We start from the raw sequence: 226,747 nt of genomic DNA, 5'->3' as shown, positions 1-226,747 counted from the left end.
CATTACATCCCCATTTGTGAATGAGATCGACACCGACGTATGCAAATGTTGTCATATTATATAATTATTAGATTTTATGCTTTTATATGCAGAGATTTGACTACAGTATTTTTTAAATTATTCTTAATTCATTCAAGTCCATACAGCAAGGACATAATTAATTATCATCATTTTCCATTTCTCTATAATTATATATGTGTTGAGATGTGATTCACAGTTTTCACATCTGACCTTTGCAGCTTGAATTTTAAAAATACTTCAGAATATTTTAATCAATAGCTAAGCCTTTTTTTCCCCACATAGGAGAGACCCTCTGACATGTCACTGGAGGAAAAGCAGACGTGTAATTAATAATGACTGTTTCTATTTTCTATTCAGCTGCTCCAGTTTCGGGGTCCTGGTGGTGAACATGCTGGTTTGCTGTCACTCTGTCATGGCTCAGTGAGACATTTTAATAGGACAGAGCCTCCGTTTGTGTCATTAGTGACGCCTGTACTCGTTATATCATGACATTTATAAAAAAAAACATTTTAGATATTTCTCTTCTAAGCACTGAAAATCATTTGAGTCAAAGAAATACGCTGAAATTTTTACCTTATTTTGAAATATTTCACCACACTGCAGATTGAGATAATTCTGTAATGATAATTAAAACAAAGATGATTATATTTCTTATTCTGGCATCTTTGTATTATAATAACAATACTTAGAATAAGCCTTAAATTATATTGAATGGTTAATTTTACTTTCTTTTAAAGCTGGAATAGGCCCTTTAGTGGGGACTGAGATTTATTGATGGCTGTTTGCTTATGAAACATTTAAAAACAGACTTGTCCATGTAGAAAGTGGAGCTGGGATACAACCCAGTCATAACTTTCCCTGTAATCAAGGTCAAGGTGTTGTATATTTATTTACCATTATTGCCTTGTTTTTTGTGTGTGTTTTTTTTTTACAATTTTGTGCATATTTTTTCACATATCTTATGTATTTACTTTTCTATATCATTTTTGAAGAGCCATCTACAGGTGAGGCCTGGTACTTCTTACCTGTGAGCTCAGTCAGGTGTGTGTGTGTGATTGACTGACCTACTTAAAGGGATAGTTCACCCTAGAATGATATTTCGCTCATTATCTACTCACCCTCATGTTGACTAAGGGCTGGAAGAAGTTTCAGAGTCCTCCGTCCCTTCTCTGAGTTACAGGGGGTCTTAGCGTAGCAGTGCATTTCAAAGCAACGGTTGTAAAGGGACACCAGAGCTCTTCGTAAAAAAACACACACAAAAAAACATCCAAATACCTCCATGATGCTCGTATGTAATGTCCGTCTTGTGCTGAAGCCCCAAATTGCGTAATTGTCCCGAAAAAAATTAAATAAGTCCACATTCCAAGCATGTTTGTAGCATTAGCTCTGTGTCTGTTGTCCGGTCTTCCGCTGCCAGCGCGCATGCGCAACCAGACTGAGACTCGAGTCGGTCTCAGTGCGAACTTTGCGCATGCGCGCTGGCAGCGGAAGACCGGACAACAGACACAGAGCTAATGCTACAAACATGCTTGGAATGTGGACTTATTTAATTTTTTTCGGGACAATTACGCAATTTGGGGCTTCAGCACAAGACGGACACTACATACGAGCATCATGGAGGTATTTGGATGTTTTTTTGTGTGTGTTTTTTTACGAAGAGCTCTGGTGTCCCTTTACAACCGTTGCTTTGAAATGCACTGCTACGCTAAGACCCCCTGTAACTCAGAGAAGGGACGGAGGACTCTGGAACTTCTTCCAGCCCTTAGTCAACATGAGGGTGAGTAGATAATGAGCGAAATATCATTCTAGGGTGAACTATCCCTTTAAGGGTTAATCCTGTGAGCTGGGGGTTACACCCTGAAGAGGGAAGTTTGTGCCGCTACATGTGGGTTGTATCCCAGCTCCACTTTTTACATGCACAAGTCTGTTTTGAAATGTTTCTTAATTAAATAGTCGTTGCAATAAAGGCTTTTTATTTTTCGTCGGAGTGCCTTGGATTTTTCCCCTCTCTCTCTCTCTGTAACTTTATTTTTGAATGTTTGCATATATTTTTTGGAGAGGTGTTTTTTTATAAGCCTATATAGGGTTTTTTAACCTCTCCCGCACTTACTATGCTTGTTTCATTTCTATTTTTATAATTGTCCTTATTTTTTATGGTGCAAATAAATAAACTAAATTAAACTAAACTAAAACTAAACTAAACTACAAACTTTGTGTCCCCAACCAAAGAGTACCTTCATCACATGTTAGAAAACTTCCTTAACACTCTGGACCTTGCTTCTCTTTTTAAAATAAATCATGCAGGATCATTAGAGGAAACCACTCTAGTTGAACAGTTGGAAGAAACACTTGTATGAATTGATCAATGAGGAGTGGAGCCAACATGTGAAGCACATTAAATCCACTAGGTGGTGCTTTTGGAGCCGGTTTCCCACCCAGATTTTTAAATCTAACTCCGATCATGTGATACTATTTTCAGATTAACCAAACAGGATGAACAACTTTACTCGTGTGCAAAGTAATTTTCATGTTTAGACAAAACAAGTGTGTGTGAACCTTGAGCGATCTCCAGCTGCCGGCGGGCGTCTCCCAGAGCGGAGAACAGGTCCAGCTTGATGCGAGTCTCTGCGCTCAGGTTGTACTCCAGGTGCTGAGCCTTCTCCTGCATGGCCGACAGAGTGGACAGCAGCATGTCCGTTTCTTTCTCCACGCAGCGGTACTTCCCCAGAGCCTGAGTCCAAAAAAAACACATCCACAGTGAGACAGAGTGTGAAACGAACTCCTCCTGCAGTGACCAGCTACAGCAGCCAGCGCCAGGGCCGGCCCCTGGCATAAACACTCAGGGCCGGCCCCTGGCATAAACACTGTATGCGGTTGTTTAGGGCCACAGCCGTTAGGTGGGGGGCCACATGATCAGAAAGGTACCGGGGTTCATTCAAGTCATTTAAACATCCTGAGGTGGACACGCACGCTATGAGCTTTATATGTAATTTGAAGTCAATATTCAGCTTCTTTTATCTCACATTTGAGACATTTGGTGAAAATAGAATGGCAGAATGACAACATTTGTGCTCAAAAAGCAATCTTACAAAATTTCATTTTAGACTTGTTTTCTACACTTATCTATTACTGTATTCATATCCTATTTCAAGCACCAAAACAGTTCATTCTCATGACTGAAGGTGTGTTTTCACAAGGGATTTGAAATTTTTCAAAAAGCAGACCTCAAATTTCCAGCATTTGACCTAAATTATTTCTTTCTACAGTGTTCTAGGACAAATTGGCCTCAGTGTGCTTACAGCAGAGGTTCTAGACATAAAACACTTGAGTATTGTTACATCTGCAAGTATCTTAAAAAGATCAATTTAAGAAAATATGTAAAAGTCGAGAAAATGGCCTGAAACCTCAGAGGGCATAAACACGTCTGTATTCAGTTTTAACAGTGATTTGGTGTTTGCGCTTAGAGTGCAGGGCCACAAACAAAAATCTTGTTTAGGGCCACCAAAATCCTAGGGCCGGCCCTGGCCAGCGCCTTGGTTTCCTGAGCGTTTGGTGCAGTTTTTTTTTTTCCAAATTCTGGTCATTTTCTTTCCCCAGTTTGTGTCTTGAACAATTTTGGAAATGTATTTTTCAGTTTTCACTCAGGGAACCAACGCACCACAGAGAAAAACACTATTCACACAATGACGATGACCCACAAAAGCTGCAAGTAATGAGAGAAATACTCTGAGGGATGATTCTTTCTGTGTTAGACGTGAACTTAATTAACTTTTACTCATATTTTGAGGAGCGTGTCCTGGGCTCAGACACTTTTATATCATTATATCATGCTTCATGAGGAATATGCCACTAAAATTAAACCACACAATTACAACAACACACACACCTGATGTCAGACAACAATAACCAACAGCAACACCGATGTGATGACAAAGTGCAACATGTTGACTGCAGGCCAAAATAAAAGTTAAAAAAAAATAAAAATAAAAAATAATTTCTCACATTAAAACTATTGACTTTCTAATATTTTACAAACACAAAAAAATCACACACATAAAAAAGTCAAAAACAATGAGTCAAACAGCAAAACTACCACATGACTACATGACCAAACTGAAGACTTGAGACCACTTGAGAATCACAGACACTTAAAAGTTCATTCCCAAACAGAGGAAAAAGATACCTCAGCATCACTCTCTAGATCTACCACCCGACTCTCTTTCACTTGACACTCCAGCTGTAGTTGTTTGTACTCTGTCTCTAGATCTTTAACCCTTTTCCTTAACATTTGGGTTTCAGAGTGTTCCTGCCGGGTGTAGGAGACGGAAGAAAATCAGAGTTTGGAGCAGTGAGAGACGAGGTTTCACTTGAAATGAAGACCAGATCACACAGAAAGAAACATGGCATTTCATTTGCAGGTTGTTGTTTTTTTGTTTTTTTTACATTGACCTCATTGCTTTTACTCTAAACGGGAAGTGCACTGCAAAAACTCAAAATCTTTCCAAGAATATTTGTCTTTTTTCTTGTCAAAATGTCTAATTTCTAGTCAAAACTAATCTCTTTCCACTAAAAATTAACATGTTTTTAGATAATTTTCACTTGTTTCAAGCATATTTTCACTTGAAATAAGTAGGAAAATCTGTTTTTTTTTGTGCTTGTAAAAAGGAAGAAAAACTTGCTCCACTATCAGATTCTTCTACTTATTTCAAGTGAAAATATGCTTGAAAGAAGTATTACAAAAAGTGTCTAAAAACAAGCTACTTTTTATGTGATGAGTTTTGTGTGATTTTTGCAGTGTGAAGATGGTTATAAAGCAACAGAAAATATGAGTAGGTTTGATATGAAGCTGCAGTCTAGCACAAATTAATGTAGTATTTTATACACAAGCTCTTTTACTCTTTTATTCTATTATATAATAATACTGGTGGTTTGGTTTTTATTTCTAAATTCTATATTTGAGTCGTTATCTTTCTATTTTTTTTTCTATCCAGGAGAGAAGCCACACATTATTTCATTGTACCTGTTTTAATGCCAGTGAAACTGACTCTTATTCACAGCTGGCCTGGAGCCACCAGCGTCTCTACAGCTCACGCAAATTACCATTTTGTTTGTTTCCAACCAAAGCGTCTCTGGAGAAAACCAGGCAGACAGTTTCCTCCTGTTTCCAGTCGTTATGCGAAGCTAAGCTAAGCTACGATAAACCAACCAGCTGTAGCTTCATATCACACACAGACGTCATCAATGTGGCGCCGATTTCCAACTCCAACTCTTGGCAAGAAAGCAAAATGAGCATCATTGAGGCCGTACGTACGCTTACAGCAGAGTTTAAAGGGATAGTTCAACATTTTGGCAAATTAGCCCATTGCCATAATCCCTATAGTCATAGCAGTAGGTTTGTTACCTTTAATTGTCGGTGCAAGCTGTTTCTAGAACGGCGGAGTGGAGTGGCGAGCTGCTCAAAGCTACGCTACGGAGGCTGATAGGATTTCTTGGTTTCCCTCATCAAACTCATCAAATACACAATCCAACAACTCCAAAACGCTCTGTTGGACAAGTTGTGACCTGCACATTCACCACGCTATGAGATAATAACACAACGTTACGAGACAGAGTTGTTTTAGAGGTAAATTCATGCAAAACCGCTGATGCGAGTTGCCTTCAGGGACAGTTTTTCTGCAAGCAGTCTCTGTATTTACCTCGAAAACAACTCTGTCTCGTAACGTTACATTATTATGTCATAGCGTGGTCAATGTGCAGGTCACAACTTGTCCAACAGAGCGTTTTGGAGTTGTTGGATTGTGTATTTCATGAGGGAAACCAATAAATCCCATTAGCCTCCGTAGCATAGCTCTGAGCAGCTAGCAGCTCCGCTTCGCCGTTCTAAAAATAGCTTGCACCGACAAATAAAGGTAACAAACCTACTGCTAAGACTATAGCGATTATGGTAATGGGCCAATTTGCCAAAATGTTGAACTATCCCTTTAATTATACTCAGTAGCAAGCAAGCGAATTGCAGATCCAGTTTTACTGCTCATGCACTGAGCCCGTTCAGCGTCGGGGAAGGTGAAGGTGTGATTTACCTGTTGCTCAGGCTCCGCGCCGCGCTGGCCGCCGTTGTCTGTAGGTCTCACTAGGTGCGTTTCCATTACCCCTAGAAATGTGCAAAACCTAAATATCAAAATAAAAAACTGGTAATGGAAACACCTACATTTCGAAAAAACGATCAAATATTGCTAAAAAGTTTTTTTCGCTCTCATGAGGTGGTTTTTCAGACGTAACTATATACATGTATGTGCATACATGTATCGCAAAAGTGTAATGGAAACACTTTTTTTGCATTTACACGTCACCACCATCACCGGAGTTGCGTGTGTCCACAGCTGTGTTGGTTTATGTGACTGGAGGGGACGAATGAACCACCTGTTTTTTGTCATGCATTGCTGACCTGGGCATTGTTTCTCAATAAATTTGAAAAACCTTTCCTATCATTCCCCTTTTCCGTGCATGGTTGAAGGAGAGGCTCGCATCCACGCTCCACTCCCTCCTGTACAGAAATGTCCCTCTAGTGACCCTCTGTGAAGCAGATCTGTCTCATACTCACACACTAAACATTTATTTGTCTAATAACATCTGTCAGAACTGGCTCAGTTCTCTGACAAACAAACGCGAGGAGAAGATGCCGGCAATCATATTTATTTAACAAACACTAACAAGGACAAAATACAACCTATATCTGTAGTGAGAGAGATCAGTGGTGTGTGTTGGTGCACGGCTGTGTATTAATGTTGGATGTAAACTAAAACGACGAGGACAGCAACAAGTGAGTGAATCTGGATAATGTAAAAGTAGTAAGTGCTATGTTTTTGTACAGTGTACAAGACAAATAAAGGCCTGATACTGAAAATTCTATCTCTCTTTTTCAAATTCAAATAATCTGAAATTATTAACAATGACAGATGATTAGCAATAAATATGCAATGACAGGTAAATATTGACCATCATATACAGACAAGACATAAAATATTTATATTCAATTCAGCTCATGACCACATGGAAGAAAGAAGTTGCGCATCATGTTTGGAAGGAAAAGGAATGAGTCAGATTAACACGGGCAGTTTAGATACTTTTATAGATTAAATCACTCACAACTATTTGTCAACATGTTGTACAGTTAATGCTGCACAATGACTTTTCTCCACAGTCAGAGCAGTTTCTGAGGATCAGTGAGATGGAAACACCGTAAGTATTGTTCAGTTTCCTGAGAGAAAATGTTCACATCCTTAATATCTGCCACATAGGAGGAAGTGAGATTATGTCACAACATATAGTAGGCTATCACAACAGAGAGAACCCAGTCTGTTCTTCCTCTGACGACCGCTGTTTCTATGGAAGGTCTCTCTCTGTTTGCACCTTCTCCTGTTCTGCTGTGGATGTTTTCGCCATGTGAAGCTTCGGTAAGTGACAGTTTTCAGTTAAATACAACATTACATCATGTTTAATCATCAGCTGTCAGATGAATGTAATTAATGTTTGAATCTGAAATGTGGCAGTGAAGAATGTAAAGTAGAGATGGGAACATTTACTTAGAACCAGAGCTGCTGCTGTCAGTATTGATGTTATGATAATTAACATACAAGATATACGTATATAAAAATAGCTTGCACCGACAATTAAAGGTCACAAACTACTATGACTAGGATTACTGCTATGACTATAGGGATTATGGCAATGGGCCAATTTACCAAAAATGTTGAACTATCCCTATAAGAGAAAGTAATTCCCTGCCCTGTAGCTCAGTTGGTTTCAGCAGTGAAACAGTAACATAATTTTAAAGTCTGATTTCAGATCAGAATCAAACTATCAGACGGGGGAACAGAGCATCTGGGTCCTGACTGGGTTTTTGTGCTCATGTTAGGTTTTTTCCTCCCAGAATTGAGCAAAGAGATGTCAGAGGGATTAAACAGGAAGTGAGAGAGGTTTTCATGTGACACAAAGCCTGAACAAGCTGCATAATTTATTTCCTCATCCACACGTCTGATCACATAAACTTGTAACTTGCAGTTTGTGACAAAGAATCAGCAGCATCGTCTCTCTGTGTTTCCTCTGCAGCTGAAGCAACAACATGTCTGTGGAGGAAGGTGGAGGCTCAGGTATGAGTGAGGACAGAGAGGAGGGAGCCCCTCCCTCTAAAACCACTCTGTGGGGGGAACATGAGAGCCAGACCAAAGCTCAGAGGTAAGATGAGGATCTCTAACTGTCCATGACTCTTCTCTATGTCAGAGCTTAGCTCGCACATCACTGCACTATCATTATTCACACTCACTATCACAAAAACTAGGCCTACTTAATAACAGTTAAGAGCTAATGAAGATCACCTGCTAACGGTGCCAACTGATCAACGGAATGAACTGATCAAAATTAAATATTGTTTCAGGTAAGGTTAAATCTGCTTTTCATAATCATTTGTTTTTTCATATCAGGATACAGCAGCAGCAGAGACCAGACTCTCCTGAACCCAGCTGTGTGTCCATGAAGAGTGACCACTCTATGTATCATTCTATCATCTTTAAAGGTGGACAGACTGCTGATGAAAGGTAAGAACTTAAAATTGAACTATTAGTATTTGATTCTCATCTCACAACGTCTGTTAAAGGGGACCTATTATGCTTTTCCAGCTTTTCAGACTTTTATAGGGTATATGTTTAAAATGTTGGATAATGATTCTAGAGGCCGTGGAAGTGTCATATCCTGAGGTTAATGCATTTGGAGGTAAACCCTGCTAAATGATGCGGATTTCTCTTGGATTTCTCTGCACACCTGTTACACTCGGTTGCACTGACTTTTTTTTGACATGAGCTCGCGTCGACGTCATGGCGTGCCGGACTCCCCTACATGGTCATGCCGAGGTCTCTGCTCCAGCCGGCCCCGCCTCCTCCCATGCTGCTCTGTTGTGGCTGGTGGCTACTTCCTGCTTTTTCCTTGCATGTTTTAGCGCTGTAGCATCACTTTACTAAGTTTTATTTAGAAGTTTACGCCGACGTTTCATGTAAGTGAAGCTGTACCTGTGTGAGAAGCGACGTACCGCCAGGGCGACGTTGTTCGTCGGACCGACGTAACGCTAGACCGACGTAACGATGGACCGCCGGAGCACCGGAGCTCCGGAGCTGCAGCGGCTCCTCACACAGGCAGAGCCCGTCTGCAGGCCTCCTTGGCCGGGAAGACGTCCGTGCTCATCGCGGTAGAGAAAACCCTCGCTAATAAACATACCCGCAGGTTTTTTAGACGTTTACCACCGAGTGGTTATTCTTTTTAGGAGATAAATGTTGGTCTCATTGATGAAATCTTACAATTGTGGCAGTTGAATTAGTTTGAATGAAAAGTGAAGCTGTGAGAAGGAGGAGAGGAGGAGCAGTGCTGCGGAGCTCTGTAGTCTATGTGCACAAATCACCACATTTACATCAATAAATAACTGTTTTACAATGAACTGACCAGTCTGCATATATTTTTTATTTTTGCATTTTTTTATTACATGTTACATGGTTGCAGTAGCCTACATGGCAAAGACTACTCTATACCATCTTTGGTTAGGGTGAGACTAGGTCATGGGCACATTTCATTACACAATGTAGACTGGTCAGATGCAGACTGGAGATCTGGCAATTTGCCTACTGCAGATTTAGCTTTTGTTTGCATACTACATTTTGGGCAAATCAGTATAGGTACTAGTAGTAGACATCGTCATGGTAACGCAATGCTGAGGGAGTGGTTCATTTGCATTTAAAGGGAGGGGCCACTGAAACAGACCGTTTTGCAGAGCCCTGTTTTTGAGAATGCTGTGATGTTTGATCTTTGGGGTATTTTGACCGAAGCACGTCACAGACATGTCTTTAAGACACCCAGGAACTATTTTAGTTTGTGCAAAAAGGAGCATAATAGGTCCCCTTTAACAGAAGTCACAGTATCATTTAGTCGACTGAGTAAAAATCAGCTATGAACTAGTAGATTATTCTCAGTCTGCATCTGTGTGATTTACAATATATAATTTCAAACTTGTTTGTTTATATCAGCAGGAGCGAGCAACAGAGAGCAGACTCTCTAACTCTCTCTAACCACTGTTAACTGCTGCGGATACAACTTAGAACAATTTAATCACACTATCATTTAGAATGAGTAGAAAATCTGCTAGATATAAGCTAGCAAATTATTCTGAGCCTGTATCTGTGTGATTTAAAATATATAATTTCCGACTTGTTTGTTAATATCAGGAGTAGGGCTGCAACAATTCATCAAACAATAATTGATTATTCAATTAATCAACAACTATTTTGATAATCTAATAATCGGTTTGAGTAGTTTAAAAAAAAATCAAATTATCTTATTTCAGCTTCTTAAATATGAATATTTCTGGTTTCTTTGTTCTTTTATGACAATAAACTGAGTCTCTCTGTCAACAAAACAAGACATTTGAAGACATCATCTTGTGGTTTGAGAAACACTGATTGACATTTTTCAATATATATATATATATATATTTACATTTTATTGACCAAACAACTAATCGTTTAAATAGTCAACAGATTAATTGATAACCTAAGCCTATGAAAATAATTGTTGCAGCCCTAATCAGGAGCAAGCAACAGAGATAAAATTTTTCTGAACCCAGCTGTCTGCAGAGAATAACGGGTCTATAGATCGACCTATTGACTGTAAAAGTGTACAACCTGATGATGGAAGGTAAAACCTAAAAACAAGGCATTCACTTATTCAGTGAAAGCCTAATAAAAAATGTTTTCCAATTGTTTGTAGAGACATTTTATCTAACAAAAGGAAAGAAAATACAATGACAATTGTGTAGGATATTTTGTTTGTCTGTGTGTCTGTGTTCATATCACATGACAGTTCAGGTCAAAATTGATAATTTTTCAATTTTGTATCAGGATGCAGCAGCTGAGAGCAGACTCTACTGATCCCAGCTGTGTGACCTTGAAAAGTGACTGCTCTATGGATCGACCTATTGACTTTAAAGGTGGACAACCTGCTGATGGAAAGTAAGACTTGAAAATTAAACTTTGTTATTATCTGACTCTTCCTAACTTGAGAGGTGAGAAAAATAGTAGACAATCTGTTAGCACACTATTGTGTCTTTTCTTCACTTCTTTATTTGATGAAGGTACAACTGACATCAATTCAATCACATCATCATCATCATCTCCTGAGTGGAAATTCTGATGCATATAAACCAGCAGAATATTCCCACTCTGTATCTGTGTGATTTAGGACACAGCAGCAGAGACCAGGCTCTCCTGAACCCACCTGTGTGTCCATGAAGAGTGAGCGGTCTATGTATAGTCCTATTAACTTTCAAGGTGGACAAACTACTGATGGAAGGTAAGAACTGCAAACTGAGCTTTGTTAATGTTGGACTATTTAAGGAGGATGTGTCTTGGTCAACTACCTACAGGTAGCTGGTGATGCACTGGTAGCTTCTCTGTTGACTCCACAGTTGCTGGTTTTACCTTTTAAACAGTTGACAGAGCTTTAGATGACATTTAGAATTTAAACCTGACAGGTTAGCCTATTCACACAAATAAGGTGAACATTATATTCCTGAATAAGTGGCTGAAAAGCAGCTGTATCTCAAATGCTGTAGGTTTAGATTTGACCAAGGCTCCCGACTGGTTTCTGTAAATAGTAACAATTAAGGCCCTGGATTTAGGAAGTCTGAAAGTCATTCAATCCCATAATGAGATTTTCCAAACTCTGGGTGATTGCTCTTCTTCCAGACAGACGGGGGGGGGGGGGGGCAGTCTCTGAATGAATTCAAAGTGACTTAAAGTTGAGTTTCTCCACAGAGTTCAGCAGAAGATCTCAGAGGTCCACAGTGATCAGTCTGAACAGCAACAACAGGACCTGGACTCCATATTTATGGTCTGTACATGTACAACCATACTGTTACTGTTGAACTATCAACCACAGAATATAAATTTAACTTCCCTTCAGGTCCTAACAGTCTCCATGTTGCTCTGTTTAGACCAGCAGACCTTCAGACTGACACATGCATCACATGTTATCTTCAGTTTAAATGAAATGATCAGTTTATTATTTGTTCCAGCTGCTGGAGGAGAACATAGTCACTTTTGTGAAGAACGAGCTGAAGAGAGTCCAGAGGCTCCTGAGACCAGATTACCCAGAATGCTTAGAGACTCAGGGGGAGGATGAGAAGATGGTGGATGGTGAGGATGGAGAGCAGAGGAGGAGCAGCAGAGAGGCATTTCTGAAGATCACACTGAACTTGCTGAGGACAATGAAGCAGGAGGAGCTGGCTGACTGTCTGCAGAGCAGTAAGAGAAATTAGACATTCTCAACTCAAGAAAGGGAGGGGAAAAATGTGTATAGACTCGGCTCTATGTTTCAAATATTTACATCATGGTTAACATATTTGTTGTTTGTTTATTTAGAAAGTCATGCTACAATTTGCCAACGGAAACTCAAGTCTCACCACAGGAAAAAGTTCCAGTGTGTGTTTGAGGGGATCTCTAAAGCAGGAAACCCAACTCTTCTGAACCAGATCTACACAGAGCTCTACATCACAGAGGGAGGGACTGGAGAGGTCAATGATGAACATGAGGTCAGACAGATTGAAACAGCATCCAGGACACCGGGCAGACCAGAAACAACCATCAGACAAGAAGACATCTTTAAAGCCCCACCTGGAAGAGATGAACCAATCAGAACAGTGATGACAAAGGGAGTGGCTGGCATTGGGAAAACAGTCTTATCACAGAAGTTCACTTTGGACTGGGCTGAAGACAAAGCCAACCAGGACATACACTTCACATTTCCATTCACTTTCAGAGAGCTGAATGTGCTGAAAGAGAAAAAGTTCAGCTTGGTGGAACTTGTTCATCACTTCTTCTCTGAAACCAAAGAAGCAGGAATCTGCAGGTTTGATCAGTTCCAGGTCGTCTTCATCTTTGATGGTCTGGACGAGTGTCGACTTCCTCTGGACTTCCACAACACTGAGATCCTGACTGATGTGACAGAGTCCAGCTCACTGAACGTGCTGCTGACCAACCTCATCAGAGGGATGCTCCTTCCCTCCGCTCGCCTGTGGATAACCACACGACCTGCAGCAGCCAATCAGATCCCTCCTCAGTGTGTTGACATGGTGACAGAGGTCAGAGGGTTCACTGACCCACAGAAGGAGGAGTACTTCAGGAAGAGGTTCAGAGATGAGGAGCAGGCCAGAAAGATCATCTCCCACATCAAGACCTCACGAAGCCTCCACATCATGTGCCACATCCCAGTCTTCTGCTGGATCACTGCTACAGTTCTGGAGGAGGTGTTGAAGACCAGAGAGGGAGGAGAGCTGCCCAAGACCCTGACTGAGATGTACATCCACTTCCTGGTGGTTCAGTCCAAAGTGAAGAAGATCAAGTATGATGGAGGAGCTGAGACAGATCCACACTGGAGTCCAGAGAGCAGGAAGATTATCAAGTCTCTGGGAAAACTGGCTTTTGAGCAGCTGCAGAAAGGAAACCTGATCTTCTATGAATCAGACCTGAGAGAGTGTGGCATCGATATCAGAGCAGCCTCAGTGTACTCAGGAGTGTTCACACAGATCTTTAGAGAGGAGAGCGGCCTGTACCAGGACAAGGTGTTCTGCTTCGTCCATCTGAGTGTTCAGGAGTTTCTGGCTGCTCTTCATGTTCATCTGACCTTCATCAAATATGGAGTCAATCTGATGTCAGAAGGACAATCAGTGTCCCTGTGGTCAAGATTGATCAGAGAAAAACTCAAACCAATGTTTTTTTACCAGAGTGCTGTGGACAAGGCCTTACAAAGTCCAAATGGACATGTGGACTTGTTCCTCCGCTTCCTCCTGGGTCTTTCACTGGTGACCAATCAGACTCTTCTACAAGGTCTAATGTCACAGATGAGAAGTAACTCGCAAACAAATCATGAAACAGCCCAGTACATCAAGAAAAAGATCAATGAGAATCTGTCTCCAGAGAAAAGCATCAATCTGTTTCACTGTCTAAATGAACTGAATGATCGTTCTCTCGTGGAGGAGATCCAACAGTCCCTGAGATCTGGACGTCTCTCCACAGATGAACTGACTCCTGCTCAATGGTCGGCTCTGGTCTTCATCTTACTGTCATCAGAAAAAGATCTGGACGTGTTTGATCTGAAGAAATACTCTGCTTCAGAGGAGGCTCTTCTGAGGCTGCTGCCAGTGATCAAAGTCTCCAACAGAGCTCTGTTGGTGACAATCTGGATTTACTGTGTTTTTGTCTCTTTTGTCAAAAAAAGGGGGGAAAAAATCTAACCTGTTTCATTTTGGTTTGGTGTTCTTACTTATCAGACTGAGTCGCTGTAACCTCTCAGGAAGAAGTTGTGAAGATCTGTCCTCAGTCCTCAGCTCCGAGGCTTCTAGTCTAAGAGAACTGGATCTGAGCTACAACAACCTGCAGGATTCAGGAGTGAAACTACTGTCCGCTTCACTGGGGAGTCCACACTGTAAAGTACATGATTTAAGGTCAATATTTCACTGTTTTTATATGTCTTTACTAGGGCTGTCAAACGATAAAAAAAATTAACTCGATTAATCGCATTACAATTTTGTGATTATTTGCGATTAATCACAATCAAAATACTAAATATTACATACACTAATATTACATATCATATACACTATCCCTCTTCCTCTCTGTCTTTTCAAGCCCCACTATGTCGTTTTTACCTTAAAATGCTCGGCATCGCTAGTGGTGATGCCGGTACTGGTGGTCCCGTTGGCAGCAGGCGCTGAATTCATGGGTTCAATGTTTCTGTGGCTGAGCTGTTCAGGGCGGTTACAAACCATTTGTAGTTTCTCAAGCAGGAAGGGGTCGGGACGTGGTGGGACGTCTCTGGACGACAAGTAGCCGGGGGAATCGTGGGGATTGGTACGAGAGAGAAATTGGCCTGCAGAGAGAATGGATTTTTTTTGTTCCTTTTGCTCTTCACGTTGTGTAGGTCGTACTATAGGGCCATAACCACCAGTTAAATGACATTAATAATAATGATCAATCTTACAAATTGTAGACCATAGCTTTAACTTTGACAGCCCTATGACCAGTGGCATTTTCATGACTTCCTCTTCAGACTGATTGGCTGTAACCTCGCAGAGAGAAGCTGTGAAGCTCTGTCCTCAGTCCTCAGCTCCCAGTCCTCTAGTCTGAGAGAACTGGACCTGAGTGAGAACGACCTGCAGGATTCAGGAGTCAAGCTGTTGTCTGTTGGACTGGAGAGTCCACACTGTAAACTGGAAACTCTCAGGTTTGTGTTTGTTTTGCATTTAAAACCCAGACATCCGACATGTACTTAATAATATTAGATTTTTAGTTTGCTCCAGTCTGAAACAGTCAGATTTTTTTAATGTGACCTGTTTTTCTAAGTGTTCTTAGTGCATGGTATACATTGATTATTTATTTATTTTCCATATTTTTTTCATATTGCTTATGTGACCAAGACGTGTTGCTATGAGGGGCCATCCAAGACATAATTCATTCTGGTATTCTCACACACATACAGTATATTATCCTTCCACATACATACTCTCACTCTCACACACATACTGTATATTCTCCTCTCACACAAATTTATTCTCCTGTCACATACATATAGATTCTCACTCTTACACACATATATTCTCCTTCCACATACATATATTGTCATTGTCACTCTCATTCAGGGATGTAGAATTGGGTAGGGATGCTAGGGACACATCCCTACCAATATTCAGCCGCTATTGTGTAGTCCCTATACAAACGCTTTCCGTAGTGTTTAATCAATGATAATAGCACACAAAGGGTTAACAGTCGGTATCTGCTAGAAGTCCCGCCTCTAACCTAAATATCGCTTTCCAATTGGCTCTGCCGGTTTCTCACTAACGTACATGTGATTGGCTGTCCCCGCTCTGCTTGTAAAAGCTACCTGCTCCTTGACCGGACAGATAAAGATGGGAATAAGGGTGAATGAATGAATGAGTGAGAGAGAGAGAGAGAGAGAGAGAGAGAGAGAGAGAGAGAGAGAGAGAGAGAGAGAGAGAGAGAGAGAGAGAGAGAGACTACATTAAACGGTAAATAGGTTGAAAAAGTGTGCCGTCCTGAAAAAATGCAATGCCCGCCCCCCCCTAATTTGTTTCTGCAGCCGTGTCTGCGTGACCGGGAGGGCGATGCCAGTCAGGTGGGTGGCTGTAATGTGATAAAATTATTTGTCTAGCTTGCTAACTTTTAGCACAACGTAGGATACTAGGGCCAGACAGTGCTCAGTGGCATTAGCCAACATTGACATCATCCGCCTCCAGCATCCGCTGCCATCATCCGTCGCCCTGGCCCCTGAGTGGGCCAGTCAGGTACTACATTCCTGGGCCACTTTTTTGCCCCAGTCCAACCCGGGTTCAGGCGCACATATCAGTCGCACAGTTGCACCGATCACATCAGAAAACCCAGCAATCAGTGTTTGGGAAATTATAATTAGGTGCCGTGAACACGTCAGTACTGATGACATGATTCAGCTGATGTGGGGTTGTGAAACATTGGCCCTATCCCCGATTTCCCACTGACAGGTCCTGGTGGTCAAAAACTGGTGTGGAGATCACCAGTACCTGAACAGGTGTCACACCAGAGCGGCTCATCTCCCTCGTCTGTCGGAGCAGCCGTTCATCACTCTCTGCAGGAGATCTTCTACCTGGAGGAGGTTTCTGTCTGTGATAGATAGATAGATAGAATGCTTTTATTGTCCCATAGGGAAATTCATCTTCACATCCTGTCACTGATCAACATACAACACTGAGCCACATGAATACAACCAACACTGAGCAACATGTAAAAACGCCACCAGACACTAAGCAACATATATACACACCAGACAACCAAACGCTTATGAAACACTCAGGAGGACTGGGTCCATACAGGGCTATTGGGGGAGGTTATTGAGTGCGGATATGGCAGACGGGACAAAGCTTTTGTTAAAGCAAGCCCGTCGCTATCTCGAGTCCTGTACCTGCAACCAGATGGCAGCAGCGTGAAGTGTGGGTGGGGTCGTTGGTTATTGTCCGTGCTAGGCGTGTGACTGCTCTGAGGTTGAGCTCGGTGAGGTTGGGTGTGGTCTGTGGGATGATTTGTGATTTTAGATGCGGTGTGTGTGATTTTGATCAGTTTGTTCCTGTTGGTGATGGACAGCATGTTGTAGAAACAGGGTGAACAGTACAGTAGGATTGATGCTGGTATATAGTAGTGACAGAAGGTGGGGGGCAACGGAGAGGCGTATGATGTGGAGTCTCTGTTGAGATCTTTTATGGATGTCGGCTATGTGCTGGTCAAATGTCAGTTTATTGTCTATGGTGAGTCTGAGGTATTTGAAGTGACTGACCTGGTCAACTGTCTGGTTGTGGATGGAGGTGGGGATCAGTCCAGAGGGGGGGTGCGTGAAGTGTAGATGACCATTTCTTTTGTCTTGGTGACGTTTAGCTCCAGAAAGTTGTCGTGGCACCACTGAGTGAAGTGAGAGATGGATTGTTGGTAGGTAGAGATGGAGTTGTTGTTAGTGAGCAGACCTAGGATGGCGTTGTCATCTGAATACTTGTAGTATGTGGTGATGGGGGAGGAGCTGTCATTTGTGTAGAGGGTGTAGAGGAAAGGGCTGAGGACACAGCCTTGCGGGGCTCCGGATTTGGTGATGATGGTTGATGAAGTGACTGTGCCTATCCTTAGAGCTTGTGGTCTGTTGGTGAGGAAGTTGTGAACCCAGCGAATGAGAAGTGGAGGGATGTTGAGGTGGCAGAGTTTTCTGATCATCTGGTGGCGTTGTATTGTGTTGAAGGCCGAGCTGAAGTCTATGAAGAGAATGGATGCGAAGGTGCCAGGTGATTCCAGGTGTTGAAGGAGGGGGTGGAGGAGGCATGCTACAGCATCCTCTGTCCTCCTGCTGGCCCTGTAGGCAAACTGATTTGGGTCCAGCAGTGGAGTGACTACTGGCAGGATGGTGTGAAGGATTAGCTTTTCCAGGCATTTCATGATTATGGAGGTTAGTGCAACTGGACGGTAGTGATTTGGTTCAGAGGGGCGTGGTTTCTTGGGTACAGGGATGATGGTTGAAGTTTTCCAGATGGTGGGTATGGATGCTGATCTATATGAATCCCAGAAGATGGAATGAAGAGGGGGGGCCAGCTCCATGGCACAATGCTTTAACACCTTGGCTGAGATGTTGTCAGGCCCGGGTGCCTTCCCAGCTTTGCACCTGCTCAGCTGCTGCTGTACCTCCACTGTGGTGAATGGAGTGTGCAGGTACAGTACGTCCGGGGGAGGGCATTGAGCAGTTCCTCTGGCAGAATGATTTTGGGTGTCAAACCGTGTGTAAAAAGAGTTCAGGGTGGCAGGATCTGTAATTGTGGAGTGAGCTGGACTGGGTGATTGTGTGGCAAGGTGAAGAGGGCCCGGGCAGGGATTGAACCCACACCTTCCGGGTAAGAGTCATGCGTGCTTGCCAGGACATCCCCTTGGCCAAGTAGCCAGGGCACATGATCAATTGGAGGCATAGTGACAGGACCCTCAACTGTCACATCTCTCCCCCTCTTCTCACAAGCACATCCTCGTGCTTCCGCGCAGGCTGGCACACATTAGGAATCCATGGACCCACCCCTAGTGCTGCCAACAACGCCAGAATGTGGCAAGGTGAAGAGGGCCCAGGCGGGGATTGAACCATAGACTGTAAAAAGAATGGACGTAGCGTCCGTGACGTCACCCATTGGTTTGGGGGAGTCTGTTTTGTGCCGCTACTACGGGGGTTTGAGCCGCGCCATGTTGGATTCTACTTGCCATATTTGGAGCGGTGCGGCCGTTGGCCGGCCGAGAGCCCGCCCACTGGCCTCGTAGCAGCGGTCGCCGGACCTGTCACTCAACGGTTCTGCGCCCTAATTGGCCAGAACTTTAAACCTAATAACAGTAAAACGGTAGAGTTTTAAAAAAATTCACCCCCCTCAGAGTGTGTGCGGGGGTAGAAACTATCGGTTGAGACCAAAAAAATGAAATGTACCAGGCTGTAAATATGTTTTTTAAAGCTGTAAAATCGGCTATTTTAACATGGGGCTCAATTGGAGTTGCTCCCTTCTGGAGCCAGCCCCCAGCGACAGCCGAGGGGATTGCAGCTTTTTGAACGCGGAAGTGAGCTTCACTTCTCAGAACGACAACTGCCCCCTTGGATTGAACCCACACCTCCCGGGTAAGAGTCATGCATGCTTGCCAGTCACCCAAAGGGACATCCCCTTGGCCAAGTAGCCAGGGCACATGATCAATTGGAGGCATAGTGACAGGACCCTCAACTGTCACAATTGTACTGAATTCCTGCTCCAACCTGTCCTTGTATTTGTGCTTGGCCTTGATGATGTCCATTTTTATTTGTCTATTGAGTGAGTTGACAACAGTCCAGTCCTTACCCTGAAAAGCCTTATGCTTTTCCCTCAAGCTCCTTTTAATGTGGTAGGTGATCCAGGGTTTGGAGTTGGGATATCTCCTGACAATTTTGATAGGGATGGTGCATGAAATACAGAAGTTGATGTAGTCCGTGATCACTGACACCCTGTGGTCCAGATCACCCTGAAAAATGTCCCAGTCTGTGCACCCAAGTGAACCCTGTAGTTGTGAAGTGGCGTCCTCCAACCAGAGGGCGGCACGGTGGACGTGTGGCTTGATGCATTTCAGTTCCGGTTTGTATAGCGGTAGCAGGAAAACAACATTGTGATCAGAGTAGCCGAGTGGTGGGTGTGCATGAGCGATAAACACATCAGAAATGTTCCCATAACATAAGTCCAGCGTGTTGTTTTTCCTCGTGGGAATGTCCACGTACTGGTGGAGAGATGGCATGACACAGCCGAGTCTACAGCTGTTGAAGTCACCCAGAATGAACATCGGGGCATCAGGATATTTAGCCATCATGTGGCTAGCACCCTCGGCTACCAGCTCCGCTGCTGCTCCGGTGTTGGCACTTGGTGGGATGTAAACACAGCTGATCACGATGGTGGGGAATTCCCTCGGGAGGTGGAACGGGCGCAGCGGCAGCGTTAGCATCTCCACGTCAGGTGTGCAGACTGTGCGGTGGACTTTGATGTTCGTGCACCATCGCTTGTTGACAAAGATGCAGATGCCTCCTCCTCTGTCCTTGCCGGACTGGATGCTCCTGTCAGCCCGCAGGATGGAAAAGTTGTCAAGACTGACCTCCGTGTCCGGGACATCCGCTTGGTCCTAGTGCTTCTCCGTTGAATACAGCGTAACATTGTTTTGGACAGTAAAAGCTGCAGGGGACATGTCCCCTGTACCCCCCCACAAAAAAAAAAAAAAAAAATTACGTACCAGCAAAGTGGGGGCAATGGGACCGTTGGTGCCGTTGCCGTCATAGTCGTCGTTACCGGCAACAAACTCACATACAGTAGGCTACTCTGCTCCTTTTCTCCCAACCCTCATTTTATTTCTCATGTTCTGTTTCCTATAAAAGTTAAATGTGACAATGATGTGTGTACACCTATGGTTGGATGTGATTAAGAGAAATTGCTTTTTTCATGTCAACTAAGAGCTGTGAGAATTTTCAGAGTCCTCCGTTCCTTCTCTGAGTTACGGGGGGGTCCGCGCAGCAGTATTTGTCCATATAATGGTTGTGAATGGATACCAACGTTCTTCGCCCAAAAAGACATACCAAAAAACATCCATATACCTCCATAGTTATACCTCCATTACCACCTGTAATGTTCCTCTTGTATTGAAGCCCCGACATGAGAAATTGTTCCGAAAAAAATTAAATAAGTCTATTTTTTAAGCTTGTTTGTAGCGGAAGCTCCCAGTGTCTCGGTTCACTGCTCTTCCTGTGATTTGCACTGACCGGCGGAACAATTTCTCATGTCGGGGCTTCAATACAAGAGGGACATTACGGACGAGCAGTATGGAGGTATTTGGATGTTTTTTGGTGTGTCTTTTTGGACGAAGAAAGTTGGTATCCATTCACAACCATTATATGGACAAATACTGCTGCGCAGACCCCCCTATAACTCAGAGAAGGCACGGAGGACTCTGAAAATTCTCACAGCTCTTAGTCGACATGAGGGTGAAATTTGAATTTTGGGTGAACTATCCCTTTAAGTACATCGAAGGTCCAGTGAGAACCTGATCAAGTGCTGTGAGTTGCAGGTAGACAGTAGGACACAAGATTCAGCTACCAAGACGCTTGATGAGAGAATGTTCACCAGCATGGAGCTTGGTGCAGCATGACTGGCACTACCACAGATGAGATTCTTCAAATCGCTTCCTGTGGTTGCCGTAGCCACTATGTCATGGCAAGGGAGAAGTTGTCTCCTGATGTACAAGAAAGGTTCTTGAATAGTCTGTGTTTCTGCAGTTTTGTATAGCAGTTTTTTCAGCATGTCCTCTGCTTGTAGCTGGCTCCCCACGGGTTAATGCACAATGATCTATGGTAGTGCCCTTCTGCTGCTAACTTGCACTAGTTAGCAGACTGCTTCAGATTAATTAAATACCGTAATGGGTCCGCATGTTTTGCATCCTGATGTGTCCGGTCTCGTCTTCTCCCTCCATGCTTATGTTCAACTCCAAGAGTTGGCCAAGTAGCCAGGGCGCACGATCAATTGGGGGCATAGTGACAGGAACCTCAACTGTCACACAGTCAATAACCCTTTCATAACCGGAATATTAGCAATAACCCGGTTGTGCACGGCAATGTAAACACCAATAACCCTTTTGAAAAACCCGAATATGCTCAAACAGCCGATCGTGGGCGATGAGAGATTTTGAACATTCAAGAAAATAGAAATAGACCGGGCTTTTATTCTCTCGATCAGTGGAGGAGAGTGTGGTGAAAGACAATCTCAGGATGCGGGTTGACAACAAGCCTAAAAACCTGCGACTACCAAAATTTATAAGCGACTTCACAGAAAAACAAGCCCGAAGTCGCTTTTAACTCTTTCGCGACCACACTAATTCCTCAGCACATCCGCTCAGGACCACATGTTTATGGCTATTTGTTTACCTTTTATCTCACGTTGAACCGAACTCTGTACATCACCTAGAAACAAACGGTTTTCATGTGGTTGAAGAGTGACTTTACAACGTACTCCACGAAAAAACGACACGTTTTTCCGCCGTTTCGTTCGTGAGTACGAAGTAGAAGAAGAGAGCTGGGTTTCTCCAAAAACGGAGCTCCCGCTCTAGTTTCAGAGAAAAACGCACTTTTGTGTCAAGTGGCAATCTGCTCATTTTACCGGTACTCTGCAGTGTGGCATGTCACCCAAATAATTTCTACGGCTAAATAAATATATTTGTAGGCAAATCTGGGGGGTGTGGCAGCGTGGAGAGCAGCGGTGCGGGTCTCTGGCTGCAGCTCCGTGACACTGCTGTGTGACTGGCCGGCGGTGAGTGCTCTGGGCCGGGGGCGGCCGGTCACAGCCCCCGCTGCTCAGCGCCCGCTCCGCTGCACCGTGAAAACAGCAGAGATAACGGGCTTTCAGATCCGAGTCTCCAAACCAGAAAACAAAACTCGCCAGATTTTTCGTCGGTCGCTTTTGTCAATAGTCGCCAAGAGGGTTTGGAAAGTCGCCAGGTTCAGCGAGAAAGTTGCAACACTGTAGCCGACAGCCGCACAGCGCTGCACGCTGTCCCCAGAGCAGCATTCAAGGAGAACGATTACTCAAATAAAACCAAGATCACACAGTTTAAAAAAAACATTATGTTTTGATTGTAGTTTAAAACAGTTTTACATATCAGAGGACTACCATATTCACACACAGGGTACCTCAGAGTGTCTATTATCTGTAAAAAACGGTTTTGACGAGTTTACTCGTCAATGGTCGTGAACGTTCGGCAGGCTGTGACGAGTTTACTCGTCAATGGTCGCGAAAGAGTTAATAAGCGGACTTGGCGTCTGTGCCGTCATGCTGCTGTTGTTGTTGTTGTTTTTGGATACAGGAAGAAGAAGCTTAAATAACGCGCATTGCATCATGAAGTTCTTTGTGCGTCGAGACGTTGTCCGTGCATTGATCAGGACAACCCAATTGATTACAATTACCATGTATACAGGAATAACCCTGTTTGCTCACACATGTAAACGGGTTATTCCGAATGTTTCAGAAACCGGAATATTGACCTTAACCCGAATATTGACTGCATATAAATGTACTCAATATATTACTGTAACATGCCATGTTCAGGCAGTCTGTAGATAGTTCCAGACGAGAGACGACGTCGGTCTGCAGTTCACTTTATTTACAACTCTGCATTCACACACACCTACTTCCGGTATCTCCGTCCCCTAATATGTTCCCTACTCAACAGGTACACATCTGCTCTCGCTACATCTCCCCCCTTTAGTTAACTGTCAGACTCTCAAAAGAACTTCTTTTGTTTTACCGTATTTGTTAATAAACTTGAACAGTAAACATAGTAAACCTGAGCACTAAATATACAAGTAACCAGCATTACTTTTCCTTTCCTCTCTGTTTTTTTTTTCAGTAGTGCATAACATCACCTGTAAACATACAGTATATTCTGGTTAACATCTGGTATAACAACATAACCATTTTAAACTGACACTTTGGCAAATGTTTTCTTTCAGTTTTACATTCTCTTGCTCTTTTTTCTTTCATTGAACAAACATCAAAACATATCTCTAGGGGTCGGGGTCGACTACCCGGGTCCCCAAGCTGTGCAGGGTTTATTCTGCCCTGTGAAACAAACCACAGCTTTCTATCTAGTCTACAAATCCATTCTGTTTGGTGGTCTTATGCTCCGGCCCAATCTAGTCTCTCTGGCAGTCTCTGGAACGACCCTGATGTGAGATCGGTTTCTCCTGAGACTTCCTGAAGGCAGGTCTATGTTGTAAGACCTGGGTGTCTGAGCTGGACCACTGACAGTCCCTGTTCCCTTCGTGTCCTTCACCCAGACCCTTTGACCTGGTCTGAGATCTTGTCTTTTCTTTGTGCTGTGTCGTTTGTTGAACCACGAGGCCTGTTTTTCTTTCAAGTCCTGATCTTTCTGTCTGAAAGCCTGCAGGTCAGGCCATCCTGGCCGTAGCTTCTCTTGGCTGACAGGCAGAGGCGTCCTGATGTTGCGGCCCATTAGCAGCTGTGCAGGGGATGAGCCGTGTGACAAGGGAGTGGCTCTGTAAGACATGAGTGCCTTGTGTGGATCCTCCCCCTTTTTCAGGAGAGATTTTACCGTCCTCACGGCCCTCTCAGCCTCTCCGTTACTTTGAGGGTAGCGGGGGCTGCTCGTTGCGTGCTTGAAGTCATAGTCTCTGGCGAAGGCTGCAAACTCCGCTGCAGAGAACTGGGGGCCGTTGTCCGTGATTACGGTCTCTGGGACCCCATGACGGGCAAAAATAGACTTCATCTTTCCTGTCATGTGCGCTGTGGTGGTGGAGGTAAGTTTAGCTACTTCAATATAGCGCGAATAATAGTCAATAACCACGAGGTACATGGCATTGTCCCACTGGAAGAGATCCGCTGCCACACGCTGCCATGGCTTTTTTGGCAACGGAGTCATCAGCAGCGGCTCTGGCGCACTGTGAGCCTCATGTGCACAGGTTGCACAGTTTTCCACTCTCTGTTTGATCTGTTTGGTCAGACCTAGCCACCACATGGACTGCTGTGCTCTGGCAACACACTTTGTTATACCTTGGTGACCTTCATGTATTTTGTTGAGCATTGTCTTGTATTGTGACCGGGATGACGAGTCTTTCGCCTTTCATCAGTAGTCTGTCTACAACCAGCAGGTCCTGGTGATACTGCCAGTACAGCTGTAGTTGAGGTGGAAGAGCTTTTCTGTTTAGAGGCCAACCTGTTTGTACCATGTTTTTCAGTCTTTTGCAGACATCATCTGTGTCCTGTGCCGTCCTGATCTGCACCAGCCTCTGCTCTGACGCTGGCAAGTGCTCCATTATCAAGTTGAGGGACACACACACATCCTGTTCCAGCTGTCTTTCCTCTGGTGTAGGCGGGGCTTGAATCGGTGCCCTGGACAGTGCATCCGCTGTGATCAATTTCTTTCCAGGCACGTGTTCTATCTTGTACGTGAAACGAAGCAGTCGCAACCTGAATCTCAGAATGCGAGGTGGCAAGTCATCTAATGCTCTGCTGCATAGCAAGGAGATGAGAGGCTTGTGATCAGTCTGTATCAAAAAGTCCATCCCTATCAGGTAAGACTGGAAACGCTCACACGCCCAGGTAAGCGTGAGTGCCTCCTTTTCTATCTGGGCGTACCTGCGCTCAGTCTCCGTCATGCTGCGTGATATAAAGGCGACTGGCCTCCATTCTCCAGACAGCTGCTTCTGAGACAAAACTCCTCCCAGCCCAAAGGAGGAAGCATCTGCTGCAACTGTAGTCTCTCTGTGTAGGCAGTACTGTGCCAGCACTGTTGGTGAGCTCAGTTCTTTACGCAGCTCGTCAAACGCTCTCTGCTGCGCACTCCCCCACACCCAGTCAGTGTCTGTCTTGAGCAGGTCTCGTAGCGGTTGTGTGAGCTCTGCTATGCGTGGAGAGAACTTTCCCACGTAGTTGACCATGCCCACAAACCTTTTAACATCAGCAGCATCTTTGGGTGTGGGCATCTCCGTGATCGCTTTAATTTTGCCCGGATCTGCCTCAATGCCCCTTGCACTGACAATGTGGCCCACAAACATAACCTTGTCGACTGCAAACTGACTTTTTCCATGTTTCAGGTTTCTTTCCTGTGGACAACGCTCCAAGGAAAAGAGTGTCCTCTTCTTCTGCCTCGAGAACTGCACCTACTCTACCTGACCTACAAACAGCTGCAAAATGTCCTCTCTTCTGACATTTTCTGCATTCTGCGTCTCGTGCAGCACAGTTGTTCAGGGAGTGTGCTGGTCCTTTTCCACATCGTCCACAGTTTTTCTGTCCTTTCTGGAAATCCTTTCGTTCCCGTCCGTAGGTTGTTTTCCCTGTCTGGTAATCTCTGTGTGCAGGGCCGGCCCCTGGCATAAACACTCTATGCGGTTGTTTAGGGCCTCAGCCGACAGGTGGGGCCACATGATCAGAAGGTACTGGGGTTCAATTCAAGTCATTTTTAACACTGCGGTCGGCGCGCGCGTTTACGCGACGGTCTTGATATGTTTTTGTTTATATTTCGGTCATTTTACGCCGTAGAAATGCGGTTTAATTGCTCCCGTGACCGAGGGACGGCTCTCCTCTTTCAAATACACCCGCCCTCAACAACCGATGTTATTCACAGCCAGGGTTTGAGAGCCAATAACAGAGCATAGTGCATGCATCGCCCCCTCTCACTGTGCGTAATTGGTTGAATCCGTTGTCCGTCAACTTGAGCATACGTGATTGGTTGAATCGCCTGTCAGTCAACTTCGGCCAACCAGTTGGCACTCTGGGATCACTAAGGTCCTTCCTATCACAGTTTTAGCTCCATGGTTTACCTACAGCGGCTGGCATGGAGAGAGACGGCAGAGGAGACCGAACCTGTCAATTAAAACAACGGTAAAGCTTCAAACCCACAGAATCGTTAGGAGAGAGAGAGAAGCGGTGATGACGGTGCTTCAGATGCTGAAAGTTTTGACTCATCTGATGAGCAGGATTATTTAAAAATATATATATATATCTGAGAAAGTTCAGACTTAAACTCAGCTCCAGCTCTGTATACAGACCTGTGGAGCTCTTACACTTTCTTTTTTAGGCTACCTTTCACACAGCACAGACAGTGACAACACACAATGTGTGTTTTCCATTTATTTATTTCATTGCACAACAATTCCATTTATTTAGTAAATATTTTTGTTTGAAGAGGAAAAAAAGCTAATTTCTCATTTAAAAAATCTGATGAAGCTTTGAAGTCAATTCAGCTTCTTGTATCTCACATTTAGGACATTTGGTGAAAACAGAATGCCAGAATGACAACATTTATGCTCAAAAGGCGATTTTACTAAATTTCATTTTAAACTTGTTTTCTACACTTAGCCTATCTATTACTGCATTCATATCCTATTTCAAGCACCAAAAGAGTTTGTTTTCATGACTGAAGGAGTGTTTTCACAATTTTGGCCTAAATTATTTCTTTATACAGTGTTCTAGGACAAATTGGCCTCAGTGTACTTAGAGCGGAAGATTAGACATAAAACACTTGAGTATTGTTACATCTGTCTATCAAACATGTCTGTATTCAGTTTTAAGCAGTGTATGTGATTTGGTGTTTGCGCTTAGAGTGGGCCACAAACAAAAATCTTGTTTAGGGCCACCAAAATGCTAGGGCCGGCCCTGTCTGTGTGACTTTTTCTTGAATTTCAGCAAGTCCACATTTGCTTCTCTTTGTTCTGTTGTTTTTGTTTCTCTCACTGTAGGTAGCTGTTTTTTAATTTCTTCATGTTGTCTTATTTTGGTAACAGCTTATTCACTGTCCATTTGCAGTTTTTCAGATAGGCCATGATGCCTTATCCCTACCACTAACCTGTCTCTGATCATTTCCTCCTGCAGAGGGCCATATTAACAGTGCTCTGCTAGTTTATAAACTGCAGAAATGAAGGCTTCAGCCGATTCACTTGGCTCTTGGCTTCTCTTATTGAAACGAGCCCTTTCATAAATTACATTATATTTGCATATGAAGTATTTATCAAAGGCTTCCTTTACTGGGCTGTACTTCTTTAAATCTTCCTCACTTAAGCCTAGTGTGCCCAAAATATCGTCGGCTTTATCGCCCATAGCATAAACTAATGAGTTTACTTGATATTCTTCATTCTTACTGTCCAGTCCGGCTGCCAGCCGGAACCGTTCAAACCGCCGAATCCAGTTGGGCCAGTTAGCAAAGTCCGAGAAGTCAAAGTTTTCAGGTGGGCTTATGGAGAAAAGGGAATCCATTGTTCTGTCTCTTTATTGTTGAGCAGGCTCCTCTGCGTTGTCTCCCTCGCCGTCAGTCTAACTAGCTATCTGCACTCAGTTTCTAACTGCAGGCTAGCGTTAGCTTAGCTTAGCACCGACCGCGACTTGCGGGTCGTGTTTATTTATTTATTTACCGCAACTCGCCGTACAACTTCTTCCGAGCGACCGTCCGAGACGGGAATCAGCACTCTTCTGACACCATGTAACATGCCGTGTTCAGGCAGTCTGTAGATAGTTCCAGACGGGAGACGACGTCGGTCTGCAGTTCACTTTATTTACAACTCTGCATTCACACACACCTACTTCCGGTATCTCCGTCCCCTAATATGTTCCCTACTCAACAGGTACACATCTGCTCTCGCTACAATTACCTGCCTTCAATTTCAACTAAACTTTCAACCATACTTTCATTCACACAAACAAACAAACATTCTTCTCTCACATACATACATTTTTCTTTTATATATATATATATATATATATATATATATATATATATACACACACATTATTCTATATACATTCTTTTCTTACATAGGCTACATACATTCATACTTTTGAGGGTGAACATATATTTATAAGATAAAAATGTATAAATATAAGATTGAAAATGCATGTACAGTATGTGTAAGGAGAATATGTGTGTATGCGAGGGCCATAATGAATGTGCTACAAGGGTGATCACACAAAACTAACAGTGTTACATTTCCAAAAAAAAGTAAAGCCCAGACAAACCAGACACACTTGTGTTTTTTTCAGTCTTTTAGGTTGTCTGGTCACAGAGGAAGGCTGTTTCTCTCTGTCCTCAGTCCTCAGCTCCCAGTCATCTAGTCTGAGAGAACTGGACCTTAGTGACAACAACCTGCAGGATTCAGGAGTGGAGCTGTTGTCTGTTGGACTGGAGAGTCCACACTGTAAACTGGAAACTCTCAGGTTTGTGTTGTGTTTGTTTTGCATTTAAAACCGAGACTTGTATTAAATAATGTTTTATTTTATTAGGGCCCGAGCCTGTGTCAACGACCCAGGGAGGTCCCTATTGTTATTCGACATGCACATTAGTCGACGTGCCAGCCGACGAGTAACAACAAGTAAGCAAGCAAGTACTCAAGTACTGCATAGACCTGGCAGCAAAAACCCCAGATATTGTAATGTTTCTTTTTATTATTATTATTATTATTATTATTCTTCCGACGATTCAATTGCCATTTTGACCCCTTTGCCAAGCCGAGAAACGAACGAAACTTTGTAGCCTCGTGGGGCTTCGCGAAAATTGATATATGATGCCAGCGTCGCATATGGGCGGGGCCAAATGGCTAAATAGCGCCCCCTACAATTTTCCCAAAAACCCATAGGGAAAAAAATGACGTTAACGAAAGCGGACCAAAATCGCCACACATGTTCATCAATGCGAGATGAACACAAAATCCTCCTATAGCGAAGCCCGAAACCCAACAGGAAGTCGGCCATTTTGCTTCAAAGTTTGTAAACGCAAAACGAACTCCTCCGAGGGGTTACGCCCGATCGGCTCCAAATTGGGTCCAGAACATCGCCAGACCTAGCTGAGCTTATCTTGTGCTCCGCAGGTCTGTAGCTCAAAGCGCTTGGCCTCTGGCGTGCCCCGAAGTTTGGCGACTGTTTCGGTGCTCGCCATGTAAATACGAACGGCTCTCATGCCCTCATACTTGATCGTAGACGCTTCAAACTTGGTGCAAAAATCTATGGAGAGACCCTGAACGATCCGACATATTATTTGCGTACGTCGCTCATAGCGCCCCCCGGTGGTAACAGGAAACGTACAAAAATTCGTTAAAAATACGTAGTTGACCAAATCGACTTCGTTACACTTCTAGTACATGCAGACCCGGATGGTGAAGCTACATCATGAACGCTTTGACCCTACGAGCAACGGCGTCCGTGTGCCGCCGCGGCGAAAGTGTATCATCCCAATTTAAATTTCGTTTGCCTTTCACGCGCACATACTTCGTCGTAGCCACTTGAAATTCAAAGGACATGACGTTGGCTCCTCCCTGAACGTTTTGATGTATCGACTTCCTGCCTGGCTCATAGCGCCCCCGGTGGTAACAGGAAGTACGCAAAAATTCATTAAAAATCCATACTTCACCCGATCAACTTCATTCCACTTCTAATACATGCAGAACTAGTTGCTGAAGCTACATTATGAACGCTGTGAAGATACGACGAACGGCGTCCGTGTGCCGCCGCGGCGACTGACGATTTTTTATCGTACAATTACGTTTGCCTTTTTCGTGGCTTTAACGAAGTCGTGTCCTCACGAAATTTCATCCACGGGTCAAGAATGGCGAGCTCTTTCAGGGGATAGAGTCGTTTCCCATGGGCGTGGCTAAATGCCTCAATAGCGCCCCCTAGAAGTTTTTCCGAATTTCTTCATAGACAAATTTCGCTTACTTTGTCGTACACATACGAAACTCGACACACACGTGTATCATACCCAAACATACAAAAAATTGAATTGGAGCCACGCCCTAAACCTAACAGGAAGTCGGCCATTTTGGTTAGCATTTCTTTGACGCAAAACGAACTCCTCCGAGGGAGTTCACCCGATTGACTTCAAATTGGGCACGGAACATCTCCAGACTGAGCTGATTACGGCTTGTGCTCCGCAGGTGTGTAGGTCAAAGGGCGTGGCTACTAGGGCACGGCCAAGTTCCCGAATTCAGCTAAAAAGGTTTAAATGCTATCACGCCCACAGATTTGATCGCAGCAGCTTCAAACTTGGTGCACATGATGATGGCGTGACCCTGAACGATCCGACATATTATTTTCCTACGTCACTCATAGCGCCCCCCGGTGGTAACAGGAAGTGCGCTAAAATTCATTAAAAATACATAGTTGACCCCATCAACTTCATTCCACTTCTAAAACATGCCGAACAAGTTGGTGAAGGTATTTCGTGAACGCTATGACGCTACGGCTAATGGCCCCCTTGTGGCGGCGACAGGAATAGCGCTCCATCGTGAACTGCCACCTCCCACGGATTTTGCCCGATTGACTTCATATTCGCTACAGATCATCAGGAGACCGAGCTGGTCAAACACTATTAAAAGCTTTTCTCTACGTGAAACGGCGTGGCTGCTAGGGGGCGACAAAGTTGGTCAACTGCTCGTTTAGTCGCCATGCTATTACGTTTGCCTTCCACGCCCACATACTTGGTCGTAGTCACTTCAAAATTTCAGTACATGATCAGGGGCCCGCCCTCTACGCCTCCATTTGATCGTACGCTAGCTCGCTCAATACGCCCCCTTGTGGACACAGGAAATGTCGCGTTTTGCATCGACATTGTCCGATCGGCTCGAAACTTCACATGTGTGATGAGGTCACGACCCCGTACGCAACGGCCCACATCCCGTTACCGCCCCCTGGTGGACGAACCGTAAACCTGCCGTAACTCCATCGTACGTTGTCCGATTTGCTCGAAACTTCACGTGTTCGACGAGGGGACCGCCCTGGACGCAGCCGCCCACGTCGGGTTGCGCGCGGGGGTTTCGAAGAGCGGCCCGGGGGTAGCGGGGACGCCGAGTTGCGTGGAGCGAGGGCCCGTCATAGCCGCTTGCGGCTTTAATTTTGTAAATGTTCTTCTTACTTCAGTTTGCATGAGTCTGAAAGAGCCAGCTACAAGGAATCTCTAATGTGACCTGTTTTCATAAGTGTTCTTAGTTTAGGAAGTTAAGTTGAAGCAACACTATGTAGTTTTACAACCTTTAAACTGGTAGAAAAATGATTAATAGGATGAATGGTGCCGCCACTGTAGCCTGAGCGGGGTCGCGTCAGCTGAAACTGCACTATGTAACCTCCCTGTGCGGGTAGGAACACCTTGGTGTGCTCCAGAGACCGAGCTCAAGCCTGAGTCTTCCTGCTCCTCTCACCCAAACACCAGCACCCTGTGCTGGGCCGCACGGCCGGCCAGGCTCCCTCCAGCTCTGGAGCTTTGCTCGGGGCCGTTGCCAGGAGCCGTCTTAGTTGCCGTTACCGTCTATGGCAATGGGACCACCGGTACCGGCAACAAATTCATCCGTCAACATTCACATAGGCTACTGTGCTTCTTTGAGAAAGACATAGTAGCAGACAGTTGCTCTTCTCAACAAGAGTACCAGTAGCTACTGTGAATCCTACATAGTGTTGCTTTAAAGCTGGCCTGTGGAGTTTATACATATAAAACAATGTCCGTTACATTGCAGCCACTGCCAAACGACTTATTAGGATGATCATTGAACGCATCTCCACCACACAACAGTCCCTGGTTTACCCAGGAGCGCAATTGCCTCTGAGGAGCGACTTTCCCGCGCTGTCGCACAGGGAATTACGCATGCAACGCAACACGTTCGGATTTGACGTAGAGTTTAGAGCGCTGGTAAACAGAAGAGAAGAAGAACATGTTATCTTATTTTTGTCTAGTCTGATATGCAGCCGGTGGAAGCACTGACACTGCAGCCACCGGAGCGGAGGAGACCCGACGGCGGATTCGTCCCGCCCCCCTCCCCCCCCGACACGCACCGCACCGTGGAGAGATCCGCCCGGTGAGCGTTCAGAGTCGACCACCGTAACCCCCCCTCTCGCTGACCTCCGCGGTCCTGGACCGCACAGGTACCAGGAGACCAAGACCCCCTGTCATGTCGGTCCTCCATCCTCTCTGATCCGCCGCTAGTTGCAAGAGCCCCGCGGAGCCCAGTCTCTCCCTCCTCTCCTACACTTCAGCACCTGTCCTGGGCTACAGCTTGGCTCGCTCCACCGTCCTTTACTTTTGAAGTAGCTATAACTAATAATAATGCAACGTATAGCCTAACTATACACGCGTATGAGTGATCAGAACAGTAAATTGTTTACACTACTTTTAAAAGGAGTAAAGTCATTTAAAACGAGGAGCGAGCCGAGCCGAGCCGACACGGTGCAGCCCAGGACAGGTGCTGAAGTGCGGATGAGAGGAGTGGACAGACCGGGCAGGAGCAACCCCAGAGGCGTCTCGTCGGTCTTCGGCCGTCTTTAATGTCCCGAGACACCCCTTTCAATCCGTTTAAGGTTATTTGTTTGTGTTTAGGGAGGCTATATTTGCTTAGAATATTTTTTGGCAACCAGAAAAGCAATGTTTGACCCGGCGTGGCGGCGCCATCACACTCGCTCGCAAAAAAAAAAAAAAAAAGACAAGAAAAAAGGAAAGAAAAAACGCACTTACACACATTTTGGAGGAGGGAAGCGCGTCACAGCATCATTTTTATTAAATCATAGTTTTCTCTAAATTAAGACAGTGTGCGGGACTACTTTTCACCCAGCCCCCCCCCCAAAATGTAGGCCTATGTATAAAAATATGAAAATAAATTGCGTGTAGGCCTAGATATCGTTTAGGGATTTTTTTTTTTTTTTTTTTACTAAACGTTTACACATGTATAAGGTCACACCCCTAAATAAATGCCAAAGCTGAATGACCACAACTTTTTTTTCTCTTCCTACTTCGCCAGTCACCTGGTTGCCTGGTTACCTGCACTTACCGTTCGGAGAGGGAGGGAGGGAAGGGGGGGTTCAACGTCATCGAACGGCGCAGGCTGACTGTTGCAGTAGCCTACTCGAAAAAAAACACGGCTGATGGCTCGTAATGAGCAAAGCTCCACAGGGCAGCTTAAAGCTGCCCTGTGGAGCTTTGCTCATTACGAGCCATCACCCCTTCCCTCCCTCCCTCTCCGAACGGTAAGTGCAGGTAACCAGGCAACCAGGTGACTGGCGAAGTAGGAAGAGAAAAAAAAGTTGTGGTCATTCAGCTTTGGCATTTATTTAGGGGTGTGACCTTATACATGTGTAAACATTTAGTAAAAGAATCCCTAAACGATATCTAGGCCTACATGCAATTTATTTTCATATTTTTATACATAGGCCTACATTTTGGGGGGGGGGGCTGGGTGAAAAGTAGTCCCGCACACTGTCTTAATTTAGAGAAAACTATGATTTAATAAAAATGATGCTGTGACGCGCTTCCCTCCTCCAAAATGTGTGTAAGTGCGTTTTTTCTTTCCTTTTTTCTTGTCTTTTTTTTTTTTTTTTGCGAGCGAGTGTGATGGCGCCGCCACGCCGGGTCAAACATTGCTTTTCTGGTTGCCAAAAAATATTCTAAGCAAATATAGCCTCCCTAAACACAAACAAATAACCTTAAACGGATTGAAAGGGGTGTCTCGGGACATTAAAGACGGCCGAAGACCGACGAGACGCCTCTGGGGTTGCTCCTGCCCGGTCTGTCCACTCCTCTCATCCGCACTTCAGCACCTGTCCTGGGCTGCACCGTGTCGGCTCGGCTCGGCTCGCTCCTCGTTTTAAATGACTTTACTCCTTTTAAAAGTAGTGTAAACAATTTACTGTTCTGATCACTCATACGCGTGTATAGTTAGGCTATACGTTGCATTATTATTAGTTATAGCTACTTCAAAAGTAAAGGACGGTGGAGCGAGCCAAGCTGTAGCCCAGGACAGGTGCTGAAGTGTAGGAGAGGAGGGAGAGACTGGGCTCCGCGGGGCTCTTGCAACTAGCGGCGGATCAGAGAGGATGGAGGACCGACATGACAGGGGGTCTTGGTCTCCTGGTACCTGTGCGGTCCAGGACCGCGGAGGTCAGCGAGAGGGGGGGTTACGGTGGTCGACTCTGAACGCTCACCGGGCGGATCTCTCCACGGTGCGGTGCGTGTCGGGGGGGAGGCGGGCGGGACGAATCCGCCGTCGGGTCTCCTCCGCTCCGGTGGCTGCAGTGTCAGTGCTTCCACCGGCTGCATATCAGACTAGACAAAAATAAGATAACATGTTCTTCTTCTCTTCTGTTTACCAGCGCTCTAAACTCTACGTCAAATCCGAACGTGTTGCGTTGCATGCGTAATTCCCTGTGCGACAGCGCGGGAAAGTCGCTCCTCAGAGGCAATTGCGCTCCTGGGTAAACCAGGGACTGTTGTGTGGTGGAGATGCGTTCAATGATCATCCTAATAAGTCGTTTGGCAGTGGCTGCAATGTAACGGACATTGTTTTATATGTATAAACTCCACAGGCCAGCTTTAAGTGCATGGTGTACATTGATTATTTGATTATTTGATGTAATCATTTACATCATTTATTAATAATAATAATGGATTACATTTATATAGCGCTTACATTTATATAGCGCTTACATTTATATAGCGCTTTTCTATTGATACCCGATACCCAAAGCGCGTACAGTAACCATTATTCATTCATACCACATTCACTCCGGTGGTGGTAAGCTACGTATGTAGCCACAGCTGCCCTGTGGCAGGCTGACGGAAGCGTGGCTGCCAATGTGCACCAAACGCCCCTCCGACCATGACCATGGTCATGATCATTTATACGCATTCACATAAGGCAAGGTGGTTAAGGTCTCTTGCCCAAGGACACTACAATAGAGACTGGGAGAGAGCAAGAGAGTGGCCACACAAAACAAAGACATTTCTAAAACGTAAAGTCACAGAGCAATTCAGGCACAATTGTGTTTTTTTTTTAGTCTGTCATTCTGTCAGGTCACAGAGGAAGGCTGTTCTTCTCTGGTCTCAGCTCTGGCCTCCAACCCCTCCCATCTGAAAGAGCTGGACCTAAGCTACAATCATCCAGGAGACTCAGGAGTGAAGTTGCTGTCTGCTGGAGTTAAGGCTCAACACTGGAGACTGGACACTCTCAGGTATGGACAGACAACGGCAGCTCTCACACGGTGTCTCTGTCTCTCTGACAAACTGAGGAAATGTCTTTATGTCTCATGGTGGATGAAGTTGATCCTGACGTTGTTTCCTCCTCCAGGGTGGACCATTGTGGACCTCAGAGACTGAGACCGGGTGTGAGGAAGTGTGAGTGATTAAGTTTAATTCATGAGAACAAAACTGTACATGTTAACACTTGTACCCCATGTACCATTGTATACACCACTGACTGGCTTTTCTAGTGTGCTTAGTAAAATGACCAAAACATGTAGCACATCACACGCAGGTAAGGAAGTGTATTGTTAAATTTTATATTGAATGCAGTGAAACATTACTCACAGTTGAATATGAAATACAAGTTTGAATGTTTCACTTTCATTAATTGTTAGTGAAGTTGTTGATGAATGAACAGATGATAAACTGCAGCTGTGTTGTGTCTTGTTCTCTCCATCAGATGTCTGTGAACTGGAACTGGACATGAACACAGTGAACAAACAGCTCAAACTCTCTGACAACAACAGGAAGGTGACATTTGTGGAAGAGGATCAGTCATATCCTGATCATCCAGACAGATTTGACTTCTGGCTTCAGCTTCTATGTAGAAATTATGTGATTCGCTGTTACTGGGAGGTCGAGTGGAATGGAGATGTTGATATATCAGTGAGTTACAGAGGAATCAGAAGGAAAGGAAACAGTAGCAACTGTGTGTTTGGAGGAAATGATCAGTCCTGGAGTCTGTTCTGCTCTCATCGTTACGGCTACTCTTTCAGGCACAACAACAGTGAAACATCCATCTCCGCCCCCTGTGCCCCCCATGACAGAGTAGCAGTGTATGTGGACTGTCCTGCTGGCACTCTGTCCTTCTACAGTGTCTCCTCTGACAGACTGATCCACCTCCACACCCTCAACACCACATTCACTCAACCTCTGTATCCTGGGTTCAGGATTTGTGCTGGTTCCTCAGTGTCTCTGTGTCCTCTGTAGGACTAAGTCTTTCTAGCCTGGGTGAACCCAGACAAACCAGCTAGCAAGATTATTTTGCTTTGTAGCTCCATCTGGAGAAGTAGGTGGTGGGGGCACGATGATGTGACTTGATGATGACAGAGAAGCAGTGTCTAGTAGTTTTTGTTAATATGCAGCATGGCGGCCGCCAATGAGCAAATATTGTTCCATTTAGCTGTTGCTTTGAATTTGAGAGACTGTAATATTGATTTTTGAATAAAAAGAAGGAAAAAAAAGAAAAAAGAGCATTAGAAGCCTTTGTTCTCAAAAGGGACATTGTCACTCTCTTTCCTACAGGTTTTTTAAAAATATATATTTAATTTATCAAGGCAAGGCAAGGCAATTTTATTTGTATAGCCCGTTTTTACAAACAGTTTGTCTCAAAGGGCTTTACATGGCATCATAACAACATCCTCTGCCCTGGCTTAGACCCTCACATCGAATGAGAAAAAAATCAGTTAGCTCCAACATCTGGATCGTTGCTCTGATTGAGTGGGTGTGTTAATATGGGCTATAGCTAGCCTATGTATAAAGGATGAGACAGAAGAAGACGAAAAAAAATTCTGCAAAATTCAATGAGCAGCTTCCAGCTCTTTTCACATTTTAACAAAAAAAAAGGGAAGATTTGTAGAACGATGGAAGCCCAGAATGACCATATTTCTGAATCTTCATATCAAAATCACAACTTTCTTACTCATCATGACCAATATGTGTCTACAGTTCTGATGTCTAAGTAAGTAAGTAGGCCTAAATTTAATTTATATAGCACTTTTCAAAGATAAAATCACAAAGTGCTTTACAACAAGGATACAATGCAATAAAAAACAAAGATAACAACAAAAATACACATAACAGCACAATTACAGGTAACTTTACAGAGGCCCCACAACGTCAACATCAGTTAAAGGCCTGTCTAAAAAGATAGGTTTTAAGTTCTTTCTTAAAACCTTCAGTGGACTCTATGCTGTGTAAGGTCAATGGTAGAGCATTCCAAAGGCGAGGTCTTTGATGGTATCTGTTTGATTTATGTTTCACTGTCAGTACAGCTTAGTTACACTTGCAGCTTTGATAGGACATTACAGACACTGTTGGTGTGATAATGATTCAACCACTCATGCCTGTATTGTTTCTAGTCATGTGATTAAAGACTAACCTCACCCCTCCTGTAAATTTCAAATTTCAATCCTCACCTGGTTGTATAGATGCAGCCCTTTAATTCACTGGATCATCATTTACCACCATCTAGTGGACAGATAGTAGAAATACAACATATCTTGTGACGTCTCTTACACTGACTGGGTTTCATATTTTGATGGTATGAGGATTTGACATCTTCGTAGATGGACAATGAGAAGATTTTTCTCTCCAACTGTTTCCTCTGGAAAGTGTCTCTAAGTCAATCTGAAGTGAGTTCAGTATATGGGAGTCCTACCAGAAAAATGTATAAATATCTGAATAGGATCACGCTAGATCAGCTACTAACAGTTTGCTGTGTCACATTGTTTTGTAATAATTAAAGCAGCGGCAATCACTTACATAGAGTGTTTGGTGCGAAACACGGGTCTGTCAGTCACTCTGCTCTTCTGTAAGCCGAGGAGAAAACTTTCCTTGTATCCTACAACCTTTATCCAATGAGGAGAGAGAACGGCATAAAGGGGCGGTCCTCTCTGTGTGTGCAGCCAAGGGATGCGCGTGAATGTGGTGACGTAGGGACGAGGGCGGGGACTGCTAACTCCATTTGCTGACAAGAAGTTAGCCAAAACGACCGGATCGCTTACTTCTGCTTTAAATGATGATTACTATTGCTGTTATTAGGATCAATTACAATAAACTGCCTAATAACATAAATACATCTATAACTGTTCAGTCAAGGATCAGTCGAGGTTCTTGACCTTGACTGTTCATGTATAATAATAAAAAATATCCTGTATTATCAAACATCTTACAAATAGAACTCTCTCTCTGTCTGTCTGTTTCATATAGCTCAAATTTACTTTTTCTTTACTTTTTAGATCTGAGAATTAAGTGAAAATGTATTTAAAGGAAAATTTTGAATTTGAAAGCAAAGATCCAGTTGTTTAAAATGTTGAGGACGCTGCCTCGAGACTTCACACTGACCTCTGCCTCATAACAAACCAACATGACCACAGTATAGCGCTGGGTGCATGTGATCCAAACTGCTGCTGCTCCATCATGTTTTACTGTGTCGAGCTGATCTTTAGATGGTCAGTTACCACCATCTAGTGGACACAGACAGTAGAACTACACCATCAGATGAGTGATCTCACCGACACCAACACAGGTTAGACTGGTTTAAACATCACTGACGTTCTTTAAGAGTTTATTCTGAAGTTACGAGGATGTAACTTGTTTTCAGCTCAAACACAGACGCCAGGACTGATGAAGGACAATGAGCAGCTTCTTCTCTCCAAATGTTTCTTCTACGCTTGAAGGTGGAAAGTGTCTGTGAGTCGACCTGAGGTGAGTTCAAGCAGGTGAGAATCCTACTTGATAAATCTGTCTGATGAGCAGCATCACACTCTGTATCACTGTTTGACGGGACAGTAGAAATGTTTCTGGATGATCTGTTTAATGATTCAGTTTTTTATTGAAGAGTTTTCTTCAGTTTCCCTCTGAGTTAAAGCAGAGTGGTTTGAGAAGGATTTTCATGTTTTCCTGTTGGAAGTAGTTTGATTGTTGTAACCCTAAACTCAGTGATCAGTGAAGCGTTCAGGGTGTGTCAGAACTGGTTGGACAGTTTGAATCAACTTGGCTAAGGTCCAACACATTCTGTGACTCAAAGGTCAGATTTTATTTGTTTGATGCACAACTCACACTTGTAATTGTTTCTTTACTTCCAAGGTCTTTTTCCAGTTGCCTGGTTTCAAAAATGCCCAATCTATTTCTGACACTACTGTATCAACACAGAGCAGTGATCTGGTCCGTTTCTCAACAGGGTTAAACAGTGGCAGAGTTATAGCCGGAAATAGATCCAACACTTTGAAAGCCAGTTGGCTAAAATGAGTGTTGGAAGTGAAAACAAAAATGTATTGTTGTGCATCCTTCCTAACTATTTGCTTTGTATTACTGCTTTATACCATTTTATTTCTAATAATGTAACATAAAAACTTGGACTTTAACACAACCTACAGTAGTACCTACAGTTGATTCTGCTCCATATTTAAAAACCAGTTTCAGTGAGTTTTATTCACTGGTGAGACTCACAGTGCATTGGTTAAAAGTCAACCCAGCATAACAACTGGCTGCCGATCAGACAGGTGAGAAGGACCAAATCCAGCTAGAAACTTTATATTACATCAAAAACACCATAAAATCTGATATGGACAAAAAGTCATAAGCTAAAAGTTGTACAGTTATTGTGCTGATTCGGTCTTACTGGGGTCTGTAGGTGTAGCCAAGGGTGAATGAAGAATTTAATGCCAGTGAATTTGGGTGTGATGTGCATCTATTAATGCAGCTGCAGTAAAGTTAACTGACTGTTAGATAGTTTGTTCACTTTGTTTATTGCTCTCAATAGAGTTAACACCGAATTTGTTCTTTAGTTTGGAAATTTATTTAAATGTGATCAAAACATTTTAAAAGTTTTAAATTTTAACTTCACCGAATCATGACATATTTCAATTTTAAATTGGGTTCAATGATACAAGTTGAGTTGATGCCCTTAAAGTAACATTGCAGAGTTTTTCGGCCTTAGAATAATGTTTCCAGACTCATTGCAATGGTAGAAAAATGGTTAATAGGATGAATAGTGCTGCCGCTGCAGCCTGAGCCGGGTCGCGGCGGCTGAAACTGCACTATGTAACTTCCCTGCAGGGGTACGAATCACCGCGTACCGAACCTGAGCTTGGATCATGACTGAAAAACATGTCACAACTGGCCTGACAGCTTGGACCTGCTTGGTTGAGGTGTCAATACTGTTAATTAACTGTTACTATTAACTCATTGAGTGCCAACCACGTAATTTCTCGTTTTTCGTTCCCATGCGTTGAGTGCCAAAAACGAGATTTCTCGTTTTTTGCTTTTTTTTTTTTCTGGAAGTTTTGCTTTTGCAAACGGAGTTCTGCATGTGGATGCAGCAGCTGCTCTGCTCTCACCTGCGCTGCTGCTCCAGCTGCTCCAGCAGCTCGGAGCCGAAACAGGAAGCTCTCAGCCGACTGTCCCACCTGGTCTTCATCTGGAGCAACACCGTGTCCTCCCCAAGGTCCTCCCGTGGTAAAATGTGATGATCCCTCGGTCAAAGCAGACCGGCATCACCGACCCGTACCACAGAAGGACCGCGACCACCGGTGGGACCGGTGTTCCCGAGCCGCTGTGGCCGAGAGACCATCACATTCCGCGGCGAGAGGCTGTGCCAAGGCACGGTGCGTCTGTGTTATTGTTGTTTAGTGGCGCCCCCCCCCCGCCCCCGATGGTGGTTTTGTGAATTGAACAACATTTGTTGTATATATTTATCTTACACGAGCCCTTTGATCCAGAAATGCGAGTGTCAGATGAGCGACAGACACAAACAGAGCACCTTTCATAAAAGACGCTGTATCTCCTTTTCTAGAAAAAAGGGAAGGATTTTGGTGAAACCCAGCCATGTTTAGTTTTCTCAGGAACAGAGGCACGTAGAAACAAACGGTTTGTGGCCATTTGAAGCATAAAGTTTCATCTTTCAAATGAGCCACAGTAGCCTATGTGTTGGTGGCAATAATATAGAATACACTGTGGCTCTAGAAAAATCATCAAAAATGGTCTAAATTGCCAGTACACTTGACTAAAACTTTGGAAAGGAGCGCGGCATTCAATGAGTTAATAGAGTTTAATTTTTTTTTTTTTAAACACAGAAAAACCTGTTTGTGAGCTCAGTGGTTTGGCTGCTTGAGATTAACATTTGTAGATACTCAACTGGAATCCTGGATCTGGATCTGATCAGATATAAAAACCATGAATGAAGCATGCAGTTTTGCCAGAAACCTTAACAGCAAAATGTCACCTACCTGTAAAATTTGTTGTGTCAGTGTTTACTAAGTGGCAATTTAGAGTTTCTCAGCAATCAGGAACCCCTTCAGGTCCAATGGAAATTGTGGACCATCATTTCAACTAATGGAGCTCTGTGACCCCAAGTGCTATTGTATACAACTACAAATTCCACTGTTGCAGGTCCTCAAGAGTTTTGCACAAAAAAAAAAGAAAAAGAAAAAAGTAAAATACTCTACAGTCAAAATATGGAATCTAATCCACCCAAACAAACAGAGAGTAAATTTTTACCTCGGATTTATTAGGTAGATCTGGGCTGTTTCTTACAGTGTTTCTTGTTACATCTCATTTTCGCCATCCAGTGGATTGTCAGTAGAACAACAACATCCTGTCACACTAGTTAGACTGGATTTGATGTCACTCTGATGTTTTCTTTGCAGAGTTATGAGAATGTGACTTGTTCTCAAACTGATGTGTACTGAAATGTAAGGACACTGTTGGAAGTTGAAGGGAGGGCACAACTAATGTGTCATTTGAATCCTGTTGTGATTAAAGGTGGGGGATCTGCTATGAATGAGAGTGAGGACAGAGAGGAGGGAGCCCCTCCCTCTAACACCACTCTGTGGGGGAAACATGAGGGCCAGACCAAAGCAAGGAGGTGAGATGAGGATCTCTAACTGTCCATGACTCTTTTCTATGTCAGATCTCAGCACTCACATCACTGCACCATCATTATTCACACTGTGGTTGTTTTGTTTGTATCTATTTGCATCTTGTTTTTGTTTGGATTATCAAGTTCAGTACAGTATATTTCTTTATCATATTTCTTTCCCAACTCCTTGTTTCTACCAGCAACAAACAGCAGAGAGCAGACTCTCCTGTCTCCAGCGGTTTGTCCATGAAGAGTGACGGGTCAAAGGGTCATCTTATTGAATTTAAGGATGGACAACAGCCTACCGTCTCCAGCGGTTTGTCCATGAAGAGTGACGGGTCAAAGGGTCATCTTAGTGAATTTAAGGATGGACAACAGCCTACCGTCTCCAGCGGTTTGTCCATGAAGAGTGACGGGTCAAAGGGTCATCTTATTGAATTTAAGGACGGACAACAGCCTACCGTCTCCAGCGGTTTGTCCATGAAGAGTGACCAGTCTATGGTTCAGCTTCGTGACATCAAAGAAAGGTGGTAAAACCTGATAATTGTCCTGTTCTCCATGTTTATTATGAAAATGTGTCTCTCTTGGTCAAACACTCAAGAAAACACATAGAAAACAACTCCTGTAACAACCATGTGATTGTATTGTTACATGTTCTGAACTTTCATCTGCTCTCCACAGAGATCTCCAGGAGACCTCAGAGGTTCTCCGTGATCAGTCCACCAAGCAGCATTACACAGACCTGGACTCCATATTTGTGGTGTGTAAATGTTCATCCACAGACAGAACTGATGACTACAGCGGCCACATAGAACTGTTCAACCACTAACAGTGTCATGCCGTCGTTATAGCAGCAGGGCTGAGTCAGAATTAAAAAGGCTGGAGGAGGCAGAGAATGCGAGAGTGAAGCTGTAGTGAACTAAAACAGATCAGGTCGTCAAGCAGGAATCATATGTTGACAAGTTTTACTAAACATTTCTGTTCAGTCTCTCCCTCATTCATCTGATATGAATCCTTAAAAGAGGTTTGTTATCTATCTAAGGATTTCAGCTGTTTTCTTCTCTCTCTGACCTCCATGGACTCAATGTAGTTCATCACTTATCTAGTTCAGGAACTTCAGGATTACAACAACAGACACACAGAGCAACTTCGCTGGTTTAAAGTGAAATTCAAGAACACAACTAAAAGTAGGACATGTAAATCAAAAATTATGCATCTAATCTCACATCTGGTCCTGGAGAAAACTCCACCTCCCCAACCTGCATAGATGGAAAGGGGTCCAAATTTTGAGATTAATGTGATCAGCACCTCGGCCTTGTTAGAATTAGAATCCAAAAACACCAGCTGAGCAGAAAGGCAGTGAGACAGTTTTCTGAGGTCAGCACGTTTGAATAATGTCTTCAAGTGTCTCCAATTAGCTGTGGAAAGAGATGTAGAGATGGTGCATCACCAGTCCAGGAGACTGATGATCTGATTGGATGATATGAGTTAATACTGAAAGTGAAGTTTACATAGTGTGTTATTGTGTTCCAGCTGCTGGAGGAGAACATTGTCTGTTTTGTTAAGAATGAGCTGAAGAATGTCGAGAGGGTTCTGAGTCAAGATTACCCAGAAGTCACCAAGACTCAGGGGAAAGAAGAGAAGGTCAACAGTGAGGATGAAGAGAAGATGAGCAGCAGAGAGGCATTTCTGAAGATCACAGTGAACTTCCTGAGGGGAATGAAGCAGGAGGAGCTGGCTGACTGTCTGGAGAAAAGTAAGAGGATTTCTGTGAAGAATGAAAAAGAATGGGATATTTACTAATATCTCTAATTCAATTATGCATCTATTTCTTTGTTCATTTAGAAAGTCATGCTGCAATTTGTCAACATAAATTCAAATCCAACCTGAAGAAGAAGTTCCAGTGTGTGTTTGAGGGGATCTCTAAAGCAGGAAACCCAACTCTTCTGAACCAGATCTACACAGAGCTCTACATCACAGAGGGAGGGACTGGAGAGGTCAATGATGAACATGAGGTCAGACAGATTGAAACAGCATCCAGGAGACCAGACAGACCAGAAACAACCATCAGACAAGAAGACATCTTTAAAGCCTCACCTGGAAGAGATGAACCAATCAGAACAGTGATGACAAAGGGAGTGGCTGGCATTGGGAAAACAGTCTTAACACAGAAGTTCACTCTGGACTGGGCTGAAGACAAAGCCAACCAGGACATACACTTCACATTTCCATTAACTTTCAGAGAGCTGAATGTGCTGAAAGAGAAAAGGTTCAGCTTGGTGGAACTTGTTCATCACTTCTTCTCTGAAACTAAAGAAGCAGGAATCTACAGCTTTGATCAGTTCCAAGTCGTCTTCATCTTTGACGGTCTGGATGAGTGTCGACTTCCTCTGGACTTCCAAAACACTGAGATCCTGACTGATGTGACAGAGTCCACCTCAGTCAATGTGCTGCTGACAAACCTCATCAGGGGGAAACTGCTTCCCTCTGCTCGCCTCTGGATAACCACACGACCTGCAGCAGCCAATCAGATCCCTCCTAAATGTGTTGACATGGTGACAGAGGTCAGAGGGTTCACTGACCCACAGAAGGAGGAGTACTTCAGGAAGAGGTTCAGAAATAAGAAGCAGGCCAGAAAGATCATCTCCCACATTAAGACATCACGAAGCCTCCACATCATGTGCCACATCCCAGTCTTCTGCTGGATCACTGCTACAGTTCTGGAGGAGGTGTTGAAGACCAGAAGGAGAGGAGAGATGCCCAAGACCCTGACTGAGATGTACATCCACTTCCTGGTGGTTCAGTCCAAAGTGAAGAAGATCAAGTATGATGGAGGAGCTGAGACAGATCCACACTGGAGTCCAGAGAGCAGGAAGATGATTGAGACTCTGGGAAAACTGGCTTTTGAGCAGCTGCAGAAAGGAAACCTGATCTTCTATGAATCAGACCTGACAGAGTGCGGCATCGATATCAGAGCAGCCTCAGTGTACTCAGGAGTGTTCACACAGATCTTTAGAGAGGAGGGAGGCCTGAACCAGGACAAGGTGTTCTGCTTCATCCATCTGAGTGTTCAGGAGTTTCTGGCTGCTCTTCATGTTCATTGGACTTTCATCAAATCTGGAGTTAATATGCTGTCAGAAAAACAATCAGCCTTTCTGTGGTCAAGACTGTTCAAAGTCAAACCTGAACCAACACTTTTCTACCAGAGTGCTGTGGACAAGGCTTTACAGAGTCGAAATGGACACCTGGACTTGTTCCTCCGCTTCCTCCTGGGTCTTTCACTGGAGACCAATCAGACTCTTCTACGAGGTCTAATGTCACAGACAGGAAATAGCTCACAGACCAATCATGAAACAGCCCAGTACATCAAGAAGAAGATCAATGAGAATCTGTCTCCAGAGAAAAGCATCAATCTGTTTCACTGTCTGAATGAACTGAATGATCGTTCTCTAGTGGAGGAGATCCAACAGTCCCTGAGATCAGGACGTCCCTCCACAGATGAACTGTCTCCTGCTCAGTGGTCAGCTCTGGTCTTCATCTTACTGTCATCAGAAGAAGATCTGGACGAGTTTGACCTGAAGAAATACTCTGCTTCAGAGGAGGCTCTTCTGAGGCTGCTGCCAGTGGTCAAAGCCTCCAACAAAGCTCTGTATGTGCACATACATCTGGATTAACTGTATTGTTTTGTTTTGTCAAACATAAAACATTTTTTTCTAACTGGTGCCTTTTGTTTTGTTGTTTACTTTTCAGACTGAGTGGCTGTAACCTATCAGAGAGAAGTTGTGAAGCTCTGTTCTCAGTCCTCAGCTCCCAGTCCTCTAGTCTGAGAGAACTGGACCTGAGTAACAACAACCTACAGGATTCAGGAGTGAAGCTACTGTCTGTTGGACTGGAGAGTCCACACTGTAAACTGGAAACTCTCAGGTAGGGTGATTTTTGTCCTTCAGAGCTCTATTGGTGTCCAGGTACAGAGCTGATGCTGATTTTGAGGACCCTTTTAAATAATGTTTCTGTTTTTGTGTGTACGTGTGTCTGTCTACAGTCTGTCAGGTTGTCTGGTCACAGAAGAAGGCTGTGCTTCTCTGGCCTCAGCTCTGAGCTCCAACCCCTCCCATCTGAGAGAGCTGGACCTGAGCTACAATCATCCAGGAGACTCAGGAGTGAAGCTGCTGTCTGCTGGACTGAAGGATCCACACGGGAGACTAGACACTCTCAGGTATGGCCAGATGGACAGAACTCTGCTTCATGTCTCATGGTGGATGAAGTTGATCCTCACTTTGTTTCCTCCCCCAGCGTGGACCATTGTGGACATCAGACACTGAGACCTGGTCTGAGGAAGTGTGAGTGTGTTTTAATTTTGATCCATTAGGACACAGCTGCATGTGTTACACTAGATTTTTACATTTTACAGATGATCAAGGTGTAATTTCTCCAGAGTTTCATTCAGGTTTGAGCATTTGTTTTTGTCAGTGTGGCTGCAAAGATGTTACAATTCAGTCACACATTGATCACACTGAAAACTAACCAACTAACAGTGGAGCCAACAGAAACAGAAAACTAGACAGTGGACCCTCAGTCCTCTGACTGGATATTCATTCACACTGTGCTCAGCTGTTTGAAGCTTTTGGACCAAATCATCCAGACTTTAGTGAAACTTGTTGTAGACAACAGTTTGAGATTTGGTGTCAAAGGTGTGAACTTTGCGTTGAGTATGAGCTCTTTGGAGGTAATGGCAGTTTTAGAAAGCAGATGGTTTAGAGTTTCTTTGTGCTGCAGTGGAAGATGATGATCCAGTTTCATTAGTGACACTTAATTTATTCCATGTATTTATTGGTGTGGATCTTCATCAGCCTCATCCTCAGGTCCACACCAAAAGAAAAGCAGAACATTGTTGACGTCTTGACTCTCATGTTCAGTAACTGTGGATGTTGTTAGAACTGGATTGTTGTATTTTAATTTAAATGTAGTCACACTCTGGTGATGGTCTTGTGACTGAAACGTCAGTTATCTAATAAACTGTGGTGCTAAGCAAGAAGTAGTAGGCTATGCGGGATTCTCCTTTTTTCAACGATTGAAGTGACACTCACCTACGCACCTGTGTAGCCAATGTTATCTGCGTTGCGTTTTTCGGTACGGACTGCCCCAGGTGGAGTTTGAACCCTGGTCCCCCGCACGGCAGGCAACGATGCAAACCGTTTTGCCAAGAGGTCAATCACCGCTTGGCAGTCAGGTTTGCATGCACTTTATGGGAGAGTGAGTGCACCCAGACCATACGTTACACCTGCAACAGAAGACAGATGGATGTGCGAATATTTTTTGGTAAACAATTGAAATGTAGTGAAACATGATTCACAGTACAACATGATATAGTAAGTTTACATGTTTCACTTTCATTAATTGTCAGTGAAGTTGTTGATAAATGAACAGATGATAAACCTCAGCTGTGTTGTGTCTTGTTCTCTCCATCAGACGCCTGTGAACTGGAACTGGACATGAACACAGTGAACCAACACCTCAAACTGTCTGACAAAAACAGGAAGGTGACATGTGTGACAGAGGATCAGTCATATCCTGATCATCCAGACAGATTTGACTACTGGCTCCAGCTCCTGTGTAGAAATGATCTGACTGGTCGCTGTTACTGGGAGGTCGAGTGGAGAGGACTGGTTCATATATCAGTGAGTTACAGAGGAATCAGAAGGAAAGGAGACAGTAAAGACTGTTTGTTTGGAGGAAATGATCAGTCCTGGAGTCTGAGCTGCTCGGATGATGGTGGTCGTTACTCTGTCTGTCACAACAACGGACAAACATCCATCTCCTCCTCCTGGGTCTCTCACAGAGTAGCAGTGTATGTGGACTGTCCTGCTGGCACTCTGTCCTTCTACAGTGTCTTCTCTGACAGACTGACCCACCTCCACACCTTCAACACCACATTCACTGAACCTCTGTATCCTGGGTTCAGGGTCTTTGCTGCTTCCACTGTGTCTTTGTGTCATCCGTAGATCTCACTGTCTCTCCTGAGGACAGATAATCAGCTGCCTCCAGGTCAGCTGCTGAAGTGTTGGGCTTAGTTGTTCACTGTCACACACTCTTGCTGTGAAGCAGATCTGTCTCAGACTAACATCCATCCGTCTGAAAGACATAATTGTAATCAATATCTTCATCACAATCATCACTTTACTCACAGTCATGGCTTGGTCAGGTGAAGGAAAATACAATAATAACATAACAAACATAACATGTTTAAATTTGTTGTGAGATTAAACAGACAACAAAAACTGCAGGTTTCTTTCACCCAGGAATCGAACACTGCTCCTCCGTGTCATATTCTGCTGTTTCATTGACCCGTCCATCCTGTCATAATTACTACGGCCACTAGATGTCGCCAAATCCACTGTTTTCAATCTGATGTTAAATCTGAAAAGAAAAATATCTGAATCATTACTCATTGGTATTTCATTCTTTTCTTACTTTGTTTTATTATTAATAATAGTGTTTAACCCTACTTCCAGAGAATAAGAAATCTGAGACAGTGGAAACTGAAATGAAAGGATGTAACTTCTCATGCTTGGACCAACATTGATGTAAATCTGGACTTAAAGGGATAGTTCAACATTTTGGCAAATTGGCCCATTGCCATAATCGCTATAGTCATAGCAGTAGGTTCATTACCTTTAATTGTAGGTGTAAGCTATTTTCAGTGCGGCGGAGCGCAGCAGCTGGCTGCTCAGAGCTACGCTATGGAGGCTAAGGGAATTTCTTGGTTTCCCTCATTAAACTCATCAAATTCAACATCCCAAAACTCCACAGCGCTTTTGTAGACAAGTTGTGACCTGCACAACCACCACGCTATGAGATAATGACGGAACGATACGAAACGGAGCCGTTTTCGAGGTAAATACAGGGTAAATACGGAGACTGCTTGCTGAAAAACTGTCCCTGAACGCAACCCGCATCAGCGGTTTTGTATGAATTTACCTCGAAAACGGCTCCGTTTCGTATCGTTCCGTCATTATCTCATAGCGTGGTGGTTGTGCAGCTCACAACTTGTCTACGAAAGCGCTGTGGAGTTTTGGGATTTTGTATTTGATGAGTTTAATGAGGGAAACCAAGAAATTCCCTTAGCCTCCATAGCGTAGCTCTGAGCAGCCAGCTGCTGCGCTCCGCTGTACTAAAAATAGCTTACACCTACAATTAAAGGTAACGAACCTACTGCTATGACTATAGCAATTAAGGCAATGGGCCAATTTGCCAAAATGTTGAACTATCCCTTTAATGTAAAAGTAAAAAGTGTTATGTTTTTGTACAGTGAATAAAAGACAAATAAAGGTCTGTTTAAAAACTGAAAACTCTCCTTATACCTTCTCAAATTCAAATAACTTAAATTATTAATATTGACAGATGAATAGATATAGCCTAATTTATTTATCTATTCATCTGTCAGTGTTAATAATTGAAGATTATCTGTTATTGCATATTTATATGATATAAATATGCAATTCCAGCTAATTACAGTATTGACCATCATATACGTATAGACAAGACATAAAATATTTATATTCAGTTCAGCTCATGACCACATGGAGGAAATAAGTTGTGGATCATGTTTGGAAGGAATGAGTCTGATAGATAAAAATGGGCAGCTGAGATACTTTTATAGATTTATAGATTAAATCACTCACAACACGTCAACACTTTTCTCCACAGTTGGACCACTTTCTTAGGATCAGTGAGATGGAGACACACCCAATAAGTAGTGTTTACTATCTTCAGAGAAAACTTTCACATCCTTAATATCTGTCACAGTGTAGGAGGAAGTGAGATTCTGTGCCAGCTTCTCTTACTCTTACGACAAAGTGAACACAGTCTTTTCTTACTTTGTGTCTCTCTCTGTCTTGATTTCACCTTCTCCTGTTCTGCTGTGGATGTTTTCTCCACGTGAAGCTTCAGTAAGTGACAGTTTTCAGTGTGTTGGGTCATTTAAATACAACATTACATCATGTTTTATATTTGGCTGTTTGTATCTTTTCTATGTAAAATCTTCAATCTGAGAGTAAGTTTCTTTGTTGGATGACTGTAATTAATGTTTGACTCTGAAATGTGGCAGTGAAGAATCTAAAGTAGAGATGGGAACGTTTACTTAGAACCAGAGCTGCTGCTGTCATGTTGTGTTTGTTAACCTAAAATGAACATAAAAGATATTTTCAAACACTGCTGCTGGATTGTATCAATGTGGCACTCTGTCATTTATTTTGTGATGAAGGCGTTTGCTGGCCTCTGATTGGCTGAGCTCAGTGTAATTCGGTGTTCTTCATTCAACATGGCTACTTGGACTGAAAACTAAAAACATCTGAATCTCTGAAATTACAAAACTGAACAGAACAGAACACCGGACTGAAGTGACAGTGATGTCCTGTCCTGAAGCTCAGTTGGTTTCAGCAGTGAAACAGAAACATGATTATAAGGTCTGATTTCAGATCAGAATCAAACTATCAGACGCTGGAACAGAGCATCTGGGTCCTGACTAGATTTTTGTGCTCATGTTAGCTTTTCCTCCCAGAGTTGAGCTGAGAGATGTCAGAGGGATCAAACAAGAAGTGAGAGAGGTTTTCATGTGACAGGAAAGTCTGAAAATAATTTATTTCCTCACTATATATTATTCCTCAATTTATTTCCTCATCCACACGTCTGATCACATGTTTTCTCTGCAGCTGAAGCAACAACATGTCTGTGGAGGAAGGTGGAGGCTCAGGTATGAGTGAGGACAGAGAGGAGGGAGCCCCTCCCTCTAAAACCACTCTGTGGGGGGAACATGAGAGCCAGACCAAAGCTCAGAGGTAAGATGAGGATCTCTAACTGTCCATGACTCTTCTCTATGTCAGAGCTTAGCACGCACGTCACTGCATCATCATTATTCACACTCAGTATCACAACAACTAGGCCTACTTAATAACAGTTAAGAGCTGTCAACTGATCAACAGAATGAACTGATCAAAATTAAATATTGTTTCAGGTAAGGTTAAATCTGCTTTTTACAATCATCTGTTTATTCATATTAGCATGCAGCAACAGAGTGTGTCTGCAGAGAGTAACTGGTCTATGGATCGACCTATTGACGTCAAGGCTGGGCAACCTGTTGATGAAAGGTAAGAACTTAAAATCGGCCTGTTATTATTTGGCTCTCATCTCAGAAACTTCTGTTAACTGCTGTGGATACAACTTACATCAAGTTAATCACACTATCATTTAGTCGACTGAGTAGAAAATCTTCTATGAACTAGTAGATTATTCGCAGTCTGCATCTGTGTGATTTACAATATATAATTTCAAACTTGTTTATTCATATCAGGATGCAGCAGCAGAGACCAGACTCTCCTGAACCCAGCTGTGTGTCTGCAGAGAGTAACTGGTCTATGGATCGACCTATTGACATCAAGGCTGGGCAACCTGCCGATGAAAGGTAAGAACTTAAAATCGGCCTGTTATTATTTGGCTCTGTGTGATTTTATAATTTCAAACTTGTTTGTTTATATCAGCAGGAGCGAGCAACAGAGAGCAGATTCTTCTGAACCCAGCTGTGTGTCTGCAGAGAGTAACTGGTCTATGGATCGACCTATTGACTGTAAAAGTGTACAACCTGATGATGGAAGGTAAAACTGAACTTCATTATCAGACTCTCCTTAGAAGAAGAAATCAAATATTGGCCAAAAGAATAATAGTCTGCCTTTCTTCCCATGCTCTCTACGTTTCTGTCTCTCCTCATCTGGCTGCATGAATGATGAGGCATTGATACAGAGGCAAAGATGGATGTGTAGGTTTTCATTCATCCAGGTCATGGTTGTTGTTAAAGGACAATTCCAGGCGAATTCAACTCAGGGGTGTATTTTCATATCATTTTAGGTCTAAAAGAATGAATCTCTTTACTTGCTTCAAGTAAAAAAAACTTCTCGGCGCATCTTTGAGTAGCCATCTGACGCTGTATGTGGAAAAAAATGTACACTTCAACCAAGTAAAGAGTTGATATTCCTGTGTTTATGACACAAGCGGTAGCTCCGACTGCGCCTGAATACACCAGCACTGCAACTTCGGGCTCGCGCGTGACTCCGGGAGACTTTGAATTAGATCGACTATTACAAACATGTCGGCTTGCCTGAAGTAAATAAACTTCTCGGTGCATGTTTGAGTAGCCATCTGATGCTGTCTGTGGAAAAAAAATGCGGCTTTGAGGGCTGTAAACAGCCTAAACAGCGGAACTTACATCCACTCCCATTCATTGCTGCCGTGGCGATGCGGGGACAGACGCAACTACCGCAAAACAGGAGCGATTAAACTGAAAATCTTCAGATTCATTCTTTTAGACCTAAAATGATATGAAAATACACCCCTGAGTTGAATTCGCCTGGAATTGTCCTTTAAGTGCTAGACTTTTTTTTTTTTCGTTTTTGCCTGCGAGTGTTACTGGGTTTGAAACATACAGTGAAGTGAAACTCTACCCAACACAAGTACTTTTGTGAACACACCCACAGAGGTTGAATACCTGGGTCCTACTCCACTGTTTGTCAGACTGGTGAGGACTAGTCAGACCGATGCGCTGCAAGCTGACGAAGCCCTTGGATAAGGGCAAAACGTATTCCTAGACAAATACAAGTCCAGTTGCCTTCAATTCTATTTGTTGCCCAGAGACATGACAGTGAAGGTCCAAACTGATAATTTTTCAACTGTTTGTTTGTCAGGATGCAGCAGCTGAGACCACAATCTCCAGATCCCACCTATGCATCTGTGAGGAGTGACCGGTCTATCAGTCGTTTTATTAAGTTTAAAGGTGGACAGACTACTGATGGCGGGTAAGACTTGAAAATTAAACTTTGTTATTATCTGACTCTTCTGAACTTGGGAAGTGAGAAACATAGTAGAGGAAATCTCTTGGCACACTATGTGTCTCTTCCCCACGTCTTCATTTGATGAGGATACACCTGACATCAATTCAATCATCATCTCCTGAGTGGAAAATCTGGTGTATATAAACCAGTAGAATATTTCCAGTCTGTATCTGTGTGATTTAGGACACAGCAACAGAAACCAGACTCTCCTGATCCCACCTGTGTGTCCATGAAGAGTGAGCAGTCAATGGGTTGTCCTGTCTTCTTTAAAGGTGGACAACCTGTTGATGGGAGGTAAGAACTACAAACTGACCTTTGTTAATGTTGGACTATTTAAAGAGGATGTGTCTTCATGAGGCTCAACGACCTGCTCAGGTAACTGGAGATGCACAGGTAGCTATCTCTGTTGACCCCACAGTTGTTGGTTATACCTTGTAAAAAGTCAACAGGGCATTGAGATTTAAACCTGAAAGGTAATCCTATTCACACCAGTGAGGTGAGCATTGTACTCGTTAACTAGAAAATTTCCTCTGGGAAATTTTGATAGGACCACGGGGAGCTACGGCCGGTTTTGCCATCTCTGTCAACATGGGAATCAAACCCACGACCAATCAAATAGACACATGATCATCTTTCTATAAGCACTGATATGGAGGAGCTGCAATCACATTAGGTTACCTGTGTGTATCTGTGTGTGTATCTCTAACTTTTATCACATGAAGTACTTCATACACCTGTGTGTGTATGAAGTACTTCAAATCCAGTGACTCCGTAAAGTTGATGTTTTCTCCACAGAGTTCAGCAGAAGATCTCAGAAGTCCACAGTGATCAGTCTGAACAGCAGCATCAACCAGACCTGGACTCCATATTTGTGGTCTGTATCTACAATGACACTGTTACTGGTGAACTATGTCAACTACAGATTAAATGTTAAACTTCCATTTGGGTCCTAACAGTCTCCATTTTTTAGAACAGCAGACGTTCAGGCTGACACATGAATCACTTCAGTTGTCTTCAGGTTAAATGAAATGTTCAATCTGTTCCAGCTGCTGGAGTTAAACATAGTCACTTTTATGAAGAAAGAGCTGAAGATAGTCCAGAGGCTCCTGAGACCAGATTACCCAGAATGCTTAGATACTCAGGGGGATGATGAGGGGATGGTGGATGGTGAGGATGAAGAGCAGAGGAGGAGCAGCAGAGAGGCATTTCTGAAGATCACATTGAACTTCCTCAAGCTGATGAAGCAGGAGGAGCTGGCTGACTGTCTGCAGAGCAGTAAGAGGATTTCTCTAAAGATTAAATATAATGGGGAAAATTAGACATTTCCAAATACATTTCCAAGAAAAAATAGGGGAAAATATTTATAGAGCAATTAAATGTTTCAAATAAGCACTTTATGGTTAATATATTTGTTGTTTGTTCATGTAGAAAGTCATGCTACCAATTGCCAAAGAAAACTCAAGTCTCACCAACGGAAAAAGTGCCAGTGTGTGTTTGAGGGGATCTCGAAAGCAGGAAACCCAACTCTTCTGAACCAGATCTACACAGAGCTCTACATCACAGAGGGAGGGACTGGAGAGGTCAATGATGAACATGAGGTCAGACAGATTGAAACAGCATCCAGGAGACCAGACAGACCAGAAACAACCATCAGACAAGAAGACATCTTTAAAGCCTCACCTGGAAGAGATGAACCAATCAGAACAGTGATGACAAAGGGAGTGGCTGGCATTGGGAAAACAGTCTTAACACAGAAGTTCACCCTGGACTGGGCTGAAGACAAAGCCAACCAGGACATATACTTTACATTTCCATTCACTTTCAGAGAGCTGAATGTGCTGAAAGAGAAAAAGTTCAGCTTGGTGGAACTTGTTCATCACTTCTTCTCTGAAACCAAAGAAGCAGGAATCTGCAGCTTTAATCAGTTCCAGGTCGTCTTCATCTTTGACGGTCTGGACGAGTGTCGACTTCCTCTGGACTTCCACAACACTGAGATCCTGACTGATGTGACAGAGTCCACCTCAGTGAACGTGCTGCTGACCAACCTCATCAGGAGGAAACTGCTTCCCTCTGCTCGCCTCTGGATAACCACACGACCTGCAGCAGCCAATCAGATTCCTCCTGAGTGTGTTGACATGATGACAGAGGTCAGAGGGTTCACTGACCCACAGAAGGAGGAGTACTTCAGGAAGAGGTTCAGAGATGAGGAGCAGGCCAGAAAGATCATCTCCCACATCAAGACCTCACGAAGCCTCCACATCATGTGCCACATCCCAGTCTTCTGCTGGATCACTGCTACAGTTCTGGAAGAGGTGTTGAAGACCAGAGAGGGAGGAGAGCTGCCCAAGACCCTGACTGAGATGTTCATCCACTTCCTGGTGGTTCAGACCAAACTGAAGAAGATCAAGTATGATGGAGGAACTGAGACCGATCCACACTGGAGTCCAGACAGCAGGAAGATGATTGAGACTCTGGGAAAACTGGCTTTTGAGCAGCTTAAGAAAGGAAACCTGATCTTCTATGAATCAGACCTGACAGAGTGTGGCATCGATATCAGAGCAGCCTCAGTGTACTCAGGAGTGTTCACACAGATCTTTAGAGAGGAGAGCGGCCTGTACCAGGACAAGGTGTTCTGCTTCATTCATCTGAGTGTTCAGGAGTTTCTGGCTGCTCTTCATGTTCATCTGACCTTCATCAACTCTGGAGTCAATCTGCTGTCAGAAGAACAATCAGCCTCCCTGTGGTCAAGACTGTTCAAAGATAAACCTGAACGAAAACATTTCTACCAGAATGCTGTGGACAAGGCCTTACAGAGTCCAAATGGACACCTGGACTTGTTCCTCCGCTTCCTTCTGGGTCTTTCACTGGAGACCAATCAGACTCTTCTACGAGGTCTAATGTCACAGACAGGAAGTAGCTCACAGACCAATCAGGAAACAGTCCAGTACATCAAGAAGAAGATCAATGAGAATCTGTCTCTAGAGAAAAGCATCAATCTGTTCCACTGTCTGAATGAACTGAATGATCGTTCTCTAGTGGAGGAGATCCAACAGTCCCTGAGATCAGGACTTCTCTCCACAGATGAACTGTCTTCTGCTCAGTGGTCAGCTCTGGTCTTCATCTTACTGTCATCAGAAAACGATCTGGACGTGTTTGACCTGAAGAAATACTCTGCTTCAGAAGAGGCTCTTCTGAGGCTGCTGCCAGTGGTCAATGTCTCCAACAAAGCTCTGTATGTGCACATTTATACATCTGGATTCACTGTGTTGTTTTTGTCTGTCAAAACAAAAACAAATTTTTATAACTTGTTATTTTTGTTTTGTTTACTTTCAGACTGAGTGGCTGTAACCTCTCAAAGATAAGTTGTGAAGCTCTGTCCTCAGTCCTCAGCTCCTTGTCCTCTAGTCTGAGACAGCTGGACCTGAGTAACAACAACCTGCAGGATTCAGGAGTGAAGCAGTTGTCTGTTGGACTGGCGAGTCCACACTGTAAACTGGAAACTCTCAAGTATGGTGATTTTTGTCAAGGCTTTGATTCATTTAACTCATCAATACTTGTTGTACCTGCTGATATCTTTTAATGTCTTATATATACGTCTATATTGTTGATCATTTTTATAGTTGTAAGTAGAAGCACTTTTACATTAGTAAAATATTGTGTTGGTGAAGTCCTGACACCAGACCTGATGTATGGTGAATAATCACAGACCACAGTCAGACTCACTCTCAGGTTCTCTCAACAACATAGATTAACTGTACCTGCAGGATATGACTGGACACACACACACACAATAAACTAATGATTGTGAAGAATACTAGATAAAGATGATACATAAAGTACACTTTAAGAGCTTCATTAGTGTCACATACATACTGTGTGTGTGTGTGTTCAGTCTTTCAGGTTGTCAGGTCTCAGAAGAAGGCTGTTCTTCTCTGGCCTCAGCGCTGAGCTCCAATCCCTCCCACCTGAGAGAGCTGGACCTGAGCTACAATCATCCAGGAGACTCAGGAGTGAAGCTGTTGTCTGCTGGACTGAAGGATCCAAACTGGAGACTGGACACTCTGAGGTATGGACAGATGGACAGACAACAGCAGTACTCACGCTGTGTCTTTGTCTTTCTGATTAACCGAGGAACTCTGCTTCTTGTTTTATGGTGAATGAGTGAAGGTGAATTAAGTTGATCCTGATTTTGTTTCCTCCTCCAGGGTGGACTATTGTGGACCTCAGAGACTGACACCGGGTCTAAGGAAGTGTGAGTGTGTTTTAAGTTTTATTCAGGAGAGCAGGAGTGCACATGTTAGACTAGATTTTTTACATTTTCCAGACGTACAAAGTCTTATTCTCCCGAGTTTCATTCAGTCCCTCCTTGAACCGCCCCCTTATCATGGTGGAGGGGTGTGAGCACCCAAATGATTCTAGGAGCCATTTTGTCGGGGCTTAATGTCCCTGGTAGAGAGAAAGTATTCAGAGGTCAAAAAACATGAGAGGTTTGAACCCCGCCCAGGCAGTAAGAGTCATGTGCACTTGCCATTCGGCCAAAGAGATATCCCTGTGACCAAGTAGCCAGGGTCCATGATCAATTGGAGGCATAGTGACAGCATGACTAGTGACATGACTCTTACCCGGGAGACTAGGGTTCAAACCCCGCCCGGGCCCTCCTTCGTCCTGCCACATTCTGGCGTTGTTGGCAGGATTCATGTAGCACTAATGGTGGGTCCATGGATTCCTGATGGGTGGCAGCCTGCGTGGAGCAGGAGGACGTGCTTGTGAAAAGAGGGGGAGAGATGTGACAGTTGACGGGTCCTGTCACTATGCCTCCAATTGATTGTGTGCCCTGGCTATTTGGCCACAGGGATAGCCCTTTGGGCGAATGGCAAGCGCACATGACTGTTATCCGAGAGACTAGGGTTCAAACCCTGCCCAGGCCCTCCTTTGTCCTGCCACACATCCATCACTCAGGCCAAAGTCACTGAGGTGGTTTGGAAGCTCCTCAGTGGCTAGGCACTGGGGGTGGATGAGATCAACCCTAAGTACAAAGTCTCTGGATGTTGTGGAGCTATATTGGCTAGCACGACTTTGCAACATCATTTGGCAGTTGGGGACAGTGCCCCTGGACTGGCAGACGAGAGTGGTGACCCCTTTATTTCTGAAGGGGGACCATAGGGTGTCCATATGTCTATCATCTACTAGGGGATCACACTAGTCCAGGGTACAGGAGAGGAAAATCTGACTAATAGGTGAAACTCAGATCTAGAAGAAACAATGCAGTTTTCATCCTGGTTGTAGAACACTGGACCAGCTGCACAGGATGCTTAAGGGTTCATGGGAGTTCACCCAACCAGTCCACATGTGTTTTGTGGACTTGGAGAAGGCATTCGACCGTGTCTCTCATGGCATTCTATGGGAGGCGAATGCCGGACCTGGGTGACACATCTTTTGTGTGACGTTTTCTAGATCCAGCTACAGATGATGAAGTGGATACAGACTGAAAATAGACAGAGCCTCTAGTCATTCTCAGCATTGATCTTTCAGTCCCCAATTAAAGGCATATTGATTAGCTTCATGATTGGATAATCACATCCAGACTGTTGTGAAACTTGTTTGTAGGAGACAACAGGGATTCTTGAGATTTGATGTCAAAGATATGAACTTTGTGCTGCAGTGGAAGACGATGACCCAGTTTCATTAGTGACACTTTATTCACTCCATGTGTTTATTGGTGTGGATCTTCATTAACCTCATCCTCAGGTCTACACCAGAAGACGTCTTGACGCTCATGTTCAGTAACTGTTGATGTTGTATACCAGTATATGTTGTGTAACTGGATTGTTGGATTTTAATCGAAATGTAGTCAAACATTATTCACAGTAGGCTATACAAGAATATAAAATGTAAGTTGAATGTTTCACTTCATTAATTGTCAGTGAAGTTGTTGATAAATGAACAGATGATAAACTGCAGCTGTGTTGTGTCTTGTTCTCTCCATCAGACGCCTGTGAACTGGAACTGGACATGAACACAGTGAATAAACAGCTCAAACTGTCTGACAACAACAGGAAGGTGACATATGTAAAAAAGGATCAGTCATATCCTGATCATCCAGACAGATTTGACTTCTGGTCTCAGCTGCTGTGTAGAAATGGTCTGACTGGTCACTGTTACTGGGAGGTCGACTGGGGAGGAGAGGTCAATATATCAGTGAGTTACAGAGGAATCAGAAGGAAAGGAGACAGTAAAGACTGTGTGTTTGGTGGAAATAATCAGTCCTGGAGTCTGAGCTGCTCTGATGGTTGTTACTTTGTCTGGCACAACAACAGAAAAACAGCCATCTCCTCCTATGTCTCTGACAGAGTAGCAGTGTATGTGGACTGTCCTGCTGGCACTCTGTCCTTCTACAGTGTCTCCTCTGACAGACTGATCCACCTCCACACCTTCAACACCACATTCACTGAACCTCTGTATCCTGGGTTCTGGATCAGTCCTGGTTCCTCAGTGTCTCTGTGTCCTCTGTAGGTCTCACTGAGTTTTTGTACAATGTATAAAACACAAATAAAGGTCTGTTTGAAATGGAAAACTGTCTCTCTCTCCCTGCTTTTCAAATTCAAATAATCTTATCTTACTGACAGATGATTAGTGATAAATACACAAAGTTTCCACTCACAAGCCACAGAAGTTGGATTTAACAAAGCCAGAGGAATTTCTAGAAATGGCCATTAATAATGATATAGATATTTATGTACTGTAGCTGGTTTTCATCCTGGGTGTTGTGTGGCGCTGCAGCTAGTATGAGCTGATTCTTGTACAACACCGCCACCTGGTGGTGAAACTGCAGCACAGCATCAACTCTCAGAGGTACGGAGGAGAGACAGGGGATTTTAAACAGAGGCAGAATTCCAGCTTCAGCTTCTTGATTTCAAAACTTGGTAAAACATTATAAATTCATGTTGTCTCACAGCAGCAGACACTGACATTATCATGAGGACGACTATTCCAGAGACAGTGGACACAACCACTGTTCTCTCAGTCTCATTAGTCTCCACACTTTGTCCTTCCCCTGTCTCTCCACCTGGTGGTGCTGTTCACTTACACTCCAGTCACATTGCAGAATGTTTTTTTTTATGTGTTATATTGATATTTTTGATTTGATTGCAGAACAGTCACCAGGCAGATCTGAGAGGGGGGCCAAGATAAAGAGAGTTGTTCACTTGACTAAGGTTTCTAAAATAGTCACATTTAACACTTAAGTCTTGTCCTTATCAAATGTCAAAGTTTCTTTATTGTCATAAAGAAACAATGAAAATATATCACTCATCATAACCATTATTGTGTCTCTTTAATCAGAAAGTTTGTGTTCTGTGTCCATTAGAGATTTTGTGAGATGTATGTGTCCAGGAACTTGAAAGTTGAGACTCTCTCTACTCTTTCCCCACTTGTCTCCAGGAGAAGGTGCTCATCTTTTTTTTCCTCCTAAAATCAATAATCAGCTTTTTTGTCTTCTTGGTGTTTGGGCCAAGTTGTTGACTCTGCACCAGTCTGTCAGCCTCCGAACCTCCTCGCTGTACGCTGTCTCATGATCTCCCCCTGTGATCAGTCACAGTATTGCATCATCTGCAAATTTGATTATGATATTGGAATTATGGGATAATGTGCAATGGTCAGTATACAGGGAATAAAGACAATGCGGAACTGCAGTCCACAAATAACAGCCATGCATAAGTTCCATGCTTTTCAAGGTGGGTCAGTACACGGACACTGACATGTTTTGTATCGTGGCTCGTGACAACATCCATACAGCTTCTTATATAGAAGAGCACTGTTGAGGTGTAAATATTGATGTCCTTCTCTCTGAATGAGGTCCAATAGGTGCAGTTAACAGTCCTGGAGCTGCTCTGAGGCTCCATCGGGCCACACCTGTACAACTCTGATGTGTTGATCAGTGGTCTGTATGCTGGAGTTAAAAACAGACAGGTGTGGTCTGAGTGGCCTAGATGGGGGAGTGATGATGCCTTAAATATCCATGTCTAATGTTGCTGTAAACATGGTCAAGCGTATTGTTTCCTTTTGTCCGGCACTGTAGCTACATGTTGATGGAATTTAGGCAGGAATACCCCTCTATAATAACCATACCGTCTGTAGGGTTGGCACCTTAAATAGTGGTAGCCTATGTCAGAGTGGTGAGATGTCAGACTCGGAATGACAGCATGTAACCGTTGACGTTAGCCATTTCTCTGTGATGACCATAATGCAGCAGTCCGGTAATGTGTCCTTTATTACTGAGCTAGTTCAGATTTTCTCATTATTTCAGTCTTAAAGCTATTAAAGTGATAACTTAAAGTCAGTAAAACCACTACAGAAGAGCTTTTCACTATAAGTCAGTGGTTCATCAGTTGCTCATATCTCTGCTCTCATAGGCTACTGACTGACACCAGCCACCTGAGACACTGTAGGTGGATATAAGTAGCAGTAACCTACCAAACCATCCAACTACTTTAATAATGTGTCTGGAATGTAGGGACGGATGCTAATGGTAACAATTTTCTATTATAAAGTTAAAGTTTAACTCACTGGGCTGTTTTATGATCATTGTAAAATCTTTGGTGACAGAATAACATCAGGACAGAATAAAGTCCAACTAGAGATAGATATCTTTCTATTTCATGAACTCTACAGTTAGGGTGTGATCACAGGTATATATTATATAGGAGTGGCAATAAATCAGTTTGTCCATGGAAAAAAACAGTTCACTGCTGCAATCTTCTTTTCTTAACTAAGTGCAACACAGACTGCTGAACTTTATGTTAACAGATTAATTTATTGTGGAAACGTTGATAACAGTGAGGGGTTGTATAAAACCGACAAATGAGAAATAACACATAAGAATATGCAATAAAAGCAGGCAGTTGAAAAAAAAAATATCAAAAAATATAAAAACTCAGAACACAACAAAGAGACAGTTGTACAATGTACAAATTCAGCAGTATTTATTCTGAGTTTTTTGTAAGCTACTATCACACTTTAATTGGTGAACTCTGAATTTACAGCCCAAGGGAAGGACTCAGGCTGTTTTTGTAGTCCAGTATGGATCTAGTCTTTCAGAGAACCTGCTGATTAAAACTGTCACTCAGGTGGTCAGTGGGACTCATGCCATCTTTGCAGCATACGATGAAGGTGTCAAACATGTTGTACTCAACATTCGTTTTTTCAGCTCTTGTAATCTATCCCTCATTAGACTTTATTCACTGTGACTCTTTTATGACTTAACTGCAGATGTGACCAGGTTTATCAGTTATAATTTAATATGTGTCCTCTGAACAAATGCCCACAGACATCAGCACTGACAAGGGAGAACAAACAGCTTCTTTTCTTCCAATGTTTCTTCTACACATGAAGGTGTAAAGTGTCTGGAAGTTGACCTGAGGTGAGTCCAGCAGGTGAGAATCCTACCTGAGAAATATGTAAATGTCTGAACAGGATAACTCGTAGTCACATTGTATCACTGTTTAAAAAATGAAAGTTTTTATTAATGATGATTGGCTGGTTTATAATTTATATTTGTTTCTGTTTGCTGTTTACAGTTAAAAATATTCAAAATATTTTTTTTTTATAAGAGGGATGATTTGACAATGAGTATTTGTGATGCAGAAGAAATAGCACTTTGAGTTTAATCTCAGATCTCATGATCATGAGAAATGTCTGAAATAGTCTGAGAGCTTGACTAAACTCAACTGTTATCTCTTTCTCCAATCTCATTGGACTTTGTACACTGTGATTTTTTTTTTTATGACTTGTGACCAGGCAGGTTTCAGTCAGTTGCACTTTAATATGTGTCCTCTGATCAAATGCACACAGACATCAGAACTGATGAGGGAGAACAAACAGCTTCTTTTCTTCCAAATGTTTCCTCTACACAAGAAGGTGTAAAGTGTCTGGAAGTTGATCTGAGGTGAGTTCACCTGGTGAGAATCCTACCTGAGGAATCTGTAACTGTCTGAACAGGATGAGGTCACATTGTGATGTATCAGTGTTTAAAAAATAGAAATGTTTCTTGACGATGATTGGCTGGTTTATAATTTCTATTTGTTTCTGTTCAATGTTTACAGTTAAAAATATTCCAAAAACTTTTTTTTTTTTAAATAAGAGGGATGCTTTGAGTATTTGCGATGCAGAACAAACAGCACTTGGAGCTGGAGTTTCATGAGAACTGTCTGGACTAGTCTGAGAGCTTGCTGCTTGACTCAGCTTGTGGTGCAATTTATTCACTGGTGATTTTCACAGTCCACTGGTTGTAAACAGGCTGGCAGCAGGTCAAAATGGCCGCCCAGTAATAATACCTGACCTGCTTGATTATTTTGATGAATGTTGTAGTGACTATCTCATGTTTCTAATAACTCTTAACTCTATTACTTGTATTTATAACCACTTCTGACAAATGTTCAATCAAATATGTAAATGGTGCTTACAACTGTACATAAAACCTATTCAATCAGTGTCAGTGTTGGCTGCATTTTCAGGTTGTGTTTCTATTAGTTTTCAAATCAGTTTCTTAAACTGTCTACTGCACTGAGGTATTTTCTGTTCTAAACTTAAGGGAATTTTATGTGAAGCTACATTGCATTAAAGAAATATTTGGAGGGCACAATCCCAGATCTATGTGTGCCAAATAACTTTTGGACGTTTTACAAAAAAAAAAAGTATGGATTAAAATAATTACTTTGTGTAGGTTTTGAGTTTCATCAATAAGACTTGGAAATTAATTCAGCTTCATCTAAGTTTTCTCTTTTGAGTGCATTTTGAGAGAATTCAATGTTCAGGTTGCACCATCTAGTGGAAAGAGAGTAGAACCAAACCGTCTGGTCTGGGATTCCCCGGCACAGAGTTGTTGAGTAACATTAGATTAGGATTTAGATCCCCGTCCCAGGGAGAGGGCAGAGTTCAACCTGGACAGGTCACCAGTCTACTGCAGGACTGACTTGTGTTTCCAGTAAAGTGAATCCTGTTGTAATGAAGCCTTTTGTTGTGTTTGTGGGTAGGTGGGGGCTCTGCTATGGATCAGAGTGAGGACAGAGAGGAGGGAGCCCCTCCCTCTAAAACCACTCTGTGGGGGGAACATGAGAGCCAGACCAAAGCTCAGAGGTGAGATGAGGATCTCTAACTGTCCATGACTCTTCTCCATGTCAGAGCTCAGCACTCACACAGTACCATCATTATTCACACACTTGTTGTTTTGTTTGTTCTTTATTTGTTCCTATTTTTCTCAGGGAGTTCAACTAACCTGATCATCTTTATTTATAAAGCATGTTTCATACAGATGTGCGGCATCTGTATATTGGGCAACAGCAGAGAAAAGCAACTTATTTTGATTTGATCTGTGATTATCAGGTTCAGCATGTCTCCTTGTTGATTATGTTTTGTTGTCAACTCTCTGTTTCTACCAGCAACCAGCAGCAGAGAGAAGACTCTCCTGTCCCCAGCTGTGTGTCCATGAAGAGTGACCGGTCTATGGATCATCCCATTTTCTTTAAGGATGGACAACAGTCTTCTGTCCCTAGCTGTGTGTCCATGAAGAGTGACCGGTCTATGGATCATCCCATTTTCTTTAAGGATGGACAACAGTCTTCTGTCCCTAGCTGTGAGTCCATGAAGAGTGACCGGCTTGATGATGTCAGAGAAAGAAGGTAAAACCTTGTAATTCTCCTGTTCTCCATGTTTACTAAGAATATGTGTCTCTCTTGGTCTATGACAATGTGAGGGAGCGTTTGGGTTTGCTTCAGGGTGCCAGTCAGGTCTCTCTCCTGACACATAAGATACAGTATTTGTTATTTGATATTTTAAGAACTCAAAGCAATTTTAAACCCCACAAATAGCAAAACCCCACAGAAGCAATGCACATCACAGTGTACAGCTCATCAATCAACCAGAAAAAACAGCACTCAGTCAACAAAAACACTCAATGTTCAATGCAATGTCAGCAATTCAATAACCAAAGTCAATGCAAAATCAGTTCGTTAGTAATCAGCATTCATTCAGTTTATTTTGAAGAGGGAAAAGAAAAGGAAAAAAAAAACCTCTTCAGGAACAACCTGGGTACCTCGGTACCTGGGAGATCAGTCAGTCAATCTGTAATGGGGGGCGGGGCGTGGGGGGTATACCCCAGGAGGAGATGCGGGGCGAGACAGCAGATGAAGATGATGCGGGTGTTGATGGTGGAGGAGGGATCGGTTCGGGTTGCTATAGCCAGATTTACGGCTAACTGTTACTACTGAGTGTAGGAGCTCTGACGCAACTGACAGCATCCGAATCTCTGTGGCAACAACCTGCAAAGCAGCAGAGGCGGAGATTCAAAACCTGGTGCCATTAATGTCAGGGCGAATTGGCGCCACACAGCGCACCGAGAGCATTAGTACCTACCTAGCTGCAGCCACCCACTACAAAAACGCCCCCCGAAGCCGCTCGTAAACACGCCCCGGCCAAACCCCGCCCCCACCCGTTATGGTTAGGGTTAGCGTTATGTTGGCATGTTTTGAAGCGTGGTTTGCAGTGTCTGTGGCTTGGCCGTGACTGCAGCTAGACCCTTCTCACCGAGGGGGTGGATAGGAGGGCATGGACTCCATCCTATGTCATTCATATGTTATATGTTATTCATGTTATTCATAAGACAACACCTGTGATTGTATTATTTCATGTTCTGAACGTTCATCTGTTCTCCACAGAGTTCTCCAGGAGACCTCAGAGGTTCTCAGTGATCAGTCCACCAAGCAGCATCACACAGACCTGGACTCTGTATTTAAGGTGTGTAAATGTTCATCCACCAACAGAACTGATGACTGCAGCAGCCACAGAGAAATGTGACTAACAGTGTCATGCTGTTGTCATTAGACCAGCAGGTCTGTAGTCTGACACAGACATGGACTGAGACAGAATTAAAAAGGCTGGAGGAGGCAGAGAGTGAGGATGTAGTGAACTAAAACATATCAGATGGTCATTAAGCAGGAATCACCAGGGCCTGTATGTTGACAAGTTTTACTAAACATTTCTGCTCAGTCTCTCCCTCACTCATGCTGCTCTAGATTCTTCAAAGAGGTTGTTATCTTTTACTAACCAGAGGATTTCAGCTGTTTTCTTCCCTCTCTGACCTCCATTGACTCAATGTAGTTAATCAGTTAACTAGTTCAGGAACTTCATGACTATAGGATTACAACAACAGACACAGAACAACTTATTTGGTTTAAAGTGAAAACACAAGTCAAAGTAGGACACAGTGAAAATAAAATGTCTTCCTCCATTATTGTTCATCTCATCTCACATCTTGTCTGGGAGAAACCTTAACTTTGGCATTTAAAGTGTTTTTGAGCAGCTCATCAGTTTGTGGAAACTCAGTTACTGTTCGATCCTGATGATGAGTCATAAAAATAAAATCAAGAGTGAAAGGCCAGATAATAATTTCAAACACAGAGGGTGGTGCAGCTTCACAACCTGCATGATTAGAAAGAAGGCCAAATTTGGCTGAATTAGTTTAGGGTTAATGTGATCAACACCTCTGTCTTATCAGAATCAATACATCAAAAACTGAATTTATATCTATATAGATTGTCCCTAGATTGTCCCATCACATCTGACGTCAGATCAAAGGCGGTTGAGATGGAAACTTCTTTGTTCTTTTTTGTTTTTTGCTGGACACACCCTGTCAGCGTGGCGCACCTGCGCTGCACCTGGACTGCGCCTGGCCTATGAAACTAGAGCCCTCTCTGTTTTGGAGAGATTTGGTGGCAGATGCTTCATCAGCAGTCCTGGTGACTGATGATCTGATTGGATCATATATGAGTTTTTACTGAAAATTAAGTTTACACAGTGTGTTATTTTGTTACAGCTGCTGGAGGAGAACATGAAGAACGAGCTGAAGAGAGTCCAAAGAGTTCTGAGTCCAGATTACCCAGAATTCATCAGGACTCAGGAGAGAGAAGAGGAGTTCAACAGTGAGGATGAAGAGCAGAGAAACATTAGAGAGGCATTTGTGAAGATCACGGTGAACTTACTAAGGAGAATGAGGCAGGAGGAGCTGGCTGACTGTCTGCAGAAGAGTAAGAGGATTTCTCCAAAGATTAAAAAATAAATAAATTCAAATCTAACTTGAAGAAATTCCTTTGGGATGCTTTTTGTATGAAAATTACTCTAAAAATAAATGATGATGAAGTTTGATTGATTCATTGGTTTCATGTTTTTCTCTGTTTAGGAAGCTGTGTTGCAATTTGTCAACGTAAAGTCAAATCCAACCTGAAAAAGAAGTTCCAGTGTGTGTTTGAGGGGATCTCTAAAGCGGGAAACCCAACTCTTCTGAATCAGGTCTACACAGAGCTCTACATCACTGAGGGAGGGACTGGAGAGGTCAATGATGAACATGAGGTCAGACAGATTGAAACAGCATCCAGGAGACGAGACAGACCAGAAACAACCATCAGACAAGAAGACATCTTTAAAGCCTCACCTGGAAGAGATGAACCAATCAGAACAGTGATGACAACGGGAGTGGCTGGCATTGGGAAAACAGTCTTAACACAGAAGTTCACTCTGGACTGGGCTGAAGACAAAGCCAACCAGGACATACACTTCACATTTCCATTTACTTTCAGAGAGCTGAATGTGCTGAAAGAGAAAAAGTTCAGCTTGGTGGAACTTGTTCATCACTTCTTCTCTGAAACCAAAGAAGCAGGAATCTGCAGCTTTGATCAGTTCCAGGTCGTCTTCATCTTTGACGGTCTGGACGAGTGTCGACTTCCTCTGGACTTCCACAACACTGAGATCCTGACTGATGTGACAGAGTCCACCTCAGTCAACGTGCTGCTGACCAACCTCATCAGGGGGAACCTGCTTCCCTCTGCTCGCCTCTGGATAACCACAAGACCTGCAGCAGCCAATCAGATCCCTCCTCAGTGTGTTGACATGGTGACAGAGGTCAGAGGGTTCACTGACCAACAGAAGGAGGAGTACTTCAGGAAGAGGTTCAGAGATGAGGAGCAGTCCAGAGAGATCATCTCCCACATCAAGACATCACAAAGCCTCTACATCATGTGCCACATCCCAGTCTTCTGCTGGATCACTGCTACAGTTCTGGAGGAGCTGTTGAAGACCAGAAGGAGAGGAGAGCTGCCCAAGACCCTGACTGAGATGTACATCCACTTCCTGGTGGTTCAGTCCAAACTGAAGAAGATCAAGTATGATGGAGGAACTGAGACCGATCCACACTGGAGTCCAGACAGCAGGAAGATGATTGAGTCTCTGGGAAAACTGGCTTTTGAGCAGCTGCAGAGAGGAAACCTGATCTTCTATGAGTCAGACCTGACAGAGTGTGGCATCGATATCAGAGCAGCCTCAGTGTACTCAGGAGTGTTCACACAGATCTTTAGAGAGGAGAGCGGCCTGTACCAGGACAAGGTGTTCTGCTTCGTCCATCTGACTGTTCAGGAGTTTCTGGCTGCTCTTCATGTTCATCTGACCTTCATCAACTCTGGAGTCAATCTGATGTCAGAGAAACAATCAGCTTCCCTGTGGGCAAGACTGTTCAAAGACGAACCTGAGCCAACAGTCTTCTACCAGAGAGCTGTGAACAAGGCTTTACAGAGTCCAAATGGACACCTGGACTTGTTCCTCCGCTTCCTTCTGGGTCTTTCACTGGAGACCAATCAAACTCTTCTACGAGGTCTGATGTCACAGACAGGAAGTAGCCCACAGACCAATCAGAAAACAGTCCAGTACGTCAAGGGAAAGATCAATGAGAATCTGTCTCCAGAGAAAAGCATCAATCTGTTCCACTGTCTGAATGAACTGAATGATTGTTATCTAGTCGAGGAGATCCAACAGTCCCTGAGATCAGGACGTCTCTCCACAGATAAACTGTCTCCTGCTCAATGGTCAGCTCTGGTCTTCATCTTACTGTCATCAGAAATAGATCTGAACGTGTTTGACCTGAAAAAATACTCTGGTTCAGAGGAGGCTCTTCTGAGGCTGCTGCCAGTGGTCAAATCCTCCAACAAAGCTCTGTATGTGCACATACATAATAATCTTGTTTAACCGAGTTGTTGTCAAAAAACAAACAAAAAAAACATTTTTGTTTTTTTTGTGCCTTTGTTGTTCACTTTCAGACTGAGTGACTGTAACCTCTCAGAGAGAAGTTGTGAAGCTCTGTCCTCAGTCCTCAGCTCCCAGTCCTCTAGTCTGAGAGAACTGGACCTGAGTAACAACAACCTGCAGGATTCAGGAGTTCAGCTGATTTCTGCTGGACTGAAGAGTCCACACTGTAAACTGGAAACTCTCAGGTAGGGTCATTGAGACTTAAAGGGATAGTTCACCCCAAATTGAAATTTCACTCATTATCTACTCACCCTCATGTCGACTAAGGGCTGGAAGAAGTTTCAGAGTCCTCCGTGGCTTCTCTGAGTTAAAGGGGGTCTCGGCGTAGCAGTGCATGTCCATATAACGGTTGCAAATGGATACCAACTGTCTTCGTAACAAAAAGACACACCAAAAAACATCCAAATACCTCCATGCTGCTCGTATGTAATGTCCGTCTTGTATTGAAGCCCCAAAATGCGAAATTGTCCCGAAAAAAATTAATACGTCTATATTTCAAGCTTGTAGCGGAAGCTTCTCGAAGCTCCTCTTCCCGGTTCGTCAAATTTGGACGAACCAGGGTCTGTCCTCTTCCCAGTTCGTCCAAATTTGACGAACTGGGAAGAGGAGCTTTGAGAAGCTTCCGCTACAAAACAAGCTTGAAATATAGACTTATTTAATTTTTTTCGGGACAATTTCGCATTTCGGGGCTTCAATACAAGACGGACATTACATATGAGCAGCATGGAGGTATTTGGATGTTTTCTATTGTGTCTTTTTGTTACGAAGACAGTTGGTATCCATTTGCAACCGTTATATGGACATGCACTGCTACGCTGAGACCCCCTGTAACTCAGAGAAGCCATGGATAACTCTGAAACTTCTCCCAGTCCTTAGTCGACATGAGGGTGAGTAGATAATGAGTGAAATTTCAATTTGGGATGAACTATCCCTTTAACAACAGCACTTACAGTAACAACTAAGACAATAAATGAAATCTTTACAAAGTAACATAAGGTATGGCAAATTCAGTCACAATATACTTGCATTCAGAGGTCTCTGAACTGTGTGTGTGTGTATGTGTGTGTGTGTGTGTGTGTGTGTGTGTGTGTGTGTGTGTGTGTGTGTGTGTGTGTGTGTGTGTGTGTGTGTGTGTGTGTGTGTGTGTGTGTGTGTGTGTGTGTGTGTGTGTGTAGTCTGTCAGGTTGTCTGGTCACAGAGGAAGGCTGTTCTTCTTTGGCCTCAGCTCTGAGCTCCAACCCCTCCCATCTCAGTGAGCTGGACCTGAGCTACAATCATCCAGGAGACTCAGGTGTGAATCTGCTGTATGCTGGATTGGAGGATCCACACTGGAGACTGGACACTCTCAGGTATGGAAAGATGGACAGACAACAGCAGCTCTCACACTGTGTCTCTGTCTCTCTGACAAACTGAGAAACTCTGCTTCATGTTTCATGGTGGAAGGTGGATGAAGTTGATCTTGATTTTGTTTCCTCCTCCAGGATGGACCATTGTGGACCTCACAGACTGAGACCTGGTCTGAGGAAATGTGAGTGTGTTTTAAGTTTGATTCATGAGAACACAGCTGCACGTGTTACACTAGAGTCAGTGTGGTTGGAAAGATGTTAGAATTCAATCCATTTAAAAATCCGTTAACAACAAACTGATCACATTGATCCAATGAAACTAAACAATACATGTTATTAACAGTGGAGCCAACAGAACCCCTCAACACAATAGGATATAATTAATGTTACAAAGATGTTGAAAAGATGATTAAAGTGATCTGAGGTGGATTTACCTTCCAGTTCCTCCCTGAATGTCAGACCTCTGTACAAATACCAGACACAGTCAGTGTTTAACACAAGAACTGGTGTTTGTAGTGTGTGGATGTTTTCTAGATCCAGCTGCAGGTGATAAGGTGGAAAGAGAATAAAAACAGGCAGTTGTTTTTTCAGGCTCAACATTGATCTTTCAATCACCAATCAAAGGCATATTAGTGAATTTCATGATTGGATAATCACATCCAGACTTTTGTTAAACTTATTTGTAGTAGACGACAGTTTGAGATTTGATGTCAAAGGTGTGAACTTCATGCTGAGTGTGAGCTCTTTGATGGAGGTGATGGCAGTTTTAGAAAGCAGATGGTTCAAAGCTTCTTTGTGCTGCAGTGGATGATGATGATCCAGTTTCATTAGTGACACTTTATTCACTCCATGTGTTTATTGGTGTGGATCCACACCAGAAGAAAAGCACAACATTGTTGACATCTTGACTCTCATGTTCAGTAACTGTTGATGTTGTTAGAACTGGATTGTTGGTTTTTATTTAGCCTAATTGTTGTAAAACATTATTCACATTATAAAATAATATAAAATATAAGTTTGAATGTTTCATTTACATTAATTGTCAGTGAAGTTGTTGATAAATGAACAGATGATAAACTGCAGCTGTGTTGTGTCTTGTTCTCTCCATCAGACGCCTGTGAACTGGAACTGGACATGAACACAGTGAATAAACACCTCAAACTGTCTGACAACAACAGGAAGGTGACGAGTGTGGATGAGGACCAGTCATATCCTGATCATCCAGACAGATTTGACCACTGGCCTCAGCTGCTATGTAGAAATGGTCTGACTGGTCGCTGTTACTGGGAGGTCGAGTGGAGAGGACCAGTTTATATATCAGTGAGTTACAGAGGAATCAGAAGGAAAGGAAACAGTGATGACTGTTTGTTTGGAAGAGGTGATCAGTCCTGGAGTCTGAGCTGCTCTGATGGTTGTTACTTTGTCAGGCACAACAACAGACAAACACCCATCCCCTCCTGTGTCTCTAACAGAGTAGCAGTGTATGTGGACTATCCTGCTGGCACTCTGTCCTTCTACAGTGTCTCCTCTGACAGACTGATCCACCTCCACACCTTCAACACCACATTCACTGAACCTCTGCATCCTGGGTTTTGGATCTATCCTGGTTCCTCAGTGTCTCTGTGTCATCTGTAGGTCTCACTGTCTCTCCTGGGGACAGATTTGTCACTGAACATGAATTTGTCTCATACAATCACTAGGTGTACTTTATAGTTTTTACATTAGATTCGACAGATGGGACAAATAAACTTCATTGTTGTTTAAAGGACTGATGACTGGGTGTTAGAGGAGTTGAAAGTACAAACTAAGAAAAAAGACTAATGTTCACCAATGAGCAGTGACATACTGATTGTAAATTGCTTTAAAATCATAACTGTAGACATGTTTTCCTGGGAGGTAATCGATAGTTTGGGAGGCTGCAGGTAAATAAACTGGAAGATTCTAAAACCAGTTCCTTTGAACTTTCTAAATTCATTACTTTCACTGTTTGCTTGTGTTTCCTCTAACTGTAATTTTACATGTTTATTGCAATGTGTTTTAAATTCACTGCATGTTATATCCCTGTGTTTGTGTGTGCCCTTACAATATGAACAAAAATGTCCATAATGTTCCTATGTTCTGGTTTTACACAGCTGTGGTCACATTTTTGTCAATAAATTACATCAACATGTTTTATTTCAACAATGTGCTGTGGTATTTTTATTTGGGATCACAGCTAAGTAATTCCTAAACCTTTAAATCATCATCTGTCTCACATTATGAACCTGATCTATAGGATCCAGAGTAAGAATGACATTAAACAAAAAAAAGTTAAAATTGTTTTTTGTTTGTTTGTTTTGATAATAAAACCAATGAAAATATACTTGTTTGTTTCTTACTCCATAATTTTCTTTCTACCTTTGGTCAGAGATGTAAAAACATGAAGCAGACACTTCCTCACCTGGTAAAATGATTAGCCCCACCCTCCTTTATTTAGTCAGAGCACATACACACACACACACACACACACACACACACACACACTCACACTGACCCTGAGCTCTGAGTGTGAGCTGAGCCTCTCGGGTTATTTTGGGGGTCAGCTGTCGTTTGTCCCGTCATCGAGACCCTCCTCCCCCTCTCCCTCCTCCTCCTCCTCCTCTTTCCTTCTTCTTCCTCGCTCTGTCTCTTCTTCACCTCCTCTCCTTTACTCCACTGATCCTGGTAAGACTGATCTCCTTCTCAAATATTTTATTGAACTCTTTCTTCTTCTTCATGTTTATAAATCTGTTTCCACAGTTTTTTTGTCCATCGTTCCTTTGAGTCAACGCCTTTAGAGGAAAAAAATCTGTTTTTTTCCTTTTGTTCAGGCACTAAAATCACCTACTGATTGTTTATGTTGATACTTATATGTTACTATACTCATTTATTGTACTGTTTGATATCAATGTGCTAAAAACACATTGGCACATGGACGGTTACCATAATGGCCACCATGGCACAACAAGTTGCTCTGTCACTGTCAGTGACTGATCAGTCTGTAAAACTCTGTTTGTCCTGACACTTCAAGATAATCCTACTTCAATATAATAACTTTAAAACGAATGGGTTGAGAAACATGAACATGATGCTGAAACTCTTTCATAAAGGCGTCAGTTAAAATCAAAGGAGCATTTTCTTTTATTACTTTAGTACGTTTTTTATAAAATGTAAATGTTTGTGTTCATTTTTCTGATTGATCATTTTGTTTATCTATCCTATTGTAAAACTCTCATAATTTTTCTTCATTCCTCCATCTTCACTTATGATTATTCCAGTTATTTGAGCTTAAACTAACTAATTCTTTGGAAAATATGAACATGGAGAGAGGCTAAATACACTAGATATTTAATATTCATGTTGAATCTCATTAGAAAGATTATAAGATAAATAAACAATGAAAGCTATATCTGACAGCAGTGACTTGCACTTTTTAATCCTAATTTATTCACTTGTTTACGACTTTATTTGCTGTTGTAATGTGACGACTTCCACAGTTTGTTTCTGTGGTCCAGGATTTGAACACGTGTATGGATGTTTTTATATGCACCGAGGAAAAATATTAATACGAGTTGTTTATATTGATGTGGTCAACAGCTTGTAATGTAAGGGGGCGGGGCTTTGGTCACTCTGTGGGTGGAGCTTAATGATGCCAAGGGGTGAGTGGACAGGGGGAGGGGTGTTATGGTGAGGGATGGTGTGTGATATGACAGCAGGTAAAAGGACAAAGTGGCTGCAGTTACATCCACACAAAGTCAAAGCCCAGTGTTATGTATAGTGTGTGTCTGTTGCTGTAACAGGCAGTTCTACCATATTTGGATGCTCTCAGAATAGATGAGACCACAACAGGTGTGACCGGTGTGTGTGTGTGTGTGTGTGTGTGTGTGTTAGTTAGAGGTGGGGTGGGGGGCTAATTTTAACTTGACAGATAGCGATGGCAGCCATCATTGCAACAGAGCTGTGAGGATAAACAGGCACCGGACACGCTGAGTAGTTTCCACTCTCACATACACACATACACTTGCTGAAAGGCTTCACCCTCTACAGATTCTGAAACACCAACAGCTCCATAAAGGGTGTAAATAAAGTTTAAAGGTATAATATGTAGGAATTCCCCCCATCTAGCGGTGCGGTTGCATATCGGAACGTATTCTTGATGTTGCATTCACCTGAAATTGGGCAGACGTCAGACAGACAACAGACGCTGCATGTAACAGGATAAACAAGCGTCTATGTAAACAAGTGGGCCGCGAAAAATGGCGATGCAACATGGCAGCCTCAGTTCCACTTATGTATTTGTAACGACTTGTAACAACTCATTCTAAGGTACGAGAAAGCTTTCAGTTGTATGTTTTCTACTGAGTTGACTTCAACCCAACGAAAAGCCATGTGTCCATTAATCAGAGAGGCTGCTGGGATACGAGAGCTGCCACCGGGGCTTACAGAGGCTTAGTGTGTCCCTACACTTAAATCCATGTCCTTTTAATAACATGGCTGACATGCAGGCACACAGCTGTGATCTGTCACATCAACAGGGGCGTTTCTAGACACTCTGGAGGCCCCAGGCAAGAGGTAACTTGTAGGGCCCCCACCCCCAACCGGGACCATAAACATTAACTGTTAATGAATCCAAAAATCCCAAACCATTGATGATTCAATTCTGCATACTATACCAACCCAGTCTCATATAAAACTTACCTTGGCAATGTTGGTCCAAAGTGCAAAAACATAGAGGGTTTACAATAGCGGCTCTTAAATTGTATGACTGTTATATTTTTTTCTGACTATTTTTTTGCATCCAAGTCACATGACTTTCAAGTTTCCGGCTGTGAGAACAAATATTTAGATAATTTTTAGTGGAAAAATCAATATTTTGAGGTAGTTTCTGCATAAAAATGTCCTTTGATTATATTTCTAGCGAGAAATATATATTTTATTTTCAAAATGTTCGCTCAGTGAATCGCTTGCTTGTTGTTGCTATGTCGCTAGGGTGGTTGCATTTTTATATATGATATATGATACTGGTTTGACTAGGCACAACATTCGATGTACACCAGTGGCAACATCAGGTTGTCACCGATATGGACCAATGCCAGCCGTCCCTGGGGGCCAACCTTCCAGCATAGGGCCCTAAGCAATTGCCTGGGCTGCCTGCCCTGTTGCAACGCCAGTCTGCACATCAAACCGCTTCAGTATGAACCTGTTTTTTGTTTTTTTTACAGATCACTGAGGATGGAGACGTCGGTGAAAACAGCCAAGGTGCTGGTTCCCCCAAAGCCTGACATGGCGTCCGCCTCCCCGGACAGCGAGATCACTGAGGGCGAGGTGACGAGGCCTGATGCCAAAGGCTCCTCCTCCTCCTCCGACCTCGCTGACCCCATGCTGGAGTTCAGCAGACGGCTGCAGGACATCGTCAGCACCTACGGCTCAGCAGTCGGCCTCCTGGACAAACAGGTGAGTCAGGAAGTGTCAGTGTTGGAAAAAAAAAAAAATCATTGTTGTTCCACTGTTTCGTACGTGATTTAATGGGAGTTTGTTGTTTTAATGTGTTAGAGTGTGGTGGATGCAGAGTTGGAGAAGATGAAGGAGGAGGTAAAGGCTGGCGTCAAAGCTGCCACGGAGACAGGTAAGAAAGATGCAAAGAGCAAAAAGAAGGGGAAAAAAGCACTGTTCAGATTAGAGGAGGCTCTGAGCCTTACTTCTGATTGGCTGACTCTTTCTGTTTTCGGGCTGATCCAATAAAAGCAGAGTAGATTTCAGAATAAAACACTCAGAGAAAACATCATCGTGTTGCATCATGGGTCCAGGAGTGGTGGGCGGGGCTTTGTTGTGACATCACAAAGTGACAGGAAGTCCTGACGGCTGGTTTTAAGGCTCAGTTTCTGAATACAGGCTGTGTGCATTTCTCTGTGGACTGAGGCTTTGATACTTTCACAGTATTAATATAGAACCTAGAGCTGCTTTATAATCACACTACACATGGACATCTACCTTTATACTGTATGGAGCTTCAAAACATTTATTTATTAATATTTGCCTTTATACTTTATGGGTTCTCATGAATGAATAATAAGGAGCCTGTAATATAAATAAAAAATCTATTATTATTGTTGTGTATGTTACAGTAAGGACTGATTATAAGTTATCTGTCACTCACTTCCCTCTCACTCTTTCTCGACAGACGTCTCTGTCGTCATGCAGAATCTGAAGAACTTGAAACCGGAGGACGTGGTCAGAAAGTATACTGAACTGGTGAGGATCTTCAATATGTTCACAGTGTCAAAAGTTTGTCCTGTAGAAACCGCATAACACAGCCTTACTTCTTTGTGTGTGTGTGTGTAGGCAGCATTGCGGCGTGACGATGAGAAGAAGCTGTGCTCTCTGCAGCAGAAGATGTCCATCCTGCTGGAGGACAGGCAGCAGCTGCAGGCCGAGCGTCGCAGCAGCGTCGCAGCTCGCAGCCAGCTGGAGACTCTGTGCAGGGAGCTGCAGTCGCACTACAGCACACTGAGGGTGAGCAGGCAGAGAGGGGGGGGGGGGGGTCACTGACAGCTGTGGGCATTCATTCAACACATTTGGAAGACAGCTAAGATTATACCTTTGCCTAAAAAAAGTAATGAGCCATTTTCAGGTAAAAATAGTAGGCCGATAAGTCTGTTGCCCACATTAAGCAAAATCATGGAAAAAATCATATATGAACAGATCCAAATATATTTCTCTAGTAACAACTTGAATACTGTATTTCAGCACGCATACAAAAAGGGACACTCAACAGCCACAGCATTAACCGAAATGACTGATGCATGGTTACAAGAAATTGATGATGGTAAATTTGTTGGCTCTGTACTACTGGATTTTACAGCAGCTTTTGACATACTTGATCACAGGTTACTACTGAATAAGCTGAGTTGTTATGGCTTTGAGGAATCAGCCACAACACTGATTGAAAGCTATCTAACCAATAGGAAAAATTCTGTATATTTCAATGGTAGTTATTCGAGAGTGATTGATGTGAGTTGTGGAGTGCCACAAGGCAGCTGCTTAGGGCCACTGTTGTTTTCTATATTTACTAATGAGTTACCCCTAATACTGAACAATTCTAACATAGTGATGTACGCCGACGATTCCACGATTTATGCTGCTGCAAGAACACCAGTATTACTAAATGAAATCCTAAATGAGGAACTAGAAATGATAAAAGAATGGGTTAACAAAAATAAACTAGTCCTTAATATTGAAAAGACAAAATGTATAGTACTAGGTTCAAAAAATGCAATGAGAGAGGCACCAATACTGAATTTAAAAATAGGAGATAAAGAAATAGAGCAGATCACAGAGGTTAAGCTATTAGGGATAACAATAGATAATAAAATGACTTGGAATAGTCAAATAAACCAGATGGTGGTAAAAATGGGCAGAGGAATGGCTGCTATTAAACACAGCAGAAAATTCATACCCAGGCACTTAACTAAACAACTAATACAAGCTCTAGTGTTGTCACAAATGGACTATTGTCCAATGATTTGGTCCAACACGTCAGAAGGTAACATACAAAGGCTGCAGGTAGCTCAGAATAAAGCTGCTCGAATCATTCTTCAGTGCCCCTATAGAACAAGGGTACATGAAATGAACAATCAGCTGGCCTGGTTAAGCGTCAAAAGCAGACTGCACTGTTCTCTGGCTTGTTTTGTAAAAAATGTTACAATAACAAAAAACCCAGTAATTTTTTATAATAAATTAGTGTTTTTTTTCTGAAAGTCATGACTATTCTACTCGGCAGTCTTCAGAAGGTCGTTTCCTGTTGCCCCCATGTAGAACAAATGCAAAACAAAAAACTGTTCATTATAGAGCGATGGCTGCATGGAATGCTCTGCCAAGATTTTTGATGCGAGAAGGTAGTGCCGCCTCTTTTAAACAGGGACTAAAGATGTATTTGTTTTTACAAGAGGGAGTGACTCTCTGACCATTAGAGACGGTTGCATGTCACAAATAACGCATGATTTCTGTTTCTTTGTACTTTAAGAACAGTTTGTAAATGAGATGTGAGCTTTTTTTATGTTTTGTGTTGCTGTTGTCCACTGTATGAATGATGATGATCTATGTTGAATGTTCTGTGTTAAATTCTGAAACAGAAATGTTTGTAAGATGTTTTGACCCCAGGAAGAATAGCTGCTGTCTTGTACAGCAGCTAATGGGGATCTAATAAAACAAACAAACAAACACTGATCCTCCACGATTACAAATCCTGCAGGAGGAGACGCTGCAGCGCTGCAGGGAGGACGAGGAGAAGAGGACGGAGATCACCAGCCACTTCCAGAAGATGCTGACGGAGATCCAGGCTCAGATCGAGCAGCACAACAACCGCAACGACAATCTGTGCCGCGAGAACGCAAGCCTGACCGACAAACTGGAGGGCCTCATGGGCCAGTGTGAGATGAGGGAGGAGGTGAGGTCAAAGGTCACCGTGTTAGTGTTTTACACATCACAACCGGCCATTGAAAAGAATCACGTGTGGGTGTACGTAGCCTACACACTTTAATGATTAATAACTTAACAGCAACTATCTACATAGTATATTATTTATAGTGATTACTGAATTAAAAGGTCAATAATCCTTTTAAAATTTATATAAAGAAATAAATTAATCTGAAATAGCCCTGGTTTTTGGTCTTGAGTCATAATAAACTGATTAACTTTGGGTTTTAGTCTTTTTTCTGACATTTTTCAAACTTTATTAATTCATTATTCTATAAATAAAGCAAAGTCTTGCTGTGTTCCTGCAGGGTTTGGAGAAGATCAACAAGCACCGCGACCTGCAGCACAAACTGACTGAAGCCAAACTGCAGCAGGCCAACGCTCTGTTGGCTGAGGCCGAGGAGAAGCACAGGAGAGAGAAGGAATATGTGAGTAAAAACAAACATGATTGTTTAAAGAGTCCCATATTCACTCTTTCAATCCATAAGAAGACCTACAACTGTTTTTGAGTTAGCCAATAATAATAGAGCAAATTTCAAAATAAAACACTCAGAGAAACCAAATCCTGCAAGCTGTTGGGTGGCTGGGTGGGGCTTAGTGGGACTGCTTTGTTGTGACATCACAAAGTGACAGGAAGTCCTGACGGCTGGTTTTAAGGCTCAGTTTCTGAATACAGGCTGTGTGCATTTCTCTGTGGACTGAGGCTTTGATACTTTCACAGTGTTAATATAGAACCTAGAGCTGCTTTATAATCACACTACACATGGACATCTACCTTTATACTGTATGGAGCTTTAATACAAACATCTACAGTACCTTTATACTGTATGATGTCATCTTCTATACAGTAATATGGGACCTTTAAACATTTTACAGATCTTGTTAAACATTACTTCAAAGTTTTTCATAAATTGCTATTGCTTTATACTACTTGTAAGAATTAAAGTCATGATTTTAAGGATGCATGTTTTTACACATTTTCATGCATGTTCATTTTATTCTTCATGTTATTATTTACCTGTGAGACGTTAGCCGTAACACCTGATGTATAACGACCATTCAGATTGACTGTGTATTGTTTCTGTCACCGTAGTTGCTTAGGGAGGCTATTGACAAAACAAAGAAATGCTTCGGTATGAAGGAGCAGGAGCTGGCCATGAAGAAGAAGGTAAAGAACCGTCTGTAATGCGTCTCTGTCTGTTCTCTTCTAACCAGTTACTGGTTCAGGCTGCTGAGTGGAAACTGCAGGCTCAGACATACAGAGAACAGGGGACTGTCATGCAGACACAGGTGAATATTCACTGACCACGAAGTCAGTTAGCACACACCTGGGCAGCAGCAGCAGCAGGGCAAGTTATTCACTTCCTGCAGAAAGATATATCCAACCACCATAATTTCTCTAAATGATTTTGATTATTTACATCATTTGTAGAGTCACATGTCCACACCACCAGGAATACAGTTAGAAGTCAGAAACCCAATGAGAAATATCAATATCATGATTTTAAAAAGTGGTTAGACTAAACTAACTAACTAAACTTCCCATTCAACAACAACCAGAAATGTCTTCTAAAATAAACCCAAATGAAATGTGAAGTGCATGATGTAAGAACTAAGGTGACTGCAGAATGTGGTGAATTGCATTGGGCCATTATTAACAAAAAGTAATCTACATGTCATAGTATCTTATGTTTTTCTTTACATTTTTCTGAGGCATTATATTGTGAGTAAATCTGCACACTCAGAATATGGACACTGTGCAGTAGTTTACTTTTCAGTCACATAATTGTTCATGTTTAGAAACAAGAACTGACTATGAATTCACTTCAAACACTGTGTCAAAGGTTAGAAATGTGCACTGGGTTGCTCTCCCTCATCTGCAACACTGAATGTAAAGTCATGCAGGTATAAATGATTAATGTCCTCCTGCAGTGTGTAGGTGTCATAATTAATGGCTGATGCAACTTGTAATTCATCACTCAGTCATGTGGTCATTATCTAATAGCTCCAGTTTCACCGTACTTGAAGCAAAAAGAAAGTCAGTCAAAAGTCATTGCACACGTGTGTGTTCCTGGACAGTGCTTTCTTAACGACCACATTCATTTTCAATACAAGCAAATAATAGGAGATTATTGCATAATTTATTTCACAGAATAACATTATAATGAGTCACTTTAGGCATCTAAAACTATCATGACCCACTGATTTTTGCTGCTCTGCTCTTCATTGTCAGTCAGATTGAAGAATACAGGGCAAGGATAGGGAATACACTGTCAAATTAAAAAAATTGAATTAAAGCGTCACTGTTTCCAGAAAACTGTCATAAATCAGTCAGTAGGGCTGGGCCAAAAATTGATTTTTATATTAATCGCGATTTTTTTCTGGTGATTTTGATTTATTTATTTTGGGACGACCAATCTTTATTGTACGATCATGTATTCTGTGCCATTACACTCGACAAAGTCAAACCGGCCTGTTGTGTTCGTTTGTTCACAGATATCTATGTGAACAAACGAACACAACAGACAAACTGATGTGATGTGTGTATAGTTTTTTGTAAATATGACTTATGATGTATTATCAAGTGTTTGGTTCAACCTGCTCTTGTTTAAGGAAAGAAAATCACCAATCAATTGAAATATAAAATCGCAATACTTGGTAAAATCGAATCGCAATTTAAATCGAATCGGGACCCAAAAATCGTTAGAGAATCGAATCGGCACAAAAGCATATCGGCCCAGCCCTATCAGTCAGAGTTTACTTGGTTAATTTCTCTGGATTTGGATATTTGGTTGCTCTTAATGTAGGAGACTGAGAGAATTCAATAAAATTGTCATTGTCTCCTTCTGAGTGTCTTTTTTTTTGCATCTGTCCACAGCTGGCACTCTACGCCGAGAAGTTTGATGAGTTTCAGGGGACACTGGCCAAAAGCAACGAGATCTACGTCCGCTTTAAAAATGAGATGGACAATGTAGGTGTTGAACATCGTTACACAGTGCATGAGGCCTAATTGGTTTGAATGGTGCAAGTTTTGAGGAGTCCATCTGTAACAACTCTGTACATCCACATATGAAAAAGTATCTGTGTGTTTTGTTTTACTACCCATCTCTTCTTCTGTGTTTCTAGTCTGACCTTATTCTAACGCTTTTCTTTGTAGATGTCAGGCAAGATGAAGAAAATGGAGAAGGAGTCGAACCTGTGGAAGACGAGGTTTGAGAACTGCAACAAGGCTCTGAATGACATGATGGAAGAGGTAAGTTGATGATATTACAACAGATTTTTCTCTCCCACATCTGACTTCCTTCACGTGGTGTTTTCTAAATCCTTCTCTGTTTTCTCGTGTTTCAGAGAACCGAGAAAGTCAAAGAGTACGACGTGTTCGTCCTGAAGATCGAGAAGCTGGAGATGCTGTGTCATGCCCTGCAGGAGGAGAGGAAGATGCTCTATGCCAAGATCAAAGACGTCCGACAAACCAACTCAAATGTCCCACTAAAGGTCTTTGGAAGCTCTAGCCTCTGTGAAAACAACGCTGCATCCAAGGAAGACGACAAACCTGTCCTCCTGACCCCGGTGGAAGCCCAGCAGCTTGAAAAAGAGGACCCGGTCCTGACAAAGGACATGGCTCGACTGAGGGAGGAACAGAGCAGGCTGCAGGAGTTCGCTGACTCCCTGTTTACCACATCTGTGGACGATGACAAAGACGACACGGATGATGTTGACCTCGAAGAAGACAGCGTGTCTGCTGCGTTTGTCCAGTTCAAAAGCAAACCTCAGGTCAAAGAGGAGCCGGTTTCAGTCCCCGAGAAGAAGGAAGATGTGAAATCAGAGGTAGAAGTTCAAAAGCAAGAGGCTCCAAAACCCGAGGAGGAGATTTCTAAAGTGGTACCAACAGTCCCAGAACCAGAAGCAATGGAAGTCCAAACACAAGTTGAGGACAAAGAGGTGCAACAAGTCAAACCAGAGAAAGAGATCCAACAACAGCAGCCTGAACCAACAACACCAATGAAAGTTGAGGTCGATCTACCAACTGAAGTCATGGAGAAGCCATGTGAGGTCAAACCAATGGAAGACCAGAAGCTCCAGACAGCTGAACCAGTGCAGGTACCACAAGAAGTGACATCAGCTGCTGAAAACACACCTGACACAGATGCTGCCTCCAACTCCAACTCCACCAAGAAGCAGGCACCAAAAAAGAAGAAGAAGAAGGGCGGCAAGAGCTAAAGCTTGGGCTATAGAGAAGGTGTGTGTGAGTGTGTGGTGTTATTTGGGGATAGTGAGTGTGTGCGCATACTTGAACTTATTCGGTGCCTTTTGTAAAGTTTTAGATCTTTAGTTTGTCCCGACTGGTTCACTGGAAGAATTCTCTCACCATTTTCTTGAAGCTTCACGATCACCAGATGAGGACGGACAAATAAACTGACTGTATTTCACAGTTTAAAAGTCAAAATAAAGATTTAGATTCTTCTGGCCTGTGTGTTTAGAGGTGGACAGGCCAAACTGACAGGAATGATCAGCATCAAGTGTTTTTGTCATCAGTCGAGAAAAACGTCAGAGCAAAATCATGAGCTGGGATCTAAACCAATAAACAGGCTGTCTCTAGAAAAGTGTCTCAACAACTCAAATAAAGTGATTATTTGACAAAGTGATGCAGTTTGTTTTTTGGATTTGATTTTTTTTTCTATTTTTAGCTATTTACATCAAAATTAAACAACAAAATACAGTTTCCCTACAACTTTTCCATTATGTTCACACTGCAGTTCAACTTTACAGCCACTAGATGGCGACACAGTTCTTTACATATCACAGCTGGACTAAGTGGCTAAAAGTGATTTCTCATTGATTTTCAAGCAAGGGGGCAGTTGTGGGTCTGAGAAGTGAAGCTCACTTCCGCGTTCAAAAAACTGCAATCCCCCCGGCTTCCTCTGGGGGCTGGTGTCAGAAGGGAGCATTCCCCATAGACCCCCATGTTAAAATCGCCGATTTTACATCCTCAGTAAACATGTTAAAAGCCTGGTGTCAGAACGTTTTTTTTTCTCAATCGATAGTTTCTACCCCCGCACACACTCTGAGGGGGGTGATTTTTTTTTTAAACTCTACCGTTTTACTGTTATTAGGTTAAAACTCTGGCCAATTAGGGCGCGGAAACGTTGAGTGACAGGTCCGGAGCGGTCCGGAGACAGGCTGCTTCGAGGCCAGTGGGCGGGTTCTCGGCCGGCCAATCCAACATGGCGCTGTTCAGGCCGCCATATTTGAGTCACAAAAACGACTCCCCAAAACCAATGGGTGACGTCACGGACGCTACGTCCATTCTTTTTACAGTCTATGTTTTCAAGCCATCTTTTATTGGTTACCAGAATAATCTCACCTCAAGGTTGATTTAGGAGTTTTTCTGGTGCTTTTGACCACAGACAAATGATCTTCATTGACAGTCGATGCTCAAATCTCTAAGCAACATTGTGTGATGATCAGCTACAAAACAGGAAGTGAGAAGTTTCTCCTACAACTGAAATGCATATGTATGCATTAAAATTATTGACTTTTAGAGAAAGAATGCTCATATTTAAGAATTAATATATAATTTTAAAGTTATTACTGCCATATTTCCACAAGCCAACTGTTCATTGTAGTATGAATTTTAATTCAGGTTATATTTAAGCTGCTGTTCTTACCCAAATGGGTATTTTATGCTAAATTTAACAGAGGATTCATCTTTAACTTCTTAGCAGTGAATGTGCTCAGGGGTCAGAGGCGACTGTAACAAAATACATCACAGACCCAAGAATCAGCAGGGAAAAGAAATCAGCTGAGGAGATAAGAAGAAAGAGACGTGGATGGGAATAAATCCCTCTCACGCATGGAGACTTTAAAAATGAAGTGTTTTAAGTTCCACATTTTTGTGCAGGAAGAAGAAAAAAATCAGTATTAAAGAAAAAAAGAAAGTGGAAGAAGGATTTTTTTTTTCAAGATAAAAAGACAGAGGAGGTTGGAGGAGGTAGAGAGAGGGATTTGATCTGAGCAGAAGTGAAGCACCATTCAACACTGTGGGTTGTTTTCAATGAGTCTGAACTGATCTGGGACATTTGTTTACAGTGTTGGAGGTTAGTGAATATAGATATACATAGATAGTCAGATTAGTCCAATAAGGGCGGCAAACAAAAATCCTAGGTCAAAAATAAAATCCAGAACAAAACAAATTCCACTCACCAGGCTGTAGTCGTTAACATTATTAGAGATTTGATGTAATTTTGAATTTTTACCAATCTGGTCCATAGAATATATCTACATGTACACAACTTCATCAGTGTGTTTAGATGATCAAATCTCCATTTCCAAATTGTATATCTTTTTTTTTCCCATTCACTGATCTGTATTATATAAATTGGGAAAATTATAAGTAAACACACATAGTTACATGCACAAAAACACATGAGCTTATCAGTGGTTCTGATGATTTTCATCAAACTTGTTTTGAAATTTGAAAACCAAAATCAGTGTTTCCAGATTTTCATTTAAAAAAAGGGAAACAAAAAACTGAGATGGATAATAAATAGATGTTTATGAGGAGCTGAAACAAGGTGTGTGTAGAAATCATCTTCACATGCTGTGTTAAAACTGTTTAACACATGAACACGACCTGGAGGTCCGTTTCACAGCTCTGAGCTCACAGATGAAACTTTTCCGAGAGCTCTTGACAGGTTTTAGCTTTAAATCCTGACGATGTAAGTGTTCACTGAGGAGCTGCAGGTGGGAAATGTAAATTAGTGTATTGTGTATTTGTGTGAGTGTGTGTGTGTGTCCTAGACAGCACTGAGTCATGCACACAATTTGTGCGTATCTGCAGGAAACATGCATTTCGCCTGCCTGCATGCAGGAGGCGAGCTCCTCGTGTGCTGCTGGATTAAACTAAGCCGAGCTGCATATGAGTGTCATGAGTCTGACACACACACACACATGCTTGTAATGCTATCTTCGTGAGGACACTCATTGACATAATGTGTTCCCTATAGCCCCTTACCCTAACCCAAACACAAATGCCTAACCTTAACCATTACACTAAACCTAATTATAACCAAAAGTCAACCCAAGTCTTAACCCTCAAACCCTTAGCCCTTGGAAAAAGTGAGGATCGGCAAAAATGTCCTCACTTCCCAAAAATGTCCTCACTCTGTTGGTTAAAAATTTGTTGCGGTCCTCACAACGTAGTATGTACAAGAACACACACACACACACACACACACACATGGATGTAGGAAATCACAGTGACAGATAGGAGACAGAGCTGCTCCACCTGCTGACCTTTGTTTAATCCACTCAGACATCAAAGTCTTCGTTACACATCAACACTTCCTCTCCTCTTCAGCCTCCACTCGTCTGCTTCCAGTCGCTCCACCAGATGTTGAACCAGCTGCAGAGACGAGAACATTGGCGTTGAAACAAAAATGGAGGCACACCGTTGTCTGAGAAAGAAAAAAATCTTTCAGCACAGAAAGATTTACAGAGAGATTTCTGGGATTATTTAGTGATTTATAGATAAAGATGTAAAATCAATGCATAGCAGGTTATAACGTGTCTTCAGTGCAGCCTGGAGGAATGGAAAGGGATGAGCTGGGCTGTTGTTAGCTAGTTAGCATGCCAACTTCAGGAGAAAATCACATTAGCCTTTAGACAACAACTATAAAACAGTGGCTTTGTTTTCCAGCTCTCCTTTAGTGAAACGAAATGAAGTTTGAAGCTGAGTGTTTCCTCCTAAAACAGCTGCTAATGCTAACGCTCACTTTTTATAAATGGCACAAGGCCTTTTTGGTTTAGTGCACTTTTTTTTTTAACACTATTATTGTGCAAACAAACTACTCGCGAGCCGAATAAATGTAGAATGTAAAGAGTCCAACGGTTTATTGGTGATGATTTAACAGAGAAGAAATGAACAGCGCCACAGCAGCCAATCACAAGCCAGCCACAACCCTGTCTTCACTGTGGAGCTGCAGCAGTTTTACATTTGTGACTTTAATCTGTCGTCGTCGTGTTTCTGTTCGACAGCACGATGTCATGGATGACGCTGGAGTTGTGTTTGATGTGGACGTGTGTGTTGAACGAGGAGATTAGCTTGTGTCTCACACACACTCACCTCTCCACAGGAAATCCATATCACAGCGGGGAGTGTGTGTGTGTGTGTAGCTGTCTCTGTGAGGAGAGTGAAACTGAACATGTTCGCCGACCTGCTCGTTCACAGATGTGTTCATTTGGCTCATTTCTTCATCGTTTCATATTTATTACATCTTCATCATCATTTCAGGTTAGGTTACTGAGCTCTGTGTTAATGGAAAAACAAAAAAATTTTCCTCAAACCCTCCAACTTTATCTCTGAGCAGATGAAATACATCTTCAGTGATCAAAAAAAGAAAAAAAAAAGAACGGTGGTGCAGATGAATCCAGGTGTGCACACACAGACCAACAGCTGAGTGAAGTGCTCCATCAGTGAAGCCGCAGGTTGAACCAGAAGGAAGCAAAGTGAGCAGGTGTTGCTGCTGCAGTGCTACCGGGCTCTGATTGGTTGGTCGTCAGAACAGGGAGACCTGACAACAACAGTAGAAAATGAGATTCACAGTATGAGGAAATTAAAAACATTGAAGTCTGTAAATCTACTTTAACAGACATCAATAATAAAACAATGAGCAGTGAGAATAACCCACTGGCCTGTACGATGTTTTGCCCTAATTCATCCACGGGTCTGTGGGCGTGAAGGGGTTAAATCACAGAAATGAGAATGAGAAAAAAATCGTAACTAAATAAAAACTATGAACGGTGCAAATCTGACTAAAATTAAACTGAACTGCAGATAAAATCTGCTTCGATTTCTCCCACGATCACTGCCTCCTGTTCAGTTTGACATCTTGATATACCAGGCTGCTTCCACCAGGGGGCAGCAGAGGCGAACCACAAGAAGAACAAGAAGATTAGCTAAGCGTGCATTTTAGGATTTGCTAGAAATGGTTGAAGTTGCAAGAAGAACCTCCGCTGGGACTCAGCTTCTACGAATCAAGGATTTCCTCCTAAATCCTGAAAGACTAAAGCTAAAGCTAAATAAAAGCAAAACAGCTTAATTACTTGCTGGACTAACTAAAACTAAACTAAAGCAAACTAAAAGATAACCTAGGTCTGGGTGTCGCTGCAGCTCAGTGTGGACACTCCTGTTTCCACTGATGCTTCATGTGATGTGTTGGCTGCACTGCGCCGCTCTCAGCTCAGTGCACAGTCAACCATGTGTGTCAGGACCAGTGAAGACGAGATGAAGAAATCTGCTGCTGTAACGAACACTGAGAACACACACACACACACACACACACACACACACACACACACACTCACACACACACAGTGACGAGCAAACAGAGGGTCATGCTGCCTTTTATTCTTCTCATCAGATGAGGAACAGAGTTTCCTCTTCAACGTGACGATTATTTGATTCAACAGTTGTAATCTCTGCCTGTCAGAGCCTCGGTACAGTTTGACCTGACACGCTGCTCCCACTCTGCCCGTTTAGACACTTTAACTACTTCCTATTTCAGCTGCTGCCCTTACAGTGCACATCTACAGACCGAGGCTGTCTTTATTCCAGAGGAGGGGATTTCAGTCTTAACGTGAAGCACTGGGAGGAAGCAGTTGATAGGCACTGACGGAGCTTGTTGTAACAACGTCCAACGCTATAAACATGAATCTGGACCTGAGACATCATAAGACAGAGACACAAGGTGACCAAAACCCCTGCAAGGTATTGCATTTGTCCCACAAACCACTTCTACTTTATATATCTAAGGACAGGTACATTAGTCAGAGCTGATCCGAGTCTAAAGACACTGATCTTCACCGTCTCCTAGAGTCTAAAGTTTGACTTTGAGGCTGCTGAGTGTTTGATTCGTCCACCGTGAAGCTTGTTGGCTCCGTCCCACTCTCTGGAACAAACTGTGGCCCGGGAGTCGACTCAGCTAAACGACGACATCTTGGTGCCCGAGGTGCTGGTGCTGTGAAATCACTGAGGGTGAACGGTGCTGCAGCAGCTGCAGCAGCAGCAGCAGCAGCAGCAGCTGATACGTTTGAGCTGAGCCACTTTAACTTTGACTTTGAACACAAGATCAATAGTTTACTTCACTGCACCTGCCGCAGGTTTGAGACCAGGTCGACGTCAGTGCTGCTGATTACACTGCACAGACATGAACTCACTGAGCTTCACTTTCTCCCTGTGTTTTAGTGAAGGTTGGTGGTGCACCTACCTTTGTTACTATTTGTGTTGTTTGGATTGGATTTCTTGCACAAGCACCTTGTAACTATGTCAAGATACGTGCTATAAATGAAGTTTATCATTACATTATCATTATTTTTTATTATCTCCTCTACGTTTGATATTTCCTAAGCTTGAGCAATGTCTTGACCTTGACAAACCCTCAACAGTTTGTGTATCATCATCATCATGATCACCAAGAGGTTCACGTCTATTTTTGGTCAGATATCGTGACAACTATCGAACATTTTGCAATGAAACATGGTTCTGCCATCAAACTGTTAAATTTGTCCAGTATTTTAGTTTATGAACAAAATATCCTTTAAAAAAAGATTATGTTTTTAGTGCCAATTAGCAAATGGTAGTGACGTTAGCGGTAATGAAGTCAAACTCACTCACCCATAAAAAAACATGCAAACCCACTAGCCAAGTGGTCATTGACCTCTTGGCGAAACGGTTTGCATCGTCGCCTGCGGTGCAGGAGACCCGGGTTCGAAACCCACTCAGGGCAGGCCAGACAACATCGCCCACATTAGCATGCCCATAAACAGAACTAGGACATTGCACATGGGAAGCGTCAGGATGTTAGCATTGTTAGCTGTTAGCTCATAGAACGACTGCTAGCATGTAGTTTGGTATCTTCAGACTTAAAGACGTGAGGATAACTGTTTAATGTTTTAATTTAAAAATCAAATGTTGTTTTTACTCGTTCTAATCTTCTGTCGACATTGTCCTGTTGCTCTGTGTCTTTTCTTTTACATTAGCTGATCTGCTGCTCAGCTCCAGACCCAACAACTCGGTTTGCATTAAATTCACAATTATTCTCCTATCACGTTGAGAACGGCGTCTTGTGCTACAACAAACAGTGCTTAGGGTCATTTTCCACTGTGACGACTTAAATTACATTTGAGGTCAGATGTTTCTCTGCTTCATATTTGGTTTACTTTTGAACCTTCCAGCACTTTATCATCCAAAAAAAAAAGCATCAAGTGAGAGCACAAAGCCTCTTGACTACATCTTGTTTCCCTCAAACAAAAATGTAAATGTGTTTAAGATTCTGCAGCGATCTCTTATACTGCATGCCAGTGTGTCTCTGCTTCTTATAAATAATATTTGATTGAAATCCATCGAAAGGCGTTGGACCCCCCCTTCACTTTAATAAGCAGGTTTACAGCCCAGGAAGCTCCAAGCCAACAGACTAATCCCAGAGAGAGTCTGAAAGCCTCTGCAGACATGAAATCACTGCTTGTTCTGCTGATGAACGAAATGGAGGCTGTTTCTGTCCAAGTCCGAGCCAAGTTCAATTTCACTGAAAAGATAAAAGCAGTGTGTCAAATGCACCCACCACCCACCCACCTCCTCTCTCTCTCTCTCTATTTTACTCCTCTACACCTGTTCTTTCTCTCCCTCCTTGTTTTTTGTCTCCCTCATTCAGTCTCTTCCTCCTCTTCAAACCCAATGAGTTCACTCACTTCTTTCTCTGCAAATGGTTCGTTATCTGCAGTCAGACAACCTGCAAATTGTACCATTATGTGCAGGTGTGTGTGTGTGTGTGTGTGTGTGCTGCAGCATTTGAAGGACAGTTTTTCAGATGGATTTTCCAGCAGTGAAGTGCTGAGTGGGCACAGACAATTTTCTCCTTACTCCTCACTTGTCTTACATCCCTCCTCCTCCTCCTCCTCTTCCTCTTCCTCCTCCTCCTCCTCCTCCTCCTCCAGCAGAACCAGGGACCTCTTTCTAAAATAAAGTTACCTGAGAGTGTGACGGTAGGCTACAGCAGCACCCCTGAGCAAGGCATTAACCCTCAACTAACCTAATGCAGGAACGACTGAAAATGACTGATGTGTTTGGGTCATTAGCCTGTTAGCATCATTAGCTCATCTTGTCACATTGTTAATCTCTTCCCACCCCGAGTGATGACGCGAGAAAAGATGGCGATGCTGTAGGTACTGTAAACTCTCCCTTATTTTCATGTTTTGCTATTGCTACTAAAGCAACATCACATGTTAGCATTAGCAGGTTTTTACTCACTGGTCTTGTGAAAAGCAGCGTAGTGTACGAGTCATGTGACCAGGGCGGACAGGAAGTGACAAGAAACAGGCCAGGGTTAGCTGGTTAGCTGGTTGGTTAGCATGCTACCTAGAGCAGAAGGAGAGAAGTGGTAGAAATAGAATTAGGAGATTTAACACTGGTGTTGTAGTTCAGCGGCTCTGACTCCAGGATTGATGCTGGAAAGTGAAAAGCTGTTGAAGCTAAGGCTAATAATGTAGCATTAACAACTTAAAACCAGAGCAGAGCAGCCTGATGGAAACTGGTTTAAATCAAGATCCTCAAATAACAAGAATCAATAGTTTGTTCTTTTTCGCTGCAGGACGATAATGATCTGTGTCTAGATGATGAAATGTTCAGCTTCACTGAGCGAGAATGACTTCTCTCCTTTATACCTGACACACACACACACACACACACACACACACACACACACACAGAAACATAATGACCCATATCATAAATGCAATAACCTAATAATGTCCTCAGGACCCCACAGTCAATCTTTTTGTGCAGTGAACCCATCACTACTGCCTGCTGATAGACACATCATCATCATCATCATCATCATCATCATCATAAGTAGGAGCCTACCTTTATAACCAACATCTCACTCACAGGCAAACAGAGGAGGTTTTCCTGCAAGAATATTTCCAGTTTACTTTTAACACCGAATATTGTAAATTGAAGAGCAGATGGTTTTTTTTTCCCCCCTTCACTAAACACAGTTTTTCTCTTTTCAGGAATAATACAGGGAACTGTTAGGGAAGAATTTCACTTCCCTTTGTAGTTTGTGTGGTTAAAGGTCAAACCTTGTATGTTTATAGTTGGTTGGAGCTGAGATGTTTTTATGTTAGTTTCCAGACACAACTGTAGAGTTAGATCATAACAGTCCCTGGCTAACACTTTGTGTGAAGAGAGAGAAACCATTGTTGCTCTCCCATCACCTAGCTGGTGCCCTATCTTGATGTCTATGCCCAATAGCCAATAGGATGTTAACACATCTCCCTCTGCAAGTGTAACGGAGGTCTGCGGGTATAGCCACAGTCACGAGGTACCAGTGAGACATGTGGCGGTTAGTGGTACCGAAGTTAAACTCACTCACCCATAAAAGACGTGCTAACCGTTTCGCCAAGTGGTCATTGACCTCTTGGCTTAACGGATAGCATCTTAGCATCTTTGTTCATAGTTTGAAGCAGTTGCTGGAGATGAATTAACAGTATCAGTCTGAACAGTTTCCACTCACATGTTTTTATTGAAGCTATACAGCATTTTTAAATGATTGACACATTCCTGATACCACAATAGCGATAGCCACAATCTTTCTTTACATAGGCCTACATCAACCAAAATACTTGAAATGTCAAGTCAAAATTCCATTTTGCCAAAGCAACACTATTTAGGAAAAAACAGAAGAACCAAAAAAGTTTTTTTTAAAAACAAACAATAAACAATAGAAATATGAATATCATGTACAGCAGTGGTCAAACTTTGTTACATCAACGTCCCCTAAATTGACACAAATTAGACCACGGACCCCCATTGGACAAAACTTTGAAGCAAACACCAGACATACACAAATATTTGTTCTGAGACTGAAGAACATGATCTTTTTAGTCAATGTACATTCAAATTAGGGTCAATGGTGTGAATTTTTGGAAATATTGTAGGGAAATTACTGGGAAAATGTGGTACAATTTCTCCCAAAACGTTTTAAACATTTCTAGAAATAAAAGTGGTAAAATTATAGAAAAAAGTGGTAAGATTTGTCAAAAACCATTCTAGAAAAAAAGTGGTAAAAAAGCTGGGGACCCCCTTGAACCCTCTCAAAGACCCCTGGGGGTCCACGGACCCCACTTTATTAACCATTGGTGTAGAGTATGTGGATATATGGAGCGTTAGTTACTAATTGCTCATGACATGCTGCTCTTTAATTAAGGGACTTTAGGAAAGTAAGTTTGTAATATTTTTTGCTACACTGGGTTTAGAAATGCAGCTCTGTTTCTGCTGTTCAGTGGTCACAGTAACTCTCTGCTGCTGCAGCGTCTCCTCCTTGATTCCATCATGATTTATTACAAGATACAGAAACTAGAAAATTTCCTCTCGGGAAATTTTGAATGGGCCACGGGAGCTACTGCGGGTTGTGCCATCTCTGTCAACATGGGAATCAAACCCACGATCTTAAGGTCAAGACAGAGCTGATCAGACAGACACATGATCATCTTTCTATAAGCACTGATATGGAGGAGCTGTAACCACATTAGGTTACCTGTGTGTGTGTGTGTGTGTGTGTGTGTGTGTGTGTGTGTGTGTGTGTGTGTGTGTGTGTGTGTGTGTGTGTGTGTGTGTGTGACTGTAATCACATGAAGCTGGCTCTAGAGTCTGTGTGTGTGTGTGTGACTGACTTGTCACATAGTTAGTTAGTAGCTGCATCCTGTGTCAGTCTGATTTAGCTGTGTCTGTGTTTATAAACATTTAAACGAGCGCCAGGTGGATTGTTTATGAAGTTAACGAGCTCTGGCCTGAGGATCAAAGAGGTTACCACGGCGATAGGGGCCCCCGCAGGCTGAGACAGACAGAAACGTGGAGAAAAACAGCCATTTTCTGCCTCTAAACCGGCCTCACAATTAGGCTTAGCATGACAAAACGGTAACTCCTATCAGAACAAAACACAGATCAACGTTGCTCTAAGGACTTAATGAAAATTTCGGTACGATTTGGTGTTTCTACAGTAAATATTTTGGCGACGCTGGCAGTTTTAAAACATCAGGCCGTTCTGCTCCTCTCAGAAAATATTTGTATTGGACTCAATGAGGAGCAGGGACAGACGTGGCCGCACTCAGAGGCTGATTCTGTAAGTTCTGTAAGTCTCTCTGATATTTTGAGCACATGACATGAGAGATAACAAGTTTGTCTTACAAATTCTGAAAAAATTATGTCTGTAGAGTGTAAATTGTGGCCGTGGTGGCAATTTATCCAGAAAAAATACAGAATGTTTCTTCACTCTCTCCCACTCTAACCGATGATGTCACGCACTCTGACACGAACATTCCATGCAATACACACCCATTATAAACTCAAAATTTCTCCAAAAATGATCATGGTCATTGATCAGGGATTGATCAAAAACTATATGACCTATCAAAACGTGGAGTAATACGACAATACACAAGACTTGTGTCTACTGTTTAAAGTTTAAATGGAGTCTCTAGGTGAAAGTATGCCTGAGCAGTAGACGTTTGTTAAACTCCAATGATTGGTCTTTTTCGCTCTTTTTTTTCCGCCCGTCCCATTGACTTACATGCAAAATTTTTGCGCAGTTTTTCGCGACTACGTCGCGAAAAATTCGTAAACTGTTGAGAAAAGTAATAGCACAGCGATCCCGATCAAGACGCACGTTTTGATATATAATATGTCCTGCAACTCTTCGAGTTGCAGGACTAGTAGCGCATCGAAATCTGGCCGGAAGTGGAAAAATAACTAGAAAAAGATAGCATTTCCTGCAGAAAATGCGTGTGAATGCTGAAAGCAGCTGAACGCTGTTGCTGAAGCAATGCTGAATGAGTTGAAGAAATTGTTGAATCAATGCTAAATTAGTTGACGAAACTGCTAAAGCAATGTTGAAAAGACTAATGCTAGAGTAGAGTAGAGTAGAGTAGAGAGTAGAGGAATACTTTATTCATCCCTAGGAGGGAAAAAGCTGAAACATATAACTTGTAGTGTGAGATGAATGCCTTTTTAAAGGTAAAAAGCAGTAGAAATGCTAAAGGGAGAAGAAAACATTGAAATTCTGCATGTTTAAATGTAATGGTTAAATAGTTGAAATCTGCAGCTAACCTGACAGGAAGGACAACTGATGAACCAGCACTAACATAGCCGAAGCAATGGCTGAGAATATATTTAAAAGTAGAAGATGTGAGACTTTGTATGAAATGGCTGGAAATTACTTGAATTGTCAAAGAAGAGTTTGAAAAATTCCTGAATTAGGAAAAAAGTTAATGCCTACTGAAATACTTTGTAAACTGACAGCAGAAGAACATTGTTGAAGAATATAGATCGAGCATTAGCTGAGGAGTAGAACATGTAAACAGCGGGTTTAATGGTGTGAAATGGTTGAGAAGAGCCTCAGTAGTTTAGGATACGTGTAAAACAATGTGTTCAACATGACCAAAATGGGGAAATGTGTATTTTCAGTTTAAATAGCTAAAGAACAAAATTAACAGCAACGAGTCCATTAACTACAACAGGAAGATAGAGAGGTACATACAAAACAGTCAGACAACTGTAGGAAAAGTGTGTGTGTGTGTGTGTGTGTGTGTGTGTGTGTGTGTGTGTGTGTGTGTGTGTGTGTGTGTGAGGAAGATATACAAAAAGTTCTGACCTGACAACTGTATGAAATGTGTGTGTGTTGGACGTGTGTGTCTGTTTGTGTATGGTTAGTGTGTGTCCATTTGTTTGTGTGTTTGTTGTGTGTGCATGTGTGTCTGTTTGTGTGTAATTGTGTAAATTGTGTATGTGTTTGGTAAGTGGTTGTATGTTTGTTGGGTGTGTGTGTGGTAGTTAGTGTGTGTCCATTTATGTGTGTGTGTGTGTGTGTTGGATGTGTGTGTATGGTGAGTGTGTGTCCATTTGTGTGTGTGTGTGTGTGTGTCCATTTGTGTGTGTGCGTGTGTGCGTATGGTGTGTGTGTGTGTGTGTGTGTGTGTGTGTGTAGTAGTTAGTGTGTGTCCATTTGTGTGTGTGTGTGTTGGATGTGTATGCATGGTGAGTGTGTGTCCATTTGTGTGTGTGTGTGTGTGTTGTATGTGTGTGTATGGTGAGTGTGTGTCCATTTGTGTGTGTGTGTGTGTGTGTGTGTCCATTTGTGTGTGTGTGTGTGTGTGTTGGATGTGTGTGTGTGTGTGTGTGTGTGTGTGTGTGTGTGGTAGTTAGTGTGTGTCCATTTGTGTGTGTGTGTGTGTATGACCGACAGTCAGACAGAGAGAATATGTGCGTTGCCATGGTGAGGTTGCCATGGTGAGGTTACCATGGTGAGGTTGCCATGTTGAGGTTACCATGTAACTGTTGGCTGGTGGCTTTAAGGTATGGTGGCAGCTTTAACCATAGGCTTTAACTGCTCTGTGACACCCTCAAACAGATCTAATGTACGACAAATCTGTACTTAGTACGAGCAAAAGGTTTACATTTTCCGAACCATAAGACCTTGCTGAGCGCGTCCGTGTCACTTTGGTGTTTCTAGAGTAAAAATTGTTGATTGTGTCGCAGGTTGGAAACTTTGAGACGTTTAGAAAATCAGCGCCAACTTTTGAATGGGAGTCAATGAGAGGAGAGAGGGAACTGGCTGCACTCGGAGGCTCCCAGTTTAAATTGTGTTCGTCTCTCTGGTTTTTTGAGCACATGAAGAGATCAAGGATGAGCTTGTCTACAAACGTGGCCGAAATTATGTGTGTAGAGTGTAATCTGTGGCCGTGCTGACAGGATAGAGAGAAAAATGTGAGAGGATTTTTAGACCCTCTGTCACTCTGCCAACTGCCAACGTCCGAACATTCCGTCCCATTGACTTTCATGTTAAATCTGAATTTTGTCAGAAATTTTAATGATTTTAAAACTATACATATATCTGAAACTGTTGAAGATATCAATAAGCTGAGATATAGTTGAATAGTTGAAAGGTTTGTGAACAGTTTAAAAGTTGAATGAAGTCTGTAGCTGAAAGTATGCTGAAGCTATTAGAGGCTGAATGAAGCAGAAGATTTGAAGAGTTTGAAGACTGTTTCAATGTATTCCTATGGGAGAAAAATTGCAGAAAAAGTTAAATATTTTAAAAAGTATAAATAGTTGAAAAGATAAAAATCATAGCCTAAATGTCCTGAAAAAGCCGCACGTTTTGATATATGAATTGTTAAAATGGCACAAAGTATGAAGGACTAGTTAAACAGCGAAAAACGGCAGAAGAACCCAGAATAATAAGAATAAAGATTTGAATAACAATACTGTGAATGCTTCCAGCATTCACACTAATAATAACTAGAAAATTTCCTCTCGGGAAATTTTGAATGGGCCACGGGAGCTACTGCGGGTTGTGCCATCTCTGTCAACATGGGAATCAAACCCACGATCTTAAGGTCAAGACAGAGCTGATCAGACAGACACATGATCATCTTTCTATAAGCACTGATATGGAGGAGCTGTAACCACATTAGGTTACCTGTGTGTGTGTGTGTGTGTGTGTGTGTGTGTGTGTGTGACTGTAATCACATGAAGCTGACTCTAGAGTCTGTGTGTGTGTGTGTGTGTTTGTGTGTGTGTGTGTGTGTGTGTGTGTGTGTGTGTGACTGTAATCACATGAAGCTGGCTCTAGAGTCTGTGTGTGTGTGTGTGTGTGTGACTGACTTGTCACATAGTTAGTTAGTAGCTGCATCCTGTGTCAGTCTGATTTAGCTGTGTCTGTGTTTATAAACATTTAAACGAGCGCCAGGTGGATTGTTTATGAAGTTAACGAGCCCTGGCCTGAGGATCAAAGAGGTTACCACGGCGATAGGGGCCCCCGCAGGCTGAGACAGACAGAAACGTGGAGAAAAACACCCATTTTCTGCCTCTAAACCGGCCTCACAATTAGGCTTAGCATGACAAAACGGTAACTCCTATCAGAACAAAACACAGATCAACGTTGCTCTAAGGACTTACTGAAAATTTCGGTACGATTTGGTGTTTCTACAGTAAATATTTTGGCGACGCTGGCAGTTTTAAAACATCAGGCCGTTCTGCTCCTCTCAGAAAATATTTGTATTGGACTCAATGAGGAGCAGGGACAGACGTGGCCGCACTCAGAGGCTGATTCTGTAAGTTCTGTAAGTCTCTCTGATATTTTGAGCACATGACATGAGAGATAACAAGTTTGTCTTACAAATTCTGAAAAAATTATGTCTGTAGAGTGTAAATTGTGGCCGTGGTGGCAATTTATCCAGAAAAAATACAGAATGTTTCTTCACTCTCTCCCACTCTAACCGATGATGTCACGCACTCTGACACGAACATTCCATGCAATACACACCCATTATAAACTCATAATTTCTCCAAAAATGATCATGGTCATTGATCAGGGATTGATCAAAAACTATATGACCTATCAAAACGTGGAGTAATACGACAATACACAAGACTTGTGTCTACTGTTTAAAGTTTAAATGGAGTCTCTAGGTGAAAGTATGCCTGAGCAGTAGACTTTTGTTAAACTCCAATGATTGGTCTTTTTCGGTCTTTTTTTTCCGCCCGTCCCATTGACTTACATGCAAAATTTTTGCGCAGTTTTTCGCGACTACGTCGCGAAAAATTCGTAAACTGTTGAGAAAAGTAATAGCACACCGATCCCGATCAGGACGCACGTTTTGATATATAATTTGTCCTGCAACTCTTCGAGTTGCAGGACTAGTAGCGCATCGAAAATCGGCCGGAAGTGGAAAAATAACTAGAAAAAGCATTTCCAAGAATGGAAATGGTGTGACTGCTGATAGCAACTGAACGCTGTTGCAGAATTAGCAAAAAGTGCAAGCAGTGATCACCATACAAATGTTTGACCAAGGTCGGACTCGAACCCACAACCTCATGGTCATTAGACTTCCACTCTGCCTCTAGGCCACAGTGCACACACAGTTGCAGAGACTGTTGTCTGTAATGATCTGCACACTGTCAACATCAAGAAAGCTTGAGAGTCAAGCTTGAATGACTTAGAATGAAAATTTCTGTGAATTTCAGGCTGAGAGCAGCAGTTTCAACATGAAGCAAGTTATCAGAAGTCAACTGGGAAAATAATTCACTGTAATTGTTGTTGAGGCATGATTTGAACCAGCAACCTTCAGGTCTCCAGACCAGCAAGCTAACCACTAGGCTACAGACAGAGACAGTATGTGAGGGGTAAAGAAAACCTTTGATAAGAGGATCACTGGCTTCTGCTTAAAAAAAAAGTAAGGAATCAAACCCATGACCTCATGATCAATAAACCTTTACTCTGCCACTTTGCCACAGAGAGCACAGACATAGGCATGTTGTGGAGAACTCTCAGCATTGGGCTGAATGAGAGCAGAGAGCTCCCTGGCTGCATTTAAAAAATATTTTAAATTATTATCTAAGTCTCTTTGCATTTTTGACCAGAATTTTAGCCAGAAGACAAGTGTGGCTACAAAACTGGAGAAAATAATTTGTCTAGAGTTTAATTTGCAGAAAAAGTTAAATATTTTAAAAAGTATAAATAGTTAAAAAGAGAAAAGTAATGCCGATAAAGTTCAAAAAAAGCTGCACGTTTTGATATTTGAATTGTTGAAATAGCACAACACCTAACACACTAACCATATGGCCACAGAGAACCTGAGTTACAATGAGCTTTATACTATGAGGAATCAAAGACTGTCCAATGACAGCTGAATAATTGGAATCAAAAGTCAAGCAATGAAGTGAAAAGACTGAGGCAGGAATCGAACCCATGACCATATGATCAATAAACCTTTACTCTGCCACTTTGCCACAGAGTGCACAGACATAGGCATGTTGTGGAGAACTCTCAGCATTGGGCTGAATGAGAGCAGAGAGCTCCCTGGCTGCATTTAAAAAATATTTTAAATTATTATCTAAGTCTCTTTGCATTTTTGACCAGAATTTTAGCCAGAAGACAAGTGTGGCTACAAAACTGGAGAAAATAATTTGTCTAGAGTTTAATTTGCAGAAAAAGTTAAATATTTTAAAAAGTATAAATAGTTAAAAAGAGAAAAGTAATGCCGATAAAGTTCAAAAAAAGCTGCACGTTTTGATATTTGAATTGTTGAAATAGCACAACACCTAACACACTAACCATATGGCCACAGAGAACCTGAGTTACAATGAGCTTTATACTATGAGGAATCAAAGACTGTCCAATGACAGCTGAATAATTGGAATCAAAAGTCAAGCAATGAAGTGAAAAGACTGAGGCAGGAATCGAACCCATGACCATATGATCAATAAACCTTTACTCGGCCACTTTGCCACAGAGAGCACAGACATAGGCATGTTGTGGAGAACTCTCAGCATTGGGCTGAATGAGAGCAGAGAGCTCCCTGGCTGCATTTAAAAAATATTTTAAATTATTATCTAAGTCTCTTTGCATTTTTGACCAGAATTTTAGCCAGAAGACAAGTGTGGCTACAAAACTGGAGAAAATAATTTGTCTAGAGTTTAATTTGCAGAAAAAGTTAAATATTTTAAAAAGTATAAATAGTTAAAAAGAGAAAAGTAATGCCGATAAAGTTCAAAAAAAGCTGCACGTTTTGATATTTGAATTGTTGAAATAGCACAACACCTAACACACTAACCATATGGCCACAGAGAACCTGAGTTACAATGAGCTTTATACTATGAGGAATCAAAGACTGTCCAATGACAGCTGAATAATTGGAATCAAAAGTCAAGCAATGAAGTGAAAAGACTGAGGCAGGAATCGAACCCATGTCCATATGATCACTAAACCTTTACTCTGCCACTCGGCTACAGAGAGCACACTGCTTTCAAAACTGTTGTCATTCATTGTAATGTGATGATGTGCTGCAAACTGGTATGAGTAATCAAGGAGATAACAAACACCTGTAACCAATTGAAGGCGGGGGAGGAGAGCAGAATTCAACATAACATAACAAGAGTTCTTCCCTTGGATTCGAACCAGTGACCTTAGGGTTGGCAAGCAGTTACCCTAACCCCCACACTACAGTGGAGTTGTGAAGAAGAGAGGTTGAGACTTTGATGAATGTGAGATTTTTAGTGAAAAAGTTAAATATTTGAAAAAGTATAAATAGTTAAAAAGAGAAAAGTAATGCCGATAAAGTTCAAAAAAAGCTGCACGTTTTGATATATGAATTGTTGAAATAGCACAAAGTATGAAGGACTAGAAGAAGACCGTAAAAAGGCGGAAGAAAATGGCCAAACAGAAGAACAATAGTGTGACTGCTTCAGCAGTCACACTAATAATAAGAAGAAAAAATCCACACAATAACAGTAGTGCCCGGGCTTCGCCCGGGCACTGGTCCCTGCAGCTATTTCATAGCTGTTGGGACCAGTGCCCGGTGCGATTGCCCGTGGCCCTAATAAAAACCACAGTGTTTGTAATAATGGGACAGCAGGAGGACAGGTGCAGTTGAAACAACATTATAAATATGATCATCCTCTTTATCTCTACCTGCTCTGCTCCACTGTCACTGAGACCTTCATTGGTAACAGCTTCACCGGAACTTTATCTCCAGTGCCAATGTATGGAAACATCTTCTTGGAGAAAGTATGTGTGAAGGTGTGTATGTGTGTGTTAGTATCAGGATCAGAGAACGACAGTTTTCCTCTTTTCCAGTCCAGATTTACTCTGATCCTTTTGAGCTTCTTCTTCACTAGCAGAGCTATGTTTGGAGCTGATGGTGACCATGCTGAGTATTTACCTTCATCAAACATTATTCCCCATAATCCAGGCAGTATGTTCCTTCCCTTCCTCTGCACAGACTCTGTCACCACACCCAGGCCCCAGTCTGCACTGTCTCCAACCTGGACATCCCAGCTGTGGGTCCCTGAGTTAAAACCCTCAAAGCTCAGGCCAGAGTAGTAAGAATCAATCCTCTCTGGATTGTCAGGAAGCTGCTGTTCATCTCCTCGTCTCACACTGGTCAGATCTTCAGACCGGATGAGAAATGAATTAACAGTGTTTGGGTCCAGAACCACAGGACTGTAGGAGACCATGTTCTTCATCTTGTTCCAGATGTTGAAGGCCAGGTTGCCCAGGTGTTTGGCCTGGTCTATCAGAGCTCCTGAGTCCAGCTGTGGATCCTCCAGCAGGGGGCGCTGCTGGACTCTTTCCACTGCAGCCTTGTAGTTGAGCAGGAATGAGACGTCTTCAGCTCTCAGCTCGTCCTCTGTGGCTCTGACTGTGTGTGAAAGAGCTGCTATCTCTCTTCTCAGAGCCTCCATCTTCTCCTTCATCCTCTGACTCTTCTGCTCCTCTTCCTCCCTCAGTGCAGCCATCCTGGCCTCCTCTTCCTCTTCTAGAAACTGGTGAAGCTTCTTAAACTGCTCCTTAATCTGCCTCTCTGTGTGTCGGGCCTGGACCTTAATGTGTTCTGCTGTTTGACCAAACTTCATCTGAACTTCTTCAAAACCCTTTAACTTCTTCTTTAAGGGCTCCAGAGTTTCCTCAAGTTCCTTCTTGAGTTGTGAAGCAGCTTCATCGATGGGTTTAAATCTGTGGTTGGTGTGTTTATCTGAATCTCTGCAGATGACACACACTGGCTGCTGATGGTCCAGACAGAAGAGTTTGAGTTTCTCAGAGTGCAGACTGCAGAGAGCTTCTGAAGATCTCTGCTCTCTCTGCTGTAAGAAGCTCTCACACAGGTTCTTCAACACCAGGTTACAAGGTGGATGTGGCTTTGAAGATCTTCTCTTACAAACTGGACACAGCTGATCTCGTTTCTCCTTCCACCAGCTCTTCAGACAGTCTTTACAGAAGCTGTGGCTGCAGGTCAGAACAACAGGATCTCTGAAGACCTCCGTACAGACCGGACAGCAGAGATCCTCCTCTAATCTGGAAGCCATTTAGTCTGTGAGTGAAGCTGAAAACACAGCAGACAGGAAATAGAGTCAGTCATGGCTCCCCTCCCTCCTCTACTGACTTGACTGAAGTTTACTGTGAGTCTGAGTCCAGGTTTTAGTCAAACTCACCTTCAGTGCGTGGAGTGTCAGCAGGTTGAAGCAGCAGTGTTGTAGCTGGACTCACTCACAGGAAGTTGTTAGTTTGGTTTGAAGCTGAATCTGATCGTCTCTTCTTCAGTCTGCATCTCTGTGACTGACAAAGTCCAAACTGTTTCCTGGTTTGTCTCAGGTGAGGGGGCGGAGCTTTGACAACCATAAACAGGTTGAGTTACTTTGCTGACCTTTGTAAAAGGGTGTCAGTGTTGCAGTGAATATTAGTCACACAGGTGTGGAGCAGACACATGATGAGCTATGACAAGAATATGTAATTAAAAAGTTTGATCAGCAGCACTACAGTTCCCATGAGCCTCAGCGGTTGACTCCACGCCATTTGCAAACAGTCAGGACAGAAGTGGCTGCCAAGTTGTATGAGTCACATGACACAATGATGAGTCTGTATACGACCGGGAACTCAGAGCGGTAACAAGGCTTAACTTTAATATCTGACAGGTCCAACGTGCACAACAAGGCTTCAGGATCTGGTCGACAAAAGTGTGAGGTCATTTGATTGGTTGGTAGGTGGAGCTTTTAACACTCGTGAATCTAATAGAAGTTCAGCATCAGTTACCATGGCGAAGAAGTGAGCCCTAAAAAACTGTTAGGCTTAAACCTGATGTTATCTTAATCCTGCCTCACAGCTCAGGTCTCCGGACACTGGGTCGGAGTTTATTTACTCTTCATCTCTCCATCGAAAGATAAGAAACAAACAAACTAAAGCACTGACAAGATGAAACAGATCAGATGCACCAGATGTAGAAAACCTGCATTTTATTTGCTCTGAACTTCTGCAGCAGCTGATCTGCTATGTACATATTAAAATAATCAGAGTTTATGCTGCAATTAATTCATTATAAATAAGTTGTGGAGCCACAATGTGAAAAAATGTAAAAAATAAAACTCTTATTTCTGTTTAATTTTGGTAAATTTGAACAAATACTGCAGCAGATCTGAGCCATGATAAACTAATCTATTTTATATGATTTAACAAAGTTAAGTGTCTACAATCTGCAGAATGAACAGGACGATGCCTTAAAGGGGAACAGTCTCAGTCTAAACAGTTTCCACTCACATTATTTCATTGGAGCTTCTTTTTTTTAGTAGCAAACAGTGAGGTGTTTCAGGGTCAATGGATAATATTTGTCACTGTTTTTGGTTAATGTACAATAAAGTTACATTTGAATAAAGCAGCATATTTGTCCATTATTAAACACTTTAATAACCTATGGTACATTTTGAACCAATAAACGTGTCGTCAATTCAACATGATTACTATGGATAAGGTATAGGTAAAGGTACTTTATTTTATACAGCTAGTACAGTGAAATCCTTTCTCTGCATTTAACCCATCCCTGAGGAGCAGTGGGCAGCCACGGTGCGGCGCCCGGGGACCAACTCCAGATTATGAGCCAGTGCCTTTGGTCAGGGGCGCTGACTGGAGAATTAGCGAGCTGACATGTTTTTAGTGGTGGGGGAAACCGGAGTACCCAGAGGAAACCCACGCAGACACGAGGAGATCATGCAAACTCCACACAGAAAGGACCTGGGCGGCCAGGGATTCGAACCCAGGACCTTCTTGCTGTGAGGCAACAGTGCTAACCACTGCACCGTGCCGCCTTTTGAAAACATTTTTTTATTTTTTTATTTTTTTTAAGGTTACTTCTTTGATTGATCAGAAACAAATATTTTTAACTGATTGACAGTCCTGATATGTAAATTTGCCTAGTTTTACCTCCCTCCGTCTCTGTTCAATTCATTTGATTTCAAAGACTTAATTGACATTAAAGTTTCAAAAAAAAAAAAGCAAAAAGCAAAAGCATAACCAAAAAAATGTTCTTTAAAAAGTCAGTGTTACATCATCATTATTAAAAACTAGAGTGTTGTAATAGAGAGACAGCAGGACGACAGGTGCAGTTGATCCGGTTCACTTCACTGACTTTTTAAACAACAACATTATGAATATGATCCTCCTCTTTATCTCTACCTGCTCTGCTCCACTGTCACTGAGACCTTCACTGGTAACAGCTTCACTGGGCCTTTATCATCAGTGTAAATGTATGGAAACATCTTCTGAGTGAAAGTGTGTGTGAAGGTGTGTATGTGTGTGTTAGTATCAGGATCAGAAAACAATAGTTTCCCTCTGTTCCAGTCCAGATTCACTCTGATCCTCTGGAACTTCTTCTGCACTGGGAGATCGATGTTTGGAGCTGATGGTGACCATGCTGAGTATTCACCTTCATCAAATCGTATTCCCCATAATCCAGGCCATATATTGTTTCCCTTCCTCTGCACAGACTCTGTCACCACACCCAGTCCCCAGTACATAATGTCTCCAACCAGGACATCCCAGCTGTGGGTCCCTGAGTTAAAACCCTCAGAGCCCAGGACTGACCAGTAATAATCAAACCTCTCTGGATTGTCAGGAAGCTGCTGTTCGTCTCCTCGTCTCACACTGGTCAGATCTTCAGACAGGATTAGATATGGATTGAAAGTGTTTGGGTCCAGAACCACATGACTGTAGGACACCATGTCCTTCATCTTGTTCCAGATGTTGAAGGTCAGGTTGCCCAGGTGTTTGGCCTGGTCTATCAGAGCTCCTGAGTCCAGCTGTGGATCCTCCAGCAGGGGGCGCTGCTGGACTCTTTCCACTGCAGCCTTGTAGTTGAGCAGGAATGAGACGTCTTCAGCTCTCAGCTCGTCCTCTGTGGCTCTGACTGTGTGTGAAAGAGCTGCTATCTCTCTGCTCAGAGCCTCCATCTTCTCCTTCATCCTCTGACTCTTCTGCTCCTCTTCCTCCCTCAGTGCAGCCATCCTGGCCTCCTCTTCCTCTTCTAGAAACTGGTGAAGCTTCTTAAACTGCTCCTTAATCTGCCTCTCTGTGTGTCGGGTCTGGACCTTAATGTGTTCTGCTGTTTGACCAAACTTCACTTGAATTTCTTCAAAACCCTTTATCTTCTTCTTTAAGGGCTTCAGAGTTTTCTCAAGTTCCTTCTTGAGTTGTGAAGCAGCTTCATCGATGGGTCTGATTCTGTGGCTGGTGTGTGTTTCTGAATGGAGACAGACAACACACACTGGCTGCTGATGGTCCAGACAGAAGAGTTTGAGTTCCTCAGAGTGCAGACTGCAGAGAGCCTCTGAAGATATCTGCTCTCTCTGCTGTAAGAAGCTCTCACACAGGTTCTTCAACACCAGACTAACAGGTGGATGTGGCTTTGAAGATCTTCGCTTACAAACTGGACACAGTTGATCTTGTTTCTCCTTCCACCAGCTCTTCAGACAGTCTTTACAGAAGCTGTGGCTGCAGGACAGAAGAACAGGATCTCTGAAGACCTCCGTACAGACCGGACAGCAGAGATCCTCCTCTAATTTGGAAGCCATTTAGTCTGTGGGTGAAGTTGAAAACACAGCAGGAAATAGAGTCAGTCATGGCTCCCCTCCCCCCTCTACTGACTTGACTGAAGTTTACTGTGACTCTGTGTTCAGGTTTTAGTCAAACTCACCTTCAGTGTGTGGAGTGTCAGCAGGTTGAAGCAACAGTGTTGTAGCTGGACTCACTCACAGGAAGTTGTTAGTTTGGTCTGAAGCTGAATCTGATCGTCTCTTCTTCAGTCTGCGTCTCGGTGACTGAGGAGGAAGTGCAGCATTTTCCTGGGTTGAGCCATGTGAGGGGGCGGAGCTCTGTCAAACTGAAACTTAAGCAGGATGATGCAGCAGCTCGGTTTAATTCCTGTTTGTGAACATTTATCAGAAAAGTCAGAAGAAACTGGCCCTATCAGATAGGCTAAATGTGTTGCAGTGAATATTAGTCACACAGATGTGGAACAAACACATGACGAGCTATGGCAAGAATATGTAATTAAAAAGTTTGATCGGCAGCACTACAGTTCCCATGAGCCTCGACGGTTGACTCCACGTCATTTGCAAACAGTCAGGACAGAAGTGGCTGCCAAGTTGTACGAGTCACATGACACAATAATGAGTCTGTACGACTGGGAACTCAGAGCAATAACAAGGCTTAACTTTAATATCTGACAGGTACAACATGTACAACAAGGAGAGAACCAACTTATTTTACAATAACAACTAACACCAAATCATCTACTTCTTTCCAGGAAATGTATTATTAAATTACTAAGAAGTTGTGGAGACACAACATAAAAGAATGTACCCTAAAATTAAAACTCCTATTTTTGTTTTATTTTTGGTTAACGGATATAGCTACAACTTTTTCATCAAAATAATTAATTTTTCAAAAGTAAAACCTCCACAGAACATTGGGGTGCAGAATAAAAGTATACATTTTATTGAATTTTTTTATAGTGTATAAATAATTGTTTTATACATTTTGACGGGTCCAAAATATATAAATATTTACATCTGGTTACGTTAGCCATATCGGTGTAGCCGATGTTATCTGGCCCTCTGTGTTGTGGCTCGGTACGGATTGCCCCAGGTGGGGTTTGAACCCTAGTCCTGCACGGCAGGTGACTATGCAAACCGTTTTGCCAAGAGGTCAATGACCACTTGGCAGTTAGGTTTGCACATCCTTTATGGGTGAGTGAGTGCACCCGGACCCTCGGTTACACTCATCCCTGCCGAACTCACTCCACCCAGAGCATCCAGGTCATGGCACCACTGTAGCTGATGTTAAATCTGGCCCTCCGTGTTGTGTTTCGGTCTGGACTGCCCCAGGTGGGGTTCGAACCCGGATCTCCCGCACAGCAGGCGACGATGCAAACCGTTTTGCCAAGAGGTCAATGACCGCTTGGCAGTCGGGTTTGCACATCTTTTATGGGTTGAGTGAGTGCACCCGGACCCTCCGTTATATAGGCATGAAATTATCTCTGCACCAACAGCATCACTACGTTGATTTCAAGTGAGGCGGAGCTCGGGGATGCCAGATTGTGATATCTCTGTGGAGAAATGGCTGACAGTAACTCGCACTCTTTGGCGGTTTCACAACTGTAGAGTTAGATCATAACGGTCGCTGAATAACACTTTGTGTGAGGACAGAGAAACCATTGTTGCTCTCCCATCACCTAGCTGGTGTCTTATCTTGATTTCTATGCCCAATGGCCAATAGGATGTTAATACATCTCCCTCTGCAGGCTCTGTCCACCTTTCTACTATAAGAATGTTTGGCCCTCAGAACAGAGGTGGCATCCGTTGTGTGGATGACTCCTCCGTTCTTCTTGATCAAGTGCAAATAAACTTTTTCAGTATAAGACATCGAGGACTCTGGTACTTCTTTTATTTCTGCATCACCTCAGAATTTCTCCCTAACAACAACAAATGTATGTGCAATAGAAATTATAACCATAATAATAAAATTTACCTGGGAATTACAATATTCTTCTGTGACCTTTGACCCATAGTTTGAGCCAGTTGCTGGAGATGAATCAACAGTCTCAGTCTCAACAGCTGAAGCTAACAAGCTGCATTTAGTGCAGGTTAAGGTCATAATAAAGTTTCCTAAAAGAATTTCATGAATTACTTGTTACAAATTACAAATATTTTTATGAGGGAAGTTACATTTTAACAAACATAATGAGGAAATGTTTTCTTAACAGATTTGTCAAGTTGCAAAGTTTTGACAGTGAACGTATACCCTCAAAACATTCAGGATCCACGATCATTCATTAACATACATCAACCAAAATGCAAAATATGTCAAGTCAAAATTCCATTTTGCCAAATATTTAAGAAAAAAACTAAAAAACAAAAATAGATTTAAAAAAAACAAACAATAAACAATATATGAATATCATGTGGGAATATGGAGCGTTAGTTACCAACAGCTCATGACATGCTGCTTTTTAATTAGGTGACTTTAGGAAAGTAACCTACTTCTTTGTATGTCACTGACACCTTGACTGGTAACAGCTTCACTGGGACTTTATCACCAGTGTAAATGTATGGAAACATCTTCTCACTGAAAGTGTGTTTGAAGGTGTGTATGTGTGTGTTAGTATCACAATCAGAGAACGACAATTTCCCTATGTTCCAGTCCAGTTTCACTCTGATTCTCTGGAGCTTCTTCTTCACTAGCAGAGCTATGTTTGGAGCTGATGGCGACCATGCTGAGAATTTACCTCCATAAAACTTTATTCCCCATAATCCAGACAGTGCTTTCTTTCCCTTCCTTTCCACAAACTCTGTCACCACACCCAGTCCCCACAGTGTAATGTCTCCAACCTGGACATCCCAGCTGTGAGTCCCTGAGTTAAATCCCTCAGAGCTCAGGACAGAGCAGTAAGTATCAAACCTCTCTGGATTGTCAGGAAGCTGCTGTTCATCTCCATATCTCACACTGGTCAGATCTTCAGACAGGATGAGATCTGTATAAGCAGTGTTTGGGTCCAGAACCACAGGACTGTAGGAGACCATGTCCTTCATCTTGTTCCAGATGTTGAAGGTCAGGTTGCCCAGGTGTTTGGCCTGGTCTATCAGAGCTCCTGAGTCCAGCTGTGGATCCTCCAGCAGGGGGTGGTGCTGGACTCTTTCCACTGCAGCCTTGTAGTTGAGCAGGAATGAGACGTCTTCAGCTCTCAGCTCGTCCTCTGTGGCTCTGACTGTGTGTGAAAGAGCTGCTATCTCTCTGCACAGAGCCTCCATCTTCTCCTTCATCCTCTGACTCTTCTGCTCCTCTTCCTCCCTCAGTGCAGCCATCCTGGCCTCCTCTTCCTCTTCTAGAAACTGGTGAAGCTTCTTAAACTGCTCCTTAATCTGCCTCTCTGTGTGTCAGGCCTGGACCTTAATGTGTTCTGCTGTTTGACCAAACTTCACTTGAACTTCTTCAAAACCCTTTAATTTCTTCTTTAAGGGCTCCAGAGTTTCCTCAAGTTCCTTCTTGAGGTCTGAAGCTGCTTCATCGATGGGTTTGAATCTGTGGTTGGTGTGTTTATCTGAATCTCTGCAGACGAGACACACTGGCTGCTGATGGTCCAGACAGAAGAGTTTGAGTTTCTCAGAGTGCAGACTGCAGAGAGCCTCTGAAGATATCTGCTCTCTCTGCTGCAAGAAGCTCTCACACAGGTTCTTCAAGGCCAGGTTACTAGGTGGATGTGGCTTTGAAGATCTTCTCTTACAAACTGGACACAGTTGATCTCGTTTCTCCTTCCACCAGCTCTTCAGACAGTCTTTACAGAAACTGTGGCTGCAGGACAGAAGAACAGGATCTCCGAAGACCTCCGTACAGACCGGACAGCAGAGATCCTCCTCTAATCTGGAAGCCATTTAGTCCGTGAGTGAAGCTGAAAACACAGCAGACAGGAAGTAGAGTCAGTCATGGCTCCCCTCCCTCCTCTACTGACTTGACTGAAGTTTACTGTGACTCTGAGTCCAGGTTTTAGTCAAACTCACCTTCAGTGTGTGGAGTGTCAGCAGGTTGAAGCAACAGTGTTGTAGCTGGACTCACTCACAGGAAGTTGTTAGTTTGGTCTGAAGCTGAATCTGATCGTCTCTTCTTCAGTCTGCGTCTCGGTGACTGAGGAGGAAGTGCAGCATTTTCCTGGGTTGAGCCATGTGAGGGGGCGGAGCTCTGTCAAACTGAAACTTAAGCAGGATGATGCAGCAGCTCGGTTTAATTCCTGTTTGTGAACATTTATCAGAAAAGTCAGAAGAAACTGGCCCTATCAGATAGGCTAAATGTGTTGCAGTGAATATTAGTCACACAGATGTGGAACAAACACATGACGAGCTATGGCAAGAATATGTAATTAAAAAGTTTGATCGGCAGCACTACAGTTCCCATGAGCCTCGACGGTTGACTCCACGTCATTTGCAAACAGTCAGGACAGAAGTGGCTGCCAAGTTGTACGAGTCACATGACACAATGATGAGTCTGTACGACTGGGAACTCAGAGCAATAACAAGGCTTAACTTTAATATCTGACAGGTACAACATGTACAACAAGGAGAGAACCAACTTATTTTACAATAACAACTAACACCAAATCATCTACTTCTTTCCAGGAAATGTATTATTAAATTACTAAGAAGTTGTGGAGACACAACATAAAAGAATGTACCCTAAAATTAAAACTCCTATTTTTGTTTTATTTTTGGTTAACGGATATACCTACAACTTTTTCATCAAAATAATTAATTTTTCAAAAGTAAAACCTCCACAGAACATTGGGGTGCAGAATAAAAGTATAAATTTTATTGAATTTTTTTATAGTATATAAATAATTGTTTTATACATTTTGACGGGTCCAAAATATATAAATATTTACATCTGGTTACGTTGGCCATATCGGTGTAGCCGATGTTATCTGGCCCTCTGTGTTGTGGCTCGGTACGGATTGCCCCAGGTGGGGTTTGAACCCTAGTCCTGCACGGCAGGTGACTATGCAAACCGTTTTGCCAAGAGGTCAATGACCACTTAGCAGTTAGGTTTGCACATCCTTTATGGGTGAGTGAGTGCACCCGGACCCTCGGTTACACTCATCCCTGCCGAACTCACTCCACCCAGAGCATCCAGGTCATGGCACCACTGTAGCTGATGTTAAATCTGGCCCTCCGTGTTGTGTTTCGGTCTGGACTGCCCCAGGTGGGGTTCGAACCCGGATCTCCCGCACAGCAGGCGACGATGCAAACCGTTTTGCCAAGAGTTCAATGACCGCTTGGCAGTCGGGTTTGCACATCTTTTATGGGTTGAGTGAGTGCACCCGGACCCTCCGTTATATAGGCATGAAATTATCTCTGCACCAACAGCATCACTACGTTGATTTCAAGTGAGGCGGAGCTCGGGGATGCCAGATTGTGATATCTCTGTGGAGAAATGGCTGACAGTAACTCGCACTCTTTGGCGGTTTCACAACTGTAGAGTTAGATCATAACGGTCGCTGGATAACACTTTGTGTGAGGACAGAGAAACCATTGTTGCTCTCCCATCACCTAGCTGGTGTCTTATCTTGATGTCTATGCCCAATGGCCAATAGGATGTTAATACATCTCCCTCTGCAGGCTCTGTCCACCTTTCTACTATAAGAATCTGGACTGCGCTGTTTGGCCCTCAGAACAGAGGTGGCATCGGTTGTGTCGATGACTCCTCCGTTCTCCTTGATCAACTGCAAATAAACTTCTTCAGTATAAGACATCCAGGACTCTGGAACTTCTTATTTTTCCTGCATCAGAACTTCTCCCTAACAACAACAACAACAACAAATGTATGTGCAATAGAAATTATAACCATAACAATAAAATTAACCTGGGAATTACAATATTTTTCTGTGACCTTTGACCCATAGTTTGAGCTAGTTGCTAGAGATGAATCAACAGTCTCAGTCTCAACAGTTTCCATTCACATGTTTTTATTGGAGCTACTGTATATTTAATTGATTGACAGTCCTGATACATTATTAAGGCTTTTAGACTATAGAGCTAACAAGCTGCATTTAGTGCAGGTTAAGGTCATAATAAAGTTTCCTGAAAGAATTTCATGAATTACTTCTTCACAAATATTTTTATGAGAGAAGTTACATTTTAACAAACATAATGAGGAAATGTTTTCATAAACAGATTTGTCAAGTTGCAAAGTTTTGACACTGAACGTATACCCTCAAAACATTCAGGATCCACGATCATTCATGAACATACATCAACCAAAATGCAAAATATGTCAAGTCAAAATTCCATTTTGCCAAACATTTAAGAAAAGAACTGAAAAACAAAAATAAATTAAAAAAAAAAAAAAACAATAAACAACATATGAATATCATGTGGGAATATGGAGCGTTAGTTACCAACAGCTCATGACATGCTGCTTTTTCATTAGGTGACGTTAGGAAAGTAACCTACTTGTTCGTAATGTTTTTTGCTACACTGGGCCTAGAAATGCAGCTCTGTTTCTGCTGTTCAGTGGTCACAGTAACTCTCTGCTGCTGCAGTGTCTATTCTTTGATTTATTACAAGATACAGAAATAAAAACCAGTGTTTGTAATAATGAGACAACAGGAGGACAGGTGCAGTTGAACCGTTCCAGTTCACTGACTTCAACATTAGAAATATGATCGTCCTCTTTATCTCTACCTGCTCTGCTCCACTGTCACTGAGACCTTCACTGGTAACAGCTTCACTGGGAGGAAATGACTATTAGAGAGATATGGAAACATCTTCTCAGTGAAAGTATGTGTGAAGGTGTGTATGTGTGTGTTAGTATCAGGATCAGAGAACGACAGTTTTCCTCTGTTGAAGTCCAGATTCACTCTGATCCTCTGGATCTTCTTCTTCACTGGGAGAGCTATGTCTGGAGCTGATGGTGACCATGCTGAGAATTTACCTTCATTGAACCATATTTCCCATAATCCAGGCCATATGTTTTCTCCCTTCCTTTCCACAGACTCTGCTAACACACCCAGTCCCCAGTCTGCACTGTCTACAACCTGGACATCCCAGCTGTGAGTCCCTGAGTTAAAACCCTCAGAGCTCAAGACAACATAGTAATAATCAAACCTCTCTGGATTGTCAGGAAGCTGCTGTTCATCTCCTACTCTCACACTGGTCAGATCGTCAGACAGGATGAGATCTGGATAAGCAGTGTTTGGGTCCAGAACCACAGGACTGTAGGAGACCATGTCCTTCATCTTGTTCCAGATGTTGAAGGTCAGGTTGCCCAGGTGTTTGGCCTGGTCTATCAGAGCTCCTGAGTCCAGCTGTGGATCCTCCAGCAGGGGGCGCTGCTGGACTCTTTCCACTGCAGCCTTGTAGTTGAGCAGGAATGAGACGTCTTCAGCTCTCAGCTCGTCCTCTGTGGCTCTGACTGTGTGTGAAAGAGCTGCTATCTCTCTGCTCAGAGCCTCCATCTTCTCCTTCATGCTCTGACTCTTCTGCTCCTCTTCCTCCCTCAGTGCAGCCATCCTGGCCTCCTCTTCCTCTTCTAGAAACTGGTGAAGCTTCTTAAACTGCTCCTTAATCTGCCTCTCTGTGTGTCGGGCCTGGACCTTGATGTGTTCTGCTGTTTGAATAAACTCCAATTGAACGTCTTCAAAACCGTTTAACTTCTTCTTTAAGGACTCCAGAGTTTCCTCAAGTTCCTTCTTGAGTTGTGAAGCAGCTTCATCGATGGGTCTGATTCTGTGGCTGGTGTGTTTATCTGAATCTCTGCAGATGAGACACACTGGCTGCTGATGGTCCAGACAGAAGAGTTTGAGTTCCTCAGAGTGCAGACTGCAGAGAGCCTCTGAAGATCTCTGCTCTCTCTGCTGTAAGAAGCTCTCACATAGGTTCTTCAAGGCCAGGTTACAAGGTGGATGTGGCTTTGAAAACCTTCTCTTACAAACTGGACACAGTTGATCTTGTTTCTCTCTCCACCAGCTCTTCAGACAGTCTTTACAGAAGCTGTGGCTGCAGGACAGAAGAACAGGATCTCTGAAGACCTCCGTACAGACCGGACAGCAGAGATCCTCCTCTAATCTGGAAGCCATTTAGTCTGTGAGTGAAGCTGAAAACACAGCAGACAGGAAATAGAGTCAGTCATGGCTCCCCTCCCCCCTCTACTGACTTGACTGAAGTTTACTGTGACTCTGAGTCCAGGTTTTAGTCAAACTCACCTTCAGTGTGTGGAGTGTCAGCAGGTTGAAGCAGCAGTGTTGTTGTAGCTGGACTCACTCACAGGAAGTTGTTAGTTTGGTCTGAAGCTGAATCTGATCGTCTCTTCTTCAGTCTGCGTCTCGGTGACTGAGGAGGAAGTGCAGCATTTTCCTGGGTTGAGCCATGTGAGGGGGCGGAGCTCTGTCAAACTGAAACTAAAGCAGGATGATGCAGCAGCTCGGTTTAATTCCTGTTTGTGAACATGAATCAGAAAAGTCAGAAGAAACTGGCCCTATCAGATGTGTTGCAGTGAATATTAGTCACACAGATGTGGAACAAAGCAAATTTCTTTGTTTCCATCATAGAAAGTGCTAAAGGCAATGGGAAGAAAACATGGCAAATATTGAACAAATTACTAGGCAAGAATAAACAAGAGACTAAAGCACTTGAACTAGAAGTGAACAATGACTTGGTAAAGGATTCTAGTATGGTAGCTAATATTTTTAATAATTATTTTATAGATAGTGTAACTGATATCACAAGGCTTTTTACCCCGTCCACAATTAAACCCCGCCAGATTAATGAAAATCACCCTATTTTCCATCTTGAAAACATAACCGAGATGGAGGTAAAAAAGATTATTGCAGCTCTTAAAAACTCTAAAGCTAAGGATATTCATGGTGTCGACACTAACTTCATCAAGACTCATATAGATGTCCTAGCTAGGCCCATCTCCCTCATGGTTAACCAGTCACTCAATCAGAAAGCAGTTCCGTCTTCTTGGAAGAAGGCATCGGTGATACCTGTTTTTAAATCTGGATCAAAAACACAGGTAGCCAACTATCGGCCCATTAGCATCCTGCCTATCGTCTCAAAAGTTGCTGAGAAATGGGTAGCAACCCAACTCATTAAACACCTAGATAAAGGATTTACCCCACTTCACAGCATGCAATTTGGTTTCCGGGCCAATCACTCCACAGAGACGGCTAACTGTTTTTTTATTGAGAACGTTAAAGGGTTACTGGATAAGAACCCCTGTGCAGGAGCAGTGTTTTTAGATCTCAAGAAGGCATTTGACACTGTCAACCACCAAGTTCTTTTAAACAAGCTCACTCACTTTAATCTTTCTGATGATGCTATCTCATGGTTTAAATCCTATCTGTCAGATAGATCACAGCAAGTCAAGATTGACAATGTCATGTCTCACCACCAAGCTTGTCATGTTGGAGTCCCACAAGGATCAATCTTGGGACCTTTGCTATTCTCCATGTACATCAATGATCTTCCTGATATTTGTCCAGATGTTAGAGTCTTGATGTATGCTGACGACACTGTGATCTATACTCAGGGAAAGGATGCAATGACAACGGCAAAAAACTTAACTGATGCTTTAACTAGGGTTCAAGACTGGTTATGTAATTCATGTTTAATGTTAAATACAAAAAAAACTGTGCACATGCTGTTCACCAAAACTGGTACAAAACACACTGAGCCACCAATGTCTGAAAAAGGGGTTGTCCTGAATGGAGTAAAATTGGAGACAGTAACCCATTTTAAGTACCTCGGGGTGTTACTGGACTCCAACCTCACCTTTAAGAAACACTCCAAAAAAATAACCAACACTTTGAAATTTAATATACAAAATTTTAAACAAATCAGACCTTTTATTACAACGGAGGCGGCAAAAGCCTACCTACACTGCTTGATCCTGTCACATATTGAATATTGCTTCACAACCTGGATGTTTGCTGGAGTCACCACTCTGAAACCTATTAAACAGCTATATAAAAAAGCAATTAAGGTTTTTGATCAAAAGCCCCAGTCTTTCCATCTCTGCCCAATTTTGAAAAAATATCAGCTCTTGACATTCGAGAACTTCCAACTACTCAAAAGTTCCTGTCTCATTTACAGGTCATTAAATGGGCTGGCACCTCCGCCACTAGGTCATTTTATTAAAAAGAAAAATAGCGCGACAACAACGAGAGCTACCACCAGAGGTGACTGTGAGGTTCAGTTTAGGAGAACAGCATTCGCACAGAAGGTTTTATCAGTCCATGGTTGCTCAATGTGGAATACGCTACCTCTGGCCATATGGGAAATATCAACATATGTAACATTCAAAAAACAGCTGAAAACATGGCTTACCAACAACCAAGCCTGCCAACATTAAGGGCATGCTCTTTTTTGTGTGAGTATGTGTGGGCGTGTGTGCGTGCGTGTGTGCCTTGTGTATTTGTTTCTTCTGTTTTTATATGTATATTTCTTTTCTTTTTTTACCAAAACTGTAGGCACTTTACCTCTGGCACTTTAAAATCCAGCACTTTATTATAGATGCACTTTTTGTAAGCAATAATAGCACTTTATAACAGATGCACTTTAATGGATCTTAACAGCTACATCCTTGATCCCGAACCTATTATTACACACTGCTCTTTTCACTACAGCTACAGTATAAATCTGTAATGTGATTTGTGATATTGTATTGTGGTATTGTGATATGGTACTTGTACCATACTAAATGTTATTAATGTTGTTATTAATGTTTTGTACAATTGTCGTTATGTGTGCCGCGGGACTACAGATGGAAATTAGCCCAGAGCTAAATCTGGTGTATTTACATTTTTTATAATGTTCATTAATATGCAAAGTCCCGTCACAAATAAACAATAAATGAAATGAAATGAAATGAACAAACACATGACGAGCTATGGCAAGAATATGTAATTAAAAGGTTTGATCGGCAGCACTACAATTCCCATGAGCCTCGGCTGTTGACTCCACGTCATTTGCAAACAGTCAGGACAGAAGTGGCTGCCAAGTTGTACGAGTCACATGACTCAGTGATGTGTCTGTACAACTGGGACCTCAGAGCGATAACAAGGCTTAACTTTAATATCTGACAGGACAACATGTACAACAAGCAGAGAACCAAGTTATTTTACAATAACAATTAACACCAAATCATCTACTTCTTTCCAGGAAATGTCTTATTAAATTACTAAGAAGTTGTGGAGACACAACCTAAAAGAATGTAAAAGTAAAACTCTTATTTTTGTTTTATTTTGGTTAAAGGATATAGCTACAACTTCATCAAAATGATTAATTTTTCAAAAATAATACATCCACAGAACATCTAGAGGGGTGCAGAATACAAGTATTAATTTTATTTAATTTTTTTTATGGTATATAAATAATAGTTTTATAAATTTTGACGGGTCCAAATTATATAAATATTTACATCTGGATACGTTGGCAACATCGGTGTAACCAATGTAATCTGGCCCTCTGCGTTGTGGTTCAGTACAGATTGCCCCAGGTGGGGTTTGAACCCTAGTCACCTACACGGCGTGCAACGATGCAAACCATTTGCCAAGAGGTCAATGACCGCTTGGCAGTTGGGTTTGCACGTCCTTTATGGGTGAGTGAGTGCACCCGGACCCTCCGTTACATCGGTGGAAAATTTTCTCTGCACCAACAGCATTAGTACCTTGATGTCAAGTGAGGCGGAGCTGGGGGTGCCAGATTGTTTTCGTTAACATGAATCAGAAAAGAAAAGAGAAAAAAAACATTTTGCAAACGCATAACCAGATAAACATTATTGCATCATATTACATCATCATTATTACAAAACTAGAGTGTTGTAAATAGGCAGCAGGAGGAACTGGTTCACTTCACTGACTTTTTAAACAATATGAATATGATCATCCTCTTTATCTCTACCTGCTCTGCTCCACTGTCACTGAGACCTTCACTGGTAACAGCTTCACTGGAACTTTATCATCAGTGCCAATGAATGGAAACATCTTCTCAGTGAAAGTGTGTTTGAAGGTGTGTATGTGTTTGTTAGTATCAGGATCAGAGAACGAAAGTTTTCCTCTGTTCAAGTCCAGATTCACTCTGATTCTCTGGAGCTTCTTCTTCAGAGCTATGTTTGGAGCTGATGGTGAACCTGCTTTGTATTTACCTTCATCAAACATTATTTTCCATAATCCAGACAGTATGTTCTCTCCCTTCCTCTGCACAGACTCTGCTAACACACCCAGTCCCCAGTACGTAATGTCTCCAACCTGGACATCCCAGGTGTGGGTCCCTGAGTTAAAACCCTCAGAGCTCAGGACAACACAGTAAGAATCAATCCTCTCTGGGTTGTCAGGAAGCTGCTGTCTGTGTCCTCCTCGTCTCACACTGGTCAGATCTTCAGACAGGATGAGATATAGACCAGCAGTGTTTGGGTCCAGAACCACAGGACTGTAGGAGACCATGTCCTTCATCTTGTTCCAGATGTTGAAGGTCAGGTTGCCCAGGTGTTTGGCCTGGTCTATCAGAGCTCCTGAGTCCAGCTGTGGATCCTCCAGCAGGGGGCGCTGCCGGACTCTTTCCACTGCAGCCTTGTAGTTGAGCAGGAATGAGACGTCTTCAGCTCTCAGCTCGTCCTCTGTGGCTCTGACTGTGTGTGAAAGAGCTGCTATCTCTCTGCTCAGAGCCTCCATCTTCTCCTTCATCCTCTGACTCTTCTGCTCCTCTTCCTCCCTCAGTGCAGCCATCCTGGCCTCCTCTTCCTCTTCTAGAAACTGGTGAAGCTTCTTAAACTGCTCCTTAATCTGCCTCTCTGTGTGTCGGGCCTGGACCTTGATGTGTTCTGCTGTTTGAATAAACTCCAATTGAACTTCTTCAAAACCCTTTAACTTCTTCTTTAAGGGCTCCAGAGTTTCCTCAAGTTCCTTCTTGAGTTGTGAAGCAGCTTCATCGATGGGTTTAAATCTGTGGTTGGTGTGTTTATCTGAATCTCTGCAGACGAGACACACTGGCTGCTGATGGTCCAGACAGAAGAGTCTGAGTTTCTCAGAGTGCAGACTGCAGAGAGCTTCTGAAGATCTCTGCTCTCTCTGCTGTAAGAAGCTCTCACATAGGTTCTTCAAGGCCAGGTTACAAGGTGGATGTGGCTTTGAAAACCTTCTCTTACAAACTGGACACAGTTGATCTTGTTTCTCTCTCCACCAGCTCTTCAGACAGTCTTTACAGAAGCTGTGGCTGCAGGCCAGAACAACAGGATCTCTGAAGACCTCCGTACAGACCGGACAGCAGAGATCCTCCTCTAATCTGGAAGCCATTTAGTCTGTGAGTGAAGCTGAAAACACAGCAGACAGGAAATAGAGTCAGTCATGGCTCCCCTCCCTCCTCTACTGACTTGACTGAAGTTTACTGTGAGTCTGAGTCCAGGTTTTAGTCAAACTCACCTTCAGTGTGTGGAGTGTCAGCAGGTTGAAGCAGCAGTGTTGTAGCTGGACACACTCACAGGAAGTTGTTAGTTTGGTCTGAAGCTGAATCTGATCGTCTCTTCTTCAGTCGGTGCTCTGTGACTGAACAAGTCTAAACTGTTCCCTGGTTTGTCTCAGGTGAGGGGGCAGAGCTTTGGCAACCAAGAACAGGTTGATTTCATTGCAGACCTTTGATCCATTGGGAAACAGTTGGTGCAGCAGCTGTTTTTTTGTTTGTATCAGAAAACTCAGATGAAACTGGTCCTATCAGATAGGCTAAATGTGTTACAGTGAATATTAGTCACACTGATGTGGAACAAACACATGACGAGCTATGGCAAGAATATGTAATTAAAAAGTTTGATCGGCAGCACTACAATTCCCATGAGCCTCTGCAGTTGACTCCACGTCATTTGCAAACAGTCAGGACAGAAGTGGCTGCCAAGTTCTACGAGTCACATGACTCAATGATGAGTCTGTACGACTGGGAACTCAGAGCAATAACAAGACTTAACTTTAATATCTGACAGGACAACATGTACAACAAGGAGAGAACCAACTTATTTTACAATAACAATTAACACCAAATCATCTACATCTTTCCAGGAAATGTCTTATTAAATTACTAAGAAGTTGTGGAGACACAACCTAAAAGAATGTAAAAGTAAAACTCTTATTTTTGTTTTATTTTGGTTAAAAGATATAGCTACAACTTTTTCATCAAATGATACATTTTCCGAAAAATAATACATCCACAGAACATTGGGGTGCAGAATGAAAGTATTCATTTTATTGATTTTTTTAAAATAATAGTTTTATAAATTTTGACGGGTCCAAAATATACATCTGGCTATTGGCAACATCGGCATGAAATGATCTCTGCGCCAACAGCATTAGTACGTTGATGTCAAGTGAGGTGGAGCTCGAGGGCCTGATCGTGATTAGCTCTGTGGAGAAAATGGCATCGTGCTAATGCTAATGCTAACTAACGGTCAGCCGGTACTGTAACGTTTCTGGTGCAGTCATGATGCTGCAGGTTTATCGGGTTCGCCCGCAGGTGAGTTAGTGTGAAATGATTCAGATGTGTTTCCAGTCTGCTGTCAACACCGGATTAAATACGGTTAGTGTTAGCTTAACTTTAGCTACTAGCCGTACCTGGCAACCAGTACAATTGAAGGTTGGAGCGAGAGCGGGCGAGTGTGAGTGGGACACCTAATGGCCGCCGGGAAGAATTAAACAGTAGCTAACACCTTTAAATTGAACAAATGCTTCAGCTGATCTGAGCTACAATAAACTAATCTACTTTCACCTTTTTTATTGGAGCTTTTGTCTCTGTTTTTGGTTCACGTTAAATACATTTACATTTGAATGAAGCAGCATTGTCCATTATTCAACAATTTAATAGCCTAAGGTACATTTTGAACAAATAAATTTGTCTCCAGTTCATGATCACGATGGACAGACACTTATTTGATTGATAAGAATCAAATATTTTTAATTGACTGACAGTCTTGATATGTTAATAAGCCTAGTTTTACCTTCCTCTCTTTCAGTTCAAACTATTTGAATTCAAAGACTTTATTGACATTAAAGTTTCAAAAGATTGCAAAAGCATAACTAAAAGAAATGGTTAGCTACTAGGGATGCAACGGTTCTCGGTAAAATACCGAACCGTTCGGTACGGCCTGCACGGTGCAATACGCTCTTGGACCGCGGTATTTCAGATTCAGCTTCTACCAGCTCTTACTGCTTTACAGGCAGCTGTGCCGTGTATGTGTGTGCCTGGCCGTTTAAGGCGAAAGCCCGCCCCCGCGAGTTGATGTCCAATCACTGTTGAGCCTCCACACACTCACAGTGACTCCCCACCCCCATCACACTGAAAGTGCAGCTCACACACACAGAAGAGGGGAAAAAAGAAAAGAAAACAAACAGGCGGCAGCATGAGCGGTCGCTGATCGCAATCGCGGGGGAAATTAATTAGTTATTAGCACGATTTAGCACATTTAGCTTTTATGAGAGTTACAGCAGGACTCTGTCCATGCACACTGCATGTGTGTGGTCGCGTGCCCGCGTGTCGGTGCGCGATAGAGAGGCCGAGGTCGGCAGGAGGAGTTGACTGACAGGGAAAGGCTGTTTAAAAAAACACAATAGACTAACATCTTCTTTCCCAGTGAGAGACTGTGGCTGCAGCATAGTGACGTCTTCCATGACGGCAATATAGCGCCATCTCTGTTTGAAAGTGGCTTCAGAGTGTGCACCATATACTGAAAGACTAGTGCAGAGGGAGAAGGAGCTAGGGGGATGCAACGAGCTAGGGGCTGTTCACAGACAGTTCAGGGGTCCGTTTCAGAAAGCGAGATTAGTGGAAACTCTAAGTCTGTTGAGCCTGAGATGAGGGAAACTCATCTGAGTTTTCCAGCTCAGGCTCAATCAACCCTGAGCTCGGGATTTGACTCAGAGTTTGTTGAGCCTGCTTCCTGAAACGGACCCCAGGTGTGTGTGTGTGTGTGTGTGTGTGTGTGTGAGTGAGAGAGAGAGAGAGAGGAGAGCTCTACAAGGAGTAGTAGCCTAATATTAGAAATAATATAAATTTTAAACATTATTTTGGGAGAAAAAAAAAGTTCTCTGCACAAAACACATACCGAAACCGTACCGAGAACCGTGGCCAAAAACCGAGGTACGTATTGTACCGTGGGCTACCTGTACCATTGCACCCCTATTAGCTACATCATAATTATTACAAAACCAGAGTGATTGTAACAACGAGGCAGCAGGAGGACAAGTGCAGTTGAACCGGTTCAGTTCACTGACTTCTTAAACAACAACATTATATGATCATCCTCTTTATCTCTACCTGCTCTGCTCTACTGTCACTGACACCTTGGTAACAGCGTCATGGGGACTTGATCATCAGTGCCAATGTATGGAAACATCTTCTCAGTGAAAGTGTGCGTGAAGGTGTGTATGTGTGTGTTAGTATCAAGATCAGAGAACGACAGTCTCCCTCTGTTCCAGTTCAGATTCACTCTGATCCTCTGGAACTTCTTCTTCACTGGGAGATCAGTGTCTGGAGCTGATGGTGAAAGTGCTGAGTATTTACCTTTATAGAACCATATTCCCCATAATCCAGACCATATATTGTCTCCCTTCCTCTGCACAGACTCTGCTAACACACCCAGTCCCCAGTACGTAATGTCTCCAACCTGGACATCCCAGGTGTGGGTCCCTGAGTTAAAACCCTCAGAGCTCAGGACAACACAGTAAGAATCAATCCTCTCTGGGTTGTCAGGAAGCTGCTGTCTGTGTCCTCCTCGTCTCACACTGGTCAGATCTTCAGACAGGATGAGATACAGACCAGCAGTGTTTGGGTCCAGAACCACAGGACTGTAGGACACCATGTCCTTCATCTTGTTCCAGATGTTGAAGGTCAGGTTGCCCAGGTGTTTGGCCTGGTCTATCAGAGCTCCTGAGTCCAGCTGTGGATCCTCCAGCAGGGGGCGCTGCCGGACTCTTTCCACTGCAGCCTTGTAGTTGAGCAGGAATGAGACGTCTTCAGCTCTCAGCTCGTCCTCTGTGGCTCTGACTGTGTGTGAAAGAGCTGCTATCTCTCTGCTCAGAGCCTCCATCTTCTCCTTCATCCTCTGACTCTTCTGCTCCTCTTCCTCCCTCAGTGCAGCCATCCTGGCCTCCTCTTCCTCTTCTAGAAACTGGTGAAGCTTCTTAAACTGCTCCTTAATCTGCCTCTCTGTGTGTCGGGCCTGGACCTTGATGTGTTCTGCTGTTTGAATAAACTCCAATTGAACTTCTTCAAAACCCTTTAACTTCTTCTTTAAGGGCTCCAGAGTTTCCTCAAGTTCCTTCTTGAGTTGTGAAGCAGCTTCATCGATGGGTTTGAATCTGTGGTTGGTGTGTTTATCTGAATCTCTGCAGACGAGACACACTGGCTGCTGATGGTCCAGACAGAAGAGTCTGAGTTTCTCAGAGTGCAGACTGCAGAGGGCTTCTGAAGATCTCTGTTGTAAGAAGTTCTCACACAGGTTCTTCAGGACCAGGTTGCTAGGTGGTTCTGGCTTTGAAGATCTTCTCTTACAAACTGGACACAGTGGATCTTGTTTCTTCTTCCACCAGCTCTTCAGACAGTCTTTACAGAAGCTGTGGCTGCAGGTCATAAGAACAGGATCTCTGAAGACCTCCGTACAGACCGGACAGCAGAGACACTCCTCTAATCTGGAAGCCATTTAGTCTGTGAGTGAAGCTGAAAACACAGCAGACAGAAAGTCATGGCTCCCCTCCCTCCTCTACTGACTTGACTGAAGTTTACTGTGACTCTGAGTCCAGGTTTTAGTCAAACTCACCTTCAGTGTGTGGAGTGTCAGAGAACAGTAGGCTATTTACGCTACTTTTAAAAGTAATTTAAAACGAGGAGTGAGCCGAGCTGAGCCGACACGGTGCAGCCCAGGAGAGGTGCTGAAGTGTGGATGAGAGGAGTGGACAGACCGGGCAGGAGCAACCAGCTGACGTCTCGTCAGTCCTCGGCCGACTTTAATGTCACAAGACACCCGCTATATTTACATAGAATATTTTTTGGCAACCAGAAAAACAATGTTTGACCCGGCGTTTATTTGGGATGGGCGTTTAATATAAAAAATATTTTGCTACACCCGGCGGTTAATTGGGACCGGCGGCAATTTGGGACTCGGCCATTATTTGAAGTTTTACGGTAGCTACAACTTTTTCATCAAAATAATTAATTTTTCAAAAGTAAAACCTCCACAGAACATTGGGGTGCAGAATAAAAGTATTAATTTATTGAATTTTTTTTATAGTATATGAATAATTGTTTTATACATTTTGACGGGTCCAAAATATATAAATATTTACATCTGGTTACGTTGGCAATATCGGTGTAGCCGATGTTATCTGGCCCTCTGTGTTGTGGCTCGGTACCGACTGCCCCAGGTGGGGTTTGAACCCTAGTCCTGCATGGCAGGTGACTATGCAAACCGTTTTGCGCAGTTGGGTTTGCACATGCTTTATGAGTGAGTGAGTGCACATGGACACTCGGTTACACTCACCCCCGCCGAACTCACTCCACCCAGGTCATCCAGGTCACGGCACCACTGTAGCTGATGTTAAATCTGGCCCTCTGCGTTGTGTTTCGGTACGGACTGCCCCAGGTGGGGTTCGAACCCTGGTCTCCCGCATGGCAGGCGACGATGCAAACCGTTTTGCCAGTTTGGCAGTCAGGTTTGCACATCCTTTATGGGTGAGTGAGTGCACCCGGACCCTCCATTACATCGCCATGAAATGATCTCTGCACCAACAGCATTAGTACATTGATGTCAAGTGAGGCGGAGCTTGGGGGTCCCGGATTGTGATATCTCTGTGGAGAAATGGCTGACAGTAACTCTCACTCTTTGGCGGTTTCCAGACACAACTGTAGAGTTAGATCATAACGGTCGCTGAATAACACTTTGTGTGAGGACAGAGAAACCATTGTTGCTCTCCCATCACCTAGCTGGTGTCTTATCTTGATGTCTATGCCCAATGGCCAATAGGATGTTAATACATCTCCCTCTGCAGGCTCTGTCCACCTTTCTACTATAAGAATGTTTGGCCCTCAGAACAGAGGTGGCATCCGTTGTGTGGATGACTCCTCCGTTCTTCTTGATCAAGTGCAAATAAACTTCTTCAGTATAAGACATTGAGGACTCTGGTACTTCTTTTATTTCTGCATCACCTCAGAATTTCTCCCTAACAACAACAAGTGTAATAGAAATTATAACCATAATAATAAAATTTACCTGGGAATTACAATATTCTTCTGTGACCTTTGACCCATAGTTTGAGCCAGTTGCTGGAGATGAATCAACAGTCTCAGTCTCAACAGCTGAAGCTAACAAGCTGCATTTAGTGCAGGTTAAGGTCATAATAAAGTTTCCTAAAAGAATTTCATGAATTACTTGTTACAAATTACAAATATTTTTATGAGGGAAGTTACATTTTAACAAACATAATGAGGAAATGTTTTCTTAACAGATTTGTCAAGTTGCAAAGTTTTGACAGTGAACGTATACCCTCAAAACATTCAGGATCCACGATCATTCATTAACATACATCAACCAAAATGCAAAATATGTATAGTCAAAATTCCATTTTGCCAAATATTTAAGAAAAAAACTAAAAAACTAAAATAGATTTAAAAAAAACAAACAATAAACAATATATGAATATCATGTGGGAATATGGAGCGTTAGTTACCAACAGCTCATGACATGCTGCTTTTTAATTAGGTGACTTTAGGAAAGTAACCTACTTCTTTGTAATGTCACTGACACCTTCACTGGGAACAGCTTCACTGGGACTTTATCACCAGTGTAAATGTATGGAAACATCTTCTCACTGAAAGTGTGTTTGAAGGTGTGTATGTGTGTGTTAGTATCACAATCAGAGAACGACAATTTCCCTATGTTCCAGTCCAGTTTCACTCTGATTCTCTGGAGCTTCTTCTTCACTAGCAGAGCTATGTTTGGAGCTGATGGCGACCATGCTGAGAATTTACCTCCATAAAACTTTATTCCCCATAATCCAGACAGTGCTTTCTTTCCCTTCCTTTCCACAAACTCTGTCACCACACCCAGTCCCCACAGTGTAATGTCTCCAACCTGGACATCCCAGCTGTGAGTCCCTGAGTTAAATCCCTCAGAGCCCAGGACAGAGCAGTAAGTATCAAACCTCTCTGGATTGTCAGGAAGCTGCTGTTCATCTCCATATCTCACACTGGTCAGATCTTCAGACAGGATGAGATCTGTATAAGCAGTGTTTGGGTCCAGAACCACAGGACTGTAGGAGACCATGTCCTTCATCTTGTTCCAGATGTTGAAGGTCAGGTTGCCCAGGTGTTTGGCCTGGTCTATCAGAGCTCCTGAGTCCAGCTGTGGATCCTCCAGCAGGGGGTGGTGCTGGACTCTTTCCACTGCAGCCTTGTAGTTGAGCAGGAATGAGACGTCTTCAGCTCTCAGCTCGTCCTCTGTGGCTCTGACTGTGTGTGAAAGAGCTGCTATCTCTCTGCACAGAGCCTCCATCTTCTCCTTCATCCTCTGACTCTTCTGCTCCTCTTCCTCCCTCAGTGCAGCCATCCTGGCCTCCTCTTCCTCTTCTAGAAACTGGTGAAGCTTCTTAAACTGCTCCTTAATCTGCCTCTCTGTGTGTCGGGCCTGGACCTTAATGTGTTCTGCTGTTTGACCAAACTTCACTTGAACTTCTTCAAAACCCTTTAACTTCTTCTTTAAGGGCTCCAGAGTTTCCTCAAGTTCCTTCTTGAGGTCTGAAGCTGCTTCATCGATGGGTTTGAATCTGTGGTTGGTGTGTTTATCTGAATCTCTGCAGATGAGACACACTGGCTGCTGATGGTCCAGACAGAAGAGTTTGAGTTTCTCAGAGTGCAGACTGCAGAGAGCCTCTGAAGATCTCTGCTCTCTCTGCTGCAAGAAGCTCTCACACAGGTTCTTCAAGGCCAGGTTACTAGGTGGATGTGGCTTTGAAGATCTTCTCTTACAAACTGGACACAGTTGATCTCGTTTCTCCTTCCACCAGCTCTTCAGACAGTCTTTACAGAAACTGTGGCTGCAGGACAGAAGAACAGGATCTCCGAAGACCTCCGTACAGACCGGACAGCAGAGATCCTCCTCTAATCTGGAAGCCATTTAGTCCGTGAGTGAAGCTGAAAACACAGCAGACAGGAAGTAGAGTCAGTCATGGCTCCCCTCCCTCCTCTACTGACTTGACTGAAGTTTACTGTGACTCTGAGTCCAGGTTTTAGTCAAACTCACCTTCAGTGTGTGGAGTGGCAGCAGGTTGAAGCAGCTCTTCTTCAGTCGGCGCACTGTGACTGACCATGTTCAAACTGTTTCCTGGTTTGTCTCAGGTGAGGGGGCGGAGCTTTGGCAACCAAGAACAGATTGATTTCATTGCAGACCTTTCATCCATTGGGAAACAGTTGGTGTTTTTTTGTTTGTTTGTTTGTTTGTTTGTGAACATGAATCAGAAAACTCAGAAGAAATAGGTCCTCTCAGATAAATGTGGTGCAGTGAATATTAGTCACACAGGTGTGGAGCAGACACATGATGAGCTGTGACAAGAAAAGTTTGATCAGCAGCACTACAGTTCCCATGAGCCTCGGCGGTTGACTCCACACCATTTGCAAACAGTCAGGACAGAAGTGGCTGCCAAGTTGTATGAGTCACATGACTCAATGATGTGTCTGTACGACTGGGACCTCTTCTTCTTAATATCTGACAGGTACAACGTGCAGTCGTGCACAACAAGGCTTCAGGCTCTGGGTCGAAAAAAAGTGTGAGGTCATTTCTGCTGCAAAGAGATTTGATTGGTTGGTAGGCGGAGCTTTTAACACTTGTGAATCTAATAAAAGTTCAGCATCAGTTACCATGGCGAAGAAGTGAGCCCTAAAAAATGGTAAGGCTTAAACCTGATGTTATCTTAACCCTGCCTGCGTTGCTCAGCTGATCTGCTATGTACATATTAAAATATTCTGCAGCTATTGACTGAGAGGACCAACTGATTTTACAATAACAAGGTTCAAGGTGTCTTTATTATCCCCAATGGGGCAATAAACAACAATTAACAGCAAACCAGCTACTGCTTTCCAGGAAACATATTATTAAAGCCCCAGTATGTAACTTATTTGGCTTTATATTAGCAAAAATCTAATATTGCTTTCATTAATACGTATTTCACTGAAGTCGAATCACACCTGCATACAAATGAAAGCTTTCTCGTACCTTAGAATGAGTTGTTACAAGTCGTTACAAATATACAAGGGGGGGCGCACCGAACCTTGGCTGCCATGTTGCATCGCCATTTTTTACGTTCAGTGGCAGCGTGACTGTAGGTAACCACGGAAACTCAGCAGAGCTGTCGGCTCGGGGAGAAAGTTTTCCAGGTAGCGCCTGTTAAAACTGTCACCACTGTGTAGTGTGAGGAAGGACGGGGGCACTGGTGTTGCATTCAGTTGCAGTCAGACACCTGAATGACGTCGTCGGCAAACCAACCGGATGTCATTTTACTCAACGAGAGAAAGACGGTAAAACATGGGTCAGGTAAACAATACGACATCACCATGACAACATATTGTCACGCCTGTATTGTTTTGCCTCGTGCTGGCGGAGCACTTGTTTACATAGACGCTTGTTTATCCTGTTACATGCAGTGTCTGTTGTCTGTCTGACTTCTGCCCGATTTCACGTGAATGCAACATCAAGAATATGTTCCGATATGCAACTGCACTACTAGATGGGGGTAATTCCTACATACTGGGGCTTTAAAGTACTGAAAATATGTGGAGCCACAACATAAAAGAATGTAAAAGAAAAACTCTTGTGTTTGTTTTATTTTGGTAAATTAAACAAATGCTGCAGCAGATCTGAGCCATAATCTACTTTATATGATTTAACAAAGTTAAGTGTCTACAATCTGCAGAATGAACAGGACAATGCATTAAAGGGGAACGGTCTCAGTCTAAACAGTTTACCTGCTTTTGGTTCATGTACAGTAAAGTGACATTTGAATAAAGCAGAATATTTGTCCATTATTAAACACTTTAATAATCTAAGTTCCATTTTGAACAAATAAATGTGTCTCCAATTAATCATGATTACTATGGACACTCATGTGGCAACGGTACCGCCAACGGCAGCGTCAACGCCACCGGTACCAACGATGGCAACGGTACTGGCAACATTACCGGTAATGGCACCAGTACCAGCAAAGTTGAACTCTGGAGCTCAACGCCAATGGCAACAAAGTGTGCAAAGTGTGCAGAGTGTCCGGTTATAGGTAGTATGCCAGTTTGAACAGGTGGGTTTTGAGTTGGGACTTGAATGTTGTGATGGAGTCTTGACTGTCTTACGTGTGGGGGGAGAGAGTTCCAGAGCTTGGGTGCTGAGCAGCTGAAGGCTTGGGCACCAGGCGTGACGTGGGGATGGTTAGTAGTCCAGCAGAGGTTGAACGGAGGGAGCAGGAGGGAGTGTATTCATGGAGGAGGTCGCGGAGGTAAGTGGGGGCTAGATTGTGGAGTGCGTTGTGGGTGAGGAAAAGGTTTTTGTACAGGATGCGGCATTGCACCGGGAGCCAGTGAAGTTGGATGAGGACAGGGGTGATGTGGTCAGATAATTTGGGTGATAATCCGAGCGGCCGAGTTCTGAATGATCTGCAGTCTGTTGATGAGTTTGGTGGGGAGTCCGGTGAGGAGGACATTACAATAGTCTATGTGTGATGTGACAAGTGAGTGAACAAGGATTTTGGTGCTGGATTGGGTCAGTGATGGGTGGAGTCTGGAGATGTTGCGGAGGTGGAAGAATGCAGTCCGGGTGATGTTTTGAAGATGGGATGCAAATGACAGGGTGTTGTCCAGGATGACGCCGAGGCTCTTGACTTGGGGGGAGAAGGGTACAGGGAATCAATCGATGATGATGGGTGGAGCCTGGGTGTGTTGTGATTTGGTGAGGGTGGATTTAGAGCCGATGAGCAGTGCCTCAGTTTTTGCCGTTTAGCTTCAGGAAGTTCCTGCTCATCCAGCTCCGGATGTCTTTCAAGTAGGTGATGAGGGAGGTGGGAGGGATGGCAGCAGTGGGTTTGGAGGAGATGTAGACCTGTGTGTCATCAGCCTAACAGTGAAAACGGACCCCATGGTGACGGAGGAGTGTGCCCAGGGGCAGGAGGTAAATGATGAACAGGAGTGGACCCAAGACTGACCCCTGGGGGACACCCAGTGAAACACCCGAACACCTAGACTTGTGGTTGCTTAGTTGAACGAATTGTTGGCAGTCAGTGAGGTGAACCAGGACAGTGCAGCACCAGTGATCCCAACGCCAGCCAGGCGGTCCAGGAGCAGGTGGGAGATGGTGTTGAATGCTGCGCTGAGATCGAGGAGGATGAGAATGGTGAGTAGTCCAGAGTCAGCTGCACAGAGGAGGTCATTGGTGATTTTGACTAGGGCTGTTTCAGTGCTATGTTTTTTACGAAGCCGGATTAGGGTTCGTGGAGATTGTTTGTGCCAAACTGAGACTAGTTGTGCAGCAACCACCCTTTCAAGTGTTTTGGAGATGAAGGGGAGGTTGCAGCTCTGTTTCTGCTGTTCAGTGGTCATCATGATCATCCTCTTTATCTCTACCTGCTCTGCTCCACTGTCACTGAGGCCTTCACTGGTAACAGCTTCACTGGGACTTTATCATCAGTGCCAATGTATGGAAACATCTTCTGAGTGAAAGTGTGTGTGAAGGTGTGTATGTGTGTGTTAGTATCACCATCAGAGAATGACAGTTTTCCCCTGTTCAAGTCCAGATTCACTCTGATTCTGTGGAGCTTCTTCTGCAACAAAAGCGAAATGACTTGACCTGATGGTGAACGTACCGAGTATTTACCTTCAGAAAACATTATTCCCCATAATCCAGACAGTATTTTCTTTCCCTTCCTCTGCCCAGAATCTGTCACCACACCAAGTCCCCAGTACGTGCCGTCTCCAACCTGGACATCCCAGCTGTGAGTCCCTGAATTAAAACCCTCAGAGCCCAGGACAACGAAGTCAGAATCAATCCTCTCTGGATTGTCAGGAAGCTGCTGTCCATCTCCTCGTCTCACACTGGTCAGATATTTAGACAGGATGAGATACAGACCAGCAGTGTTTGGGTCCAGAACCACAGGACTGTAGGAGACCATGTCCTTCATTTTGTTCCAGATGTTGAAGGTCAGGTTGCCCAGGTGTTTGGCCTGGTCTATCAGAGCTCCTGAGTCCAGCTGTGGATCCTCCAGCAGGGGGCGCTGCCGGACTCTTTCCACTGCAGCCTTGTAGTTGAGCAGGAATGAGACGTCTTCAGCTCTCAGCTCGTCCTCTGTGGCTCTGACTGTGTGTGAAAGAGCTGCTATCTCTCTGCTCAGAACCTCCATCTTCTCCTTCATCCTCTGACTCTTCTGCTCCTCTTCCTCCCTCAGTGCAGCCATCCTGGCCTCCTCTTCCTCTTCTAGAAACTGGTGAAGCTTCTTGAACTGCTCCTTAATCTGCCTCTCTGTGTGTCGGGCCTGGCCCTTAATGTGTTCTGCTGTTTGACCAAACTTCACTTGAACTTCTTCAAAACCCTTTAACTTCTTCTTTAACCAGTTAACGCACGCTGTACCGCCCACGGTACGGCTCCAGAAGGTGGCGCTAGCATCAATTACTCCCGAACATTTTTAACAGCAGCCCTTAAGCATATATATTCATGTTATACATTGTTAGAAAGCTTAGATCGCCCCGATCAATTCAAGACCACCCATGATTTTTTTGGTTGCTCACAGCCCCAACAGGATTAGCAGTTAGGTCGGCTAGCCGCTAAGCTAACGTATGATGCGTACATACCTTTCAAGTCTTCCCTTTATCCACAGCTGATCTACAGCGACCATCTTATGACACAAGACCGTTTGTACAGCTTGCCAAGTATCCATGCTTGTGAAATATGAAATTCCTTTCCTTCTAACCGAAGTATTTTCCTCAATATGTCCATGTGTTTAGTCCAATGCGTAACGTAATACACGCGGATCAAAACAAAAACCGGCCCCGTTACCGCATTTTACGAGTTGCACGGCGATCTGTGACTACATGTGACTGAATGTTTACATCCGTGAGGTCTTCCTGCTTCAAACGACACCACGCAGTAGCCAATCGGTGGCGAGGATGGGCCGGGACATGTCTTGAAAGCCAATGAGGACACGTGACGATGAGACTGACAACGTGACCTTGATTGACAGCTGCTTGAGCCAATAGAAATTGTCCGTGAAATGAAGCAGATAATCTTTTAGCCAATAGTCTGAGGTTTTCAACGGTGTATGACACTACGCCATCACGTTTGGTTGCTGATAAACAAACCCCCGTGTATCCGACGTGCGCTCCACCCGCTCCGCCGCATAGAAATACACAATGCAGATAGGTGTATAGTTCTATAATCCACTGCTTTTAGGGGTGCGCCCTCTACTGCGCGCCAGGAGTTTAGCGGTTGTATTTTTTTTGTTTCTTTTGGTCTTTTGACTTGAAATTTGGACTGCAGGAAGCCAAGACTTGTGGCTGTGGCCTAATTGTGTCTATAGCCTGCTGAGAGGTCCCTGAATGTCTGTACCCATGTCATTCTATAGGCAAACCTATGGGCGGGGAAACAATTTAATCATTCTAACCTTTGCCATTTTTGTCAGTAAAGTCACAGAATCAAAAAAACACCTTAACAGTAATCCTGAGAGTGTTACCTTTACAATGATACCAGGCACATCTCTGAATCTTAAACTATGTGGGATCTGTGCTGCTCACAACTTGGGCATGGCGTTATGGCAAAAAACATGAAAAATAGGGGCGTGCATTAAGAGGTTAAGGTCTTCAGAGTTTCCTTAAGTTTCTTCTTGAGTTGTGGAGCAGCTTCATCGATGGGTCTGATTCTGTGGTTTTTGTGTGTTTGTGAATGCAGACAGATGACACACACTGGCTGCTGATGGTCCAGACAGAAGAGTCTGAGTTTCTCAGAGTGCAGACTGCAGAGAGCCTCTGAAGATCTCTGCTCTCTCTGCTGTAAGAAGCTCTCACACAGGTTCTTCAAGGCCAGGTTACTAGGTGGATGTGACTTTGAAGACCTTCTCTTACAAACTGGACACAGTTGATCTTGTTTCTCTCTCCACCAGCTCTTCAGACAGTCTTTACAGAAGCTGTGGCTGCAGGTCAGAACAACAGGATCTCTGAAGACCTCCGTACAGACCGGACAGCAGAGACACTCCTCTAATCTGGGAGCCATTTAGTCTGTGAGTGAAGCTGAAAACACAGCAGACAGGAAGTAGAGTCAGTCATGGCTCCCCTCCCTCCTCTACTGACTTGACTGAAGTTTACTGTGACTCTGAGTCCAGGTTTTAGTCAAACTCACCTTCAGTGTGTGGAGTGTCAGCAGGTTGAAGCAGCAGTGTTGTAGCTGGACTCACTCACAGGAAGTTGTTAGTTTGGTCTGAAGCTGAATCTGACTGTCTCTTCTTCAGTCGGCACCCTGTGACTGACAAAGTCCAAACTGTTTCCTGGTAAGGGGGTGGAGCTTTGGCAACCATAAACAGGTTGATTTCATTGCGGACCTTTGATCCATTGGGAAACAGTTGGTGCAGCAGCTCTGTTTTTTTGTTTGTTTGTGAACATGAATCAGAAAGCTCAGAAGAAACTGGCCCTGTCAGATAGGCTAAATGTGTTACAGTGAATATTAGTCACACAGATGTGGAGCAGACACATGACGAGCTATGGCAAGAATATGTAATTAAAAAGTTTGATCAGCAGCACTACAGTTCCCATGAGCCTCGGCGGTTTACTCCACGCCATTTGCAAACAGTCAGGACAGAAGTGGCTGCCAAGTTTATTTACTCGTCATCTCTCCATCGAAAGACAAGAAACAAACAAACTAAGATACTGACAGAAAGACGAAACAGATCAGATGCACCAGATGTAGAAAACCTGCATTTTATTTGCTCTGAACTTCTGCAGCAGCTGATCTGCTATGTACATATTAAAATAATCAGAGTTTATGATGCAATTAATTGAGTGAACCAACTGATTTTACAATAACAATTAACACAAACTCTGCATCTTTCCAGGAAACATCTTGTTAAACTACTGAGAATTTGTGGAGCCACAACGTCTTTTTGGTTAAGTTGAACAAATGCTGCAGCAGATCTGAGCTACAATAAACTAATCTTCTTTATATGATTTAACAAAGGAGTGTCGACAATCTGCAGAATGAACAGGACGATGCATTAAAGGGGAACTTGTCAGCTGCCTCATGTTTATTGTCATATGCACTTGTTTTCTGTATATTTCCACTCATGTCAACATCCAAGCTGTTGTTCAGCAGGACCTCGTACATAAGACAGAAAATAATACACATTTCAAATACATTCATGCACTTTTTGGCGTCTTGATTCGAACATACAAAAAGTCTGAAGGCCCAAGGAACGAAAGTAGTTCAGTTGTAAATATTCCTGTTTTCCCTTGACTTCAAGTCACTGAAGTCGAGAACATGTGGTGTCACAGTTTTATCACGGTGGTGTCCGCGGACTCATTATCACCCAAACACACATCTGAAACAACAAACAAGTCACATGTCATGCTGCAACAACTACATTTAATCTTTTTTTTTTTTTATTCTTTTTTAATTTTAAAGCATTAATCGTGAAAATGATTTGTCACCCAGGCCGACACACTGCTCTGCTCCCTGCAGCTATGGGGGATGTCAGGTCTCTGTCACTGTTAAATGAAGTTTGGGGACTGTGAGAAGGAAAATCAATAACGATCAATACAGGGGCTGACAGCTTTTTCTTTCTCTCTCTCTCTTCTCACGGTTTTCAATGCCTGAAGCTTTTTTTTTAGGAGATGGATGTTTGTCAGGTCAGAGAAATGCTGCTCGGCGCAACTAAACAACTAAAACTCAGGAAAAATCATTATTATAGAAACCAAACTGGAGCTGAGGATGCATTTGAAGGCCAATTACGTCACAGCATCACGACAAGGCCTGTCCCACTTCGAAGGCTCCTCCAAATCCTTGACCTTCTCTGGCTTGTTCTAGGAGAACACATCGTATCTACCCTCTGTGGCCTCCCGTATCCCAAGATTCTTTGCAAGCCATTAATTATTAGCCACCTAGTATGCTAGCTATCAGAACGTTAAAGCCTCTACAAAGAACTTTTAACTGGATATGCAAAAGTCTCTTGTTTCTTCTGATGTCTCGGTATGACCTACAACAGCAATTGAGGCCATCGGTGGCAAGATAAGCTATTTCTAAATAGTGTGACTCTTTACCTTCTTTACCTTAGAGGGACAGATAAGAGTCTTCATGACAATACGCGCTAGAGCTCATGGGAAATGCCGTCTTTCTGGCAAAACACTACCACTTTTGTCCACAGGGGTGCCAAAATCAACACAAAACGAAAGTTCTTTGTAGGGGCTTTAAGGCAGCTCTGCGCTGTAGCAATGGTAACCCCCCTTTGCAGCCGGCTTGGAGGAGTGGTTGCCCACTGAGCAGGGCTCTGCTGGCTGCACAGCCCAAAATGAGGAGCTGAGGAGCCGCTGGAAGTGTAAAAAAGCCGCCACTTTCAAATGTAAGGACGCTGATTGCGTTCAGTCGCAATCAGGAAATGGCTAGACCATCTCATTTACCAATGGTTGATGCAGCCGTTGGAGGTGCCTCCGAAGACAGCATATACTGCAACCCCTGAAGTATCCAGCCCCTGAATTGGGACACAGCAGTTTGGTTGGCATAACGACACTCTTTCCCTTACCTCAATCAAACAATGGTTCCCGTGCATATCTAGATTGCAATTGCTGTACCGCATAATTGTGACGAAAAGAGAGCTGAGCCAAAAGGCAAAACCCTAAATCGGCCAGTCAGTCTTCGTTCCTACCCTCGCCTACGGTCATGAGCGATGGGTCATGACTGAAAGAAATGGGTTTTCTCAGGAGGGTGGCTGGGGTCTCCCTTAGAGATAAGGTGAGAAGTTCAGTCATCCATGAGAGACCCTCTATCCAAGTAGACCCTCTACTTGAGCCAGTTAAGGTGGTTCGGGCATCTGGCAAGGATGCCTTCAGTGCGCCTCCCTAACAGGGTGTTCCAAGCACCTCAAACTGGGCCACTGGGCAGACAGAGGACTAGGTGGAGAGATTATACCTTCAATCTGGCCTGGGAACACCTCAGGATCCCCCAGTCATTGGTGGATCTGCTGTCCATGTGACCCTACCTTGGATTGAAGATGGATGGATGGATGGATGGATGGATGGATGGATGGATGGATGGATGGATGGATGGATGGATGGATGGATGGTTAACAATATTAGGGACTGTATGAGATTTTTGGAGGTATCAAATAAACAGGCAGTTGCTGATGGTTTGTAATAGTGTTGTCATGTTAACTCACTGTGAATTAAGAAGCGTGTGGATTTGAATAGTGACAAGAGTGAACACTGACCTCAGTCTGGCCACATTGTTCATTAAATCATTTAATATCTTCTGTCTGGTTTGTTGCTTAAGTGTCAAAACTTTTTTGGAGAAGGCCTCAGCCTGCAGGACCTTAAAAAAAAAAAGGATTTCTTGAACTGTTAAATGTTTAAATGTTTCAGTAATTTGCCATGTCCATGAGTCAGTCACAGATGGGAGGCCAACCAGCTGTCACATTATGGGTATAAATACACTGTAAGATTAACCATTAAAGTCCTAAACTTCTCTGTCTAATGTTTAAATTCATTGGAACAGATTGGATCATTAGCAGTGGGCCTTAATTCAAAGTGTCTGTCCATAATGCTCCGGCCCACTCGTGGGGGAGACTTGACTCCAGCTGGCTGATGTGAATAATGTGAATAATTCTTTCAGACGTTTGGTCGGCTCGCCGGCCCACACACGTCTCTGAGAGAGGCTGATTTTGACTGATGTTATTAGAAACCGTCTGTGAACTGCCTAGAGGAAGGCGGTCCATTTCTGTGGAGCAGAGTCGGCCAAACACGTTGAATTTGTGGTTTTAGAGGGAGTGTGGTCTGATAGAACCCGACTGTCCTCAGTTTACTGTGTTTATGCTAAACTAAGCCAAGCTGAAATAATTATCTCTTTAACTGATATGAATGGGTCTTTCTTTTTCTGCAAATGCATCACATTACGGGGTAAGGGCACCAAGTGATCACTTTCTTACCAATATCAATTAAAGGACAATATTATAAAGCAGCTCTAGGTTCTATATTAATAATACTGAAAGTATCAAAGCCTCAGTCCACAGAGAAAGGTTCAGAAACTGAAGCTGCGTTCCGATCCACAGTTTACTTGGACAGAGCCCCCTACTCCCTACTCCCTGCACAGGGAATCTGCCGTAGGAAACTTCATTTAACCGATATTACACCAATCGGAACACCCTGCAACGTCACAGCTGTTTCCGGTCGAGTTCAAAAATAAAGTTTTTAAGTTTCAAAATGTTTCACGCCACTATCACCGTTTAGACAGATCTGAAATTATTTAAGAAACATTACTATTTCTGTGTGCACAAGCAAAGCAGTTTTGTGTTACAATGCGTGGTATTTATTCAGTTTGGGGGTATCAGGATGTGTAGAAAGCATCAGTGGCTCAGCTGACAGGAAAGCTAACGGCTGTTGCTAAGCTAACGGCGGTAGCTAAGCTAACGGCGGCAGCTAAGCTAACGCAGCTAAGCTAACAGGACGTCAGCTGTTAAAACCCTCCCGTTGTCGGACACGACATGAAACTACTCTTGTTAGCTCAATCAGGTTGTAACTAAGATATTCGCCGGAAAAAATATTTTTTCATGGACCGTTTATTGAGCCACTGAGCTATTAAAGTTAGACAGGTAACCGTTAGCCCTACCAATTTACGTAACGCACGTAAACGGACCGCAATGGCTGATGGGTAATATCGGTTGTCAACATCCGGTGAACTGGGCGAAGTGAGGAACCGTTGTTCACTCCTTCCCTGCACAGTTCACAGTTCCCTTCAAACTGCTCCCTGCGGTTTGGAACCACACTTAACATGGCGGCACACCCTGTGTAGTCCACTGCGCAGGGAACTAAAGGTCGATCGGAACGCACCCTGAGCCTTGAAACAAGCCGTCAGGACTTCCTGTGACTTTGTGATGTCATAAACTATCTTAAAGTCTCCTCTCTTCTGATTGGCTGACATTGACCTGTTGTTACTAGAGCTCCAGAAGGGAGATGTTAAACTACACTGAGATGGTTTTTAGAGCTTCCCATCTATGAATTAGTCGGAGCAAATGTGGCTGACAGGAAATGTTATTTGGAAAATCAGAACTCACAGAGACCTGTGTGTCCAAATTCAACCAAATCTGTTGACTTGCCCAGACTGTTTTCTCTGTAACAGTGACAGTGAGAGGCATTAAATGCAGATCTGTTTCTACAGATAATGAATGAAGAGGTAAATAAGAACGGGATTATCCTCAGCAAGGTGTGCTCTCAAAGGATTTAATTGCACAACAAGGAGAAAACCACTGAGGCCTTGTGTTACCTGCCTCCGCGCAGACTTCGGTGTGGGAGGGAATTACTGGCAAAATGAATAATAACAATGGTTCACAGTCGTGTTGATGGATGTTTCTGGAAGGACATGTTGCTGTTATGTTTTTATTTACCTCAAACCTTCAACTGAAACTTGACCTGTTAGCAATCAGGAACCCAACTAGTGAGCAAACGCCACTTCCTGAGCCATGTTATGCTAGGCTACGCTAGCATAAACCTTGCCCAGCGTACACCTGGTCCCATGGCCCGAATCTGGCTCATATACTACAGCTTGATTGTCAGATGCTACTTCCACATCTGGACCAAGGGGGCAGTTTTCGGTCTGAGAAGTGAAGCTCACTTCCGCGTTCAAAAAACTGCAATCCCCTCGGCTTCCTCTGGGGGCTGGTGTCAGAAAGCAGCATTCTCCATAGACTCCCATGGTAAAATCGCCGACTTTACATCCTCAATAAACATGTTAAAAGCCTGGTGTCAGCACGTTTTTTTGTCTCGATAGTGATCGATAGTTTCTACCCCCGCACACACTCTGAGGGGGGTGAATTTTTTTTTTAACTCTACAGCTTTACTGTTATTAGGTTAAAATTCTGGCCAATTAGGGCGCGGAAATGTTGAGTGACAGGTCCGAGCAGCTCCGTGGACAGCTGCTTCGAGGCCAGTGGGCGGGTTCTCGGCCGGCCAATCCAACATGGCGCTGTTCAGGCCGCCATATTTGAGTCACAAAACGACTCCCCAAAACCAATGGGTGACGTCACGGGTGCTACGTCCATTCTTTTTACAGTCTATGATCTGGACCATTTTCAGACTCTGTCCAGATATGGAAGCATATGGACCAGACTCAGGCCGAGGACCCAGATGTTTCATTTACTGTGTCTCTTCCAGCTGTGGCAGTTCACCCACTGGTCCTGCTCACAGGTTCATGATTAGCTCATAAGTTGAAGCCAAAATTTAACAAAACACCATGAGCAGAAAACAAAACTGAAGCTCAACATGAAGCCACCATTGTTTCCTCTCAGGACACGTGAATGTAAACCAGCAGTAGAGTGACAGTGGACCTGCAGGGTCAGAGGCACAGCCGCAGGTTAGTTCTTCTTTGTGGCCGGCGCATGCGTTTACAAGTGATTGAACTTGAACCTGAACCACATGTGCGTTAAAGGTTTTAATTCAGTCTCCCCACAGCCAATCAGAAACAAGAACGAAAACAGACAAACAACAACTAACAAACAAAAAAAAACTAAACTTTCAGGTGCTGTTTGTTTAGCTGTTCCCTGATCGGAGGCGATGTCTCAGTTTGGACAAGATGCACAGTTTGTTTCATCAAGTCCTGCTTAAGTTTGGCGAGTTGTCCGATCGGTGGGGCCGCAAACCAAACCCAATCATGCTACACAGCAGCTAGCCTGTTTCCCTGCTGCACGGCTGAAGGAGATGAGAGGCAGAAATTATCTCTGACAGGCAGCTTCTCCCAAAACTCTTCATCCACTTTCCTCCACCAGGAACCTTTTCTCTTTTTTTTTTCTTGAAGTCTCATCACAAATGAGGAAACTGACACAGTTTCTTGCCCTTAAAGCAGCCGAGAGCCTGTTTTTGTGCTCAAAGCCCCCGTGAGATGAAACTGAACTTTTAGCACAAAAACATTGGCACTGACATTGCGGCAGTTTAATTTAATGCTAATAAAAGAGGTTCCCGGTGGACACGCAGCTTCAGTTTGTCTTTCTCCTTTTTTCTTCTCCTCAGGTTTCTTTTCTTTTTTTTTAATCCTCCCGTTTCTTTTCCAGTTTTCTTTCCTGTCCAGGTCTCTCTGTCCTGCCCCTTTACGGACTCTGCTGCTCCATGTTATCAATCAAAGGTTCTTTCTTCAAAAACTGCAGATGTCTGATGGACCTCCACACCCCGACGTAGCTGTCACTGACCGACTGCCCGGGGCCGGCGGCGGCGGCTGTGGTCTCCCGGTGCAGATGCTCCCTCTGCATCTCCAGCGCCTCCTTCTCCGTCATGATGTGAGGATTCGCCCCTCCGTCTCCTTGTGCGGCGTCTCCTGTCCACACCTGTCCGTTTGCCAAACCGGCCGTCACCGCCTCCACCTTCCCGTCGCCGCTCAGCACTCCCTCCGTCTGAGCTTGTCCTGGATCGGATCCGGTGCCGGCAGCGGGACCGTCACCGTTCAGCGGCGGTTTCTCCTGGTAGGGTTCCCCGGGCAACCCGCCGTCCTTCCCCGCCTCCTCCAGATCCTCGTACGAGCTCTTCTTCTTCGTCTCAAAGTACTTGACCACGCAGTAGGTGATGGAGCCGACGGTGTTCACCACCACGCCGCCGATGAACAGCCCCGTCGGAGCCACGTCGCTGAACGCCAGCATGCCCACGGTGATGGTGGCGATGCTCTTGACGACGCCGACGAAGCTGGTGGTGACGGCGGAGTTGATGTAGGTGCAGTGCAGCGTGGTGAAGTTCATGGCGCAGCCGATGAAGATGCAGAAGACGAAGATGACGGTGATGTGGGGGTCGTTCCAGCCCTCGTAGGTCCACATGTTGATGCCGTCCATGGAGATGAGGGAGCAGACGAACAGCACCTGAGAAAGAGACACAGAGGAACATTAGTAAGGAAAGTAGAGAGTAGCGGTGGTGGTGGTAGTAGTCGTACGCTGCAATGGGCAAACAGAAATGCAAAAAAATTTTGATTTAAAAGGAACAATTGTTTTGCAAAACCCAGAGGAAGGAAAATTATTCTGTTAAACCTCAGGGAGGGTGAGTAACAGAGTGAAAAGACAAGAAAACCCCACAGGGAAACTGTGAGACGGCAGAGAAAAGGGTCACAAAAAGTGGTGAGAGAAGAGGAAGAGAAAAAAAAAGGGAATCAGTAAGTAGGCTACATAAAAAGGAAACGGAAAATAACAAAATTCTTCACTAAAAATAAAAGAAGAGATGAAAGAGACGAAAAGACAAAAAGAAAACCAAGAGAAAGTCAGAAGAGACAAAGGGAGAAAACAAGAAGTAAAGAGTGAAGGCTGAAAGTACAACTGAAAAAGCAAAGGTGGAAGTGAAAGAGAAGAAAGTTTAAAAAGGCGAGTGAAAAATAGGAGGGAGAGGCAGGAGAGAGAGTTGGTGAAAAACAGGAAATAAATGGAGATAAGAGGAATAAATAAATAAATAAATAAATGTGGAGAAAAGAGGAAAAATAAAATGATTCTGCAGAAAGATAAAGAAAGGGAAGGAGAGGGAAAAGAAAGAAAGGTTGAAAGACAACAAAAAACAAACGAAAAATGGTTGTAAAAGGTTGATCAGCCAATGGAAAAAAAACCCATAAATGTAAATCTTATAGTAGAAACTCCTCAGTGAGAATTATAAAAGCACCAGTCCGTCCTCACCGGTGTGGCCATGATGGCGATGGCGTACTGCGCCGTCAGCGGGCCGTACTCGCTGTCCAGACTGGTCTTCTGGATCAGGACCAGGTAGGAGGCGTGGATGATGACCGCCAGCACGCCGGTCACGTAGCCGAAGGGGTCGCCGGTCAGATCGCCAGCACCTGGAGGGAAAATCAAGTTTGGAGACTTTTCCTGATGTCTGTTGAAGATTCACTTCCTGTCTATTATATTGTTGTTTATTTCCTGTAATGAATTTTGCTCTATGTTTGGTCACAGCCTGTATTAGACTTTAATTTCTTACATTCTTTGCTGTATTTTGACTTGGAACTGATGATAGATTTGAGTCGTTTGTGGTTTGATATCTTCATGTATTTTGAATTCCTGACTTTGTTGCATTAACAAAATGTGACGTCAGATTTATAGCTGAGTTTCCACTGGAACAAACGAGGCCATACATGTGTGGTGAGGACAGAGTTCATATTCCAGCCGACTGTTTTCAGAATGAAAATTCTCAAACACAAATGTAATTAATTAATGCTCATTGATCTGATTTCACCGTACATTAGAGGCTGTTAGGGAGTTTCATTTTCTTAAAGACAAAGTCAAATATCTGATCATGGCACAAGTATTTTTCTCACTAATATTATAATAGTTTACTAAGGACATGCACCTCATTCTTTGGAAACTAGAACATAACAGATAACAATCTGCACCAAAAAATGAACAAAGTCTCAGATCTCAACAGGATAAACATGTCAGACTTCGGCATGAAGACCCGAACATTATTCAGCCGGAACAGCACCAAGATACACGGGAATCGTCTCTGGCCCCTCCCCCACCCAATGACCAAGTACGGTGCAAATCAACTTCTTTACAAGTACTTCCATGTCATCCTATAGACAGGGTGAAAACATGTAGTTAATAAGGTCACTTTACCACTATGGGTGGTCAGTTATCTGGACATAGTACAATATTAGCAGTAGATAAATAAGACACGGTTCTGCAAACTACTCTACTAGACTGTTTCAACATGTGGACAAACCGAAGGAGGAAGGTAAAGAAAGAGAGTGGGAGTTTGAAGGTGTGAAAGACGAGGAACCAGGACAGATGAATGGAGTTGGAGAAAGAAGCCGGAGGATGAAAACAAAGATAATAGTGAATAAATCCTGAGCTGAGTCTGAATGGAGGCTTAAAACTTACACAACACACACACACACACACACATACATAAATTACACAACTTAAACACTAAAGCTGTGAATAAGGTCTGGACTGGTACGCATACGTCTTCAAATAAACATAATTTACTGGATGGAAAAGAGTCGGAGTCTCCGTTTGATTTCTGAGACCATAAAACTGAAATCGAAGGCAGTAAAAGTAAAACAGGTTCAATCCAGTTTTATGTGGAATCTGATCAAACGGCTGCACAGAATCAATCAGGATCAATCATTTTAACGGCTTCCCGCACAGGAGCTGCATCTGTCAAACAATAAATAGCATGAGGACGAAGACTCATTGGTCCCCAGATATAGCCTCAATGTGTGTGTGTGTATTTATACTGTATGTATACACACACACTTATACATACATGCATTTGCTTTACCGTTAGTTATAAACTATGTTCCAGTCCTGCTGCAGAATCACTATCAGCAGGTTTTTATATCTTGTTTTTGTAGTTTAACATATACAATGCCTAATTTTTACAGTAGCAAATCTTTGAGGAACATTTTATATTAACATAACAAGGACGTGTTATTAAATTAACTTATCTGATATGTTACAAAACATTAATTTGAACATTTTATTATACTGTGATCTCAGCATCTGTTTGATGAATTGGTGCAAAACCAAAGTATTCACGATGCCCAGATCTTTCTGATCTTTTTCCTCTAACGCCACCTTGAGATAAACTTTTTGTAGCTTGCTAGTGAAATATCTTCACAATTAGTAGATGGAATGTGAATTTGATATAATGACATCCGTCATGGTCCCGAGGGTTTGGATTTCAAATAACTTTGATCGCCTTCAGCATCAACACCAGGTCAAAATTTCTTTCTTTTGCTACAACGAAAGCACATAACTTTTTTTTTTTTAAGCTTTCTTTTTTTACTGATGCATTCATTTCTCAATTGTCAAAATACTTCAAAAAAAAATTCCCAGCTGTTAATTTTCTTTGTCTTTGCCTTTTTTTTTTCTTTGCTCTTGCTTTTAACTCTACGTTTAATGTTTACAATTATTTTTTAATTTTTAAAAAATTGTTTGTTTATTATTATTATTATGTTCTTTTTAAATGTTTTGTCTTAATGTAAAGCACTTTGCGTTGCCTTGGTATGAAATGTGCGATATAAATAAAGATGCCTTGCCTTGCTTTGCCTTACTGTTAATGATGCTGAAGTAATAGTGGGGAAAAAAATTGGAGATAATTAGCTTCCTGTACCAATCTCCTCTGCTGCCGAGTGTTTGCTAGGCAGCAGGGGGGTCGAAACATTATGTGTGAAATGTGCAGAATATGAATCTAATGGACAGATTCATCATCCTGGGTTTAATCTTGGTGATAATCACCTTTTTCTCCTGTGAAAATTGAATATTTGTGTCTTCCAGGCGTCTTTCATCAAGTGAGGTGATTTCATTTCATCGATCGCTTGTTTGTTAACGACCGGAAAAGAGGATTACATGTAAAATATTCTGTTTTAGAAGATGAGAAAAAAAAATTCTTTGGAGAATGTGACGTATTTGTTATCTTTGTGGGGGGAGGGGAAATTTTATGTTTGTTTAAGTGCCCATAAAGGCATCATGTGTGTAATGCTTCGACACACTGTAGATGTTTTTTTTTCTGTACTTAACCCAGATCATAATCTTTCTGTGACCTTTAATTAGTATCAAGTAGAGCACAGATTGGATAATTTGGCGGAAAACTAACAATTAACACAACATTGTCTCGCCAAGAATGTATCTGTGCTGAATTTCATGGTCATCCATACTATTGAGATATTTCACTCTGAACCACAAATGTCAACCTCAAGGTGGCGCTAGAGGTAACGTCAGTGCTCATCCTCTAAGGATCATGAACGTCGGTACAAAAGATGTTTAAGACTGGTCCAACTGGTCAATGGACTGACTGACTGATACTCACACAGCTAAGCTAGCACAGCAACTTGTTATCTCGTATACTTGCTCGCAACAAGATTGTTGCAAAGTTATAAAAACTGAATCTCCCCTGATCTTAAATCTAAACATTATATGAGCATCACATTAGGCTACGTTTGTCTGTCAATTCTGATGCACCCAATTCCATTTACCACAGTTCTATGGAGCATTTTAGCATCTTTTAGCACATTAATTCAGTTAGCACCATTTATGTCACATAAGTTTTCAGGAAAATTTCTCTAAAAACACATTTGAAGTTACGGTAGAGCTTGAATATTAAACAGGATGGTGAAAAAACACTTAAGGCAAGGCAAGGCAAGGCATCCTTATTTATATAGCGCATTTCATACCAAGGCAACTCAATGTGCTTTACATAAAGACAAATCATTAAAAAAAAGAAGCATGAAACAGAATAAAAACCAACAAAACACTAAAAACAGAGTTAAAAGCAAGAGCAAATAAAAGTAAAATAAAAGAAAATAGATAAAGTTTTAAGTTCTTAAAAGAGCTCAGCTATAAGCACGTGAAAAGATAAAATGTTTTTAACCTGGATTTAATGTTAATGTGGATTTAATGTTTTTAACCTGGACTTAAATCCTAATGTTGCTCTGTAAATGTTAAATGTGTAAATGAGCACATTTTCCACTCAACCCATAGGTTGTGTTAACACTAGTTTCTGTCTGTTGCACCAAAATGGGCAAAGACAATCATTTATTGCTGTCTGCTGGTAAACAGTGAAACCATATCTGTGTGTGTGCGTGTGTGTAGTTGCTGTGTGTGTTTACCAGCCAGTGCAGCTCCACCGGTGGTGATGAGCACGGCAATGATGACGCCGACGGACGGCACGCCGTTCCTCAGCACACACACTCCGATGCTGAGCGTGAAGAGCGGCAGACAGCGCTTGAAGACGACGTACATGGGCAGACTGAGGCCACGCAGAGACCACAGGGTGAGGGTCGACTGCAGCGTGGAGAGGATACACACCGAGGCAAACTCCTGCACAAAGAGAGGGAAACACACAGGTTACAACATGGGTTATCACTTATGAGGACACTGTAGCGCCTTGTGCATCCTGAACACTTTGAATACCATTGTTACCTCCATGCTAATATACATCAATATGCTATAAACATCAACACCCTGGAGCAAAACTCTTAAATCTACTGATTCACCAGCTTCGTGTCCCCGACTGAAGGACGAGTCCCCACATTGTACATAAAACGGAAACACCTCTGGCACTGTGTGACTTTAATGCTCATATTAAGAAAACCAAAGTGACAGTGATGGAGCTAATGCTGATGTTTAGTGGCTAATTTTCACCCATGGTCAACATTTTCCTCTAGCGAATTAGCATGCTAACACTTTCTGGCATGCTAACGAGCCATCATCCCCAATTACAGCTATACCAAGAACTGTGGTAAGCAATGTCAATGTTCAGTAGTTGTTGTTGTTTTTTTTTTTTTTTTACCTATACAGTCTTTTTACCAATAGATCGTGTATATTTAAAGGGATAGTTCAACATTTTGGCAAATTGGCCCATTGCCATAATCCCTATAGTCATAAAACAACTCTGTCTGGTAATGTTCTGTTATTATCTCATAGCGTGGTGAATGTACAGGTCACAACTTGTCCACCAGAGCGTTTTTGGAGTTGTTGGATTGTGTATTTGATGAGTTTGATGAGGGAAACCAAGAAATCCCATGAGCCTCCGTAGCGTAGCTCTGAGCAGCTCGCGGCTCTGCTCCGCCGTTCTAAAAATAGCTTGCACCTACAATTAAAGGTAACAAACCTACTGCTATAGGGATTATGTCAATGGGCCAATTTGCCAATATGTTGAACTATCCCTTTAAATTCTTCTTCTTCTAATTCTTCTAATGTCCATACATGTGAGATTTCTTTTGCTTATGATGGTCAAATCACTCTATCACGCTCAAACACGTTAAATCACGGTCAGAAAACTTTTTGCTCTCCCACTCAACTTACACCTGAGGCTCATTATGCCCCTACCTATAACCTCTTTCCCCAACACAATACCCCACCTGGTGGTCAAAACACAAACAGGCAAAATGGCTCCTACATTACCTACCCATTATTTGAATTTTGCAGATTCATAAAAAGTGCGCTGCTACAGTTGAATCAGTGTGTTTCTATTGTAGGCCTAGCTTGTAGCCAGTCATGATGTTATCCTGCGTCGCTCTGTCTAATACTAAGTGACTAAAAAGTCAGATTTCCTTAAGGGGCCTTCTCAACTGATTATAAAGTTGGACAAGCTGAAATTTTGACTTTTTTCTGTAAGAGGATCTCTAAAAGTTATTACACGTTCTCTCAGCAATAGCGATAGCAGATAACACTCATTTCCATAAATGCAGAGACTTTCATCCTGGTTGTGGATGATTAAGTGCATTAATCCCAACTCTCATCATCTACCAACAGCCACCTTTTCCCCTCGAGGACCTGGATCCAACTGGAGCTGGAGACGGTTCAAACATTCATGTCGACTTAACACAGACGGTTTCATGCTAGTTTGGGTCGGTCGCTGTGTCGCTACAGCAGCACAGGGTTTTTTTAAATCTTGATAGTTGAAGATTAAAGGTTTAGACACGGTACCAGCTCGAATACCTCAACATATATTCCCATCATTCCCTCAGACATTCATGGTTCCCACAGGATGAATATTAATGTACTGTTTCTCAGATTAACTGGACTTTTGTTCATTTTTACTTTAAGAGTTCAGAACTCTTCAACAGTGTGACGCACTGTGGCTTACTTTGTGTCACTTTGCTCTCACCTGTTTTCTTCCTCCAGCAAAGTGGCTAAGAAGATGAATCACTACCTGAGAGGTCTGTACTCTTAACACACTTTACTGTGACACATTTCTCTCTCTCACACACACACACACACACACACACACACACCCTCCAGCAGCTAAACTGTTCAGAATGTGTGGCATCGTTTATCCAGGTCCTGGATCAGGTCTCAGTGTGTTTGGTTGATGCATTAGTCCAAAATTAGAAATAAAGTCCCTTTAAAAAAGAAAAAGAAGAAACAGGCATTCGTTTGTTCCTTCAGGTGTGAATGTGACTGCTTTCTTGACTTTTTTGTCATTAAGAATTTGAACTGAAGCAGCTTGAATATCAATTAGCCATATTCACAGCGTCGCCATCTTTGCTAAACGTCATCACTCGAGGTGGAAAGACACTGGAAAGCGAATGCTGGGCAAGTCGACCGCTAAATAATAATAATAAAATAACTATAAAGAAAAAACGATATATTTATCGAAAATGGACCCATTAACAAGTGGGTAACATAGATTCATCCACATTAATATGAGACTCTTTTATAACCAAACTCCTCGGGGTCTCTTTAACAACCACTGAGCTGTTCCGGTGTTTACCACAACATCTGATATCGACTAAAAGATCAAGCTTGTTAGCATCTTCCAGGCTTGAATAATGTGAAATGTATCTTGGGTATGCATTGACTATCCACAGTTTTACTGCTTTTCTATCTTACATTACATTAGCAAGTGTGTCATATCAACATTTACGCTACCGTTAGCAGTTGCAGCTAACACCGGCTAACGTATTTTTTCATGAAGATGCTGGCTAACGTAATTGTTTTCCCACCCCGAGTGGTGACATAAGGAAAGATGGCGATGCTGAATACGGTCAATGGATCAGTGGAGCTTATTGTGACCTAAAGCCTATGTAAGTTCTGTTGCTTGGCGACACCTAGTGGCCGTAGTAATTGTGACAGGAGCAAAGAGAAAAGTGTGGTGGTGATGGGTCGGTGCCGTGGAGACGGGTCATCAACACGCAGGTAGCCTACAGGACAGGGGTTGGAGCGATGTTCGATTCCAAATGATCTAGTATCCATGAATGTTACAAAAAAACGTATACAACAGCATTGTTATTGTTGTAACCATGACAACAAAGATCATCCAATGTTGTGGAAGAACTCATTCATATCTTTTGCTCCAGCCACGACCAATACTATAGAAACCATGGCAACGAATGTAGGTGCGCTGCTTTCAGAACAGTCCGATATATTTTTTTACAGTCATGTTTGTTTTGTTGTAGCTGCGTCACAGTTTGTTGGTATTTTAGTGCCCACTTTCCAATCAGAAATGACACACACAGGCTACAGCGCCTCTTGTGGTCAGAAACTTTCACATCAACTGACTCAGCCTGAGAGCTGGTGTTGCTAGGCGACGCACTGTCAACTTCCTTGATGCTACACAGGCGAACTCATTAACAATAACACAAACATTTCTCCTCTTTAGAATTAAGGTCATTGAGTCAACCCATCTATTGTAGCCTGTTATCTACTTCACAACATCTCAACATCTCTTTGTGTTTAAACCAGCTGCTGAGTCACAGGTGGCTCCCAGGGGCCCCGGGGCCTCCAACCTGCTGTGGCTGCTCGGTTGCCATGGGTGATGGAGATAAAATTTTAAAAAAATTAAAAAGAAATAACCAGAGACCAGTGGTCATGTGATCTCTTTGCACCTTAACCCTTCAAACAACAAACCATAGATGTGCCAACATCTTCCCCACAGCTGGTTGATTGATTGATTGATTGATTGATTGATTGATTGATTGATTGATTGATTGATTGATTGATTGATTGATTGATTAGCTGTTGGAATTTAAGTGACATAAACTATTGTGTGTTTGCACCGATCAGAGTCGACTGCAACAAAATAATGTTTCTAAGGGTTTTTCTAAAAGTCTGTTTTCAGTCGTTTTGATGAAGAGTCCTGACGGTAACAGACGGTGTCAGTCATTCAGCTGCTCAGACAATCTACCACTTGTCAATTCAGTCAATCAATCAGTCAATGAACTAATTAGCACAAGTACCTACTGTGTTTTTTTTCCCCCCAGGCTTCCACAGCTTTCAAATTAAATGCTCACTATTAACTTTTAGGCTACTGATGTTGTGGAAACATTTTGTGGCTTTGTCACCTCCTTTGGCATCACCAGTTCACTGAAATACTTTGTTGTTTGAGCTGAGCTGATCATGTGTGTGCCCTAACTTTTTTTTTTCCCCCAAGAGGCTTAAAGTTAGAAAATGACTGCAGAGTATTAAAACCAACAGGAATCAACTTCCTCTATTATTATTGGTTCTGTCTAGTACAAAAATCAATAAAGAAATGTAAAGATCATTCAAAAGGGGTTTAATTTTTAAAATAATTATTGTAATAACTGTAATTTCCCTATAGTACATCAACATTTCCAGTTCTATTAAGATTAAGATTCCCAGTCTGACTTTACAAAGTTTCACCAAATGACCAAACGTTATTTTTTGTTTGTTTTTTACCTTGGAGAGCTGCACGCTGAACGCGGGGATCTTGACCTTCCCCAGCCGCCTCAGGGTCTCCAGGGTGAGCGCCGCGGTGCTGCTGGTCAGGAACTGGATGAGCGTCAGGAAGCCGAAGTGATAATTACTGATGAGGAACTTCAGCAGGATGTTCAGGGAGCCGGAGAAGACGCCGTGCGCAACGGCCACGGTGATGCCCAGCAGCCGGGTCTTGAACACATCCATGTCGGTCCGCTGGTGGCAGGCAGGGGGTTTGATTTGAAAGACAAAAAAGAAAAAAATAATAATAATAAAAAGTAGCGGTGCCGGGGGAAACCCCTCTCAGTGGCCGGTTTGGATCGGTTCTGTGCCGGGGACCGGGGGGAGGGTTTGGTTTTTACGCACAACTGCGACGCACTGCTGATGCTGCTGCTGCTGGACGGAGGAAGAGGAGGAGGACGTGAGGCAGGTCAGCAGCTGTGGAGGGAAGTGAAGCTGCATTCAGGAGCTTACTGTAAAAAAAATTAAATAAAAGCAAAACGAGACCTGAAGAGGAGAGGGGGAGAGAAAGAGAGACAGAGGGGGGGGATCCTCTGCTCGGTTCTGCTGACTCGTCGGTTTTTCTTTAATGGAAATTGCGCTTCAGTTTCAGACTCCTTCTCCACATCGGTGCATTAAAAAAAAAAAAAACTCTCAAACAGACATGTTTCTTCTTCAATTAGTTTCCACTCTCTTCATCTGTGACTTTTCTTTTTCTTTTTGCGCTTCTGTTTCAAGAGGAGAGAAAAAAAATCCCTCGCTCAAACTACCGGAGGAAATAAAAGAGAAGAAGCAGAAGAAGTGAAGTGAAGAGTCGCTGCAGCGAGCGGAGATGTAGAGGAGCCGGTCCAGTAGAGGGGAGGTCGTCCTCTGAGAGCTGCCGGTGAAATATAACAATTTGCCGCAGCGCCTCTTGGCTGTGTACCCGAGGGAGGGGGGAGGGAGGGATGGATGGATAGATGGATGGATGGAGGGGGGAGGGAGGGAGAGAGAGAGGGAGAGAGGGGGGGTGGTGGTGGTATGGTGTCATTGAGGTTCGTTCATTCATTCATTCAACTTTTATTTGCACAGCGTCGCCCAATGAGAGCAGCTCTCTGTCCTCTGCATCGGTGTAAAAGGCACAAATGACTTTAACTTAAAGCTGCAGGGAGAGGGAGGGGGGAGAGTTGGAGAGGAGGGGAGGAGGAGGATAGAGGGAGGGGGGGGGGGCATTAGGGCATTAAATAAAAAAAATGTGAAGCTGATTAAAATCTGAGAACAAACAGTGACTCAGTCTTCTGCAAACTCAGATCAGCGACCACCAGGAAACTCAGATCTATACGTACGTCGGCTCTTCGTCAAAGCTTCTGATTAAAAGTCATGAACCTAAACTGTGGAAGAGAAACTGAACCAAAGCTGAAAACAGTTTTCTACATCAACGTTTTTTGTTTTGGCACAAAGAGCTAAATGTAAAAAGCTGTAGTAGCTGTGTTTCTGAGGCAGTTACATGAAAATCCTTGAATCCTCTCAAACAGTGAAGAGTGAGATTGAAGTTTTTGAGTCGAGTTCAGAACAAAAACACAAAACCAAAGAGTCAGAAAATATCATACAGATGATACAGATACAGATTCTGCTGCTCAACAACATATTGCACCAACAACTCAAACATCGACAGACGAGGTGCAACGACCAGTTTACAGATTTAGTTCCTGACCCAACAAAGGCTCAGAGAGAAAATGAACGAGTTGCTGAAAATGTTAAAGGGATAGTTCAACATTTTGGCAAATTGGCCCATTGCCATAATCCCTATAGTCATAGCAGTAGGTTCGTTACCTTTAATTTTCGGTGCAAGCTATTTTTAGAACGGTGGGGCAGAGCGGCGAGCTGCTCAGAGCTACGCTACGGAGGCTCATGGGATTTCTTGGTTTCTCTCAAATACACAATCCAACAACTCCACAACGCTCTGGTGGACAAGTTGTGACCTGCACATTCACCACGCTATGAGATAATAACACAACGTTACCAGACAGAGTTGTTTTAGAGGGAAATGCAGAGACTGCTTCATGAAAAACTGTCCCTGAAGGCAACGTGCATCAGCGGTTTTGCATGAATTTCCCTCTAAAACAACTCTGTCTGGTAACGTTCTGTTATTATCTCATAGCGTGGTGAATGTGCAGGTCACAACTTGTGTATTTGATGAGTTTGATGAGGGAAACCAAGAAATCCCCCCTGTAGCGTAGCTCTGAGCAGCTCACGGCTCTGCTCCGCTGTTCTAAAAATAGCTTGCACCGACAATTAAAGGTAACGAACCTACTGCTATGACTATAGCGATTATGGCAATGGGCCAATTTGCCAAAATGTTGAACTACCTCTTTAAAGTCAGAGTGAGAGTATTTCTTTCCCTCCTACAGTCGTGTCCAATCTGACCTATGACATTTACAGTAATTGTACAATGTTTCCGTCACATGGGCCGTCAGCTGCTGTAGATGTTTTCTGTGATTGTACAAGTTGTATTTTAATCCCCAGTGTCACTCTGCAGGAGATAAAACCGGACCAGACCGGTCCATCTGAAGCCTTAAAGGGGAACTAGTATGTAAGTCAGCTTGCTTTTCTGCTGTTTTGAAATGGTAACGCACGTTGAAACACAGCAAAATGCTAAACAACAAACAACACCCCCCCCCAACCCCAGCGCTGCCTCCATCTCCTCACAGTTCAAATTAGTTGAGGTAAAAATCTGCTTTATGACTGTGACAGACGACGGATTTATGTGATGAAATAAATCCAACAGATACCAGATTAAATCATCAACACGTTCTGTGAAAGCTCGTTAGCTCAGAGAACATTCAGCACCAGTCACATCATCAACACAACGGAGAAACATGAGCAGAATTAATCCATTATTATTAATATTATTATTTTTCCTCTCAATTAATCAAAAGGGGAAAAAAAAAGAAAAAGTGGAAAATGCTTGACACAGTTTTTCAAGGATCCAAAGGTGAATTCATGACGTGTTGGCCATAAATAAATAATACATGAATAAATGTTGGGTTATTGGTGCTTTCAATGTCTCGCTTGTCACGACTATGGTCACAATCAATAAATTTAATTAATATATGAGACAATTTGCAGTAGAGTCAGATTACAAAGTCTCTCTCTGGATGAAAATGTGACAGTGTTGATTGGTTCTGCAGCCGCTGTGATTGAATCCTGTTGGTTGGTTCCTGTTCTGTGTTGAATGTTTCATTTATTATCTTCACACAGTTTGTAGAAGGTTAAATTATCATATGTTGATTAAAAAAGAAAAGTCTCTTTTGACTTTTTAAACTGCAGGGACTGTTGGGACTGGGCTTTGTGCTTGTTTTTTTATACACTTCAATGTTTTTTATTTTTTATTTTTTTACATATTCAGTAATCAGACAGTAATAATGACTTGATTGATTTGATTTATATACTGTAGCAGTTTTCATGGCACCCAAAGTGCTTTACACAAACTATTATTCATTCATTTATACCAGACATACCGGTCGTGGTGCTGCCCTGGAAAAAAGAAAAAGGTTTACAACATGGAATATGGAAAAACGCGGTTATTGGTCGACCGCCTCTACCTCCTGATTGAGGCTCTAGAAAACTGTTATTCATTTAAAGGGATAGTAGCATTTTTTTAAAGTGGGGTTGTATGTTCTACAAATAGCCCCTAAGTACTTTAATTGCAGTATCAGACTCTCTACACTCCTCCCGTTAGCAACGCCAGCCCATAGCCCTGCCCAGAGATTTACAACATACATTGTTGTGAATGGACCCAAAGAAACGGCCTATTTTCACGGCCTAAAAGAGGTTTTACGGGAAAAAAAATACACAGTTCCATTGTTCACTATAATATAATTTTTTTCAGCCCTTCAAAGTGCAGGAAAAACGCAGTTTTTATTTGGACCTAACCAACTGCTGATCGGTGGGCGCTAACCCTGGGCGGAGGGATACATGAGTTGGTTAGGTCCAAATAAAAACTGTGTTTTTCCTGCACTTTGAAGGGCTGGAAAAAATTATATTATAGCAAACAATGGAACTGTATTTTTTTTTTTCAGGTAAAACCTCTTTTAGGCCGTGAAAATAGGCCGTTTCTTTGGGTCCATTCACAACAATGTATGTTGTAAATCTCAGGGCAGGGCTATGGGCTGGCGTTGCTAACGGGAGCAGTGCAGAGAGTCTTCTACTGCAATTAAAGTACTTAGGGGCTATCCATAGATCATACAACCCCACTTTTAAAAAATGCTATTATCCCTTTAAGAAGCAGAGGTTTGGAAGTGTTGCAGTTTGTCAAGAGAGAAAACAAAAAAGATATGGGAAAAGTCAAAAACGTTGTGGATTATGCATAAAAATACAAAACGACGAAGTCCAACTGAACTTGTCCAGCAGCTGAGTGAATAAACTGCTCTCCTGTGATGGTGGAGTTGTTTTTCCTTTTTTTCCCATCACAACTTAATGAATTCAGAGATTTCAGAGACATTTCTCTCGTGTTGAATCTGAGTGCCGGTGAATTAAACCTTAAAATGAGTTGGACGCGGAGCCACTGTAACACCTCCAGATGTACAGGCCTGCACCCGAACACACCGCCAATAACATGAAGCGTATGGTTGAACGCCTCTGCAGCGAGGCAGTGAAGGCAGCAGAGCAGGAAATGGTGCCGTAAAAAGCGATCTTTATTTACTCTAAACTCGCTCAGGTTCAATATCCTCACAGCATCAGGAGGACGACAGTGGTCACATACTGTATATATGAGTTATTATTACTGTTTGTGTTGAATTTAAAAAAGCAGTTTTACAGTGTAAATGTGCAGCAGTTTTAATGTTTGGATGTTTTGAGCTGCAGATCTTCTTTTTTTTTGTTTCTTTTTATAAATCTCTGCACCTCCTCCTCTAACTCTCTCTCGTTCCTCCTGCTTATCAGAAACAGAGACATCACCATCACTCATAACAGGCGTGGAAATGGCTTGGACAATATTTTAATTGAAATATTTCATCAGAAAATCAGTTTCCAGGCCACGAGGGAGGAGGATCCGCCCTTATCGAGCACAGACCATTAGCTTCCAATTAACACGGAGAGACAGAAGACGACCGAGACGCTTTCAAACACGGGGAGATTAAGACCAGGCCGAGGATTTAGACCAAGTCTCTTCTCTGCAGGGACGAGAAGAGAGAAAAAAGAAAAGAAAAACACCCCGTGCCTGCATCTCATTATTCCACAAACTATAGGTAATATAGATTAGGCTGAGTAATTTAACTTAAGACACAGAATGGAGCGGGCTTGAATCCATTTTAATAGGAATTTCCAAATTAATATGTAGAACACAATCACAGAGAGGGAATGAGGAAACGACACGGAGCAGCGTGGGCATGAATGTGTCACAGTCCAACGTGAAGCTGCTTGAAACACACGACTCACATCATGTCGTGATGTGTTTAGTTGTAAAATTAATATTTGCACTTATTGGATATTAAGATTCTCAATAATTAGAATAATATTTTTTGGGCACGGAAGAACTACATTACCCATAAGTCCTGCTGGGTGATGGGAGAAAATACTCAATGCTATACAGTTTATACTCTACATAAAGGGAGACTGGTTCCTGTGGACCGTTGGTGTTTTCATGTGTTTTTAGTTACACAGCTGAAGTGACGTCTGTGATTAATGGACACATTTACATGTTTTATTCGACTTTTGTCTTAAAATAAATCAGTTATTAACACAATTATTATTTCTCTCTGTGGTTTAAAAAAAAGGTTATCTCTCACTTCTTCTTGTTGTGCAGAAAAACTTTTATAGATTCACTTTTATATTTGGATTTGCTCACGTCTGGAGCGGGCGTTCTCTGAAACTGTTAAAATCTTTAATTTGTGCTGTGCAAACAAATGGTGTGTGATGCATTTCTGCAAAAGGAAAAAAAAGAGAGAGAGGAAAAATGTCATAAAGGAAATTAAAAAGGAAACATGTTTACTTTGTGTCAATTTATCAGGAACAACTGACAACAACTTTGTGAAAGTGATGAGTTGTTTGGTTAAAGGTAAATTGTTTTGTTTTTCAGCTGTTTGCTCCTAAACTCTTGCTCTAAAACTTTGAGGGTTAACGTTGATCTGAACTTTCAGACTCTTTCTTTGAACGTCTAAGCTCCATTCATTTGCTTCAGGCTCCTGCTGATGTTGTTCACATTGACTCACTGTCACAGTTTACTGGACAATTACACAACTGTTGTTGTTGTTGTAGTTATTGGTGACAGCTGTGTTGTGACAAAGACCTGATGCTCTGAATGAAACACGGCTTCAAACTAAAGGTGGGGGAGGGGCTTCACTTTCAGATAATGAAGGGTTTATTGTCAATTATCAATATTATTTCATCTCAATGAATGTATATAGAACTTCATGCAACATTATACAGTCAGTTTTATAGTTTTAAATACTAGCATTGTTAGCACTTAGCATTAGCATACAGCTGCTGTAGGTTTGGATTCTTTCAGTCACGTCATGATTTTGCGTTTGTTTCAAAATCGACTGATCGACTGTTAGCTTCTAAGAGCTAATGCACTAGCATCGTGTGATTACATTTCTCAGATATTACTGTATTACTCTATGTTGTTGCTTCAACGTGATGAAAATGTGTTGCTGTCAGGCCTGGAATTTCGTCATTTTAGGGGCAGGGCCACTTGGCCTTTCGTGTTGTCAATTTTTTGAGGGCACAAAGGCCAAAAGCCAGGGCAGCAAGGCCATAATATAAAACAATGATTTAAAATCCATGCCTTTAATGAATTTACTAACTACCGGTATCTGTTAAATTAATACATAAAACGGGCTCAAGCAAACCAGAAATTTTCTACTTTAAATTAATTTATGCATTTAATTTTTTGCACAAGGGTCCAGTCCTATGCAGCTATGTTTTGAAATTCCTATCTTACTTGTTTACTATTGCACTGGGCGATATGAGAAAAAATCCTATCACGATAATTTTTTTCATATCAGTCGACATCAATTTATATCACGATATAACTCAAATCACTATTTTGGTCAAGCTTAAATATTCCCTTATTGGCACAAGTGAGATTTTAAGTTATCAGAAGGTTATTTTGTGATTTTTTTTTTTCCTGTCAAAAATTAAACATGACAGATGTAATGATGAACATTATACAACATCATATAAATAAAACACATGTTAGTGTAGTAGCTTGCCTGGGTCTGGGCAGTGTTCAGGTCGGCACAGTTGAACTTTACGCCGGAGTGCCGTGCGTTTTTTACAGTCTATGGTGTGAACACAACAGTCGCTCTGGGCTGAGCAGCAGCAGCAGCAGCAGCAGAGCGGCCGCACCGTGACCGCGTCCGTGTTGTGTGAACCCGGTCGGACGTCGGTCCGCTCCAGCTGTCTGGTGTCTTCATTGTGAAAGTTTAGCGTTACTTCAGAGTTAATGACGCACCACGCATCTTTTCACGGCCATCCGAGTTCTCCTTGACTCCTTCACATTTTCTTCCGAGGCAAAACTCTTTTTTTATTTTTTCTATTTTTTACCGGCGGTGTTCCTCTGCTGACGCACACGGCTGTAGCAGCCCAAACACTTAGCACGTGTTGACATGTTGTGGCTTGGCTCTTTTCCAGCCACATGATTGGTTCGGCGAGTGGGGGGTGTTTGATGAAGTCACCTGGTTGGCCGGTGATAGATTGGTCATCAAACTGTTGTTATAGCCGCCCGAGCGGTTTATGCCAGGCTCGAATCAAACCCACCCCGTGATGCTGCTGCCAGAATGGCATCAAAATACGCATTGTTTTTTCTTCAAAGACGCAGGTGTCAAAGCCGTGTTGATAGGAAAGAGGCAAAGGAGAAAACCGCAAAATCAACCGGGGCAGTGCGGGTGGGGCATCAAGGCCACTGTGGCCTTAGGGCAGATATTTTTTTCAAGGGCACAAGGCCAAATCGGACGGGCACGAGGGCCATGGCCCTCGTGGCCCTCGTGAAATTCCTGCGCTGGTTGCTGTTGTTGTCACATAATCCTTCAGTCACAGTGAAGTAAATCAAACTCGTTTCTTAAAGATTTCTTTAAAAACATGAATTTTATCAGTCAGAGGAGGAAAAGGAGGAGAGAGGGGATAGATACAAAGAGAAAAGAAGGATGGGAAGCATAGAAATTGAAAAGGAAAGGAAGAGAAAGTAGAAGAAACGATGATGAAGAAAAGAAAACAGGAGAGGAAACAAAAGGAAACTGAGATAAGGAACGTAAAAAAACAGAGGAAAGTGAATGGCGGAAAGAAAGAGGGAAATGAAAGAATGGAAAAGCAAATAAAAGGAAAGAGAGGAGAAAACAAATGGAAAGTTTGTGACAGGAAGGAGAAACTTGTGAAGAAGTTACTTTTACTAAAGAGATTTAAATTAGATACCGTTATATTGAACCATCCAACATGGATTAATCCGCCGCTGAAAGTAGTCCCTGATGAAGTAAAGTCTAAACTACAGTGAACAAGTTATGAGAAGTCAGATTTATTGACAATAAGAAAAAAAAAGAAAGAAATACAGAATCTGACCAAACTGATGCAGGTCATCGATATTAAACTGATGACATTTACATTTACATGTTGAAATTAGTCACAGCTGACATTTGTTGTTGTGTTTGCCTGAGATAAAGATGAAGAACACAGCAGAGACACAGACATTCAGTGTAAAGGATTTACATCTGATTTACATTATTTATTCACAGTCCAGTCGACCCGAAACACAACAGATCTGTTGCATTGATCAAAACAAACCGATTAGTAACTATTAACTGGATATCAGGTGACAACTGTGTCACCATGTGGACAGAATTATTGATATAAATGTCTTTGATTGGGATATAACTATCTTCAAATGCATCATATTAAATTTCAGTTATAACAGTGAATTATTTATATCTCTTTGAATATCAGTCTTTGTCTGAATTTAAAAGAAAAACACACATTGTATTAGAAAGTAGAGAAACTTATTTTCACACTCACTCACTATCACAACTCTACAAACATGTATTTGGCTTCTCAGGGTTTGAGATTAAACATTTTGAAGTTATTTCACTGTGGAAACCAAATGAAAGTGCATTTTCCAAAGCCTGCAGTTGATAAACATGAATGTGTGTGTTTGTGTGTTTGTTTTACTATCTATGTGAGGACTATGGCAGGACCTCACACTTCAGAGGACACTTGGTTTGGATTAGTGGGGTCAGGGGGTTGTGTTAAGTCAGTGAGGGTCCTTACAAGTTTGTGTGTGTGTGTGTGTGTGTGTGTGTGTGTGTGTGTGTGTGTGTGTGTGTGTGTGATCTACTGTGTTGTACTGTGAGCTCCAGCTGTGAGACAAGCAGGTGTGTAGATCTTCACCGTCTCATCCCAGGAACAGTCGACCACCTGCAAAAAGCACAACACAACACAACACACGTTAGAGAGCAGGTGAGTTCTGGGTTTTCAACAGCTCAGAGCAACAACACAGCAGAAACAGAGAAAAAAAGTCATTTTAGCTTCATTTTCACTTTAAAAAATATGAATGTGAATATGATTTGTTGTCCCAGGTTGTCTCCATAGCAACACAACACTTACATGGTGCTGACAAAGCACAAAAATGTTGAGAAATATATAACATTCAACTCCAAAAAGCTGTGTGTTTGTCTGTTGCACTTTACACTGCGATTCAGTTGTGCAGCCCTTGTTGCTACTGGGTTAAACAGTATAATTTAGCCATGCTAATGTTGTAGCTTAAAGGACAATTCCAGGCGAATTCAACTCGGGGGTGTATTTTCCTAACATTTTAGGTCTAAAAGAAGGAATCTGAAGATTTTCAGTTTAATCACTCCTGTTTTGCGGTAGTTGCGTCTGTCCCCGCATCGCCACGGCAGCAATGAATGGGAGCGGATTGAAGTTCCGCTGTTTAGGCTGTTTACAGCCCTCAAAGCCGCAATTGTTTTCCACAGACAGCGTCAGATGGCGACTCAAACATGCACCGAGAAGTTTATTTACTTCAAGCAAGCCGACACGTTTGTAAAACTAGATCTAATTCAAAGTCTCCCGGAGTCTCGCGCGAGCCCGAAGTTGCAGTGCTGGTGTGTTCAGGCGCAGTAGGAGCTACCACTTGTGTCAAACACAGGAATATCAACTCTTTACTTGCTTCAAGTGTACATTTTTTTCCACAGACAGCGTCAGGTGGCTACTCAAACATGCGCCGAGAAGTTGTTTTTACTTGAAGCAAGTAAAGAGTTGATATTCCTGTGTTTATGACACAAACGGTAGCTTTCCTACTGCACCTGAACACACCGAGCACGGCAACTGGGTCTCGCGCGAGACTCCGGAAGACTTTGAATTAGATCTAGTTTTACAAACATGTCGGCTTGCTTGAAGTAAATAAACTTCTCGGTGCATGTTTGAGTCGCCATCTGACGCTGTCTGTGGAAAACAATTGTGGTTTTGAGGGCTGTAAACAGCCTAAGCAGCAGAACTTCAATCTGCTCCCATTCATTGCTGCCGTGGCGATGTGGGGACAGACAAAACAGGAGCGATTAAACTGAAAATCTTCAGATTCCCTCTTTTAGACCTAAAATGATAGGAAAATACACCCCCGAGTTGAATTCGCCTGGAATTGTCCTTTAAGACATGACATTTGGTTTGTCCATTTCTTTGGTCCATTCAGTACAGTAGTTTGGTTCCTGCACTCATGGTGATCACGAGTCTCTGACTTTAAAAAAGAAATGTTTTCAATGTGAGTTAGCCATGTTAGCATTGTCATTGTGAACTGACGACGTTAGCATTGAGCTGAAAGCAGCATGGCAGCTCTCAGTGTTGTTAGCATTAGATGGTTAAATAGTGTCTGAGCTTGATGAGGACCACAATGTCTTTGCAGGGAGACATTGATGACGTTGCATCCAATTGTTCATATATAAAAGTGACAGAAACTATTGTGTGATGGAGGTGACATCACCTCAACCCAATTCATTGATCAATAGCTGAGTGAGGTGCTTTGAATGTGTGGTCTGAAAGTTGACTTTGCTCGTTCCGCTCTCCCTCATCGAGATCAATCACAAGTAAAAAAAGAAAAAGAAACAAAGAAACAAAGAAAGAAACAAAGAAACATTACAATCCTGTTAAAAGCTGCTTTAGGACCTCGTGGACCACATGTTCTCTGTGTCTGAGCCAAACATACACATACACACACACAGTAATCTGGCTTTTTAAGTGCAGCTTCACTTGAGTTTCCCACTGAAATGAGCTGCTGTGTCTCTGCTGCAGGTGGAGCGTGGGCCCAGAGGACGGACTCGGCTCCGTCTCCTCTGACAAACACTTACATCAAAGTGTAAATTACCTTCCATTACTGCGTCTGGGACAAAGACATTTACTGAGACTTTACTGGCTGCTGTTGGATCTGAATCTGTCTTCTCTCCTTTTCCTCTCCTCCTCCTTTTCTTTATTTTTTATTTTTTCCTGCTGTGGCCATAAAAGCAAAGACCTCACTCTGAGACGAGTGTTTCCTCTGAGATCGCTTGAGTTTGCCTTTTCCCTCACTAAGTGTAATTCATCCTGCTTTCATCATTCACCTCTGATGTACAGAAGCAGGTTTACTTTCCTTTAATCTTGTTTTTCCTGAGGTAAAACATTTGAACCGCATCAATGGAAACAAAGACTTCACATGACCTCACTTTTTTGTTTTATAATTTTACATTTTTCTATATTTTTGCAACTACACTCAGTTCAGAGTTTGTTTTTTTCCTGTAGATTGTTTTTATGTTGTTAATTGACAGTAGAGAACATTCAGTCCATGTGTTCCTCAAGCTTTTAACCCTTTTTTTTTTAACTCTAATTGTTGAGTGTAATTGTTTCCCACAAGCCTCCAGTGCAGCACACACAGGAAGAGAGGAGTCATTTTATGAGTGAACACACGTCTGCACTCAAAACAGAGAGTGGATTGGACAGAGAGCCTGGACGGACGTGAACGGAGACGAAGCGTAAATCTAAAAATATCTGACAGCAGCAGTCGGACAGTGTCCTCGCACACATCACGTAGTCCTGAACGAAGACAGGAAGTGATGACGAAGTCTCCTCACCTCACTGAAATAAAAATCTATGTTTTTGGTTCGAAAGGCCATGAACTGTTTTTATTATCACTTTCAAATATGTGGCTATTAGTTCAATACAGAAACATGAACACAATAAAACAAAAAAAGCAACTATTTTGATAATTGATTAAAGGGACAATGAGGAGTTTTGGAAAGCAAAGTGTTTTCATACTACATTTACCATGAGCCTCTGTGCGCACGGTGAAATTCTTGGACCGGCGCAAGACGGACATCTTGCCAAGAATGTTTTCATTGATCAAGAATGAAAGTCAGAGGTTCGAAGACGATCAGATACCGCCGTAGTTCCGACCATAAACGGTGATTCGGCAGTGTTATTATCATGATTCGCCGAGCAGCGTCTGCGAAACCGAAAGTAAGGAAACACTGGTTGGCTTGCCCAGTGTTTCCACCATTAATTAAAATAACAAAATAACGATAGAGACAAAACGATATATTTATCGAAAATGGAGCCATTAACAAGTGTGGGTAGCGTAGATTCATCCACATTAATATGAGACTTTTTTATAACCAAATACAAACTCCTCATTGTACCTTTAATTTTTCAAGTAAAAATGTCAAATATTTTCTACTTCCTGCCTCCATGCTGGGAGGACGTCCAACTCTTGTTGGGGGTTTGTCAAGACAAAACAGTTTCAAACTATTTATAGGCCAAAAATTACAAAACAATAATCAATAAACATTTCAGCCAATCATAGTTGATCAACTGGAGAAACTGCAGTGATATTAATAAAATGTTCGTCAGCAGGTGAAACTCAGACGATGAGGCAGAGGAGAAAATGCAGCTGTATCTCCACCTCCTTCTCTTCACTCTATAATCAGGCGGGACGAGGCTATCGGCTGAATGACATGCCTCTGCAGGGACGCGGCTATCATCTGAATGACACACACACCACACACCCCTGTTATCTCGCTCCTGGCTGCGGAGCACAAACCGGCTTTCAAAATAAAACGCCGGCTCCATTTGACTTCCACAGTTGCTGATGATTCATGTCTTCACAGGTGTTAGAAAGCTCCTCGGTTACGGAGTGAAGCTGCTGTCTGCTGTGCTGACCGCCGGGGGGTTGCAACTATAAATACTTGATTGATGGTTTGGATCTAAAACCAGGAAAAAATCCTGGTCCTCGCTGTCGTTCTTCAGGGTTTTTTTCCTACTTTTTGCATGTGAAGGTCTCAGCTCAGCCAATCAGAAACAAGCGGTCGGCTCAGTCGGTGGAAATGTATTAAGACGGCAGCAGGGTGGCTATAATTAATCATAATCCATCAGTGTGACGGACGGGATGTGTTTCAAATCTGTCACAGTTTATTGTGACCTGTCGTATTTGGTGGCTCCTGTTCACTGCTTCATTCTGTACGCGTGAATTAGAAAAAGCTCAACGTCCACAACAGCACGGTCCAAAGAAAAAAAAGACACTACAACACACAAAGTGGTGTTGGAAATGGTCTAAATTTTGCAGAAGTGTCAGAAACATGTCCTATTTGTTAGTATGAGCTTTTAGGTAAATTGATATGTAATTTCAGCTGTATTTTAATGCATTGCTTAATTGTTTTTTTGGTTCTTAGGTTGCCTGTAACATCTGGCCAGGGACAACAGATGAAAACTAGCCTTACTGGCTAACTCTGGCTCACTTGCAGTTTTTTTTTCTGTTGATCAGTGTTGCACTGTCCCTCTCAAATAAACCAATACATTTAATTTAATTAAATTGGTTGGTGTCCACTTGTTCAGTTGAGATGTTGTTTGAACCGATACGAGAAGAGATGGTTGGGGCTGATTAGGTCTGAATCTGAAACTAGGGTTTTGACCTTAGATTAAAAGGTTTTGTGGCAGCCAACGCCTCCTAGCTGCTCATTGAGCTAATGTGTGTGCAACTGCTTAGATAGAAATTATGAACCGTTATTAGAGGAGGAAGGATAAGGTCCTTGAGTTGCACCAACTCGTTTTTACCATGGATAAACGTTAAATACAACACCAGCCCCGCCATCAATGTGAAATGTGGTAGGTAAAGAACTTTATGGTTGGGTAAATGTGTCCATTAAGTCCTTTGACTGAGACTACAAAAGTGCTGGGTAAATGCAAGTCCAGAGTCACACACAAAGCAAAGAGCATTAGCTGTGACAAAAGTTTTTTTTAATCTAAAGCCCAAACCTGAGTTTTTACATTTGTAGAGTTACCTAACAAGTGGAATTGTTTTGGATCTGGTACACCAAACTCTTAAATGAAATAAATAGCAATATAATTCAAATGATTTTTCAGTTTTAAGACTGAAAAACAGCTTCTACCACAGAGGTATAATGACTCTGAACACCATCAAATCCTGAAATGACAATGTAATATCCAGACAACTTTTATGTTATCACTAATGTGCAATAATCTGTGTTATGCAATCTTGTTGTACCTGAATGGAATTACCTGCTCGATTTATGGTTTTGTTTTGTCTTTTATAGGTTGTTCTTTATAATCCATTAAGATGTTCTTATTCGTTTTTCCATTATATATGAGTGTTTCTCCAGCACTCCTGCACTTTACTTTGTTTTAAATAATAATTAAAGCAGAAGTAAGCGATATTTTTGTGTTAATATAAGTCTTAAATAGTTATATCTTCCGACAGCAATCACTTACATAGAGTGTTTGGACCGAAACACGGGTCTGTCAGTCACTCTGCTCTGCTCTGAGCCGAGGAGAAAACTTTTCTCGTATCCTACAGGTTTTATCCAATGAGGAGAGAGAACGGCATGCAGGGCTGTGTGTGCAGCCAAGGGATGCGCCTGAATGTGGTGACGTAGGCAAGGCAAGGCAAGGCAATTTTATTTGTATAGCCCGTTTTTACAAACAGTTTGTCTCAAAGGGCTTTACATGGCATCGTAACAACATCCTCTGTCCTTAGACCCTCACATCGACTGAGGAAAAACTCCATGGAAACCCTTTTAACAGGGAAAAGTCGGAGAAACCTCAGGGTGAGCAACAGAGGAGGGATCCCTCACCCAGGACGTACATTAGATGTTGTTACAGACAAGAAAACAGTTTACAGTTTGTCACAGAATGTGCGAAATATGGAAATGTTAGCAGGGACGTAGGGACGAGGACCAATAGATCCATGACGAGGGCTGGGGCTGCTAACTCCATCGGCTGACAAGACGTTATGGTGCGTTCAAGGCAACCCGTAACTCGTGTTTTTTCGACCTGTGAAGTCGTACCAGTTCGATCTGGTACGACTTCACGGGTCGGAAGTTACGAGTGGCCGTTATAGTGACTTTCACAGGTAAAACAGGTCGGAAAAACACGAGTGGGTTGCCTGGAACGCTACAAAGTCGTAAGTCGTGACTTGAAGCTGTAATTTACGGTTTCAAAAGCCTGCCTGGAACGCAGCATTAGCCAAAACGACCGGATCGCTTACTTCTGCTTTAAGTTTTTAGTCTTTTACCTCTGATGTATTCATTTATATTTTTCTATATGTATTTTTGCATTTCTACTTGTAGGTTTATTAGTTTATTGGGTGTTTATAGCTTAATTTTATATTTAGCTCTGCAATTCTTTAGATAGATCTGTTTATTTATCTTTTTTATTGGTGCAATGAATGACATGTGAATGTTGCTGCTGTAACAACCATAATTTCCTGTGAAGGATTATTCAAGTATCTATCTATCTATCTATCTATCTATCTATCTATCTATCTATCTATCTATCTATCTATCTATCTATCTATCTATCTATCTATCTATCTATCTATCTATCTATCTTTTGTTGTTGCTGTGCTTGCACAGTGATAATAAAGCCATTCGTAGATATTCAAACACAAACTCCACTCAGCTGAAGTTGACAGTTTGTGGAGTTTTCTACAGGTTCGGACCTTCAGACTCTGAAACAACCTCCCGTCGTCTGACAGGCGGCTTTGTCATTTGAACCTATAACGTGTGCAGTTTTTTGGGTATAGCCAGGGGTGAAAGTAGTTTTAAATTCTTGCCGGTACTATTACCAAAAGTTATTTTTCTCTGCATTATTGTTATTATTACTGATTTTAATTGGGACATTTTACAACAAACGTTAAACGTGGTACACGTTTCGAAGGCTGGGTCAGGGGTAGACAATAAAGGAAATTTTGAAGATCGCTGGCCCCACCATTCTAACCACTGGCCCAGGACAATGTCAGGTAGCCTATTGATCCCCATAATAAATAAAAAAGAACATATCATAGCCTGCAAACAGCCTGCGGTCTCGCCATCGAGGCTGGAGCTTTCATATCGACACCAATACTAGTAAATTTCCACGATTCTCGATACATATACAATACCACGATTTAATTAGAAGAAAAAAACATGTGCTTCTAAATTGGCTACTTGATTTAATAAATAAATAACAGTTTCTCATCAAACTTGTATTTAAGCTCTAGCCTACTGTGGTTTAACAATTAAGTAAAAACAGAGTTAAAATGGTAAATATGCCCACACACAAACGGAAAGTCATGTAGTCATTACTTTTATCTTCCAGTAGTTCAATGATACAACTGTTGCTGTCATTCATTCACTTTAGGCTGTTTCCACAGACTGGTGCAAAACTGACTTATTGTTTCATTTTTCAGCTCCGTTTTGTTTTTACACACGTTTGTTTTTTCTCTGCTTGAAACCATCATGGATGTAGCCTACTATGGTCCAAACGCGCACCACCGCTGTGGCGACACCGAGCAGCTGGAGCCGCGTTCACATAAACAGACCGCGAGCTCGACTGTAGCCGCACCGAGACCCAGCGCGTGCTCTGGCACGCGTGTAACGTCCGCGTCGGTCCCGACAGGACTCTCCACGACGCGCTGAGGGCAAAGTTTCACGGTACCGGAAAAAAAGGTTCGGTCTTCAGCAGCAGTGAGCGAGCGGCGCGTCCCGCGGTGCACAGCTGCACACTGCAGCTGCTTGCAGGTGGTGCTGACGTCTCAGGGCAGAGCGCTGCTGCGCACAGAATGTAGATCATGTCTCTGTCTTTGATCGGGTCGGGATCTTGTAACACTATGTGTTATAATAATAACCGAGACAATTTCACAGAAATCATTTCAAACCACAGGGAATTCATGTGAAATTAGATTTATTATTTTTTTTTACTTTTTATTTTATTTATTTATTTTTATCTCTCTCATGATCTTCCTGGTACTGCGTACCGCCTCTGAATCTTTTAGTGGTACGCAGTACCGGACCGTACCGGCTTACTTTCACCCCTGGGTATAGCAGACGTCCAAATGACTGATGCTGCTGTTTTGTTGGCAGGAAAAAGTCACTCGGTGGACGGAGGCTGAGCTCCGAGGGCTGGAGAGGTCAGGAGGCTTGAAATGAAAAGTGTTTGTTGGATCATTGAACAGCGGCTGATACACACTCATCTAAAAACGCTCTTGGCCCTCTCACGCCGGCCGGACGGTGGCCAAGCTGCCGAAACTTCAACAAACAATGTGGAAATTGAAAGAGTCTACGAAAGTAAGTTCCTTGGTGTTTTAAAGCAGAAGTAAGCGATCCGGTCGTTTTGGCTAATGCTGCGTTCCAGGCAGGCTTTTGAAACCGTAAATTACAGCTTCAAGTCACAACTTACGACTTTGTAGCGTTCCAGGCAACCAACTCGTGTTTTTCCGACCTGTTTTACCTGTGAAAGTCACTATAACGGCCACTCGTAACTTCTGACCCGTGAACTCGTACCAGATCGAACTGGTACAACTTCACAGGTCGGAAAAACACGAGTTACGGGCTGCCTTGAACGCACCATAACAGTCCTCGTCCCTACGTCACCACATTCACGGCGTCCCTTGGCTGCACACACAGCCCTGCATGCCGTTCTCTCTCCTCATTGGATAAAAACTGTAGGATACGAGAAATGTTTTCTCCTGGGCTCAGAGCAGAGCAGAGTGACTGACAGACCCGTGTTTCGGTCCAAACACTCTATGTAAGTGATTGCTGTCGGAAGATATAACTATTTAAGACTTATATTAACACAAATATATCACTTACTTCTGCTTTAATTGATCATATAAGCTCTGCTGGAAGCCTCACATAAAATATTTGTGCTCCAAAGTATTGGAATTCTGGGTAAAACTAAACGTGTTTTAGATCAGAAGTCACTTCAAATGCTGTACTATGCACTCATTGATCCGTACTTATTTTACTGTGTTGAGGTATGGGGGAAACACATATAAAAGCACTTTACAAAAGATTTGCATTTTACAAAAAAGAGTCATAAGGATGGTTCATCATGCTGGGTACCTTGCACATAACTAACCCAAATCCTTTGTTTTTAAAATTGGGTATTTTAAAATTTGGGGACCCAGTCAAATTCAAAACGGATCAGATTTTGTTTAAAGCCTGAATAGGTTGTTACCAAAAAACATCCAAATAATGTTTATGGTCAGAGAGGTCACATATGATTTAAGAGGGAACTGTAACTTTAAACAGCCTACCATCCATTCTACTCTGAAAAGTATGAGCATCTCTGTTTGTGGTGTAAAAATGTGGAATGAGGATATAAAAATGTGCATTAACTTCAAACTATTTAAAAGTAAGTACAAACAAACACTCTTGGTCAGCTATAAAGAACTGGACAGCTCATTTTACCCCTCTTTTTAGAAAGGATTTCAGTTAGTATGTTTATTATCATGGCTCTTTCATATTAAAGTTATATGTTTTAATCTTTTAAATTGTATGGAATTCTAGATGTATGAACTTGATAAGCTTTGCTTCCTTCAGCCCCTTCTCAGACATGCACAGTGCGTCATTGTCATTATTGTTTTTGGTTTTTACATATACACTGCAAAAACTCAAATATCTTACCAAGAATATTTGTCTTATTTCTAGTCAAAATGTAATTTCTAGTCAAAACAAATCTCATTATACTTAAAATAGAAATCAACACATTAAAAAGTAGCTTGTTTTTAGACACTTTTTTACTTCTTTCAAGCAGATTTTCACTTGAAATAAGTAGAAAAATAAGTGTTTCTTTCTTATCACAGGCACAAAAAACTTGCTTTCACTGGCAGATTTTTCTACTTATTTCAAGTGAAAATTTGTTTGAAACAAGTGAAAATGATCTAAAAACAAGTTAATTTTTAGGTTATGAGTCTTATTTTAAGTGGAAAGAGATTAGTTTTGACTAGAAATGAGACATTTTGACAAGAAATAAGACAAATATTCTTGGAAAGATTTTGAGTTTTTGCAGTGTACTGTTTGTTTTTATGCTGTGCTTGTTTGAGACAAATAAAAATCAAATCAAAGACCTCACCCGATCGCCTCCGCAGGTGGTTTCATTGATGAGGTCTTTGCTTAGATAGTGTCACATGTTTGGCCGCTCCTGCTTTACACAGTATTGTGTGTTTGGTGTGTACACAAACATCCCCACCGTCACACCATCACTCCCCCTCCCTCCTCCCCTTGGTCACCGGGTTTCCCTGTGACTGGCTTTGTGCTGCTGATAAGATCTTTGAATCAGTGAGCCAACGAGCCGAACGGCCTTTCGGGGCATGAGTAAGCAAAGTGGCTGTGCGGTGAGTCAGCCATTGAGAAGAGGAATGCCCTTCTTTAATTAACTCGAACAGCCGAACATAATGGAAAACCACGCGCAGCGGCCAAGACTGCAGCAAAGCACAAAGACAGAGAGACAGAGAGGGAGAGAGTTTGAAGCGGGAGAGAGAAATTACGAGATGTTTAACAAGAGGAGAGGAGGTTTGCAATATTTTTTTTTTCAGACTAAAAGGCATAAAAAACACAAGACAGGAAGTTCAAACGTGTCCAACATTCAGTGTCTTCTTCTTATAAACGTCTTTTTAATTTCAAATAATGAGGAAAAAGATGAATGAAGCAAAAAAATAATTAAAAGCCTAATAAGCTGGTGGTAGATAGGCCATGTAGCCTAACGGGGGAGCGGTCACACAGGACAATACACTCGTTATCACTGTTCAATTGTCATGGTAACAGTGCTAACGGTGCTAATACTGCAAGTGGCAGCTCCGGGACACTTCCCCGCTAACAATGAGAAAAAAAGAGTTGTCAGCTCAATTAAGCAGCAAAACGATGGCACTTTATAATTATTTGACTTTAATACTGATATTACAAGTTATAAAATAATAATAATGTAACTATATATTTTTTAAATAGCTTACTTATACACCCTGTATGTAGCTAACTATGCTATTTACACCAGTTTTCTCGTCCAATCATGAATGCAACAGAACTTCCTTAAACTAAATCATAATAAAACTGAAATGATCTTATTTCCTCTGCCTAGAACCTTGGGGTTATTTTTTGATAAAGATTTAAAATTTGACAAGCAAATTAGCGCTGTAGTCCAGACGAGTTTCTTCCACCTGCAACTGCTTGCAAAGACAAAGGCGTAGCTACCTCGTAAGGATTTCCAAAAAGTAATCCACAATTCATTACTTCTGGTTTAGATGACTGTAATTCTCTGTATGCTGGCATCGACATGTTTTTAATGTGCAGATTGCAGGTTGTGCAGAATGTTGCTGCACGCCTACAGACAGCATCACATAACCCCTGTTCTCCGCACTTTACACTGGCTTCCTGTCAACTTTACCATGCCCCCAGACCACTGAGGTCTGCTAACCAGCTGCTCCTAACTGTTCCCAGATCAGAACTAAAAACCAGAAGACAGAGAACATTGTGGAGCAGCCTACCTCTGCAGATTACAGTAGGACTGCACAAACGCTTGAGCATTTTAAGTCTCTATTAAAAACACCTTGGCATTTTAGTTAAGTTTGATACCTTCACTTCTGTTTCATTGTTTTATTGCATGTTTTTACTTTACATTATACCTTTATCCCATCTAGTTTTATTGTTATTAGTTTTACTTGTGTGCTTTTATTGTAGAGCAGAGGTCTTCAAAAGGGGGTCTGTGACTTTTGATTTTTGGTTGATTATCAATTTTGTTTCCACATTTATGCTTAAATAAAAACATCAATTAGAATAGCTTGTATGCATGATTATCATGCAATTGATAGACATTGTTGATATAAGAAGGTATGTTTATAAATGACAGTGGCACGGCCGTCCTACTCACTGTACCTTTAAAATAAAAAACATGAATATATTTGTAGCCTATTATTTGAATAGCTCAGTATTTGTATCTAGGGTATGTCTATTTATTTCCTATGTTTGATTGTGTTTTTTTTATCTTTAGTATTTTTGCTTTTTTAGTATGTTTTATGGTTTTTATTTTACTGTACAGCACTTTGGAAACCTTTGTGTTCATTTAAATTGTGCTTCATAAAGAAAATGGATTGGATTGGATTGGATGTTTATACATGGTACTAGGCCCAGTTCAATATAATACACAACTTTATAATAATATAAAGTAGGGGGTCCCTGCTTCATCCCTCCTTCATCCCTCCATTAGTCTGGGGGTCCTTGGCCTGAAAAACGTTGAAGACTCTGTTGTAAAATACTTTGGACGACTTGGGTTGTATTTTTAAATGTGCAATATAAATAAATATGTATTGTATTGTATGTACACCATGTATGTAGCGACCAAGGCCATTTACACCTGTGAAAGAGTCGGTTGTTACCTAGTAACCGAGTAGTTTTGGCGCCTCGATCGCTCCACGTTGCTCATGTATCACTAGTGGCACCCACAGGAAAGATTATTTTTTATAGAATAACCAACCTACAAACCTGTGAATGGTTGTCACCCTGCGCTCCTGTATGATTTATCACCTCATTCAATCTATTCTTAACACACACACACACACACACACACACACACACACACACACACACACACACACACAAAAGGTAAAGGTCTTCAATGCCCAGTTTGTGTGTAAGTGTGTGTGTGGTTTGGCCTGTAGTGCTGTAAAGAGGGCGATCCATCAGCCAGTTCCACGCCTGGATACGACCAGAGACCACACCAGTGAAGCAGTGTGTGTGTGTGTGTGTGTGTGTGTCTTTGCTGCGAGCGTGTGTGTGTGTGTGTGTGTGTGTGTGTGTGTGTGAGAGAGAGAAAGAGAGAGGGGAGGAGAGCTACTGATTAGAACAAGAAGTGATTAGAGGAGAGGAGATAAGAGCTAAGTTAGCGCTGATATCCCAGGGAGAAATTAAAGTAGAAAGAGAGTAAAGACGAGAAAAACTGGGGTAAAAAAGGACGAAGACGAGGAATAAAAAAGCGCACGAAGAAGAAGAAGGAGAAGAAAAAGAAGAAGGAGGAGGAGGAGAGGGAGAGAGTTTGATATCCCACAGCAGGACAGATGATGCAGCATCACTGAGTTCATCACAGCAGATTAGCCTGACGTCTGCATCGCTAAACAGGCCGCCATGTTTATGGAAACGATGTGCGAGTTCACTGTAAGTGCCAACAACAACAACAACAACAACACAGTGTACAATCTCTCAGTGAAGCCACAGGGTTTGACAGAGTTAAAGGAATAGTTCACCAAAAAATGAAATTCAAATATTATATTTCTCAAAGTGCATCTGGAGACCCAGGAGGCCGGTTCGTAGTCCAACGAAAACTTTATATGAGAGTCAATAGGACACAAAAACGTCCATAAAACTTCACAAAAACAATTTAATATTCCTCCACACTGCTCGTCTGCTGCAATCCAAGTGTCCTGAAGGGATATAGTCTAGAGTTTACTGGAAACAACGTCATTTAGTACATTTTTACAGCCTAAACAGTCCTGTATGGAATTTGCCTGGGGCACGCTCTCGCACGCGTACATCGTGCCCGACACAAACAGGTCCATAAAACTACACAAAAACCTTGAAATATTCCTCCACACTGCTCGTCCGCTGCAATCCAAGTGTCCTGAAGGGATATAGTCCAGAGTTTACCTGAAATTAGGCCTACATTATTTAGGCAAGTCTGGTTACGTCCGCGTGCATGGCGTGATCATGAGAGCGCGCCCCAGGTAAATTCAATCCAGGACTGTTTAGGCTGTAAAAATGTACTAAATGACGTTGTTTCCAGTAAACTCTGGACTATCTCCCTTCAGGACACTTGGATTGCAGTGGACGAGCAGTGTGGAGGAACATTAAACGGTTTTTGTGTAGTTTCATGGACGTTTTTGTGTCGCGCCCTATTAATCTCATATAAAGTTTTCTTTGGACTACGAACCGGCCTCCCGGGTCTCCAGATGCACTTTGAGGAATAAAAAACTACTCCGGAGTATTCATCAGCATGAGGGTGAGTCACTACTGACTGAATTAAATTTTTTGGTGGACTATTCCGTCAAGTTTTTCTTTTAAAGGCAAAGTTTTGAAAGAAAAAGTAAATTTCAAATTGAATTTTATTGTTTGTACTTTGCTTTTAGCTTCACTACAGCTGCTGCCGCTTTGTGCATCAGAAACAATGAAACGTCTCTGAAGACAGAAGTGAAGTAACAGCTTCATTCTGGAGGATTTCCTTCTTCCTTTACTTTGTCCTTCATTATTGTGTCTTCATTAGTAAATTCATTGGTCTTAATTATTTTCACCTTTTAAGTAGAGGAATGTCTGAAGGCTGAAACACCGACTCTGAAAACTCATGATTAACGTTAGAGAGTGTGGAACTCGTCCCTGTTTCTAGTCCACGAGGAGACGGTGTGCAAAACTCATTGAGGATGAAAAGACAGACACACACACACACACGCACACACTCACACACACGTAACCACCCACAGGGAAAGGCACGTCCTGGTCAGTGGTCTCCACGGAGAACAAAGAGCTGAGTCAGCCAATCACAGTGATGAAGAAGAGACAGTAGATCACAGCTGTCAGTGACACACACACACACACAAATTACCCAACAAACAGCACAGAGATACTTGAGACCAGGGATGTCACAATTACATTTTTACACAATTAATTGCGGTTTTAAACGCCACAATTAATTCATCGCAAACATTCCTCAATACCATCACTTTCCAATAAAGATAATGCCTGAACCGTATCAGCACAACACGCACAGAACAAAAACAAACGTAAAGTTGAATTGGTAGGAATTTAAATGTTAGCTTGTTATTTGTAATTTAAAAAAAGACAAAAATAAACTTAAACATTTGGTATAGATGACAAATAATCACTGAAATAATTCAAACATTTTCCTCTGGTGGGGTTAATAATTGGTCCTATATTAACAGATATTTAAAGCCCCAGTGTGTAACTGATTTGACTTTTTATTAGCAAAAATCAAATATTGCTTTCATAAATACGTATTTCACTGAAGTCGAATCACACCCGCATACAATGAAAGCTTTCTCGTACCTTAGAATGAGTTGTTACAAGTCGTTACAAATACATAAGTGGGCGACGCACCGAACCGAGGCGGCCATGTTGCATCACCAGTTTTACTTGTTTATTCTGTTACATGCAGAATCTGTTGTCTGTCTGACGTCTGCCCAATTTCAGGTGAATGCAACATCAAGAATACGTTCCGATATGCAAACACACCGCTAGATGGGGGGAATTCCTACATATTATACCTTTAATACATGTTGTGTATATAATTAGTCATGTAATTATTTGTTGACTATATTTGATTTTTTACACATTCATAGTGTTGTGAAATTAATTAATGCATAATAATCGTGATTATCGTAGTACTGTGATTATTTCTCTGACAATAATCGTACTAAGAAAATCCACAATGGGGACATCCTTGAGACAACTGCCATTAACACTGTGTGTGTGTGTGTTAGACCACCACTGGGGTTTCTCTTATTCTCATTTAATATATTAATTATATGGGGGGAAAAGCCAAAACTGTGACATTTACAGTAAGTAACTGGAAAGTGAATTGAAATTTAAAAAACGCAAACTTATATTTAACATGTGCATTATTTCTAATAATATGAGTCATGATTAATTGTTAGTGTCTTTCTGAAATCATTGGGGACGACCTCTGTCAGGTTTGTAAAAGTGTGAACGAGGAGGATTTCTGATGTGATTCAGAGGTGGAGATTCCTGAGGAAACAAATAAAAAGAGAGCTGGAGGGAAAAACAATCATCCAAGGAGAGAGAGGGATGGAGGGGGAGGAGAGGGAGAGAGAGAGAGTGACGTCAGTGTGAGGGTCCTCGACACACACGACCTCAGCTATTTGTGCGAGTGCGTTGTTTTACAGCCTGTTTCCTGTAATAACGTCTGATAACAACACAGCTAACAATACAGCTCATTACTGTTACTCACACACACACACACACACTCACACACACACACACACACACACACACACACTCAGATAGTGACAATACAGCTCATTATCTGCAACTGTGTTATACACACACACACTCACACACTTACACACACACACAGGCTGTCACACTGGAAATGGGAACTCTGAGTCGGCGGGCCGGGACAGCTCGCCGCTCTGTGATTGGCTGCCCGTTTTACACCGTGACGCCATGGGAACCAGCTCCGAGGCGATGTCACGTCCTCACGTCCGCCGTGTCATTGTCTCTGTCCTGGAAAAAGTGCTCAATCAGATTTCCCTATTGTGCTATTTTTGGATCCAAGAGAGAGAGAGTGAAAAAAAAACTGATAAAGCTGGATGATGAGAGAACGAGGAGGAGGAAGAAGAGGAAGAAGAGGAGGAGGAGGAGGAGGAGGAAGAGGAAGAGGAGGAGGAGAGGTTCAGGTAAAGGAAGCTCAAAGGAACCAGACACATCAGATACAGGAGTTTTTGTGAGAAGGAGACGAGTGTCATCGAGTGTGTTGATAATAATGATGATGTTGATATGAATCTGAGCCACTGGGCCGAACTTCAGCACCACGGACAGTTCCAGTTTCATCTTCAGCACCACAGACAGTTCCAGTTTCATCTTCAGCACCACAGACAGCTCCTCGTTTAGCTCCTCATCTTCAGATAGTTTCATCTTCAGCACTGAGCCTGAAATAGGGCTGTCACTTTTTAGAAAAATTAGGTTCGAACGAATATCAAATGACTCGCAATTAATTCGGATAAACTCGAATACCAAACCCCCGCTACCGCCGCCGCACACAATCGCGGCGTTTTATTTTGAAAATTGCTTTAAAGGGACAACGAGGAGTTTTCTCCATCGGCAGAATGAAAAATTCTGCGACAATAAAAAAGTCTCATATTAATGTGGATGAATCTCCGCTACCCACTTGTTAATGGGCCCATTTTCGATAAATATATCGTTTTGTCTCTATTGTTATTTTGTTATTATTATTAGTGATGGAAATGCTGGGCGAGCCGACCAGCGTTTCTTTACTTTCGGTTTTGTGGCGAGTCATGAGAATAACACCGCAGAATCGCCGTTTATGGTCTGAACTACGACGGTATGTGATTGTCTTCCAACCTCTGACTTTAATTCTTGATGAATGAAAACATGAGTCTGTCTTGCGCTGGTCAAAGAATTTCACGGTGCGCAGAGGCTCATAAATGTAGTGTGAAAACGCTTCGCTTTTCCAAAACTCCTCATTGTCCCTTTAATTTTGAAGATTGACTGGATTCTCTTGTCGATCATTTGCGGTGCTCGCGCACAAAATAGACCAGACGCCGAAGCGATCGCTGCAGGGTGCGAGCCAGGAGGTGCACGCCATGACATGACACCAGTGGTTAACATGGGCATCGAAAGGAAACTGGCTCCGCTTCTCAGCGCTTCACAGCTATTCACGGTGCTTCCACGTCCGGTGTGTCCCCGGCTCTATGCAGACACTGCAGCCTACATTTCGAGCAGGTCAATACTGCTCGAATATGAACTTTTCACCCCACGTTCGAACGAATATTCAAATATCGAATAAACAACATAACAACACCTCCTTTCTTTCTTTCTTTTTAGCGGTGCCGTCTTTACAGGTGAATCTCACAGGGTTTTTCTAAAACAAAAACCTAATCTGCAGTTATTCCAGCTGTGATTTACGGTGGTCCTTCTCAAAGTGGTCTGACCCAGAGGCCCCCGGGGGCCCACTAACACAATGGGTAGATTGATCTAAGACCTAAACCACAAGTCACACAAACACACTCTGTAATAATAAAACATCCTTATCTGTGGTCTGATCCTAGTAAATCTGAGGATTCTCGATCTGATTTAAAAGACTTGGTTGTGTATCAGTGCTGCACATAAACCACAGACTGTTATATGAAGTAAAGTTCAGTGTTTTTCCAAGTTGTAAAATGACGGTGATTCCTGTTCTCCTTCATGTGAGCAGCTCAACTAAACAGTCTCTGCTCAGCCTGCATCATCATCTTGTTAACAGACGTCTCAAGACTACTTGGTGTCTTCCAAATACGGAAACGGAAAAAACTGAAGATGTCAACTTTTGGTTTCATTTTCACTTAATATGAAGCAACAATAATGAATGAAACAAGGATCCTGATTGACTTTCTGAAACCTTCTCTCCAACATCACAGTTGGGTTTCATTCACTTTTCCCTTCTTGGCCTAATGAAACAAACATGAGCAGCTTTGCATGATGGGAAGAGGATAACACGACATATTGACTCATATTTCAACATTAACATTTTGAGATCACGCACTGTTTCTACATTTAGCTCACAAAGCTCAGCCACTGTTGGATCACTAGAGTTTAAAGGGAGGCTACGTAACGTTGTCGTGGCCAATCTCCTCGGATCAGAGGAGGCAGCAGCAGCAGCAGCAGCAGCAGCTCTTTCAACTCTAATTTCCTGATGAAGACGATCCGCGGATGTTTCCCGTCACCCGTTCCCACGCATTTAAACCCTGAATCCCAAACTGAACTCTGCTGGACGTCGTCGTCTCTACACTTAGCGTTGGATTTCCTTCTCTACAGGACGAGCGCCCGTCTGAATTAACAGGAAGAAAAACTCAATTAGACACGAGTGGCCTTTTCACTTCACAGCTGCTTTAACAGGACACAGTCGAACACACGGCTCCCTGACAGCACAGTGTGTGTGTGTGTGTGTGTGTGTGTGTGTGTGTGTGTGTGTGTGTGTGTGTGTGTGTGTGTGTGTGTGTGTGGTAACCTCGGTCTGCTTATGTGTGGACAGATTGATGGATGGCGCCATTTTAACAGCTGCAGTAAACACACACACACAGTGATTCAACGCTCACACACACATTTAGGAACAAGACAAAGGGGGCGATCCTGTTTGAACAACGCTTTTGTGTGTGTGTGTGTGTGTGTGTGTGTGTGTGTGTGTGTGTGTGGTTGTGTGTGTGTGTGTGTTACCTGGTTGGGGATGTGCAGGTTGAAGTCGAGTCCACAGACGAACTCTGAGTGATGCTCCACCGTGTCCAGAAGAGGCTGGTTCCTGCTGTAATCCCAGAACCTGCACAAACACAAAAACACACAAACTCTTTTTACATTTAACTCACAATTTCCCAAAAGACTAAACAAAAAAAAAAATCTATAAATGGATCTATATCACAGAAAAGTAAGAAGTCGACTCTGAGTGTTTGCTGTGATTCAGGCCTTGGCAGCAGAGATGAAGTCGAAGCTGTTCAAACCTAATGACTAATGATTTATTGTCAATACCAGACGAGTCCAGTGACATCATGTTCAACTGTGAACTAACAGACTTCAGAGACATAATTTATCACCATCTCCAGTTTGTCCTTCTGTCTTCAGAAGATTTCAGGTTTTTGGTCCATTTTTAAAGGGATAGTTCAACATTTTGGCAAATTGTCCCATTGCCATAATCCCTATAGTCATAGCAGTAGGTTTGTTACCTTTAATTGTCGGTGCAAGCTATTTTTAGAACGGCGGAGCAGAGCCGTGAGCTGCTCAGAGCTACGCTACGGAGGCTCATTATGGGATTTCTTGGTTTCCCTCATCAAACTCATCAAATACACAATCCAACAACTCCACAACGCTCTGGTGGACAAGTTGTGACCTGCACATTCACCACGCTATGAGATAATAACAGAACGTTACTGTACCAGACAGAGTTGTTTTAGAGCAATTTTTGGATTGTGTATTTGATGAGTTTGATGAGGGAAACCAAGAAATCCCATGAGCCTCCGTAGTGTAGCTCTGAGCAGCTCACGGCTCTGCTCCGCCGTTCTAAAAATAGCTTGCACCGACAATTAAAGGTAACGAACCTACTGCTATGACTATAGCAATTATGGCAATGGGCCAATTTGCCAAAATAATATCATATTATCTAAATTAGAAAAGAGTACGATTTAATATGGAATAAGAAAGAAAGAAAGAAAGAAAGAAAGAAAGAAAGAAAGAAAGAAAGAAAGAAAGAAAGAAAGAAAGAAAGAAAGAGGGACAATGAAGAGAGTCAGATGTCCAGTGGCAACACAATTAAGATCATTTTATCTAAATTAGAAAACGGTACAATTTAATATGGAATAAGAAAGAAAGAAAGAAAGAGGGACAATAAAACACTGGGTCCAGACCTCAGAGCAGCGTCCAATCAGACTAATTGAAAGACTGTTTCTCTCCGTGGTCTTGACAGAGTGGCGCGCGCGCGCGCGTGTGTGTGTGTGTGTGGAGCAAAGCCCTGACGCAGCAAACACTCCCTCCAGACTCATCCACTTTGCAAATGTAATTAAATCATTTTCAGAGGGAACACTGCAGCTCCCAATGGGCTCCATTAGGCCTGTATTAATACTGGAGAGGCAACACACACACACACACACACACACAAGACGCACACACACATACAACACAGAACAGTGAGTGATGTGTGTCTGGGGACAGTCAGGCTTTGAGAGATATTATATATTGAATGAGTTGTTAGTGTAAATCACTGCTCACACTCACTTTTCCCTGCGTGTACATGTATGTCTGTGAGTGTAGATTTGCGCGTGTGTGTGTGTTTGTCCGTCTGTGTGTGTGTGTGTGTGTGTGTGTGTGTGTGCACTGTTGTTCCTATCTAAGAGGGGACATCGGCGTCGTTACACATTCACCAACAGGGGACCAAGCAGCCAACAGGGGACTTTTTTTAGGTCCCCTGTTGGACATGCTTTAAATCAACTTAAAATCATGTGAAAAACCTTCTGGTTAATTTTTTTAACTTTAGCCAAGAGGGGACCTGAGTGTGTGTGTGTGTAAAATACCATATTCAGCAGTGCCCCGGCAGGCTGGAGCAGGGGTTTTAACGACTCATTCACACACGTCGTTTCTTACACTCCTCCATAGTGTGAACGACTTGCAGCCCCGGCAGCCTTTCAGACTGTAGAGAGGCTATCAAACAGGCTCCTTAGTGAACAAACCAGTACCTTGAAACATAATTTGTTATTCTTTGTAACAAAATATAAAGGTTCCGTTTTCATGGATGTCTTAAGTTTAAACTCAACACTGTATTAGGTATAATAGAAATTTTAAAATATTGAAAAAATTGATCACCCATAACAAAATTTTAAATAAAATGGTCATTTAGATCATTTCTGTTGAATTCTGATTAAACATTAAAAATAATTGACCTTGTTATTGTTGCTTGTCCAGTTTTTTTAAGCACAGGGTTTCAATTTTACAATATACATGTGTTCTCAATCTGTATAGGAATTATTAGTTGACTTACATTGCAGAAAAAGGTCCACACTTGGTTTATATGGAATGACAGGGGTCCACTGTTGGTTGATGCATAATGACACACGATCCCACTTAGTTAGCATGGAGTGACATACACACTCCATCATGTATGAATAAGAAAGAAATAAGCAAAAGTGATAGTTTTTAAGAGAAAACTTTCATCAAAACTTAAAACAAACATTTCTAATAAAGTAGCACCAATAATGTTGTAATAATTTTTTTTACTGTAGGGTGTACTACTGCAACACACATTTCTACAGTCTATTCATTTTTTAATAGAGGGTTTTAGGATTTAGGGTAATCTTAATGTACTTGCATCATAAATCTGTATTCATAAGGATGTATTTTATTTACAGAAAACTCAATGGCAACCTATGATGATATATTATGTAGAAGTAAACCATCAAAGAGTAACTGATATTAAAGTATTGGCACGGCAATTTGTTATCTTTGGGGAAAATACAGAGGGTTTGGGAGATCATCAGTTTGTCAGAGATACAAGGGATAATTCATTGAGAGGATTAATCTCACAAAGTCCCTATTTTAAACTATTGCCAGACACATTTCTACAGTCTATTAATTTTTCACTGTACTGGTGTTTTATACTACTTAACTGCATTGTTGTCATGGGAAAATACTTAAACTACTCACAGTTTGACATGGACTGATGGCTCAGAGCCACAAAAAGTTACTTTTTGGCCACGTACATCTCATATAGATGAAGCTCTGTTGGGGCCACCTATGGTCAGACTTTTACCTTTTAAATGCATGTGATTTCAATTAATTTTAATGTATTTGCGTCATAAATCTGTATAGGAATGATTCGTTGATTTACGTTTTAGAAAAAGGTCCACACTTGGTTTATATGGAATGACAGGGGTCCACTGTTGGTTGGTGCATAATGATACAAGTGCCCACTTAGTTAGCATGGAGTGAAATACACACTCCATCATGTATGAATAAGAAAGAAATAAGCATAAGTGATCATCCGTAAGAGAAATTTTTCATCAAAACTGAACACAAACATTTCTAATAAAGTAGCACCAATAATGTTGTAATTATTTTTAAATGTAGGGTGTACTACTGCAACACACATTTCTACAGTCTATTCATTTTTTAATAGAGGGTTTTAGGATTTAGGGTAATCTTAATGTACTTGCATCATAAATCTGTATTCATAGGGATGTATTTTATTTACTGTTTTATATTACAGAAAACTCAATGGCAACCTATGATGATATATTATGTAGAAGTAAACCATCAAAGAGTAACTGATATTAAAGTATTGGCACGGCAATTTGTTATCTTTGGGGAAAATACAGAGGGTTTGGGAGATCATCAGTTTGTCAGAGATAGAAGGGATAATTCATTGAGAGGATTAATCTCACAAAGTCCCTATGTTAAACTATTGCCAGACACAGTTCTACAGTCTATTAATTTTTCACTGTACTGGTGTTTTATACTACTTAACAGCATTGGTGTCATGGGAAAATACTTAAACTACTCACAGTTTGACATGGCCTGATGGCTCAGAGCCACAAAAAGTTACTTTTTGGCCACGTACATCTCATATAGATGAAGCTCTGTTGGGGCCACCTATGGTCAGACTTTTACTTTTTAAATACATGTGAATTTTAATGTATTTGCGTCATAAATCTGTATAGGAATTATTCGTTGATTTACGTTTTAGAAAAAGGTCCACACTTGGTTTATATGGAATGACAGGGGTCCACTGTTGGTTGGTGCATAATGATACAAGTGCCAACTTAGTTAGCATGGAGTGAAATACACACTCCACACAGACACACAAACACATGCAAACACACATATTTCAACTTAAGTAGCACTGATAAAGTTGTAATTGTAGTTTTGTTTTTAAACATGGGGTTAGGTTTAGTTACTGTGAAAACTCAATGGCAACCTATCATGATACTTAAGGGAATATTTCAGTTATTGACATTCATGGATCAACAATAAAACATGTATGGGAAAATAAAAGAGGAGCTGGGGGGTCATCAGTTTGTCTGAGATACAAGGGATAATTCTTCTAGAGGATGGATTAACCTCTAAAGCTCAAAACTTTCATCAAAACTTAATACAAACATTTATAATGAAGTAGCAACGGTAATGTTGTGTTTTTTTATGTAGGGTGTACTGTGAAAACTCAATGGCAACCTACGATGATATATTCTGTACAAGTAAACCATCAAAGAGGTACTGATATACGACAATTTGATATGGGAAAATACAGAGGGAATGGGGGATCATCAGTTTGTCAGAGATACAAGGGATAATTCATTGAGAGGATCCCTATGTTAAACTATTGCCACACACATTCACACAGTCAAAGTGTTTTTAAACTGCCACGACCACGAGAAAGCCATCCATGTGTTGCAGTAATCAGTTCTAGAGTGGACTATTGCAATGCACTTTATGTTGGCGTCTCCCAGTCTTCGCTCAGTCGCCTCCAACTTGTCCAAAACGCTGCTGCCCGTCTTTTAACTAACACTAATAGACGTGAGCACATTACTCCTGTTCTTAACTCCCTTCACTGGTTCTCTGTCCCTTACAGAATTGATTTTAAACTTTTAATGTTTGTTTTTAAAGCACTTAACGGCCTGGCCCCACTGTATTTATCTGAGCTACTTTATTAGAAATGTTTGTGTTAAGTTTTGATGAAAAATTTCTCTTAAGGATGATCACTTTTGCTTATTTCTTTCTTATTCATACATGATGGAGTGTGCATTTCACTCCACGTACTTACATTCAAAACAGACTGACTGAAACATGGGTACATGCAATATACAGTCACAGAGCATTTTTATGAGCTACCATTCTCTGCCAGAAATGTTGTCTGGGAACAACATCTTACTTAACATGGCACAAGAAATTAGGATTCATCATATTGTCAGAGATACAAGAGATAAGGCATTGTGTGGATGGAATAACCCCAAATAGCTCAATGTTGAACTGCTGCAACACAACTAAAAAAAGTTAACAGTGGTGTGGACCGTGTCTGAGGAATATAGTTCTTGCTGTGTCCTAATTGTCCTTTACAAGGCTTTGTAAGGCTTTGCATGTGTTTTTATATTTATGCGTTCCTTTGTTTCCCTTGATTTTCTAAATACCTTTTAATGAGTAGTTTAACAGGGGGGTTTTTGGGGTTATTCCGTCCACAGACTGACATATTCCCTGTATCCATGACAATCTGATGAATCCTAATTTCTTATTCCAAGTTAATTGTTGTTCTCAGACAGCATTACTACTAGCAGACAACAGTGGCTCATATAAAGGCCCTGTCACAGAATATTATAACAGGTAATTACACACCTTCACAAAACTCATCAAAGAACTGACAATTCTTTAGACAAAATGGAATATTGCTGGTACACCCACTCTTTACAGTTGCCACAGAAGTTGAGTCACCAAAGGCCATAGGTGCGTATGTAGCACATGGCCAACCTAAGACCTGGGACGGTCTGATTTGGATATAAGATATTGGCTGAAAGAAGGTAGAAACTCTGAAGCCCAACCTGAAAATACCTAACGACCATCGTCAGCTACGACAAACCATCCCCCACACTGCCCACACTCAAGGACTGACACAGGTCATCTGGCACTCACTCCGCTCTCACTCCATTCACTCACTTCTCACTTCTTTATGAATAAGGTAATATGGGATTGTTGAATGTACAATCCACACATCCTGAAAGCAACCAGACCCATTTCTGCTGAGCACCAGTGTGAACTGAATACAGCTTTTATTGTGTACTTCCCACTTAATGTAAACTCTCTGATCCTGTGCCAATCCTGTACCTTTTGACAACTTTAAATTAGGTTTCAATTTATACACCAATTTCATCTATAGATGTGTATGACTATGTGATACAGCGTGTAATATACTAGTGTGTAAAAAAAACACAAATTTAGTTTTAGTTTTCATTTTTGTTGTGGACCAAAAATATTCAGACAGGTATACATGAACTCCAGTAGAGCTAATAGTTTGGTAAGTAAAAATGTGTGTTGCAGTAGTTCAACAGTGGGTATTTTGGAGTTATTCCATCCACTATAGCTGATTTATCCCCTGTATCTCTGGAAATCTGATTATACCTAATTTCAGACAACATTTCTACTGGCACACAATGGTAGACCATATAAAGGCTGACAAAATATTATACTGATCACAAGGCATCACACACCTTTACAAAACTCATCAAAGACTTGACAGGGTGGATTATTGCTGGGACACCCACTCTTTACAGTTGCCACAGAAGTCCATAGGTGTGTAGCACATGGCCAACCTAGGACTGGGGAATTCCATTGTCTGTTAGTCTGATTTGGATATAAGATCTTGGCTGAAGGATGTTAGTCTTTTCCAGGTTGCCCTTCAGAGTTGCTAACGACCATCGTCAGCTACAAGAAACCATCCCCCACACTGCTGACAGTCAAGGACTGACACAAGTCGTCTGGCACAGATTTAAAGCCCTCACTCACTTCTCAGAAGCCAGTTCCACATTTACAGTGGAGAGTGGAGGTAAGCCTACCACACACATAAAGATAATCGGGCTGATTTTGCCCCGATTTTCCCCCTTCCGACCAAAGACAAAAATCAGCCGATTATCCTAAAGTCTTAAGATTATTTTATGAGATTCTCTTGTAGTGTGTGGTATGTTAAGAGTCAAAATTCTCACAACAATCGCCTCGGAAAACGTTCGGCGCCGATAATCGTAAATATTAAACATGTTCAATATTTCCGAATCAAAAGTCATCTTGCGTGTGGAAAGCCGGTGTTGTGCTGAGAAGTGCCTGCTTGCCAAGCTCTGCATGCTGCTCGCGGCAAGCCACTTCTCGACACAACACCGGCAATCCCACAGAGAGCCACGGTGCAGCCCTGGCAATACATGAGGTTCACACAGACATTCACGCATACACGGGAGATTTCCTGGTGGCCGATAGCAAAGACGGTAGCGATCATAGCCAGCAACAGCCGGCAATAGAGCAACCATGTTTAAACGATCATGTGACCGCCGCTCACAGCCGCTTTACTGCTCGGCGTCTGAAGCCACAGACACACAGACACACACAGATGGTATCGTTGTAAAGGCTGAAGTGTCCCGCTTTCATTTTTAAAAAATGACATCGGTCTCATTGTCCATTCCGGAAATAGACCCGAAAGAGTAGCTACAACAATACTGATCTCTTTCTGAGTTTTCTGACCGGAGGGTCAAGATTCTGAAAAATCTTAATGTGTGTGGTGCGCTGTGTTTGGAATATCACAGCACACCACACACAATACGATCAAAACTGTTCAATCACAGATTTTTTATCTTCATGTGTGGGGTCTTTCACAGATAAAAAAATTGGTTGAAATTTAGAGAATCTTTATGTGTGTACCAGGTTTTAGGATCTGTGAAATACATGAGTGTTGATGACTTCACTACTTCAATGTAGAGGAATGCTTTTGTGTCCACATCATAGACTGAAGTCTATGGGTGGGAATTGAGAACCGGTTCCTCTTCAGAACTGGTTCCCACGTGATCATTTCCTTGGGATTGTGTGCGTGCATGCTTAATGATTCCGCTAATCAATTTTGCTTTTTCCTTTGCAAATGTGCATGTTTCTAACCCAAACAACACATGCTGTATTCGGGTCAGAACGAAGGCAAACACGGCGTCGAGACAGAAGCGCTCTAAAGTGTTGGGGTAGATGTGATGTGACAAAAAATATTCAGATTTATAAAACACTGCATACACACACTTGCAAGTAAAGTGCCTACAAGGCACATACATACTGTAGATATTAAGGAATACACACTTGTGTTTAGCTGGGTACTAAAATATCAAAAAATCATTAGGAAGCAACCCAAATGTGTAACAAATTAATCACTGAATCAGATTGCCATTCTACTATTTGTTTTCAAAATAAATTTGATTAGAATTAGATTTATTGTGTACCTCCCACTTAACTCATTGAGTGCCATTGACGTACATATACGTCAAACGCAGTTTTCTGCGGCTGGTAAATGGGGACGCTGTCGCCCATACTGTGAGTAATTTTGGGGATTCTGGGATGTGTAGAACGAATGAGACTGTAGATCAGAGCAAGAAGTGAAGAAGAAGGAGAAGACGAGTGCGATCGCTACGGAGATAAAAAAGTTGGAAAAGTTTCTATTTCTAGAGAAAAACGACGGGCAGAGCCTGGAACAAGTGTAACGTGGAGCTGTGATGAAAAATTTCTCTTACGGATGATCACTTTTGCTTATTTATTTCTTATTCATACATGATGGCGTGTGTATTTCACTTCATGCTAACTAAGTGGGCACTTGTATCATTATGCACCAACCAACAGTGGACCCCTGTCATTCCATATAAACCAAGTGTGGACCTTTTTTTTCTGCAATGCAAAACAATAAGTAAAATGCATCCCTATTAATATAGATATAGAATGCAAGTACATTAAAATTGATTGAAACCATGTGCTGTTAAAAAGTAGAAGAGTGACAATAGGTGGCCACCACAGAGCTTCATCTATATGGGACATTAGGTGACTACAGAATAACACTTTGTGGCTCTGGGCCATCAGACCATGTTGAATCCTGAGTTTAGTTATTTAAAGTAGTTTTCCCATGACAACAATGCAGTCAAGGAGTATGAAACTTCATTAAGTCAAAAACTTGACAGACTGTAGAAAGGTGTGTTGCAGTGGTATATCATATTACTTAGTGAGGTTAATCCATCCTCTAGAAGAATTATCCCTTGTATCTCAGACAAACTGATGACCCCCCAGCGCCTCCTTTATTTTCCCATACATGTTTTATTGTTGAGCCATAAATGTCAATAACTGAAATATTCACTTAAGTATCTTGATAGGTTGCCATTGAATTTTCACAGTACATCCCATGTTTTAAAAAAACTACAATGAAAACTTTACCAGTGCTACTTTAGTTTAAATATGTGTGTTTGCATGTGTTTGTGCGTGTGTGTTGTGTGTATTAATAGTTACAAATGTTTGTATTAAATTTAGATTAAAAATGTATCTTAAAACTTAGCAATTTCTCTCATTTCTGCTTATCCACCCATGCTGGAGTGTGTATGTCACTCCGTGCTATCTCAGTGGGAGCTTGTGTCATTATGCCCCAACCAACAGTGGACCCCTGTCATTCCATATAAACCAAGTGTGGACCTTTTTCTGTAATGTAAAACAGTAAATAAAATACATCCTCATAAATACAGATTCATGATGCAAGTACATTAAATGTGACCTAAAACCCTGAGTTTTAATTCAAATATTTTTCCTATAACAACAATGCAGTCAAGGAATATAAAACTCTTGTAGGGGAAAAATTAATAGACTGTAGATATGTGTGTTGCAGTAGTACACTCAACATTTAAAAATAATTACAACATTATTGGTGCTACTTTATTAGAAATGTTTGTGTTAAGTTTTGATGAAAAATTTCTCTTACGGATGATCACTTTTGCTTATTTCTTTCTTATTCATACATGATGGAGTGTGTATTTCACTTCATGCTAACTAAGTGGGCACTTGTATCATTATGCACCAACCAACAGTGGACCCCTGTCATTCCATATAAACCAAGTGTGGACCTTTTTCTGTAATGTAAAACAGTAAATAAAATACATCCTCATAAATACAGATTCATTATGGATGAGTAAAGACAGACAAGCAAATTATCTTTGTTAAGAAAAAAGGAATTCATTCATTAAAGCTGGTTTTAAGTAAATGTTGTTGCTTATACTGCAGAACTTGATATTAGTGCATGCAGCCATGGTACTTCTGAATTGCATGCAATTCAATAAAAAAATATTTACTCTCAAATGTGGCCATGATTATTTAAATATATATATATATATATATGTATTACAGAGACTTTAAAATAAGTAATGATAACTCTCAAGTTATATTATTCATTCTTGAAAGAAACTGAGAAAGTCATTGTTGTAAACAAAGACTCATTAGGTGAATGGGTCGTTAGGTGAATGAATGGGTGCAGACAGCTCCACTGCAGTATGTGGAGGTCCACTCTTTGATAGGTAAATGTCGCTCAGAGATCCAAGTCCCCTCTTGGCAATTTCTTTAAAAATAATTAAAAGTCACATTTTCAGTAATATTATGGTAAAACACCTTAAAAGTCAATTTTATATTCCATTTTTGGTTTTTCAAAATAAGCAGAAACATAAGACCCCTCTTGGCAGCTTGGGATGACAGGTCCCCTCTTACCCCTATTGGTGTGTATGTGTGTGTGTGTGTGTGTGTGTGTGTGTGTGTGTGTGTAGTACAGACTGATTAAGGGATCGGTCCTAATGAACAGAGTGAGTTTGTTTCCTGGACTCTGATCGATGACTCCGACAGTGAAAGTTAAAAAGCAAAGTTTTGTCTCGACGAAACAGGAAATAACAGGATTTAGACCAGGTGGTGGTGGTGAGGGGGGCGGGGCTTTGTTGTGACATCACAAAGTGACAGGAAGTCCTGACGGCTGGTTTTAAGGCTCAGTTTCTGAATACAGGCTGTGTGCATTTCTCTGTGGACTGAGGCTTTGATACTTTCACAGTATTAATATAGAACCTAGAGCTGCTTTATAATCACACTACACATGGACATCTACCTTTATACTGTATGGAGCTTTAATACAAACATCTACCTTTATACTGTATGGAGCTTTAATACAAACATCTACCTTTATACTGTATGGAGCTTTAATACAAACATCTACCTTTATACTGTATGGAGCTTTAACACAAACATCTACCTTTATACTGTATGGAGCTTTAATACAAACATCTACCTTTATACTGTATGGAGCTTTAACACAAACATCTACCTTTATACTGTATGGAGCTTTAATACAAACATCTACCTTTATACTGTATGGAGCTTTAACACAAACATCTACCTTTATACTGTATGGAGCTTTAACACAAACATCTACCTTTATTTTGAAGGAGCTTTAATACAAACATCTACCTTTATTTTGAAGGAGCTTTAACACAAACATCTACCTTTACACCGTATGGAGCTTTTATACCTTTATTCTGTTTTCAGTCTTGTTAAAACAGGAAATAAAGTGTAAAAGCAACACTAAGTATAGCAGAGAGTGAAAACGGACCATCATCATTAAATCGTTTTTTCTTTTTTTTTTACTAATATCCCTCTTTTCACTCTACTCTGTAATTTCAAGTGTCTAAATGGCTCGGTGCTCTCACTCATGCACAAATATATGCATGAAGTGAAACTCATTCATCACCCACAGCGCAGAGCGATACATCTGCAGCGTAATGAAGTGCAGTGGCAATAAAAAAAAAAAAATCTCAGCTGAAATGAATGCATTTCTGTCTCGGGTGGCCGTTCAGTGCATTAAGGGGCAGGAGTAATATTCCTGCAGCTAAGAGCCACCGCAGCTCTGATTGGCCTCATAAAACCAGCAGCAGCAGTGATTTACTGTCGGTTGGGTTGAGTCGGCTTTTCAGACGGGAGGGGACGCAGCAGAAGTAGAAGACGAGTTTAGAGCAGGGAATCATCTCATGAGGATCCCCAAGACAAGTGCTGTGCAGAATTAAGACGGTTTGCAAAGTGGAGATGAGACGATTCATGGACAAATCGATCGGTAGAGAGAGGAGCTCATTGTCTCTGCTGATCTGTGCATATTTTAATGCATCAGTATTGGCTCAAAGATCAAGTGTCAGTCCACTGGTTTTAATGAGGTCCAACTATACAAAGCTTCTTCTGTGAGTGAGTCTAAGTTCAAATCACAGCCTGAGAATGAGAGAAAACTTCTGACGAACAGTTACTACTCAGCCAAAGATCATTAATGACAGAAGAGGCTTCACTCTGCTTCATGGTCATGCATTGACTTTAGTTTTAAAGAGGAACTATGCAAGTCTGGTGTCTCCTCCTCTGTGTCCCTAACCCTCCTCTCCTCCATGTGCATTTGTTTCTAACAACGAAGCCGGTGAGAAATCAATCCATGGAGCGGTGGATAAGGTTATTTATCATCTACCATGTTACCATGTGTATATCTGTGTAGTCTTATTACGGGTACGGGGCGCGTTACGTTTGTGTGGCGGTGCCGCAGAGACGAGAGCTGGGACACCGGGTCGGAGGCTCTGATCTTACAAGGTTGGTTTTCAGCCAAGAGACGCTAGGTGGAAGGCAGAGAGCCTCCATTCTCCCTGGAACTAGTTACAAGTCATTGATTTAACCATCAAAATTACTCTGAAGCTGTTTAATTAAGGTAAAAATGTAGCATCCTGCAAGGTTCCTCTTTAAAGCTTATAGAAATGTCTCTTTTTGAGGGTTACCTGTCCTTTGGCTTAAAAAAGTTGAGCTTTAAAACTTCACTGCATTCAGTCGTCCTCCTGTCTTCACGGTGAAAGTTATGAAACAGGATGTGATGCGAGCTCTGAGCAAATTACAAGTCATTGATTTAACCAGAACTAGGACTCTGGAGCTGGTTAATTAAGGTAAAAACATAGCAGCGTTCCTCTTTAAATTATCTAACAGAGTGATACCTCCTACTCTCAGCTGAGCAGATCACAAAAATTTCAGGCTAAAATCATTTATTGATGTTCCGCCAGCTGCGTTGTAAACAAATGCACATGGAGGAGAGGAGCGTAACCAAAACAGCAGAAAAGCGAGCGGACTTGCACAGTTTTCTACTGTCTTTCTGTGTAAATATCTCATGTTACAACATGAAAACCTGCGGCTTATATTCAAGTGCGGCCTATATATGTATTTTCTTTTACAATTTAGCTGGTGCGGCTTATACTCAGGTGCGCTCTATAGTCTGGAAAGTACAGTAGATAAATGAGTTTCAGTCCTTTTATCAAGCAAAATACTGAATATATGCCTCCGTGGAGTCAAAGACTATCACTGACTTCACCGAAACGATTATTCAAGAAAGGAGTCGGCAGAATAATTGATAATGAATCAGATCAATATTTGCAGCTGAAGGTGACAGATGTATTTGGTTTTTTTCCGAACAAAATTAACTTTTTTCCTAAGGCGTCAGTTTTTCCAAGGAATCGTCTCCAGATTCAGATTATAGGTTTAGTGTAGATGACGTTAATGTATGTACGGTACGTGTGTGTGTGTGTGCGTGTGTGTGTGTGTGACCAGATGACTGTCCCACTTAGACAAATACACCATGTTATTTGTATAACTGAGGCTTAGCACTGTCCTTTGTCTGCAGTTTCCATGGTAGATAATTATTTAGCTTCTATTGTATTTCATTCTGTGGAAGCCTCCATTCACCTGTCAGCTTTGTGTGTGTGTGTGTCAGTGCGTTTGTGTGTGTGTGTTTGTCCCAGTTTTACTGCGAAACTCATGAAGTCGCAGCAGAAAAGAAAAAAATAAATAAAGCAAAAAGGGACAAAAGCCAAAGTCAGAGGGCGAAAACAAAACATGTGAGAAACAAAGAAATGTGAAGAGGAGGAAGCTGATTGTCTCATCACCGAGGCCTTTAATGCAAACAGGAAATTAATGTTAAGAGTCACACACACACACACACACACATGGGGAACATGTTATCTAAAGCAAACATGAGGCGTCCAACTCGACTTCAGAGTCTCAGTTTCATCAACTCTGACCTTTAAATAGACAAACGACCACGGAGAAACGATAAATGAAAACATAAAGACTGAGTCAGAATTAGATTTTTAAAAAGTGCTGGAAAACAACACAATAAATTTCAATGTGAAATCATCAACATTCACACCAAAATTCATTAAAACTGTAGACATTTTCCAACAAACTTAATCATTTAAAACTCAAACTGAACATTATCAAACATTTTTCTATGAGTCATTTCCACGGAAAATTAACTTTTCTATCATTAAAGTTTGAAGAAAAAATTGAATCGTTGTCAAACTTCACCCACGCGACCTGTTGGTGCTTGAGTCGTCACGACAACAGCAGCTCTAGAGGATTGTGCTCTTTTCTTGCTGTAATTTGTTTTGTGTGCGACATCTTATTCAATTTAGTAGCTCATTAGGTGACAGACTCTCTGGAAAGACAAGAAAAAACAGAACAAATGATTGTGGGAAATGGTAAATGATTACACTTCTCCTTCAAAATAAAAGTCCTGCTCAATGAATGAGTAAACAGTGAGAAGAGAGAGAGGGAGGAGGGATGGAGGGGGGGGGGGGGTTGTGGGCGGAAACGAGGGATGAAAAAGGATTAATAAAGCTCAGTATATGTGACTGTGTGTATTCACATCTATTTGCATATAAGTGAACTGTGTGTGTGTGTGTGTGTGTGTGTGTGTGTGTGTGTGTGCATTCATGTGTTGTTCTTTGTGTGTGTAGGTGGCTAAATACACACAGGAAGGCCTATAGAGACAGGTGTGTGTATGTGTATTTACACAATGGAACGAGCTGAACACACCAACAGGTGGATGTGAGTTAATACACCTTCACCTCCGATGATCAGGATGATTGACAGCCATGTGTTTTAGTGGCAGGTGCAAACACTTTTCATACATAAGACATAAGAAATTCACAAATTTGCAGGAAAAAAAGTTGAAAATTTGTTTTATTCAAAGAATGAAACAGTTACACCACATAAGTTATGGAATCAAGTTGGTTAACAATCGTTTGTATTTGAAAGTATTTTTTTCCAGCAAATTTGGGACTCCATAATGTCAACGTTTTTTTTGGTAAGAGACCCTATTGCACAGAATAAAAAATTCTAGAAATGTGTCCACACTTGGGGATGAACGTGCCAAGAGTTAGCAGCTACTTAGCTTAGTTGCTTAGTTTAGCATAAAGACTTGAGTCGCTATTGTACAGTATTATTGAATTACTGTATTTCTGTTAAACTGAGCAAATGAAGCTCAGATATCATATCTGATTTGCAAAAAAAGTTCAGGACAGCACAAATTTTTCTATCTAGTTCCACAAAAAAAGCTAATAAATCATAATGATTGTAAATTAAAAGTAATGTAAAGTAAAGCTCCATATTCACAAATGTAAAATGTTACATTACATTCAAAACACTTATTTAAGATGATATAAAGTATGAGACTAAACATTTTTGTTTCAAACACAGCTCATTCTGATTATACAAACTCTGAAAGTTTTGGTCAATTTTGCTTTAAAATGTCTTAAAAACATTGGTTTTGTGTCGGAACAGTTCACAACTAATGTTCTGTGATTAACTGATTGATAGTTTCAGCAACAGGAAAATGTTTTTTCATCGGGATAAAACAACAAGATCAACAGAGGAAGAAGAGACTGATGGTTAACGAGTCTCCTGTTAATGAGGCGATTAGAGCCTCTGGCTGTCAGCGCTGATCTGATCGATGCTGAGAGGGTTTACACACATACATGACCACACACACACACACACACACACACACACGGACGGGCACAAGTTGAGAATAGGTGATAATTATCTTGACACTCAGTGTGTTTGGATTATTCAACACAAAGCGTCAGACGTGACGTTTCTATGGCAGGAAACACAAACACATGCAGCCGGAGGAGGGTGGTTTGTGTTTCTGGCTCCGTCCCATTCACAGTGTTTTATTAAGATAACATCAGATGAAGTAAACCCGCTGAAACGCTTTTATCACAGCGGTAATGAATGGATTAAGGATTATCTCAGAGGACGGGCAGCAGGCGAGTTAATAATGAAGGAGAAGAGACGGAGAGAGCTGATTAAATTAAAGATACAGCCTCCGTACTGTACCAAGTCAGAGAGGCCTCTTTAAAAGTTGTTACAGTCAAACAGCTTCTTCCTACTTACACAGCCAGCAGCTACAGAGTAACTCCTTCCTTGTCTTTCTTTTAGCTCCATGTTTGGTCTCCACCTCCTCCTGCTAAAAGCTGCTCTCTGACGGACTGGGTCTGACTGCTGTTTACTGCTGAACGGAGGGTTTTTAGAAATGATTCTCCAGAGGTACATTGAATAATTCACACAAGGTGTTTGCTTGCTTATTATTTGGATTAAAATGTGGCAGGAAATACATAGTAAAATGGAGGAATGAAATAAACAATAAATGTATGTTTTTGTGCTATGATTTTAATTATAACGTATATAGTTAAAATTATAGGGGTAGGATTAGATAAGTTTATACTTCTTCCTACTCCTTTTCGCTCATGTAAACTGTGTTGCTTATGAGATGTTACTGTTTTGTGTATACATTTTTGCTGTTCACTTATTTCCTTTATTATTATTTTATTATTTTATCTTCTTTTTTTTTTACATTGTCATTTACATGATCGAAATAAAGATATCAATCAATCAATCAACTGACTGAGAAAATCTGAGGTTTCAGGTTAAAGATTAAAACTTAAAGGTCACAATATTCTACACAATCCCTGCTTCTTTTCTCTGATGAAATAAAAATAAGAGAAGATTTCAGAATAAAACATGCAGAGAAAACAAATCCTGCAAGTTGTTGGATGGATGGTGAGGGGGCGGGGCTTTGTTGTGACATCACAAAGTGACAGGAAGTCCTGACGGCTGGTTTTAAGGCTCAGTTTCTGAATACAGGCTGTGTGCATTTCTCTGTGGACTGAGGCTTTGATACTTTAACAGTATTAATATAGAACCTAGAGCTGCTTTATAATCACACTACACATGGACATCTACCTTTATACTGTATGGAGCTTTAACACAAACATCTACCTTTATACTGTATGGAGCTTTAACACAAACATCTACCTTTATACTGTATGGAGCTTTAACACAAACATCTAACTTATACTGTATGGAGCTTTAAGCTGTAACTGATCTGAGTAAAAAGTGAAACTGTGTCTTTGAGGCTGCAACATTCGTATTCATTCACCAAACTTTCCTCTTATGCAAAGGCAGTTTTTAGAGATTTACTTTAGTTATCTTTTCACTTTGTTTGCAGCCACCGGGCTTCTCCCTCTTCTCCTCCTTCTTCCCAGAAGATAAAAAATAAAAGCTGTTTGGTGCATTTCTTGTGCGTTTCTGAGAATCATCTCCACAGATGCTGTTCTCATTCCTTAAAAAGGTATCGCAGCAGCCACAGGCAAACAACTGAAAGAGTCTGGCAGGTGGTGGTTTCCCAGTGTGTGTGTGTGTGTGTGTTTTTGCATATAATGAAATCAGTACTCAGCACAGAGTATTTGAGCCAACGAAAGCCTGAATCAATAAAACACAAGGTTTGGCGCCGAGCCAACACTCACCACATTTATCTTTCAGCCTTCCTTCTCTCCCTTCGGCATTTTATCCCTCCCTCTCTCCCTCTCTCCCTCTCTCTCTCTGATATATCCAACGCCTCATCATCATCCCTCTTTCAGCTTGTCACCGATCATGCCTCCGTCCTTTATTCAGCGACAACTTGAATTGAACCATTTAGAGACATCGAGACAAAATGATGGAGAAAAAGAGAAAACGATTTCTCAGAGACAGACGGTTGAACGATGGGTTTCTGATCCTTCAAGCCGGAGGGATGGATCAGTAAGGGTTTTTTTTGTTTTTTTTACTTTATTTGACGAGGCCTGAAGGAGTTCGGTTCAGTTTGGTCAGAAATTTCATTCGTAACTCACAAGGAAAAAGGAAAAGGGGGTCACGACCTGGAGCATTGGAGTCACTGTGTTAGTCAACACTGTGCAACTGTTGCATCAGTGATTCTTTTACATGAGATTTGCATCATTAGCTTTGATTTTCACCCAAATATTGTGCACATTTTCATGAAATTTCAAGAAAATCTGCAAAAGAAAATGCAAAAGAGTGTGTTTTTCTGACCATTAAAGCACTGTCATGGGGGAATTCATATAAAGTTTGGACGAAACGCTTCATTTCTACACAGGAAGTGGTTTCTACAGAAGCCCTGAATGGACAAATCAAACTAGACACTCCAGAGAAGGTCTTCCACGTATTTATGTTAAAGAAAGAAAGAAAGAAAGAAATAAAGAAAGAGAGAGAGAGAGAGAGAAAGAAAGAAAGAAAGAAAAAAAGAGAAAGAAATAGAGAGAGAGAAAGAAAGAAAGAAATAGAGAGAAAGAAAGAAAGAAAGAAAGAAAGAGAGAAAGAAAGAAAAAGAAATAGAGAGAAAGAAAGACAGAAAGAAAGGAAGAAAGAAAGAAAGAAAGAAAGAAAGAAAGAAAGAGAGAAGGAAAGAAGGAAAAAAAGAAAGAGAGAGAAAGAAAGAAAGAAAGAAAGAAAGAAAGAAAGAAAGAAAGAAAGAAAGAAAGAAAGAAAGAAAGAAAGAAAGAGAGCGAGAGAGAAAGAAAGAAAGAATTCTTTCTTTCTCTCTTAGAGGATAAGATTCAGAGGCAGCATATTCTCCTAAGAAACACAAAGGCGCTCTTGCTTGAAATTACTGATTTTATTAAGCGAGCGGCTGCAGCTCAATAGAGGAGGAGCTCATCTCTTCCTCCCTCCCTCTCTCCCTCCCTCCCTCTTTCTCTCTCTCCCTCACACACCACTTCCCTTTATCACACATTATCACAGTGTCCTTACCCATTACTACTTAAGGGATGACACCATCCATCCATTGTGGTTGGTAATTGAAAGAAAAGGAGGGTAAGCAGAAAATACACGACCACGTCCTCCTCTTCAGCCTTTTAACCTCCAGAGAACTTCATGTCAAACTTGTAAGTGAGATTGAAAAAAAAAGCGCAGGTCTCATGAATAAAACATGTTGCAGGTTCTTTATGTATCACGACGCCGAGAGAAGTTAATATCGGGATTATTTCCTCTACTGTGTCGTCTTGATTGTGTTTTTTTTTTCCCCAGAGCTGTTTGAATAAACTCCACAGGGTTTCTGTTTGTGTTTGTGTCATTTCCATGGATCATTAATGTAAAATGAGAAACAAAAACACTTTAAAAGAGGCGAGGAGCTTGACAACACAACCAGCAACGAGCCGATGATACGTTCAGCTTCATCAGACAGAGTTTACAAAGCACCTCATCGCCAGGAGCAGAAGATACGAGAAAGAAATCTTCTTACCTGACGGTGAAGTCGTACGAGCAGGAGGCCAACACCGTCTTATTGAACGGAGAAAACTGCAAGAAAACAAATTAAAAATCCAGTCAGAATAACATCACAATGTTCGATGGTTTATTTGTGAGTTGTGTTTTTATGTTTTTTATGTGTTCTTTATTGCAGTTTTATATTTTTGTTGTTTTTCCAGCTTTAATTGATCTCAAGCTTGTGGATTAGGCACAAAATCTGATCAAATGATTTCAAAGACTTGGTAAAATACATGAAACATACAAAACATGAGTGGTTTAGAGTAACTACAAAAATTAAACAAGACAAGAGACTGACTATTAAAGGGATAGTTCAACATTTTTGTCAAATTGGCCCATTGCCATAATCCCTATAGTCATAGCAGTAGGTTCGTTACCTTTAATTGTCGGTGCAAGCTATTTTTTAGAACGGCGGTGCAGAGTCGTGAGCTGCTCAGAGCTAAATACACAATCCAACAACTCTGAAACTGTCCCTGAAGGCAACGCGCATCAGCGGTTTTACATGAATTTACCTCTAAAACAACTCTGACTATAGGGATTATGGCAATGGGCCAGTTTGACAAAATGTTGAACTATCCCTTTAACACAACAATGTAGAACCAAAACAAACTAATTCAATCTAAAGACAACATGTAATTTGATTTTCAGTCGTTGTCCATTGATTTTTTGGGACAGAAGTTCATCTTTCAGACCTGAAGTTTTGTTTCTTTCAAAATAAAACACAACCTTTCCAGGGATTCCTGCTCATTTACATATTTCTCTGTGTTGTGAGTTTTGTTTGATGCTGCAGCAGCTGGAGGTTTTTCCCTCCTCTCATACAAAGGTGTAGAAAGAAGAAAAGAAAGTGACATTTTGTGCATCAGAGTGAAATAAAGCTTTGGGGCTGAGGAGTCGAGTCTTCAGCCTCTCTTCTGCTCAGCAGTCGGAGGACTCGGTCCACAGAGAGTCGTTTACTCTGACTGCCGGCTAAGAGAAGAGCCCCGAAATTAATTTATTCACTCATCTGTTCCTCCTCTCTGCTCCTGACATTCTCACCCTCCTCACCAGGTACATTCAGTCTCACTCCTCATGTCGTACTTTCTCTTTCTCTCTTCCATATTGCAGCTGCTTCATCAGCATCGTCACCAAGTCGCTCGTAAACGAAGCAATAACAGCAGTTATGAGAATCTGAGCAGCTGTGACGATGTAAAACAGAGAGAGTCTCTGTCAGACACCTTCACTCTTCTACACTCAAGTTCCCATCAGTGTTTCTCTTCTTCACACTCTGTTTGTTTTCCCTCTGTTCATCTGTCCAGCTTCAGTCAAACATCGACTATGTGTATGTGAAGCAGGATGTGATGAAATGACAGAAACAATAGAAACCGCAGATTAATTGTCCTTTTTTTGATCAGCAGAACTATCATCATATCTGGACTGATACAGGACTGATTCTGGACTGATCCTAGACCTTTTCTAGAATGATTCCTGGACGGATTCTCAATGGATTCTGGACTTTATCTAGACTGATAGTGGAATGATCATGGAATTTATCTGGACTTTATCTGGACTGATTGTGAACTTAGGCCCTGTCCCAATTCTCCCCCTAACCCTAAATATTTGCCCTAACCCTACATTTTGCGCGTTCACGTGTAGGGGTAGGGTGTCCCATTACTCTATGGAGGAAGGGGAAGTGTGATTTTGCCCTTAAAATCAGCCCTCAAAATGTAGTGAGGTCCGATGCGGGCTTAAAACGAAGTGGAAAATGAAATTACCCGTTGTCACGCTCGATCGCTGTTTAGACAAATCTGAAATGCTTGAAGAAACTTTACTATTTCTCTCTGTGTGTGTTTTGTGTCGGTATGTGTGGTATTTATTGGGGGAATCACGGTGTCGCGTCAGTGGCTGCAGCTGACAGGGACAGCTAACGGTAGCTAAGCTAACGGCGGCAGCAAAGCTAACGGTGGTAGCAGCAGGACGTCAGCTGTTAAAACCCTCCCGTTGTCGGACACAACATGAAACTACTCCAGTTAGCTCAGTCATGTTGTAACTCAGATATCCGCTGGAGAAAATATTTTTTCACGGACCGATTATTGAGTCACTGAGTTATTAAAGTTAAACAGGTAGCTAACCGTTAGCCCCGCTAATCTCTGATAACCATGACTAATTACAAAAATTGTTTAGACTGAGATAAACAAACACAGCCAATGCAACAGGCAACACAACAGCGGAACCGCCGGCATTATTCATGAATGAAAATAGTAGCACGCTCCACCGGTATAATTGTAAACATGTGACGTATGTTATCACGTTCGCTACGTTCACTACACTAGTGGTGTCCCATTTCCATAGGGAAAGATTTTCTGCCGCTTTCCCTCAACAAGGGGAATTTACGGTTGAGGGCACTCAAAAGCAAGTGGAAGATTTAAGGGGGAGAATTGGGACAGGGCCTTAATCTAGACTGACACGACTGATTATGGACTTTAGGTTCATGGTCTAAGTTGAATATGTAATCAAGGTTGATTTATGAATTAATGGTATCTCTAAATACTTTATACTCAATTTTTGCTGATCCTCTGATGACCCCTGGACATTTTTGTCCACCTCTTACACTTTCCCAACTCCCCCACGATCAAATAAAAGGTCACTGGGGCCTGATTTTTGGCAAGGAGGTGTATCTGTGGGTAAACTCTGGATGTCCTGAATTTCAGAATGAAAGTCCATTTTTTGGACCCGTAATGCATTTTTACAACATCCATTTTTACAACATCTGTGCTTTTTAATTGCCCCTTGGGGATGAATAAAGTTATTTTTGAATTTGAATTTGAATAGAGAGCCTAAGCGGAAGCAGGAAGTAACGGTCACCATGGGACCTCAACTCTGAAAAACTCGCCATTCAAATGAACGGGACGGAAAATTTTATTTCGTGATCCGTTTGAATTGTGCCATGAGAAAAAAATATGTCCTCTACCTGTTTAAAACATCACGTTTCATCCCGAGAAATCAGCCGTTTGTTGTAAAGCTATTGTAGAATAAGATTCAGAAGAATCTGTAAGCAGAAAGACTACAAGTCGCGTAGGTGACGTCACACACCAATTGCCGCCCTTTCCCGTGTCAGTTGGTGACGTATTTTCTGTGGGACACAGATTTGTAGTCCGTAGAGCAGTCTTCACACAAAATACATTCTTCTGTTGCCGTTTTATGATAAACTGCTGATTTCTCGGCATGAAACGTGATGTTTTAAACAGGTAGAGGACATTTTTTTTTTCATGGCGCAATTCAATCGGATCACGAAATAAAAATTTTCAGTCTCATTCATTTGAATGGCGAGTTTTTCAGAGTTGAGGTCCCATGGCGCCGTTACTTCCTGCTTCCGCTTAGGCTCTCTATTGAATCCATGACAAAAATGTCCACCTCCGCCTATGGGTTTTTTAATGTATTTAAAAGTAAAAATTTTAACTAACAGATATCACCATGAAACTTCCCAAGTTTATCACTCACATTAAGACAAATATTTTTTGTATTACAAGTTTTGTCAAATTTTATGTTTAAATATGTAAATGAGGCAATATCTAATGAAATATGCTAATGCTAATTTCCAGAACCGAAATCTGAACAATGGATAAAGCCTCTTTCAAAATTCTTGTTTTATTTTGTTGACATATTAGAGTCAGAAGTTTTCACTGAGGGGATTTTGAACATCTCTTTTTATCACTCTGTAAATGAGAAAATACTGTCACCAGCCCTAAAGCCCATAGAGCCCCATAGAAGTTTTGTGTTTTTGCAGCAAAAACAACTGGCCAGGAAGGGGTTAAAAATTTTGAAAACTATGTCAAAAGTGGTTTTCATGTTTAGTCAAGACCCAGCCCTATATGTGTCACAAATATTTTGGGAGTAACTGATGTCTAAATTTTGTCATGGGGTCATGGAAGTGGTACAAATTGAAGGATCATCCGAGGGTTAAAAAGTAGCAGTAGACGATTATATACCTGTTGTTATGTTTACAACAGTCTGGGTAAATGACTAAATGACAACAACAACAACAACAGAACTCCAAACATCCAGGTTAGAAACAGTCGACAGATGTGACAGATGTGGATCGAAGGGTCTGACTCCCACTTTATTTTTATCTCTTCTCTCTTCTTGTGCTGATCATGAATCCTTCACCTCGGCTCTGAACCCGTCCAGTCGATCGATACCAGCCGACAGATTTGCAAACACAGACAAACTCTCTCACACACACACACGCACACACACACACACACACACACACACACACACACACACACACACACACACTGAGTTTCAGACTGAGTTCTCTGGATCGATCGGTGTCACCTGTCCCAAAAAACCTTGTTTGAGCAAAACAGTTCCTCGATTGGATGAACTCAAGTCAACGTCTGTGTGTGTGTGTGTGTGTGTGCGTGTGTGTGTGTGTGTGTGTGTGTGTGAAGTGCCATGTGCCTAATCTTAGTAACTGGGATGCGTTCAAGGACTCCTCTGCAGCTGTCTGTTCTCTCACACACAAACCCACACATTTCCTCTGTGTGTGTGTGGTCTTATTAGGTCCATTCAAGTGGGTGTTTTGATGCTGTCAGACCCAACACTGCGCACACACACACACACACATACACACACACTCGTCCCCCTCAGTTTAGATACAACTGTGTAGATACAACATTTGACACACTGCAAAATCTCAAAATTTTACCAAGAATATTTGTCAAAACTAGTCATAAAAACTAGTCAAAACAAGTCTCATCATACTTAAAATAAGACTCATCACATTAAAAAGTAGCTTGTTTTTAGACACTTTTTACTTCTTTCAAGCAGATTTTCACTTAAAATAATCTGATAGTGGAGCAAGTTTTTCTTTCTTATTACAAGCACAAAAAAACATGCTTTCACTGGCAGATTTTTCTACTTATTTCAAGGGAAAATTAGTTTGAAACAAGTGAAAATGATCAAAAAACAAGTTCATTTTAGGTGATGAGTCTTATTTAAGTGGAAAGAGTTTAGTTTTGACTAGAAATTAGACATTTTGACAAGAAATAAGACAAATATTCTTGGAAAGATTTTGAGTTTTTTCAGTGCAGAGCATGCGGTTGGAAACATAAACCAGGATGCGTGCGTGTGTGTGTGTGTGTGTGTGTGTGTGTGTGTGTACCTTGACTCTGCGGATGGCGTAGGTGTGGCCTCTCATCTGATTGACAGGCTGTCGTACGTTCCTCAGGTCCCACACACACACGCTACAGTCCACCGAGCCTGTGGCCACCACGTTCTGCAAACAAACAACAAATCACTTCATACTGAGCTTTTATTTTGAAAATCCCTGGTTAACTTCAATGTTAAAACTATGATCATTAGGGGTGGGAATCTTTTACTATCTCACAATTAGATTGTTTTATTCTTGGGGCTACGATTCGATTCAAAACGATTTGATTCCTAATGATTTCTGCTTCAGTCTGTCGGTGTGCAAAGGATCCTCATGATCTACTCCAGTCTGCTTTATAAGACAGAATGACTAAAGTGTCTTTTTCACATTTATTGAGTTTTAAACATTTATCCATGCTCAGATGGAATTGTTGAAACTGTTGCATAAAAGTAATATCACATTGTTTAAATAACAAAATTAAAAGTGCCTCTGCAGTTAAACATGCTGCCTTTTAAATTCTAAGAAAAATGGAGGCCGACAGCCAGCAGATTTTTTTTATTTTTTTGGGACATTTTATATTGATTCTGAATCGTATTAAATGAGAATTATGATTCTTATGTGAATCGATTTTTTGGCACACCCCTAATGATCATGTGGCTTGTTAAATATTACATATGTGTATTTAACCTAGAATTGAGATAAACCTGATGAAATACAACAATTAAATGTACAAAGAGTTCATTCAAATCTATTTTTAGAGATGCTAAGTAAACAGTGGGAAGTTAAATGAGGCGCGGTCACCTGGTCGTATTTGCACCAATCACAGCTCAGGATCTCCGCCTTGTGTGCTGGGATGGCCAATCGACACGCAGCGGCCTTCAGATCCCACACCCGGAGCGTCCCGTCACCTGAGACACAGACAGAGACACGTTTACCCAGAATGCACCAGGAAGGAGAAGAAGAGACAATGATGGAGGAAGCGTCGATATTTCAACACTGATGAGGTAAAAAAGAAAACTGGACGTCGCACTTAAACACATCTAATCTGCAGATAAAGACCACCAAATTACCACACGGGAAAACATTTTTTCTCAGACAGGAGCAGAAAACGATATTCGAATTTCAAACGATTGAACGGAAAACTTTGGATTTGGATTTGTGAAACAGCTGAAGGTAGAAGGATGGAAAGAGAAATACGGAAAAGAAGAGGAGGTTAATTGAGGGGAAGATGGCTGACAGACAGAAAACACTGAAACATGATGGCTGCTTTATTTTACAACACCTCATTTCTGTTCTTATCTTTATTTAATTTTCAAGTTATTCAAGTCTCTCCTTTATCCCACAGACAGTTAATCTTATTATTGACTATGGCAACATCTCATTTGAAATGTTTACGATCACACGTTTTGTACCGACTCATTCAACACTGACAGAAATCTGAATTATAAGAAAAAGATTTAGCTTTAGTTCTGTGTTGCATTATGTCGATCCAAGTCCACATTAATATAGGGAGACAAGTATGTGTGTGTGAGAGCTCCATTATAATGTGGGACCACTTCATTATGGCATCAACCCAACAAAGCATGCGTGTGTGTGTGTGTGTGTGTGTGTGTGTGACTGGGCAGAGGCCGATGTTCTGCCAACACACTGCGACAGTCATCAGTCGACACCTTTACTCTCTGTTCAGCAGATTTTCATCTCACGTCTGTTTTTACATCAACGTTAATTCTTTAATCAACTCGAGTAAAAAAAAAAAGCAAACAAACAAAAAACGCATCACTTCATGTCAGAACTCCTTCTGCATCTGAACAGGAAGTCTCTCCTTCCTCCTTCCTTTAATACTGCTACATGTGTTTTTACATAAATGGTTTTTCTGTCCCTTTAAATGTTAGGGTTAGGTAAAACAGTAAAACAGTCTCATATTTGATTATTTGCGTGATAAAAAACAGGATTGAAAGAAAAATTCTAAACACAGTTTTCTCACACAACCTATCTTAGCATCTTGTCTAACTTTATTGACAAGAATAAGGTTGACAACATCTATTTCCTGTCCTTTAAAGTCTGCTTCTTCCTTTTGATTTAGATTTTTATTGGTTTTAAATGTTTTTATCTGTGTTTTATTCCACTTTTTGTTGGTTTGGACTTTCCTGTATTTGAGCCCTGCAGCGTCCTGGAAAAAAACCAACATAAAATCAGATTTGAAGTGCAGGTCAAAGAAATGTCAACACGGTCATGTTTTAGTGATCGATTAAGGATCAATGCAGGACTTCTACAGACAGGGCTGCAGGTTTTAAAGATTTCTCTGTTAATTGTTTTCTGCAGGTCTGTTCCACTCGGATGCATTTTTTACATTTTAGTTTTTGTTTGGTGAAGCGAACCAACTCAGACACAATATTTTGTTTTGACAAAACTAAAGCTAGTGGAGGAGAATCTGAGCCACACAAGGCCACCTCAAGTCCATCGCAGGCCGGGGGCCGGAGCCGGGGGCCGGACGGTTTGAATAAACAGCTCGGAACAAATCCGAAAAGTTAAAGGGAGCTGATTAAAGTGAACTCTGAGGACGACTTCCTCCTGGCTTCACCTCGTGTGTCCTGACCAGCAGATTAATCCTCTTCCTCCTCCTCCTCCTCCTCCTCCTCCTCCTCGCTCTCCTCCACCTTTCTTAACTGTTTTAAAGGGATAGTTCAACATTTTGGCAAATTGGCCCATTACCATAATCCCTATAGTCATAGCAGTAGGTTCGTTACCTTTAATTGTCGGTGCAAGCTATTTTTAGAACGGCGGAGCAGAGCCACAAGCTGCTCAGAGCTACGCTACGGAGGCTAATGGGATTTCTTGGTTTCCCTCATCAAACTCAAATCAAATACACAATCCAACAACTCCACAACGCTCTGGTGGACAAGTTGTGACCTGCACATTCACCACGCTATGAGATAATAACAGAACATTACCAGACAGAGTTGTTTTAGAGGGAAATACAGAGACTGCTTGATGAAAAACTGCCTCCAACGGGAACACGCATCAGCTGTTTTGCATGAATTTACCACCAGAGCGTTGTGGAGTTGTTGGATTGTGTATTTGATGAGACCAAGAAATCCCATGAGCCTCCGTAGTGTAGCTCTGAGCAGCTCACGGCTCTGCTCCGCCGTTCTAAAAATGGCCAATTTGCCAAAATGTTGAACTATCACTTTAATCCTTCGCATCCATCTTTCCCTAATTCTCAGCCATGTGTGGCGGCTCCTCTGGCATCAGCATGTGGAAACGAGCCAACTATGCAGAGTGTGTGTGTCTCTGTGTGTGTCTGTGTCATCATTAACAACAGCAACACAGTTTAACATTGCGTTTGTTTTGCTGCAGTAACAAAGAGCATCTGGCTCTGCATACAGTATAGGTGTGTGTGTGTGTGTGTGTGTGTGTGTGTGTGTGTGTGTGTGTGTGTGTGCGTTGGGTCTGCAGTGCATTTAAGGCTGACTTTTGTGAAAAACGGTCTCGCTCTATTACACCTGGTGTTTCTCTGCTGTATCAGCAGGTTCAGCTCACACACTCACACACACCTGACCACTGAACTCATCCTGACACACACATTTATTCATTTAGAAAAAATAAGGACTTGTTCCTGCTTTTATTTCACACACTAGTCTACAACCTGCTTCTTTAGCAGTTGCTGCCAACACACTTTAAACAACTATTAATTCACAGTAGAGATCATTGTGTTTTTGTTTTTAACCTTGTGGTCGACATGTACCACATTAACTACAGTGCAGATCTCCCTATAGGGACCAAATGTGTTTCTATCCCCTTAAACACCATTATTTAAAAAGGTCCACACAGCATGAAGGCAGCTGACTGGCTGACACCGACCTGCTGTTAGAGGAAATGCAAAACTACACTGAGATGGTTTTTAGGATCAACACTTTGAATAAAACACAGGAAAAGTTCTCAAACATGGGACTTTTAGTAATTTAATCTACCACTTCCTCTGAGCCAACACATCAACTGTTTCTCAGCCTCCATCTTAACCTCAGTGTCATTAAGTGCTGAAGTTGAAGGAAACTAGACTTCTCTTTGGTTCTTGAAGACGTTTCGCTATTGTTGTGGTATCGAGAGCAGTCTTGGTCTCAAGACTGGTCTTAAAACCACATTTTCAAGGTCTTGGTTTTGACCAAGGTCAAGGTCTTGTCTCGGATTCGGACTCACACTAGGGCCGACGAATGCCCTCCTCCCCTGTCCCCCGCTGGCCGGCACTCACATTACCCCGAAGCCAAGTGTGCTCAAGCACGGTTGCCTCCGACACACACGTCATCACGTTGATATCGAGGGATTATTTGTTTTCCAACCCAGCGGATGCACGCGTATTCTGACTGTGGAAAGAATGGCGCCTTTTAACTGTTTGACCGGTTGTCATGGTTATCTTGAAGTTTACTCAAAGCGATGGCAATGTTAGCTAGCGATGTTGACATACGCATGGCGCGACACAACCGTTAAGTGACTGTTGTTTACAAGCGGTTGCAGAAGCGCGATGGAGAACGAACCCGAGACCAAGTCTACCGTACTCAAGCACGGTACACTTGCACTCACACTAGCCATAGAATCCAGACTTTAGGGGGCAAACGTGCTTGGGCAACGACTGCCTAGTGTGAGTGTGCCCTTAGTCATGGTCTTACTTGGTCTCGACCTCCTCAAAGTCTTGGTCTTGACTCGGTCTTGTGTTAGGTGGTCTTGATGCCAATACTACGTTTTGCCTCTCGTCAAAAAGGCCTCTTCAGTTCTAAAGACCAGTGTGGTACCAGGTATTTAACTCATGGTGGGGACGACTCCTTGGGGGTTGGTCCTAAGGGTCATTAACTATCCATCATGTGAACAGCGGTTAAACCGTTTGGGGACGGCTCCCAAGACCGCACTGTATGAGACATCAAAGGCCTCCTTACCCCCTCTCTCAAACCATCTGCCCTTGAACGAGTGCCCTTTCTCCTTAAAATGTAGGTGTACAGCTGAGTACGACCCTCAGCACCCCCTCCCCAAAGGCGTCGTCTCCACTTAGGGTTAAATACCTAGGACTCTCACACCGGTGTTAAGAACTGAAGAAACCTTTTGGACAAGAGGCGAAACGTCTTCAAGAACCAAAGAGAAGTCTTGTTGCATCGATTTTTTGACCACAAGGCCCGGACGACTGAAACCTTCACAGACAAATTAACTTCAACTTCTAGTTTGTGATAATAAATAGGATGGACATTCATTTTGCCACTTAGATTATATAAATCTTTATTTTAAAACAGTCTCAGCCTCTGGTTTGGTCCCCAACACCTCTTCTCCAGGAAGAGCTCCATCTAACAGCTGTAAAAACTGTCAACTGTTGTGATAAGAAATATTGAACTCGCCCGGCTGAACACTATAGTGCCACTCTCAGAGTTGAGCCACTGGAGGAAAACACTTCACTGATTGGCTCGTATTGATCCGTTCCGACCAATCGAGCGCTGCAGTCATCATCTACAGACCTGTACCTCCTCTGACAGCAGAACAAACCCTGGTGTAGTCACTGAAGAGAAGGGTAAAGATCACCATGGCACCATGCAAAGACAGGTGCATCTGCATGTTTCCAGAAAGTGGAATCAAATGCGTTTTTAAAAAATGTACATTTGCGGTAGGTGGTGAAAAAACAGCTGCTTTCCAAACAGCTCTTAAATACAGGCTGTGGTAAAGGTCGGTGGTTTCCTGTGGTCCAAATGAACCACTTCATCTCTGTTTCAGTGTTGAACCATGATGCATCTCCTGCAGTTAATCTGAGCCTCGTGGGGGGAGGTATCCCTCTCTTTATTTATGCATTGGTATTTGCATTTAAAAACATTTTTGTCGCTTCACTGAATTCCCAGAGTCGAGGCTGAATGTGATCACAGCAAGCAAGTGGGCGACCGTGACGAAAAGGGTTCAAGTAAAAAAATATTTTAAAAAAAAATGAGAGAGCTGCATTCACACAGATTAACATGATTGTTTTTGATTGGCCGCTGACAGTGACTGAGATCAGCCTCCTACAAAGCTGTGATCGCTGCTACTGTAAGAGCCACAGGCCTGAGGACAGAGGATGGAGACATCAGGACCTCGTGCTTCTTTTTTATTCTGAGATTAATTTTTTCGCTAAAGCTGTGACACCAAGATCTGGACGTGGTTCTCTGAGGAGATTAAACAACCTCAGCTCTTTCTTCTTTTCTTCTGTCTGTCTGAAATGTTGGGTAACGCCAAAAATGTGTCTTGGTGAACCTGTTGATGCAGCAACACCTGCTATTGCCTCTCTTCTTCTTAGTCTTCTTCTCCATCTTCTTCTTTTCCATCTTCTTCTTCATCGTCTTCTTCTTCTTCATCATCATCTTCTTGGTGTTACTATTCTGACCCTGTCAGGCCTGGAGGACCAATGCCACCATTACTCACGAGATGTGCAGAAAGTTTGGGCAACATCAATTTGGTACTGCAGCATCCTTTCTTATATGACGTCTGTAATCCCAATAGGGCAGGAATTGATAAGAATTTATTGATACCAACGCTCCACTCGTTACAGAACGTCATTGTTTTGCAATAACAATAAATGTCATAAGAAAAAGACAGAAAAGTTTAGTAGTATGTGGTGATTTTATTCTTTACACTTAATCTCTAATATCTCCTATATATATCTCCTCCATTATCAAATCTTCCTCTCTATCAAACTGTGCTCATTAATAACAGCCTAATTTGCATCTATTAATTGTTTTTTAATCATCTATATATAGCCTATTTTTAATTGTCCTACACTGACCTCAGTAAATCCAGCTGAATGCATAATTAGCTTCAGCTAGTTTGTCTCCTGTTATTTGCACACACCTCTGTCGGATGCAGACTCCAACCATCTGCATCCGTTTGATAGATACGACTGAATGTGATAAATCTGCAGAAAAATCCTGTAGTAATATCTTAAAGGGATAGTTCAACATTTTGGAAAATTGGCCCATTGCCATAATCCCTATAGTCATAGCAGTAGGTTTGTTACCTTTAATTGTCGGTGCAAGATGTTTTTAGAACGGCGGAGCAGAGCCGTGAGCTGCTCAGAGCTACGCTACAGAGGCTCATGGGATTTCTTGGTTTCCCTCATCAAACTCATCAAATACACAATCCAACAACTCCACAACGCTCTGGTGGACAAGTTGTGACCTGCACATTCACCACACTATGAGATAATAACACAACGTTACCAGACAGAGCTGTTTTAGAGGGAAATTCATGCAAAACCGCTGATGCGCGTTCCCGCTCTAAAAATAGCTTGCACCGACAAATAGGGGTGTAACGGTATATGTATTCGTCCCGTGCCGTCACGGTACGGGGGTCACGGTTCGGTGCACACAGTAACACGACGAATACGTCTGAACTCTGAATGAATATATATATATATATATATATATATATAAAAGTCGAGTCCTCACTCCAATCTAGGTGGTGGTAATGAGCCTTGAAGCTGCAACTGTCATAACACATGAAGAAGAGAAGTGATAAGAGAGAAGTTAGAGAAGCTGCTGCCTCATTTATGTCACCGTGTGGCTTCTCAATGAAACACAATGGCGACGGCGGTGGCGACAGCTCGCGACCATAGAAAGCAGCTCGCGACCGGTCCACCGGACAAAGTCCGTTGGTGATGTTTCACGGATGCGTGCTGCGTCGCTAGAAACGCATCAAACACGTAGCGCATGTTCACCCGCCTCCCCTCCTTCCCTCCCTCCCACCCACATGTCAATCACTGGTGCAAGGAAAAAGACAACTTGTGTGCAACAACTTATCCCGCTGCTTTTAAGCCTCTTGAGATGAACACAGACAAGACAAACATCACCAAAGCAACTGGCATCTAGTCTAAATTAACTGTGTAAACCAACAGTGATGTTAGTTTCTTGTTTTGTTTTGTTTGTAATAGTTGTCAGTTGTCAAGTGCAAGTTTTTTTCCCTCTGGCATTATAACACTCCTAATGCACTTGTTTAATTTTATATTCTATTTTTATTTTTTTTTTAACTTTTATAACACAAGACAGATTTTAGTTATACATTCAATAGTGTCTGTTGTACCGAAACCGTACCGAACCGTGACCCCTGAACCGAGGTATGTACCGAACCGTGACTTTTGTGTACCGTTACACCCCTACCGACAAATAAAGGTAACAAATGACTATAGGGATTATGGCAATGGGCCAGTTTGACAAAATGTTGAACTATCCCTTTAAAATCGGTCTGTTGTAATGATCAAAATCCAAAAAGGAAGTCTCTAAGATGAAAAAACACTTGACACAGTTTGGTTGGAAAGGAAAGCAAAGAGCTTTTGTTGTTGCAGAGCTGAGAGCAAGACGAGTTGGCACCGCAAATGACACTGGAGGAGATCTGGAGGGAAGATTGAAGCTTAACAAACACAAACAAACAAACACACAGAGAGATATGTAAACTCTCCTGCTGGAGATGCTGGAGGTGGAGATGTTGTGTGGCACTGAACCAAACTGGGGGGAGGTGTAGAGGAGAGAGAAGAGGAAGAGGAGGAGGAGAAACATGAGAAGAAGTGAGGAGGAGAGGCAGAGAGGAGCATGGGAAACCCTGATAAGCTTATCGGAATGAGTCGCCATCACTGCCACCCCTCCCTCCCTCCCCCCTCGTATCTTCCACTCCCCCCTCTTCAAAGCCAGACCCTGGCAGCGGCCTCTCATGCTCAGCGCTAAATGCCACCAGAGGGGAAGCCTCCACGGGGAGATAAGGCAGCGATTCTCCACCCTACGCTAATGCTAGCTAGCTGTTTGACATCTCATTATCATCCATCCATCCATCCACTCATCCATGAGACCCACCAGAGCAACAGACCGCAGCGCAGCGCACCGCCGGCCGTGTCATGTTTCACTTTCTGTTAAATAACATCAGGACAATAAACGATGCTCCTACAGTACATCATCTCTGACTGATGCCGCCTCTCTCTCTCTCTCTCTCTTTCCACTTATTATGTAAATTCATCCTCAGCTTGATGACTGAGTAATGACAGCATCTCAGCTGCAGCCTTCAACAAACAGCTTCTAACATACATGTTGGTTTAGAGGCTAAAATAACGTGGCTTTACATTAAAAACGGCTGATGCTGATGCTGATCGTCACTTGGCAAGAGTTTCTGCAATAGTTGTGTTTACAAGGCAAGAGGTTAAATTAGCAGGATACACGCCTTCAGGGGAGCTTGGAGGCTTCAGCTACCTTTTCAGCATGCTAATTTCAAAAGAAAATACAACCTTTAACTTTACTATAGCTACTTTTATAAAAAGAAAAAGTGCTTGGAAACTAAGAAAGAATAAATTATTTGTGTGAATTCTACTTGAAATGTACACTCTATGTGGTTTGGTTTGGTTTGGTTTGATTTGGTTTGGTTTGGTTTGTACTCAACTGATTACGTTTGCTGGCTGTGAGTGTGAAATATGGGCAACTTAATTGGTGTATGACACATAAATAAAATAAATTTCATTCAATGACTTGAAATTACCGAGGTTAGAAACAGTTGTTGGCCAGGAAATGGATTGAAAGTTAGTGCCCAAGTCACAATGTTTCCTCTAGATTGGTTAAAAAAAAAAAACAGCTATAATGCTAAGATTAGCATTGGCGAAACAAAAAGAAAAGATTAGTAATGATAAAGAAATCATAAGTTCATCTTTAGTGTTTTACAACAAAACAAAGGAAATTCATTGAAATTAATTAAACAAGAAACAAACAGTAGTTTTTCATGCTATAACGGGAAAAGTTTTATGTAGTTTAACCTAACATCCAATTATTCCAACAATAATTAATGGATTAGTAAATAGTCAATATCAAAATGTCAATAAAAACTTCAGAGAATCCAAAGTGTCTTCAAATGACTTGGTTTTTCCAAACTAACACTTGAAAACCCAAAGACAAAAGTACATCAGAGAAGCGAGAACATGTTCAGCATAATTATCAATTTCCTGCACAAATTGACCGATTGCTTCAGTTTGGTCGCATTAAAGGAACTGGACACTGTGTTACAGGCTCGGTCATGTTAGTGCTGAGTCCACAGTACAGACCCGGTGATGGTTCCCCTGTAAACCCACTGTCCTCCAAGCTTCAGTCGCCACAGGTCAAAGAGACAAACTGTCAATTACAGCAACACGGACAGCTGCGTTTTTTGTGTTTAGCAGTAAGGAAACACTTGGATCTATTTCCAGAGGAAAGTTTTTCTGCAGCTCTCCGCCTGACTTCACTTTTCTCATTTCAGCGAGGCCTCAGTCGTCAAAGGCCTCGCGGGGCAACGGCACCGACTTTACTCAGGATGAACGGTGTCAGAACGGACTAGAGGAAGGTCGACCTTCGTTACAGATCCAACAGTCCGTGTTCGACCAAGCAGAACCACAGGGAACCAGACCATTAGACCCCATCACCCATCTATCCATCTTTAAAAACCCCAACCTCCAACCACGTTTCTAAAAACTATTACCATGCATTCATTCAGCACCTTGAGAAACAAGAGTTCACATAGTGCTTTGACATTAAAGCAAAAGGATTGAACCCAGGAGGAACTACAGTCACATGTGAGGTGATGTAAGCAACTAAAGGAGATAGAAATAATATGGAGGAGGCAAATTCAATGAAGCAGCATGAAACAAAGAGTGACATCAAAAGAAGTAATGTGTAATGCACCAAATTATTGCATTTTCTTCATAAAAAAGTGCAATACCCGCAATTTGTAATAACTGAGGCAAAATGTAACAACTTATTACAAAATGCGGCAAAGTTTATTACATATTGCGTTCAAGATTTCTATTACAAAATGCGGCGTTATTACATGATGACGTGAAAATTTATTATATTATTACATAATGCGGCGTTACAAACCGAAAGAAATTGAAGATTTTAGAAGCGTAAGAAGAGAAATGATAAGATAAAGAATAGAAGACGACAGAAAGACAAAAAGTCTACATGACATAAAAACAAAAACTCTTTGTCCAACACCTGATATTTACTGAGTTACTGTTCCACTTCCTTTAGAGCTGCAAACATCTGATCCAACTCAACCTGACACATTTTCTATCATCATCTCTTCAGCTTTGTGACAGGAAGATGTTCTTCATCTTTCCAGTAAAGGTAGAAGAAGTGACATGAAAAAAAAAAAAAAACTGAACGATCAAACTCTCCTCGCTCCGTAAATGTATCTCTGCAGCAGATTTAGTCAACACTTCACTAATAAACAGCTGCCTCCTCTGTCTCTGTGTGTTTGTTGCTCAATGCGCTGGCTGATTGCATCATTTACACAACTGACTGACATGAAGAATCTGAGACGTACACGTCGCCGTCACCTCGGGCGTCTGTCATGGCAGGAGAAGCTCCGATGGATCTAATAACATTAACAATGGCCTCGCTCCAAGTTTCCCAATAAGCCATCGTGCAGAGAGCCGAGGGTCTGAAGGAAACTAAATTAAATGCAGCAGCTATGAATAAAATTAACTGCAAAGGCTGCATGGGGGGGGGGGGGGAATCAATGTCTAATATAGACAGACTGATATTGATTCTAAAAATCCCATTTACATTTATTGCTGCTTTTTCTCAGTAAACATATAAAACATTAGCCACATGTTGGGTTCAGTGGTCACTTCAACTTTCAGGCGTTTCTTGCTAAGTTTTATATTCATTCATCCCATTTTTGTTTTCCCAAGAATTTGGGACCAATAAAGTAAAATGATCTTTTCATATATCTATCTAGTCAGTTCTGGTGTTAGCTGATCTATGGTAACGAGATGATGGACGGCTGATGGAGTGAAGTCAACACAGTGATACCAATTAGCATATAATCTATAAGTGAGGAATAAGATAATCAATAATAAAACATCTATGAATTCCCTGAGCTATGTGATAAACTGATAAATTATCTAATGGACCATTGACATCCACTGGTTTGTAATTGATATAATACTGTGAGCAGGAAGAATCATCATTTATGAAGTATTAAAAACCCAATTACCACAATCACATTATAGATGATATTGTTAATCCATAGTTAAACAATTAGAGCTGGGTTCATAAATTAGGACGTGCAACATTCATTTTCAATGATTTACTGGTGCAAACTTTGATATTTCTACTCTAGTAAATACAAATATACTGCAACAGCTGACATCAAAGGTTAAGTTATGAAAAGAAAAAGAAAAAACACTAAATGATCAGCTGGTTCTTTCACCGATGCTCCAGTGGAAGAAAGAAAAACTAAAGAGAAATTGTGATATTGGCAGCGCCCGACATCGGGGGGTTGGTTTTCTCACCTTTGCCTCTGCTCTCGGAGAGTAAATACGTTCATGTGTGTTAGCAAATTATCACGACTTATCGATTCAGAAAATCTCCAGAGTCGTGTTGTACCAGGACCTTCTCTCTCTCTCTCTCTCTCTCTTTGTATTGATCGCCGTCCTTCCTCTCATTACAGCTGTGAGCGGCCTGAAGCTGCTGTCTGATGGGTTAGACAGGAGCCTCCATCAGCAGCAGCAGCCTGGAGAGAGTTCCCCGCCGCCCTGTTCACAGCTCAGAGCTCCTAATAGAGGCTGGGACTGTGGTTAAATGAGAGGGACGCCTCCTTCTTCACTTTATGTCCATCTGTCCGTCACTTTGTCTCACCCCATGTCTCCTACTTAAAGACATCTGTACCCAGATACGTTGGTAATTAGTTGGGTGCTGCTGGTCATAGCAGACCATCATCACTGCTACCACCTGTAGCTTTTATCATGTGTGGCTGAATAAGCTGTAGGAAAGTTTTGCTAATGGAATATAGCCTATATGTTAGCATTAATAAGAGGGATGCTCCGATCGATCAACCATACAATCATTATTGGCCGATTTGGACCCTACACAGGTTGATCAGCGCGCTCTCAAAGCGCTGATCAGAAAAGCCGATTGCATGAAACACACAACACTCAACTACCGAGTGGGAGCTTGAAATGCACTATGATTGGTGTCTGAGCCATTATCCCAATTCCTTTGTAAACCTTTCTGTACTACTAACAGACTTTAGAGTTCTGGAAAAGCGATTCCACAAGATGGGTCCAACATACAAAACAGATTCTTTACCCATATTACCCCAAACTGTTTGGGGGCACAACATCTGTCAAACTGCCCCTAGTAGAGTACATATGGACCTCAGTAACCCAATTAAAATAATTACTAAGTAGTTGGGAACATTTCCAAGAACGTTCCTATGGACATTACACAGCTGAGACTCGATCTTGTACTTTTAACCATCCAATCCTATCAAAATGGGTAGAGTCCAGGTGAGTTCTCACGGGGAGATTCACAATGATTCTTATCGCCTTATTTTCATGAAGATTGAAGTCTGAATGGGTGCATGGCCTCCATATGGGTGGTACCCCTTCCTGTGCTGATCGGCAACCCGATCTTCTATTGGTGATTGAGAGGACGATCCACAATCTTTTTTTTTCTTGCCGTTATAAAAACGCACACACTGCTACAGCTGTTCATATCAGTTTACTCTGGAGTATGACAAAGGAAAACACCAAAACCTCATGTTTGACAAGCTAAGAGCTCGAAACTAAGCAATAGTTCTTTAAGATACAGTAAAAATGTGTTGGTTTTTCAGCTTAATTGTTTGATTTTTCTTATTTTTTCTCTTTTTTAGAATGACTTCTTTGTGTTTGGTCTTTTTTTGTGGAGTTTAGTTTAATTTATCTTTATTCTGTTTGGTGTTTTTTTTTAGCTCTTCCCACCTGCAGCCATGAATCCTGGAGTCTGCAGCTCGTTCTGGGAAGCAGACAAAGTCAGGAGGAGGAGGAGGGTACAGTTCATGTGTTGTCAAAGTTTCCCTGAGGCCAGTGTGGAACACACACACACACACACATACACACACACACACACACACACACACACACACACGAGTGACGCTCAGTGAAGTTAGGAACAACACAAATGTGACAGTGTGTGTGTGTTTGGCAGTGAACCTTCTGACTCTGATGGACGCAGGCTATCAATTATTTAACCAGACGCTACCTGGTATCACGAAGCACACACAAACAAACACACACATACTGTAATTGACACAATGACTGTGCGTGTTTCAGTGTCCTGCAAAAACACAATTTGGCTGACGAGCTCTTTAGTCTCTGGCAAAACATTCACACACACACACACACACACACACACACACACACACTGCTGCTGCTGCTGCTGCTGCTGGGGAACAGATAGACGGTGGAGCCTCGGCCGCTGCTGCAGCTGCATACAAATACAATTAATCACATTTCATTGAGAACTGGACCGACCACCACAATGTAATAAAACTGCAATCACAAAAAAATACAGTTTTAAAATCGATTTGTCAGTCATAGTGCACAAAACAACGTGAGTTTACCTCTTTAAATATAAACCAAACCCACCAAACTCAAACCAAATCATTTCTTTATTCTCATCTACAAAAACTCACAAAAAGGCATTTTTAACCCTGGTGGTTCACCTATTTTATATCGTTTTTATGTTGTTGGGTTTTTATATTGTTTTTAAATACCATGGGCCACAGGATTTATACTTGTATTAAATGTTTCATTGGATGTCACTGTTTTCTTATCTGTACGTTGCAACTTTGTATAAGGGTTAGGGGTTGCTAAATAAATAAAGTTAAGATAAATAAAGGTTATTATTAATATTATCTGACTCTTCCGCTGCTTTCAGCCTCCTACATGTCAACTGGCACCTCTTTTTTTTAAAGTGACTTTGACTTCCTTTGGCTTTTCAGTTTTACTGTAAAACGTAAAAACAACTTCTGTTAGTTCCTGAACTGACACTTCAGCTGCTCTCAGTCTTTAATGAGGCTTCATCAGATACTTTGTCTTATAGATTTATAGTCAACACAAGGAGTTAAAGAGAGTCCTGCTTCAAAAAAAACTATATGTTTTGATTCATACTTTAATTTTCTAGTCTGACAACTGGATTTCATTGCCCACATTAACTACTGTGAGTTACAGATGTTCTTTCACAGCTGGAATCATGATGTTGTTGTTCTTCTCCGTCTCATTACTGACCCTCCGACTTTTCACTCATCCATTCATTCATTCATATGAAAATGAAGGAGCAGAGGGTTTTCAGTCACTACACATCTATGGACCATCTGTAATACTGTATATTATAAGGAAATTGATCAAGTGAACTGAAATAAGCTACTACATTCTTCAATCTAACCAATCTGAACCAACATCAAACAACAGCAGCTCAATCTGATCAAGTTTTTGTGTTTTTATTGTGACTGTGCTCAGGCAGGAGGATTTTCCTGAGGAAAGAGTGAGATTGAAGCTTCAGGGGAGGAAAAGAAAGAAAGGAGGAAAGAGAAAGAGAGCAGGAAGTAAATGAAAGGAAACGGACAGAAAGTGGAACAGAAACAAGACAAACGACTGGAGCGGCTGTGGTGAAGCAGGTGGCACACACACACACACACACACACACACACACACACACAGATAAAGCAGAGTGGTTTATTCTGCTCCAGGTCAGGAGTCGGAGCAGAGCAGTCGACCTGCGGCTGCAGCAGCCGCTCACTCATCAACCAGCACCAGAGACACACAGTTCAGTCTGTTCACTCTGTTTCTGCTGCACAATAATGACTAAAGAAAACACTGTACCTCACACAGCTCGGATCAATATCAGCAGCGTTTTAAATGTGCAAAATAAACTCAGTGTAGTGAACATCCTGTCTCTGCTGCACGTCGATGTGAAAAATGACTTAACCCGGTGTTAAACACAGACCAAACCAATACATTTCCAAGACTGTATCCAGTCCCAGTCCTCATAATAACCACGTGTCTTGATATTTACATTATTCCTCTTCAGCTACAAAGAAAAGATGATTTGGTCTAAAATCTGAACCATATTTAATGTAAATAAAGTTTGGATTGAACATAACAACACAGCACAGAATCTGCTGAATACTCCTCCCACTGTTGTTTCATTATTTTATGAGAATAGACAATAACAGAACACAGGTCAACAACATTTCTCAGATGGAGACCCGGTGCTGATTTCCTCTTTTAAACAGCGTCTGCATTTAAAAGGCTCAACAAAGTCTTTTTCATTCTGTCACATTGGTTACAGACAGATTTTATTGATATGTAGCAAAAACCTATCACTCATACTACTATAAAGGTGGAGACGAGTTGTTGTGTCGTGTTCCAGATCTACTGGCTCTGATTGATCACTGATCGACAGGTTGGTGACGTCCCCCTGATCGAAACTGATCAATTTACACAGTTATCAATCAGGACCTGCAGCCTCGAGTCTGAAACATATTGACTCTGCAGTGTGTGTGTGTGTTTGTTTGTGTGTGTGTGAGTGTAGATTGTCATTTTTTACTGATGTGAACTGAGGATCAAACCTTTCTCTCTCTCAGGTCCAGAACAGGTTTTGATAAAAATCTGGATCAAAATGAAACAGAGCTGGTGCAGCGACAGAGAGGATTCTGGGTGCTAAAGTGTGCGTGCGTGCGTGCGTGCGTGTGTGTGCGTGTGTGCTGCAGAGCTCCAGAGCTGCAGTGGTCGTCGTCTTATCTGATGCTCACAGACCAAACGAGCTCTGAGGCTCAACCAGCATCGTCATGTGACCTCGGAGCTCTGCAGCTACATTCAAATAAATCTTTATTGACAGCAGTTCTGTTGTTACACACTGGCTTGATGAACAACTGTCACTTTGGGGTTTTATTGCATATTTTGTTTTGGTAAAAGTCTGTTTGGATCGATACATAAAGTAATATGACTGGTTTATTACTAGTTCATTAAAGCAGAAGTAAGCAGAATATTTGTGTTAATATAAGTCTTAAATAGTTCTATCTTCCGACAGCAATCACTTACATAGAGTGTTTGGTCTGAAACACGGGTCTGTCAGTCACTCTGCTCTGCTCTGAGCCGAGGAGAAAACTTTCCTTGTATCCTACAACCTTTATCCAATGAGGAGAGAGAACAGCATAAAGGGGCGGTCCTCTCTGTGTGTGCAGCCAAGGGATGCGCGTGAATGTGGTGACGTAGGGACGAGGGTGGGGACTGCTTTAATTAGCTAATTATCTTTTTAACAGATTCCATAAAAGGCCTGTTGTTTCCAAATAGTGAATCCAGATTCTTCTAATCTGGATTTTTTAAACTTCATATTTCACTATTAGTTACTGAGCTTCTTTGTTTCCTCATCATCCAACATCTGCTATCTATCTAACAAGTTACAATACAGCTCCTTTCACCAGTTATAAATAATAAACTCATTCGTTAGATCACTTTATCTTGCCAAATAATGAGCTCTCATCAATAAAAAATGTGTTTTAACTTGTAAATAATTGTTTATTTACAGTGTTAACAAGCTAATTAACAACATTTTCACAACTCCACAACTCTTTAAAGTGACAAAAGTGATTTGTTACTAATTATTTTTATTCGAAAGACTCAAACAATGTGAAAATCAATCAGTTATTGATTATTTGTTATTATTTGTAACATCAGTCGAATTACAAACTGAGTTTTGCAAAAAAAAATCTGAGACGTCAAGTGGGAAAATCAGATTTAAAGTTTGTGGATGAGAAGAAGATCTGAGGAAGTAAAAACAAATTGAAATTTCTTTAAATAAATTTGAGCTCATGTTTCATCGATGACGTCTCAACCTGCGTCTTTGAACAACCTACACACACACAGAGACACGCACACGCGGCTCGGAGCAACAGGAGCTCCTCGTCTCCCTGGTTAGAGAAGCTCATCACAGATTTCCGCTCGTTCTCACAAACTAATTAACCCAAACTCATTATCCAACGAGTTCAACTCAAACCGAGCTGCAGACGACGGAGATTCGATTCCAGCTGCTCCGCAATCTGATCAGAGAGCTGACGAAACACACACACACACACACACACACACACACACACACTCAGAGCGCTCGCCCACGCAGACGGAGGAGAGATAATCCAACTGCCCCCGAGGGTCCAGCTGATCGACTCAATGATCTAGTGAATGAGGAGGAAGAAGATCTCTAAAACTCAAGAAGAAAAAGGAGAGGAGGAGGAGAAGTGAGGAAGAAGAGGATGAGAAGAACAAGAAGAAGATTATAGCTGCTGCGCAGCAATGGGTCGGGTCCGGGCTACTTTTGGGCAAATTTAGGCAATTCTGAGCAACAAACAGGAGAATAGGAAGACAAGACAGTTGTCCTTATAATGTCCAATTTGCATTAGTTGAGGATTGAACCCACAACCTCGGGAACCAAAGACTGTTGTCTATCGCACTGAGCTACTTGACAAGTGGCATTCAACAGTGGCTTCACAAATTGAGTAAGTCATTCACTGTCGTGTAGGCAGATTTGAAACCACAGTAAAAAGAAAAATCAGTTTTTGAGGTAAAATAATGATATGTATTTGTCAAACATCTACTATGAGTCTAAGATGTTAAGAGCTTTTGCACATGGTCCAGTCCAAGCTATTTGGATCATCATCGTCATCATCTCCCTTGCTGGGTCTCGAACTCACAATCTCTGACACCAAGAACCAGCTCTTAACTCGCTGAGCTAATTGGCTGTTAGCGAGACCTGCTGTGTAGCTTAATTTATCCACTCAGGTGAGTCAGTGCCCAGGCAGCTGTTGTCAAGGCAGATTTCAAAAAGTATCTAAACAAAAATCTGTTAATACATAAATTGCATTTAGACAGCAAAACAGCTTGAGGACATGTGACATTTTGATCTGTCATCATCACCCTTGTTGGGTCTCGAACTCACAATCTCTGCCTCGAAGAACCAGCTCCTAACTCGCTGAGCTAATTGGCTGGTAGTGAGACCTGCTGTGTAGCTTCATTTATCCACTCAGGTGAGCCAGTGCCCGGGCAGCTGTTGTGATGAAATGGTCAAAATGTCAATAATTCAGTCATCTAAACAAAAATCTGATAATACATAAATTGCATCTTGACAGCATGGAAATGTTGGTGATTTGTTTTTAATGATACGTGTTTTGCTTCATAAGAGAAAATATGATGTTTATAAATTCCACTCTCACATTGGCTGCAGTTGTTTCCATGAGAGCAGAATTCAAAATGTTCTCAAAAATTCAGTTTTTGAATTAAAATTCTGATATTTGCTAAACTTCATCTACCATGACTCCAGAATATTCTCATTTTTTTTCAGGAAGTTTGAAAATGTATTTAGCAAGAATTTGATGGTATATGTTTATAGTACTGTTTACAGTCAAACGTTTTCATGCACTGTAGGCTCAATTTTTGCTTAATCAAAAATCCGAGAAACAAGTTTTGTGGAGGACAGTCTGGAGATGCTCTGTAGCAAGTTTGGTGACAATTGAGCAAAAATTGTGGGAGGAGATACATTTTAAAAGTTTTACAGTTATTGAAAAAAGCAGAGTGATGGACTTCATAATTTGTAATAAGTTTAAGTGGACAAAAGTTTCAGCAGTATTGAGGCTACATTGTGGTGAAGTTTCAAAACTGTAGCATCTACCGTTGGTTTGGTAGGAATTTTTAAAGTTTTTAAATTTAAACGCTTATTGTGCCCCCCCTAGGAGGGGGGGGCACATGTCCTTGGAGTTGAGTGCATCTGGCATGGGACTGAACCTTTGTGCAAAGTTTGGTGAGTTTTCGCCCATGGGAAGTATGACTTCCTTGGAAGAAGAAAGAAAGAAAGAAAGAAAGAAGAAGAAGAAGAAGAAGAAGAAGAAGAAGAAGAAGAAGAAGAAGAAGAAGAAGAAGAAGAAGAAGAAGAATTCCTAGGAATACAATAGTGTCCCGGCAGCTTAGCTGCCCGGACCCTAAAGAGGAGAAGAAAAATAAGAGAAGAGGAGGGAAAACAGGAAGACAGTAAGAAGAGGAGGAGAAGGAGAAGTAAGGAAGAAGAGGAAAGAGGAAAAAGGAGAGGAGGAGAAGGAGAAGTAAGGAAGAAGAGGAGGGGAGGAGGGGAGGAAGAAGAAGAAGAAAAGGAAGAGGAGAAGAAGAGGAGAAGAAGAAGAAGAAGAGGAAAAGAGGAGGAAAGTGAGGAAAAAGAAGAGGAGGAAGAGAAGAGAACATGAAGAAGAACAAGAAAGGGAGGTGAAAAAGGAGACGAGAAGAAGTGGAGGAGGAAAGGAAAAGTAAGAGAAGAAGAGGAGAAGAAGAAGTGACGAAGAAGAGGAAAGAGAAGAAAAAGGAGAGGAAGAGGAGGAGTATAAGAAGAAGAAGAAGAAGAAGAAGACGAGAAGTAGAAGAGGAGGAGGAGTAGAAAAAGAAGAGAAGAATAGGAGGAAGAGGAGAAGAAGAGGAAAGAGAAGAAAAAAGGAGAGGAGGAGAAGAGGAAGAAGAGTTGCAGCAGGTTTACTTTTTACTCCTTTAAACCTTCAGGTTGTGTTAAAGGACGACTGCACAACTTCAACTGACACAACAACATAACAACACTGCAACACCGCCACCTGGTGGAGACACTGACCAGGTGTGTTGCAGAAAAACATGGAAACACCATAATGATCTCAAGTTGTGAGTGATTCATGTCTCTCTTTAGGCTCCACACACACACACACAGCAGTTTAACCATCATTCATCTCCAGGAGGGAAACACAGCGTCCGTATTTCCACCACTGTGGAAACTGGACCCTGAACGCATCACCACAAACCATATAAGTTTTGCTGCCTTCATGTGCTATGGTACAGATGGTATTTTCCACTTGTCAACTGGTATTTATCAGTGCGTTGTGTTCATGTGCTTTTGTTGTTGTACAGAGAAAATAAAGATGGTGGACACACAGATTCAGACTTGTTACTTGGGTAAAACCGTAGATATATGACACGTGCTGCATCTACGTGTAGCCTATCTATGGGGTAAAACAATCTTGGATTGCCTAGTTCATCTCTTACAGCAAGAAGATGAATTATCAAAACTCAAACGGTAAATATTAATATTCATGGAGATTTAGCACTGGCTATTTGGCTAGCTTTTTAAAAGAGTTTTTTTTTTTTTTTTTTACTGCACATGCACGCATACATAAAGTGAATAGCTGCTAACTGTTTTCTAAAGGCTTGCCTTGCTTACCATTAACGAATCTTGCGTTGCTCGCCGCCATGTTGAAAAGGTCAGAGGTTATTTTCATCTCGGCAGCTCGGGCATTAAAAAATTCTACGAGTTGCCCAGTGGAAAATACCACATGAGAGGGTGTTCATGTGCACTTTTCACGTCGTCTTTTGGTATTTACCATAATTACCATAGCACATGAAGGCACCATTACAACCCTCTGAAGTCGTTGTCGGCTGTTCTCAGGAGTTACAAGTCCATTTAAACTAGGGATGTCCCGATCCGATCACGTGATCGGAAATCGGGGTCGATCACGTGGTTTCAGACTCGATCGGAATCGGACGTTACATCCCGATCAGGAATCGGATATATTACATATCTACATGTCAGGGTTTTCCTATCTGTCTAAAGCGAAGACGGGCCGCATGGGGGACGTTCAGATGTATCATCTTTTGCACTCTCAAACACATTACTTTTACTGTAGACGTTCGTCATGTGCGCTCATTACCCAAAGCGACGCGCATTCGGTGCAGCGTGCTTGTGTTTTGTGCATGGTCTGTGGCGCACAGCTCCACGGTGTGTGTGTGTGGCTGCGTCGTCGCGGACAAGTAACGATATGAAATGACGGCGCTTGCGAGAGTGTGAGAGACGATCGTGTCACCGTGTCAGCTCACTGTTTGTTTGTGTGTGTGTGGCTGCGTTGTTTCACTGCTGACTTCCAAGCAGCTTGTTGTTGATGTTTGAGCGCTACACACACCTGCAGCAACAACAGTCACTGCAGCTTCTACTGAGAGCGAGTCCGACGTAACGCACGTGAGACCGACACACGGACCGACCGCGCAGATGTCGCGGACATTGTTAAACTTCTCATACTGTTGAATAAAAAACTACCGTTGTGTTGCGTGATGGCAGATACAGAACCAGGTATTTATTTAAAGTTAGAGAGGGAGAAGGAGCGAGGTGAGCTGGGTGAGGGAGGGAGGGAGGGAGGGAGAAGGAGTGGAGTGAGTGAGGGAGGGAGAAGGAGCGAGGTGAGGGGGGGGGAGGGGGGCAGACAGGCAGGAGAGGGTGGGATCAGGGGAGAGAGGCTGGTGATTGAGAAAGACATGATAAGCTATTTTATTTGACTTATGGATAACGGCATTAATATTATACTGTGGAGCTACTGTGCTAATATACATTGAGAGTTTACAATACTGCAATAAATGTCATGGGCTTGTTATTGAGGTAGAGTATTATTGTGAGATTGTGATATTGTTACATCCCTAGTAGAGCACAAAGAACAGAAAAATAGTGGGATGATACAGTTGATCTACATTAAAAACTTTACTGCATTGCCAAAGTATCGGATCGGGACTCGGTATCGGCAGATACTCAAAATCAAATGACTCGGACTCGGACTCGGGGGCAAAAAAATGTGATCGGGACATCCCTAATTTAAACAACACAAAATCTCTACCTGTGTGTGTGTGTGTGTGCTCACCTGAGGCCGAAGCAAAGCATCCTGGGATGTGAGGAGACCAGACGGTGCTGTAGACGACCCCCTCGTGACCTCTGAGTGTGGACAGCGAGTGGCTCAGCGTCGGGTCCCACTGGACGGAGGAGGAGACACAACAACGCAACCACACAAACTGATCAAAACACAATGTGGTCACATGATCATCAGACAAGAAGACAAAACAAACCAAACTCACCACTTTCGCCGTGTGATCCCACGACCCGGAGACGATGAGGTTCTCTCCTCTGGTCTGACTCCAGTCAACAGCGTACACCTTCACACACACACACACACACGAGTCAAATAAAGCAACGTTTTAAAGGTACATTGTGTAGGAGTTACTCCATCTAGCTTTGTGGTTGTATATCTCAAGCAACTCAATGGTATTTTTCATGCTGCATTCACCTGAAATTTGGCAGACGGCAGACGGACGACCACTGCACGTAACGGCATAAACAAGCCTCTCTATGTAAACAAGTGGTCCGTCAGCACGAGGCAAAACAATACACGTGACAATATGTTGTCATGGCGATGTGGTATTGTTTACCTGACCCACGTTTTACCGGCTTTCTCTCGACTTCTGTGACTAAAATGACATCTGGTTTGTTACCGACCGACGGCCGTCTGCCCAACTGCAGGTGAATGCAGCATCAGTGT

At 42.2% G+C, this 226,747-nt stretch overlaps 12 protein-coding genes and 1 pseudogene across 14 annotated transcripts in view; 4 read left to right on the top strand and 9 right to left on the bottom strand.

Moving 5' to 3' along the window:
* The first annotated feature begins 8,512 nt into the window (after positions 1-8,512).
* On the top strand, positions 8,513-36,712 carry LOC146961209 (protein NLRC3-like). The gene is made up of 9 exons (XM_085770995.1): positions 8,513-8,615; positions 11,874-11,949; positions 12,134-12,362; positions 12,480-14,283; positions 15,166-15,339; positions 28,715-28,888; positions 35,480-35,653; positions 35,770-35,816; positions 36,124-36,712. Exons 1-9 carry the CDS (start codon positions 8,551-8,553, stop codon positions 36,651-36,653), a joined length of 3,273 nt encoding a protein of 1,090 aa, XP_085627121.1. The 5' UTR covers positions 8,513-8,550; the 3' UTR covers positions 36,654-36,712.
* A 5,511-nt stretch (positions 36,713-42,223) lies between these two features.
* LOC146961208 (protein NLRC3-like) lies at positions 42,224-48,340 on the top strand. The gene is made up of 8 exons (XM_085771685.1): positions 42,224-42,312; positions 42,988-43,066; positions 43,822-44,062; positions 44,152-45,955; positions 46,057-46,230; positions 46,349-46,522; positions 46,600-46,646; positions 47,776-48,340. The coding sequence occupies exons 1-8, from the start codon at positions 42,224-42,226 to the stop codon at positions 48,306-48,308; spliced, it is 3,141 nt and encodes a 1,046-aa protein (XP_085627811.1). The 3' UTR covers positions 48,309-48,340.
* A 1,771-nt stretch (positions 48,341-50,111) lies between these two features.
* LOC146961207 (NACHT, LRR and PYD domains-containing protein 3-like) lies at positions 50,112-72,338 on the top strand. 2 transcript variants are annotated; one of them, XM_085770959.1, is made up of 15 exons: positions 50,112-50,255; positions 50,854-51,143; positions 51,656-51,766; positions 51,843-51,956; positions 53,040-53,150; positions 53,370-53,480; positions 53,982-54,060; positions 54,233-54,461; positions 54,615-56,418; positions 56,520-56,693; positions 57,079-57,252; positions 69,323-69,496; positions 70,487-70,660; positions 70,793-70,839; positions 71,769-72,338. In XM_085770959.1, the coding sequence occupies exons 2-15, from the start codon at positions 51,031-51,033 to the stop codon at positions 72,290-72,292; spliced, it is 3,939 nt and encodes a 1,312-aa protein (XP_085627085.1). In that variant the 5' UTR covers positions 50,112-50,255; positions 50,854-51,030; the 3' UTR covers positions 72,293-72,338. The 2 variants fall into 2 exon arrangements, with proteins under 2 accessions (XP_085627085.1, XP_085627086.1); XM_085770960.1 differs by lacking the exons at positions 69,323-69,496; positions 70,487-70,660; positions 70,793-70,839; positions 71,769-72,338 and adding exons at positions 57,392-57,438; positions 59,176-59,702 and having other exon boundaries at positions 51,018-51,143.
* Positions 72,339-73,320: 982 nt separating this feature from the next.
* Positions 73,321-83,796, top strand: LOC146961206 (beta-taxilin-like). 2 transcript variants are annotated; one of them, XM_085770980.1, is made up of 11 exons: positions 73,321-73,360; positions 75,898-76,129; positions 76,229-76,301; positions 76,857-76,927; positions 77,018-77,188; positions 78,927-79,121; positions 79,459-79,578; positions 80,366-80,440; positions 82,029-82,121; positions 82,308-82,403; positions 82,499-83,796. In XM_085770980.1, the coding sequence occupies exons 2-11, from the start codon at positions 75,908-75,910 to the stop codon at positions 83,369-83,371; spliced, it is 1,989 nt and encodes a 662-aa protein (XP_085627106.1). In that variant the 5' UTR covers positions 73,321-73,360; positions 75,898-75,907; the 3' UTR covers positions 83,372-83,796. The 2 variants fall into 2 exon arrangements, with proteins under 2 accessions (XP_085627106.1, XP_085627105.1); XM_085770979.1 differs by lacking the exon at positions 80,366-80,440 and adding an exon at positions 80,244-80,318.
* A 17,859-nt stretch (positions 83,797-101,655) lies between these two features.
* Positions 101,656-103,074, bottom strand: LOC146961205 (E3 ubiquitin-protein ligase TRIM35-like). The gene has a single exon (XM_085770987.1). It carries the CDS (start codon positions 103,068-103,070, stop codon positions 101,673-101,675), a length of 1,398 nt encoding a protein of 465 aa, XP_085627113.1. The 5' UTR covers positions 103,071-103,074; the 3' UTR covers positions 101,656-101,672.
* Positions 103,075-105,187: 2,113 nt separating this feature from the next.
* Positions 105,188-106,601, bottom strand: LOC146961204 (E3 ubiquitin-protein ligase TRIM39-like). The gene has a single exon (XM_085770986.1). The coding sequence runs from the start codon at positions 106,599-106,601 to the stop codon at positions 105,204-105,206; it is 1,398 nt and encodes a 465-aa protein (XP_085627112.1). The 3' UTR covers positions 105,188-105,203.
* A 2,442-nt stretch (positions 106,602-109,043) lies between these two features.
* LOC146961203 (E3 ubiquitin-protein ligase TRIM39-like) lies at positions 109,044-111,137 on the bottom strand (annotated as a pseudogene).
* Positions 111,138-112,612: 1,475 nt separating this feature from the next.
* Positions 112,613-115,029, bottom strand: LOC146961202 (nuclear factor 7, brain-like). The gene is made up of 2 exons (XM_085770985.1): positions 114,779-115,029; positions 112,613-114,669 (listed from the first exon to the last, which is right to left on the bottom strand). The coding sequence occupies exon 2, from the start codon at positions 114,650-114,652 to the stop codon at positions 113,255-113,257; it is 1,398 nt and encodes a 465-aa protein (XP_085627111.1). The 5' UTR covers positions 114,653-114,669; positions 114,779-115,029; the 3' UTR covers positions 112,613-113,254.
* Positions 115,030-117,611: 2,582 nt separating this feature from the next.
* LOC146961201 (nuclear factor 7, brain-like) lies at positions 117,612-120,158 on the bottom strand. The gene is made up of 2 exons (XM_085770988.1): positions 119,996-120,158; positions 117,612-119,886 (listed from the first exon to the last, which is right to left on the bottom strand). Exon 2 carries the CDS (start codon positions 119,867-119,869, stop codon positions 118,475-118,477), a length of 1,395 nt encoding a protein of 464 aa, XP_085627114.1. The 5' UTR covers positions 119,870-119,886; positions 119,996-120,158; the 3' UTR covers positions 117,612-118,474.
* Positions 120,159-122,886: 2,728 nt separating this feature from the next.
* On the bottom strand, positions 122,887-124,254 carry LOC146961200 (nuclear factor 7, brain-like). The gene has a single exon (XM_085771683.1). The coding sequence runs from the start codon at positions 124,252-124,254 to the stop codon at positions 122,887-122,889; it is 1,368 nt and encodes a 455-aa protein (XP_085627809.1).
* Positions 124,255-126,268: 2,014 nt separating this feature from the next.
* Positions 126,269-127,826, bottom strand: LOC146961199 (nuclear factor 7, ovary-like). The gene has a single exon (XM_085770984.1). It carries the CDS (start codon positions 127,720-127,722, stop codon positions 126,316-126,318), a length of 1,407 nt encoding a protein of 468 aa, XP_085627110.1. The 5' UTR covers positions 127,723-127,826; the 3' UTR covers positions 126,269-126,315.
* Positions 127,827-140,074: 12,248 nt separating this feature from the next.
* slc35d3 (solute carrier family 35 member D3) lies at positions 140,075-151,825 on the bottom strand. The gene is made up of 4 exons (XM_085770989.1): positions 150,920-151,825; positions 146,386-146,596; positions 142,457-142,614; positions 140,075-141,661 (listed from the first exon to the last, which is right to left on the bottom strand). The coding sequence occupies exons 1-4, from the start codon at positions 151,142-151,144 to the stop codon at positions 140,906-140,908; spliced, it is 1,350 nt and encodes a 449-aa protein (XP_085627115.1). The 5' UTR covers positions 151,145-151,825; the 3' UTR covers positions 140,075-140,905.
* Positions 151,826-159,915: 8,090 nt separating this feature from the next.
* Positions 159,916-226,747, bottom strand: part of pex7 (peroxisomal biogenesis factor 7) — a 69,546-nt gene continuing 2,714 nt past the window's right edge. Inside the window, exons 5-11 of the mRNA XM_085770993.1 lie at positions 226,287-226,364; positions 226,076-226,184; positions 204,368-204,474; positions 203,579-203,692; positions 198,413-198,468; positions 179,152-179,251; positions 159,916-160,321 (exon numbers count right to left, since the gene is read on the bottom strand). Of these exons, the coding sequence (XP_085627119.1) occupies positions 160,238-160,321; positions 179,152-179,251; positions 198,413-198,468; positions 203,579-203,692; positions 204,368-204,474; positions 226,076-226,184; positions 226,287-226,364 (648 nt within the window). The 3' untranslated portion in view covers positions 159,916-160,237. The remainder of the gene's footprint in view (positions 160,322-179,151; positions 179,252-198,412; positions 198,469-203,578; positions 203,693-204,367; positions 204,475-226,075; positions 226,185-226,286; positions 226,365-226,747) is intronic.

This window comes from Trachurus japonicus, chromosome 24, assembly GCF_045865225.1.
Source record: "Trachurus japonicus isolate A0001 chromosome 24, Traja_1.0".
Lineage (NCBI taxonomy): Eukaryota > Metazoa > Chordata > Actinopteri > Carangiformes > Carangidae > Trachurus > Trachurus japonicus.
Note: the sequence above shows the minus strand (reverse complement) of the source record. Positions and strands in the feature narration are given on the sequence as shown.

What these genes read in the sequence shown, in the direction of transcription:
- LOC146961209 (XM_085770995.1), top strand. Translation starts at nt 8,551, where the DNA reads ATGAAGAGTGACCACTCTATGTATCATTCTATCATCTTTAAAGGTGGA. An exon ending in TGTAAACTGGAAACTCTCAG is followed by an intron (nt 28,889 to 35,479) that starts GTTTGTGTTGTG and finishes TTTTTTTTTTAG; the next exon opens with TCTGTCATTCTGTCAGGTCA. An exon ending in TGGAGACTGGACACTCTCAG is followed by an intron (nt 35,654 to 35,769) that starts GTATGGACAGAC and finishes TTCCTCCTCCAG; the next exon opens with GGTGGACCATTGTGGACCTC.
- LOC146961208 (XM_085771685.1), top strand. Translation starts at nt 42,224, where the DNA reads ATGAATGAGAGTGAGGACAGAGAGGAGGGAGCCCCTCCCTCTAACACC. An exon ending in GGCCAGACCAAAGCAAGGAG is followed by an intron (nt 42,313 to 42,987) that starts GTGAGATGAGGA and finishes TGCTCTCCACAG; the next exon opens with AGATCTCCAGGAGACCTCAG. An exon ending in GGCTGACTGTCTGGAGAAAA is followed by an intron (nt 44,063 to 44,151) that starts GTAAGAGGATTT and finishes TTGTTCATTTAG; the next exon opens with AAAGTCATGCTGCAATTTGT.
- LOC146961207 (XM_085770959.1), top strand. Translation starts at nt 51,031, where the DNA reads ATGTCTGTGGAGGAAGGTGGAGGCTCAGGTATGAGTGAGGACAGAGAG. An exon ending in GGGCAACCTGCCGATGAAAG is followed by an intron (nt 51,767 to 51,842) that starts GTAAGAACTTAA and finishes TGTTTATATCAG; the next exon opens with CAGGAGCGAGCAACAGAGAG. An exon ending in GTACAACCTGATGATGGAAG is followed by an intron (nt 51,957 to 53,039) that starts GTAAAACTGAAC and finishes TTTGTTTGTCAG; the next exon opens with GATGCAGCAGCTGAGACCAC.
- LOC146961206 (XM_085770980.1), top strand. Translation starts at nt 75,908, where the DNA reads ATGGAGACGTCGGTGAAAACAGCCAAGGTGCTGGTTCCCCCAAAGCCT. An exon ending in CAAAGCTGCCACGGAGACAG is followed by an intron (nt 76,302 to 76,856) that starts GTAAGAAAGATG and finishes CTTTCTCGACAG; the next exon opens with ACGTCTCTGTCGTCATGCAG. An exon ending in TGAATGACATGATGGAAGAG is followed by an intron (nt 82,404 to 82,498) that starts GTAAGTTGATGA and finishes CTCGTGTTTCAG; the next exon opens with AGAACCGAGAAAGTCAAAGA.
- LOC146961205 (XM_085770987.1), bottom strand. Translation starts at nt 103,070, where the DNA reads ATGGCTTCCAGATTAGAGGAGGATCTCTGCTGTCCGGTCTGTACGGAG.
- LOC146961204 (XM_085770986.1), bottom strand. Translation starts at nt 106,601, where the DNA reads ATGGCTTCCAAATTAGAGGAGGATCTCTGCTGTCCGGTCTGTACGGAG.
- LOC146961202 (XM_085770985.1), bottom strand. Translation starts at nt 114,652, where the DNA reads ATGGCTTCCAGATTAGAGGAGGATCTCTGCTGTCCGGTCTGTACGGAG.
- LOC146961201 (XM_085770988.1), bottom strand. Translation starts at nt 119,869, where the DNA reads ATGGCTTCCAGATTAGAGGAGGATCTCTGCTGTCCGGTCTGTACGGAG.
- LOC146961200 (XM_085771683.1), bottom strand. Translation starts at nt 124,254, where the DNA reads ATGGCTTCCAGATTAGAGGAGTGTCTCTGCTGTCCGGTCTGTACGGAG.
- LOC146961199 (XM_085770984.1), bottom strand. Translation starts at nt 127,722, where the DNA reads ATGGCTTCCAGATTAGAGGAGGATCTCTGCTGTCCGGTCTGTACGGAG.
- slc35d3 (XM_085770989.1), bottom strand. Translation starts at nt 151,144, where the DNA reads ATGGATGTGTTCAAGACCCGGCTGCTGGGCATCACCGTGGCCGTTGCG. An exon ending in TCAGCGTGCAGCTCTCCAAG is followed by an intron (nt 146,597 to 150,919) that starts GTAAAAAACAAA and finishes CTCTTTGTGCAG; the next exon opens with GAGTTTGCCTCGGTGTGTAT. An exon ending in TCGCCATCATGGCCACACCG is followed by an intron (nt 141,662 to 142,456) that starts GTGAGGACGGAC and finishes TCTCTTTCTCAG; the next exon opens with GTGCTGTTCGTCTGCTCCCT.